This window comes from Tachypleus tridentatus, chromosome 9 (assembly GCF_004210375.1).
Source record: "Tachypleus tridentatus isolate NWPU-2018 chromosome 9, ASM421037v1, whole genome shotgun sequence".
Taxonomy (NCBI): Eukaryota; Metazoa; Arthropoda; class Merostomata; order Xiphosura; family Limulidae; genus Tachypleus; species Tachypleus tridentatus.
This window is the reverse complement of record NC_134833.1, coordinates 29,587,941-29,876,298: the sequence shown is the minus strand read 5'-3', so window position 1 is coordinate 29,876,298 and position 288,358 is coordinate 29,587,941. Positions and strand designations below refer to the sequence as shown.

The 288,358-nt window shown below is 34.5% G+C and overlaps 2 protein-coding genes and 1 pseudogene across 3 annotated transcripts; 1 reads left to right on the top strand and 2 right to left on the bottom strand.

The window, feature by feature from the left end:
* Positions 1 to 3,346: 3,346 nt before the first annotated feature.
* LOC143224956 (uncharacterized) lies at positions 3,347 to 7,254 on the bottom strand. Its single transcript, XM_076453502.1, has 4 exons — positions 7,127 to 7,254; positions 6,807 to 6,835; positions 5,725 to 5,762; positions 3,347 to 3,918 (listed from the first exon to the last, which is right to left on the bottom strand). The coding sequence occupies exons 2-4, from the start codon at positions 6,826 to 6,828 to the stop codon at positions 3,592 to 3,594; spliced, it is 387 nt and encodes a 128-aa protein (XP_076309617.1). The 5' UTR covers positions 6,829 to 6,835; positions 7,127 to 7,254; the 3' UTR covers positions 3,347 to 3,591.
* Positions 7,255 to 26,802: 19,548 nt separating this feature from the next.
* On the top strand, positions 26,803 to 37,038 carry LOC143224953 (U-scoloptoxin(01)-Cw1a-like). The gene is made up of 4 exons (XM_076453484.1): positions 26,803 to 26,840; positions 30,281 to 30,425; positions 32,523 to 32,669; positions 36,557 to 37,038. The coding sequence occupies exons 2-4, from the start codon at positions 30,291 to 30,293 to the stop codon at positions 36,740 to 36,742; spliced, it is 468 nt and encodes a 155-aa protein (XP_076309599.1). The 5' UTR covers positions 26,803 to 26,840; positions 30,281 to 30,290; the 3' UTR covers positions 36,743 to 37,038.
* Positions 37,039 to 98,221: 61,183 nt separating this feature from the next.
* Positions 98,222 to 267,945, bottom strand: LOC143224952 (acetylcholine receptor subunit alpha-like; annotated as a pseudogene). The gene is made up of 7 exons (XR_013013532.1): positions 267,635 to 267,945; positions 172,230 to 172,369; positions 120,861 to 120,905; positions 115,305 to 115,414; positions 113,942 to 114,120; positions 106,402 to 107,285; positions 98,222 to 102,843 (listed from the first exon to the last, which is right to left on the bottom strand). The product of XR_013013532.1 is annotated as an acetylcholine receptor subunit alpha-like (transcript).
* Between the last annotated feature and the right edge of the window lie 20,413 nt (positions 267,946 to 288,358).

Here is a 288,358-nt window from a genome sequence, read left to right as displayed (position 1 = left end):
TGCCTCTGAAAGGATCATTCTCAAACCATGTGAAAAGTCTTTTGCCTTCCACGGTTAAGAAAGTTGATGAATCAACGTCAACATTCATCTCTGTCCCTACCATGCCTTCCAGCAGATCTCCGGGCCCACTTCCTTTAGTTCCGGGTTCGGTTGTTTCCTCTGGTCCATCTTTTCTTTGGCCCCAGGATGCAGAACGGTCATTCGTTCATGCCCTCAGTTGCTGGAATCTTCTTCCAGCGACATAGACCTACTCAATCGACTCAGGGCAGGATCCATGGAGGTCAATAGACCTACTTCGAATAAAGAAAAAAGACGAGGTCGAAAACAGGAGAGCTCTCCACCAAATTCGCCTATACACAAGTAAAAATGGCCACTTTGATACAGTGGAACTGTCGAGGTTTACGTTCTAATCTGGATGACATCAAAGCACTGATTGCTTCCTGCCATCCTGTATGTCTTTCCTTACAGGAAACATTTCTGAAACCTGCTATTTTACTGCTATTGATCTCTCAGTCTACTCCCCTTCACTATTCTCCAATTTGTAATGGAGGGTTGACAGTAACTTATGGGGTAGTGATAATTTTCCTATAATTTTAAGAGAACTGGCCGTGGTCAGTGCTACCCGATCTGCGTGCTCCGGTAGCCAACTGGTCTTCTTTCACTGCTCTCGCAGAACTTGATCCTGCAGTCATCTGTAAGCCATCGATAATTGACTATGTGGCAGCAGTGACTGACTGACTGACTATTATCCAGACGGTTGCTCAGTGTATTCCTGAAACCTCGACACACTGTTCGCGGTATCCTTGCCCGTGGTGGAATATTGCCTGGCACATGACTCTGAAAGCTGAAAAACGAGCCTGAGATACCTTACATGGGCACCCCACACTTTCGAACTGCATCGCTTTTCAGTGGGCCTGTGCACATGCTCAGCGGGTAAGACTTCAAAGCCAGAAGGAATCTTGGATTAAATTCACAATCAGTATCTCCTCTACTACTCGTTCCAAAGTCATATGGGATAAGATTCAGAAGGTCAGGGGGTAGTATAATACTGTCCCTCTTTTGATCTTACTGATGATCAGAAGTTGCTGTTGCCCAGATCATCATTGATACTCTCGGTGAAAGCTTTTGCCCGGTATATATCTCTTCTGCTTGATCTTACACCTTCTTAGCCATCAAGACTCGGGTAGAGCGATCGCCTCTCTCCTTTCTGGCTGATTGCCTCAATGACTATATTCGACTTTTTACAGTGGTGGAACTCAAGCTAGCTCTTCATTGGTCTGGCTGTACATCTGTCTAACTTGATGATATACACTGCGAGATGCTGCGCCATTTCTCTCCTGCTTTCTTGCTATTCTGGTTGATTTTAACTGGATCTGATAGGAGAATATTTTTCCTGATGTGTGGCGCCAGGCTATTGTCCTACCTTTCTCTAAGCCTTGGAAGGATCCCAAGATTCCGTCAAATGAACTGTCTCCATAAGACCTTAGAGAAGATGGTTAATGCTCGTCTTGTTTAATTCCTCAAATCAAACATCTCGCCCACTCAGTGTGGTTTCCGACGACAGCGCTCTACCGTGGACCACTTCATTCGATCAGAGAAACTTTTCTCAAGCGATAACATCTTTTGCCAATATTCTTTGAGCTTGAGAAGGATTATGATACTATGTGGAGGTATGGCATTTTGCGAGACCTCCACTTATGTGAGTTACGTGGCCATTTGCCAATTTGTATTAAAATATTTTTAATGGGCAGGCGATTCCAAGTCCGTGTGGTTTCGACACTTTCCCGTTCCTTCCTACAGGAACTTGGGGTTCCTCAGGGCTGTGTCTTGAGTGGCACACTTTTTAGTATAAATATTAATCCCATTACTGTACAATTCTCTCTTACTTTTGCAAACGGGCTCTCGGTTGATAACTTCCGCATTTCATGTCTGTCGTCAAACATGAGGTATATTGACCTCAATCGTTTACTGAAGTGGATCACAGCTAACGGTTTTAACTTTCCGCTCTATAAATGTGTTTCACTTTCTGTATTTGTAATCTGAAGCAAATTTGCATTAATAGCAGGATAAACTCGATTTTTTTCATGCTTTACAAATTGCGAATCATCTAAGCTTTCTAGACTTTTCGCACACCTTGTATTGCGTGGCCATGAACCGACAATCAAAATGCCGAGTTCAGATGTCTTGTTATTTATTAACTGTTTATTCAAAATGCTAAAATTTATGTTCTGTTACTTTGATGTCAGTTCTGTACTGGTTGTTGTTTTCTTTCATTTCATTATCAATCTTTGCTTCTAGCGATGTACTAGGAATCAAATGTTAAACTGGTATGTTAGGTTTCCTCTGATTACTTTTTCTTTTCGTCCATCAGACTCATTCCTCATCCATAATTCATTCTCAGAACAAATTTTAATTTAAATAATTGGTTATTTTTCCTAATTAAGTTATTTATCGGTCTGACTTCTTGTTTTAGTTAATTCTCACCTTATATCATTATTTCACTTTGTACTTGAACTCTTAACATCAGAACTTTTCGAGATTGTTTTCGCCAACAGATATACTGATAGCTATAAAGAAACCGTTTTATATCAATTTGAACTTTAAATCTTAACACAATATCTTTTTGGGTTGTTTCAAGAACATTAATTAGTAGATATTAGTGACTAATGTTTTTGTATGCATAAATAAATTAATTGATATGGAAGAGGATACTGTTGTTTGTTATTAAGCATTGTAAGCCCACAGATATACCGTTGTGCTAATGAAGGGTGGGAGAGGAAAATAGGAAATAAAAAAGAAAAAAAACATTTTTATTTTCATCGCTCGTTTGGTAATAATGGTACCTAACCTCACTACCCATTTATTTAGTTTTATGGTACATTTTTCCATATAATTATGTTGAAAATAATAAACCACTAGTAAGTCCCAATTCAAGTATTATAATTGTTTTTCATTTTAAAATAAAATTCACTTTATTAATAAGATAACACACTTTTAAACATATAAAAATTGTTAACCAGGTTGCTTATGCAATGCCACCTTTTTATAATTCTAAGTACTTGTGGGTGAAAACATAAAAGAATAAGTAAAAATATATAAAATCATGTTACATCTGTCTTATCCAATAGTGATGAAACATTTCGTTCAGTAATTGTGATAATCAGACTGGCTGGATTACAGCTGACATAGTAATGTCATACGGTTGTAGTTTTTATCTATATCAGTTGCACGAACAACAGTAAGGATCTGAACTAGGTTAAACAATTTAAGTGTTATCATTATTGATTTTATTCACCAATCAAAGCTACGACAACACCAATTATTCATTTGACTCTAGCGGCGAATATTAGCAAACAAGAATATTTTTATTCAACTGTTTTTCAATATTATTCCATTTTACTTTAATTAAAATTAGTAAGCGTAGAGGAGGTTTAAAATTACTCAATTCACAAACACATTTAACATCTTTGAACGTAAAATGTTTTTCGACCATTATTGGTAACAGAATATATATTAATGTTTTTTTTAAGCGTTTTTTTCTTTTTCATGCATGCTCAGTGGACACAAATACGTTAAACTAACTGATGGCTTCTAGACAACGACCAGCTGGGCAGGGTCAGTAATCCCAAAATTCTGGTTCAGGATGTAGTACTTCTCAGAATCGCCACAAGAGACAGCAGACTCTGGGTGAGTACAGGTCATGATAGATTGGTCAAAGACGGTCAAGTTGCCACACATAAAACTGTAGAGCTTCGCAGGTGGCACGCACACGTGGAAGAGCTTACAGTCATTGGCTGTATCAGCATAATAACCATAGGGTTTATCTTGACAGGAGAAGGAAAGGTCTACAGCACTTACATAAAGTTCTGCTCCAGCAGGTAGCTGGAAAGCTAGTGCTTTCGTCTGCCTCTTGAAACGCTAATAATTCAAAACGAACTTAGTTAACATGAACTACGATAAGAAACTTAAAATATCTTAAGTGTGTGAACTTACAGTTAGATAGACGATTGACAAATATTATGAATGTTTTTTAGTCTTTTTTTCTTCCAAGATATTACTGACTGAGATTTTTCAGACTTTTATTTTTACATGAAACTTTTCATCTATTCTTATTTATAAGTAGGTTCGGATAATACGTTAATATAGTGTTTTATGAACATCTGTCGTCTTAATCGAGGCAACCTACCGTGCGAAGCAGAGTTGCTCATAAAAAAAAAAATAGGCAGATAGAGTCGATACGAAACAATACACACATTATTAACAATACATTATTTTCAACAGATTAATCCTGAACATTATTTCTAATATTTTATTCTAAAACATCATTTCCAACAATTTAATTGTAAACTTGTTTACCCTTCAGAATTTTCCAAACCTATTATTTTCAAGATATCGAATCAACTGTACGGAAAACATTACAACTGGTGTTAATTTGCATCACTTAATTGAACTTGTATTGCTATAGATATAAAACAAACCATAAATCTGTATCATCTCTGTTAATTTTGTCTTGGCACAGTGGATTAGGAAATGTCAAGAGTTGAACTTTTCTGTTTTGCTATATCACAATTAATTCCATAAAACAAAGCTAAAGAAAACATAATCGCCCACCTATGTTTCAGTTATGTTATTTATGCAATTTTATCATGTTAACTTTCTTTAGAATATTAATTTAAGTTTAAAATATCTTATTAGTTAAAGGTAACGAACGACATTATAGGAAGTTTATATATGCCTTTATGAATACAATAGCAGTGTCTGTTGTATGTACATGTAACAGCTTTTCAGGGTGTCAACGAATCTTCCCCAAACCTCTGGTATCGAAGTTCTTTACGTCCATGCGGGACTGGGTGGGATGCACTTACAAGTGTTCAATTTTGTGCTTTGCAGTTTTAATGTTTGTTTTTTACTGCTACCCCATCTCTTGTGGATGGATCTTCACCATATTTGTTATGGAGGTTCATTAGGTCCATGGAGAAGTATATATAAAGTTGCGGTTTTAAATTTTCTGTTTTGCAGTTTTTACGACTATTTTTGCGTTTCTTACAATTACGTACATATAAGGGAAAGCTTTTCATGCCCTAAGATAATCTTTCATCAATCATGGATTTACATGAATTGTGTTCAGGAGACGGGTACTCCAGCTAGTTATGAAAGAGTCCCGTCGCTAGTACAGCGGTAAGTCTACGGATTTACAACACTAAAATGAGTGGTTCGATTCCCCTCGGTGGGCTCAGTAGATAACCCGATGTGGCTTTGCTATAAGAAAACACACAGTTACGAAATATTGCACGTACAAATCTAAAAGTTTACTTACTATTTATGATTGGTTAAATAGAGTTTATAAAATATTATTAAAAATAATATACATGCAGTTTTTACATTCTCCGTCAACATTGTTAAAAAGTAAACCGTGTTCGTTATAGTTAAAACCTTTCTCTAGCGGAAAATTACATAACGTGGTGATAATTTAATAAAACTGTTTGGAGAGTTGTTGTAGATACTTGATACAACAGTTGGCTTGGAAAGGGTTAGAGTGAATCATTTACGTTTCTAAAAATGTCCTAACATCGAACAAAGATATGAAGGAACTTTGAACATTAATAATAACTTGATAAGGTTAATGTCATCAATCACAAAAAATACGTGATGTTTTAGGCAACAAAACTTTGTGACGATGTTAAGACAGCTGTGTGAGGAGGGCTTACAAGAAATGGAACTTACCTCAAGATTGGCAGCATGTGCAACAACAAAACAAGCAGCTGAAAAAAGTACATAACGTAGTTCATTTTAGCAGGAACATGTTAATTTAAACACGAATTACGAAAAACAAGTGTTGTTTAACAAGACAAAATTTAAATAGTTAAAGAGTAAACTTAGAAAATATAAAATACATCAATTGAACAGTGTTTCGTACAAGTTATTATTAACCCTATTTTTAATATAAATGAATCTATACTGTTATCTACATTTCTTGTTCTTTAAATCCAACAATAAGCAGTACATCGTATCGTTTGTGTGTAGTATTTTTAAATATAGTTCCATTTAATTAACATATAGTAGTCAAAATTATCAATGGTGTTTAGAGAGCGTGACGTATCAAATACTTTTTTTTTTTAATCAAATAGTATCAATGTATTCTCCAGTGGCACAATGGTGAGTCTGCAGAATTTCAACGGTAAAAGCCAGGTTCTGATACCTTTGTTGGCCACAGCAAGATAGTCCATTGCGTAGCTTTGTGTTTAACTTTAAACAAAAGAAATACTATTTTTTTTCTAAAATTAATTGTCTCTAACAAAATAATTAATTAGATACATTCTTTATGGTAAGGATTATTTTATCTTATTACAGTATCATTAAAAATAACCTTCCTGTTTATCTCAACTATAATGTTGATAGAGCAGAATCTAATACTCTTCCCAAATTACAGAACGTAATTCATGTGTGAACTTTAATGACATCAGCATGATTTTGACCTGCCAGTCATATTTGTCATAATTTTTTTAAACACTTAACAAGAGCGTTGGTTTCGATTAGAAAATAGTGCCTTATGAATTATTCACACTATTAGTGTGGAATAGTTTAATAACAGTTTCGTGAAATGTTAAAACATAGCTAAGAAAAACTCGTTTAACCTAACGTTTTTATGTCATTATTATTATTATTTTCTTTTCACTATTTCTGGTGTCTACGTTAGCAACATATATTCCAGTAAGTTAATAATTTTTAAGACAAAAATAAACAAACAGGAAGGTGTTGTTAAATAGTGATTAAATTTCTGTTCAAAATTAAAAGAAGTAACTTACCTAATAGATAAACAGCTTTCATCGTGGACCTTGCCAAGAAGAAAAAAAATGTGATTGAATCATCTTAAAAGCTTATTAAAGTCATCAGCTTGTGAATATCCACGTTTTAGTTAAAACACGATATTTTCAAATGATACAATATGTATATTTATAAATACAGTGACAATAAATCGACATATCTATTTAATAAAGAATAAGAATGAATTATAAAGTGTTTAAATATCAAATAAAATTATACAAAAGGTAAAAGGTTTATTGTTTTGAAATACACAATGAAATATGTGTTTTAAAGTTAATTTTAGAGAAATTGGTTCCCTTACCTCTTATTGTTCACACGTAATAAACAACTTTCTAAAAAGATTGTTAACAGTTATAAAGATCTTCTCTCATCTTCCTCTTTTATACCAAATTCAGCTCTTTGATCACTTCAAGGCTGAACCTAAGAAAAGGTATGTGGGTTAGATGGTGCTTCACGTAAGGAGAATGAAACTTACAAAATGAACAAGAGAAAGTTACGTCACAAAGTCAAAGGTCAAACTGGTGATGTGAGGGTGGTTTTAGTCTCTTCTTTAGCTCAGAAATAATTGAAGATGTGGGACAAGTAGCTAATAATCACAAACCTGTTCATCCAGGGTTACTTTTTATGTGAAGAACGTATACAGATATTTTAAACTAGTGTTTATAAAGTAATTATGTTGTCGTTTGGTGATTTACTATAATGTTTTTTTAAGTTTTTGGATATGAAGTATAGTATATAAAATAAGGTGTTACAGCTTTTCCAAGCTGCTGTTAAAATTTAATCGTTGGTTATTTGAAAATAGTAACACGAAATTTAACAGTTGATGCTGTAAATTTATGTGTAGTTTTAATAGGAATGTCTGAATGTATTCAATAATGCTATTATTGATAAGGTTGCTAATACTTCATTCACTGTGTATCGATTAATATGTCTGATATTACTTTACTGTTACTAGTTTTTAAATACAGTACATTGTGCTTATGGCTTTTAGTTTTGTTCATGGTTCGCGTCCCGTTGCCGCTTAAACGCGCTATGTACTTTGTGGCCATGGGCGCATGATTTACCAAGAGTAAGGGCAAATCACACTCTTCTGTGAGAAAAGAATATTACCAGAGTTACTGAATAGTACTGTTGAATACCCGTCTTCCCTCTAGGCTATCAGTTTCGTGTGCTTATGTTTTATTGTAGCAAAACCACATCAGTCTATCTGCTGTGTCTACCAAGGGGAATTGAACTCCTCATTTTAGCGTTGTAAATCCGGAGACATACCGATATACCACCGGGGTACACTAGTTGTGCTTTAGGAACAGTTGTACGCATATAACCGTTTTCCAAGTATTGTAACTAAAATTCGTTATGTTTACAAAGTTAAAATATATATATTTACGATCTAGATTCCCCAGTGTCGCACAAGGCTGTTTTATGCCCATATTAACTATTTTACAGTGTCTGTGTCTATGGATACAGTAAGACATGATAAATGACGTAAAGCGAGTGGGGGATGGTGGACTCTATTGAAAGTAAAACTAACATAAAAAGTTTAGGGATATGATATGGAGTGGTGATCAGGGCGTTTGACTCGAAATCTGCAAGTCGCAGGATCAAGCCTTGTTGACGAACATGTCCGCCTTTCCAGCCGTGGAGGTTATAATGTGACGATTAATCTCACCACTTATTGGAAAAGAGGGGTTCAGAAGTTTTCGGTGGGCGGTATTGACTAGTTGCCTTTGCTCTAGTTTATAACTTCAGCGTCAGAAAAGATTAGTGAAAAATAGTCCTCGAATGGCTTTACCCAAATGTTTAACAAGTAAAAGAACAAAAAATCTTTATTGAATTTACACTTTTCAGACAGTTGACTGGATATTCTGCCTTGTTAAAGCTGAGAAGGTGCATCCAAAAGAAAATAAAAACACTAATTCATTGTGTAAAATCAGGAGAGCAGGCAGGCAATGCTACAGCTCCACGAGGCCCCATCAATCTGCCTGGGATATCTAAGTATTACATGACATCCAGTTTTACTAAAACCGTAAGTTATCAAGTACGTTTTCAAAATTCAAATCGGCTTTCTGCAGTCGTTGTCCTATGGGTTAAAATGTGACCAACAACAACAAGACTAGCAGTTTGCCTGCTATTTGCTCTTAGATACTTGAAACCTGATGTGGGGTTTCTTGGTAATAGAATGGTGTTGAACATATTTCAACCAAGACACAACTGTGGCTGCTGTCAAAACCCAGATATCATTCTTTCTGAGAGTCAAATCTTTGAAAGTATTGGGTAGCAGAGGCAATAAATGGTCGTATAAAACAGTAGATGCCATATATTACATGACATAGTTTTGATAGTTGGATCTTTAGTAGTTAGTTGCTGTGATTTGATAAAGAGATGCTCTATATTTTATATGCAAAAACGGCTCGTTTGGGTTGAGAAAATATTTTACATAGAAGAGCGAACAACGTTTCGACCTTCTTCGGTCATCGTCATGCTCTATATGTCCCTTTCTCTCCAACGAAGATACATATATTACTGTGCATATTGCATTATTTCCTGCCATTTCAATACGCGTTTTGCACTTTTGAAGTTTCTGGAGTCTTCCTTGAAAAGCACTGTTCCTGCCATAAACTAACATCTCCATATCCACTGTGCTCCTTCGAGTATCATTTCATATTTCAACAAGTACCACTTCAAATCTGGTCATTTTTCTTCTACCTGCTACAATAAAGCACAACTTTTGGAGGCAAACGAGCTTCAACGATTTTTCAGACTTTTCTTTTTGACAGATAACTTATTCAAAACTCAATTTACTCGATCTCAATTTACAACTTACTGACAAATCGGATCATCCCAGACCTTCAATCAGATCCAACTTTTTATTTTGTGCCACACTGTTCAATGATTACTTTAGATATAAATAAATTTGCTGTTTTCAAATTATTTTATTTACTTCGTTTATTCAGTAATGTGGCAGCTGTGACCTAATCTCTCGTATTGAATGTAAGAACTTAATTCTGTTACGTTTCAAACTTGTCTTAAATGATAACACGTGTTACTTTTCCTTGTTTATATAGCCTATAAGAAAAGCCACTAACATAATAGCGATGAACGTGGAAGTTTAATTGTCCTATTTTATAACGTAAAACATACACACCCATGATGAATTATCGTATAGTTAGAGATTTAAGTCTTAGCAGTTTGTTGATAAGCACAAAACAACACGAAACGTATTTGTGTTAATTTCGCACACAAAACAGTTAAATAGCCTCAAATAATGATTTATGAAAGTTATGATACACTGTTGGCGATGGCAGTTATTTTCATGAATAAAAGAGTGACAGTTGTTTTTTTTTTTCTTGATAGCACCTCGCCTCTAAGATATTACCTTACCTTTAAGTCGTTTCTGAGATGAAGAATAAACACATATTGGAAAATTTTTGTAATAATCGTTTATGGAAAAAATACACGAGATGATTAAACTTAATAGAAACATGATTATGAATTACCGAAACATTTTAAAAACTACACCAAATTTGGTTTACGTAAAATAAACCTCTTTGAAAGTATATACTGCATAAGTTCATCTTCTTTGTTTGTTGTTAAACACAAAGCTACACTACTAGCTATCTGTACTGTGCTCACCACTAGTATCGAACCCGTTATAAGCCTACAAAGCTTACCTGACATTTGAATGTTTTTCATTGAATGTGAAATTTAACTTTTCTATAACGTCGGTATTAACAGAACAACACTATTTTGTGAATAGTGTCCTGATGCTTGGGTTATTATTCAAATAATTTCTATTTTATAATTGTTACTTACTTTTGAAAATGACTCTGACGGAAGAGCAAATTACAGAATGTAATATATCATTAAATAAAATACGACTTTGGGCTTGGACCGTATAAAATAGCAGATTGTGTAAAGCTTGTCACGAGACATCATATAACACATCATCCATTATATTAAGTTAAAAGTCACCTCAGTGGATCACCGGGAAGGCTGAAGGTTAATAACGTTTCAAATCGGGTTTAGATACCCGCAGTGGGCATAGCATTGCAGCTTTGCTCTTAACAAGTAAAATAAAAGATTTGTAGTTTTTGTACGTCGTAAAGAAAACGCATGGACTCAAATCGAACATTACACGTCGCTTTGGAGATAGCTTTACTAATTGCGACTTACGTTTAACTTAATTAATATTTTGGCTTAATTAATTCAGCGGAAGGCTCAAAATGTTTGCGTGAAACTTGTTTGATATCCTTTAACCTTTTTGCCTTGAGAAACATCTTCGCTCGGCTTTAATTTTTAAACAGGTAAGGTTCTGTACTAGCATTATAATGTTATGGATATAATAAATGGTGTCCTTGATTAGTTTGGCCTTCGCTCTGACAGTCGGTACCATCATTTGTGCTGTTTTTCTTAGCGCTATTTTTTGATAAGGTTTTGCCATGGTTTCCTCTTGTGAAGGTTGTATCTCGTTTATAAAGCACCGTTATGTTTGCTAATGAAAATGTGGAGGAAGGAAAAATGAATATTTATCACATCATCGGTAAATAACACGTATTCAAAATGTTCATTAAAAAAATCCTGTTAAACTTGTTCTCAAGGTTAGAAAAATATTGCGGGTTCGGACACAGGCAATTTTTTATTTTGTTGCTCGGGTCTGCAGACAGATCCGGGTTACGTATCATTCAGCAACAAGTAAACAAAGAATGTCGAAATTTAAGTGATAAGTTAAATTCAGCGGGAACTAAATAATAATTTGTGTTTTTTAAACATTAAGTTTCATTCAGTTATAACTGTATTTAACAAGAATCCTCATCACTCTGATTTGTCTAGATTTTGACTTTTATACACACACACATATATACAGGGGCGTAGATCCTTGGGGGTATGGGGGGATACACCTCTTTCATTTTAGGTGGGGGGATGGTGCATACAATCATCCCCCTACAGTTTGGTCTGTTGAATTGTTTTATTGCATCACAGGCCTACAAATTGTGTGTTTGTTCTTGTGATTCTCGTGTTCTTACCAACCGAGTTACATAATTAGGCCTAGATGTAGGCTTTTTCAGTAGCCAAAATGTACATCTTTAATATAGGTGTACTTCTAAGCTTTTCGATCTAAGCGATAGTTCGTAAGTATTAGTCAGTAGATCTAAGTATACGTGTACGCAGTGTAAGATTAAGTAAAATTTTCATCACAACAGATTGAACAGAGCATGAAATTCGAAAATATTACTCCCAAGCGTAAACTCCTGTGATTTAGATCTGGCATGCCATTTGTAGCTTGTAGCTGCATCAATCTTATGTGTATATTGTGCGGTTTTCCTACGTTATTTGTTCTTATGCATGTCTAGCTAGTTTTATTGTCGAACGCCTTACTCTCCTTAGCTGCCGAAGCCGATGACCATAGTGTACGGTTAACGACAGGTTTGTGCCGCTCGGATCCAGACGCGCCCTACATCACCCCCCTCCGCTCCCTTTAGTCTGAGCCTCGATTTTATAACAGGGCTCATTAGACCTGTGTTTGTGGCCCTCATTAATCCATGAAATTTCAGATTATCACCGCCCTCTAATAAAGTGCTGGTGCTTTATAGTAAAAGAACAATATATTTTCTTATCATAGATAGTAAAAATATTGTATTTTCTTGTATAATTAGAACACAAAAGGAACGATTTCAACGGCCTGAAACCTCTACTCGAATTGTATTGTTAGTTTTTGTTTAGGTGTTTTTATTTAATAGATGTGTTTATAGACATTATATCACAACGTGTTTGCCTTTTGATGAACTTTAACAGGAATATAATATATTTGTGATTGTTCAAGTATTTTTCAAGAAACTTGCAATTACTTGTGTTGTAACTAGCACACATTATTGTCCCAGCGATGCCCAGGCGGTCAGTCGGCTCGGTAGTCACTGTGAGGTTCGCGCGTTCGACTTAAATACATTGTACAGTTCAGTCTTACTTCCATTTTGTTCTATCTTCGTTCGTTGTACGTTAGAGTTTTTTCAATAAAGACTGTATTTTAGCTTGTTGAGTCATCTGGGAAACAGATTCCAATTATGGCAAGCAAGCGTCTGATTTAATAATGCAACATGCATTTGAAGCTTGTGAATGCGTTCGAGATTCTATCCAGTGGGCACATGAACTTGATGTCTTGCTTCAGAGGTCAGGCAAATACAAGACAATCTTTGAAAATATTGTATCGTCAGACAGCCACAATGGTCCAGTTAAATACATCTGCCCACTGTGTCCAACACGCTGGTTGTGCCGCCTATCTGCAATTGTATGTGTTAATGATCACTACAGTGACATTGTTGATTCTTTGTCTGAATTAGCAAATAAAAAAATCAGATGTAGCAGTGAAAGCACGAGGTCTGCTGGTCAGATTTGACAAAGGAAAGACAGTTTTAGGATTGTTGATGGCTCAGCATCCATTAGCTGGATTAGAGAAACTAAACCGTGCATTCCAAGCAAAATCAGCAACAGTATCTGGCATGATTGAAGCATCTGTAATGACAGTTGAGCAATTGCGGGTATTGCGAACAGAGGAAAATTACAAAAAGATATTTGGTGACGCTGAAAAAAAGGTAACTTCTCTAGATCTGGTGCCTATTGAACTACCACGCGTTCGCAGACCCCCCAGAAGGATCACAGGTGATGGCTTAGCACACCATTTTGCAACAGCTAGAGATTGCTACAGAAGCCAATATTTTGAATTTGTGGGCACAGTCATAGAATATCTGACCACTGGATTCAATGCAGACAACAATGACTTGAGGCAATATCTAGCACTTGAGAACATGATCACATGTGGCAAGATTGATAACTCGGTTATAAATTTCTATGTAGAAATCTCTGCACAACGGCTCGAGTTTCAGTTGCCCATGTTCAAAGGAACAACAAAAGCAGTAAATCTGAAAGGTGCGAAGGATGCTTACTGTAAAATGCATGAAACAAGCCAGCAGATGTTTAGTGAAGTGTTTCTTCTCATGAAAATTTTGCTTGTATGTTCAGTATCCAGCTGCGAATGTGAACGCAGCTTTTCTGCATTAAGACGGTTGAAGACGTAGTTAAGGTCAACTGTGTCTCAGTGCCGCCTCAACCATGTGACAGTTTGTCACACTCACAAAGATGAGGTCGACAAGATAAATATAGAAGAGCTTATGAAAGAATTCATAAACAGATCATCTCAAAGGAGGTCTACGTTTGGGAACATGTAGACTAGAGGACTAAATGAATCTTACTTCAATGAAAAGTATGAATAATTATATGCTACATTATATTGATGTGTAATTTTCAACAGTTCACAAAGACATCTTAATTATTTTTATCAAACAACATGAACAGTTTTTCAGTAGATATAAACTTATCAAGGGTAATTAATAATTTTATTAATATTTGAAAACATAATTCATGTAATGAAAGTTATTAGTAACCTTGTCAAGTATAATGACCATCTTTTATACTGTGCATTGTGCAGGAATAAATTCATGTGGCAGTTAATTTGTGACACATTTGTCTTTATTCTATTAACATTTTGAAAACTGTTCACAACATCTCACTTATACAAACCTACATGGAAACCTTGAAGTATCGTGGCAACAAGATTACTTTGTGACTGCATTTTCACAGCTTTCAGGTTCACTTAATCAGATATTACCAATTTGCAAATTGAACAGTCCACATAAGTGGTTGCAAAAATCATCCCCCCATAGGGTGTAAAAAATCTACGCCCCTGCATGTATATATATATATACAAACACGTCAGCTGACGTTTCTCTTCAACTGATGGGAGAATAATAAGGGTACCAGGGAACGACGCAGAGGGAGTCAGATCCGATTTCTGGCCTTATATATGATTCTCTGATTGACCTTAAGATAATACGATAGATTTGGTGATAATCGGTCCAAATATTCTTCACTTTTAGGCGAATAAAGACACGGATACTCTTCTCAAATAACGACACAGAAATTTCTAGGAAAAACCTTTACCTTAAGAAGATTCTGTTACAAGCGGCTCAGGCTCAGTCTAGTTGTTATCCTGACGTGATTGTCAATAGGTGGTTTCGCGGTCCGCACTTTGAGGCCATGGATACGCTACAAGACTGACACCTAAGTACCATTATGGTGAGGTGATATTCCTTAAAATGTTGGATATATTATACACTTGATGATAAAATTTTATAAATTTGCAAATATATGGACAGCAGTTAGATGGTTTTTCATCACTGATATAGTGCTAAGCTGAAGTAGTTTATTAAAACTGATCGCAGGTGATTATATGATACCGTGTAATAAGGCGTTTGATATAACTATATTTGACGTTAGTCTGAACTCAGTTTACTGGTAAAGACATGAAGTAAAATGTTAATTATATCGTAGATTTAATTTACCTGTTTTCATTCAGGAAATGTGTTGTACAGAGCACACTGGTCAACTGAAACACAATTCCAAGGCGTTAAGTTACAGCGAGGAGCTATCACGATTGTACGATGCATAGAGGTAATGTTTGTTTGTTTGTTTTTGAATTTCGCACAAAGCTACTCGAGGGCTATCTGTGCTAGCCGTCCCTAATTTAGCAGTGTAAGACTAGAGGGAAGGTAGCTAGTCATCGCCACCCACCGCCAACTCTTGGGCTACTCTTTTACCAACGAAGAGTGGGATTGACCGTAGGATTATAACGCCCCACGGGGCTGGGAGGGCGAGCATGTTTGGCGCGACGAGGATTTACAATGCACAGAGTTAAACAGGAAGAACTAATATTGTATGGTGCACAGAGTTAAGCAGGAAGAACAAAGGTTGTATGATATAAACACTGGATATAATTTTAAAAGAAGACAGCTAATTATTGTTGTAGTTTGTTATTAAGAACAGAACTATACAAAAGCTAACTGTGCTCTGCCCACCACGGGTATCGAAACCCGGTTTTTAACAGTATAAGTCTGCCACTGTTGTGCCACTGAGGGGAGGAAGTACCAGATAATTAAACAGAAAATTATATTTTTATTAACTGGGTGTACTTTACATTAGAAACTTACCACAATTATATTTTTATTAACTGTGTATACTTTACATTAGAAACTTACCACACTTCGTAAAGATACACATAATAATTCTAGAAATATAGTTAACATTACTTTTCCAGTAGGGCTCGGTTTACATGGGTCGAGCCTTTGTAAGTTGGGTTAAAATTAAACAAATCCATACCATTTTTTTATCACGCCTTTTATCGTTCACTCCTACCATTTGTTTATTGTGTAACTTTGTGCGACGAGTGTCAAACCTCGAATTATAGCGTATAAACACTGAAGCCTACAACCAAGTCACTGAGAGACGTTTACTTAGACATGTGGAATTATATGTATATTACTTGATAAGTAGTGATATATACGGGCTTTTGCTGTAACGTTCTTCTAACGTTCAGGATTTACAATTTTAAATAAAAGCTCTGAATCGACGTTTTAACGCCATAACAACGAGTGCCTTGGATGAAAGCACTTCAGGCATTCTCGTGATCTACTAGCGTGATAATTAGCACCCCTTCCCTCACTCGAGGCATTCAACGTCAGGATTACTGGAGTAGAAAAACAAGACGATAAAATGCAGAAAAGTTCAAATCAAATCAAATACTGTGGCAGTTATTTAGTTTTTGAGAAAAGGTTTTTTCATTCTCTCAAATTGCTCTAGAAATTTCGAGGCATTTCATGATTAGAATGCCCATGGTTGTTAGTGTGTGCTGATTGAAGGATCAGCTGAATATTTTTGTTGTTGTTTTGTTTTTAAAATATAAAGCTAGTTCCGTCCACCACTGAGATTGAAACCAAAATTCTGGTACAGTAAGTCTTCGAGCTCACCACTAAGCTACCATAAAATAGGAGCTAAGTTTTGGTTTGTTTTGAATTTCGCGCAAAGCTACACGAGGGCTATCTACGCTAACCGTCCCTAATTTAGCAGTGTAAGACCAGAGAGAAAGCATTTAGTCATCGCCACGCACCACTAACTCTGGGGCTACTCTTTTACCAACGAATAGTGGGATTGGCTGAAACAAGATTATAATGCCCCCACGGCTGAAAGGGCGAGCATGTTTGGTGTGACGGGGTTTCGAACCCGCGACTCTCGGATTACGAGTCAAGTGCCTAACCACCTGGCCGGAGCTACGTTGTACACTATAAAATGAACATAAAGTTTTCGTTAAGTTGTTGCTCCAATGCAACTTGTATCCAGAATGGAATGGTAGCCAGACTCTTTTGATTGTAATTTAGTAAATTTATTGCTGACTCATCAAGAGACATAAAAAGAGAAATAATTAACAAAAATAGTTAGTGGCGTAATTGTAAAAGATGCTACCACACATAAAAAGTAATTGGGTCCCCTACATTTATCACCCTATGACTGTAGTTACGATTCTGGCTTATTGATATCATTGTTTTAACAGAATAGTGTAACCTTCCTGAATTAAAGTGTATGCCTCCTCCCTTGTCAGCAATTCTTAAGTTTGTAAGGCACTATTTTGGCGAGGATACCTACGCTACTGAATATACACGATTGACTAAACATATTGTAAAAAAAAAAAAACAACAACAAAAAGTGTGAGACTGAGGTATAAATCTTGTAATTTAAAATGTGTGAACGCGACGTTGAATTATCTCACAATATGAACAGTTTTGTGTCACTTGCGTAGAAAGAAATACTTTCAGTTGAATAACTTTAAGTTTCAAGGACTATGGAAATATTTATATGAATCCTGAAGTATACATTTTACACGAATATTGTTTTATTAGCAAACTGAGTTTTATTTGTTTGATTGTGTTATAAAAAAGCTACATCGGACTATTTACTTTGTCCATTGAGGGGAACAGAGCCCCTCATTGTAGTGTGGCAACTCCGAAAACGTACTGATGTCCTATCTGGGGGGCTTTGTTGAAAGCTACACAGTAGAATATGTGCGCTGTGGACTCACGCTAGTACAGCGGTATGTATACGGACTTACAACGCTAAAAACAAGTGTTCGATTCCCGTCGGGGGGATACTCAGCCGATAGTCCGACGTGGCTTTGCTATAAGAAGACGTGCATTTGCGCTGTGTCTAACTTGAAGGATCTATCCTCACAATTTAGCGTTATAATCCCTTCGATTTATTCATAGACTAGTAAACAAAGATTTGTGAATACTGGAGCATTGGGAACTCATTCTGTTATTTTTACAATTGTTTCTTTTATTAGAGGACAGAAACATTTCTATCGATCTATTTGTATCCAGTTCTTTGAGAAGCTCTTTGAACTGTACACTGCTCAGTTGTTTATTTTATATAATCACAGTTACATGTAGGTAACCGAAACTGGTACTACTGGTTAGGTTGCGAAAAAAAGAAAGACTATCCTCTGAAATAGTTGATTTATGACGTACGTAATCATCCTGGCACGACTTAAAACTGTTTTCTTCTTCATACCTGCACCACCTCAAAGCAACCGTTTACAATGGTGTCAGCTTTTCCCAAAGACACCTGCCATCAAATATCGCCAGGGACACACGATTTAAATTGGATAACAGATGTTTTCTCACTCTTTCAACATAATAAATACAAAGAGTAATATTTCATTTGTTTTTCTTATTAAGCTGAACATAAATCATGATTTAAATATTGTAAAAGGCAGAGAGGTTTGTAATCTTTTCAGGCCAGGATAGTTCGAATTATATAAAGTTTCACAAATTGAAATATGAGAAATACAAAAAATGCCTGAAATACTGTACTAAATGTGTGCTTTATTTCTACTTCGAATGTCGTATAATTAGTCATAGAAAGTTTAATATTTAGAGGCTGTTCAGAAGTAATATTTTTTTTCCTGGTTGTAGATTATGAATACATTATTTTTAATGGGATATCTCAGATTATCCGTTTAATATATATCGAACATTTTGTTTAGTATTACGGATATACACAACTTACAATTTTTCAGATGCGTGTTCAACTGCAGAATTTACAAAATAATTAGGCCTTATTCAGGTAATATTAAAAGGTTTAATGAATTATTCTGATAAGTATTGGTCCCCGGTTGGACAGTGGTAAGTCTTCGGGATCGTAAAAAAATAAGGAAACAAGGCTGAGGATACACTAAACGTTATTCACTCAAAATAGAAGGTTCGGGTTCGATTCCTCGTCACACCAAACATACTCGCTCTTTCAGCTGTGTTGGCGTTATTATGTGATAGCCAATCCCACTATTCGTTGGTAAGAGATTAACCCAAGTGATGACTAGTCTTTCACTGATAAAGTAGGGATGGTTGATGCAGATAGCCCTCGTGTAGCTTTGCGCGAAATTCGAAACAAACAAAGTCAAAATACAAACCCTTGTTTTGGCCCCATGCTTTCACTCAGAATTACATTTGGTAGAGTAAAAATAAGGATTTGTAGTTTGATTAGATGATTAGTTTGATTAGATTTCCAGCCTTGTTTTCTTACGATTTTTATGATTCCCGTATGCAGCTTTTTAAATTCCGAATTTTTTATTTATCTTGTTTGCCGGTCATTTTATGTTCAACTGCTGGCTGAGGATTGTTTGATATGGTAGCAAACTTTACACACTATAATGATAATAAACATAGTTAATAGCTTGCTGATAGGTTCATGATGATATAATGTAGCTATTGATTATTTGGTCGCATGAGTTCGAGGTGTAAAAAATTAAGTTGAAGCTGATGATTGTTATGGAGATTTGTTTGAGAATACAGCGAGCATTTATAGCTCTTAAGTAATAATATTTTCTCTCTATATATAATATACATAACAATGGACAAATCCGTGTTTAGACTTAGTCTCAACCTCCGCAAAGCGTGTACGAAATTTCACCAGTAAAAAAAAGCAGTCTCTTCATATAAAACATACACGTTTATATCAATGGTTTTAGTAAACATTCTTGTCTTTTAAATTAATTATTGTATGAATATGTGTTTTCATTTTTTTTCACTCCTTCACTTCATACATAATACAAGAGTCGGCTCCCTAAAGGCGTCAGTTGTATGATGTACAAAGCATTGAGTATATATATATTAGAGCCATCTGATATTCATCTATAATTGGTTGGTAGTTCTTGTTTCAGTCTGTACTGAAGTTTTAAAGGAAACACCATATTTTTGTAAGAAAGCTAATTTCAAGGAATAGTAATAACATTGTTTACAGTAAAATTATATTTTTAGCTTTTATAAAATGAAGTTTGTTTGTTTGTTTGTTTTTTTGGAATTTCGCACAAAGCTACTCGAGGGCTATCTGTCCCTAATTTAGCAGTGTAAGACTAGAGGGAAGACAGCTAGTCATCACCACCCACCGCCAACTCTTGGGCTACTCTTTTACCAACGAATAGTGGGATTGACCGTAACATTATACACCCCCACGGCTGGGAGGGCGAGCATGTTTAGCGCGACGCAGGCGCGAACCCGCGACCCTCGGATTACGAGTCGCACGCCTTACGCGCTCGGCCATGCCAGGCCTTATAAAATGAAGAAGAAAAAAAATCGACTTTTCAATACCTCTACAACCTTTACACTACCTTACTTAGTATTTTACAAAAGATTTGGGTGTAATATACCAAGTTGATTTTGTTGTAGGCTGGGAATATAATAATAATAATAATCACAAATTAGCCATTTTGAGCGGATTTTCTTTTCATTATTAGTGTAACATGCGTGCATTTTTATATGTGTGCAACATTAGAAGCCAACATTAGTTCCCCCCTGGGACAACGGTAAGTCTAAGGATTTACAAGGCTAAAATCAGGGGTTTGACTCCCCTCAGTGGACTTAGCAAACAGATTGCTGTGTTTTTGGCTATAAGAAAAACACAAAAACACATGCCAAAAGTAAATGTTTTAAAGTGTGTTTGAGGTGATTTTTGCCCGAACATTCTATTAGAGTTTTGTACAATTCCTTGCGATCCGTATTATGAGCCACCATCGTGGTTCACGATAGATTTTGAAAATGCACCCAAAGTCTGGACAGAAGTTTAATAGTTCATTTATGTTTGTGTGAGAAAAATAACTCTTTCTTCGAGAAAAATAAAGCTTCTTCCTGTTTCTCTTTCTATATATATTTATGTAAACACACTGTCTGTTAAGGGTTCACAAATGTCACATGTTTAGATAATCTAAATTTGTAGAGTACTTTATAACTATTTAAATAAACAAAGTGTTAGTACATCACGTACAGTTATCGCCACTCTATCTTACATGGGTCCACGTCTCACCAAACATGCTTGCCATTTCAGTTGCGGGGTTGTCATAATGTAACGATCAATCCCACTATCCGTTGGTAAAAGATTAGCCCAAGAGTTGGCTGTGGGTGATGATGACTAGCTGCCTTCCCTCTAGTCTTACACTGCTAAATTAGGGACGATTAGTGCAGATAGCCATCGTGTAGCATTGCGCGAAATTCAAAAAACTAAACAAACTATCTTATATGGGTGGATATTCATTGAGCATCATTTAAAAGGCCCCTTCGCTAGTACAGAGGTAAGTCTACGGATTTGCAACGCGAAAATCAGGAGTTCGATTCCCCTCGGTGGGCTCAGCAGATAGTCCTATGTGGCTTTGCTGTAAGAAAACACACACACATACATCGTTTAAAAAAATGTCATTCCAAGGGTGTATCAGCAGATATAGTTAGATGTATATCTAAACCTAATTGTTGCCTGTGTTCTTCTTTAGAATTAAGGATATTTGTCAACCCGAAGATGACCTAGAAAGGTAGAAACGTTGTTCTCTGCTTATCAATAAAAGTGTTAATACCCATACCAGCCCTTGTGATACTTTTTTATTTTATTTCAAGTGGGTTTCTCGTCATCAAGAAGAACCATGCTAATCTAAGTTCCCCCATTAAGTCAAGTGTATTTGAACATAATCTAGGAGAATATAAAGTTATTGTTCATTTTAATTGGTTTAAGATCTTAGTAAAGACCAGTGATGAACAGAGCCGCAGAATAAGTCGACGAATAGCGGGTTTTGACTATCGCTCTTCTAGTGCACTCATAGTCTCAGAATGAAAATTTCACTTTTTTAGCAACAGGTCTCAAACCACGAATTTTTGGGTTCACAGCCTGGGTTCGCTATCTGTAAGAACATTAATCTGAATTAATTGGTGTACTTCTTTAATAGGATGTACGAACTGAAATATGGCAAAAGGATGCCCTACATCTTTATGGTTTAGGTTTTGATTACTGTAAAAATATTCTAGGACACAGATCATATTTTAAAGTAACTTTTTTTTCCTTTGATTGAAAAGACACAAATTACAGGAATATAAGAAAAAGTACAAGTAGTTGTAATAAACGCATATCAGCTTGAAAATGAAACGAAAATAGAGCGACAAAAATCTGGCTAAACATCGCTGCTGGGTTTTATTGTTGCACAACTGAGTATTTTAGGCTAGGTGAGATGCGACACTCCACCACAAACGGCGGTCAATAGGGAGCAACTGTTTGTCTGTGTGTCACTGTTTGAAGTAAAATGATAGAAAATGAGACAAGAAAACCGACAGGTAATTCTTGAAAAATATTGCGCTATAAGGCGAACGATTGTCTTTGTTTTAGTTGCGTTTCAGCTACCCTTCAAAGTATAACTTCTTGGCTTATTTAATAAATGTTAAACTTATGATAATAATGTTTACGTTTTAAATATGAAAGATATTTGGAAACACGCTCACTAAACAGGCGTTGCTGGCTTAGCCTTGGTTTTGTATTTACTTTAGATGTAATAGATATTTATTCAATAAGCTGTGTTTAACGTAAAATTACATCCGAACGCAGCCTTAACCAAAACTTATCTAAATAAATATAACAGTACTGTCTGTTGCATATCCATATAAATACTTCCCTGGGTGTGAACCGATCTTCAGAAATATTGGTATGGAGGTTCATTAGGTGCATTCGGGGTCACATACACATTTTCAGTTTGGTATTTTACGTTTTGTAGTTTATATGGGCGTTTTTGCACTTTTTTTACCACTGTTTTGTCCCCTATTGATGGATCGTCACCGAATTTTGCATGGAGCATTGTTGGGTCTATGGGGTAATACGTACTGGCGCGATTGCGGTTTCACATTTTGTATTTTGCAGTCCTTGTGGATATATATTTTTTTTCAATTACATACAAGAGAAGCAACTTTTCATGGCCTGAGATAACCTTTCATTAATCATGAATTTCCATAACTTTCGTCCAGAGGACAGATACTCCATCTGGCTATATAAAAAAAAGTTTCTGTAGCTATCCTATTTAAGCCAGCACACACATTCAAACAGATAAGATTAAGATATGAATTTGAGCTATTTGAGGTGATGTAGGTAGGGGAGAACGTGTCTTGAAGCACCCAGGGTAAGCTGTCTTTTGTAGGCTTTACAATTTTTGGTAAATTGCGATTGCTTCTCAATGTACTTGTTATGAACCTCTAACAAGTATTTAAAACGTACGTGAATAGTTTTCCCACGAAACTCATACAACAGGCCGATATGAACACCACATCTGAGACTTTATTTTCTTGTGACACAGATACAAGAGAAGACGATCCATAAATCGACTCGTCAACTGACGAGATCGCCCGTAGAAAAACGTTGCATTTTCATGATGACGACGAGGCTTCTCGTTACTTCTGTCTCATAACACGCAGGCGGGAATTAAACCGAGTTTTTTTATATTTTTAAAAGCGTAACAGTGCATTCGTTTCTCTTTGTGCGACCCGGCATGGTGCCAGGTGGTTAAGACGTTTGATTCGTAGTCCGAGGGTCGCGGATTCGAATCCCCGTCGCACCAAACATACTCGCCCTTTCAGCCGTGGGGATGTTATAAAGTGACGGTCAATCCCACTATTCGTTGGTAAAAGAGTTGGCGGTGGGTGGTGATGACTAGCTGCCTTCCCTCTAGTCTTTCACTGCTAAATTAAGGACGACTAGCGCAGATAGCCCTGGTTAGCTTTGCGCGAAATTCCAAGACAGTTTCTCTTTGTAAGATTGTTCCGATACTGGCAAAACGTCAGTTTTTTTCTAACACTTAATTTAAATTACGGTTCCTGAATGAGTCAACGTAAAGTAGTCTCACATTGTTTGAAAGAGTTCTGAAGATTGTAAAAATGATACACCACGAGGGAAGAGACATTATCCTGAGCGATTACTCTCAGCACGAAACTGTCGCTATCACAATACGGTCGCGATTGTCATATTTATATTTCATCGTCTCGTAGCTTTTCTATGTGTCAATTACCTCATAGTTAAATCATAAATAAACACTCGTGTATTGTATTTCCTTCCCTTAAGGCCCGGCATGGCCACGCGATGTGGTTAAGGCACTCGACTCGCAACCTGAGGGTTAATGGTTCGAGTCACGTCCCATCAAACATAATCACCCTTTCAACTGTGGGGGTGTTATAATGTGATGGTAAATCCCTCTATTCGTTGGTAAAAGAGTTGACGGCGCGATAGGCGGTGATTACTAATTGGCTTTACTCTTGTCTTTCATCACTAAGTTAGGAACTGTTAGCGCAGATAACCCTTGCGTAGCTTTTAGCGAAAATTTCAAACTCCTCGTTCAAAGATGTGAGAGTGTTTGCTCAGGGCACATTGTGAAATAGCTTTCTCCAATTATAAAACGTATCAAACTTACAAATATATGTTTACAGCATTTATCAAGTCGAGATTTTTTATACCTTAAACATCGAAAAAACACCAAAAACATTTATGTTATTAGACCTCCTGTAATAAATTGTTTATAAAAGAATCACCAATGGGCAAAGATGAGGCATTTTAATAAAATAAAAATTAAATATAATAAAAACCACCAAAAAACATTTACACGATTAAAAGTTGTTAAACAATCATATAATAAAAACCACCAAAAACAGTTACACGATCACAAGTTGTTAAACGGTCATATAATAAAACCATCAAAACCATTTTCACAATTAAAAGTTATTAAATAGTCATATAATAAAACCACCAAAAACATTTACACGATTTCAAGTTGTTAATTTATAAGTTTTTGAGTTTCGCGCAAAGCTACACAAGGCTACGTGCTCTAGCTGTCCCTGATTTAGCAGTGTAAGACCAGAGAGAAGGCAGCTAGTCATCACCACCCACCGCCAACTCTTGGGGTACTCTTTTACCAACGAATAGTGGGATTGACAGTAACATTATAACGCACCCACGACTGAAAGGGCGAGCATATTTGGTGCGATGGGGATTTGAACCGGCAACCCTCAGATTACTAGTCGAACGTCTTAATCCACCTGGCCGTGCCTGGCCGGAAGTTGTTAAACGGTCATATAATGAAAATCACTAAAAACATGTACACGATTATAAGTTGTCAAACGCTTGAAATTTAGGTGCAGCAAGTATTCCTGTTTATTTTTTGAAAGGTTTAGACGCGTGAAACTAATGGGGGATTTTAATAATCTATTCAACTGTGGACAGAAACGAATAAATATAAACTGACTGATTGAAGGTAATGTGATAGGTCCTTCCCCTGTCACAAATTCGTAGTGAAACATGCTCAAAGATATTTGGAGCCTAGGATGTAAACAACACGACTCGTTATGGAAGTTAAAAATGTTACACGGAAAAAATATCAAAATAAATATGTATCTCATTGGAAATAAATCGATTTTGGTTTGTTTACATCCGATAGTCACACGCCAAGCTACGCAAGGGTAATAAAGCATATTGTAAATGGCGTGTGTAAAAATGATAGAATAAGTAAAAAAAATCGAACAAATGGAATGAAAAGTACTGTAAATAATTTTGCGTATGATAATTTATACTTACTTTGTCCTAAAGGGGAAAGTTCTTTTTTTCCTTTTGACAGATTACACTAGTCCTTGTTACCTTGTTCGTTTCAGCATAAATTTATATCTTTGATAAACGTGCACTTTACGTGTAACAAACACGAGCTCATACTTTATTACTGACTCACGTGCAAGTTAAATAATATGTGGACAAAAAAGTCATTTTTAATAAACTCACTAAAAATGCAAAATAAAACGAGAAAAGAATGTAATTATCTTCTAACGCACGCGTGCACACAATATACACTTTAGGTGTATTCATTTGACAATTGGAATTTAAAATATTTTGAAGTGAAAATCCAACAACAAAATCAAAGTGTAATTACATGCATGACAGTTAGAGAAACTGAGGTTAATGAATAGGCCTAACATCTGTTTCATATTTTCCTGATTAGATGTTAGGTTTTCGGTAATTACACTATTTCTGTACTAGAGAAAGGTGAGATAGTGTGAATGATCAGCCATGTTTTACATCAGTTGTATGGACCAGGCTGGCGATATTGTTCGTACAAAATAGTATGACAGTTTAAGAAAATCCAAAGGACGCGGGCTATAAAAAGGTAAAATGAAAGGTGTTCCGGTTACAAAAGCAAACGGAGAAAGACCACACTTGGTTGCTTTCGTCCTCGGTTTCGATAAAGTGCCACAGGACCTTCGATAGTGAAAAAGGATACCCTTAGAGTTATACGTTATCTCAGAACTTCCCATAATTCATTTAGAAAAATAATAACGTTTTTTTTTTCCTGTCTTTTCCTCTCTCTCTTACTAAATTCAAGTCAAACAAAAGTTTTCAAAATACCCAATTCAATGAGCTCATTGTCCTGTGACCGACGAAAAACTTTAATGGTATAACCTAAAACGACGAAGAGTTAAATAAGAATAGGGTTTACTAAATATGAAGTAGGGCATCATGCATTAATGGGATTCAGCTCCCCAATCTGACTATAGTCTGCTCACTCCCACCCATTCTTTTGTTCTAATTAGTCATCAGAAATGGCACTAGAGGGAAGATAACAATGTTCTAGCGTGCTTAACTACTGCTGTAGTAATAAACATTATTCCTCGACACAGTACCCATTGTGACGTAGTGAAATAGAAGGTGCTTAATCGTTGGTATATAAACACCAAGGCTGAGTTCAATTGCGCCACTCAAAATAAACTGAGATACCAAAACGTACACAGGGAACAAGTTAGAGTCAGGTATGATACGCATGAATTTGGATTCTTTATTCTTTAAACTTTGACTTCTTGTTTCTTTTTGCTGTCACTTACAACAACACGACGTCTACCTATATTTTAAACCGAAATGAATGAAATATATCAAGAATTCTCTGTCCTTTACTCAATTATTTGTTTTCTGACTCGTTTATTTTTGTTCTCTGAATGAGTGGAGAAAAAACATTCACTACTTATCATTAAGACTTATCTTACAGATCGGCTTCCTATCCTTAATAGGATACACGGAATTTTTTTATTTACTCTAACAACAGTATAAAGAATTGACTGTACGCTGTAGGGAAGACTTAGGTTCAACTTTTAATGTAGATTCTACAAGTGCTCATATTTTATCACAAGAAGTTATAACAATATGCTTTTAGTTTCTGCCTAAATATACCCGTGTTAGCAGTATTCCACATTTCAAGCGTTTTGTGTTAAAATATTACTAATATTAATGAACGAAACAAATATCATTACAAATGTAATAGATCGGTCTATAATTCTGGACAGGAAAGTAACAGTTGATATGACATTGAAATGTAGTTTGTTGGAGATCTTTGTATCTCTTGAACCTCCTGATGGCTCACTGGTAAGCTTTACTGCTCGTAAAGCTTAAAAGCTAAAATTCTGGATTTGATACCCGAAGTGGGCACAGCGCAAATAATTCATTTGCACAGCTTTGGTTTTAAAATCAAACAACAAACCAGTAACCCCCCCATGTTTTATTTGTTTGTAGTTAAGCATAAAGCTACACAATGGGCTATCTGTGCTTTTCCCATCACGATTATCAAAACCCAGTTTCTAGCGTTGGAAGTCAACACACATAGCGCTGTACCACGGCCCGGCATAGCCAGGTGGTTAAGGCATTCGACTCGTATTCTAAGGATCGCGGGTTTGAATCCCCGTCACACCATTCATGATATGAATGTGATGGTCAATCCCATTCGTTGATAAAAGAGTAGTCCAAGAGTTGGGAGTTGGTGGTGATGACTAGTTGCCTTCCCTCTTGTCTTACACTGCTATATTAGGGACGGCTAGCGTAGATAGCCCTCGTGTAGCTTTGCGCGAAATTCAAAATAAACAAACAAGCCATGCCACTGGAGAGAATATCCAGTTTGGTTAAACATAAAACAACTACACAAACTACAAAATTCAATCATAACTTCAGCTTATAAAGTACCCCGCAGTACTTTATCCTCATTTATGCACAAGTATGCAAACTTAGAGACAGTATCCGATAGACTCTTGCATAATGCACTAAATCATTTTAATAAAAAATGGCATAAAAATGATTTATTATGTGATCTACATACATGATGAGCATAGTCCTAAGTACCTCTCTCCAATGAATATATATTTGAGAAATATAAATCAAGCTGACCACCATGCACTAGACGTTTAGAATTAGTATAATATTCATAGTTTATAATTATTATAATATATATATATATATATAAATAGATTTAAAATGAAAAACATAAAAAATAAGTGAATGAAAAAAAAGGACAACTCAATACAATATATGGACATTGCCTTAAAAAGGGCCAGAGTACTGTGGGTAACTCTGGTCCTAAAGCAGAACAACTACAACATAGTAGTTGACATGAGAGCTAGGGATGGAAGAAAAGGTCTTGTGCACCTGACCCTCCTGGGTATCAAAATTTCCAACATATCCAAATACCCACAAACAAGAAGCGAAGCTAACTGGAGAGGACTTGTTTTGTTTGTACTCTAAATAACTAAGAACACAGCTATCTATAACTACACCCTCGAAGAAGGCAGGAAACTAAAACATTTTTTTTAAAAGACAGTTCGAAGTCTTCATTATCATATTTTATGTTAATCAATGTATGAGAAAACGTTTTTGACAGTTTTATGTGATTTTTCTTTATTTTAAATTTATATTTCGTGTTCAAATGAATGTTTAGTAGGTTGATGCAAATAACATTTCTTTGTATTTCAGGTCGTATGAAATGTGTGAGTAATTAGGTTAAGAATATTGGATTGTACGGTTCATTGTTTGGGAACATGCGAGCCATTTGCCCTCTTCTATTGTTAAACAGGGCTAAGTAATAATCCAAAATAAATTACAATCTTGACTTAATAGACGATTTAAAAAAATAATGGTTAATATGGAATATCTTGTATATATATATCTTATTTTTATCAACATTTCTTAAGTTTCCTGTGGTACTAAGGAATTTATACTTTTCCAAGCGATGAAAGAAATACTTGGGTTTAATGTGACAACGCGAAAGCAACATTGGTGAAATAAATTCATGACAAAATAAGTTAGGCCCAACATGGCCGAGCGTGTTAAGGCGTGCGACTCGTAATCTGAGGGTCGCGGGTTCGCATCCCCGTCGCGCCAAACATGCTCACCCTCCCAGCCGTGGGGGCGTTATAATGATACGGTCAATCCCACTATTCGTTGGTAAAAGAGTAGCCCAAGAGTTGGCGGTGGGTGGTGATAACTAGCTGCCTTCCCTCTAGTCTTACACTGCTAAATTAGGGACAGCTAGCACAGATAACCCTTGAGTAGCTTTGTGCGAAATTCAAAAAACAAAACAAACAGACAAAATAAGTTAGATATCATCATCATTGTGTTTTTCGCCAAGATTATAAATCACCTTGGCTTTGAGCCAAATTATCAACACGTGCCATTTCACGTTTATTGACATTCGGCTAGAAGTGAAGCATGTGACATAAAATATTGCATATTTTTATAGTTTATATTAATGTTTCATGTTCATTTTGCCGTATTTTGTGCAGGCTTTGATCTATTAGAACCCACTGTGACATTACAAGCCCGAGGTTTTTTGGCACAAAATAAAATGCTAAATTGTAGGTTACGATAGTTACATTTCGGGTATGAAAAGCAAAATTGGCGCAAAGTAACAGCACAAAACCAAAACCTAAATATTGTTGGTGCTGCATTCAAGTGTAACCGACACAAAAGGGGCAAATAGCGGGTTGATTGTTTTGAATTTCACGCAAAGCTACACGAGGGCTATCTGCGCAATAAGAGTAGGACTTTTCTTGTCACCCTGTGTTGGATAGATATATATCTTTACACATGTCATTTTTCGAACAATAATCTTATTTTGTTTAAAACATTTACCCGAGAAACAAATACTTGCTTACCTTAAGAGTAATCCCGTTACATCTTATGCAGATTGTAGACGATCTGAATAAATGAAAAGTAAACAATAAGTTTTGAGATTTTAAAATAAAGATGTTAAATGGGTAGAGAGCGCTAGAATCAGTTATAATTTGCAAACAATGCCTTCTTTCTGCTGCACTAATACTAGACACACTTTTCAAATAACCATCATATTTACCTAAATTTTTTTTCTTGTAAATATTGCTTTAGTGAATTAGGAGTTTTCAGAATTTTTCTAGTTTACTCCTTAAATACGCAGAATAAATGTAATGTTGAATTATCTTAAAATTGATAAGATATCAGAAGACATTGGCAAAGAGATGGGCAAGAACTCAGTTCTTTTCGTTTTTCTGCTGACGTCACTTCCTCTTTACATCAACCCGGTGTGGTCGGCGTCATTTCGAGTAAGTTTTGTTTGTTTAAACTTCATGAAAGTTGTTTTGTTTTAAATAACAGATTTTTTCATAATTAAACTACGGAAATTTCGAAAATAATATTAATTTCTTTTTCTATCGCATTTTTTGTTTAAAAATTGTGAAGAAAAAACATAGTACTTAGATCAAATTATTATTTTTTTTCTTATTATGTTTGCCAAACAATTACAAACAAACTGAAGAACATTGACATCCAATAAATACATATCCTCATTTTTCCTGATTTTTTGTGAAATCTACATCTTCGAAAATACTTTTGTAGTCTTTCTCTTATGTACTACATTATAACGTTTTGTGAAAAATCTGTCCGTGATAGAGAAAAATGCGTCATCATTTTCAGATCCAGCGTACTCCAGAACACCTACAAAGTTTAAGGTTATAAAACCGTCGTAGGCCTGTGTTGCTAAACTTAATTGTTAACAAAAAGAATAATCTTAAATATTTAGTTGTTTTGTTTTCCCCTTTGAAACGTCAAATGCCCATGAGATGTGTTCTGTTAATGGTCTGATATAGAGCAACCAAAGAGCAAACTAATTTTATCATGTATTTTAAAGAGTGAATGGACCGGTGAACAATTTACAATTTGTGCTGCCCTTCATTTTGAGTGTTCTAGTGGAGTACAGTTTTTCTTCTCACTTTCAAAATCAATAATGGTCACCTAAAGAAAGAAAGAAAAAAGTGTATTTGATTTCGTAGCAATAAGAGAGTCGTAGATAACAGCCGATGTAAATTAAAACTACACTTCTCGGTTCTCGTGATATGTCTTTATATTTAATATCAGCTGTTAGTTACTATGATTTACAGAAATACTGAAAGCTGTTGGACCTCGTGTTTCTATTAGCTTTCCTACAGCATCTAAAGTTTATGACATATCTTATTAATTATTAAGAAGACGATAAATGATTATTTTATTGAAATGGTCATTTAACGTCTACTGAAGACTAGATAGCAAACATTTTGTCTCGGACTGAACGTGGCCTGATGGTTAGCATACCCGGAGTATGACTTCGAGGATTCAAGGTTCGCTACCTGCTGTGTATGTTTGCCAAAAATAGAGAAAGCAAGAAACGTGTTCAGCGCCCTTAAGGCCGTTGTTGTGTTATAGGAATGACAGAAAAACTCCGTTATTCGGTCAGACAAGAATAGTCTAAGAGTTTTTCCTGAAAAGTTGCTTTATCATTTAAGCCATCACTTTCAAATTAGGGTCCGTTATGTACAGATAACTCTAAGGATTTTTCAGTTAGCATTATAGTTTTAAAAGAAGTTCAATCTATCTATTAAATCCTCTGGTAAGCAAAAAAAAAAAAAAAAATCTTAGAAATGAAGAAAAACAAGAAGGATGTTAATTAAGTGTTTTAAAATCATTCACCAACGTAGCCTCTGATTTTAAATAGCGCAGTGTTTCTAAAACATTTTGTCTTAACAAATATGAATGTATGTTTAATAATCTTATTACGCAAGATACTTGAATTATTTTATATTTTTGTTATTTTTACAGAAAGTACAAAACTACTTTTTGCTTCGAATGTAAAGACACTGGGTTTAAATATTTTAAAAACAAACATAAAAAAACAACATTCCGAATTAGATAAAAAGAAAGAAAGCAAAACGATACTTACAAGGACAAACCTCCCTAGAGTGAATTATTGTACATTTCTATGTTCGAACATCTGTTGATAATTAATATTGTTTTAACAAAGAGAACTTGTTGGCATTTATGACTCATCTTCACCGTTTCTTTGTAACAATTAACTGTTCTTCATTATACTAAACTTTTTTCTGTGAAAACTTCCCCAGTTTAATCACTGTTTAAAAATTTGCGTTTTATTTTTAGGAAGGTAAAACTTATTTGAGATAATAATTCGAAGTATATAGGCTTTAAAAATGTTATTTTATGAACATTTCATTTTTAACATTACTGCTATGAATATTTTGTTATTTCTGTTAGTCCTTTGCCACTTCACTAATTTTGTTACTCTTTATGAAAATATTTATTACAAGCGCCATGATCAGTTCCTATTTTACTGTTTAGTATATTCGGATACATTAACCTCTTCTATATCTCAGAGTAGCTATTTAAGACAACACCAGATCGTCAAAAGGCAAACAACAGACCAAGACTTCCCAAGATTCAATAGTATTCCACGAGATCTAACATTCTCTTGTGAAGATCGTATCTCAGGTTACTATGCTGACCCTCAAACAGACTGTCAGGTAATCATTAACTCATTTATTTATTTTAAAACTTCTTTGTTTCTCCATAGATTAAAATTAATTGTCCAATTCTTACTCATTTTCGCAACAAACAATATCTGTATGTTTCTTAGAAAATAACTTAAACATACGAGTGAGTTTTTCTTTTTAACCTCCTACGTTCTTTTTTGATTAAAATTCTCTAAATTTAATGTTTTAAGACATAAGTACGTTATTCATTGTTGTTTCTACTCTTGAGTGTACATGCACGAATGTATTGCAGTGTAGTGAAAGAGGTAATATATATTTATTTATCACTGAGGTATAAATTAAATTAAGTGCTTAATTTTTATAGAATAAATATTGCACCAAAATATTACTTTAAAGTTTTTATTCTGTTAAATAAATTACCTATTTTTAGTCGAATATAATTATCACGGGACAAAGACATCAGTGACATTGTTAAGCCTCACAAGTAGGACAATCATTATAAGTCGTGGAACGTCTTCTGTAGGCCATGATTTATTTTACCTTTATTACAATTACCGGAAACTTAACGAGGTTAACTACATAAAAACACGAAGTTCCCAGGAAGTGGCAGTTACAAGATTAGATTTACAGGCGAGAGAACACGAACTTTTATGTAAAGAATACAAACTAATAAACTTCCAAAAAGAAGTTGCATATCACTGAGTGTTTTTTTTTTTCGAAAGCTTTTCTACAAACACGGCTGATCAGGCGTTTTCTGTTTTGATGTATTGGACATCTTTGGTTTAAAAGAAGAGTTATTAAATCGCGAAAGTTTTTTAAAATTTTTTATTTGAATGTGAACATAAGTTACGCTGTAAAAGGTATTAAGTAATGTTGTAAAACATCTCGAATGCATCTTTGTGCGGAAATACTTCATAATATAAATAACGTTTCTAATTTGTTTTCTTTTGTTTAAGACACGTTACTAGTATCGATTCACTTGCTCTAGGCCCAGCCTAATCGGTAGTTAAAGCACTCGACTCGTAATCCCAGGGTCGCAGGTTACACCAAACATGCTCACTCTTTCAGCCGTGGGGGCGTTATAATGTGACGTTTAATCCCATTACTCGTTGATAAAAGAGTAACCCAAGAATTGGTGGTGGGTTATGATGACTAACTGCCTTCCCTCTAGTTTTACACTGCTAAATTAGGGTCGGCTAGCGCAGATATCCTTTGTGTACCTATGCGCGAATTTAAAAAACAAACAAAAATAATCAATTGCTTTATATTGCAGTGTTTTAGGAAATCATACTGAATAACACGTTCTGCATATTCTTCATATCAACTCCACCTTCGTTGCCATGTAGATAACATATATATATTATTCACATTAGTTCTATTTACATTATCTTATGGAAAGTACACACAGTCTTTACGTTAAATCCACTTATGTTGTTCTTTGAATACGATACATGTTCTTTATACGAACTCCATCAATGTTGCCTTATGGATAACATGCAGAATCCTTACATTAATTCAAATCGTGTTTTCCTTGAAAAATAGCATTTTTACCTTGAGTAGTTGCTTGGCAACAACCAGTAGAACCATTATTCTTGCTTGTTACATGTTAATTTAAGATAAAAGTGCTAAATATTTCAACACGACGAGGAAGTACTATTACAAGATAATAACTAAAAACATGTTATGTGGACAAAACCCTCATGATAATCACACCGTTAAAATCTTCATCTTAATGCTTACAGAAAATTATTCCTCACCAGATTTCTTTTTATTTTATTTACGTCACGTTCGTGACTTTTCGCTTCAAAGCCAACCCTTTAATTAGCGACAGCTTCTCCTTGTAAGACCTGCCATAGACTTCACCTTTGGATATCGTTTTTTGTTGATGAAGAAAAGAGAAAGAGGATTCCGTGCTGTGGAATATTTAATACACTGGTGAACCATTACATGTAATAGGAAGATCGGTGGATGGAATGTGTTGAGTGAGACCAAGTCTGAGAGACAGGAAACAAACTAGTTTGGCGAATTAGATTAAATAATCTTTGTTCAAACCTCTGTAGGGTTAAGTAGGACTGACTGTAAATAAACTAGGCTAATTTGACTAATCTGGACACCAAGCTTGATGTACATGATACTGAACCAAATCGAATGTATTGGAGATTTTTGGAATAAAATTACTGAAAAATCTGTAATAAACTTTTTGACACCGAAAATGGGAACTCTAAAAATACTCGATTGCTTATTAAACAAATAAGATCTGGGGCAGCTTCTTGAGCCAAACCTTTTAGATCCATCATTAACGACAGAGCGAATGAGTCCAGAAACTTAATGCTTTTACTTTCAAACGACAAGAAAGAGTTTGGAATCCAAACACGTTTTCACTTCAGTGACAGATTAAAAGAGTCTAGAATCCAAACGATTTTATTCTCTAGTGACAGAGCTACGGAGAGTGTCCAGAATCTCTCGATTTTCAACGAAAGAAAGAGAATCCAGAAATGACAGAGAAAGTTAAAAAAAATAAGAAAAAGAAAATTCTCCAAATCTTAACCAGCTAAACTAGGAGCAATTCCTGTTAAGTGGATAACCTTACCACTTACTTGTCATTGAGAAATTGCTGACTGTCATATGCAATTGCTCCAAATAGTAAATTAATCAAGTGAAACTGAGCATTATATATTTTCCCCAAGACTTTGTTTTACAGGCTTATCACATATTCCTATGATAGGAATAACAAATGGAAAAGTTTTATATATTTCTACGTTCACTAGTTATAGGAAAGTAAATTGGTGACACCAAATTACCATAATGGGTTATTTACATTCTATGCTTTACATATAAACGTGATCTTTAGATGAAAAAAATAATCTTTTAATGCTTTAATAATATAGAATCGAGTCTTTCTTATTTCTTCGGTAATAGAAATAAGTTAAAAAATATATATTTGCGTACAAAAACTAGTCTGGTTCAATATCACCTCAGAAAAATGAAAAAAAAAAAAATGCCTGTGAAGCAGTCTGTATTAGTAGACCCAGTCATTACGTTCTATCATTTTGAGATATTTTAAATTTAGAACACACTGAATATGTAAACGTCTAATAATTTTGTTTTTCATTGAATATAACACTTTTTTTTTTTTTTTAATACCATCAACAAGTCAACGTTAAGCCTAAGTTAAAGTTTCGGTTTTATCCCTGCGTGGTTGCAGCACAGATGACCGACCCCTTATGCAGTTTTATATTTAATAAACAAGCAAACAAGCACTAAGGGTCAACGATACTAAGCTTTTGGTTTAATCCCTGCTTTGGTCACAGTACAGATAGTCCATTATGCACCTTTATATTTAATAAACAAACACCAGGAATAAGATAAGAGTTACATCTCGCCTATATACATGTAAACACCTCACCAAGTGTTAAATACTTGTTTTACTTGGACCAGCCTGAGGTTTAGAAAGTTGAAAAGGTAGACGCATTTTCATATTTGCACTCTTAGAGTTGACAAGTGAAACGTTTTTCTACTAATAATTCTTAGCGTTTAAGCCTCGCGCTGGGCTATCCGTGAGGAATCGAATTCAGAAATTTAGCATTATAATTCGTAAACAGGTGTGCAACTAATAATTCAAGCTAAAGTTACTTCTAAGAAAAAAAATGTTCAAATAAACGTTAAAAACGACAGGAAACCGTTACTAAATTTTACAGTCACTATTATGTTGATTTTTTCAACTCATTGAAATTTAGTGTTTAATAATGTTTTGTTTTTTAAGAAGTTGTCACATGTTTTATCGCATAACTAAGTTAAAGCACGTATTACGCAAGAGGAAGAAAATCATCTAACAATGCTGGTATTCTTGAAGATAAACCTTTTATTACAATTAAAGTTTGTCGAGTCAAGTATTAAAACGCCCTCTGTAATAACAGGTTTGGCACTGGTGCACATCAAGCGGCTATAAATATAGTTTCCTGTGTCCCAACGAGACGAGGTTCAATCAACAATACCGGGTGTGTGATTGGTGGTACAACGTAGACTGTAACCAGGCAACGAGCTTCTACGATATCAATAAGGACCTGTACGTCGTGAATGGAGAATCAACACTTGAAGTCTAAAAGGAGAAACAAATAAACAAAATTAAGTTGAACACTTTTAAATGTTCCGTATTATTTTATTATTATTATATGTGCTTATATTTCCATCTTGAATGTGCAATATACATATATATATATTACAATATTTAAGACTGCTATCAATCAATACGGTCTGACACAAGAGTTTATGGGTACGTGTACTAGAATTATTATTTTAGAATTGATGTTTTTTGTCGCAGGAAATGTTCGCGTTGTGTAGACGACTAAAGACATATCTTTTTTCTTTCTTTTAATAAAATTAGTAAGTCACTCATAAAGGCTTTCAGTCTCACCAGCGAATAACGAATAGAGAATACGTGAAATATAATTTATGTTTACAAAACGGTCTTTTTAATACCATATTTTATTTATTTATAGGTGCAGGATTACTTAACTAGTCCAGTCATCCTTGCAGGTGACTGAATGATTAACTGTGGTACTTATAACGCTACGATTCCAAATAGAGTTTAATATCTACGGAGGGCATACCGCAGGTGTGCAATTATGTAGCTTTGCGCTGCATTTTAGTTATTTTGAATTATTTTAAAATCATATATTCATTATCACAACTGTATGCTCTCAGACATCAACAAGTGACCCACGATTCGAAAAACGGTGTAACTTTGAAATGTCATTTTACAATTATAACAATTTCTTCAGTTATCTCGGTTTCGTCGAAATAAAAAGTCAAAAGATAACTTGAAATGTTAGTATAGCATTCGTTTACATAATCGGCCTTATTAAAAACACGAACAAACTGCATTCGTTTGAATTTAGATATTAATAGTGTTAATAATCAAGCACGTTAAACAATCCATTAAACGCATTGTCATTTCGAAGATACATTGGTTATACTGCAAATACCAACGGATACTGATCGTAACTGAAGATTACTGTCACATTATAATTTTAAATGCAGGTGTAATCGGGAACAGTCCTGTATATATTCTGTTATTATAAAGTTTTTTTCTCGTAATCATCAACTGTATTGGTTGTCACATGTTTCCTACACAATGTGTGGATATGTTTTATATTTGTGTAGATATATTATGTTTCTATTTTTACATGTTCAGTAGAAAAACATATACTTCAGTTTCAGCGTGTAAACGTAAAAAAAAAAAAAAAAAAAACTTTAGTAAGAAAAGCCGTACTGTAAAAACATCTCCACCACACCAAACATACTCGCCCTTTCAGTCGTGAGGGTGTTATAAAATGACAGTCAATCCCACTATTCGTTGGTAAAAGAGTAGCTTAAACAAAAGTTGCCGGTAAGTGGTGATGACTAGCTGTCTTCCCTCTAGTTTTACACTGCTAGCACAGACAACCCTCGTGTAACTGTGCGAAATTCAAAACAAACAAACAAACATAAAACGTTTAATTACAGAGGTTTACGGAATTTCATTAAATTTCATTTTCAGATCTTCCGTGTTGTCATTTATCTACCCAATTCCAGATTGTCAGTGATTTATTTGATAATTATTAATAATTTAAAGATACAGTATTTATACTTATATTTTAGCCTTTCTCTGGAATAGTTTCTCTTTAACAATGTTATTTATTAAACGTGTATGCCGCACGTTAATGCATACATTCAACCTATATTGTTACCGTTTAAATCTGTGCTTTCTAAATTTACGATTGAACACGAAAACTCGCTCAGTGCTAATTTTGTTTCTTGTAATTCGAATATTGTGAACTAACTTTTTGGAGATTTTAACGTTTCAAACTTACATTGTAAATGTTCCAATGTTGAGAAGTAGAAGATCATACATGTACATACGAAAGTTTGTTTGTTTGTTTTTTTATATTTCGCGCAAAGCTACACGAGGGCTATCTGCGCTAGCCGTTCCTAATTTAGCAGTGTAAGACTAGAGGGAAGACAGTTAGTCATCATCATCCACCTACTCTTTTACCAACGAATAGTGGAATTGACCTTCACATTATAACGCCTCCACGGCTGAAAGGGCGAGCATGTTTGGTGCGACCTGGATTCGAACCCGCGACCCTCAGATTACGAGTCGAACGCCCTAACCCACCTGGCCATGCCGGGCCTATTAGAATGGCCAGATGGTTAAGGCACTCATATTGCAATCTGAGAGTCGTGGGTTCGAATCCTCGTCACACCAAACATGCTCGTCCTTTCAGCCGTGGGAGCGTTATAATGTCACGGTCAATCCCACTGTTTGTTGGTTAAAGAGTAACCCAAGAGTTGGCGGTGGGTGGTGATGACTAGCTGCTTTCCCTCTAGCTTTACACTGCTAAATTAGGGACGGCCAGCGCAGATAGCTCTCAAGTAGTTTTGTGTGAAATTGTAAACAAACAAGCAATAAAACAAAAGTGAATAGAAAATAAGGATGTGGCTTATTGGTTAACACTGCGATTCTGAGGATTCATGCGTAATTCACGATATTATGCTACAAAAATGCGCTTAACGCTTTGGGCCATTTCCACGCTCTACGAACGACAGTCAAATCCGACTGTTCGATCACACATACTCTGTCTTCAGTTTAACACCACAAAATAAGGAACTCTCCGAAATAAATAGCTTTATGCGACATCCTGAAACAAACAGCAAAGTTAAAAAAATATCTTTGGCTTCAGTGAACAAGGACGGCTATTGGTTAGCCTCATTAGAACAATGAAACATAAATTAAACAACTGCTTTTTTCCAATTGTTTTTAATAAGAAAAACCTTAAAAATAAACTTGATGAAGAAAATATTAGTTTTCATTTTATTCCAGGTTTTTTGAGAATGTAGTTTTTACTAACAGGTTATAATAATTTAGAGTTACCGGATGGATTTTTTTAAAATTAGTTTCTTTAACCGAAACGCTATATTTTCTGCTAATGATTACGCTGTAGACCATGAATATATTGTACCATGTGTTACAACACCTTTTTTGGTAACGAATTAGAAAGGTAACAATATGGATTGAGAGAAAATTTTTTTTCTTTACTCTACCAGTATGTATATTCAGAAGCACCAATAAACCACTCATTCTCTGATGACAGTTAACGAAGCGGTAATGAACAATTCGTCTAACCAAGCAATAAGTAAAATGAACAGAATAATCCAAGGCCTATTTTGTGATTACAAACAGCTGGAAATACGGTCTATCTACACCAAAATCAATGGCTTTCTTTACTCTATCGTAGTTTTTAGTGACTACGACACGTGTTTAACTATATATCTCATGTTTTGAACATTCCTGACAAGAGAAATTTCAATTTTATTTGTCCCATTTAACCCGAGTGCTAAGAAAAAAATTGACTTTTCTTTATGAGGATGGACACATTATATTTCTAATGGAGTCGTAGGATTTTTGTATTCGTCAAAATACAGAGTCGCAACGTACAAACTCCCATTAAATGGGACTATTTTATCATCGACTCAGAACACTAGGCCATTAAAAGTTTGTAATTTACTGACTAAAAAGAAGGCAACAAGTTAGCAACAACATAGCTTAAATAGAAACTCAAACCTTATACTTCGCCGCCCTACACATTAGACACTAGGCCACACTCAGCCTAGAAGAAGTTTGGCAATAGGTTTTTATACGACAATATCTGCTGACGTCATCTTTTGCACAAACTATAAATTCTATCTAGAATTTGTACCTGAGCTACATAAACCTTTGTCTATTTATGAATACAATTAATATAAATCATACAGTCGCGAAGTCGTAAGTATTCAACATTCCATAAATTAAACACTCAAAAACAAATTACATAAACGTGAAAAGTTGTAGTAGAGAGTTTTTTAAATTTGAAACGTGTTTCCAGTATTTTGATATATGACATTTATAGATAAATGGAAAATCCTGAGAAAAAAATTGAAGTATAATTTCGAATACAAGATCAGTTTTTCTTGTTTCTTTTAGTTATTTATCATATGAGTAATTAACTGTTTGAACTATCATCCTTGTCACGATTGCTTTTAGGTATAGTAATATTAATAGTTGTATGCTGTTACTTACACAAACAGTCCACAGAGGTCACATTGCCTGATCCTTAGACAATCGATCATGGAAAACTAAGTCTCTGGAACATATAAAACACAATAAGGAAGTTAATTAATAAGATACTGAGGGCTGGTTGAGGAAAAAGAATATATTATATCATACTAAAAAATTATAGAAAAAGAAAACAGAGAAGCTGTGTTGAAATGCACGAAACGTTGCCGATTTGAAGTTTATAGTAAAACGCACGTGCAGATATTTGGTGGAATAAGTACACAAAATCAAAATACCAGAATTCTAGGTAAGCTTCTCTGTAAGAAGATCTGAGTACCTAAACTTATGCTGGCGTCCCATCTGTTTTATCTACCACTTGTGGTATTTATAAAGTCGCTGTGGAGCAGTTTCACCGATTGCGAGAGAAATTTGAATAAAACAGTGGAATAAATCAGATTCAAACAAACCATGTTCTTTATTAATTCATCATAAAGTTACACTTTCAGCAGACTATAAAGGTAGATTATAGCACAAAGCTTCTTGGATAACAGTTAAGTTTGTTTGTTTGTTTTATGAATTTCGCGCAAAGCTACACAAGGGCTATCTGTTCTAGCCGGCCCTAATTTAGCAGTGTAGGACTAGTGGGAAGGCAGTTAATCATCACCACCCACCGCCAACTCTTGGGCTACTCTTTTATCAACGAATAGTGGGATTGACCATCATATTATAATGTCTCCACGTCTTTAAGGGCGAGCATGTTTGGTGCGACGGGGATTCGAACCCGCGACCCTCAGATTACGAGTCGAACGCCTTAACCCACCTGGCTATACTGGGCTTTCGCGCAAACCTATACAAGAACTATCTGCTCTAGGTATCCCTAATTTAGGAGTGTAAAACTAGAGGGAAAGCAGCTAGTCATCACCACCAACTGCCAACTCTTGGGCCACTCTTTTACCAACGAATAATGGAACTGACCGTAATATTATAACGCCCCTCACGGCTGAAAGGGCGAGCATGTTTGGTGCGACGGGGATTAGAACCCACGACTCTCAGCTTATGAGTTGAGCGTCTTAAGCACCTGGCCATGCCGAGCCTAAGGGTTAAGAGACTGTTGACAGAACTGATATTAGAATGTTTACAAATGTACAAGATTAGACGAACATTGAAGGAAAAGTTATGTCTGGATTGATTAACTGGTATGTGTGTTGAGGAAGATGGTATGTGACTAAATGAGCACTAGAGTTAGGTAAGCTAAATAGTGTTAATTTTTGTTTAAATTTGTGGATAATATTTTCTCAACCCAAACGAGCACGTAAGTATATAACTCTCAAATAGAAAAGCAATATGTTGGAGGAATCGTCTGCTTTACTGCTTTACAAGATATTTGCAAGTGAAAAAAATAGGTAAATATTAGATTATCTACATTGTATCAACTACAGCTGAGATGTTTTTATGATATCGAGCAGGGTTTTTAGTCTGTTGGAGGACAAAACGTTAAGACATATCCAGAAAGGTTTGGATTTGTTGGAAGTCAGAAAGTGAAGACGTGTGTAGAACATATCCTATTGCTTACAACATAATAGTAGTAAAGTCTATTTAAACAAAGTCTTTATGTACCCAAAGATGAAAAAAAAAGTGATTTTGTCTTATAAGGTTATAAATTTATAGTGTTTATTTCTATTTTGTATAGACTGGTGTAATTGATTAGTTATCATGTACTAAGTATGCTGTGCCGAGCGTGGTATAATGGTTATGTGCCAAGATACGAATCGAAATGTCCGAGGTTAGATCTGTGACATGCTTCTAAACGAAATATGTTATATATTTTTCTGGTGATAGGGCGTTATAACCGTGGCATCCATCTCACTGTTTAGATAAAACCAGCCTTGTAAGAGGTGGGTGCTACTGATTGACTGCCCTGTTTCTTGTCAGCATTTTTAACTAAAAGATAACTATATCTGAAACTTTGGATCCCTTTAGCCTTACTGTTTAGCACGAGCCTTGCAGAAGGTACTGTTTAGTGGTGGTTTTAACACCCGTACATATGATTCCTAGTAATTTAACTGCATAATTCTGCCACGAAAGACTTATAGTTTGAGAAATATGTCATACCATAGTTTGAGGAATAATATTAGAATAGTGAGACTGTTAGAAGATGTAGAGTCAAATGATACAATGTCTCATAAGAAGAGTGTTCAGTGTTCTCCTTGTAAGCTGTATAACTCGTACAAGCGAGTGTTTAGGGGAGTAACGGAAACCCATCTAGGGAAATGAAGGCTCACAAGTAACAAAAAAGCTTTCAATCGCACCTCGAAATCAATGACTGTTTTTGACGAAAGGTGACGTAGGAAACTAAACCAAAACAATGCTATTTGAACATATACGTTTTAAGTTTCTGAATGTTGTTTCGAAGGTATTTCGTGCCTCTGTTCTGTTTAATTAAACAAAATCTTGGAATCCAGCATCCACATGAAGTGGAAGGTCTTACGAAAAGATATGTGCGATCCAAAAGTGACGTCGAGATCTTTCTTAGAAACTTGATACAGTTTTTGATACATAATTTGTTGAGCGTTAGTGTGTACTTATGGCGCTCAGAGTAAGAACGATTTTTAAAAGTAGTTCCAAGAACAAGTCAAGGTACAGAGCATCGTTCTTATACAATGACACTAATTTGAAGTTGCATTCCAGTGTTGATGGAGGTAATACTTTACTTTTGTCAAACGTTTAGAAGTAAGGACAGATGGGATAAGAAATGATGCTTAGAGAAGTGATGTGGTCACAATAAAAGAGTGGTCAATACATGTGAGGGAAATGAATCCATGAAAGTGAAACTACTTGCTGACATTCTTATGGTGTGAACGACCTTTATAAGCTGGCGAAATGTGATTATAATGGGCATAAGGCAATAGTATGAGGCCTATTTTATTTTGAAATACTACTCTCTTTATCTAGTCTCATAGGGATTTTCAAGTATTAGAAGAGTGTGTAATAGTAGTATTAAAACTAGAATATATTCGCCATATCATTGCCGACGACAAGTTTCACTCAATCTAGAGTTTTTCAGATTGATACAGCAAATACAGTGCTGATCGCAACACTTATTTATGTAAACCAATAGAAAAAAACAACAACTCTGGATTGAGCGAAACGCTTGTTCTGTAATCGATACAGCAAATATTGTGTAGTTGGAATACTATTATTGTACAGTCTTCTAATTCTTAAAAAACCCACAAGAGACTAGATATGAAATGTAGTGTTTATAATTATAATAGGTCTAATATTAATGTCTTATAACAGTTGAAATTTTAACACTGTCAGAAACAGCTTAGTGATAATGGAAGTATATTTCAGAAAAAAAAAATATGGTTTTGGTTTCCTTGGAAGTTCACAAAAAGCTACACGAGAGCTATCTGCGTTAGCCGTCCATAACTTAGCAGGGATTAGAATGAAAGCAGCCAGTCATCAACACCCACCGCCAACTCTTGGGCTTCTCTTTTACCAATGAACATTATTACTCCCTAACGACTGAAAAGAGCGACAATATTTGGTGGGGCAGGAATTTTAACTCGCGACACTTAGTGTGCGAGTCAAGCGCCCTGACCACCTGCCCATGCCGGGCCGAAAATAAAAATAGATCGATTTTAAGCAATTCGGAGGGGGGGGATGAGGAGAGGAGACAGAACGTGATCCTGACAAAATAGAAAATATGTTAACTGAGATGATTAAAAGAAATATAAACAGAAGACTGGAAAAAAGTATGTTTTGAATGAAAAGACTACCAAGGCTCGAGCCTAGGGTCCCGGCCATATAGGGACCCTCACAGCTACCCAATAAAAATATGGATTATTTAACTAGTAAAATAGTTTACGTTGATGTTTATTAATAAGCGCAAAGCTACACAAAGGGATATCCGTGCTCTGCCCACCACGGGTATCGAGAAACCCGGTTTCTAGTGGTATAAGTCTGAAGATATACCACTGTCGGTAACATCATAGAGGGAAGTGTGAATTTCTATTAATATTATTCCCAAATATTGCCTCGGGTTTGGGCCCCACTAAACCTTAATCCAACCCAGTTTTAAAGGGTATCACTATGAAACTTTAGTTGCGAAAATATAACATAATACTTGTTCCGTAAATTAGACCATTCAGACTGAATTGTATTTTGATATGTAAACCTTTTCTGCTACAACTTAAATAGAGAATATCGAGCTGGAATGGTAAATAAATGTCTATTAAATAGAGAACACTTTGACATAACAACATTTTAATTTGGGAAATCTGAAATATTATTCCACACACAAAATTTCCCTCCATGTGGTTCAGCGATACTTTGAGTGTTTATAACGTTTTAAACAAGGTTTTGCTACCTACGGTGGGCAGAACTCGGATTGTTTTGAGATTTTGTGCCTAACAAAAAACAAACCATATATATATATATACACTTTCGGGAATGGATAAAAAGACATGGTTTCAAACAAGGCCGTATATTCTCACCCGCAAATGTATTGGTGTCCGGACAAAAACAAACAACAACATCAAAAATTGATGGAAAGATCAGGGGGAAGGAGGGAGAAAAAACCAAAGACAATATTTAAAGCATGTCGTATGTATATATTTATTGTATACTTACTTTATATTGGAATGACTACTAATCGAAATTCTGGCTACGACTCTGGTTCAGAATGTCTGTTGTCCAGGTGTTTCGTCATAAGGCCATTCTGTAATGGAATAAATGCGACTCTAGCATGTAAAAACGTTTGATGTTATGTATATACGAAGTTTCAGTGGGAGTGAAATGCGATAAGGTTTTCACATTTCGAAGAGATAAGAACAGAAAGTAAATGAGAGAACGTTATCCCACATTAACGTTCTGACTTATCTAAGAAAACCAACGTTACAAACGCTGTCCGCATTCTTAGAAAAATATATATTAGAGAGAGGAAAAATGAGATTACAACTGGTAATTCTAGGTGTCGCTTTTATTAAAGATAGGCATTTAGACAAGAAGAGTGGAATAAATATTTGTCAGTAGCACTGGAATTCTTCAAGTAAAAGGAGAACATTTCTGTGGTACTAAATGTAGTGAGTAATACATATGTGTGAACAACGTATCCTCAAAACATTTAAATGATTGAATAACTGGGACATTTATCTGTGTGGGGATGAGCAGTCAAGTGCAAATATATATTCATATGGGACTATTGATAATCCAATGAAGGCCAAACGTATAGATCTACTGATGATCTCATGTAGGCCTGACTTATAAGCCTATTGATAATTCCATATAAACCTAAAATATAGTTTACTGTTTACTAATAATTCCATGTAGGCCTGACGTATAGCTCAGACGTTTTAAAAATAAAACTTATTACATTTCTAAATTTAAGTTCCTATTAATTCTCTTAAGACCAGTCTTGTGTTAGTCTGGTTTGGCTACGAGGTGAAGGAATCTTTCTGCAGTTGATTTTTTCGTTAATTACTAGATAAGACAATTGTGTTAGTAGTGGATTTATTTGTTAATTTCTATGTAAGACAATTATGTTAGTAGTGGATTTATTTGTTAATTACTAGATACGACAGATGTGTTAGTAGTGGATTTATTTGTTAATTACTAGATAAGACAATTGTGTTAGTAGTGGATTAATTTGTTAAATACTAGATAAGACAATTATGTTAGTAGTGGATTTATTTGTTAATTACTAGATACGACAGATGTGTTAGTAGTGGATTTATTTGTTAATTACTAGATAAGACCATTGTGTTAGTAGTGGATTTATTTGTTAATTTCTATGTAAGACAGTTATGTTAGTAGTGGATTTATTTGTTAATTACTAGATACGACAGATGTGTTAGTAGTGGATTTATTTGTTAATTACTAGATAAGATAATTATGTTAGTAGTGGATTTATTTGTTAATTACTAGATAAGATAATTATGTCAGTAGTGGATTTATTTGTTAATTACTAGATAAGACAATTGTGTTAGTAGTGGATTTATTTGTTAATTACTAGATAAGATAATTATGTCAGTAGTGGATTTATTTGTTAATTACTAGATAAGACAATTGTGTTAGTAGTGGATTTATTTGTTAATTACTAGATAAGACAATTGTGTTAGTAGTGGATTTATTTGTTAATTACTAGATAAGACAATTGTGTTAGTAGTGGATTTATTTGTTAATTACTAGATAAGATAATTATGTTAGTAGTGAATTTATTTGTTAATTACTATATCAGATAATTGTTTTAGTAGTGGATTTATTTGTTAATTACTAGAGAAAAAAATGTGGACCTAACGGATTTTATATGGTAGTTGCGAAGTAGAAATTCTATACATTCAAGATGATTTTTGTTCCAATAAAGAAGATCCTGGTGATAAAATATAGAATGCAGCGTTGGTGTTTGTTAAATTTTCTGTCTAAATAATCAGTGCTGGTAGAATTCAGTATTTTTCATGTTATTTAGCTTTAAGTTGTAAAATGAAATCCCAAAAAGAGCTATGAGGATTTGAATGTTTGCTATTCTTTTGTGATGCGCGTGAACAAGACATGATCACGCTAAATAATTAAATGAATTATCAATAGAATGATAACCATATGTTTGGAAGGAAATAAACCTAGGTACGAAAATTCAAAGGTAAAAAAATGAAGTTTGGTTTGAAATTCTTTCAAAGCTACACGAGGGCAATCTGCCCTTAGCCCTCCTAAATTTAGGAGTTATAGCTTAGAGGAGAAGCAGCCAATAATCACCACCCACAGCCATCTCTTGGGCTACTCTTTTACCAACGAATAGTGGGATTGACCGTCACATTATAACACCTCCACGGCTAAAACGGATAGAATGTTTGATTGGATGGTCTGAAAAATCAAAACTACTCCATTGGGTAATTTCTTCTGCTATGTTATGAACCTATCATAAATTGATGTCTCGTTGAAATATTTAAAAATAGTGGACATATTCTAGGAGTTGTAGCCTAATTGTACAGTCGAGAACTTCGTTACGTACAAAAAGAAAAATATTTTTTTTAAAATAAAAATTATTATTGTAACCGAGAACTGTAACTAATCCATCCAAAGGTTTCTGGAGACTGATGTGGACATGACGTTCAATAAGTTGTCGTTGTTTTGAATTTAGCACAAATTTACACAATGGGCTATCTGTGCTGTGTCCACCACGGGTATCGAGACCCAGATTTTAGTGTTGTAAGTCTGCAAACATACTGCTGAGCCATCGGGGAGGGGGCTGTTCAATAAGAAACTTGCTAGAAAATAACGTAAATGTTATAACCAGTCATCTAGCTGCTGGTGACTGGTTTGAATGTTTAACTGCTATTGAGATGGCGTGACTTTGAAATATTAAAAATTACTTTTCGTTTTAGTAAATACCTCTAACCATGATAAACACGATTATCGGAAAACTCAATTGAAGTGGGTTGAACGCATTATATTATAACGATTTTTTAATACAAAAATCACCAAGTCATGTGAGAAACAGGATATGATAATTTGTGTTAGAACCATAAATATTAGAACTACATTTTTGACATATTTAGGGTTACGTCACCAAAATTATATCGCTTTTTTTGGAAGTTTATGCAACAGCTTTCACATTACATATGTAGTGTGACGTGTGTGTTTGTGTGTTTTTCGTATAGCAAAGCCACGAAGGGCTATCTGCTCAGCCCACTGAGGGGAATCGAACCCCTGATTTTAGCGTTGTAAATCCGGAGACATACCGCTGTACTAGCGGGGGGCCATGTAATGTGACATCACCGAAATTTTTATAGCTTTTCGGAAGGTTACGAAACAACCTTAACAAACACAAGGTATTCATGCCCTCAGGTCATATAGAGTATTTTGGTCGATGATTTTGATTCTTATAGACTGGCATATTATTTATACTTAACAGCTTTTGTGGGACATCTTGGTGAACTCTAATCACGTGATGAAGTTACAAAATGGCTTTAATACGACGTAATCAGTCTATGTGTAGATAAACTAAAATTTATTCATGATCAGATACGTGAAATATAACCGGACCTCACGCGCCATACAGACATTACAGTTTACGGGAAGAAAGACAAACTAAACTATATGTACACAGCAGGATATTAGTAAGACTTATGAAGCCCGGCATAGCCAAGCGTGTTAAGACATTCGACTCGTAATCCGAGGGTCGCGGGTTCGAATTCCGGTCGCACCAAACATGCTCGCCATATCAGCCGTGGGAGCTTAAAAATATGACGGTCAATCCCACTATTCGATGGTAAAAGAGTAGCCCAAGAGTTGGCGGTGGGTGGTGATGACTAGCTGCCTTCCCTCTAGTTTTACACTGCTAAATTAGGGACGGCTAGCGCAGATAGCCCTCGAGTAGCTTTGCGCGAAATTCGACAAAATAAAAAAACAAAACAAACAATCTTCAATCCGGAAGCATAGCAGTTGAAATCACCGAACAATCTGGTAGGATTAAAAAAAATGCGGTTGATATGAATTTTATCACACTTTTTAGACCTAGTAATTTGTTAAAAATGACGGTGTTGGTATCTTTTAGCGCAAAACTACACAGCAGGTTATGATTCAGCCATCGCGGGAATCAAACAACGAATTTTAAAGTTGTAAATCTTCCGAATATCATTTACCATTTCAATAGTTATGTTTTTTAAACAATAAAGATTCCATCATAATTCATCACCTAGGCGTATCATCTGTCGGTTAAGAAATATTCTGTGATCTTATGTTATAGTATGAAATTTTAAAAGTAGGAATTGTGTGTTATATTGTACTAGTTGGGGTATCCGTACCATGGACAGAAATTATGTACATTCATGATTAATATAAGGTTATCTTAGGACATGAAAAGTTGTTTCCTTTTCATACAATTTAAAAAACTCAAAACGCCCATGAAAGCAGCAAAATAAAAAATGTGAATCCATAAATATTTATGTATCTCCTCATGGATCCAACAAACGTTCATACCAAATTTGGTGAAGATTCATTTAAAAGGGTGAAGTAGTGGTAAAAGATTCCCTTAAAAACACTCATCAAAATGTACCTAATGAACCTTCATGTCAATTTTGGTGAAAATTAATCCGCACCCTGCGAAGTATTTACATGGACATGCAACAGACAAATCTGGTATATTTTTACAGATGATGCCAGTGGATTTGATCCGCGTGTGAAACATTCATGCCGTCGTATCTGCATCCTGAGAGTGGAAAAAAATAAAGTTTTCCTTGACGGCAAGCAGAGGCGAAACGGGAAAAATCATACCCTTATTGCAAGTTTAGATGCATACAGAATACAAATTTCGCAAAGTTGAGGGTTGCATATCAAGTAATAAAAAAGTTTTCTCCAGTATCTTGGATTTCTCATATTGATGCAATTAAATTTATACTCAGGATAAAAGATTGTTTGTTTGTTTCGGAATTTCGCACAAAACTACTCGAGGGCTATCTGTGCTAGCCGTCCCTAATTTAGTAGCGTAAGACTAGAGGGAAGGCAGCTAGTCATCACCACCCACCGCCAACTCTTGGGCTACTCTTTTACCAACGAATAGTGGGATTGACCGTCACATTATACACCCCCACGGCTGGGAGGGCGAGCATGTTTAGCGCGAACCCGCGACCCTCGGGTTACGAGTCGCACGCCTTACGCGCTTGGCCATGCCAGGCCCCAGGATAAAAGAACCTCAGGTGTTTTTTTTTTTTATAAAGATTTGACGCATCTGCCCTAATAATCGAAAAACAGTTTTCTTGTGTTTATTAACGAGTTACCATCAAACTGATCCCAAATTAACGTTTCTTTTTATGTAAATAGTTGACAAACGTTTTCCCAAGATGTCTAGTGTAATCTGATGGAACATCAATCCATTTTCTCTAATCGAATCATATTTCATCTTCTCGTTGCTAAGTGACAGTAGTGCTACAATATTCAAACTGAACTTATTGAAGGTGAAACCTTTAACCATCTAGCGGAGTAAGACGATAAAAACAAACAACAAAGCCCTCTCTAGCCAACCAGTGAGTTAGATGAAAGTCTAACAGTTAAAAGTCAGTCGACCTCTTGGAAACCATGAAAATAGAAGATATATAATTTCGTTTAACTGAAATGTTTGCTTGAATATTTATCACATATTTGTTAGAGATTTACTTTTTTAATCTTGTAAGTATCGAATTCTGTTGATTGTTAAGTTTGCCATTTAATAGTTTATGTTCTTTGTTATTCTACTGTTAACCAATGAAACTAGTTCTATCGAACTACACTCTAGTGACAAATGATAAAAGCAGCCGTAAAATTAACATTACTTTTTCTGTTTAAAATAGAGTCTCGGCAAAAGATTAGACACATTCTTTTAAAATAATATGTCCTATATTGATGCCCTAAATAAGCGTATTAAACACGTGACATTTTTAAGAAATGACATGATTTGAGTTCAAGAGTTTGTTATCCAAGGTCCAATATTATATAAATCCTCAACAAAACTCTCTTTTTCCTGTCTCAAACATAAATAATATTTTACATGCATAATAAACAAGAATGTCAAATTATGATGTAAAATATTAAAAAAATATCACGTAAAATCTCAGAGAAATTATTTGGATTAATTACACCGCACAACAAAGTTTTTGCTTCTTGAACACTGTTGGGTGTTCTTTATAGATTGTTGGATGCTAATCACGAAAATCACATCCAAATTTATCCATCACGTACCGCTTCATCGAAATCTTGGTTTCATCATTGCTACGATGGAAAAACGATATCAGGGCAACTGGAATCCGTCAATGCCTGCTGACTACTGTTGAACACTGCAACGTGATGCAAGCCCGGCATTGCCAAGCGTATTAAGGCGTGCGACTCGTAATCTGAGGGTTGCATGGTTCGTATCACCGTTGCACCAAACATGCTCGCCCTTTCAGTCGTGGGTGCGTTATAATGTTACGGTCAATCCCACTATTCGTTGGTAAAAGAGTAGCCCAAGAGTTGGCGGTGGGTGGTGATGACTAGCTGCCTTCCCTCTAGTCTTGTTAGGAACGGCTATCACAGATAGCTCTCGAGTAGCTTTGGGCGAAATTCATAACAAACAAACAAACAAAATAACGTGATGCACCGGACATTGAATACAAACGAAAATCAGGAGCAAAACGCTTTTAATTATGTTGAACTTAATAGCGTATTAGAAACATAAACGCAATTAAATACGTTATTACCGGTAAACAGTTAACTATCTATTTCTCAGAGTTCCTACGTGATGAAGCGAAACCAAAACTATATTTGTGCATATCCACCAGGTACCTGTCACAATCAGCAGAAACTTTTCAGGTAGCAAAACCTTTTTAAAAAAATTGTTGTGCAGTGTTATGGCTTTATACTGCTTTTAAAAGCATATAAGTAGTGGAATGTTTTCTATACACGTATCACAATAATTCCTGTAATATTGTGGGATGTATTTAAATTTATTGTTTCATTTGCTTTGGTCCTCTTATAGTTCTTAGTCGTTCTGCTTCTATCACGATAGAGAAGAATACAAAATCTTAAAATTTGTTGAATCTTGGACGTTATACAATTTACGTTGGTAGTGTCATCTAGTGGTCTAAACAACATTTAACTGGAACAGTTTTGCACATCCAACTATTTAATACATTCGTTTAAGTACTAACATTCGATTTAAAGTAAGAAATTATGTTCATTATGTTAATTGTTTTTCAGTGATACATTATAGCGTAAGTTTTGTATTTTCTATGGAAACTGTAATTATTTACAGATTCCAAGATTTCACCTTCCCAGCCATAAGCTACAATTTGATGATCTTAATATATTTGCAAAAATTTTTACATGCATCTATTTTTAAAATAGGCACGAGGAATCTCTTCTTATTAAAATTGAATTGTTTTCCCTTTTTTATAATTTTAATTAAAAGCAATAGATCAACCGATTGATCTTCATGTGATGAAAAGAATAAGCCTTCTGTACAATTTAAATTTTTTTTGCAGTTAATTTATTAAAGACATTTCAACGCTTGAAATTTTCTTAAATCATTTTTAGTACTGTCTATAAATAAATTTAAATACTGCAAACGTTTCACGATCCTTTGCTACAAAAACGCACTCCACACTGTGGGGTGGATGCGATATGAACTTGCCGACTTAAAACGTCCCAATGTTCAGTTTGACATGAGTAACCTGATAGTTGGTAGTGTGTGTTGAACTAGCTTTACTTCTTCTAGTCTATCGGCTCACATAGCTCTCTAGTGATTCAACGGTAAGTCGGAGCTTGTGAAGCTAGAAATCTGGTTTAGATACACGCAGTGGGCACAACACAGACGACCCTTGTGTAGCTGTGTGAAATTAAAATTAAAATCTGCATATTTTACCTGATAAATTGAAGGTCAATGATGTATTTAGAAATACTATGATAAATCTAAAGATGAAAAGAGTAAACAATCCCATTCGTCGAAGTAAATTTGGTGATTTTGAATTGGAAGATATATGTTATACTGATGCGACATGTACTGTATGAAATAAATTGTTGTAATAAAAATGTTACTTTGTTTATATTTTGAAATAAAATCTGCGAAACTTCAATTTGTAATCCTATAGAAATGTTAATGTAAAGTAAACTTATTGGAAATTCTGGTGACTTATAGCAATAAAAGAATAAAGAAAGTTTCACTGCTATAGAAGATTAGATTGTAAATATCGAGTCATAAAAATATAGGGGTTGATATAAAAGCGACCCCTTTCTCAAAAATGTTGATGTGTTATATATTTTATTAGATAACAGAAAAAATATACAAAACTATATGTTTTTAAAACGCATTCGACGAGATCTGTTCAAGTATTATCTCAATTCTTAATTTTGTCATTGTATTTCGTAAATACCTGAACTTTTCATGATTTTAGTTATATGTTGTCATACTAAGTGTTGTACACCTGTTGTAGTTTATTAGCTTTTCTTATTACAGTTAGCCTAGAAATGATCAAACAAGTTTCTATGCAGTCGTGGAATCGTTAAAAGATATCTTAGAAACAAAAGAATCGATGTTATGGAATGGACAGGCCAATCACCTGGTATCAATCCAATAGAAAACTTACGGGCTGAGTTAAGCCGATTAACGAAAGATTGCAAGTCAAATACGGAAGATGAACTTTTTTTAAGTACTCAAAGAAGGACGATAATCAGTCACTCTGGAAGAATGAATATATATATATATACATATACAAATTCACTGAAAAAATATCACGTCGCTGTGAAGCAGTACTGAAATTCAAGGGAATGCCGACTAAATATTAACTTGTGAAATTGCTTTGTGTTATTTTAAGTTATTTTTATATTCAATTGCACTAAATCGGCCTGGAATAGTTAAATGGTTAGAGAATTCGACTAGAAAGCTGATGGTTGTGGGATCAAAACCTGTCGCCGAACATGTTCGTCCTTTTAACCATGGGTACGTTATAATGCGATGACCAATCCCATTATTCGTTGATTAAAGAGCAGCCCAAGAGCTGGCGGTGGATGTTGTTAACTAACTCCCTTCCGTCTAGTTTATTACTTCTAAAATTGGTGCTGCTAACTAGGCAGTCCTTTAGGAGCTTTGAGTGAACGTTAACAGAAATATTTATAAATTTCTTTAGATTTTTTACTCTAATTGCTAATGAGATATGTTTGGTTTACGTTCGACTGCTAGTGATTAGCTGCGGACAAGACTAGTACCAAGTTCTTCCAGTAAATATTCTACCTGAATCTCCTATCATTATTAACTAAACATTCTGAGCAACAATACATAGCACCAAGTTCTTTCAGTTAAATCTTCTACCATTACAACTAAACATTTTAAGCAATAATATATGTCATTGCTGATCGATGTTTTATGTAAACATTATATCGTATTGAATTAATAATTTGATGTGTTAAAACCAATTAAAGATTATACAAACGGGCGGTAGATGGCAGAAGACACCAGTTTTAAATTGTTTTCGTTCAGGGTCAAATTCTTCGGAAAAACGAAATGGCTGCATCCTGTGACGATTTGTTATTGTTTTGTTTGTTTTTGAATTTCGCACAAAGCTACTCGAGGGCTATCTGTGTTAGCCGTCCCTAATTTAGTAGTGTAGGACTAGAGGGAAGGAAGCTAGTCATCACCACCCACCGCCAACTCTTGGGCTACTCTTTTATCAACGAATAGTGGGATTGATCGTAACATGATAACGCTCCCACGGCTGAAAGGGCGAGCATGTTTGGCGCGACCGGGATTCGAACCCGCGACCTTCAGATTTCGAGTCGAACGCCTTAACCCATCTAGCCATACCGGGCCTTCTGTGACGAGGTATCACTTTTAATCTCAAAACAATTACATATTACATACAAAATTGTTAAAAACGAAAATCACCTCACCCGAAAAGTTGTATGTATGATTTATTTATGTATAAGGAAAGGTAAAACATAAGAAAATATAAAACGGTTATGGATTTATTTCGGGAAAACCCTCAACACGTTTTTGATCTCACCATAAACGAGCTCGGAGTTTCATAGTATTTTACAAAGTGTAAAAAAAAAAAGTGATTCGCTTTTTAAATTTCGTAGTTTTAATTATATTTTACAAGGACTTTGAATCCTCCAAGAGTTCATGGTTTGCGGCTACTACCTTCCTTTTGGACTATCAGTTCAAAATCAGTGACGGTTGCACGAAGACAGTTTTGCACAAAGTTTTTGAAACGTAGAAATCCGTATTATATAATTTCCTTCTCTTATTTTACATACTCTAAAATCAAAACTGATATATAATTTTAACTTAAATAATAGCGAATAGAAGATGCAAATCATTTGTAAAATTCGTCGAGACTTGGACATGTACTTAGGATGAAAACGTAATTCACTAACTATAAAATTGATTATGATTTTCACGTACATTTTAAAAACAGTGGTTAAAAGTAGCTATTGGTCCCATAACTTATCCACATAATTATTAATTTATAACAATGAAATATACTAATATTAAAACTAGTAATGTCAAATATAGAAAGCTTTCATGATATTTTGTACAATTTTCATGAAAAAAGTCGAATTTAGATGCAGTAAGTTTGATACAATAAAATATAATTTATTGTATTACTAGCATTATTTTTTGATCTATCTCTGCTGTTCGTGAACAATTTTGTGAAAAAGTATTATTTGTTTATTAACTTATTATTATTTGGATAAATACTGGTACTTTATTAGCAAACTTTATCTGTTTCGAAGAGTGAGGATTCTTCAGATCTTTATCCTAATTTATAGACTATTTACGTGTAAAAATTTTAATTAAAAATATTTCATGAGTGTATTAATTGTTGTTACAACAGACTTTACAATTAAACAGTGTGCTCGTTATATACCATTGGGAGTTGAGATACTTGAATCGTTTCTGTAGACAAATAATGAACATTTCTTTGCTTATAACCCTTTAACAATATCACCAAATAACACTTTGTAACAAAATTTTTACTTGTTTCTGGGCAGAAAGTGTTATTTCCCAATTGTTTATGCTTAAAGTAAATGCAAAAGACCTATTTTTCTCTTCAAACTTTGCTTTTGTTATTTGGATAATGAAATTTTCAAATTTACCCATTTTCCAGAACATTCCAGGAAGATACAGTGCTTTGTAGTTGATAGACAATTTTCTCGAACTAACAGGAATTTTCAAGAACTTTCTAGAATGTTGTCGATCTTACAAGAATTTTCAAGAACCTTTCAGAATTTTCGAGAACTTTCCATAGTAATATGTATGTATATACAGGGGGCTCACCACTTCAGTTTAGTTCTAGCTGCCTAAGTGAACACATAGACCTATCTGATTTTATCAGAGATGGCATCAAGAAGCTGCAAGCATTTTCCAAACGCATTCTGCTATGTATGTGGCCAATTTATCAATACAAGAGCGAAAAAGTACTCTGTGACAGCATCTGCTAACATGTGTGAAGCCTACAAGGCATATTTCGGCATGCCTGTTGGGAATCAAAAAAACCCTGGGCACCTCATTTTACCTGGGAGCACTGCAAAAAAAACAACAAAAACGCTAGAAGGTAAGACGGACAATTTTTACTTGCTTGAATAGTAAAATTTTATATTATACAAATTTTACACCTTTTAAAATTAAAATTTATTTTAAATCTTTTTTTAAATTTCCAATAGTATAGAAAAAAGTATCACATATAAAATATTTTGCATGAACCTCTTACACATTAGTTGTGGATGAAATAAGTTTATTCTTTATAATAATTTTATTTTGCTCTTTTGCAGGATGGTACAGAGGGGAAAAGAGAGCCATGAAGTTCGCTATTCCAAGAATTTGGTGTGAACCCACTGACCACTCAAGAAATTGCTACTTCTGCAAGGTGGACCCTTCCAAACGTCGGGCTGGTAAGAATGCATTTGCTATCATGTATGCGGACCTTCCATCATCCATCGCCCCAGTGCCACACTGCCCTGAGCTCCCTGTTCTTACTTCGCCAAAGAGAAAGCAGCCACCCTCAGAAGAGAACAGCGAATCAGAAGAGGAGGTAGACGCTGAAAATCCAAATTACAATTTCAGAGGGGCATGTGGTGAGAGAAACCCATAATACCCCAACCAAAGAGACCTCAACGACTTGATCCAGAGATCTTGGTCTTACAAAGTCAAATGTCGAGCTTTTGACGTCTAGGCTCAAGGAGTGGGATTTGTTAGATGAAAGTGTGCAAGTCGCAAGTCACTTCTAAACATTTTTGTATAACTTTAATATAAATACGTGTAAATCTTGATTCATATGTTGTTTTATTCACACCTTATGTAAATGAAAATGTGCAAATTTGCCCGTTTTTAATAGAAAATAGGTTAATTTCTAAATTTCATTATTCAGGTCACAAAAGCAAATTTTGAAGGGAATAATGGCCATTTTCTGTACTTTTACAACATAAGCAATTAAGAAATAACACATAATATCCAGGAACAAAAATTGTGTTACATAGGTTAATGAATTCCTAGTATTTTAGACACGTTGAAGAGAGTTTTTTAGGTTTCACCGTCCATTGTGAAAATGTAAAATTATACGTTCTGTTACTTTCAGGTAAAACATCAAATTGCGAAATGAGACAACTGTTACTGTTGTGTGAAGAACAAAGCTACATGAAGAGCTTTCTGTGCTTTGACAACCACAGGCATCGAAATAAGATTTCTAGTATTATATACCCAGAGACTTACTGTTGTACCGTCAGGGGAACGGGAAATAAACTCTGTAAAATGTTAATCTAGTTAATTCTACGTTTCCAAGTAAGTTGGTTCATTTCATTTTCAAATATTGGAAAAGATAGCTGAGCAGAATTATTAACACAGTTGCAGAACAAACGTCTTAAGTTTATTGTGAACAATGCTTCTTTTCACACAAAGTTGAACTTAAAGTTTTCAGGTTCAAATCGTCGGCGACTTATAGCAACGAAACTTGCACCGTACAGATAAAAGTCCGAAAAGACAAAATAATGAGGGTTATTTGTGCTTTATAAAAACAATTTCCCATGACTCGTCTGACTCTTGGAACTACTTTTTCCTGCGTCAACTGCGCTTTGTAAAATGGTAATAATTATGCTCTGTTACCTCTGTTTCTATTGGAACAAGCTTCTGTGAATGACAATGAGGCAACCACCTTCACAGATTTTTCTCTGACATTCCGCTACCAGTGGACGTCGACCTTCAAGTTCACATCCAAACAAGTCAAATTTACAAAAGCCAGTGGAGATTTTGTTTGCTTGTTATGAATTTTTGCGCAAAGCTCCACGAGAGCTATCTGCCCTATCCGTCCCTAATTTAGCAGTATAAAAGTATAAAAGAGGGAAGGCAGCTAGTCATCACCACCTACCGCCAACTTTTGGGCTACTCTTTTACCAACCAATAATGGAATTGACCGTCACTTTTTAACGTCCTCATGGCTGAAAGAGCGAGCATATTTGGTGTGACGGCGATTCGAACCCGCGACCCTCAAATTATGAATCGAGCGCTGGGCCAACCAGTGGGGCTGAATCAGGATACGTAAGAAGTATGTGGTTGAATGATATTTCAGTAATTACAAATTCTTTGTTTATATTTCTCATGGGAATAGCCACTAACTTCATTCAAGGTGTAAATGGAAATTTATGGACGTTTGGTTTGCAAGGCTTCATCAACTTAAAATCCTTGTTCAATAACTTGTTAATACTTCAAGGAGGTATACTCAGTTTCGTTGCAATGGCTTTTTGATTGATGGGTTCTCTTTCGTAACCATAATATTCAAAATAACCATTTTCGGGATAAGGTCGTTGCTCCTAATGAGTTTCAGATGTAGTTTCGGAGCTCATTGTATCACAGACTCTCCACTGTTTGGGATTTTATTCTTCCTCTGTGATTATAGAAGACTCCTGTTTTCTAAATGATGTGCCCTTTGATCTCAAGCAGTTTAACATTCTCGTTATATATAAATATTCTTCCTCGGAAAGGGCAAGCTTATTCTGATGACATTGCTATGTATCAACTACTGGCCCGGCATGGCCAAGTGCTAAGGCGTTCGACTTGTAACCTGAAGGTCGCGAGTCCGATTCTCCGTCGTACCACATATGTTCGCCTTTTCAACCGTGGGGGCATTATAATGTGACGGTCAAGCCCACTATTCGAAATTAAAAAAAACAAAACAAACGAATCAAATAGATAAGTATTAAATATTTCACCTGTGGCGCTACGGCCATCTATCAGCGGTTACAGAGTACTGCATATCAATTTTTATAAAGTACGATTATTTCTTTGTAATATATGGTAGAAAATAAAGGTTGCGAAAGATAACAAAGTATTTTTTAGAATGAATAATTCCTTCCCTCGTGGAAACTATATTTAAACACGTTCCACGAACCACCCATTTATTTTTAAATGATCAAGGATGAATGAAACCTAAAACCTAAATACCAGTCAGTATCATGGCTGAGGATTGAATCAACATCAGTGTTTTGTTAGTTAAAGTTAAACGTGAGCATATAAAATATTAAGTGTTTTTTCTACAACGAATTCACACAAACATTGATCACAAATACGCACACAATATGGAAAAATTAATTATATGATAATAGAAGGTGTCAGATGTTCGCACGAAGTTTCGAAAAAATTGAATTTTTTAACTCAGTCGCATATAAACGAACAAAACTAAAGATAACCAAACTTTGTCAGTCAGCCACTAAGTGTTTAAGGATCAATAATATATTTCAAATCTTATTATTTAAATTAAACAAACTTATTCCAGGCACTGATATTAATTTAAGTATCAGAACAAATATTAATTGTAAATAAATTCATTACAAAAATGTAAAATAAGTTATGTATATTAAAAAGTTATTTTCTGGGATAAGTTAACCTATATTATTGTAGTTCTAGTTTTTCAAGACTAATTCAGTATAATTCGTTATTAGCTTGTTTGTTTGATAAATAAGTAAAAAGTGTTTGATTGACTTTTATAATGAGTTATGACGTGCACTTATATTTAATTAATCTATCGATGACTCAGCAATTAGGCCCGACATGGCCAAGCGCGTTAAGACGTGCGACTCGTAATCTGAGGGTCGCGGGTTCGCATCCGCGTTGCGTCAAACATGCTCGCCCTCCTGTGTGGGCGTTATAATGTGACGGTCAATCCCACTATTCGTTGGTAAAGAGTAGCGTTATAATGTGACGGTCAATCCCACAGATAACCCTCGAGTAGCTTTGTGCGAAATTCCAAAATAAACAAAATAAAAATAAACTCAGCAATAAGCTTGACGGCTTATAACTCTAATTTCTCAGTTTAATTTCTGAGATAGCCTATTGTACATGAATTTGACATACGAAAAGTTGAAGTGGGATTAAATCAAGACTGTCAATCCTACTGGTAGAGGAACGCGATCTGAGGGTCGCGGGTTCAAGTCCCTGTCTCACCAAACATGCTCGCCATTTCAGGTGTGAAGGCGATATAATGTGACAATCAATCCCACTATCCGTTGGTAAAAGAGTAGCCCAAGAGTTGGTGATGGGTGGTGATGACTAGCTGCCTTTCCTCTAGCCTTACACTGCTAAATTAGGGAAGGCTAGCGCAGATATCCCCCGTGTAGCTTTTTGTGAAATTCAAAAACAAACAAACAAAAACAACAGGAACGCGAACCGATTTGATTGGAGCTTCGACTACGTACAAGCCACATGTGAAACACTAAGCCCATCTCTACATTTAAAGAGAAAGTTTAACTAAATTGTTGTCAACCTAAACTGAAATAAGAAAATGTAAAAGCGTTTTAGGTGGTAGGATTACGCCTAATAGTTTTTCTACTTAAATTTGTATATACTGTCTCAAACAGTGTCGCTGTTTTAGTGTCGCTCAAAATGATAAACAAACAACTACCTCTACATAAATAGTATGTCTGTAATCCATGTTGTCTTATTTTGGTGAATGTTTAATTTGGAACGAATCATGTTTTTCTCACGTAATTAATCAAAGAAAACAAAACATAAAACAGAGGCATCTTTCGCAGTCCATCTGAGTAATTGTATGCTTAACGGTAACACATAACCACGTACACTCGCAAAATACTTTGAAGTTACGTTGGAAGATAAAACTGAATAATTTTGTCATGTTTTATGGATATCTTATTTCTAGGATAATACCAGCTAGCAGTACTAGACACAACGCAACGCTTAAGACAACGAATCGTGTTTGTGAAGCTGTACCATCAAAATGGCCGTAGTGTGGAGACGGAACTTTAGGCATACTGCTGCTGGACCAGTACACAATGTGGTCCAGGCACAACTGTTTCTGTTACCACATAGGACATAGATTAAAATATATAGAATACAGGGATTTAGTCTGATCATTTGAGGTCAAGTTGTTTACAAACCCAACACAGATGAGGTTGTTAGTGTTGTGTATACCCATAATTCTTTAATATGGACCAATAAAAAAAGAAAAATCATAACAAACCAATTTTAACATTTCCTAAAGGTTAATTCACTAACTTTAGTCTGAAGTTACGAGTCTTTGAGAAGAATGACAGAGCTTAACAACCTGTACTGTTGGTGGTGAAAGTTATTATGAGTTTTTTTTTTTTAAATTTGTTTGAAATGAAACTCTAATGGCGTGATATTGACCAGGATGTCACGTACATCCAGGACTGTGCCGTACCCCATATCTTTTTCCCAATAGACTTTGCCCTGTTTGATGAGGACCAGATTCTCAGCTGGAACTTTCTTACTGTTTGACTTACATTCCTCTCACTTAATCTACACTGGTTCTCGTGCTTTCTGACGACACTTGTCAGAAACAATACACTTTCACCGTGATTGGCCACCAGGCTTCTCTTATTCACCCACGCTGGTTACTGGTTGTTGAGCTTTCTGGAGATTCTTGTGTGTAGAATAGTACACTTGCAATCAAGAGACTATTCTAGAGATTTTTTACTGACTTATAACTATCCTGTATAATTTATAATAAAATATTATAAATTATAGAAGGAGCTTATTATTCGAGCTGACGTGGGTGTAATGCGAAACTACAGGCACATATGTTACAAATTTGATATATATTATCATTAGGTTCGTAAAAACTATTCACTGTCTGATCATTATTTTTAGAAAGTCTAGCGTTTCTATAAATGTATCAATGTTTGATCATTAAACACGCGTACAGTTCTTTCAAATACACACATATGTTCTACGTATCTGTCTCTCACATTAACGATGTAATGGATTTACTATTGTCTATTTAGTTTAATATCGTCGTCTGTGTAAGTTAAGTTTTTACTTAGAAATGTGTGTAACGTATACTGTTAAATGTGTATTGCGAAATTCTCGCCTATTCACTAAAATTGTAGAATATTTTCGACTGTAAGAATTAACAATATATGATTTAAGAAAGCACTAGCATACTGCTGAGCCAACTGAAATTTCTGAAACCTTGCCTTAACATTTATAAATCGACGAGCCGAGTGACAGTTTCTATTGTTGGTTTGCTACTGTTGGTATGCTATAAGCCTCGGAAACTATAATTGTGATAAACGCTTATTAGTCAGGAAGCTACAGATATTTGACCAGGAAATGTTATATATTGCGAACATTAGAAATTGTTTAACTTCAGCTGATTAACATTATACGTTAGTATTTTTACCAGGATATTGTATAACTTCGGCTATAAAAAAACTCACATGTAATCGTTAAAACGATCGCTAGCTCGCCCTTTAATGAATTGTACCTATAAATACTCAAAATTAATTCGCCAGTGGTGAACCTTAGATAAGATATCAAGGAAGTTCCAAATCGGATAGTAAAGTCAATATATTTTGTTTGCAAAACTTCTGTATATAAATCATTGTTTGCAATCACTATTTGTAATAACCGTTATTATAAATTGTATTACTATTTATATAAATAATATTAATTTTGTTGGTGAACGTCATAAATTTGATACATCTCTACATTTAATTAACTTATAAATCCAAATCACAATTGAATTCAGTTTCAGGCTATTTGAAATCGTAATATGTAACATAATGTATTAGGTGAGATAAATTACAATAAATGAATCTAAATTGTACGCGTAATTATATATATATATATAATAAAAAAATAGACAACATTTTCCAAGAGGTGACACCACCATACACTTCTTTTTAGACAATAGGACGTTTTTGCTGTGGTCATCAAGGGGACCGTAACTGGTTGTTTTTGGGTTTTTTTTTAATAAAGCGTTATAAACCTTTAGACTTACTGCTGTGCTCATGGGAAGTTGTCATCTACTTAGATTCAAACTCTGTCGAAAGAGACAAAAATCAAACGATTTAACCAAATTGAAGGATTAACGCATCAGCAGATGCTGGAAAATCAGGTTGTAATTCACTCAACTTGTCTTATAGAACATCCAGTGATTAAAATATACAAAACTGTGTGTCAAGATACCTATCAAATCTCCTTTAGTTATATTCAAATAGACTGGAAATAAGGCAACTTGAAACTACATGTGTTTTCAATTTGCCCTAGGTTTCAAAGAGTAAATATTTTAACAGAGGAATAAAAACAAGAATAGCTTATATGTGTTTCTGGAGAGGACTTACAAAACAACACTTAAGGTTCTACGTCTTAAACTATTGTCTTTATTATTATTATTTTGTTGTAAAGAAACCAACTACATTTAATACATATATATAACACAATTTTGCTAGTAGTTTGCTGTGATTGGTTGATTTAAGTTCTGATGAGAATATGTAAGGTCACTCAAAACAGTTAACTATTCTAACTTTCAAAGCATATACTATAAATTAACGATTCATTTTATTTCAACACTAAAACCTGTATTCAACTACTTGCAGTGCATAAAAGAAATAATCAGTGTTTGTTAACGAAATTCGCTTCTCTGACTTCTTACATTTTTAACCACTGTAAGTCAGGCTGCTTTTTTAGTCTTCAGATTGGATGAAACTGGTCTCATCATTGTTCGTCATTACTGCAAATTTAGACTCGTAAACGAACGTAACAAAATATCAACTGTGCTCAAATTACTTTCCCTTCCTCTCAAAAAATCATTAGGGTAATGGTTATTTTCGTAAAGATGGAAATGGTTCTTTAAAATAATTGACTTAATTTCTTTATGTATACGACAGAGAGATGTGTACAATAAGATTATGGATAACTTCTATCGTTATTTTACTACTGTGGTTAATGAACTCCTGATAAAGATCATGATTTTTAAATGAGTGAATTTGATTTTAAGAATCACAAAATGACAGGCATTGTGATTAATGACTTTGGAGCTTTACATATCATCAATTATATTCCACTTCACGACTTACTGTGCATTAATAAACGGTGAAGATAAAATTGTAATTGAAAGCTTATTAAAACATAATTTTTTTTTCTAGATTTTGATGACGTGGGATGTTTTTCTTCTTCTTTTCTATTAACAGATATTGAGTACCCTAATGATATGTAAAAAATTCGGACAACCAGCCCGTTGTAGCTGGAACACTTCTATAACTACAATATTGTTTTACGTCTTTATTTTTCGAATACATGTACATGTTTTTACAGTATCTCTACGTTATTTTCATCAGCCCGTTGTGGCTGGAACACTTCTATAACTGCAGTATTGTTTTATGTCCTTGTGTTTCTAATACATGTAATTTTTTTATTATTTTCTCAACGTTGTTTTAAATGATATTCTGAAATGAAATTGTGCCAATCGAAAAATAAACTTCATATGTTTTCACCTTCAGGCAGGATAAAAACACGTCAGGCGAACATTTCCATGGAGATTAACAGAAAGTGAAAAAAACAAACAAACAATAAACATGCCCGTGAGGGAGCGCAATAAGAGTTTCAACATCACCACTTCTAGAATCATTTTTATATCGTGAAAGTCGCAGAAGATTCTAGAGAAAACACCGAGCTGCGTGTCATCCAAACTTACTCTGAAGATTTGATCGATGAACTAATCTCAGTGCCTGCAGGCGTCTCACATTCATTTGGAATACAGGGACTAATTACTAAGGTTCAGGAAGAGCCAGTTGTTTCTCACAGCCTAGAAACACTGGTATTTATGTAGTCGTGTCTATGTCCACAAGAGGGCTGTATAAAAATACTTGATAATAGTATGAAGAAGGTCAGAGTCAGCGGTGGAGTTGAAAACACGCGAAATATTTTTTTTCTTCTTCTTCTGACAATTAGAAGTTTCAATATTCAAGTTTAGCTTAATTTCTTCAATTTTCGTATTGAATATCAGTAACGGCTGAAGAAAGCTTATTGACTGATCAGACCTTTATGAAACAAAGTGAAGGGTTTTCTGTATTCGGTTAGATTTGTTTTTTGAATTTCGCACAAAGCTACTCGAGGGCTATCTGTGCTAGCCGTCCCTAATTTAGCAGTGTAAGACTAGAGGGAAGGCAGCTAGTCATCATCACCCACCGCCAACTCTTCGGCTACTCTTTTACCAACAAATAGTGGGATTGACCGCACATTATAACGCCCCCACGGCTGGGAGGGCGAGCATGTTTGGCGCGACCGGGATGCGAACCCGCGACCCTCAGATTACGAGTCGCACGCCTTAACACGCTTGGCCATGCCGGGCCATTCGGTTAGAAATTCATATTGTTAAGCCCCCCGCTAGTACAGCGGTATGTCTCCGGATTTACAACGCTACAATCAGGGGTTCGATTCCCCTCGGTGGGCTGAGCAGATAGCCCGATGTGGCTTTACTATCAGAAAAAACACAAACACACTCATATCGTTAAAGAGATGGTTGGTTCATTGAGTAGACCATGTACTTACTCTGATGGTACTTAATACTAAGATAAACGTTTACAAAATAAATGAGCCTCAGCTTATATAATTCAATAATCTAGTGCGACTTGTTTTTTATTTAGCTCGCTTCCTTCCTGGTGGATATACAAGTAAACCTGAGGGGTTATGACACTAAAAATCAGGTTTTGATAACTGTGGTGGGCAGAGCACAGATAACCCACAGTGTAGTTTTGTGCTTAATTACAACAAGAAGAAAACCAATAAAAAATCGAGATTTGTCAGTTTTGTATCATTTGCTGTGAAACTTAAACTGAGACGAATAGTTTCAGCCTTCATAAAGGCTATATCATCTATTTAACATTCTTCATAGGTTTGGCTGATGTTTTTGTTTTCCCTTGGTAAAGGAACAGAACATTGTTTAGAATATGTGAAGTAATTAAATATTGTTTAGAATACAAGAAGTAATTTATACAAAGACAAAAAGCTATACAAGAATAAATACATTTTGCTGGATAATCAAGTATGTTGGCGTAATTACACCAAGGAAACTTCAGACCCATCAGTAATACGTTATATTCATCCAAATTTGTCAATACTATTCAGGTATCATCTCAACTAGTTCCTTTAGTTGCTGGACTACCTCCGCTACCTGTTATTAGGCCTAAATATCTATTTCCTTCAAAAGTAATTCATCTGTAACAAAATCTCCTTGTACTAATGGGTGTCCCTAGTAAAAGCTTTGATATCATTCTGTCATCTTGCCTCCTTTGTAACATATCTTGCAGACGTCTTTGCTTGTCCTCCTTCGTAGAAGCCCTTAACAGTAACAAGACGCCCTGTTGAACGTCTATCATCTTTCACTGTTACCAGACTTAACAAAACCTTCTTATTTCCTGTACAGAAATCTCCGTCAGAAACAAATATCTTATTAAACTTGCACTATCCTTTTCATTTACCTGTAAAAAACAACAACAACTGGACTAAACATTTAGTCAATGTTTAATAAAGGTATTAATTAGACGTTCTTAGTTACTGAAGTTGAAAACATATCTTTAATAAATGATACTTTGAAAATTGTGCATCACTGAGTAATATCAAATAATAAATTTTAATAAGTTTCAAAACACTTTATACTGTTTAGCTATTCAAACAGGGTTGGGCGTGGCCACAAGTTAACTTGCCTGAACTGTGAATCCAAGTATTCCGTATTCGTAACTCGATACTTTAAGCACGTGCTCTGAACGTTGGGGCATGGATATGTTAAGAGTGACGTCAACTTGAGCTTTTCGATCACGTAAGAATAGCCCAAGAGTTGGCGGTGGGCGCTGCTGACTAGATGACTTTAGTATAGTCTATCGGTTAAACATTAGGGATGACTGTGCACAGACAGTCGTTGGGTAACTTTGTTCGAAATCCTGAAACAAACAAAATTATTGAAAGATTAAAATCTAGTACATTAAACGTTTTACTTAATATGACTGATCAAATCTCAAGCTAGATTATCGTCTACAGTTTAAAGTAACGTAGACTGTATCTCAGCCACTGACAAATAAGGATCTACAAATTAATAACTTTGTAATTTTGGTGTTAATTACTCATATGGTGATAAATGGAAGCGTTAACGGTAACATATTTCATTGTAGGGGCTTGTACGACAGAATGGGTGTGATATGCAGATACGCACTTCGTGTTACTTACCCTTCTTAGTCAGTTAAGATAATTTTTCTAGTTCGCTCATAGTTTGCATACTCTTAATACTTACGTGTTTCAGAGAAGTGTGTACATTGGATGAGCCATTCCTCACCTGTAGCGTGATGCAAGCCTTATCGTGTGAAAGGATACTGTAAAGGTGAAGAATATTATGGAAGTAAAACTCACTCTGAAAACACTATGTATGATAGCAGGTGATATTTTCTACTGGTTGGCTCCAGTGCTACTGGAAGATATATTTCTTCTCCTGATGCGCAACTTGCAAGCTCGAGTCACCTGTCAGGTTAGTATCGTTTAAATCCTGTTATTAATACTAGTAACACACTTTTTTGAATTTAGTAGCTAAAGTTAACAATTTTAACTCCTTATCTATTTTTTAAAGAAGTTCTTAAGGAGAGTCGAGAGAAGTGGTAAAGAAATGAAAGAAAGGTTTCTTACGGTACCAAAGAAACCGTACGCATGCAATGTAACACGCAATATAAACCGTGTTTATTTAATGTTTAAAATGTGTGAAAGACGCAGAATCTTGTTTAATTCCGGTTATACGTCTTAATCGAACTTCCTATTATTTGTGGATCGTACTCGATACTCTGAAGCGAAATCAGTGCATCTGACAATACAATATAGACAGACAGAATATTAACCTGCGTTGCCTGTGAATTACATGACATTCATGTATTCGCGTTCATCACTCAGACGAATATACAACACTGTTATTAGGGAACCTCTTTCATCAAGAGTACGTTTAAACCTTGACCAGAAATTCGTGCTGATGGAATAGTGTTGAAAGGGGCAGGCATTTGTCCCGGTGATGGTTGATATCAAGGTGCAACATAAACACGACTCCGTACCATCCTTTCTCGCTGAGGAACAGTGACAAGAGAACCAGCAACATTCACTGTGACTAAGTGATGCTGTGTCATAAGGATTCACAGAGAGTAACCTTTGATGCCACATGTCACGATTGAAGTGGAGTTTATCTGTACCATGTAGCAGATTATTGTTAAAGATATGAAAGAAATTTACAATGTCTGAGAGGTGTTCTGGAGTATGCAATTATTACAGTTTTGGGTGACCAATGTCAATCCCAGAAAGAAAGATTCGACCCTTTCTATGTCCAACTTTTAGAAACAATATCAACTCACGACACTAACTTTACTTAATTTTTTCTTATATATGTGAAGCATTGTACCACTATAAAAGTGACAGTAAATCCACGTATTCAGTTTGAAATAGTCGTATAAGCGGTGGGTGTTGCCGCATGGTTGTTACCTGCCTGGGCTACGTTTGTTTAGCTCATGTGCCACACAAGGTGCTGCTCACAACAGTATTTACACAAGTGCTTATCACATATTCTGTTGGCCCGGCATGGCCAAGCGCATAAGGCGCGCGACTCGTAATCCGAGGATCGCGGGTTCGCGCCCGCGTCGCGCTAAACATGCTCGCCCTCCCAGCCGTGGGGGCGTTATAATGTGTCGGTCACTCCCACTTTTCGTTGGTAAAAGAGTAGCCCAAGAGTTGGCGGTGGATGGTGATGACTAGCTGCCTTCCCTCTAGTCTTACACTGCTAAATTAGGGACGGCTAGCACAGATAGCCCTCGAGTAGCTTTGTGCGAAATTCCAAAACAAACAAACAAATATATTCTGTTTATTACACGTTAAAATAGCCTTTCATACAGGGTCTCTCCTACAGGCCAATAAAGAAAAGTGACATTACAAAAAGAGAAACGATAAATAATATCGAACACCAAGTTTTAGTAGGATTTTTTTTTTCCTTCTCCATTGACAGGTTAGTTCTATAGAGATTGGTCGATGACTGATTGTAGAGAGACTCAGAGGGCTGTCAACTGGAAACAATATCTCATCTTTTGTTGACTGAAACATCTCGTTAATAATCTTCTACTGATCTTCTACGTCCACGTCTTACGTCCTCACTCACAAGAAACAGAAAAGACATTTTATGACATGGCAGCAAAAATTATGAAGTTTAAGGACAACCGAAGTAGACGTACATCAGATAAGACGCTGTTAATCTGTCTTGACTTGCGTAATGTGCAATGGATGTGAAAGTGTTCTTTTCTATCACTCACCGTTGTTATTATTTTATAGAGAAGTAAAAGCGTAGCACAAACACGACGTAAATGAAAAAAAAACAAACAGTTGACGAAGATTTTACGAGACAAAAAAGCTACCGTAGATCAAAGGCTATGTCTACTTATTGAAATAAGGTGTTTATTCACGGTGTTCGTGTCATACAGATATATTATTTTCTGATAATCTTGATTTTCGATAGAGAATGAAGCAATATCCATTACTAACAACATTTCTTTAATATTCACGAACTTGTTTGTTTGTTTGTTTTTGAATTTCTCGCAAAGCTACACGAGGGGTATCTGTCCTAACCATTCCTAATTTGGCAGCTAGTCACCACCGCCAACTCTTCGACTACCCTTTTATCAACGAGTAGTGGAATTGACCATGACATTATAACGCCCCCACGGTTGAAAGGGCGGGCATGTTTGGTGTGACGGGGAGTAGAACCCATTACCCTTAGATTACGAGTCGAGCGAGGAGCCATTCACGAATTTCTATATATATATGTATAAAACAGCAACATTCAGTTAAAGAGCATGCTATCTCCTCTCCCCAGATAAAAAACAACATTTTTAACAAGCCTTTTATTTATTTACTAAACTGATTTTTAAATTCCCAGAAAGGAAATCAACAATTTCTTTAGAAGTATTATAATTCATGAAATGATTTAACACAAACAGCGCACCACGCAGAATTACCTTGTGACACGTGCGACCTTCCTTTTAGCATTTCACAATTACAGATTGTGTTTGCGCTCGAATCCTAAGGATTTCTTAATCATTCGCGCTTCCATTCTACGTATAAAGAGCAGTTAACCTATAACGTTCAGTTTCTTTATGATGGCAAAACTGAAGCTACACGCAGTTATTTAGACGTTTAAAAAAAATTCTGAGGGTCTTTTCATTGTTAAATATCGACCTACGTATTAGATATTTTTCTCTGCTTTTAATATAATATAAAAAGACCCGTTACCACCTCCACGTCTTCGCCTCAAAAGTTAAAGTTGACTTTCGTGTACTACTTGAACGCTAAAATTTAGGACTCGATTATTCGCGGTGAACACACTAGGTACCCCAGTGTAGTTTTGTTCTAAAGTAAACGAACGAGTGTTTTGTAACGTATATGAAGTAAGTTTAATTTCTACTTTAAAAAGAACGAGTGATTTAATATTACAAACCAACCGCGAAAAACTGTAGCAATAATTGTAGAAGTACTTAACACTCCTACGAAAAGTGGGGCCTAATAGGCCCCAGGGCAACTTGAAAGGTTATTAATATTAGGCTAATAATTTTGTATTTAAATGAAATTGCCATTTAAATCCATTAATGAATGGATTAACGAGATTCCCACTGTCCCTATCTACTATCTAGCGAAACCACAGCCAGGGGAACGGGCTTGGAGAAATCAGGACTAGAAACGTCTTTTCGTAGGAGTGTTAAACTGTCATTTGACTTCGATTAGATTTCAATATTCTGTTATGCAAAGAACTCTGAAATTCATAAACAGTTTCGCTAAATACGTAAAAGGTGAAGTTTATTTTTATTCAAGGTATAAAACAGTTTAAACATTGTATATGTAACATTTTGGTTTTCAACGAATAAAGTTATCACATTAAACATCTCCAGGTCTCAAAACATGTACTAAAAGTTATTCGAACGAATGTTTCTACCACGAACTGGCTACATGCTGCAAATATAAGTTGCACACTATTGTTTTATGTTTAGTTTTTACTGATTTTTGTTTTATATTTACAATTTATTGTTTCATGTTTACTGATTATTTTTCTATATTTACAGTTTATTGTTTCATGTTTACCGATTATTGTTTGTTGTTTCATGTCTACTGATTATTGGTTATTGTTTTATGTTTACTGATTATTTTTTCTACATTTACAGCTTATTGTTTCATGTTTACCGACTAATTTTATGTTTACATTTTATTGTTTTATGCTTACTGACTATTGTGGGCTCGGCATGGCCAAGTGGGGTAAGGCGTTCGACTCGTAATCCGAGGGTCGCGGGTTCGAATCCCAGTCGCACTAAACATGCTCGCCCTTTCACTCGTTATAATCCCACTATTCATTGGTAAAATAGTAGCTCAAGAGTTGGCGGTTGGTGGTGATGACTAACTGCCTTCCCTATAGCTTTACACTGCTAAATTAGGGACGGCTAGCGCAGATAGTCCTCGTGTAACTTTGCGCGAAATTCAAAACAAACCAAATCAATTTCTCGTTCATTGAGTAAAAATTTATTCATGAACAAACGAAGAGTAGAGCTAAGTGTCTCTTTTCAATACGCTTTGTATTCATTTAATTTATTTATACCTATTTAATACTTTAGTTTTTATGATACGTTAAAGTATAAACATTTTAACAATTTGTTTAAGTTTTTAAGCTAAAAATGGAAATTTACTTATCAGTCACTTAATTTTCTATAAAATATCAATAATAAAAAAAGGTACAAAAACCATTACCGAAAGCAACAACTGTGACACTTCAATGTGATTATCACGAAACTACTAATGTTTAGACTTCTCAGTGAAGAGACAGAGGGAGAAGTATTGTTAAAGGGTAAGTAGCGAATGAAAGACTGAAGAAAAAAATTGAAAAAAGGAATAAAAATATTTTAGATAAATGTCAGGCCAGCAGTAGATAAGGTTTAGGAGAACCATAGTAGGCGGTGGGATCAGATGATTGTGAGAAAAATAAACCATCTCATCAGAGAATTACATTCAGTAAAAATTAAAAATCATGCCATACATTCTAAGGGACGTACCAGGGCAGTTACTTTGTTTGTTTGTTTTGAATTTCATACAAAGCTACTCGAGGGCTATCTGCGCTAGCCGTCCCTAATTGAGCAGTGTAAGACTAGAGGGAAAGCAGCTAGTCATCACCACCTACCGCCAACTCTTGGGCTACTCTTTTACCAACGAATAGTGGGATTGACCGTCACATTATAACGCCCGCACGGATGAAATGGCGAGCATGTTTGGTGCGAGCGGGATTTGAACCCGTGACCCTCGGATTACGAGTCGAACGCCTTAACACGCTTGGCCATACCGGGTAGTTACATCTTCAATTATTCAGTTTTTTTTTTAAATCACGTGTTCGTTGTCTAGATGTTGATTTAAAACAGTTATACAATGAAGATAAAAATCATTTTGTTTATAAACACACGAGGTCTCTTAAGGAACCAGGAAAGCTTATTTATAGTCTAATTAAAATATAATGGGTCTAATTATATATTATAGATTTGCTTTGTTCAAGACCAAAGTCTGTTTACACAGAACGAAGCCTCTGTAAAACTGGACGTAAAAGCGAATCATGAACATACCCGCTAAATATAAAGACGAAACATAATATATTGGTCAAAAGTTAATTCAAATAAGGTTACTTCAAAATTCAAACAATAGATAAACAATCTGTGTTAAAAACAAAATAAATAACCTTGCATTGTTAATTATTGTCCTGAAAATCTGATCTGTAAACGGCTTAAATGAAAAACTGTAATAATTACAGTTCACTCTCTTAATCTGGTGAATACCACAACAGTTGGTGTTCATATCATCTGATACTTTATTCAGCACCTATACCATTACTGTGCCTGCCGTATCACAGGTGGCCTGATGTACGATAGACCTTATCGGTGTAGAATATGGTTGACAGGTGCAGTTGATTTTCACTCTCATGAATATAAGCAGAGACAAGAAGTAAACAAAAAACTTAAAATTTATACATCAATAAAGAGCTACGAGCCTTACAAAGCTAGTCTAGTATCGTGTGCAAACACATTGCGTGCGTAGATTGAAATAACATTATTTTATCTCAGAAATAAATCAGAATCTATTAATTTAGAAAAGTCATGTTAATGTCATAAAGTGCCATTTTTTTGTTGCCCATAAATCCATAAAAATAGTTACTTGTTTGACAACTGAAACAAAAATTCCACGTTCTCTGTTAGTCCCTTGAAAAGTAGTTTTTTTGTTTGTTTGTTTGGAATTTAGCACAAAACTACACAATGGACTATTTGTGTTCTGCCAACCACGTGTATCGACACCCGGTTTCTAGAGTTATAAGTCCGCAGACTTATCGCTGTGTCACTTGTAAGCTCAAATGTATTTTGAGTTTCGCTTTGATTGTTTCTTATGTTTACCGAAGTACTTAAAATCCTTTCAGTCTTCACTGATATTTTCGCTATGAAATTTAGTCCTTTAATATCTTCATCTCAACAAATGCTGCACTTTGTTGAACAGGTAGTGAATTAATGTTAAGTAACACGAACACGTATCCACACGAAAAGATTTTTAAAACACGTTCTCCTATAAAATATGTTCTATTCTAATGTATTTTGAATTATAAGTAAGGACTACTCAATTACGGTAGAAACAACCATCACCAATACTGACGTTTCAAGTTGTCAACTCCTGACACACGCGTTTCATTCCACGCTGCCAATTTCTGATACACGTGTTTCGTAACCTCACGCTCGTGCAAGCCCAAAGAAAAGCTTTAAATTTACGGAGATCGTATTTCAGAAAATTTCCTTTGGAAGTATGGTTATATTTTGTTATCAAAGTTAATCCTTTTAATTCGCAAGACCTTAAGAATAGATAACTATAGTGTCTAGTGAGTATGTGAATGCATTTCTTAAGCGTTTTTTCTAAAGTTAACGCAATAAATTCTATTATCAAAATCATTTAATCACGTTGTTAAGTGAAGCTTAAGGTATCTTACCGCTGGAGTTAACCTTTCATTCACAGCACCACAACTTTAATTCTAGAAAAAGAAATCTGACCTAAAGTAACCTAAATCGTACACATAAAACGCAATTTATCATTACAAGAGGCCTGGTCTTAACAGCAAACTGATAAACAACGATTTATAAGCATAAGAAAGTGGTTTATTTCTGGGTGTATGTATTTATACTAGTGATTATAACTATAAATCGTTGTTTATCAGCTTACTATTATACTTGCATAAGGTACTCATATAAAAACTTATAGGTCTGGTCTTCTTATCTGGTTTGAAAGAGAAAGTTTGAAATGATGGCTAGAACTATGCGAAGCCGGCGTAACCCAATTACACTTGAGTAACATGGACCACACTTTTCGTTTTCTGCTAAAATGTATCATTTTGGTGATGGGAACTAGGTGTATTCTGTGTGTGCGTCTGTCGGTCCAATGAACTGTACAGGAAATAGTATTATTGGTGATAATTGAATTACCAATTCTCCACATACAAGATATTCACGTTGCTTGAAACAAGTAAATAACACTAGAAGCACAACTCACAAAAAGATTCAAAAGCCTTTTCGACCTTTTACCGGTATCGTATCTTGAGTTTAACTTGATGATAAAAATGCAGATTCGAGTTTCCTGCATGCAAGTCGTTATCTTTAAAACTATGAGGTCGAGAGTAAGACTCTATATCAAACAGTCTGGCATGCACGCGTGGCTTAAGGCACGTGCTTAAAGTATCTTAAAGTGACTGTTTAAAAGTTGTTCTTTCTTCCTCCTATTTTAATAACTCAAGAAATATAAATTTCATTATCTAGGTAGAAGAGCAGTAAATTTACGAACTTATAACGCTAAAATCCAGGGTTCGAAACAGCAGATAGCCTAGTGTGGCTTTGCTATGAAACAACCAAATTACAGGTGTTGTGAACAAACGTAACTACAGTTCCATAACTATCTAGAGATCTAGCAGGTAAACAAATTGGCCTAATTATTCAGGTTCTCATGATGACATTACTATTGAGGAAAATAAAATTTTAATAAGCGTACGTCAAGAGTTTGCTACAGTGTAAAACCAAAACACTAATTTCTGTAATTAATGGAATTCAAATGGTTATTTGACTTAAAGAAGAAAAATCCCTACTGAATAACAAGAACATTTACTGAAACTGCTTCAAGATACATCAAAAACACCTCAACATTACCCATAATGCAACAAAACATCTACGCTTAACTTAAAAGTAGAATTTGTTACTTAGGGAATTTCTTGACCAGTTCTCAGCAGCTGTTTGGTTCATATATTCTCAACTTATAGCTTAAGCCGTATGGTAAATCAATTGAAATTTCTTTTGTTTTAACTTCATGTTTGTTACCAAAAGTGTGAACAAATGGCAGCTGAATTTATGTAATTTTTAGGAATTTATTAGCTTACGTAGAATATAATAGAAGTACAACTAAATGATTACATGGATAAAATTATCTCTTATGTGTTAATACGCATGGGCGCACGGGTTTTCAGAGGGTGATGTACACTTTTTGTCTGAATGAGGTTATGGATAAGAAAGTTAAAAATAAAAGTGACCGATACGAGGGCCAATCACCCGGAAATCGTTTAATTTGACCACTCTAAAATATAGTTGGGACTTTTATATTGCATTATGAACGTTGATTTACTGATTGATAGTGCGAATATCGAAATTATTCTAATTATATACGAATGAAAATTGAAAATTTCCAAAATGACGGTTTGTAATGCAAGTTCGTGGGGTCTGCAGCTCGTCGGTCTCATTCGTCTATTTTGATAAGCTTGTGCTAGCTTACAGAAATATAACACAAAGGGTTTTATTTCATAATACTTTAATTAAGTTTATCAGAATAATAACTTAAACGATTAATAACTTTACCAAACAGAGGTCACAATTACAAACAAGTAGGCTCAGTGAAAAGTTATGAATTACGTATGGCTGCACTTGAATTATGCCGTTAATGTGTAATTAGTAGTGCCCTCTCTAGGTGTGTAAAAATAGTTTAATAATATAAAAAAACCAACTTATTTACCAACTTATTTCTATAATTAATTGAATTTAAGTGGTTATTTAAATTAAAGGAAAAAAATAGATCCATAAAGAATAACAAAAACGTTTCCTGAAGTTGTTTCATGATATATCACAAAATCTCAAGATTGCTCATGATGCAACAAAGCGCTCTGGTGTTAAGAGTCAAATTTTAGTTGATTACAAAATTTCTTGCCCAATTATTGTAAAAAGGCTCACATAATATCAAGTAATATCTTAAACCGTATATTGTATAGATGCACGTGAAGGTTTATTGGCTTATGAACAATAAATAAGAAAGGTATTCTAGATATTACCCGCTAAGATAAAAAGGGTTTAAACAAAACAAAACGTCGAATTTGTTGCGAATATCTATTGTTATAGTCGTGCAAAATACTTTTTCTACCAGACGTTATTTTGAAAAAATATGAGCAAATCACACACCTTAATTTGTTTTAACTATTTCACTCAGAAGTTTACATTAATAATTACTAATATAGCCTCTTGCAGTTGTCGCTCTGTTTGTATGACTGCTCCAACTTTTCCGATCTCGGAGCAGCGAAGTTACCAGCTTACTAGTTTTCCTAATATTAAGAACTAAAATACAAAAGTAATTAATAATAAATGGTGTTAAAGTAAGTAAGTAATATAATAAAAAACAACAACATTAAACTGATTATGATTTGTAGTGACTGAAATTAAGTTGATACAAATTACATTTCACCAACTTTATCTAGTTCACATCGAAACAGTTGTTTCCCAAGCTATTTGATGACATAGATATTGTCTCAGCCTCTAACAATGTCTGCCGCATCCCAACTTGCCTGAAGTATCGTTTTAATGGTAGGAAGAGCTGCGTTAGCACTGGATGTAGTAGATACAGTATTGTCTACATATTACTGTACAATCTTCCTTCTATTACTCACAAGTTGTTATCCATCATTCGATGTGTCCAGTAAGATTTTATTGTTTTATTCCACTTCCTTTGTGTAAAATGTTTTCTTCCAGCCCCTAATTGTCTGAGTGTAGCTATTCCTAATTTCGAAGTGATTTGCTAAATGTTATTTTTGGTTACAGCACGGAGTAGACAATTGACTTCCGTCCACCGCCGACAATGGAACCCAGGATTTTAGCGTTGTATGAGCGTAAACTTAAAAAGAAGGTAGCTAGTTATCACCACCCAGGGCCATGTCTTGGGCTACTCTTATTTGACCATCACCCCTGTATCCCCCCACGTTGTTTAATGCTACGCCAGAAGATCTTTTATGCTAAAAAAATCGGATTTGATACTGATGCGGGCAGAGCACAAATATTTCACTGTATAGCTTTGTTTTTAAACAACAAAGAAACACTCGTGTATCGTAACAATGGCTCCAAAGTAAGAAGCGCATTGTAGCGGCGTAGGGTCTAAAATTATGAACTTTCGACTAACAGTAGGGGTGCGCTAAAGATTAAGCCACGCTCGGCCTATTTGATTCAGAAAAACACACTATTATATGTTCTTTAATTCCATAACATAATTATCTGCTAATTACGGTCTTCTTACGGATAGTCTATCTACTTCACGTGTAAGTTAACTTGGTTAAGCTTTGAGTGTAACGTTTTTTTGTTAACTTATCTTTATAAGCAATTACGTGAAACACTGGCTGCTATTGGACGAAGATATCTCATTTTATTCTTTCTGGTATAACACTGTCGAAACATTAGAGGAAATTAGTCATAGTAGATCGTGTTATTATTTAGTAATGTACATCTTTAGTTACATGGTCATTATATCAGTGGTTCGTTGAACACAAAAATAAAAATTATATTTATATCAAAGATTTGCATATTATATTTTCTATTTGTCTTTACTTTCAGTTTATGGTAATTTTTTTTTAAAGTTACTTATGACCCTTCTTGTATATTTCAAATATAAAATCGTGTTTTGTTTATTTCAGGATACTAATTGATTAATAACAACCACTACAGCGCTGGAATTTGAATATAAATGATCTTTCAAATTATCACGAATTTAAATTTTCAGGCACAATCCTTTTAAAATTTGCATATTACCTAAAATTAGTTTTTGGAAATAATATGAAAATCGGATGTTATTTTTTGATAAATTGTATCTACTGAATTTCCAATGAACTCATTTCATGTTCAGATTTTATTGAAAAAGACTAACTCCTTTTTTTTTTTTTTTTTCGAAATTCAAATGCTTTATGTTTAAAATTGGGCTGGAACCTGAATACGTTTCTGACCAACACGTGCATGTCTTTACAGAACTTCACTACGTATAATCAGATCGATAAATGTAACTGTATGGTTTTTGGTAGTTTAAAGTAGACAATTAAGTTGAACTATCAAAAATGCTGCTTTCACGTCAGGCGAATTTTTTTTTAGTAACTTCACCTGATTAAATGTGATACAAACCGAGTGTATCCAAAGTTAACTCCCCTGATGAAGGTTATTTATTGGCAAAGGAAACTGATATCTGCTTTTCTGCGTAAAACCTTTGTCTACCTGTTCTTGAATCAATGTATATAAATGTTTCATCGTTGTTGTTAATAATTAAACAGATAGCTAAACAAAGGGTTGTCTGTGCTTTGCCCACCACGGGTATTGAAAGCCGGTTTCTAGCAATATAAGTCCGCAGACTTACCACTGTGCTACTGGGGGAGGCTATGCGTTTCATCATAATCTTTCAATAATTACGTTAGCACTAAACAAGTATAGCGTTAGTACTTAAATGACAAAACGTTTCCAATATATTGTTTACTTAAAAATGCTAATGTTTCATTGAGATAACAACGCTGAAATGTTATTAACACAATTATGCAAACAAATTATCAACGTAACAACATTAACATATTATCAACATAAAAACGCTAACACATTACCAATATAACAAAGCTAACACGTTATGAATATAATAATGACACTTTATCAATATAATTATAATCACATAAGTACATATAGACTCTTCCAAACACTTGCCCAAAATTAATGTTCAACATTACATTGCTCATAAAATACATTTTAAACACCATGTTTTCAAAAAATGGTCTATTCGGTTACTTTTAACTAACTCAGAATCTTACTTTCTTACTTCTATGATTACCGATTTCAAGTCAGAATATAATTGTAAACTTTTCTTACTATTGGGGCATTAATGTATTCTCTGGTATGGGTATTGGAACTTTAATTAAAATAAAGTACAAAACAACGTTTTGATCTTTTTAGGTCATCTCCCTGGTTAATCAGCCGTTTTAAGAATACATTTTTACTTCAAGTGGGTTTCTCGTCATCACGTATTGGGGCATTAAATATCATAAGTTTTATAATCACTAGGGCATTAAATATCATAAATTTTATAATCACTAGGGCATTAAATATCATAAATTTTATAATCACTAGGGCATTAAATATCATAAATTTTATAAACACTAGGGCATTAAATATCATAAGTTTTATAATCACTAGGGCATTAAATATCATAAGTTTTATAATCACTAGGGCATTAAATATCATAAGTTTTATAATCACTAGGGCATTAAATATCATAAGTTTTATAATCACTAGGGCATTAAATATCATAAATTTTATAATCACTAGGGCATTAAATATCATAAGTTTTATAATCACTAGGGCATTAAATATCATAAATTTTATTATCACTAGGGCATTAAATATCATAAATTTTATAATCACTAGGGCATTAAATATCATAAGTTTTATAATCACTAGGGCATTAAATATCATAAATTTTATAATCACTAGGGCATTAAATATCATAAGTTTTATAATCACTAGGGCATTAAATATCATAAATTTTATAATCACTAGGGCATTAAATATCATAAGTTTTATAATCACTAGGGCATTAAATATCATAAATTTTATAATCACTAGGGCATTAAATATCATAAATTTTATAATCACTAGGGCATTAAATATCATAAGTTTTATAATCACTAGGGCATTAAATATCATAAATTTTATAATCACTAGGGCATTAAATATCATAAGTTTTATAATCACTAGGGCATTAAATATCATAAGTTTTATAATCACTAGGGCATTAAATATCATAAGTTTTATAATCACTAGGGCATTAAATATCATAAATTTTATAATCACTAGGGCATTAAATATCATAAATTTTATAATCATTGGGATATTAAATGTCTGAAGCCCTCCAGTGACACTCTGGTGTGTCTGTAGATTCACACTCCTATAAATCGCGTTTCGATACCCGTGGTTGGCAGAGCACAGATAGTTCATTGTGTTGTGTAGCTTTGTGCTTAATTCCAATCAATCAATAAACGTTTTATGTTTTATAATCATTGTGGTAATAAACATTATAGTAACGTTTTATAATCATTGTGGTAATAAATGCCACTTGTTTATAACCATCTGGATATTAAATGTCTTAAGTTGGAACATTACATGTGACATCGGGGTATTAAATATAAGAAGTTTATAATCATTTTTTTTTCTTTACAGTAAATGTCATATACAGCTCTCAAGTAAGGAATAAGTTGGTTTAGGTGTAGTTAGGGGGTTCATGGTTCGCTTTTTGTTGCCGCAAAAACGTGCTCCGCACTTTGGAGTTGCTGATAAGCTATAAGAGTGTCGGTCAAATCCCACTATTTCGAAAGATAAGAATAGCCTAGTATTTAACGGTGGGCATTGTTTATTTTATTGCCTTCCTTTTGACCCCTAGTGTGTGAAAAATAAGTTGAAGGCTCACAACACTAAGATCGAGGCTCGATTTTCTGTGGTGAGCAGTGTGTAGAAAGTCTATTGTTTAGCTTTGCTCTGAAACAAAGAAACAAAGCCATCATTATGGTTAATTAGTTCATAATTAGGGACAGCTATGTGCAAATAGTTCATCGTGTAGTTTTACGCGAAAAGTATGAAACAAAATAGATGGACTTATACATAACAGTGCACGTTCTATTATATATTTAACGACTTCATAACCCTTATCTATATTCTATGCTGTTATTATATAGTACTCTACCTTTATTACACTTCTTCAAAATATTTAAGTGACTACCCACAATAGCTACAATGAGAGACATAATACTAATTTGAACCGTCTACAGCTGCAGAGTTCGACACGACTAACAAAAGAACCCTTATTTTATAGTGAAAAGGCCTTCAAAGCTTGCAACAAACGCTTGTTGCTGTTTTATTCGAATTAGTCTACTTCTTATCTTCTATAATTGTCTCACACAGCTAGAAGATTGTCTTGCTAACAATATCTTTTATGCAATTAATCGATTACTAATTCACTCTCTCTCGCCACTCAGATCTCGTGTCTTGCGAGAACCCTCGTGAATTAAACAATGAACTCTCGTTCTAACGTTTAAAAAGGAAATTATCAACAAAGTTATGACCAGATGTATTAACACAACAATAGTTGAACGAGTTACCATGTTTTAAATCATGTTTATTGTTTTACGCATACACACTCCAGAAATAGTTGTTTATTAAGTTTGTAGTTTCGATTGCACGTGCGTGATTGTACAAAGTTTCTAGCAAGTAACCTATAATGCTCGTAATCTGGCAATTTTTCTACGTTGTTCAACAATCCGTTTTAACAAGCGACATCGTATTTAATTTATTAACTCTTTTGGATCTACTGAAAGTGAAAGATAAGTTATTTTGTCACTAGAAATTGTTATGAAATTTTAGTTATTTATCCAGATGGACAGATAAATAGTTTAGTACACCGATAGATGACGCTTATACTTGAACTCACTAGTGAGCTATGATATTAATGAATAATGGTTTATCTAGAAATGTATATGACAATATGTCACTCGCGGTTTTCATTAAATAAGAAGACGAAAACCGCAGTTGTAAAATGGATTGTTTGAGTGCTTGTTTTTTGAATTTCGCGCAAAGCTACAAGAAGGCTATCTGCGCGAACAGTCCCTAATTTAGCAGTGTAAGACTAGAGGGAAGGCAGCTAGTCATCACCACCCACCGCCAACACTTGGGCTACTTTTTTACCAACGAATAGTGGAATTGACCGTCACATTATAGCGGCCCCACGGCTGAAAAGGCGAGCATGTTTGGTGTGACGGGGATTGAAACCCGCGATCCTCGGATTACGACTCGAGTGCCTTAATCACCTGGCCATGCCGGACCTCTAATACTGGAAGGCATCCTGAGAAAATAGTTCGTATTTATTTCTTAACGAAACAAGTAAATCTAGTGATATGTACTGATCGTACAATCATCATGTTGTTATAATATCTCTTTCTAAAATCTTTTATGATTTACAAATACAAAAAACCAATTTCTATGTTAGTATATGTATATTCATTCCACAAGCGATGTGAAATTACCAAGAAATATTACTGTACTTCCAGAATTCAAACCTAATATTGTGGCTTTTATCTACCGGTCAAGTTTTCTTTTTTTATTTAGTTGCACATTGTAAGGTAGACTTTGAAGTGTCATTGAATAATTTTCTAGGAAATAGTTGTTTAAATAAATATGGGCCTGGCATGGCCAAGCGCGTAAGGCGTGCGACTCGTAATCCGAGGGGCGCGGGTTCACGCCCGCGTCGCGCTAAACATGCTCGCCCTCCCAGCCGTGGGGGTGTATAATGTGACGGTCAATCCCACTATTCGTTGGTAAAAGAGTAGCCCAAGAGTTGGCGGTGGGTGGTGATGACTAGCTGCCTTCCCTCTAGGCTTACACTACTAAATTAGGGACGTCTAGCACAGATAGCCCTCGAGTAGCTTTGTGCGAAATTCCCAAACAAACAAATAAAATAAATACTTTAATTATACATCCTGGAAAAATTCAGTCATGCTGATGGATGAAGTTCGTATACCATTATTAAAAAAAAGCACTAATTTTATTCTATAACTTTCACGAATAATGTTCCGTAAGTATAATGTAATTTATGTTATTTTGGTATCGTAAATGACAGTGAAATACAAACATATTAATTATATAATCAGTTAATATCTGTGTCTAGGCTGTTATTATAATGTGTATTTGGCTGTTAAATCGCACAAGTAGTGCAAACACGAACGTAGTTTTCTGATCCGGTGACACTTCATGCACTAAAAGAAAATTAACTCCACCTACAGAGTTTTCGACGAATCACTGAAGACTTCAGGTAACGTATTAACTTGAAATATTCCAACTGGTGGTTCCTTTATACGTCACCATTTTGAAGAAATTTAGTGCTCAATTAAGGGACTCGACAAGAAAGCGCAGTTTGAGTACGGTTTTAGCGAAACTTTTATTATCGTTTGTTTGTTTTGAATTTCGCGCAAAGTTACATGAGGACTGTCTGCGCTAGCCGTCCATAATTTAGCAGTGAAAGACTAGAGGAAAGGCAGCTAGTCATCACTACCCACCGCCAACTCTTGGGCTACTCTTTTATCAACGAATAGTGGGATTGACCGTCACATTATAACGTCCCCACGACTGAAAAGGCGAGCATGTTTGGTGTGACAGGGATTCAAACCCACGACCTTCAGATTACGAGTCGAGTACCTTAACCATCTGGCCATGTGGGGTCTAGTTTTGATTGATTACGAAAGGCATTTACTGTCGAGATAATGCCAGGTTAATGAATTTGTTTTCTGGAATTGACTACCCTGCACAACAATTATTTTGAAAAGTTATTGCTGATTGTGACAGGTACCTGGTGGGTATGCACAAATATAGTTTTGGTTTTGCTTCATCATGTAGGAACTCTGAGAAATAGACAGTTAACTGTTTACCGGCAATAATGTATATAATTGCGTTTATATTTCTAATACGCTATTAAGTTCAACATAATTAAAAGTGTTTTGCTCCTGATTTTCGTTTGTATCCAATACCCGGTGTATCACGTTGCAGTGTTCAACAGTAGCCAGCCAGCATTGACGGATTCGAATTGCTCTGATGTCGTTTTTCCATTGTAGCAATGTCCTGGTGAAACTGAAGATTTCGATGAAACGGTAGGTGATGGACAAATTTGGATGTGATTTTCGTAATTAGCAGCCAAAAATCTATAAGGAACACCCAACAGTGTTCAAGAAGCAAAAACTTTGTTGTGCGGTGCAATTAAAAGAGTGTGCAAGCTTTAAGAAACCAAGTAACTGAAACTGAAGTCTCCATGATCGTCACACTTCTGAAGTGATACAGGTCATGGGGATGTTCATATCTTTGGTCAGTCCTTGTAATGCGGATGCTAGACCACAGAGGAGGCCAGACCAGAATCGTACAGGGGCTACGCGTGCAGAATACGACAAGCATGTAAGGAACTTTGCCCTTAGAAGCTACACTTGCAGCGTTAGGGATCTCAAAGTCATGTTCGGATAAATGAAAAAAAGTAAGAAACAGGTTTGAAGAACATAATTAATCTTGATTCAAACCTTCCTTGGAAGTCGTATAGCAGAATATTCAACTGTATCTGACACTATACAAAATATCAGAGTACAATTGCCTTTGGTGAACTGAAACTATCTAATTTAAATTTAATACAAATAAACAAATTAAGTATATATTAATTCAAGTTAAAACGAAGAAAACTGTGTCTGATCAAAACATTTGAATATTGTTGGTTGAATGTTGCACAAATCTACACGAGGATTATCTGCGTTAGTTGTCCCAAATTTAGAAGTGGTAGACAAGAGAAAAGACAACCAGTCTATATCACCCATTGCTAATTTATAGGGTACTTTTTAACAATGAAAATTGGAATTGACGATGTCATTACAACACGCTCACTACTGAAAAAGTATGTTTGGTGAGAGGATTCGAACCTGCGACCCGCAGATTGTGATTTAAATGGCCTTTATGAATACAAAACAGTGAAGGTAGAACAAAATGGTCAACCATATGAAAATGTGACATCAAAACAGATAAAAGTTATATAAAAGGGCCAACCTTAACATAAAGGGGTAAGTTAAATAAGAAATATTTCGGGAAATGTGTCCCCTTTTACTTTCATATTGTTTATTTTATATTATTTAGTTTAGAATAGAGATGCAAAGGTAAATAAAATCATAGGTCACCAAGTTGATCTTTGAAATATGTTCATATAAAGTTTATTGCGCAGCGACAAATGTAAGGGTGTATGTGGCAAAATTATGAGTTTCGATACCTGCAGCGTGCATAGTACAGACAGCCCGCTGTGTAGTTTTGTGTTTAACAACAAACGACAAACATTATAGTGATATACGATGGAAAGTCACGAAACTTACCGGTAACCTTAAAGTTAATAAAAATATGTCTACAAATACAAAAAATAAAAAAGCGACTTTCCTTAACGCAATGATTTTGATGTTATTTTAATGAGAGAAGCGAAGGCGCTAACCAGTAAATTTACATATGATTGACTGCTAATGGCTCATTTCGATGTGGAACTGAGAATCGTATATAAATACTTGTTAACTGCTGGTTGTGTTAAACAGGAACACATATATTACGTGTAATTGCCAAGAAAGGAAAATGTACTTCAAATGTGAAAACAAACGGAAGAAATCCACTTAGAGTAGCCGTATTACAAACATAATAGTAATATATATATATATATATATATATAATAACTGTGGCATTATAACAGTATTTGTGTTTTAACTTTAGCAGAGATTGCTCGAAATAATTTATTGGTCTCTAGGAACATCGAGATGTCGTTACCAAGACAGTGTGGTTCGCTTGATTCTTTGTAACTTAGATATCTTCAGTAAGTTAATGGTCTTTCAAAAGATTGGTTTAATGATAAATGGTTATCCATAAAAATTTGACCATCTTCGTTAGTAAATCCTATCTGTGTTCTTGATTTAGAGAAGTTCCAACCAACTAAATTGCTGAGAACAAAGAAGTTCAGGTTTTTAGCTCACTTTTTATCCATGGTTGTTCGGTTTTCATGTGTTGTGTTACAAAAACTTATGTTAACAAGTCTTTAGTCCCTCCAGGTCCTAAGTTTTCAAACGGGTAGTCCAAATGAAGCACCAACGGTCAATAATGCCACTATCAAAGTAAAACTAGCTTTTCTATACTACCATATTGTTGAAATTGATTATTGACTCGGTTCATTGTTTTTTCACTCTGTGATTATTGGGAAGTTGCTGCACCTTCCCCATGAAGTATTAATTTCAATGTCATTTTCTTTACAATAGGCAGGCCGTTTGAGAGCGACTGTAGTGGCTGATGTATTTTCTAACAATTCCTTTTTCAAAATTTGAAAAACAACAACAGTCATTTGTGAAGAATAAATTGAAATTTAGACAGACGATAAGAGTGACTACATTAAATATACACGTATTTAATAACATGAATAAATTACCCGATTAATGTTTTGTTTGTTTTTTTAACTGAATTTCATGCAACGCTACTCGATGACTTTTTGTTATTATTGCCTCTAATTTAGTTAGTTAGTTTTGAATTTCGCATAAAGCTACAAGAAGGCTATCTGCGCTAACCGTCCCTAATTTAGCAGTGTAAGACTAGAGGAAAGGCAGCTAGTCATCACCACCCACCGCCAACTCTTGGGCTACTCTTTTACCAACGAATAGTGGGATTGACCGTCACATTATAACGCCACCACGGCTGAAAGGGCGAGCATGTTTGGCGTGACGGAGATGCGAACCTGCGACTGTCAGATTACAAGTCGCACGCCTTAACACGCTTGGCCATGCCGGGCCCCTCTGATTTAGAAGCGATAGACTAAATGGAATATAACTAATCGACATCACCCACAGACAATTATTGTGCTTCTCTTTTACCAATGAAAAGTGTGATCGGCCATTACATTGTAACCTTCCTTAAAGGACTCGCATGTTCGATGACGGGATTCGAACACGAAATTATTTGTTGCTTTATAAAAATTATACACTTAACGCATATAGTTATGTTTTAAACAGCACCAACTAAACTGTTTTTACGTTTTAATAAAAAACAAACAAAACGTAAATAGTTATTCTGCATTAGTACTAGAATGATAGTTTTTACATGTACATTGTTGTTATAGTACTAGAATGATAGTTTTTACATGTACAATGTTGCTATAGTACTAGAATGAAAGTTTTTACATGTACAGTGTTGTTATAGTACTAGAATGATAGTTTTTACATGTACAGTGTTGTTATGGTACTAGAATGATAGATTTTACATTACAGTGTTGTTATGGTACTAGAATGATAGTTTTTACATTACAGTGTTGTTACGGTACTAGAATGATTGTTTTTACATGTACAGTGTTGTTATCGTACTAGAATGATAGTTTTTACATGTACAGTGTTGTTATGGTACTAGAATGATAGTTTTTACATGTACAGTGTTGTTATGGTAGTAGAATGATAGTTTTTACATGTACAGTGTTGTTATGGTACTAGAATGATAATTTTTACATGTACAGTGTTGTTATGGTACTAGAATGATAGTTTTTACATGTACAGTGTTGTTATAGTACTAGAATGATAGTTTTTACATGTACAGTGTTGTTATAGTACTAGAATGATAGTTTTTACATGTACAGTGTTGTTATGGTACTAGAATGATAGTTTTTACATGTACAGTGTTGTTATGGTACTAGAATGATAGTTTTTACATGTACAGTGTTGTTATAGTACTAGAATGATAGTTTTTACATGTACAGTGTTGTTATAGTACTAGAATGATAGTTTTTACATGTACAGTGTTGTTATAGTACTAGAATGATAGTTTTTACATGTACAGTGTTGTTATAGTACTAGAATGATAGTTTTTACATGTACAGTGTTGTTATGGTACTAGAATGATAGATTTTACATTACAGTGTTGTTATGGTACTAGAATGATAGTTTTTACATGTACAGAGTTGTTATGGTACTAGAATGATAGTTTTTACATGTACAGTGTTGTTATAGTACTAGAATGATAGTTTTTATATGTACAGTGTTGTTATGGTACTAGAATGATAGTTTTTACATGTACAGTGTTGTTATAGTACTAGAATGATAGTTTTGTTACATGTACAGTGTTGTTATAGTACTAGAATGATAGTTTTTACATGTACAGTGTTGTTATAGTACTAGAATGATAGTTTTTACATACATGTACAGTGTTGTTATAGTACTAGAATGATAGTTTTACATAGATGTACAGTGTTGTTATGGTATGTAGAATGATAGTTTTTACATAGTACAGTGTTGTTATGGTACTAGAATGATAGTTTTACACATGTACAGTGTTGTTATAGTACTAGAATGATAGTTTTTACATGTACAGTGTTGTTATGGTACTAGAATGATAGTTTTTACATGTACAGTGTTGTTATGGTACTAGAATGATAGTTTTTACACAGTGTTGTTACAGTGTTGTTATAGTACTAGAATGATAGTTTTTACATGTACAGTGTTGTTATGGTGTACAGTGTTGTTACGGTTGTTATGGTACTAGAATGATAGAATGATAGTTTTTACATGTACAGTGTTGTTATCACTAGAATGATAGAATGATAGTTTGTTACAGAATGATACAGTGTTGTTATGGTACTAGAATGATAGTTTTGTTATAGCACAGTTTTACATGTACAGTGTTGTTACTAGAATGATAGTTTTTACATGTACAGTGTTGTTATGGTACTAGAATGATAGTTTTTACACGTACAGTGTGGTTTACACGTACAGTGTTGTTATGGTACTAGAATGATAGTTTTTACATGTACAGTGTTGTTATGGTACTAGAATGATAGTTTTTACATGTACAGTGTTGTTATGGTACTAGAATGATAGTTTTTACATGTACAGTGTTGTTATGGTACTAGAATGATAGTTTTTGTTACACTAGAATGTACAGTGTTGTTATAGTACTAGAATGATAGTTTTTACATGTACAGTGTTGTTATGGTACTAGAATGATAGTTTTTACATGTACAGTGTTGTTATGGTACTAGAATGATAGTTTTTACATGTACAGTGTTGTTATAGTACTAGAATGATAGTTTTTGTTGTTACACGTACAGTGTTGTTATGGTACTAGAATGATAGTTTTTACATGTACAGTGTTGTTATGGTACTAGAATGATAGTTTTTACATGTACAGTGTTGTTATAGTACTAGAATGATAGTTTTTACATGTACAGTGTTGTTATGGTACTAGAATGATAGTTTTTACATGTACAGTGTTGTTATAGTACTAGAATGATAGTTTTTACATGTACAGTGTTGTTATAGTACTAGAATGATAGTTTTTACATGTACAGTGTTGTTATGGTACTAGAATGATAGTTTTTACATGTACAGTGTTGTTATAGTACTAGAATGATAGTTTTTACATGTACAGTGTTGTTATGGTACTAGAATGATAGTTTTTACATGTACAGTGTTGTTATAGTACTAGAATGATAGTTTTTACATGTACAGTGTTGTTATGGTACTAGAATGATAGTTTTTACATGTACAGTGTTGCTATACTGGAGAAATTTCAGAAGAGAATATTTCAACACATGCACCAAATTAACAAAACTAAAAGTACAAAACCTGACTCGGATATCATGTTTATGATTGTACTATTCTTACATATGTTTGAAATCTGATATTTTAAAACTGTATTTCTGTAATGCGCGAAGATACGAGTGTAGCTTGGTCTGGATTATTAATTCGTGTTATGAGTTAAGTTGCCGAAAACAAACAAACGAGTTCTATAGTCACGAGCCCACTATTAGAGTAACATTCAAATCTCGCTGTTTGGTCAGACAAGAATAGCCCAAGATATGACGTTAAGTTTCTGTGTTTTCGCTGTCTTTCATTATGTCAAAACAAGATTAGGGACGGTTGGTTATACACAGTTAGTTCTTGTGTAACTTTACAAGAAAATTCTAAAAAATAATAATAAAAGGATTATGAAATTAGAAACCTCTTAATGCATTATGGGACCTTTTGTTTTAAGTATTAACTTAAGAATTTAGTTATTTTGGTTATTTTCTTAAGTTATTCATGGATATTAGCAAAAATTCTTCTATTAAAGGGCTAATATTAAAAAAAATTGTATTTAATCTTTTAGTTTGAAAACTCCTGTTAATGGGCAAATATTAGATAAGGTTATATTTAATCTTTCAAGTGTGAAAACGTCTTTGTTAATGCGCAAATGTTGAAGAAGGTTATCACATTTACTATTTGAAGTGTGAAAGTAGACGGATATTAACGAAAGTTATATTTAACCTTTTAAGTGTGGTTTTTGAACAAAAGAGTATAATAAAAAAATTGTAACAAAATGGAAAAAGTGATTGATTTCCTATCTAGGATTTACCTTTATATTGACGTTATGATCTATAAGCCAAATTTTACTGATACATTTGACTAGTCTGTATATGCGGAACGTGTCTTAGAAAGTTTCTAGATTACTGTAAGAAATTCAACTATGAATAACTGTTGATAATTTCTAAAGTTTTATAACCACTTTTACTGACAGACACTAAGAAGATAAGTGTACTGGGTGTAGAAAAGTTAGGCATAGCAAATGTGTGTGTGTTTTTTTTTTTTAAATAAGAATCTGTTTCATAAATTTCATACTTTTATCTTCCACGGCTGTCGATGTAGCACATGAAACTCTAAACGTATTCGGAACGTGCCTAGAAAGGATGATCCGGAGTCTTCAGACAGCTGAGTGACTTTTATGACGAAGGTTTAACAACGAACAAAATGTCCCCTTTGGAAGAAATACTTGCTTATGTCAGGACTGAGAAGTCTCAAATTCTGCTGATACATCGCCATGAATGACTAAATTTATTTCACGTTCGAACAAGTATTAACCAACAGAGAAAAGTTTCCCTTGTGTATATTGCAAGCAAAGCCGGGTTTAGGGTGACACTGATGGTTCGTAAGAATGTTTGATAGAGTTAATCCATCCTAATAAATTGTCCAGTGTTCAGTTTGTAAGACTCCAGTCTCCTCATTAAATGCTGTAACATGCGTTTTTGGTGTTTTATAGAGACAACAGAGTCACTTTGATTCTGGCAGCCCAGACACATGGATCAGTATATCAGAGTATATAAATATGTCAATGTCTGGATTACTTTCTTCTGATATCGAAGCCTTAAATGCTACCAATTAATTAGTATTGGAACATGAGCTATTTCTATGTTGTATTTTTTTTTTAAATTACAAGTACTGGTGTAAATTGCTTTCTTACCCTCGTTTTGCCCTCCAGTGACACAACAGTATGTCTGTGAATTTATACTGCTAGAAACAGAGTTTCGATACTCCTGATGGGTAGAGCCCAGATAATCCTTTGTGTAGTTATGTGCTTTATAATAATCAAACGAGAAGAATTATCCATGTTTTAATGCAAAATTTCTTAAAGGGCTATCTGTGATCTGTCCATTTTGGTGATTCGAACCCTGAATTGTAGGTTTATAATTCATCAAACTTATTTTTGACTGACCGAGAGTGGCTTGACATAAATTGATGAAAAAATGAATTCGACTGTATTTATAAATATGTACCTAATACAAAAATCTCAATATTTTATGTTTGCGGTGTAATAATTCCAATACGCCAATGATATACATATCCCTGTTTGAGCTGTAATAACTCCAATACACCAATGACATACATATCCCTGTTTGAGGTGTAATAACTCCAGTACGCCAATGACACACACATCCCTGTTTGAGGTGTAATAACTCCAGTACGCCAATGACATGGATATCCCTGTTTGTTTTTCTTAACTTGAAATAAAAGTATGACGTCATTCATTGAGTCAGGTAATATTTTTCAAACTGAATTGATGTACAGTCTATCAGCTTTCATGATGACCACGACATTCTGAGCAGTTCTGTTGGGTCATCTGTGTCATGCCAACCGCGAGCTTCGAAACTTGATTATTAGTGTTATGAGCCCTTAGACTTACTGCTGAACCACCAGGGAGTAATTTTATTTTGCTTTGATTTCTTTATATAACCTGGAAGTACAAGTTATATAACATATTTGACATATTATAATAATGTAAGGAAGCTTGCCAGTAGGTGTGAATTTTAGGAGTTTCTTTGCCAATAGTTACAAGGTTATTTTCTGAAGATATCATATAGCCATATAGTGCGTTCCGCTTACTGTAGGGTTAAAAACGACTGAAATAAGGTGTTTGCTTCAAGAAACACACTAAAACGTAGAGGTATTTCTTCCGAAGTGACGTAAATATGAATTTCACGTTTCGCTTATGACTTTTAGACAGAGGCGATAATGGCTGTCACAGTCCTCCAATGTAGAGCTCCCAGTAGCTTGGAGAGGGGCGGGAAGAGCAAGCGAAGTCAGCTTTATTTGGGTCCCCTACAAGTTTCTGTAAAATGGCGCTTCTACTTTTATCAGAGTTTTATTTTTTACATGCTAATTTAACAGTTTTAAATAACATATTAAAACCTCATTATTGTACTACAAGGTACCAAAATGAAAGTGTCTTTGTAGAACTATATGCCTGTTTCTACTTATGATTGTGCAAGACCTTTTCAATAGTGACATCTCTTTCATTTATCTTTGGCATCAATAAGGCGTCTTTGGCATTGCAGTCCTTCATCCATCTCGTATATCACTTAGACCACGTTAGTATGACAGTTTCTACCCTTCTTTTATATCGATAAGGCAACCATGAAATGACAATATTTTCATCCATCTTTCGAAAGATTTCAGCCCATTTAATAAGACAGGTTTTTCTCCGAACTTTTATATCTGTAGAACGAACTTAATATGACAATAATTTCTTGGTCTATTAAACCAGAAAATCTTTTGTGTCTGAAAGAAATTCACTAATATTCTAAAGGACAAATTCCAACTTAATTATTATAAGTCATTCAAACGTATTCTATGCTAGAGACTTATTTATTAACATGACTTATTGAAGTCATGAAAACACTCTAGTTCCACCACATAGTGTATACATGTATGAACGGCTATAAACACGCACTAAATGAATTTACGAAGTCCTTTTTCAATTCCAAATAATTAGAAGCAACGGTTGCTAAAGCTGCTGGTCGATAGCATCTGAGCTGCAAAAAAAGTGTGATGTGGCTTATTACACGTGTACTACTGGAGTTAATTATTTGATCGAATCATGGAGTATTAATTTCAAGAAATAAATCGTAGATAGTGTGCAGATAAACAGAGAACTCATTTCTGTTTTTATTTATTGACTTTAGCCATTCCGTTAACTCTGAAAATGTGCCTAAAATCATTAAACTTTAGTCAATTTGCATTTGTGGAAAAGCGATAATAATTAGCTTGTTATGTAATTTTATTTCTAATTAAATATAATTGACACTTAGTTCTCAATATATTACAAGATAATTATTCTGACTTTTCTTGTGGTTGAGAAGCACAAAAAAATAATATAAAGTATCGTTTATAGGAAGATAATAGGTTATTTCAAATTAATCTTTACCATCCTAATATCAAGGGCCCCTACATAGCCAGGTGGTTAAGGTATTCGACTCGTAATCCGAGGATCGCGATTTCGAATCCCCGTCACACCGAAACACGCTCGCCCTTTCAGCTGTGGGGACGTTATAATGTGACGGTCAATCCCACTATTCGTTGGTAAAAGAGTAGTCCAAGATTGGACGGTGGGTGGTGATTGCTAGCTGCCTTCCCTCTAGTGTTATACTGATAAAGTAGGGACGGCTAGCGCAGATAGCCCTCGTGTAGCTTTGCGTGAAATTCAAACCAAACCTAATACCAAGAGCTAGTTTATGTAGATTTCTGTCGTGTTGTTTTCGGCTGGTAAATGTGAGAACATGATTGGTTTGCACTCTCAACAACAGACAATAAACCGTCTACAAATGTATAGAGTGGATTTTTTTTTTTGCAACAACTTTATTTACACGGTGAGTTTTCCATACAACAAATCTTTCAAATCTCCTCCAACACTTCAGGTACTCTTGTATTAGCTCAAAGTAATACAAAGAGCTATATTCGGCTTTTCTAACGCGGAAAATCAAACCCTGGTTTTTAGTGATGTGAGCCTATAACCTTACCACTGACCCACCTGAGGTGTCCAGATGTTTTGTTTGTTTTGAGAACATCGATTTTGGGAAATAAGAGTAAAAATGCTTTTTTATTACAAAATTAAAATGTTTGAGAAATTAAAATCGGTTAGATTACTCTCAAACGTACGGAGTCATTTGTTACTCTAAACTTTTGGGATGTACTGAAACCGAGTCATCCGTCTACTGAAAGTGCTCTAAATGGTCACTAAACAAACTGTTTATATCCACAGCTTACATTTTTCATTCAAGAAGCGAAACTTGTTTGCGAACAATTCCATGAAAATCTCCATGCAGTTCTCAATGAATAATAAATGTTTATTTATTACCAGTTTGGTTACTCGCTCGAAGAGTTTTGTAATTCATATTTCTTTGACATGAGAACCTGCGAGTGGTTTCCCTATTTATAAATTTTTAATAATATATTTACTCACATGTAAAATAAATGACGTTCTTCTAAAGTGTCCCGTGCACCCCACCCCACCAGTGGCACATTGGTAAGACTGCAGACTTATACTGCTAGAAACTGGGTTTCAATACTCGTGTGGGCAGAGCACAGATAGTGTAACTTTGTGAATAACAAAACAAACATCCTTTGCATAGGATCTTTTCTTCACGGCAAGTCATCAAATATAATTAATTTACTGAAGTCCATGGGTTCTCAGACTTTGAGAGGTCTGTTGATCACCCAAATGAGTAAAGTAAAAAGTTTTGAATATTTTAAATCTTGAAATAATCTTTGCTGGTATCGTTTTTTTAAATAATTATAACACCCAAGACTCTGTACCTCCCAGCAGCACAGCGTTCAAGACTCTGTATCACTCTGTGACACATCGGCTGAGCCTCAGTATCCCGCAGTGGCACAGCGGCCTAGTTTCAGTACTTCCCAGTGGCATAGCGATATTTAAAACGCTAAAAACTGGATTTCGATATCAATGTGGGCATACCACAGATAGCCTATTGTTTATTTGCGCTGAACTACGAACACTAACAAACAAACAAATCAAGTCTCAGTATTTGCTGTTTCTAATCTGAAAAACACGTTACACGACACATGGGTTAAGTAGCTGAGTCAGAGACCTCTATATTCAGGCATATATAACAGTCCACTGTACAGTTCTAATGTTCAAACCGTGGAAAGTAATTCCACATGATCCTCTTCAATCATGATCAGTTTTATTCTGTTTTTCAGTGAGATTTGGATATATAAATATTTTTGGGACTGAGTTAAGAAGCTATAAACGTTTTATAATTTTGAATAGATAATTCTTGAAAACATGCGAACGCTTTAGAATGTATTGTTTAACGAATCAACAATATTTATTTTCTGTATATTTTGTTTTCAAAGTGACTTCATTGTAGTCTTTGTTTCTATATACCAGTCCTTCCAGTGATTGAGCGGTAAGACTTGTGAAGACAGAAACAGTAAGACTGAGAATTATCTTTTGATGATTAACTTTCGAGAAAGCTGATGTTATTTTTTAGTAATATTTACAATAATTTATTTAATATTATTCACTTGAGTCATCAAACAACGCCAAACTTAACCTATGGGTATTATATTAGTAAAAATAAAATGAATTCTCTACACAGAAAAACAAAACAAACGAAAAGTGCAAAATGAAAACATTAGGATCTACATTTATATTTAAACTTAAATGTTTCTAGTATCATTTACTTAGAGTATGTACGCGGGCCCGGCATGGCCAAGCGTTTTAAGGCATTCGACTCGTAATCCGACGGTCGCGGGTTCGAATCCCGGTCGCACCAAAACATGCTCGCACTTTCAACCGTGGGGGCGTTATAATGCGACGGTCAATTCCGCTATTCGTTGGTAAAAGAGTAGCCCAAGTGTTGGCGGTGGGTGGTGATGACTAGCTGCCTTCCCTCTAGTCTTACACTGCTAAATTAGGGACGGCTAGCGCAGATAGCCCTTATGTAGCTATGCGCGAAATTCAAACCAAACCAAATTTTCGAGCAACAAACATACAGACTTATTATTGTAACAACAGCTAAAAACTTCCTTTTAAATTGTTAAAACCACCAACACATTGATAATAAACAAAATCAATTTGTTTATATTATTGTTGTCATCTATATTATTGCTTCACTAGCCTAAAGCAAAATCGGCTAGGTATTTTGTACCAAACCTTAAACAGATATATTTTATGGAACTCTGCGAATGTCCTTGACCTATTTAAAAGCTGATTATTTGTTACTGAAAGTTGATTCACTCATAATAGATGTATTGTTGTTGTGAGTGGCTATTTTTTGTACTTGACGCGTGTTATATGAGTTTACACAAAACCAGTTAGCTCGCTAATAATTACTTTAAAAGCCATGAAACTTTATTTAAAGCTGTGCTTTAGACGTATCTGTTTTATTTGAAAGAACTGCCTTTCTACTGGTCTAGTTGTATACATGCTTAGTAGGAGTTATGTATTACTCTGGGCATATATTATATTTGCCCATTACTGTGCATTAAAAAATCCAACATACAAAATAATTAAAAACTGAGAATTTAAAATCTACAAATAGGTATCACAAAGAAATTAAGTAAACAAGGCTGAAGATCTAGTACTGACACTGGAGATCTACTACTGACAGTTTGCTCAAGCTACAAATCTCTATTATAACTCCATTAAAAATTATTGCATGTAGTACTTACTGTACTGTGAAACTGTACAGAAATTTTACAAAAAACTTAGAAAGTAATTTTAAACTTAATTCAACTTTTTTAACTTTGTAGTGACGCAAAATTTTCTTAGACATTCACCTTTGGTTCTTCAAAAATCAGGTGTATTTCTAGCATGCACGTTAATTAGAGACTACAGATAGGACATTTTCTAGCGCATTAATTGGAAAATTTTCACGTGAAAGACTCGAGATTTTGCTCGAGTCGTTACTCGTTTGTTGTCTCAACGTGGAAATTTGCGACTATATTTTAGCAAGTTCTTTAACCCTGGACGACTACCGTAATACATTTTCTTGCTCAGACGACACACGTGATTATTTCTACTGTTTCTCTTATTTACCCGAAATCCTGAGTTTCTAATCAATATATTTTTACCACTGTTTATAGCACTATTTCATATAGCTATTATTATTTTTAAATAGTTAGTGCTAAGGAAGTATTTGTAAATTTTTTTCGATAATAGGCGACTTACGCTAAGTGTGTCTCTGTTATTTATTTTGGACGCATTATTTGTGTCACTTATGCTAGCAAACATCTGTGCACAACAGGCCGTTGAAGAATATACATATGTGTTATATCGACCTAACAAGGTAAGCATGTTACTGCGTTAATGTATATTGCATTAATTTGTCTTTTATTATCTTATGTTTAGAAACATTAATCCGCTCTTATGAGATTACTTTGTTACTGCTCGTTTTTTGTGGCGTTGCACTGTAACATTGATAGAAACCGATCAATAAATCTGTGATGATACAATCTTTTCTTTCAAGAGGATCGATCCTTTGAGAACAAGTCTAAATTTTGTTTTTTGTAGTTGCATACTAGTATATGTGTTTATTATTTGTTATTCATTTTTGAAGGAAACTATGAAAGATCTCAACTAGGCCTAATTATCTTCCTTCTGATGCAGTAAGCCTATTTACACATGATGTGTATATTAATAACACTGTACAAAAATAATAAGGATACATATTTAAGGGACACTTTCTTTATTAATGTACGTCTTTACTTCAAATACAAGGTAGCAGCTTCTACCTACAATAGGTAGCCCATGAAAACATATTGCAGAAAACATATTAATTAATCCTTATATTCACATCGACAACGTATTATCTTACACATCTTTACAAAATGTACAAGCAGTATTTAGAATAAGACAGAAAAATAAATTACTTGTCAAATACGATATCTAGTGAGAAACTTACGAGAACAGTTTTCATGTGAACACTGTTCCCCATATCATTGTTTTTACCTTATTACACACTTTTAATTAATTTTGGTGCTTCTAAATTCAGAAACCTTCATATTTAAAATTATTTAATATTGTCTAGGTCTATTAAACCTAAAAAACAAACAAACAATTAAACACGCTACTTTGTGTTAATAGAACAATTATCTACTGTTACATCTCGTTTACATTCTTGAAAACTATACCAGTAAAATAGTCTTAGCGTAGAATGACTTCTAATATGGGATTTAGGCTTGGAAAACTATATATTAAAACAAGTTTGCGACTTTCAGACAATGTTGTACTAACTGAAAGACAATATCAAAAATAACTGCAAGATACTATGGTCGTAACTTACTTTAACAAAATGTTCCTAAACTATAAAATTTACTGTTTTTGGTAGTAAATATAGATAGCGTTTCTTTGTTTTTACAAATTGTTGTAGTCTTAATGTTTTAGGCTTAGTAAATTTGAATTAAACTGAACTAGGAATGTTTGACTTGAACCTAATTGAATTTTAATAACTTAAACTACATAGTTTTGCAGTATAAAATCGTTTTAATCTAAATTTGATGACCCTTTCTCGAATTCACGGGATTTTCATTTAAAATTAGGCCTGGCATGGCCACGTGGTCAAGGCGCTTGACTCGTAATCTTAGGATCGCGGGATCGAATATCCGTTACACCAAACATGCTCGCCCTATCAGCCGTGGGGGCATGATAATATGTGGTCAATCACACCATTCGTTGGTAAAAGAGTAGCCCAAGAGTTGGTGGTGGGTGTGATAACCAGCTGCCTTCCCTCTAGTCTTACACTAGCATGGATAACCCTTGTGTAGCTTTGTGCGAAATTCTAAACAAACAAATATTTAAAATTTTCAAAACATTTTAACAAAATGTTTTGTATCTGTTCCTCTATATATTCTCATTTTTCATCTCTTTGGTACACTGCTGAGTAAACCATACTTTAATTGACATCAAAATTTGAACGCCAGATGTCAGTTTACTGGCCATATTACAGTTTTGTATTTTTCTTGTTTTCATAGAAGGAAAACCATATAATAGTAAATGTTTAATATGTGAACAGTCATAACTAAGGCTTTACATTTTTTTAAAAATTAACTTGTAGTGCTTTTATCCTTGTAATTATACTTGAGTGAAAACTATAAAAATATATGAAATCGTTCATTTTTATTGACGTTAGCATTAAAACTACGAACTTTCTAGACGAACAACAAACATGCTAATAGCTAAATATAAAAGATTTCTCATCTGCTCTTTAATAATATGTTAACATTTAATATTTATTTCTTAAAATTATGGAATGGTTTTCACACACACCCGGACGTAACTGCACATATATTAAAAACGAATCTCTGTAAACGAAACTTGCAATAACCTAAAACAATGTTTCAGTTTTACATTAACCAATAAACAATTTCTATCGTTTCAATCATTAACCTGTTCAGTGCCGTAGATGAGATAACTCGTCCAAGCCGATCAGTAAAACAGTGCCACGGACGAGTTAATTCGTTCTCAATAACACCTAACTTCAACGCTAGATGTCAGCACCATACATGCATTTGATCCACTTACAAATTGTTTCACTTTCGATCCGAAATGGCGTCACGAAAAAGTTACAAAATGAAAAAGCATTAGAGTTGTATTGTAGCAGCTGAAATACTTGGCAATCAACAGGTTAATTTCGATGTGTTTTATCTAATGGAAACCAGTTAAACCTAGAATCTCACATTATTCCTTTTAGTTATAAAATATTTGAACAAAAACAAGAATATTATGTCATATTCTACGAATAAGTGGTGGGGGGAAGAAACATTAAAGAATGCTGTCTTAAATTATATTTATTTAAAGCTACTCGAGGGCTATCTGTGCTAGCCGTCCCTAATTTAGCAGTGTAAGACTAGAGGGAAGGCAGCTAGTCATCACCACCCACCGCCAACTCTTGGGCTACTCTTTTACCAACGAATAGTGGGGTTGACCGTCACTTTATAACGCCCCCACGGCTGGGAGGGCGAGAATGTTTGGTGCGACCGGGAAGAATACAGAGAAAGAACACACAAACGAAACATATCATTTGGTAATTAGAACACGACATCTATCAAAAAACATATTAAAAGACGTATACAACACTGATTTTCGCCTTTGTTGAAATAAAGACATTGAACCTTAATTAAATTATATTTATAATACTTTAAAAGTATAAATACTTTCCAGAAAAAAATCGTTGATAAATCGTCAAAAGAAAGAAGACGAAAATAACACTTACCCAAAACATAAAAAACGCATAAATTATAAAGAAAAACAATAATTTCATGAGAATCATCCCATACATAGAAAATAAGAAAACAGTTTGAAGGAGTATGTGTGTGTGTTTTCTTAAAATAGAGTCACATCGGGCTATCTGAGGGGAATCGACCCCCCTGATTTTAGCGTTGTAAATCCGTAGACTTACTGCTGTACCAGAGGGGGACAGAGAAGTATTAAATAAATTAACAAAAAATATCAAAATCTATATTGAAATAAAATGTACGCAACGTGTTGGACAACAAATGAAGAACATACAAAATGAATCTTACAATAACAAATAATACATACATTACATCTATGAAACTGGCTATAAATAGAGTGAATATATATATATATATAACGGTGAAATTAGTAGAAACACAAACTATGTTTACTTAACACATAAAATTACCATTAACCACCGAGTGTAAATGAACACGAAAACTCAATCACAAAATAAGTTATGAAAACATAAAGATATTGAGTAAAAAGCATGATTCAGAAAAATCAAAGAAACATTATTAAGAAAAACACACAAATCTCATATAAACTTCTGTTCACCTCTAGTGGGTCAGCAGTAAACGTATGGATTCTCAACGCAAAGATCCGGATTTCAAATACACTGGGGGAGGGACTTAATAGATAGCCCAATGTGGCTTTGCTCTAAAACGAACGAATAAAATTTGTTAGAAAAGTATTCCACTGTCTTTATTAGACGTCCTTTTCATATTGATATTATGTGTAGAGAATTAAAAAGCCATGCGCACTCTGGTCCAATTATTATTTTTTACCAACTGGGAAGGTTTACTGAAGAAGCGAATAGGATTACTTTTTAGTTACCCAAGATAAAGTAATTTGTTGATTTTTTTCCAGAAAACTTAGAAAAGGAAAGGATTAAGATAAGTCTTTGAGGTTCTCACGGACATCAAACAATCGATTTCCCTTATGTTAGAAGACTTCGCCCTTTCCTTTCGATACTTTCCCTCAATATTTTCCTGTGACGTTTCGTGAACGATACGACCAACTTTAGGAAAAAAAAAAGACATTAGCTGAATAAAGCAAACAGTTATGAATTAACACTCGTTTTATTTATTTCCATATCGATCTTTTTACTAAGTACGACGTTTACTCGTTGGTTTTAAGATTATATAAATTTGTGATGTTGAAAAAAACAACAACAACAAAGCTACAACACTAACGTATTGTTTTGTTATTTCTTACTTTCGCCATGCTTGATTACGCAGTTGCTTTAAGACTTTGGCCAGAGGGCAGTAAATTCGCAATAAAAACAAGTTTTCGAAACAGTGAAAAACCTAGGTTAATTCAGTTAAATACAGACTGCAAAATTATGTCATGTGCAATGGGATGGCTCTAAAATGAAGCATTAGTTCCTGTGGTGCTATGTTTTAGGTGTAAATATGTGTACAGGTATACGTTATAAGTGTGTGTTTTTTAAAAGTTTTACAAAATATTTCTGCTTGTAATGCACATTAGTTACAACACAAACTGGTAGAGCATAAGCGTTTCATGAAGCTGTTAAACACCACCTTTATTTCTATGGTTTAAAAATCCCTAAGCACATGTAATCTTATTAGTACTTTGTTTTTTCACGTACAATACTACAGACTTTTCAACAGAAACCATGCCTTTCAAAACGAAGCTTTGTATCATTATAAGGTTGCGGCACAGCGTCTGGTATGTCTCACAGTTATCAAAATACACATTTTTGAGCATTAACAAATGAACCTTATTTTCAGAATTGTAGGTGCCACCAACTACAATTCAGTCCAGGAAGTCATTTAGCCTTACTTCTCGCATTCAATAACGGCAGGTTTTCTTGCTCCGTAAGTTCCATTTAAAGGAACTATGTCATCTTCAAGTCCGAGGTAGGTGGTGATGTCTGGTTGCCATGGCAACTTCAGAGAGCTTCACATCGACGGGTTCTCGGTTATCGTAGAGGGTTGGTGCATGTAAGATAATTCCACATGTTCCCACAAGCACAGCAATGGTGAAGATCCAAAGAAATAAACGGTCAAGGACCATCGCTACATATTTCCAGTCTTCCTTCACCTGTTCTTGGAAAAAAAAAGTTTTTTTTTCCATTTAAGCTAATTAACAATAATAAAACACTATTTCATTTCTAGGCTTAAAATATGATATATTTTTTAAGTCTAAAAATTTTGTTTTTGAATTTCGTGCCACTCTCACATTACGAGATGAGCGCCTTAGCCACTTGGCCATGCCGGGCCCAATTTTTAAGAAAATAGCACTAATATAACTGAGACACCCGGAGGAAAAAAAAACACATACGTCATGTGCTGAAAAGAACAGAAAATTATGTATTTTTTATAACAGGTTATTTGTATGTCGTTTAATCATATTTCTAATTTCTACACTTTTAATTTCTTCAACAACCTCATTTAAAGAAAATTATACACGTGAAATTAGAGCTAAATAAAAACGCTACGCAATAAATTTAATAAAAGATAAACTATTTTGTTGGTTTTCAAAATCTGCAATCCATATTGGAGGGACTTGGACATTTTAACGATAAAGGTGATGAAAAACGACTCTTAATCTCAGATAATAATAAATTAACTTTTTATTTCAGCCAATGTTTTCCCATTACGGCTTCATGATGGCTAGTGATAACATAATGTTTAGGGACAACGTGAATAGTTTCTGTACTGCAAGCCTGGATGAAGCTGTAATGACGAAACTTTGGCTGACTTTAGATTTTTATTATTGTTAACTGGGGAATAAAAGTCGTTTTTTTCACCGACATTTTTGCCAAAAGAAAAGTAATTTTACGTTTTACTGTCTACATTCGTCCAATGCCAGTAGAAAAGTAAAAGTTAGCCTGTGTCATATAAACCAAGTGTGATGTTTTCCCTTCCAGTTTGATTAATCATATTTCATTATAAATTCATTATTCATTATTAACTAAGATGTAAAGCAACATTTTGTATCTCTTAAAATTACATATTTTTATTTTGGACAAACCTTGGAATGAATTCCAGAAAGAGAATTACACAACATTGGCTAATTTGAAGAAATAATTTACAATATGTCACTGTAAAATTAACTACGTTACTTCATTTATAAAGGACTTATTTTACTGCGAGTGCAAACAACAGATATCTGTTTATGTTGTTGTTATTTTTATAAAGAAAGATGGCGGAGAAAGAATGGATTGAAAAAAAACAATAAATATTTCAATTTAAACAACTAAAGTGTGGTTAAAATCCAAGAAATCAACTATCCATTGGATTATGTGATGAGAAGAGAAGAGTTTCTAATTTATGAGTTTATCATAAGTTGTGTCTTTGTGAAACAACAGCTGTGGCAACATCAGCGTCCATCTGGCTTGTACACACCAATTCGGAACATTAATCGTTATATTATCATCTTCTGGTCTTTGGATAATTAATCTGTACATGTCCTCATGGGAATTATACTGGAGCATCTCGTAGTTAAATCAGTGTTAACAATCTGGTGCAATGCTTATTGGTTAGGACTCTAGAATATAAATATTTGTTCTTACGTTTGAGAAAAGTTCCGAAAATTTCACCTCCTATAATATTGGCTTACATTTCATGTTTTTCAATATATTCTTTACATCAACATGTTGGGCATATTTATCAGTTAAGGCTGAAAAATACTTTTTCGTGTAATACATTTGTAAAACAGTTTTACAGTTTTATTAAACCACTGAGCCAAGCCGATCACTAGCGTTAAACCCTGAGCTATGATCTCACTTACGTTTATAAAATACTTTATGTACTTAAGGGCAAAGAAACAGGCCTTCAACACCAGAGTTTGTAGCACTTGTGAGCATAATTAAACTAATAATATAGTTTGTGTTAGGAAGAATGTTAGCAATCGGTTATTGATATAGTTTGTGTTAATAGGAGTGAAGATAGTTACAGATATAGTTTGTGTTAATAGGAGTGAAGGCAGTCATTGATTAAATTTCTAATATGACATGAAATGGCACAATTGTATTAAAACCAAACGTTTAATAGTACAGCAAATATTTATAAATGAAGCTGTCCCCACTATCAGAATACATTAAAATTGTTGTACTTGGTAGTTTTACTGTGTAAAGTTAATATACAAAATTGTGAGGGTGGGGACACCTAACCTTAACTGATGTAAAGTGGTGCAGGATGACGAACGTCCATTCGATTCATTCAGTTTACTGAAAGCGATGAGTGTGTAAGGAAGACGTGATTGATATCATAACTGTTAACATTTACCGAGTCTCATCTTGTGGAACCCTGTATTGTTAATAAAATATGCAAGTTTAATGTTCTTTTTTTATTTTCCCAGTAATGAATACTGTGTATCATTGTTTAACTTACATTATGACATGGGGCGTGGAATATTTTGTCAACTTTTGGACAAAACGTTTGCTGGAATATTGTTATGTATAATAATAACAATAATTGTTCCGGAATCTTTCACATGAAGATATTTTGTTTCCAGCGAAGGCAAACTGGGAACATTTACAGAATTAACACTCTAACACAAGATTGATGTCTAATTTACGTGGTTAACTTTTATGCAACGCTCTAATTGTCATAAGCACGTATGTAGCACGTACTGTATATATCTATATATATCTTTTACTAAGCCTTAAAAATATGATATTAACTATATGCGAGTTTCAAATAGTTCACAAAAGACTACTCCTCTTCAAACTTACTAAAGTTTACAAGTGTCACATAAGTAATGATATATTAAGAGATGCTTTTTTTATTGTTGGAGTGTTGTTTAGCTATAAACCTAACAATGGAAAAGTTAAAATAAGTATACTGTTAAAATCATGTTTGTTTCACTTGCGTAACTGTCAACAAAAGTACCTTTTTAACAAACTTTTTTTTTACAATATAAGGGCTCATTCACAAGTGGCCGAATAAGCTTAAGGGACTGATAAGGTATCTACAACAACAAAAATAAATGGATGTATCTGACAAAGTCAAAAGTACCCAAATAACGCTTGGTTACATATTTCTTTCCCCGAATAATACGCTTAAATTGTTTATTGCGCGTTTCAGATCAGAAATTTACAAAATCTTTATTTGAGATCTGTTTTTCCTTTCTGTTTTGTCTGTAGAAGCCTTGTAATTAAATAGCTTTTGAAATGAGCTTTTGTCTTTCATCTTTCAATCTAGCTGAAGAGTACAGGTATTGAACGAAAGGCCTCTTGGGTGAATAAATTGTAAGTGGCAAAAATATTAGATTGGTAAAAGAGTAGTCCACGAGTTGACGGTGGGTGGTGATAACTTGCTGCTTTTCCTCTAGTCTTACATTACCAAATTGGGGATGGCTAGCGCAGATAGCTCTCTTGTAGCTTTAAGTGAAACTCCAAACAAAATAAAACACAAATATTAGGATGAATGATTAGATTATAATGCTTTTGTTTGTTTTCGACATTTAAACCACATATTTCAACCCTAGTCTAATCTAATCCTCGTCTACACGGACTGTAGCTGAAAATTATTTTTTCGAGAACTTATTAATTTAGCGTATAATGCAAAATAACATATGTAAGAGGACTTGCCCATAAATTCCTGTCACTACTTATCGTTACGTAAACACACATAAAGCAGTCTTAGAACTCACGCTTATGTGTTCCTCGTATCTTCTCGTGTGGTCAGCTATGTAATGCACGGAATCCATCGCTTTTCAAATTCTGGACAGAAATGTAATCTTTTTGTTCCTGAACACTCTTCGTGCTCCTGCATCGTGGCTTGTTCGGACGTCATCGGAGTGGACATTGCCGTGGGCAAGTGTCCACTGTTACCATGAATTCTACACGCCGGGTAGTTTATCTCAGATCCATATTCGGCATCAAAGCTTTGTCTTCTGCTGCATGGCTCGTTTTGAGAGTTGTAATCTTTGAGTTCTGTTCCATTGCAAGTGCGAACCACCATCTTCCGAACCTCAGAAGTGGCATCCGAGGGTCTGCGCATGAGCAAAAGCCGGGGTAACATCTGCATGAAGACACGCTTTACCCAGGGGTTCATGCGATGAGTGGTACTGGTGCGAAAATGGACATTGAGTACCACAACCGTCACGATTATAGAGAGCGTTACGAGTATCATTGTAAATAGCAAGTACTTGCCCAATAGGGGTACAGTGAGTGAGGTTGGAGGGATGATTTCCGCCAGGAGGAGGAAGAACAGAGTCAGAGCTAACAGAATGGAAATGCTCAGTGTTACCTTCTGCCCGCTGTCTGAAGGAAGATAGAACACTAGTACTGTGAGGAATGAAATGCCCATGCAGGGAATGATCAGGTTAACAGTGTAGAATAACGTTTTCCGCCTCATGCTGATGTTAAAGGTGATATCAATGTATGGTTCCTCGCAGCACGTGTAGTATTTCTCATTTCGGACAGCAGGAACCTCCAGAACGTCCCACTCCACACTCAAATAGAAGTCGCTGAGATCGATTCCAATTTCCACAAGGTTTGTTCCAGGAACCTCTTCATCGTGTCGGAGGTCCACCTAGAAAGTCAAATAGTTGAGGATAACTCGATTACAAAAGTAAAGATTGTATGTCGAAATATGGAAAACCTGTTTAAGTACAATAACATATTTAATTCCAAATAACGAGTTTCATTCACAGCATTCAACTTTCAGAAAGCGTTTATTTAATTTTTCCAGTGAACAACAAAGCGGTTAAGTATTGTCAAAATTAAACTTCTAGTGAGAAAGAAAACGACTTGTATTTTCCAAAAATATTTTTAATCAACATTGTTTTTTATTATAAAATTATCTATTCGAAATTCATTTTTTCCGATATTTGAGGTGAGAGAAAATTGTTTACTTTAGAGTTTTCATACAAAGCTACATAGGGGATACTTCGCTCACCGCCCCTGATTTTGAACTGACAGACACGAGAGATGATACCTAATCAATGGCACCCGCCATCAACTCTTGGGCTACTCCAATCAAACAGTGGTATTTGACCGTCACTCTTATAACATACCCAAGTTAACAAAGTACACAGCTAATTATACGAAGTTTTTAAAGGTTTTTCTTAACGAAGATTTGGCTTGGTTTGAATTTTGCGCAAAGCTACACGATGGCTATCTATGCTAGCCATCCCTAATTTAGCAGAGGGAAGACAGCTATTCATCACCACCTACCACCAACACTTGGGCAACTCTTTTTCTAACGAATAGTGGGATTGACCGTCACTTATACACCCCCACGGCTGAAAGGGCGTACATGTTTGGTGTGACGTGAAATCGAACCCGCGACCCTCGGATTACAAGTCGAGATTCTTAACCACCTGGCCATGCTGGGCAATTTTGGAAAAAATTAAAAAATAAATTAAATATTTGCTTTTTACGCTGAATTTAGCAGATTGTAAAACCCAAAACTTTGTAAAACTGTAAAACCACCTGTCCATGCCAGGTCACTTTTGAAAAAGAATACCATAGGGTTAGTTCAGAATTAAGCCGACCAAACATATGATTTTTCCTTTTTCCGAGTACACGTGTCTCAGTCACTTGCAATTCAAATTTGTGACTATAAATATAAGACCGAGTATTAAAAAAAGTTCAGTTTTATTGCCTACACCAGCGACTTAACCCATAGCTAGTTAATTTCTATAATTTTTTCCAACTTTATTTTGTGTCACGTACTGTATAAAGCAGTGGTGCACAAAGTCCGGCCCGCGACGAGTCGCCGAGTGGTAAAACATAGAAAGTTCGCGCGCTTAGAGCTCGCGCCTGCAAGAAGATAAGCACTATAGAAGAATATGCATTAGATTAGATACTGGATGGTTCCATATTTGTGTCGAGCAATAAAGAAAATTTAATAAGCAAATCTCGTTAATGCATAGGCATTTAATCATTGGCACAATGACGTAATATTTCTGTAATTACGAAATCTCGCTCGTTTTTTGAGATTTACTTACGAGCCCTATTTTGATATTATTTCGTAACAAAAATGGCAGCTAATCGTAAAAGAAAAGTCGACGACGAAAACCGGCAGTTTCATGATGATTGGACTGCGCAATACTGTTTTGTTCAACAACAGAAGAACGTGATTTGTCTGCTGTGTCATTCGACAGTAGCATTGGCAAAGGTATCCAATATAAAGCGTCATTATGAGTCGAAGCATAAAGATTTCCACAACATTGTCAGTGATGAACGAACAGCTCGAATTGAATCTCTGCGGCGGTCGTTGAATCATCAACAGAAAGTTTTCTCAAAGCAGTCAGCAGATTTAGGTGCAGGATGTGAGGTCAGTTACGATATTTCGTTGATGATAGCGAAATCTGACCGACCGTTCACTGATGGTGATTTTTTTAAGCAATGTAGGATTATTGCATCGGAAAAGTTGTGATCGGAAGCAGTTCGCAAGCTACAGTGGCTTTGAATCGTATGACAGTTTAACGAAGAATTTCACACCTCTCAGCAGACGTGACAAGGCAGCTTACAAATAAAGCAGCCAATTTTGTCTACTTCTCTTTGGCAGCAGACGAGTCGACTGACATCAGTTCAACAGCACAGCTACTAGCTTTTGCTCGTGGTGTGTCGTCATCGTTTGATATCACAGAGGAACTAATCGGTATGGGTTCCATGAAGGGTCAGACAACTGGGTCTGCTATATTCGGAGACAGAACGACTGTGTAGTAGTGTTTCATTGGATTTCACGAAACTGGTAAGTGTGACAACTGATGGAGCACCAGCCATGACCGGAGAAAGTAGCGGGCTGCTAGCACTGTTGATGAAGCATCCAGGAAAAAAGAACAGACAGTTGATGAAGTTGCACTGTATTATTCACCAACAAAACCTGTGCAGTAAAGAACTTGGTTTTCAGGCACTGATGGCGTTAGTGATGAAAACCATTAATTTCATCAAATCACGAGGGCTCAATCACCGTCAGTTTCGAAGTCTTATTGAAGAAATTGATTCAGACTATGGTCACCTTGTGTATCACTGTGAAGTACGCTGGCTGAGTTGAGGGAAGATGCTCAGAAGATTCTGGGAATTGATTGATGAGGTGATAGAATTCCTCAGAAGCAAGAACAAAGACACAGAAGTGATTTCCATTATGATCTAGCATGGCAAGCTGATTTGAACTTTCTGGTCGAAATGACACAACACTTGAATGATCTGAATTTGAAGTTGCAAGGCAAAAATCAGCTTGTCTGTCAGCTTACAAATCACGTCTCAGCTTTCAGAACAAAGTTGCAGTTGTTCCAGCAGCAAGCAGCATCAGGCAACTTCGTGCTCTTTCCCACTTTTCAGTCATAGCTACAGAAGAATCAGGACATTGACACACAAGTTTATGTTGGGAAACTAGATACCTTAATTCAATTCTTAAACTCACGATTTCATGACTTTGACCAATGCAGATTGCTGATCCGTTCAGTGTGTCAATGGATGACTTGTTAGCATAATATCAGCTCAAACTTACTGATCTCCAGGCATCTGATGAACTGCGTGCTATTTACCGAGAAAACAGTTTGCTTGACTTCTACAAAACGTTGCCTGATACATTTGCTAATCTGAAAGAGAACACACTTGTCCACACCAGCATGTTTGTCAGCACGTACTGCTGTGAACAGGCTTTCTCGTATATGAAACTGAACAACAACAACACTCGCAATCAGCTGACTGATGATCACCTGGAAGCAGTCTTGCGTCTTTCAAAGTCAGTGCGATGGATGGTGTTGCATGAAATCTACGAGCTTAGAAATGTCCGGCTTGATGTTTGACGTGTTCTCATTTAAGAACACACAAATAACAATTGCATCAATGAGTTTGCACATTATTCTAAAAAATGAGATGTCCATCTTGTGTGAAACAACTGTGGAACGATTTTAATCTTCACTTTTTTGTAACCCCCAACGGTTACGAGAAGTCTGTTTGTGGCCCCTGACTAAAAAAGTTAATAAATTCGTTAATAAACGGTATTTTAAAGTGTGTCAGTGTCTTGTATTTATTATTATAACACATGTACTACATAATTTTCCAATAAAATGACATTCAGTGTGAAAAGCACTGAACGTTTTCAAAAAGGTCCGGCATGGCCAGGTGGTTAAGGCACTCGCCTCGTAATACGAGGGTCGAGGGTTCGAATCCCCGTCGCACCAAACATGCTCACCCTTTCAGCCGTGAGGGTGTTATAGTGTGACGGTCAATCCTACTATTCGTTGGTAAAAGAGTAGCCCAAGAGTTGGCGGAGGGACTAGCTGCCTTCCCTCTAGTCTTACACTGATAAATTAGGGACGGCTAGCGCAGATAGTCCTCGTGTAGCTTTGCGCGAAATTCAAAAACCAAACAAAAACAAATGAAGAATTAAAACATATCGCCAGTACTTGTGAAACGCTCACTAACATTTCCTCTATAATATTCGACGAATAGGACTCTTCATTTTGAAAATGATATGCCCTATGGTACTAATTGATCAATCATTATCGAATAGATAATACGCCCATCATGCTAAGAACGGTTTGATGATGTATCATTCTGGTGTTGAATCTTTTACGAAATTAATTTGTTTAGGTATGTAGGGTTTGTAGAAGTTCCGGTCACTGCGTCGAGGAGCCCGATGCGATCTTCATGCTAGCCTGCCTGTAATGGAAAGTTAAGGTTCATGGTTTGCGTCTCGTTGCCAAAAACATGTTGTAGTTGCATTGTAAGAGTGCCGATCAAATTCTACAGTTAGTTCAGATACCCCCCCCCAGTTGCTCAGCAGTATGTCTGCGGACCTACAACGCTAAAATCCGGGTTTCGATACCCGTGGTGGGCAGAGCACATATAGCCCATTGTGTAGTTTTGTGCTTAATTCAAAAGAACAATAAGAACAAACAACATCGTTCAGATAATAAAAGACAAAGCTTTGACGGTGGAGCTGGTGGCTAGTTGTTTTTTTCTTGTCTATCGGCTAAAAATTAAAATCCGTTATGCGCAGGTAATTCACTGCACAACAAAGTTTTTGCTTCTTGAACACTGTTGGGTGTTCCTTGTAGATTTTTGGCTGCTGATCATGAAAATCACATCAAAATTTGCCCATCACGTACCGTTTCATCGAAATCTTCAGTTTCACCCGAACATTGCTACAATGGAAAAACGATATCAGGGCAATTCGAATCCGTCAATGCTGGCTGGCTACTGTTGAACACTGGAACGTGATGCACCGGACATTGAATATAAACGAAAATCAGGAGCAAAACACTTTTAATTATGTTGAACTTAACAGCGTATTAGAAACATAAACGCAATTAAATATGTTATTACCGGTGAACGGTTAACTGTCTATTTCCCAGAGTTCTTACGTGATGAAGCAAAACCAAAACTATATTTGTGCATACCCACCAGGTACCTGTCACAATCAGCAAAAACTTATCAGGAAGCAAAACTTTTCAAAAAAATTGTTGTGCAGTGATAACCATTGTGGAGCTTGGTGCGAAAACTCTAAACAAACAAATATTGTTTTAAATAAAATGTAAAACAAAATTAAAACTCCTTGATTGCCTCTGGCTTCCCCAATATCTAAATAGTTGCTATCTGTTATTATGTTACAATAAGGTATTTTTTATATGCGCTATAAACCGATAAAGAAACAAAAAGTGGTCCTGCGAAATTCAACAAACAAACAAACAAATGAAACAAAAAATAAAACATATATATGCACTTCTCTCTATAAACGTAAAGTTATATCAACACGCGTTTTTCATGTAAGTAAGAAATTCATTAAAAAAATAAAATCATAAGTTCGCTCTAAATGACGTATATAGTCATTAAGTTTCTGTTCAATTAACTTAGATTGTGATAAGGTAATTTTAAATATAATAGTTTAAGAAAAATATATTTATTTTCTACACGCGACTTTCTTAAACTATTTCTATGATTAAAACATGCATGGTTGTAACGCCTTATCGATTAATATTCGTCAGTTTGTTTAAAATACTTTACTGGATTTAATGTTAACAATGATAGTGTATTTTTTCATATAAACTAGTTGAAAGCTCAGTTAAAGCTAGGCCCGGCATGATCAAGCATGTCAAGGCGTGCGACTCGTAATCTGAGGGTCGCGGGTTCGCATCCCCAACGCGCCAAACATGCTCGCCCTTTCAGCCGTGGGGGCGTTATAATGTGACGGTCAATCCCACTCTTCGTTGGTAAAAGAGTAGCCCAAGAGTTGGCGGTGGGTGGTGATAACTAGCTGCCTTCCATCTAGTCTTAAACTGCTAAATTAGGGACGGCTAGCGTAGATAGCCCTCGAGTAGCTTTGTGCGAAATTCAAACAAAAACAAAAACAATTAAAGCTCCAATATGTTATCACGTGGACTACACGTGCAGGTCAAATACCCCTAACCTCCAGGTGTCGCCGATTCTCGTTCTGAACTCTCATCAGAAGGAAGGCAAATAGTCATTAGCATACATTGTTTACAGCTACTGTTTTTAAACAAATATCCCTAATGATTATTACTTTTATTACGCGTCCGTAATTAACAGTGTGGGCAATGTTGAGTTGCATCATGGTTTCCTGACACAATAAGCTTCCTCCGCCTCCCGAGAAATTATTCCGTCCCTCTAAAAGATATTAAAAAGTAATTTACTTCTATCCAGACATTAAGCATTTGTTTAAATTAGTTCAGTCCTCGTGTGTATGCATATTCAACTTAACGTGGGCGAACTAAGTAAAGGTGTTTTTCCAACTGCATAGTTCTGTCTTATACAAAAGCATATTTTACAAGGGTCTTCTGAAACTTACACATTACTCCATATCACCGGAGAGAAATAACTTTAGTTTATTTTTAAATGTTACTCAGAAAACATTTCGGCTTCATTTGTATTTTGTCCCAATTCATTTGGTTTCGTAACAACTTTCGAAAAAAAAAATTGACCACCGTCCTTCGCTAGTCCTTTAGCGATCGTCTTCGACCAAGTGAAACCACTCGTAGGGCAATGACTGAACTGAGTTTCATGATAAGTGCGTCTAGTTTAGTTGTCCTAAGAGGTTAAATTGAAGTTACAATTAGCTTTACTTAGGAGATTAAATTAAGTCAAAAATTGTCCTCATAAGAGGTTTAGAGGATCGCGCTTGTTTTTCATCAAAATATCTTAAACGTCTAATGCGGCGTCTTTATCACGATAAAACAATTAGTTCTAACGTTAACTTTTACAAGAGGTTACCTTAAATCCGTCGTAGGTCCAAGAACCAAACTTCATCACGCACGTTTGCTCGTCAAATGGAAAGTACTCTACGTCAATAATGCACGAGCTCTTGTATATGGCGGGGGGCTTCCACTCAATGAACCCTGAAATTAACCATAGCTTTGGTAGCCAGAGTAACTTCGAAGTTTCCATCGGCACTATAAAAAAGTAGCAAATTTATTTCCTGATTCCACATAGCAATGCTAAAGAAATGCTTAGATTTTCGAAACTGCAGGTAATATGACACGTGTAATGTTGTTAGTGTTTAGTAGTTTTTATTGATACTGTTAAAGAACCTCTTTCTTACCCTCTTAATATTTCAAAGTAAGTTTTCTCAAATTTGAGAACAACAACAAGAAGCCCACAGTAAATGAAACCAACTGTCAGAGGTTTTGGTATTGGAGAAACTAGTTTTCTTCACATGAAAGATTATGGCCATCAAATCAATTGGAAGTCCAAAAGAATTTTATTCTAAATAGATAAAAGTTGCTTAATCAAAACCCCGCCGAATATGAACACCACTTTAGGCTTAACAACATTGTGGCTTTACGTATTCTCAAGAGAATTTGAAAGTCCGAGGTCAAGTCGGCACTGTTGACTAGTTTTCTTAACAGAAGATAACAAGTGACCGGAGGGAACACGCGATTGTGTCGAAACTACTTGCTGCTGTATCAAGACTTCTGGCAGTTTTTTCAGTTTATGTTTTTTTTTCACTACGATTCTTTCTTTCGATAACATGAAATTCCCCTCGTGTCGTTATGCTCCATGTTCGTTAAAATCTAAACTCTTGTTAAAAAGTTTTCACAATTTCCACTTTCTGATAACAGTTAATTTTCAAAGTTGGAAAAGAATTAACAGTTAAGAAATTCGAACATTTTCTCTTGTTTGTGTGTGTAAAGTTTAATGAAAAAAATTCACTTAAAATAATTGAAAATTGATTTTTACTCATTGCTGAGTGAGTGAATTTTATGATGCATTTAAATGAAAAAGTAACAGGTTTTTCAAAATATTAAAAAATTATTCCACAAACCAGGACAATGTTTTCTTATATTTTCGGGTTATATTAACATTGATTATAAAATATTTATAAAAAAAAATTATAATGGCGTTCTTGAAACGTCATTGTCCACTTCTTAAACAAACCAATGTCACGTTTTCAAATTTAACTAAAAGGAAACCAGAGCAAAATCACTCAATATTCTGTTTGAATCCATAAATTTTTTTTAATTGTTCGACAATTAGAATTTTTGGAACCATTTTAGGGAGGTATTTTGTTAGATATAATTTATCATATATGCGTACCGACTATTTTTCATAATATGTTTAGTACTTTATCACTCACTTGTTATATAAAACTATGTCAGGTTTCCAGATATGGTCCGAAGGCACGTGGAGCATGTCCACACCACCATATTCTCTCGGGTCCCAGCGAAGTTTGTAATCCTCCCAGAACTAGAAAGAAAATAGCAGTGAATTAAGTCGATGAATTTACATTTCGAGGTAGTACATATGTGAAAGATCGATGTTAGAAAATAACTCTCTCCCTTGTGGTAAGTCTACGGACTTACAGAGCTAAAATAAACACAAGAAAACAAGAAAATAACATAGAAATAAAAGAAATATAGATATATACGTTTGCTGAAATCAACACAACCTCACGATGTTTGAGTAAAGAAGTGAAAATTTGAACCAGAACAGCACCTCATTGCACGTGTAGGTTAGTAGGTCAAGTCAGAGATCTCTATAGTATTTTCTTGCGTAAGAAGAAAGAATTTGTGATTTATAAGGTTTTTGTGAACTTTTATTGCATACTAATGACAAAGTAAAGAGCAAAACAGTTAATGTATTAATGGTCCAGCAGTATCACGTGCTAACTAAGTTCAATAAGTTTATAAACGACTAGCGGTTAAAAAAGTAAATACATTAGTTTACATTTAAAATAATATTTATAATTATCATTTACGAGTAAGGAAAATAATTATAAGTTTGTATTGTAACTGCAAAAATGAAATATTTTGTTATTATTCTCTTTCTGAGCACTTAACGGTGTTTACTTCATTATCCGATGAAAACATGTTTGATGTACAGTAAACAGCGTAACGGAGTCAGCCATGTTAAAAAGTAATAATAATAGATTAAAATTACATATGGGGAAATTCTTCACATACAATGTAAAAATAATTTGATTTTTTAAACATTTAACCCGAACAGGCAGAAGCAAGAATATAACATCACCGCGTGTTTTAGTTGCGTGGCTTTAGATGCGCAGACTACAACTTTTAGCTGTTCTTGACAGACATTGGTCAGGGTAATGTTGTAACGCGCTGAAGTGTGTACGTATAGCTGAACAGGTTTAATATGTATTCATGTTTAGTTTTTCTTTCTATCTGTAGCTCTGATTTAATTCTCCGTCAGAACGGATCGTTTAGGAGTAAAAATATCTTGTTATAATGTTTTTCGATAGGAAGGAATGTTGTTAGAACTTGGCGATACAGTTAGCAACTGGAAATACAAAGGTTGAAGCAAGAACATTCTTTGTAAACACCTGTTCATAATGCGATACCTGAGTCACATGTAAAGAAGTGCTATTATCTCCTGTGTAACAGTTACTTCATTGTGTGAGTAGAATAAACCCAGATATATGGATGAAACAATCACTGAGGTGACTTCTCCAAGTCTGGGCTCGGCATGGCCAGGTGGTTAGGGCGCTCGACTAGTACTTTGAGAGTCGCGGGTTCGAATTCCCGTCGCACCAAACATGTTCGCTCTTTCAGCCGTGGGGGCATTATAATGTGACGGTCAATCGAACTATTCGTTAGTAAAAGAGTAGCCCATGAGTTGGCGGTGGATGGTGATGACTAGCTGCCTCTCCTCTAGTCTTACACTGCTAAATTAGAGACAGCTAGTCAGATAGCCCTCGTGTAGCTTTGCGCGAAATTCAAAAACAAAACAAACAGACTCCTAGTTTACTTTATTGTAAACGTATGTGGTACATAATTTGACACGTAACTCGACATTTTAAAGCTGAGACAACTTCGAGGTTAGGTATAAAATGCGCTCACATTAAAGATTCCAGTCTGAACTTGTTTAGTACAAGGAATAACTTAAGAGTGCGGTGCATGAAAGAGCTGAATCGCACAGTATCAAGTGAACGGAAGGCCTTTTAACCAATTGTACAATTAAACGAAACGTGATGTGTTACGAAGATGACGTGCAAACAAACCGTTTACTCTGATTAGATGCATCCTAAAATTGAATGTATCTTGAAGTTAACACAAACGTCGTTGATAAAGCACAAAATCATACGCTCTTCGACAGTCGGGAACACAAATAAGAAGTAAACCTGTTGACAAGTTAGCACTAAAATCATGTTCAATGATCATGGTTAGAACCTAAAACTGAAGCTGGTGGTAAGAGGTGTATATTCTGTTGGAACTTGTAAAAGAATAACTTCATACGAGCGATATTATTTTATAAAACAAAAATAGTTTTTAATAGCTTGAAAATGGATAACATAAAATGTTGGTGTTTGTGCTACCTTTTTTTTTTTAATTTCGCGCAAATCTGCACGAGGATTATCTGTACTAGTCATCCCTAATTTATCAGTGTAAGACTAGAAGAAAAGCAGCTAGTCACCAACACTCTTTGGCAATTCTTTTATCAAAGAATAATAGGACTGACCCCACTTTATAACGCCGCCATGGCTGAAAGGGCGAGCATGTTTGGCCATACCTGGCCACTTGTACTAAACTTAGTGGTTAATTAATAAGTAATAAACCATCCTTCAGACGACAGTTGTATATATATTTGTGTTATTTTTATTTCTTCATCTCTTCATAATATACTGTTTTTCGATATGAAATTTTCAAGTAAGTATAACCGAACAAACATACATAACATTATGTAACACAAATTTTGTTCCTGGATAGTATGTGTTATTTCTTAATTGTTATGTTGTAGAAGTACAGAAATTCTCTATTAGCTACTTAGCACTAAATCTACCTGGAATGTTCTGGAAAATTGGTAAATTTGAAAATTTCATTACCAAGGTCACAAAAGCAAAGTTTGAAGAAAAAAATAGGTATTTTCCATTTACTTTAGGCATAAGCAATTGGGAAATAACATTTTCTGCCCAGGAACAAGTAAAAATTTTGTTACATAGTGTAATTAAAGATCGGCCTCTTATGTTTACACACCGGTATTCTAAACCCAGTGAGTTGTAAACAGAACATTCATTTTACTTCAAAAATTTCATTTTGATTTCCCAATGCACTTCCTTAAATTAAGTCTATACGTTGTCAGTTATACAAAAAATACAGTTCACGCTACATGACAGAAATAACCAAAGAATAAAAACTAATTTTCTGACAGAGATGAAACCAACGATCGGAGATAACTGATTCTAGGATCCAGATTAATTCCACAAAGTTGAACATTGTTTAGATTAGCGATCCAATCAGCTTCTTTTATTTCTCTATCTGATTTAGTTTTGTATCCTGTTTCAATGCCGATGAGAGTGACGTTGTTAATGGAATGATCGGATTGGTTAAAGTGTTGAGCAACAGGGAGATCATTTGTGTTAATAGAAGATTTATGGTTGTTGGAACGCTCTTTAAGAATTGAGGCCCGGCATGGCCAGGTGGTTAAGACACTCGACTCGTAATCTGAGGGTTGCGGGTTCGAATCCCCGTCACACCAAATATGCTCACTCTTTCAACCGTGGGGGCCTAATAATGTGACAGTCTATCCCACTATTCGTTGGCAAAAGTGTAGTAAAAGTAAAAGTGGGTGGTGGTGACTAGCTGTTTTCACTCTGGTCTTCACTAATAAATTAAGGACGGCTAGCGCAGATAGTCCTCGTGTAGCTTTGCGCGAAATTCAAAACAAACAAACCTCTAAGTGTTACTTCTGTATATCTACATATTGGTGATTGGATTTTTTGCTCTGTGTTAGATAACTGGTGTTTTGAGTTCCACAAGTGATTTCTTTGGATATTTTAAAGGTCTTAGATTGTGATTTTCAGAAAATAGGTCAGTAGTTTTTATGAACTTGCAGGTTCGACAATGGGCTTTATCTCATGGATGACGACCATTTTTGGATGGGAAATAATTCACTTTTGTGTGAACAATGATATGTTTTATTTAGAGTTCTACTTTTTTCAGAAGGAAACAAGGAGAAGTTAAGAAAATATCTTTTTAAGGCGATCGTTCAGTTGTAGAAGATGATTTTTTTTCTTTCAGAATTCGTGAATCGTATTTGAGTTTAAACTGATAGGTAATAATAAGAGAAATTATGTTTGAAAGTTTAGTGTTGCTCTGATTTAGGATGAGTGTTGTTAGCCTTTACAGTTTGTCTGTCTCTTTATATGCTATTTGTAACGTGGTTTGTTCTCTGTAGTCTGTTTCATCTGATCATATTTTCTTTATTCTAAGAGAGTGACAGCAGATAACGCTTCATTTAGTGTGAGAGAGGTGGCAGCTTTTAAAGTATTTTAGTCTGTCTATCAGGGGCATAGGTTTTTTACACCCGATAGGGGGGATGATTTTTGCAACCACTTCTGTGGACTGTTCAATTTGCAAATTGGTAATCTCTGATTACGTGAACCTGAAAGCTGTAAACATGCAGTCACAGAGTAATCTTGTTGCCACGATACTAGGATGTATATTTAGGCCTACTGACTGATGCTTACGAAGTTACGAACTATAATTTAGATCGAAAAGCTTAGAAGCACGTCTATATTAAAGATGTAGATTTCGACTACTGAAAATGCCTACATCTAGGCCTAATTATGTAATTCGATTGGTAAGAACACGAGAATCACAAGAACAAACACACAATTTGTAGGCCTGTGATGCAATAAAACAATTCAACAGACCAAACTGTAGGGGGGATGATTCTATGCACCATACCCCCCCACCTAAAATGAAGGGGGTGTATATCTACGACCCTGCTGACTATAGTTTGTTTTGCATAAATCAGTATGTAAAATCCGTCATTTATAAAGACAGTGACATTAAGAAAGTTAATTTGGGTAGGCAAATAATCATCAAAAGTTGTAAGTTAGATATATTTAAAAAACAAAATATAAATAAAGTGTACTTTACAATCAACTATTTTTTAAAGAAATACCATTGAAAGTAAAAAGTATTTGACAATTTATTATACATATTTATAGACAAACGAGATAAAATATCATATCAAATTACGAACTTAAAAAAAAGTACTGCTTTGGGAATACGCTGTCCTTGGAAATAAGAGGTAACTTTCTAAATTTCGAAAGTTTTGACTTAAGATAATCGATCGTTTGTTTTATTTTTTGAATTTCGCTCAAAGCTACTCGAGGACTATCTGCGCTAGTCGTCCCTACTTTAGCAGTGTAAGGCTAGAGGGAAGGCAGCTAGTCATCACCACCCACCGCCAAATCTTGGGCTACTCTTTTACCAAAGAATAGTGGGATTGATCATCACATTATAACGCTCCCAGGGATAAAAGGGCGAGCATGTTTGATGCTACTGGGATTCGAACTCGCGACCCTTAGATTACGAGTCGAACGCCTTAACACACTTGCCCATGCCGGGCCTAAAGGGAATTGAAATATCAAATTAAACATAATTTTACCATTGAAGTTGGCGTTTCCCTTTAAACGAAAATAGCTGTTAAACATTTTCAAGTATTTTATCATAGTTATCATATGTACAGTTTTAATAGTTTTTTCTTAAAATGATGGCGGTTAAAGTAGACTAATTTTCGAAAAAGATATTTTAAAAAAAATTAATATATTTCTTATTATTGAAAAATATAAGATGATCAAATATTCTTAATTCGATAACAGTAGCTATAAATAGTAAACAGATAAGTTACCATAGGGATAAAATAATTATAGAAATTAAGTACTTACCTGTTGAACCCATACGTTAGTGGTCATAATTTGTTCCTTAAGATTCTACAGAGAGAAAGAGAGAAAACATAGTGTAATTGTTTGTTATAATTAACTAAACTAGTGGTTGTAAAGACCTTTGACCCTATTTAGGAACTAAAACGTGATCTTATCATTTCTAGACAAGTTAAGATTTAATAGATAAATAGCTCGAATACAAAAGACATCCAATCAAACTCACATATGTTTTGCTAGTGTTAGATTTTTATACTTTAGAATTAAAAGAATATGAAATGGACCAGTTTACAAGACCACTAACAAACGTTAAACCGGTAGATTTGTATCACTCGTGAAGTCAACAACTTGTGTTGTTAACAGTGAAATTATTCGGCACTTTACCGGTTTTTCAACCTCCCCCAAAAAAAAAAGACAGAAGGAAGACCTAAAGTTGGACAGTATTTCTTCAACTCAGTTGTATGGTATCATGGGTTTAAATACTGAATAAATAATTGGGATATTAATTAATTCGGAACTTGACATTAATCGCACAGTAAATTTCGGAATACATAACTATCATTTTTATTTGATTGAAGACGTATTTTGACAAATCGACCATCTTTTAACCAGATATAAATTCGACATTTACTTAACAAATGTTTCACAATAATTAAAACGCAGTGTCAGCAAATCAACGCACTTTCATGTCTAAATGAGAAACTTATGGTACACGATTGACGTTGAGAAACAAAACTTTTCTTTTGTGTGGGTGATGGGTTAGCTCTGAGGTAGATGGGTTAGCTCTGAGGTCGATGGGTTAGCTCTGAGGTAGAGCGCTGTAAGTGTGACAGTTAATCCCTTAGCGTGGATGGTCAGTGAAAGGGTTCAAGTGACCGCCTTTCTACCCTCTGGTCCGTAGTTCAAAACTGTAGATGGCAGCAGATCACTTTAGTATATCTGCCATAAATACTCCAATACAAAATGTTTGTCGCAAACAATGACTTAGACATTTCTTATAACTATTTTACGTTTTGTTAGACGTAAATTTTACTCTTTTTGATAATGAACTTAATACCTGGTCAACATTCTTAGCATAATTAATAAAGATTGGAGGTCAGCGAACTTGTTAGAAACGAACTTTCCAGAGATTTTGTGATGACATTCATGTGCGGAAGGTTTTACAGTTTTGAAGTTTCTTAGAGTTTTTGATGGTATATAATTGTTGTTAAAGGTGGTATGAAGTTAATACCTTTCGCAGAAACCTAAATAACTGCCAAAAGTAATCACACTTGAGCTGTTAGTCAATTGGAACTGTGTGCGACGGTTTAAAAAACTGGAATTGTATTTGGCGGTAAAATTGGACTTATTAAAGTATATTAAGAAATCTTGATTCTGAACAGGTCAGTTAATTTTGATTATTTTTGTGATTGGGTCAATATTGTTAGATTAATAGTTCTGTTAATATTGTCACTGTAAAATTATTCTTACTCTGATTTAATAAATTTGTAAATAATTGTTATTGTACATTGCCTCTGTCTTATTTGTTGGCTTCGCAATCGTGGCCCGGTTTTGCCTGGTTATTAGGGCTCTCGACTTTTAGTCTGATGGTCGCGGGGTCGAATCCCCGTCACATCAAAACATGTTCGCACCTTTCAACCGTGGGGCGTTATAATGTAAAGGTGCAATCCCTCTATTCGTTGGTAAAAAGATTAGCTCAAAAGTTGGTGGTGAGTGGTGATGACTAGCTGCCTTTCATCTAGTCTTACACTGCTAGTGCAGATAACCCTCGTGTAGTTTAGCGCGAAATTCAAAGACAAACAATACAGATATCCTCGATAAATATCTGGATATGTCTGGTAGTACAGTAAGTAGTAAACGTCACCCAAGTTAGAAGGTGGAGTGGCACTGCTGTTATTCTATTTGAAACACGGCACATTAGTTTAAAAATTGATTAAAAATAAGATACTACGCAAACTTTAGCTGACAGAGAAAATATCAAAACAGAAGTCAGTAGTGATATCGCTTGTGAAAACAAAAATTGGCAGTCCGTGATTGAAACATTTTATACGTAAAAAACAAGTTAAAACCAACACATACATATCTGTACATAGAAAATGACATCTAAAACAGATGCGACTTATATAACAGAACAAACCTTTTAAATATATAATGTCAAAACGGACAAGTTAAACGAGAAGATATTGGGGAAAACGTAGCAACTTTGTTCATGTTGCTGTCTCTTTTTACAGTTCCGAAATACAAGGAAGTCAAGCATTCCCCATTTTGTCTATTTGTTTATTTTACCCACTTTCACATTTCACATTGCACCTTTACAGAACTTGTCTTTTTCACTTCCATATCTCTATATATTTCTCCTTTATTTGTACACATAAGATTTATTTGAATAAGACAATGATAGAACGAAACATATATAAAACGTCCAGATTCTGAGCTGCTGTTTCCTGAATAAATTCATGTTTTTTCCTTTTTGAAAAACCAATATCACAACAAATGTACAGTAATAAAAATTCAATAAGCTATTTCTGTTATTTAGGTGTAAAAACAACAATACATCACGAGGATAATAGAAACGAAAACAGTATGAATTAAAAATAAATCACTAGAATGGGAAAAAAATTCCTTTTTAGGACTGAATCTTTTCAAGTTTGATACTGGCGATCTAATGTTTACTCAGCTCTAGAGAAAGGAAATGATTTTATTGTTGGATGGAAAACAGGAAAGTTCTGGAAGATGAGAGAAGAAAGAGAGAGACAGAAAGACGGAAGAAGAAGAAAGTATTCGGAACTTTTATTCAAATAACCAATTCAGCATGAACCCTTTAGAATGCTTAGACGACGTCGATCAGACAAATTTTTCCAAAACACGAAAAACATAAAGTGTTAAAAATAAACAGCTGTGGGAAGTAGACACACACTGCTATAACAACAATATACATCGTTTACAATCTTAAAAAAGTCGTAAAATGAAATTATACGTATTATAGAGAAAATATTTGCATATTTAAACCATAATACTTGATAAAAGAACGAATTGAAACTGAAGTCGTGTAAGAGATTTAGTGAATAATAAGAGTTGTGTCGGATGACAGTTAAAACATTGTTTTAAAGTTGTAGTGTCGTACTGGGGTGTTTTTTGTGTTGCATAACAAGTTCAAAAAGTTAGAAAACTCTTAGGTATATATGTGTTGCTTCTGGGATCCTATAACAGTTTTTTTCAAGAGAATAATCGATTAATGTTTTTAGGTTTGTAATTCTAAAAGTGTTTCTCTTTAAAGAAAGAAAGAAATGCTATCATTAAAGAGAACTGAAATTGAATGACAATAAAAATATGAAGATAAGAAATAGTAACTCTGTTTAGAAATGTTTTCTTAATATCTCTACTCATACTCTGTGGCATGAATTTTAGGTAATAAAACATGTAATCTAAGTTGTGTAACAAACGTTTGTATTCTAGGCTTAATATAAGAACAATTCTAGATGAGTTGGAACGAGTTATGTTGTGTATATACTATCTGATAATCGTAGATAAACATGTACTCTGACTCAACGATTATTTTCAATTAATTAAGTGTAAGTATATGACAGCTACTTTTATCAATGAGTAGGACTAAAGTTATTCTGAGGCAAGGTAAATATTGTATGACATCACGTTGTAAATAAGCGTTTGTTGTAAAAAAATATTTTATTAAACCACCAACAAATCGATATCTAGGCAAGGCCGGCACTAGGGTAGGGTCCTGGGGTGGGCCAAATGCCCTTAAATTTCTCTCTGGTCCACCGGAATTTATTACCTGTAGTGTTTTAAATTCACAGTATCAATTTTAAAGATTTAAATGACATTTTTTAAAGATCGATAAGTAGAGCCACCAAAACCTTCACCCCCCTCCCCCTGAAGCTGGGGCCAGGATGACTCTGGTGAAACTTTGTAAAAGCATTTATGCTTTCTTCGATTGCAATAGTGAGTTTTGTTTGTTTCTTCGAATTTCAAGCAAAGCTGCACGAGGGCTATCTGCGCTAGCCGTCCCTAATTTAGCAGTGTAAGACTAGAGTGAAGGCAGCTGGTCATCACCACCCACCGCCAACTCTTGGGCTACCCTTTTACAAACGAATAGTGGGATTGACCGACACATTATAACACCCCCACAGCTAAAAGGGAAAGCATGTTTGGTGTGACGGGGATTCGAACCCGCGACCCTTAGATTACGGGCCGAGTGCTTTAGCCACCTGGCCATGCCTCAAACAAAGAAACAAACTATATTTTACAAAAGTGAAAACATTCCTTCAAATTCATAACATACTGAGAACACGCCAGAATAACAACAGTTATTAGGGGTAGTGTCATAAAGTATTGTGTGTCATTTATATAGATATCTTATAATTAAAAAAATAATATTTCGAATTGTCTTGCACATGCGACTTATATCAAGAATGAGACCACAAACCTTAAAAAAAGAAACGCACGTTTTGAACCCAAATAATATTGACATTTGTTTTCTTGCCAATAAGGTTCGGTTTCTTGTATCATAAAGTCCACGAAATTTCTATCAAAACTTAGCCTTCCTTTCTTTTACTTACCTGTAAAAGTATCTCAAGAGTTGGCGATGGGTGGTGGTGACTAGCTACCTTCTCTCTAGTCTTACATTCCCTAAATTAGGGACGTCTAGCGCACATAACTTTTGTGTAGCTTTGCGCGAAATTCAAAAACAAACAAGTTATTTACTTGTACCACTGATTTCGTTGTATATAAAATTATTGGTTTTATACACTTACGGTTCACGTTTTTGTTTATAAACAGACGGTTGGTTTGTTTTGAATAAAGTACATAGCTACACAATGGGCTGTCTGTGCTCTGCCTACCACGGGTACCTAAACGCGGATTTTAGCGGTGTGAATCCTCAGATATAGCGCTGTGCCACTAAGAAGATAGACGGTTGGTGTTATCATAAATATTAGTGATGGTGTCGTTTTTCCAATGCAAAGCTACATAATGAGCTATCTGCGTTTTATTTATTGCGAGAAGTCGCATCTTAGAATTTAGAGTTTTAAGCCTATAAAGTTACCGTTGAATACCTCGTAGGAAATAATCATGAAGAACCCCTTACGTTGTGAAGTTATTACTTTGTGTGAAATGAAAAAAAATAACAACGTAAATGTTGTTTATTAAGCGAAATGCGTATGGTCATATGTATACACACACAGATACTGTCTACTTTTACACTCACGTGTATAAAAATATTTCGATACAAGTCATATAACCACAATACAATATACATTGTATAACAGAGATTTCCTTTATCGATTTACAGAGTAATTTACATTTTAATAACTATCTACAAAACTGTTAGGTTTTTGGAGATATATTTTTAAAAGCTATGCCGACAACGAGGAACAAACTGAAAAATAAAAAAAAAAACAATTCTCCAAACGCAAAAGCACGTGCACGATTAAAGAACTAAAATTATAAACGATTCTGACATTAAAATTATCATAAAGTTTGCTTTAGCTCTGTTGTCCATAAGTGTCAAAATGATTTTAAAATAGTCGGAATGAAAAGGTAGAATACCACAAATTATTGTTTAGAATGGTTACAGATGAAGTGTAACAATTTCGTGAAGAGCTCGAATCTAATCAAATGGTAATAACTAAAAAAAAAAAGGAATTAGTATATTGACTGTTACTTAAATGATACGTGTTTGATTCAGAAGTTCGTATGTCAAACTTACGTATGAAACTATAAACTTGATTTGAAAAGACATTTAACTAGATGCCAAGTTGATTAGGTCCTATGTTGCCCATACTTGAAAATATTCCCTACTGTCCAATAATAAAACAAAGATAACTTGAATGCTTGTACTCGCTGTTGGTGTCCACAGTTTTACAAAGTCACATAGTGTTTCGTTTTAATTACTTCTATTGGGAGACTTTGTTCCCATATGGCTACTCACTATCTTGAGTATGGAAGTACATTACGCTATTATAATAATAAGTTGGCAAACAACGTTTTATAAGTATAAGATAGGCCTGGCACGACCAGGTGGTTAAGGCACTCGACTCGTAATCCGAGGGTCACGGATATGCTCGCCCTAACGCACATAACCCTCGTGTAGCTTCGCGTGAAATTAACAAAAAGTATAAGATAAAGTTTTATTGATGGTGAAACAAGCTATGGCAACATCAGCCGTTCATACACTTGACCAGACTTGACCTCACCCTGTATCCTGTCACCTGCTGACATCATTTCCGTTATATTTAATCTCTCTAATGTTTGGTTTTGTAACGATATACAAACTTTGTATTGTTTTATACGGATCGTACCAGAAGAAGACAGACCAGTATTCTGTCGAAACATGGAGTATGTTCCACCACCAATAAAAAAATTCCTTATGCTTATAAATCGCTGTTTTCCTTCCTATTATTATACCTTCACAGCTACTTACAGCTTAAGTATACCCTTGCAGTTACTCACTGTGCTTTACGTAAAGTATACCCTTCCTTTTACTCACTGTCTTGTAGGTTAAGTATATCCTTACAGTTACACACTGTCTTGCAGATTAAATATACCTTTACAATTACTCGCTGTCTTGCAGATTAAGTATATCCTTAGAGTTACTGCGTTGTTGATTAAGTACATCCTTACAGTTACTCTCTGTCTTGTGGATTAAGTATATCCTTACAGTTAGTTACTCACTGCCTTGTAGATTAAGTATACCTTTCCTTTTACTCACTGTCTTGTGAATTAATTATACCCTTACAATCACCCACTGTCTTGAAGATTAACTATACGCTTGCTCTTACTCACTGTTTTGCAGATTAAGCATACCATTTCAATTATTCACTTACTTGCAGATTAAGTATCCTTACAGCTACTCACTGCCATGTAGATTAAGTATATCCTTACAGTTAGTTACTCACTGCCTTTCAGTTACTCACTGTGTTTTACTTAAATTATACCTTTCCTTTTACTCATTATCTTGTGAATTAATTATACCCTTGCAATTACCCACTGTCTTGTAGGTTAAATATACGCTTGCTGTTACTCACTGTCTTGCAGATTACGTATACCCTTACAATTACTCACTGTCTTGGAGATTAAGTATATCCTCACAGTTACTCACTGTCTTGCAGATTAAGTATACCCTTACAGTTACCCACTGCCTTGCAGGTTAAGTACATTCTTGGTGTTCTCACTGTCTTGTGGATATACCCCTGCTGCTTTCATTGTCTTATAGATTATGTATACCCATGCCTTAGCCCAGTGTTTTGCTGGCTAAACTGATCTCTTAAGGCGCATAAAGAGAAACCCTCTTTCAGACAATAAAGTTTCAAGACAGTTCGAATGAGTAATGAAGACAAATGTATTACAAGTTCTGAGAGGTTTACGTTTCAACATCATAAACTCTACAAGTATCGTTTTTTATCACTCTTTTCATTGCTTTCCACAACGAATTTATCCACGCTTTTGGTAAATGTTTTCCGTATTAAGTGGGACATATTTTAAATATGCGAGTTAAGAGTTAAACGTTAACTTTTGCGAACCAGTTCATGAACAATATCTTTCTCAGTATCTTTACCTCCAATGAAAACCGAGTTTTTTAATTGTGATTTTCCAGTAATTAACCGTTTATTTACTACAAAAATGCATGGTTTTCCTACGACACAGGACAAGAATCACCATGAAACACGAAGAAAGATAAAATAAAGTGTGTTTTCTCACCATATACTTTTTTCGATATAGAATTCGAAAGTAATATTCTTGGAGATAATTTTACTGTTTCACAGTCTTTGAGAAAAATTATTTAAAAAACGCACATAAAATGAGCCTTACTTCTCAACAATATAAACTGCGACTACTGAAACATATGCACAAAGCTATACAGTTTGTGAAACAGTTCACTGGAATAGCTAATTAGAATCTTAAGTCTCGTTTCCTTTCGAAATAAACACTGGTGCTTATTCATAATGAATTACTTCATCAGGATATGAAGGTTTTACAGTATCTGCTGTGCGAAATAGCATAGTAAGATTTTCAAAAACTTCATGAAATTAAGACTGCATAGAATAACAGTTCAAATCGTATTTGTGAAGTTAGAAGTCTTAAGGCCACAGTGATTGCATACACGTTCGATTTTTTTAAAGGCGGTCTAATAATTTTCCTGAACGTTAACACAGAACGTAATGTGTGTATGTATACATATACATAAATGTAATAACAGTTGCTTGATTTTGTCTCACGTAATGTGCTCAGAAGTCCACAGAGATTTGTGTTCCTAAGTTGAATTGGAATTTAAGATTTGAACCCAAACTTTCCAACATGCTAGAAGCTTTCTGCTTGGTCAGTGTTGTGTGTTGTGAATGAAGATTACCTGTCATTTGGTGTGCTAGTTTATTCCACAACCGGAGCGCGAAACAATATCACAAATAACAAATACAGGCCGCTGTCAGGACGATTATTAACGAAAATTATGAGGACGAAACTGAAGGAACGTTTTATCCTTGTGAACTAATACCCGTGCATTATACGTAATACAACTTTCACAGGATTTAGTGTGTGTATTTGCGCATTAAGCTCCAACATCGTGGAAGATTTGACACCAAACCTTAACAAAAGCATAACACAATTTTAAAAATACCTTAAATTTATAACTTTCACATGTGATTATCTACATGTTATTGCTTGGATTTCTTCGAGACATTCAGTCGCGAGAGTTCTGAAAGGAAGATATATATAATGTAATTTTAATTGTTATAACGTAAAAACAGCCATATTAATATTAGAAATAACATCAAAATTATTATTAGTTATTATTAATTGTTATTATTTAAATAGATACTCAACGTTTCGTTTTACAGCTTTTACAGAAAGCGTTTGCTGAAGCACAAACCGAAACTAATAGTACGACATTTCAACTTGAAGCTCTACAGAAATTAAACGACTTAGAAATAGTCATGTTTACTCGTGAATTTTAACAATGGTAATAATATCCAGTTTAACAATACGTATTGTCACTTAGTGATAGCTACGTTATGACAGGTGGAATGCAATAACAACAATACGCTAGTTAAAAAATGTAACTGATTACTGACAAGAATTATAAAACATGTACTGAATTAGAGCACTAATATCTGTTTTAACAAAGGAGTGAAATAAAAAATGAAAGAATATGTTCTGATTAACAAGTGTAGTGAGCATTTGTATAAATGTTTAGAACAAATGACCTTTACAGTCCAGATGTATATATATTCCTAGTTTTATTATTTTAACCAACCTTTCGCCTTTGGGACTTCCTCAGGGTTAATAAGCGCACTACAAATTTTGAAAGACAATAAATATTTCCAGTGTATTGTACACAAATTTATGTAATTTATCCGTCCTTAACGCACACTGTTCTAAATAATGCATATTTTATGGCAAAACGACCATAAATCATTTTAAATAGTATTATATTAATGTAATCGAACTTTATAACAGGTTATGGCTTTCGTTTTGAAACATGAACGAAATGGTTTGTTTTTATTTTTAGATTATATTTATTGATAAAAAATCGGTGTATTACTATGACTCATGGTAGCATAAGTCAAGCAGAGACACCTATAAAACCCTCCACGAGTTACTGCGTGTGGTCGTATTCAACTGTAACAATTTGATCTTTTGTTTGTTTGTTTGTTTGGGAATTTCGCACAAAGCTACTCGAGGGCTATCTGTGCTAGCCGTCCCTAATTTAGCAGTGTAAGACTAGAGGGAAGGCAGCTAGTCATCACCACCCACCGCCAACTCTTGGGCTACTCTTTTACCAACGAATAGTGGGATTGACCGTCACATTATACACCCCCACGGCTGGGAGGGCGAGCATGTTTAGCGCGACTCGGGCGCGAACCCGCGACCCTCGGATTACGAGTCGCACGCCTTACACGCTAGGCCATGCCGGGCCTTCAATTTGATCTTAATGTTTTCGAGATGTGTACTACATACGACACAACGTCAGGGAATATGTAATCTTAGACATATCAGAAATACATTGTTGTTCTACACTGTTTCATTACGCACATGTAACAATGAATATTTCAAAATGAAAGAAACTGATAGTGAGTTTTTATATATATCTAATTAAACATTCGCATGCATAAACAATTAACTAAATTTAGATACTTATTGCAAAGAGATTTTTTTTTTAGAGCAAAGCCACTTTCTGGTATCTACTGTGTCCACTGAGCTGAATCGAGCCCCAGATTTCAGCATCTCAACTTCGTAAATTTATTGTTGTCCCAGTGGGGGAACCATTCAGAGGAGATAATTTCCGAAAGTTGGCTGCGTCGAGGTATTCCAAACGGGTGTCTCGTCTCTTCGGTTACCTTTGAAACGCATTTGAAAAATTAGTGCTGATAAACAGCTAAAAAAGAGAATATAGTGGCGTGTTTGTTCACATATATTTGTGAACACTCTAATGTTTTATAGAACATTCTGTTCAAGTGTAAACCACGTGTACATGTATGTATATACAGGGTGGCCCGTAAGACCCTACCCATCCATATATCTTATGTATCCAGTGTATCTGTGTGCTGTCCCTCATTCTCGCTGCATAATATTATGCGACGCCATGTTCTGTGAGACATTTTCCTCAACATAGCAGGGGTTATTTTTCGAAATACCGCGGTAACAGCTGCCTTCAACTCATCATTAGTATTATAACGTTGTTTAGACACAACATATGGATGGGTAGAGACTTACGGGCCACCCTGTATATAAAATAGACACTCACATTCATACACATGCATAAGTGGTTATAATGTCGGAAGGTGGAGTTGAGGCGTATTGATCTGCACCCCAACACAGCAAAAATAAAAATATGTGCCTCACTTTGGAAGCGTGGTGCGTTACAAAAGTGACTGTCAAATCTCACTGTTTGACGTGTCAATCAGGAGTCTTCGTGCTTCGCAGTCCGTTACCACCAAAAACATGTGAGTGACTTAAGAGTGGATGGTGTCTTCCCTCTAGTTTACAGTTTAAAATTAGAGCTGGCTTGAAGAGGTAACGAAGGAAACGTTATTATGTATTATCAAGAATAGCTTTTTACTTCAAGTGGGTTTCTCGTCATCACGAGAAACATTATTATAGTATGTCGAACTAAGAAATACGTATTGTCACTTAGTGGCAGTCATGTTACGACTGGAAAACATTAACACCAATAATATCCAGTTTAACAACATGCATTTTCATTTAGAGACAGTTGCAGTACAACTGGAAGACATTAATACCAATAATATCTAACTGAGCAATACATATTTTCACTTATCTTTGTAAGTCCACGATTGGTAGAAAATGTTCCAGTGATACAGGGATCACATTATACAACGTAAAGAATTGTTCCAGTGATACAGGGATCACATTATACAACGTAAAGAATTGTTCCAGTGACGCTAAGAACAAAACACGTTTGAAATAAACGAAGCTTCACCTTTTCTTAAAGAAATTTGGTTCCAATTATTAATACTAGAAACAACAATGAAGTTACCAATTCCCTAGTGGCCAGTTCTGTTATTTGTAAAAAACAAATAAGTATTTCATTAAAAAAAATCAAATAAAAACATCGTTTGGACCGCAGTAAACTTATAGAGTATTTAGCTCTAAGTTTAGTTTTATTATTTATATCTTTAACTATAAGCAATAAAAGCGTCAGCAAAACCTTCAGACATTCCCAAATGACATGCGTGAAATAAGTATTAAGTACTAACTTTGACCGGATCGAGTAATGCTCGTGCGTGTTTGTTCTTTGTTATAGCAAAGCCACATAGGGCGCTCTCTTTTATGTCCACCTAGGGGAATCGAACTTATGATTTTAACGTTGTAAATCTAAAGATTTACGCTGTTTCACCGGCGGATCCCAATCGAATAAGTACTGAATAAGGATTTATGTATTCTTTGAACTGGGAGGCTAAAGACATCGTAGCTAGTCAACAGCACCTACCACCAAATTTTGTGCTACTCTTGTTAGACCAAGTATTTTGATTTGGCCATCACTCTAATGAAATATTCGAGCAGAAAGTATTTTATTTTGGCGGTAACTGAGTACCAACTACAGAATCTCAGCTCCAAAATCCGGCACTGTAATCACTGAACGTGTTCTTATACGAGTTGTATATACTAATTCTGACCCTTGGCAGGATCGATTAAAGGTTTATAGGTTCGAAAGTTTTATGAATTTTGTAAAAAGCTACTCGAGCTATCCGTCCCAGCCATCCATAATTTATAAGTGATAGACTAAAGGGAAGGCAGCTAGTCACCATCACTCACCGTTTGGGCTACTCTAATCGAATAGTAGGATTAATTATCACATTATAATGACTCCACGAATGAAAGGGTGATAGAACTCGAACTCATGATCCGCAGATTCCGAGTCGAGTGCCCTAACCACAAAGTATGCCAGGCTCAAACCCCAAATTTGAATGAAAATATCTGAAGTAAACTAATCATTGACGCAAACAACTGAGATATTTAGGTGTATTACATATAAATATATTTTAGTCATGTTACTGGTCATTAGGATTTTCCGATGCTCAAATTATGGATAGAGGAGAAACGTATTTTTTAAAAGCTAGTATCTTTTTATTTTCCTTCTGCTGATTAACATTGCGTCTTTAGTTAACTACGTAATAGTTATTCAGAAACGACTGATATACTGATTTGCCACCCTTATAGTTAGTGTAATACCCTACAAACATGTGTAATGAAATCAAATGTTTAGTATCCAAATGAGATACTAAATAGCATGCTATTAGGACTGGCGGGAATTCATCGCTTACCGTTTGCAGAAATGTAAAGAAAAATCATTACGACCGAGGAAGAAGAGATTAGTTAGTTGACAGCCACAGCTGACGTGACCTGCACGAGCATTCCAAATCACATTCCAAAGTGTTTCCCTTGCCTTCAGCGAAAAACGAAAACTGTATTTGTTAGAAGACCGTCATTATAGAAATTTCTAGAGAGCTCATTTAATTCATTCCAAGTTTCTTGTTGACTAATTGTGCAGACTTTCTTGTCTTGATCCAATTTCAATAATCATGTTGTTTTTTTTAAATCGAGTTCTCGTTTTACACTTCGGATATCCTTTTTACTAATGCTCGATTTTAGCATGTTCTACATGTATCCTAAATTGTGTTTAATCGCACATTATTCAAAATAAATTGCTGACGCAGTGAATAATTACCCAAGTGTAACATCCACAGTTTGTAATAAATGTTCGAGTGACACAAAAACTAAAAACGATTTGTAAAAAATGTTTTAGTAACACAAATAACAAAAGTTCAGTTTGTAGAAAATGTTCCAATAACACAAGAACAAAATACAATGGGTAAAAATGTTTCAATGACACAAAGAATAACTTACAGTCTGTAAAAATGTTCCAGTGATACAAAGAATACAATACAGTTTGAAATAAAAGAAACTTGACCTTTTCTTAAAGGCAAATTGGCTTAAATTATTAACGCTAGAAATAACAACGAAGTTACCAGTTCATTACTGGTCAGTTCTGTTATTCGAAAATAACTAACAGGCATTCCAGTGTAAGACATCAAATACAGTCATTGTTTGGGCTTCAGCAAACTTATAGAGTATTCAGCTCTAAGTTTAAATTTCTTATATCATTAATTATAGGCAGTCAAACCACCAGCACAACTTGCAGGCATTCGAATATAACATTTGTTAAGTACCTCAGAGTAAAGCAAAAGCCGAGAGAACTTGTCTCCTAGTAACTAAGCTGTAAGTCTGAAGCTTATAATGCTAAAAACCGGGTTTCGATACCCCCCGGTTAGTAGAGCACAGATATCCATTTATGTAGCTTTAATCTTAACTATGAATAAACAAACAGAAACACTAGCACGAACTATCTACTGTTCGTTTTAGTGCAAAGCAACACAACAGGCTTTGTAAACTTACCGTTGATCCACCAGGGGACGAATTATTCACTGAACACTCTTTAATTCGGAGAATACGAAGGTTATATGCAGCTTTTGTTGTAAGTGACACCTTGAGGATCAAACTTTAGGACTCGATTACATAAACTTTGTTAACAACGCACGAGTCTCACCTTCGTTTCCTTTTCCAACGATATTAACATTCGTGCTTCAATTTATGTTTTTTGCTTCAAATCAATTAAGTATCCAGCCAATAACAGGTGTGCAACATTTCACTGATTCAATATAAGTTTGGACAATATCGATGAATCCGTCTACTTAAAGTAAGTTTCACGATTCTTATTTCCATAACAATGACGGCATCTGTTACATAAAGCGTGATTAAAAATGAAACAGTTTAGTTTTACCGTATATTAATCAATGTCACTTGTTATTAATCTAATAGTGTCTTAAGTATCTTCGGTACAAGGATGGAATATATTTAGGAAATACTTTATACACTTGGAACAACTGAATTCAGAACATTCACACTAGAATCGCTTCTTAAATAAAAATTTAACCAAAGTATGATTAGAACAAATAAGAGAAGATTAATTATTGAAATGGTCAGAAGTGCCTAGCAGAAAGACTTTACTTTTACACGAAAACAATCCGAAAACAAAAAAGCCGTACATCACTTATAATAAGGCGTAATTAATGTACAAAACATTTGTTTAAATTTTTATAATTATTAAAAAACAACAACAAAATCATTAACTCCAGTGTTTACACCTTTAGTGTTTTTTTTATAATTTTCTCACACAGCTACATGAGGGCAATTTGCGCATAACCGTACCTAATTGTGGACTGATATATTACAGGGAATGCAGCTGAACAGGTACCGGCCATCTACTCTTAAACTGATTTCATCTACACGTATTGGGAGTTTTAACCCTCTCTCATATAGTTCATCCGTATTTGAATACACCGTCAGGGCACTTCATTCGTTTTAAATAAAATAATAATAACAAGAGCTCTTCCACCATAGCCCTCAGTTTACTTTTGTATATTTAATGACAGTTTACTTATTTAAAATATTTACGCAAAGCTACATAAGAGCTATCTGTGTTTTGTTTGTTTGTTTTTGAATTTTGCGCAAAGCTACACGAGGGCTACCCGCGCTAGCCGTTCCTAATTTAGGAGTGTAAGACTAGAAGGAAGGCAGCTAGTCGTTACCACCCACTACCATTTCTTAGCCTACTCTTTTACCAACAAATTGTGGGATTGCCCCGAACATTATAACGCCCCTATGGCTAAAAGGGCGAACATGTTTGGCGTGACGGGTATTCGTACCGTCAACCTTCGGATTACGAGACGAGTGTCTTAACCACCTGGCCATGCCAGGTCCTATCTGTGCAAGTCTTCCATAATCTTGAACTGACAGACAAGAGGGGGAGGTAACCAATCAACAGACTCATTGCTGACTGTTGTCTGATCGAACAGTAGGATTTGACATTCACTTTTATAATGCAGTGTGTCTCAGCGGCTTTGTGCAGTGCTCTGGACTAATAGTCAGGATGGTTAGAATCTCGAGGCTGGCCTGAGTCATACGGCTGTGTTCTTAGTAAGACAATTTACAACACTCGTTCTAGTTGTATAATGACTACCTAGTTGTTGGATAGAACTAACCTGTCATGGACTGGCATCTCGTCCAGATGGAATACGTCACCGTTTTCGTCCTATTGGAACCGAACTTACTAAAACTTTAATTTACAACAATTCCAGAGTGTGGATTGCGAGTTTAAGAATCCACAGCCTTGCATGCTAAGCAGGTGTCACGCATGGAACATTTCTAATGGATTTCTGGATATTATATATATCTATATCAGAGAACCTTCTTATGAAAACAAGAGTTATTTATTCGTGGCTGTACTCAAGCAATATATTTGTATTCCTGGAACAGTTCAACGACGACAACGGGTTTTCTTAAAATTGGTTTCGATATTCTTGACTATCATGACCTTGGGCAATGTAAATAAATGTCAAACATCTAAGTAATTAACCGTACGTTATCTTCAATAAATCAATGAGAACATATTTATCAGAAATATAAGCTAATCTGTTAAACTACAGTTCTTGTAATAAAAGGCATAACACAGTCGGAGTTTACATTCTGTTAAATTTGGGGTTTTGATTTATTTTCTGTTCTAGTGGAAATACACAGTGACTTGTATCATGATGTAAGAAAGTATGTTGTCATTTAATATTTTTATTATAGTTTGTTGTCATTTGATTTCTTCATTTTATGTTGTTTTCGTGTCATTTTTATCGTATTATTTATTAGTTAACCGACGCCCGGCATGGCCAAGCGTGTTAAGGCGTGCGACTCGTAATCTGAGGGTCGCGGGTTCGAATCCCGGTCACATCAAACATGCCCGCCCTTTCAGCCATGGGGGCGTTATAATGTGACGGTCAATCCCACTATTCGTTGGTAAAAGAGTAGCCCAAGAGTTGGCGGTGGGTGGTGATGACTAGCTGCCTTCCCTCTAGTCTTACACTGCTAAATTAGGGACGGCTAGCGCAGATAGCCCTCGAGAAGGTTTGCGCGAAATTCAAAACAAACAATCAAACAAACATCCCAGTTAAGCGAAGAGGAATAATAAAATAAGTTCTATGTTTGACGTCACAGATATCAAAAATATTAGAAAGAAATACGTGCATGTAGCAGGGTGAAACTAAACAAATACAGTCTGGTTCTAATAATTGAATTTGTGAATATAGGGCGCGGTGTGAGGGTAGAATAACCAATTTATAATGATATGATATTCTCACACGCATTTTCCACTAATCAATAACTCATATATATAAGTAATTTGTCTTATACGAAGTTAGGAAATCAGCCCCCTAAGGCGAAGGTGAGTTTGGAACATAAACTGCAGTAGAATCTGTACTTTATATCATGAAAATACTTTTTTTTTACTACTTATTGTTTAGAGCCTAGGGGAACTGTTTTTTTTTATCTGAAAAGTAAAAGAACTCGAACGAACTCAATCATAGTATTATATAGTTAAATTACTTGTTTTTAACATGATGTATTTGTAAGTGTTGATGGACCTGATTAAATCCTGCAAGCGACGTCTAAGTTGCATGACTTTATATTACATTTCTTGTGCAAATACTGAGAAATTTCACTTTATTATTAATTAAAGAAATAACACTTAAAAAAAGCCAGACACGTTCAGCTGTACATATTTAGTGGAATGAGAATTTAACAGTACGTAGGTCGTTTTAAGAAAAAGAAGTGCACATGTCTTTGGCTTCACTCTAACCCTCCGGTGACACTAAGAGAGAAATGCTTCCGTTTTCTACGGTAGCGCTATTAGATATATAAGAAGCATTTTGTATATGCTGAAATGAACTTTCCAATGTACGACACCTAGCAACAACCACGCCTAGCATATACATTAAGAAGAGCATTAGATATTTACACGCTTAAACAAGGGCATATATATACCTCTTGTGGCACAGCGGCATGCCTATAGACTTACAACGCTAGAATCCGGGTTTCGATACCAGTAGTGGGCAGATCATTGATAGTTTACTGTGTAAGTTTGCGGTTAATTACAATAAACAAACAAACAATATATGAAGATACGATAGAGGCAGCATTATAAAAAGGTCTACCTGACAAGAAATAAAAATGAGACGGCGATTATTCCAAAACGTCCGTTCACAGTGCTTGTTATTTGTATCACAAACTCACTATTTCTCTTTTCTGTCGTTTTATTTGTCCATTGTAAGAGAAGTATCAGGTTTATCTTACACATAAACACATTTTTTGTTTAAAAATTTCGAATTGAAATACTCTTCTGTACAACACTACAATTAGATTTGTATTTTCACTACATACTTAATTCATTTCGAACCTTGCTCTGAACTTGTCATTTCTACTTTGTTTGTAAATACATAATTAAAAGTTATGTAATAATTAAATCAAATAAAAGTCGTATTAAGTTAAATTGTACAGCATTTCTTTTGCTTGTTTGTTTTTCAATTTCGTGCAAAGCTACACGAGGGCTATCTGCGCTAGCCGTCCCTAATTTAGCTGTGTAAAATTAGAGAGCAAGCATGTTTGGTGCAACGGGGATTCGAACCCGTGACCCTCAAATTATAAAGTCAAACGCCCTAACCCACCTGGCCATCGCGTGAAACCACACCAGAACTATCTGCTCTAGGTATCCCTAATTTAGTAATGTAAAACTGGAGGGAAAGCAGCTAGTCATCACCACTCACCGCCAACTCTTGGGCTACTCTTTTACCAACGAATGGTGGGATTGACCATCACATTATAAAGCCTCCACGGCTGAAAGGGTGAACATGTTTGGTGCGAGCGGGATTCGAACCCGCAACCTTCAGATTACGAGTCGAACGCCCTGACCCACCTGACCATGCTGGAACGATATTACTTTTTCAGTTTTTTTTCAAACAGTGGGAAAAAATATTGTTTATAAATCAACAGTTGCTATGAAAATTTTATGTAATGGAATTAAGCTGTGTAATATTGTGTGTGTTACTAGTATTTACATAATGGAATTAAGCTGTGTAATATTTTGTGGGTTACTAGTTATATGCTCAGGAGAATATGTAACATAGAACATGCAAGATTACCAAAGCGAGCATTCAAATATAGTTAAACCAGAAGAAATGGAATAATATGATAAAGAAAAAAATGTACACACAGAAAGTCCAGGTTTTCAACCTAAAATAATCACGTCTTATTTAGTTGCTCTGTTATTTAAATTTATATATAAAAAAGATTTTTTTAAATATAAAAGTAATAAGGAAATTATAATCGGTGATGTCGAGAAACCCACTTATTTTGTAAATAATGTAGGTGTGGTGTATTTGTATTTACAAAATACAATGTGATACAACAACATTATTTACAAAATACAATGTGATAACTGCCACGACAAACACCACACCAACATTATTTATAAAATACAATGTGATAACTGCCACGACTTCTATATTGGAGAAACAAGTAGAAAAATGGAAGTCAGATTCAAAGGACATAAAAAGTCACCTTCACACGTTTTCGAACACTGCAAGTCAAATAAACACAACATAACCGTAGAAAACACTCAAATACTAAATAAAGAAACAAACATAAACAAACGCAAAATTAAAGAAGCCTTACTTATACAACAACTTAAACCCAAAATAAACCAATATAAAGGAACGCCTTTATACCTATATTAATATAATAAAATAAATAAAATTATATATTCAAACATCTAACACCGCCCTCTACATTCCGACACTCAGTTACACAACCCCCTTTCAAACATGTGGTCAGCTTCCGGTCAGTTACCTCTTTCTTTGTGAACCTGACGATGACCGAAGAAGGTCTAAACGTTGTTCGCTCTTCTATGTAAAATATTTTCTCAACCCAAACGAGCCGTTTTTGCATATAAATAAGGAAGAAACCATAACGTCTCAGCAGTAAATCTTTGGTCACAAATGTGGACAAAAAAAAAAAAAAAACAACAAAGGAAAAAAAACACGAACGAACGAAAGCATCTACTTATCAAGCTGAAAGGTGGCGCTCAACCAATGGTGTTTTATATTAGAATGAAGCCTAGCACTATCTGTCTGAATCGAAGTAAATACGAAAGTCAATAAAGTCCAATCTTATAAAAGAGGCGGAGTAAATCTTCTGTTTCATCTTCCCTTTTAGATGTTTCTGGAGATAGAAAACCTTCCTTATTTTATGAGAAATCACCACTGAGCCTAACGGTGGATTAGAAACAAAAACAAATACTGTGTACGTATAATATTTTTTTATCCAGTTTTTCCATGAAGGTTGCAATCTCAGCTCATTAGAATGACTTCATTACCTCTTCCAGATAGTTTTGTTAGAAATTCGGGAAAATAATTCGATGGACTATGAACATGCTCAGAACAGTGTAGATACGAATGTTGTAGGTTTATGTTTAGCTATTGAAGAAAAGTTGATAGAACAGCTATTTTATCAAAAATGCTCTTTTGAACCGCTGACTCCCTCTTGTGGCTTAGTGGTAAGTATAAAGCCTTATGGCACTAAAAACCAGGTTTAGATGTCTGTTGTGAGTATAGGATAGATAGGCAATTGTACAGCTTTGTGCTTAACAATAAATAAAGAACGTTAACCATGGAGCACGCTGAGTACGCTTTGAAAGAGTGATAAATGTAACAACCAGTCTCACCATTTAGTTGAAAATGTCAGATAAAGCTTCTGTGGTGGCAGGTGTTTGCTAACTGGCGACCTCCGTTTGGATAATATTAAAAGTTAAGGGACGGTTATAACTCAACCATTGGGGTCTCTGACCTGGCTATTTATAAAAACGTATGCATAAGGTAACGTTCAGTTCGTAAAGCCCAAACTTTTAAATAAAATCGTTGCATTTTTATCTTGAACATGCTAAATATCGAGCCAATCAAACTGTTTAAAGACTCTCTTATAAAGTAATATTATTTAAGCCTAACGCAACTTTTGATGTTTGTTACATGAAATATTCCACGTAATACTATTGTTACGAAACTGCAAGGCGAAATTTGTAGGTCCAAAGATAAATTCCCGTTAAAAGATAACCTGAGAGACGGAACATTGGTTTGGTCTTATTTTAATTTTCTATTTAAAGAAAACAACAACAAATTTTTATACCCTAGTTGACTTGAAACTGCAAAATGGTAAGCTTTAAAAGATTTATAAAAGCGAGCTATCACGTGTTCTTTCTTGCCTAATTACTACAGACGAAAGTAATAGATTCTGCTCCAGCAAGCCTTCTTTAATAAAAGTTCGTTTTAGATACTTCTCGAATAATAGTTCCAAATTTTGTTTGTAGGTTGTTTAGGAAATTGTTAAAACTGGTTCAGCTGAGGCAGCAACATTTGTTTCAGTGGCGTCACCCTGGCGTCTAATATCGCTGACAACACTGCTCATGCGTGAAGTCGCACCGAGGATTTGTTTTTAAAAGGAAGGCTACACAATCAACTATCTGTGCTGTACCAACCGAAGGGATTGTTTCTAGAATTGTAAGGACAAAAGTCATTAAGCTTCCGAATGAGAAACTTAGTGGAAGCTCACTGAATAGAAATGTTTATTACACTTCACCAGTTTACAGCATTTAAAACGGATTTCCATATTTTTACTAAATGATTATTTTCTGTTTTTCTCTAACTGTAAGAAATTATTTTCTGTTTTTATTTTCAAGCCATGTAACACAGTTAGCTTCTTGTTGGATGAGCCTTAACAAATCCTTCTGTTTCCAACTGCTCTAACAACACCTAAATCTTGATTAAACCAGTTTAATGAATTGAATGTTTAGCTCTCGAAGTTGTAATTACACAGTAGTTGCTAAGTTCGTATATCCTTTACTTTTTTCAATTCAGTCTTTCCAGTGTTCTGCTTAAAGAAAATGTTTACTATGAAACAAAACAAAAACAACAAACATGTATTTTAGTCTGGGGATATATATATCATCACATTTGACCTAGTGGTAGAATATTTAACTAAGTAGCTGAGGCTCTTGAGTTAGAGACATTGCATTACAAAATATGAATAGCTATTTCAGTTATGGTGTGTTATAGGAGTGACGATCAATCTCCCTATTCGGTTAAGAGTAGACGATTTAAGAAACTGATACTACCAACCAGTAGCCTTCCGTCTGTTCCGCAGGCCCCCTAGTGGCACAGCAGTATGTCTGCAGAGTCACACCGCTAGAAACGGTGTTTCGATACCCGTGGTGGGCAGAGCACAGATAGCCCATTATATATATTTATGTTTAATTCAAAATAATCAAATCAAACTGTTCTTCACTTCAAAATTATGGACAGATGTATTTGATACATAAAGGTCTGTGACTTGATTTTGAAGGTCACTGTTTACAGAAGCTGTCGTTTAGATGAAGAAAAAAAATCAAATTTATTATTTTAAAATCGTATATTCATGATATAACATTTTATAAAATCTTTTTTCAAACTCTTTTCTACCTTTAGCAGAAATCGATAGCTAGATCCCTCTATCGATATTATACTTCCTCTGAAAGCTATTAACTTGATTGTAACCTCTGTGGAAGAGAAGACCTAGTTTAGCAACGTGACCATTTAGCGGGAAAAGCAACCACGGGTCTTTCACAAACAATTTCTTTTATAAACACTTGTAAACATGCTTTTTTCTTGAAAAAATTTTGGTCGGTCAATTTATTTAAGGCACGCGTGATAAATTAGACACTGTGTGTTTTTATCGTTTCGCATGTGGAACGCGGAATACGCTTTCACGTGGTTACGTCAGAAGTTCTGAGATCTGTAATACGCATCTCTTAAAGTTTTAATCATGCCAGAACTAAGCAGATGTAAACACGATAACGACATAAGTCGCTACAACACAGCGTATAAATACCCCACTTTGTCACGTATGAAGCTTTAGTAGTATGTATATATATTGCTTAAGCTTTATTTACGTTAACCGATACGGCAAGAAAAAATAAAATAAATGAAAAACGCGAAAACACAAATTACAAATAGCTTAACAGTTAAAACTTACGTGTTTGAAACATTTAAAAAGTAATGCTATACACGTTGACTCTGCAAGCACTTCGGATAAGTTGTCAATGATTTCAAGCACTAATTCAACACGAACGTCATGTTAATTTCCTCACGTTTGTTTGTTTGTTGTTAAGCGTGAAGCTACCATTGGTATCTAAACCCGACTTCAGATTTACCGCATTTTCTTAGAACACTTGATATTCGAATAAAAAATATTTACGGATTGGATTACACTGGATTACACGAGAAGTAAAGAAAAAAGAAGTCCTATCCTTAATTCTTCAACGAGGACTATTTGAAATGAAGTGCTTATTTTAAAATATCCGAAATATTGAAGTTAAGTTAAACAAAAACATTACATAACATAGGGGACACCACTGGGGGACAGTCCCCCAGTGATTTGATTTGGGAGACTGGTTTAAATAATTGCCTTCTCTCTGGTCTACGAGCTCAAAATTAGGAACGACTAACTTTGTGTGAGTATTCGAAACAAAACAAACCAAGCCAGTCGAAGCCTGGAATCGTTGTACTGTTATTACTTTAAGAACATTATGTATCTGAAATATATAGCAATATTTCACTTTTTTTACATTAAAGAATATTTCGCCGTTTTAATCAGTAACCAGAATATTGAAATAAATTCGATTTGCTATTAATATAATCTTCCCGAAGGTAACAGACACCATGTCACTTATCACCGGTGACGCAATATCAAGACTGTCCGCTATGTTCGATCCTAGTGACGTGTCTAAGATCTAAGCAGTGGTATTGGGGAACTAATGCACATAGAGCAGTAGCCTATCTTGATGACTACATACTGTGTTATTATTGACAGTCAAACACGAAAATGTGTATTTAACACTTTTACTCAGAAATATTTCTCGCCTTCTTGCAAGTTTTAATCTTATGTTCTTAAGGACTTTAAAGTCCGAATAGTAAAACTCCATGGGTTTCTCCGTCGTCATATTTCGGTGGGACGAGGTTAGAGATCTTCCCTAGAACACCCTACCTTGTTACGCGTCTCCCTAACTATGAGTCCCGGCATGACCAGGAGGTTAAGGCACTCGACTCGTAATCCGAGGGTTGCGGGTTCGAATCCCTGTCACACCAAACATGCTCGCCCTTTCAGCCGTGGAAACGTTATCAGGTCGGTCAATCCCACTGTTTCTTGTTAAAAGAATAGCCCAAGAGTTGGCGGTGAGTCGTGATGACTAGTTTGCCTTCCCTCTAATCTTACACTGCTAAATTACGGACGGCTAGCGTAGATATCCCTCGTGTAGTTTTGCGCAAAATTCAAAACAAACCAAACCTAACTATGAACCGTGACGCCGTGTGTAGTATACGTGTTTGAATGATGTTGTTCAAGCTAATTTTTTGTTTTTAATAAGAAACTATTGCAGTTAAGTTATAGAAGTATATAAAGAATGTATTCGAAAGTGATAATTGTTTAGAAAGTTCTAACGTACTAAACACAAACAAACTCTAACGTGAAATTACTAAACATTGTAAGAAAATAGAATTTAAAAAGAATTATAGACCTATCTAAACTCCAAAAATAACTTTAAGCCTAATGTAGTTAGTGAGTGTCATCTAAGTGAATTCAGTCATAAAGGTTTCATTCAAAGATCTAAAATTCATGAACGCTTTTGCCTGTGAACAGTATTTCTTACAAAGCGCTTTGTTCGTTTATCTACTACTCTATAATCCCTTTTAAAGCAAAGGAATTATAATAATGATAAAGTAACAGATAATTATTGATTCGATTCACAAACTTTTCACCAGTTGGTTTAGTTTGTTTTGAATCTCGCGTAAAGCTACTTGAGGGCTATCTGAAATAGCTGTCCTTAATACAGCAGTATAAGACTAGAGGGAAGGTAGCTAGTCACCACCACCCACCGCCAACTAACTCTTGGGCTACTCTTTTACTATTGTAATGCCCCCATGGCTGAAAGGGTCAGCATGTTTGGTGTGACGGGTATTCAAACCCGCGACCTTCAGATTACGAGTTGGGTGCCTTAACCACCAAGCCATGCCGGGCTATAATCGTTGAACATATGTATTCATGATCAATACACTTTTTTAAAAATATCAGGAACCACACTTTTAATTTTTTGTTCAACGAAACGAAATATTTCCGGTGTTTAATCGTATGTAAATAAAGCACTGGTTTAGTTGATATCAGAAAATACGAAAAATTACAATCAGTTCAGGAAAATCCGATTTTAAAATTTGAAAACAATGCACTTTATTGGTAACGTAAGCCTAAATATTCTGAGTTATGTTGCAATATATAATTCAGGATATTTTAAGCTTAGCTTAAACTTAATGGATTGACTGTTTTCTTCTAGTAGTAATTATATTATACTTGAATCTAATTATAGTATCATTAAACAGGATCTAGTTCTGAAAAATGCGGAAAGTCTTGGAAAGATAACAGAATTTTCTTTCCCACGTGCTCTAATGTGAGTGTATCACGGCTAAAGAACTATTGTATTAATAATTCAGTATCCGCCTGTTGCTAACGGCAACTTACATGTTCCCACGACTTCTTTCATTTAATACAATTAAAGAACGGCAACAGTATGTGTTATTGGTTTAGAACAATGCCTTAATTTAGTTTCTGACGATAGACGGACAATCTATGTGCCATATATTGGTGTACTATCTTCCATAGAGGAGTGCATCTCGCCATGGAAAAAGGAGATATTTTTCTCTAATATGATAATGCCAGACCCCAAGTTGCTCATTGTGGAACCGAAATGTAGAAGTTTGGACGGACAGTCCTTAACTAGCAGAATGAAACTTACGAAATGGATCAATTAATATTATGCTGAAAACTTGTGGTTAGTTGTCCTCAACCATCATGAGGGTCTGTTTATTGGTTGCAATCTGATAAAAGTTCCACTACAGGAAACGAAGTCTCGTGTTTTTCTAAATAACTAATGCGAGATAATTGGTTCGCGTGAAAAGAAATATCAGAAGCTTCTAGCAACCGAACAAAATAAATAAAGACATTTACTTTAATATAAATCTGTTGCAATTACATACTCAAGAAGTTTGTTTGTTTTGAGTTTCGCGCAAACCTACTCGAGGGCTATCTGCACTAGCCGTCCCTAATTTAGCAGTGTAAGACTAGAGGGAAGGAAGGTAGTCATCACCAGCCACCGTCAACTCTTAGGCTACTCTTTTACCAACGAATAGTGGGATTGACCATCACATTATAACGCCTCCATGGCTGAAAGGACGAAGATGTTTGAGTGCGACCGGGCTTCGAATCCGCGAACTTCAGATTAGGAGTCCATGCCTTAACCTACCTGGCCATGCCGGACCGTACTCAAGGAATGAAATCGCTGCGTACTATATGAATAGTATTTACCAATCAACCTTAGGGTTTATCCATTTCTCAAGATAATTTTTTATCAGGTGTTAATAAAATGTTTGGATACTATAATACCTTTTTTCTGGTATGAAGATGATTAGAGGTATTTTTTATACACAGACGAATCTGATGAGAAATCAAACCAAAGAACTAACCCTTCACCGAGGTTTTGAATAAACGCATAAAATTAAATATTTAGAGTAATTTCTTTACTTCCTTGAGAAACTCTACTCTTTTACCATCAATGTCACGCGATTTTATTACGCGGTAACTGATGTGAGATTTGTTACTGAGTGTATGCATACTTCCAATCAGTTTTACTAAATGTTGACGACTGCGTAAGTTTCCAAAAGTTCTAAGAGTTTATTTTTTTTCAAAAAATTCTTACTTAATCTAATTTAGTACCACGTTTTTCTGTTTCTTTTACCAATATTTTAAAACTAAGTTTTGAACGTGCGGATAAAAAACGAAACGTATAATAGCCTCCTTCCAACTCGAGCGTATGATGACGACAATGGATGTTAAAGAACGCACTGTGCTGGTGGTTAAATGTTACAAAACATAATTGGTCGTTGTTAAATAAGCATCGATTTAAGTTTCCATTGTTTTCCCCTAGACGTTTTAATTTAGTGAAAATTAAATCAGAATTTTTTTGCTCTGCAAAATTTAAAAAAAAAAATAAGAAACATTCCGCGTGCGAGACAAACAGAGCAAAATTCATTTATTAAGATATCAGTTAGCTTTAAGGGTTCTAGGAAGTATTAACACGTTCCTTAAGAACTCTAGCATTATCAAAATTTTACATTATGACCCTTTACAAAGATAGGCTTTACTAGAAATATGTTGAAAGGCATTAGGAATTTCCCATCAATTCAATCGTGCATGCTACTTTTTTGTATCTTTTTTTTTTACAGAGATAAGAGCTCAGAAGAATAACCACGAGTGAGAAGTGCGTTCCGGATCGCAGAATCTGTCAACCAGAAACTCTTATCGGTTCTTATCTTCTCCCCCGTAGTTCATCCCGATGACAAGCAGGGAAATTATCGTATCATCCAAAGTCCCTTACTAATACCACTGTTGAAGGTTTCCATAGACAGTTTCTTGACACAGTTCGTAATACATTCGCCAGCTGAACATTTCTCAACTCACGAATTTCATACACCCAATTTCCAATGAAACTTACAGTGAGAAACATCGACTTAACGAATTTCAATACGAAGTGGATCAGTTTAACTTCGAATCAAACACAGTATTTTGTTCATTTTGTTCGATAACTGTACATTTAAACTAAAGTATCTAAAATTGGTTATTAATCCTGTATGTAATAAAGAAACTCCTTTATTTATATATATTTTTATTGAAATGGCATCGATAACCACTTCACCAAAAAATGTAGTTTATTAATTACGTCTATTTTATACTAGCTAGAGTTTAGGGTACATTCATGGTTAATGAAAGGTTATCTTAGGAGATGAAAAGTTGCTTCCCTTATATATAATTGTAAAAGAAAACACACAAAAATGCCCATAAAACTGAAAAAAAAACCAACAAAATCTAAAACTACAATTTTCCATCTATCTTCGCAAGAATCGCAGACCTGCACGCCAAATTTGATAATGATCCATTAACAGGGGGCGAAGTAGTAGTAAATAAACGCACATACAAACTGCAAAACGCAAAACTGAAAACTGTATATCTGTCTCCATGGGCCTAATGAACCACCATGTCAAGTTTGTTGAAGATCCATACAAACCATATGAAGGAGTTACATAAATATACAACAGACAATAGGAAGTATTATTATATTTATATAGATTTACAGATTGAGTACAGTTTAGTTGAACTACGATTTCTTCATTTGTTTCAAGAAAAATTCATCACAATATTTAAATATGATGAATTGAGTTCAGTAACTTTTTAAGACATCAACAAATCTTAAAACTGTCTGCTTTTAAATCAAATGGTTTTGTCTCCTTGCATTTTTTCATGTTAGGTTTCATAATCTTTAACTTGATAACTGTTGTTTTTTGTTTTAGAATTTCAAGTAAGCAAAAATGTACAAAAACTATCTGGAAACAGTCGCCCCATTTCCGAATTGATAGACTAACTGGAAGGAAAGTATTCAACAACAACTATTGCCAACTTATGGAATGTTTTTTTGTTCAGATACTAGGAATGGATTGCTTTTGTGGTAATGAGACTCGAACCATACATTTCTAGATTCACAGGTAGGAGCGCTTTGGTTAATAACAGCTGCGATTTCTTGTCGCTTTGATCTTTGCCAAGTGACCCCTGAGGAGTTTGTGGTAAACAAGAAATATGTTTTAACTTAAACAGTTTAAAATGATATTCTTATGTAGGTTGTTTAAAGGAAAGACATTAATTTAAACATCAGCTCGGGAGAAACTAGCCAAATGTTGTTTAAACACGGCTGGACCAAAATGTAGTCAAATAAGTTCATCCTTTACAAACTGTAAGAGCTTATGTTAGATTTAATAGCATGATTTTGGAATACGGACCTCCATTGTTTTACAAAGTAATAACGCACAAAGGTCTTTTACTTATTAATAAAATGTGCTCGCAAATATTTTCATGAATATCCTTTTAGAAAACCTTTAGAATTATGTAAGCATGTTTTAATCTCTTCTCACTGCTAACGTCGACTTTATGTTTGTTTGGTGTTAAACACAGAGATACACAATAGGCTCTTTGTGCTCTACCCACTCAGGGTACTAAAACATGATTTTTAGTGTCATAAACCCTAAGGTACACTCTTGAGATATCAGAGGTAGGAGATGGGAGAGTTATAAGATAAATGATATACAAGTGAGATATTTTACATAAGCATAGAAAGATGTGCCCAACGATTAAATCTGGTGCATTAGTGTGTTAGAAATTCGACATGAAAATAATCATTTATTAGAATACCGAGATCCTAGAATACATAAAACATACTTGGTATTTTAAAATAATTATAGTGTAACGTTTAACGTTGGCATACTAGAACAGTTAAAACAAAATATTATACTGTAACCTTTAACGTTGGCATACTAGAACAGTTAGAACAAAATATTATACTGTAACCTTTAACGTTGGCATACTAGAACAGTTAGAACAAAATATTATACTGTAACGTTTAACGTTGGCATACTAGAACAGTTAGAACAAAATATTATACTGTAACCTTTAACGTTGGCATACTAGAACAGTTAGAACAAAATATTATACTGTAACCTTTAACGTTGGCATACTAGAACAGTTAGAACAAAATATTATACTGTAACGTTTAACGTTGGCATACTAGAACAGTTAGAACAAAATATTATACTGTAACGTTTAACGTTGGCATACTAGAACAGTTAGAACAAAATATTATACTGTAACCTTTAACGTTGGCATACTAGAACAGTTAGAACAAAATATTATACTGTAACCTTTAACGTTGGCATACTAGAACAGTTAGAACAAAATATTATACTGTAACCTTCAACGTTGGCATACTAGAACAGCTAGAACGAAATATTCTACGATAGAGTTCAACATCAAAGTTCTAATAAATTTATTACTTTATCATTAGAAAACGTTACATGAATATCACACTAAGATATTCAATGTTGAGATACCAAAAACTTAACAGAGAAGAAAAATGAGAAATGCTATGAAATTTAGCTGTAAAATGATCAGAAATATAACAAAGATAGAATTTTAAAAATGATCAGAAATATAACAAAGATAGAATTTTAAACATGATCAGAAATATAACAAAGATAGAATTTTAAACATGATCAGAAATATAACAAAGATAGAATTTTAAAAATGATCAGAAATATAACAAAGATAAAATGATCAGAAATATAACAAAGAATAGAATTTTAAAATGATCAGAAATATAACAAAGATAGAATTTTAAAATGATCAGAAATATAACAAAGATAGAATTTTAAAATGATCAGAAATATAACAAAGATAGAATTTTAAAAATGATCAGAAATATAACAAAGATAGAATTTTAAAAATGATCAGAAATATAACAAAGATAGAATTTTAAAAATGATCAGAAATATAACAAAGATAGAATTTTAAAATGATCAGAAATATAACAAAGATAGAATTTTAAAATGATCAGAAATATAACAAAGATAGAATTTTAAAATGATCAGAAATATAACAAAGATAGAATTTTAAAATGATCAGAAATATAACAAAGATAGAATTTTAAAAATGATCAGAAATATAACAAAGATAGAATTTTAAAAATGATCAGAAATATAACAAAGATAGATTTTAAAATGATCAGAAATATAACAAAGATAGAATTTTAAAAATGATCAGAAATATAACAAAGATAGAATTTTAAAATGATCAGAAATATAACAAAGATAGAATTTTAAAATGATCAGAAATATAACAAAGATAGAATTTTAAAATGATCAGAAATATAACAAAGATAGAATTTTAAACATGATCAGAAATATAACAAAGATAGAATTTTAAAAATGATCAGAAATATAACAAAGATAGAATTTTAAAAATGATCAGAAATATAACAAAGATAGAATTTTAAAAATGATCAGAAATATAACAAAGATAGAATTTTAAAAATGATCAGAAATATAACAAAGATAGAATTTTAAAAATGATCAGAAATATAACAAAGATAGAATTTTAAAAATGATCAGAAATATAACAAAGATAGAATTTTAAACATGATCAGAAATATAACAAAGATAGAATTTTAAACATGATCAGAAATATAACAAAGATAGAATTTTAAAAATGATCAGAAATATAACAAAGATAGAATTTTAAAAATGATCAGAAATATAACAAAGATAGAATTTTAAAATGATCAGAAATATAACAAAGATAGAATTTTAAACATAAAAATCCCGAGCAATTTAACACGTATTAAACATATTTCTGATAAGTTACTCTGTACGAGAATAAAATTAAAAAATTGTAACAATATCGTTTCTTGAAAGCAAATATTTATATCACAGGTATTGGGCAGCTTGAAGTGAGTTCCTCACACTAAACACAGCAGCATTTCAATAGTGAATTACACCAAGAATGACGAAATCTAATGTATCACAATTTTTGTCTTAGTTTCTACAGAACAAAGTGTATATAGAGCTTGAGACGGCCCGGCATGGATAGGTGGATAAGGCGCTCGACTTATAATCCGAGAGTGGCGGGTTCGAAGCCCCGTCGTGCCAAACATGCTCGCCCTTTCAGCCGTGGGGGCGTTATAATGTGACGGTCAATTTCACTATTCGTTGGTAAAAGAGTAGTCCAAGAGTTGGCGGTGGGTGGTGATGACTAGCTGCCTTCCCTCTAGTCTTACACTGCTAAATTAGGGACGTCTAGCACAGATAGCCTTTGTGTAGCTTTGCGCGAAATTCAAAACGAACCAATCTTAAGATACCTCAAAAACAGATTCTGTGAGTCTGTTAATTTCTGAAACATTTCCTCTAAATCCAACTTTACGCCCCCTATCTGTTACTTCTGTCAAATGTGTTTGCACATTGTTTTTATACATTATGCCAATAGCTTTGCCAGTTAATAGAATGTATAAAAAGAAGGATATCGTGACAAACCATATGTTAATCACTAGCTTTTCACTAAAAGAATACTATTGTAAATAAAAAGACTTGCAGTTTTATATGTATGTGTAAACAGTACTAACAGATGGTTTCGTTGTTGCTGGAGATGGATAAGGTATTGTTTATTTCGGTTATTTGTGTGTTAATAAGAGCTGTTTCCATTGTTGCTGGAGATGGATAACGTATTATTTCTTTCAAGATTCTGTGTGGTAATAACATTTGTTTTCATAATCGTGGGGGACATAGCGCGTTGTTCATTTCAATATATCGTGTGATAATAACACCTATTTCCGTAAGTGGGGAAGATAGAAGGGGTGTTGTTTGTTTAAATATCTTGCGTGGCTACTTAAGTTTAATATATTTCGACACAAGAAAGCGAGAAATTAAAAAGTGTCAGTGCTTGAAATTAGGCCTTTTTTGTTCTCAAAAATTCAAATTAAATCCCAAAAATATTTTTCTCTAACGACAGTGATTACTATTTAATAATAGATAAAAAACGACATTTGTTATTTTGAATTTTTTGCATGTTTCAATAGGATTAAATTATAGTAATTTATGAACAAAAAACACGTTTCTCTTGGAAACAATTCTTGTTTCACTTGGTTTGAAATGTTTCAGAAAAAAAGAAATTGAAAGAAATAAAGGCACGTGATGTCTTGAATATTTTTTATACTTTTGGGTCTTGTTTAATAACCCACTGAGCTCAGCATTTTAACTGTATCCGAGAGTACTTAGCACGGTTTCTTACCTACCTGGTCACACAACGAGCGACTAAAAGACGAAGCCAATTTTATGATGAGAGAGGGTATAGATTATACAGTTAAAACCACTTACACGTGCTTTAGCTTGGATAGGTAGTTTTATTTCTACATGAAGAACGATCATCTAGTAAAGTTGAAACCATATAATTTGGTGAAGAGAAGTCAGGCATTCTTCCTTTTATTAAGAAATATATTTCACAGATCTTAGGAATTTAAGCAATAAATGGTTTCTTAATTTTTTTTGCTCCTTTTATGTAATCGGCGTTACTATACATGTTCTATACATGTACTGTTGCACGTATGTAAAGGCTCGAGTATTTTATCTGGTACTTTGTGAACAGTGAGTCTATAAAAATGGACAACAAATACAAATGTACGTTTTGTAAGTGAAATCCGCTTTTCTTACTCTTTATCCCAATTAATTTGAATGAACTTTAGGTTATATTGTTTAAAATTTTACGAGTAAAGTTTTTTATATGAGCACTGTGAATATTTTGAACGATTGTAACTACTTTTGTAAAGGATAGGGTGTATTATTAGATCGTGAGTGGACTTAGATCTAAAATACACATATTCAAAGTTGATCAAACTTCGCCAAATACTTGTAGTATTACGACTGAAAACGTTGATATCAGCGTACCTTACTAAAATCAATGAGTAGGAAGCATTGGCTGGTCTCCATTGTTCAATTTCTTTTAATAAAATTGCATAAAAATTAGGAAAAAACTGTTTTCAAGAAAAGCAAAAGAATCTGTAAATTTTAATCCAGAGCCTTAAGGCTGTCCAGACCGTAATGGTGCATATTCCCTGTGTCCAGACCGTAATGGTGCATAATCCCTGTGTCCAGACCGTAATGGTGCATATTTTCTGTGTCCAAACCGTAATGGTGCATATTCTCTGTGTCCAGACCGTAATGGTGCATATTCCCTGTGTCCAGACCGTAATGGTGCATATTCCCTGTGTCCAGACCGTAATGGTGCATATTCCCTGTGTCCAGACCGTAATGGTGCATATTCCCTGTGTCCAGACCGTAATAGTGCATATTCTCTGTGTCCAAACCGTAATGGTGCATATTCCCTGTGTCCAGACCGTAATGGTGCATATTCCCTGTGTCCAGACCGTAATGGTGCATATTCCCTGTGTCCAAACCGTAATGGTGCATATTCCCTGTGTCCAGACCGTAATGGTGCATATTCCCTGTGTCTAGACCGTAATGGTGCATATTCCCTGTGTCCAGACCGTAATGGTGCATATTCCCTGTGTCCAGACCGTAATGGTGCATATTCTCTGTGTCCAGACCGTAATGGTGCATATTCCCTGTGTCCAAACCGTAATGGTGCATATTCCCTGTGTTCAGACCGTAATGGTGCATATTCCCTGTGTCCAGACCGTAATGGTGCATATTCCCTGTGTCCAGACCGTAATGGTGCATATTCCCTGTGTCCAGACAGTAATGGTGCATATTCTCTGTGTCCAAACCGTAATGGTGCATATTCCCTGTGTCCAGACCGTAATGGTGCATATTCTCTGTGTTCAAACCGTAATGGTGCATATTCCCTGTGTCCAGACCGTAATGGTGCATATTCCCTGTGTCCAGACAGTAATGGTGCATATTCTCTGTGTCCAAACCGTAATGGTGCATATTCTCTGTGTCCAAACCGTAATGGTGCATATTCTCTGTGTCCAGACCGTAATGGTGCATATTTCCTGTGTCCAGACCGTAATGGTGCATATTCTCTGTGTCCAAACCGTAATGGTGCATATTCTCTCTCTTTACTTCTTAAACAAAAGTTACCCCAACTTTTAATTTGCTTCCTTTACTTCTGTCAGTGATGACTCAGTACCAGCAACATATCATTATACGTAATGTATAACTTATATCACGATAGCATTCAGTTATTTTCTATACTTGTGGGTTACAATAAACAATTCTCAAGACAAATACATATGTAAAAACGGCTGGTATGGGTCGAGAAGATTTTTATGTAGAGGCGCGAGCAACGTTTCGACCTTCTTCGGTCATCGTCAGGTTCACAAAGAAAAAAAGAGGTAACTGACTGACAGCTGAGAACATGTTTGAAGGGGTTGTGTAATTGAGTTTAGGAATGTAGATGGCGTGCTTGAATGTTTGATTATGTTTAGTAATATATGTATAAAGGTGTTCCCTTGTATTGGTTTCTTTTGGGCTTGAGTTGTTGTATAAGTAAGACTTTAATTTTGCGTTTATGTTTGTTTCTTTATTCAGTATTTGGGTGTTTTCTATGGTTATGTTGTGTTTATTTGATTTGCAGTGTTCGAAAACGTGTGAAGGTGACTTTTTATGTTCTTTGAATCTGGTTTCCATTTTTCTATTTGTTTCTCCAATATAGAAGTCGTGGTAATTATCACATTGTATTTTATAAATAATGTTGGTGTAGTGTCTGTCAGTGTAGATTTTACAAAGTAAAGACCTCAGGTTTGTGCCTGGTTTTTGAATAAATTTGGTATTAACTGGAATGCCATATTTCGTTACTAGTTTTTGCCTTACTTATACAACAATTCAAGCCCAAAATAAACCAATACAAAGGAACATCTTTATACCTATATTAATAAATATATCAAACATCTAAGCACGCCCTCTACACTCTTACACTTAATTACACAACCCCCTTCAAACATGTGGTCAGCTATCGATCAGTTACCTCTTTCTTTCTTTGTGAACCTGACGATGACCGAAGAATGTCAAAACGTTGTTCACTCTTCTGCATAAACATTTTCTCAATCCATACTAGCTGTTTTTACAGATATATTTTTCTCTACAAGTGAGTTTTCTCGTCATCACGAATTCTCAAGACAGTTTAACGCAAATATAGTGCACTATGAGGCACATCAAGTATGGTTTAATTATCAGGCACATCATGTTTGGTTTAATTATCAGACACATCATGTGTGGTTTAACTGTCAGTAACATCGAGTATGGTTTAACTATGAGACACATCATGTATGGTTTAACTATCAGGCATATAATATGTGATTTAACTATCAGGCACACCATGTATAGTTTAACTATCAGGTACATCAAGTATAGTTTAACTATCAGGCACATCATGTATGGTTTAATTACCAGGCACATCAAGTGTGATTTAATTATCATGCACACCATGTATGATTTAACCATCAGGCACATCATTCGATATTTACTTAACTGGTTAATTAATTTCAACTGCTTGACTACAGATTTAGGTTTAAGTGGGTATGCAACTTCGTTACTTCCTTGGTGAGTTTATGGACTTATAACGCTAAAATCTGCTAAAATTTGCTTCCTTCTAATTTAGTTTCAGTAGATTTTCGAACACTTGTGTGTTGTTAAACACAATGATTATAGGTGATCATGAGCATCGAATTCCGATTTCTTTTAACGATATAAGCCTTCAGGTTTACCATTAAGTAGTTGGGGGCCTGAAAGACTTGTAGCACACAAATCTGTTATAGGAACGCGTTAAAGCTCATTTCGGCATCTCAAGACTTTACACTTATATTTCTTAGCTTGCCAGTAATGGCTTTTCTTTATGTACAGAAAAACACAATCTATACGAAGTTCCCTTTGAAAAGAAATGCTCAATTAACTTAAGAAATTTGTATATGTCGGATGTCGCCCAGCTAAGCCTACATAGTAGTTAGTAAATATTCAGACTTCTGTTTGGCATAATGGTTTGTGGTTTTTAAAAATATTTATTGCAAAAGTTATAGTTTCGGGTAGAAAAAGCCCACATTTTTTTAAATACGTCGATAGGTGGCTAGGCTTAACTTTAGGTGCTCCAAGTGCTTACAGTGTTTATCTTCCAGTGATATATATATAAAGGTTACACATATATTTCAATCAATCGATTGGTGGCTAAACTTATACTTCCTGTTAAGAAGTGTTAATCACTGTAATCTTCCAGTAATAAACTATTATTCAAGTTTACAACTGTTATAAGTTATACAATTCCAGTGTATTTTGAAAAATTACTCATGCCAAAGATATGTGCTGACTCATCGTATTTATTGACCAGTCAAGAGGAAGGAGTAAGAACAACATATATAAATCTTTTTTTAATATTCAATAACTCTGTGACCATGGCATGGCCAGGTGGTTAAGGCACTCAACTCGCAATCTGAAGGTTGTGGATTCAAATCCCCGTCACACCAAACATGCTCGTCCTTTCAGCCGTGAGGACGTTATAATGTGCGGTCAATCCCACTATTCATTGGTAAAATAGTAGCGCAAGAGGTGCCGGTGGGTGGTGATGACTAGCTGCCTTCCCTCTAGTCTAACACTGCTAAATTAGGGACGGCTAGCACAGATAGCCCTCGAGTAGATTTGTGCGAAATTCAGAAACAACAACAACAACAATTTACTTCTTTAATGAAAATTCAAAACTCGAAAGAAACCAAACCAAAACCAAAGACATTAGTTAGAAGGAGCAAGCTGACGTAAAATATACACCTCCTAATTTTCTCTAAGAACATTAATTGGTTTAGCGATTGTTTTTCAAACATTATGCTACCACCGTAAAAAGGGAACTTCGTTATTTCTAAAGAATTTCATGCCCTATTCATGTTGGAAATATAGTTTAATCACCAAGTGGATTTCAACGTGTACTTCATTTTTTATTTTAGAAATGCGGCAACAAAAGGAACACTTAATCAAGCTTAATTTCACTTAAAAATATATATTTTAAAAACATCTAACGGTAGCTGGTAATTTTACTGTATTCTCTGATTGATAATTCTTCATTTATTTCTACTTACTTATCAAAGCTCTGTTCAAATACAAACAGTATTTAAAATGTGGTGTTCAGATACATACAAACAAAACTAATGAGAAAGTATTGGAAACTGCAAAGCCGAAAAGACAACTGCTGGATATATATGGAAAAATAAAAAATCCATTGCTTTGATTTTAGGGTAAAATTGAAAAAAAAGAAAAGACAAAGACATGCAGAGACCGAATTGGCTCGAGAGCATGAGAAAATGGATTTGATATGAAGAACATGAATTTCTAGAACGTGGTTCAAGCAGCGACGGATACAGAACAGTGGGAAATCATAGCCCTTGATCCCAGTAATTAGGGAGGACACCATGATTTATGGACTTGCTTGGAAACTAAAACATAAAAATATATATTCCTTACGTATTAAGGTTTTGGTTCTGTAGAATGCTAGTATATATAAATTATTCAATTCATAACATGAAAGGTAAACTTTCTTACAAACTTTATTGCAACTGAAAAAGCCACTAAATGAATAGAAATTCCGGATCATGGGCTTGACATTAGTTGACATTTTCAGTGTTAAACTAAATTTATTGAATAATTACAAATAAAAAAAGTGTTTCTTTGTTTCGGTTAATCAAGCAAAGCTGTACACGGGCTATCAATACATAGTAGTCCTCTAATTTTGAACTGAAGAAAGGCATCTTTGTCAATTCTAATCGAACACTAAGATTTTATTGTCACTCTTATAATGCACCTACAGCCACAGAAAGAAAGGGAGCGCGATTTTACGAGAATGAGACGCAAACCACGAATCTTCCGGATTCACAACTTGACACACTAACCAATAGATCATATCTGGCCCCTGGAGAACGAGACCTAAGAAGCTGACAAGAAAATAAACCCTTCATTAAAGTACCCTTTCAAGTGGTAAACTGATTATTTCTAGTATCTCTGAAATAAAAGAACACACCCTGAATGCGTGCTTTTGTAGGTTATCACACTTCATCTTTTTGTAACCAAACAAAGAACGATTTTTTTCGACTAACGCTGAGTGATCCTGCAAACAACGTTTCAAACCATACGTAGAGACTTTTGTCATCCAGTAATTAGATCAATACATTACTTCCATACAATGTTCCGTTAATGATACTTGCATGGAAGAAGAAACTCGTTACAAGAAACATCAGACTTGTGCTAATTATCTACTCGCTTTTCTTACTAACTCTTCAAACTATGATTTATAATACCTCATGTGCGCCTGAACTGTTTCAGCCGAAACTCACGTCTTTCAGGATGTACAGTCATAGAAAATATTATGTTCCTGCCTTTTCAATTACTGTTAACTTCCCGTCTTTTAAAATCTACAGTCATGAATACTATTGTATGTCTGCCTTTTTAATTACTATTAACTTCACGTCTTCTAGGATGTTTAGTCATGGATACTATTGTCTTTCTAGTTAAGATGTACAGTCACGAATACTACTATCTTTATACCTTTTTAACTACCGTTAATTTTACCTATTCTAGAATGTTTAGTCATGGATACTATTGTCTTTCTAGTTTTAAAATGTAGAGTCACGAATACTACTATCTTTCTGGCTTTTTAACTACTATTAACTTCCCATCTTCCAGGATGTATAGTCATGGATATTATTTTCGCCCTACATTTTTAGTTAATATTTTTAAAAGAGAATAATTGAACATAATTTATATTAAATTACTGTAATTTACGATTTGAGAATCTTCCTGACTAAATTTATCTCCTGCTGTTTACAGATACACTTTTGAATTTAGGTTTGGTTCAGCTGTCATCAAACTAGCCACCAAGCTTTATTTGTTTTAACTTATGGTATTAAGGTTTGTTTTGACATGGGGAGGTGGGAACTGAAATCCGATTGGATATAAAAGGACGTTTCGATATCTCATATCTTCATCCAGTGAAGAAGGTTTTACTACAAAAAGACCAAGAAATAAGTAGAAAGCTTAGATGTTATGTGTTGTTTTGTTTTACGAAAACGGTGACGCAGATAAGTGTCTCGCAAACAAAAAGTTTCTAACACTGTGTCCCTAAAACGTTCACTAATCCCTTTTATAAAGACACGACAATTCAGAAATACTTGTCTCACTCTTCTTTAGAAAGACTTTTATATTTTCTGATTTCAGTCCTGAGGTATATATTGTTTGGTAACAATTAATAAATGAAAACCGTGTATTTTTATTCATTTATTTCAACATCCTCGCAGTTTGTTAATAAAACTGCTGTCTGGTCGTCTTCTTTTAAATTGTAAGGAAGCTATTAAAACTTACTTACCTATTAACTCGTATACGACATGGATACTTTATAAGCTTTCACAAGTAAGGTCAAAACGTCAAACACACACCCACAACTGTGCCAGATTACTTCCACTGTAACAGATGAAGCTAACTTACCACTTGGCAACTGGGGGTCTGAAAGACTTGTAATACATAAATCTTTTATAACAATGCGTTAAAGCTCATTTCGGAATCTCACGACTTTACACTTATAAGCAGAAAACATTACAAAATGACGGTCAATCTCACTATTCGTTAATGAAAGAATAGCCCAAGAATTGGCAGTAGGTGGTGATGACTAACTAGTTTTCCTCTGGTCTTACACTGCTAAATTAGGGACGGCTAGCTCAGAGAGTCCTCGTGTAGCTTTGTGCATAAATCAAAAGCGAAAGCCTTCGTTTCCTGCTAGCACATTTACCCAGAGTGGTTTTCTTGTGTAAACACATTACACACACTTACCTCCTTTCTGAAAAACGTGGAATACATGAAGGTGCCAAACATGGCATAGTAGATTGTGTATCTTAAGGTTCAAGGATCGAGAAAAGATACGTCACTGAATATGCTTCACATTTTCACCAGTAGGGGCGTTATAGTTGTGTTAATTAATCCTGCTATTTGGTTAAGAGTAGCACATAGGTGACAATTGCTGCTAGCCAGTTTCTCTCTCTCTAGTAAGAAGGTTTATATGGTAATTACTATATCTTAATATTTAAGAGGTTTGAAACACCACCCACTAAGCCCATAAGGTCAGCTTCAGGTCCAAAGTACTAATGCCGGTTACCAACACCACTGAAATCAGAAAACCTAATGATTTATCATTAGAACATATTGGTTTGTGTTTGAAATAAAAGAAACAGAGTAATCAGAAAACCTGCCATGTTTCAAAAATTATTATCTGATAGTTTGTTTTCATTTTAAGAGCAAAATATTTCGATGATAAGAAAAAGGACATTTAACAACTTCACTGCAGTCGTTAGCCTTAAGGTTATTTATTATATTGTACGTTTATCAGCGTTTGAGTATGATAGACAAAGACCCTGCTTAGACTTTTGTAAACAAACATTCATTTAGTATATTATAACTTAATTAGAAGTTTAGGCATGGTGTTACGTATTACAATTTATCTCGGGCGAGTCTCCGATTTATTATGTTACGTACGCCACGTATTAAAATTTCAAATAGCCGGAAATTTTAATTTTAGTTCAGAAATTATTTGAATGCTATGTGGACCAAATTTATGATATTTTCTAATATGATTGATACACACAATTTTTTCTCAACATAAATATGTTTTAATATACAAACAACAATACAGTTTATAATAGAAGTTATTACAAATAATTATTTATATACAAACATTTTATTACAAATTCACAAACAATATCCTGTGTAGTCTGGAACTGAATGTTTTATCAACTGTCCAGGTCCAAAAGGCGCCAATTACTTTTATGTTGATATACAAATGCACGTCAGTTAACACGAGACCATTCCCCAGTGGCACAGCGGTATATGTTTGCGAACTCGCACAGTTAGAAACCGGTTTCGACACCCGTGGTGGGCAGAGTACACATAGCCCATCGTGTAGCTTTGTGGTTAACTCCAAACAGAAAAGCTGATTAGTTATTTTCTTTAAATGTAAGCCTCGGAAGACATAATTGTGATAAACGATTTCAATCGGAAAGTACAGATATTTGACCAGGAACGTTTATAGATTTCAAACGTTACAAACCAATTAACTTCGGACGTTAGTATAATTCTCTAAAGTGAAACGGTTTGTAATGTTCAAAATCTATAAATGTTCCTGGTCAAATATCTGTACTTTTCGATTAATAAGCGTTTATTACAGTTATATCTTCCGAGGCTTATAGAATTCTGACTATAGTGACAAAACAATATTCCATATTGTTGTCTCTACGTCTTACAGTGGCTTGCTTTTAAGAGAGATTCTTAAACTTGAACAATATTTGCTACTCTTCTCGTAAAACGTATATTGTTGATTCTTACTCTCGAAAATGCTCTACAAATTCAGAGAACAGGCAGGATTTGCGCAATACACATCAACAATATAGTTAACATGCACTAAACTGAAATAAACGCAGATATTAAAATAAATGTATGACAGTAAATCCTTTACAAAGGTAATAAGAAATGTGACAGGCTGCTTGTAAAGAAACATTTATCCAGTATATCGTAAATTTATTGGTGATTGAGGCATGGTAAACAAAAATCCTGGTATTGTGCTTGTAGAGGAATATTTCTTGAGCATTCTTCACCTTTATCAGAAATTTACACATGCTTGTTTGTTGTTAAGTAGAGAGCTTCACAATGGACTAACTGTTGATTATACATCGCGGGTATCGTAACCATTGTAAGCCCTCCGATTCATCGCTCAGCCATCAGCCATCAACCAACATAAACCAAATTCTAATATGAATCGCAGAGGCCGTCTTTTTCTTCTCAAACAAAATAGCTTTTTAATTGGTTTTTATTTCTATCTATTAAGTTCTTACATTTCCTTAAGCTTTTTGGTTTAAATCTATATGTAATACATGAGATCATATGAAATGATCAGCTGAAACTTTGTACACTGTTTATTTTCTTCTATTTAACATGTTTGCGAAGCCTTTGCAGTTTCTCCAAGTAGATGGTGAATCATGAAGTACGAGATACACTGGGAATCGTGAAGTACGAGATACACTGGGAATCATAAAGTACGAGATACACTGGGAATCAAGAAGTACGAGATACACTGGGAATCATGAAGTACGAGATACACTGGGAATCAAGAAGTACGAGATACACTGGGAATCATGAAGTACGAGATACACTGGGAATCATGAAGTACGAGAATACACTGGGAATCATGAAGTACGAGATACACTGGGAATCATAAAGTACGAGATACACTGGGAATCATGAAGTATGAGATACACTGGGAATCATGAAGTATGAGATACACTGGGAATCATGAAGTACGAGATACACTGGGAATCATGAAGTACGAGATACACTGGGAATCATGAAGTATGAGATACACTGGGAATCATGAAGTACGAGATACACTGGGAATCATGAAGTACGAGATACACTGGGAATCATGAAGTATGAGATACACTGGGAATCATGAAGTATGAGATACACTGGTTCCTTTATCTTACATTATATGTATATATTTAGTTATTTCAGATATTTTAGTTATGATTTTGCCTGAATAATTTTGTCCTCTAATTATTACCTTTTTCGAGCTTTTTCCTATACAAGATTATCATATTACGTATTCATGTATAAAAAATCATTTTGACTATTTATACTAATATTGAGACAAGTATATAAATAATGCATTTTACATGTACTGTTCGGCATGGCTAGGTGATTAATACACTCGACTTGTAATCTAAGGGCCGCGTGTTCGAATCCCTGTCACATTAAATATGCTCGTCCTTTTAGCCGTGGAGGCGTTATAACGTTACGGTCAATCCCACTATTCGTTGGTAAAAGAGTAGCCCAAGAGTTGGCGGTGGGTGGTGATGACTAGCTACCTTCCCTCTAGTCTTACACTGCTAAATTAGTGACGGCGAGCGCAGATAGCCCTCGTGTAGCTTTGCGCGAAATTCAAAACAAACAAACATATATTGCTAGAAAATGTTACTTTCCATCGTCTTATCTCGTTAGATTTTATTATTGTACTAGAACGGATGATTTGAACAGCAAATGCAACAACAGTAGACTTTTAACCCAATCCCTGAAAGAGGAAGCCGATACGTTCAGTATTAATAGAAACATTTCGTACATTTACATTTTATAATGACCTACAATCTCCAATTTTCAGTCAAACATTTAAACTCGAATAAAAATACCACCATATTATAATGAATTCTGTTAATTACATATCATCATGTAGTATTATTTCGCCCGATATTTTTAGTCGGTTCTTACACTAAGTGTTGTAACAGACAAAAACGTAAAATCACTCGACACGATGAAATATGTGAACTTCATTAGGAGTGAACTGTACAACACGTCTGCTCTGTGAGGGCTGTGAACAGATAGAAAAATCAGTCCTGCTTTGTTGTAAAAAAAAGTGTTTTCAATATGGTTCAGCTTTGTTAGGGAGAGAAAAGACGAACCAACTATAATTTAATGTTTATTACGGAAAGAGAAGATATAGGTTTACTTTTATTTTTGTTAGGGAGAGAAAAGGTATCAGTTTGTCATGTCAAAACCGTCTCTCTTTCTCTTTATTATTACAAGTAAAAATAACATCGATTAGGGAAACAGTTTACTTTGTTTTTGTGTACATTTAAAAAAAAAAAATTCCCAGTTCAATATTCAGAAAACTTGTTTAACCATATCCTAGCTTCATGTGTTTGTGACAGAATTTTGAAACCAAAGCTTTAAATTTCCTATTTGATTGACATTTTATGATGATATATGTACTGTTATTAAGATCTCTTCGACATGAATGGTCACTCATCTGTCAAACAGAAAACTGGAAAGCGTACGAAGGATAGAACCTGCCGCTAGCTAAAATGTTAAACTAAACATAATCCGATAAAAAATGCCCACCAGTGAAAATGCGTTGTTGCCCATTATATATAGTTTGTTAATACTTAACTTCTCATTTCTAAAAACATTAGAAAAAAATTCACAGGTAATAATATGATTTTGGTTATTTTGGTTTTACTGTTTGACACACAAAAGAAAAAACACAGAGCTATAATGGATTATATAAAGCGCAGTCACTGGGATTTTTTCAGAATGTACAATCTAAATATTTGAAGAGTTTAACTTTATTTACACATGTAAATAACGAATTTTTTTAAATTATTGTTATTAGATCAGAACCATGTAGACGAACCACAACAATGGTCAATTAATAATTCTGTGTGAAGACGTCCTCTAGAATCTAGATGGTTTTTCTTGTTGTTCTCTTAACTAATCAAGAAGGGACTTTAAATAGAACGTGTTAAAAATTCATTCACGTCTATTTTCTGTCGACCACAACTCGTTGCCCAGAAAATCTTTCGTTCAGTTACCTCTAGCATCGAAAAGTATAGTATCTGAATTACTATATATATGCAGTAAAAAGGAGTTAATGTGGAAAATCCAAGCTTTTATTGGGCTTAACAACCTTTCTTTGTCAAAGCCTTATCGTTTCACACCAATGAATTTCAGATATTTTAATAAGTAATCACAAGAAAAATAGAAATTTATGTTATCGAAAAATGCATTTTTTTTTTCAAACATTTCACAATACAGGTATAGGAGTTTCTGGTTTAAACTCTTATAGATTAGTTTGCTTGTTAAATTTCGCGGAAAGCTTCTCGGGGGCTATCTGCCTTAGCAGTTCCTAATTTAGCAATGTAAGACTAGAAGGGGGGTAGTTAATTAACACCAACCACTTCCAACTTTTGTACTATTGTTTTACTAACGAATACTGGGATTGATTGTGACATTATAACAGCCCACCGATGAAAGAAAGAACACGTTCGGTGACGGGATTCGAACCCACAATTTCAGCTTGCGAGTCGAGACCCTTACCACCAGACCACATCAGAGCCCTGTGACGTATAAGTTTTAACACTGTAATTTGTTGTTTTTAATTTACATAAGTATTTTTATCTGTAAAACTATTTCTTATTTATTTGCTTTTGTCAAGAGTTGGCGGTGGGTGGTGATGACTAGCTGCCTTCCTTCTAGTCTTACATTGCTTAATTAGAGACAGCTAGCGCAGATAGTTCTCAAGGAGCTTTGCGCGAAGTTCAAACCAAGCCAAAAACAAAAAAAAAACAAACTTTATTTACATAAAAGTTGCAAAACATAAAACACAATAAAAAAAGCAAGTGCGGATGTTAACGTATTGTACTGATGAGAGAGTGAAGAGAAGCTAATTTTTTATGAGTTTTCTTTCACAAGTTCAATATGTCTTCTTCAAGTTAAGTCAAGAATGAAAATAAATTCAGTTAACTGCAAAATAAAACCAAGATAATAGAAGACAGTAGGGTTACTAAAATTTAAATAACAGCTTAATAAAATCTAAATCTTAAGAAAAGAATCTGGAGAAATCTCAAACTTCGGAAATAATCTAAGTCTTCTAGAAGTTTGAACAATCTAAAATTCGCTAAACAATGGACAACTTAGATTTTATTACAAAATAATAATATCTCATAAACCCAGGTTGCACTTGACCTTCGTCTTCTTGTGTTATTGCATGGGTGAGGGAACTCTGGACTATCACACGATTTGCTTACAGAAAAGACATCATAATTTATGAGACAGCACAAACGATGTTTCTTGCAAGAAATCACGACTAATTACCAGTTAGTGAATCCAATCCTCTGGCATATGTAGAGCCTAAAAAATGTCAGTTGAGTTTATTTGTGGACCTTTGTAAATGAAAAAAAATCGAAAACTTATGAATTAACCAAGGAACTAGAAAGTGCATGGTATCTTCCTGTAGAGCACCTGATACCAAGGAAATAGTAGTGTGTGGTATCTTCCTGACTTATGGCACTACCAGATGGTGGAGATTGTTGTTGACTATGTTATGTATTTTTCCCTAAGCCACATGGATGGCTTTTGCGACTGACTTTTGTGTTAATAGAGTTTGACTTGTTACAAGATGCCGCACTTGCTTACCGAGATAGAGTACGACTTTTTGCAGGTCTATTTTTGGACGGTCCTTATGTCCCAACTTCATCAATATTCTAGTATTTTTTCAATACCATTAAATACTAAGAATATTGTGTTTTGGAAATTTAGAATCCCCAAATTAACAGAACTTTATTATCAAAGTTTATGAATATTTTGTGTTGGAAAGGGCTGTTACATACCCTTCCCAAAAACAACCAATTTGTGATGACATTATCCTTTCTCTAAACAGTGTCGAAATGTAGTTCTGATATACGTCTTTTCACCATCGCTCCATATCCAGTGTGGCTGTCACGCGACTTATTACTATTTGAATATAACGTACTCAGCTCCTTGTATTACTGGATTATCATAATGTAATATTATGACTTATTAGCTCCAGAGAGAAAGTGAACTGTAAATACAGATGTTGTGTTTTCGAAATAATCGATATTGTGAGAACCAGAACTTGTCACGAAGCTCTGTCTTTGTTTTACTTTACCAGACAATATCTGCTGATTGATCTTCATTTTAATTCTTCCAATCTACGTTTTATTAAATATAGTTTTCTTTTCTATACTCTTTTCATTTGAATACAGTTTTGCTTCATTTATTTCACTTGTAAACTCTACCATAATGCTATGGTTCGTTACCGTTAGGGCATAAACCATATTCTTCACTTTTCTTCAAAATCAAAGTGTTCATTTTTACTTTAAACTTTACAATGAGTCTTATCTCTGTCTTTCTACCAGTAACAAATCACCACAGTTGTTTTTTTTTTGACATACTTAGTTTTCGAATTCCCTGTTATTGCTAAAATCACATAATTATCTGTTAGATTTATTAGCCCTTTGTTAAATTAGAATTTACTGAGACAGCGCAGAATTGTGTAATGAGGCTCAAATAGGTCAGCCTTACTCTAACATGGTTTATAAATGACGCATATGTACAGTTGCTAGGGAGGGGGTCGAAGAAATTCTAAAGAATCAGAATGCGTTCCATTAAAGTTATCTAATTATTATGAAGTGTAAACACTAAATTTTAAAGTTTCAGTCATTTTCATCCAAACTGATGGTAACACAGTGCCACGGACGAGTTAATTCGTTCTCAATAATATATAGCTTCAACACTAGATGTCAGCACCATACATACATTTGACTTACTTACAAGTTGTCTCACTTTCGATCCAAAATGGCGTCACGAAAAAGGTTACAAAATGAAGAAGTATTAGAGTTGTATTGTAGCAGCTAAAACGCTTGGCAGTCAACAGGTTAATGACTATTAGATATATTTTACTTAAGTAAGTGATTAACAAAAATAAAACAATATAAAACTGGTTTCGTATCATTCAAAACATTCTTCAGTTTGTACAATAAAACACTCCCGGACAATACCTACTTAACAATGTAAAACTTACCGTGTTTATCGACGTTAAATTATTGTGTGAAGGAAACTAATAATAGTGACATGAAAGAACAGATTGTTCCTTTCATTGTAACGCATTACCCTGATATTCAAAAACAACTGGAAATAATTTTAAATAAAACTCTAAAAGCTAAGTTTGAAAATAAAATTGTCACAGAAACAACATAAAAATTTGTATACTGTTATAAGGCAGAGAAATAAAGAAATCTAATGAAGGTACGTTTCCTCATAACAAACCAAGTTGTTATATATGTAGGAAAAGCTGTATTATATTCGTTAAATATATTACATAGGAGTAAATATTTTTTACAAACTTTAGATTTATTTATCGTTCAGTAATTTTATTTACGTATTATCTTGTATATGTTGTAAAAAAATATATGTTTGAGAAACAGAAAATGTTGCTTGAGAATATACTTACGCAAATCTTATGTTAGAAATGCGAATACTAGCCCATTACCTGTTAACAGACACATTAGCAAGTGTTGTATTATGGGAAAATATCACATTTTAGTAGAAGCCTTTCTACAAATAATTCCGTTTTCATATTATTGTAAAAAAATAAAATAATATTTTCTGAAATTTATTTTATTAATAAATTTAAAACCACATCAAATGTTACACAGTTTAATAAACTCGGGAAGTTTTATATTGTTAAGAAAGTCTTGTTCGAGAAAGTTCTATTTTATGCTTTTATATAGTTGTGGTTTTATTTATTTCTTTTAAATTAACTGTAGTAAATACAGTTGTGTAAAATGTATTTAAAGTCATTTATATATTATTTCATTTATATAAATATATATATAGAGAGAGAGAGAGGTAGAGAGGTTATAAAAGTCACGTTATATTTGACGGTTAATCCCAGTATTCGATGGTAAAATAATAGTTCAAGAGTTGGCGGTAGGTGGTTATGACTAGCTGCTTTCCTTCTAGTCTTACATTGTTAAATTAGGGAAGGCTTAAGCACAGATGACTCTTGTGTAGCTTTACGCGAAATTTAAAATAAACCAAATCAAAAGTCAACAATAAGAAAGGTAATCTTAGAGCGCTTTCAGTATGTCTGAAAGAAGAGACAGTTTGAAAATTACAATACTCTTAGTACTTTTTCTATGGGCTTACAACTGCTATTCTCAGCTCAACAAGAAGTAAATATAAGTATGACATTTTTTATTTTTTCACCAAAAAGCTAAAATTATATAAATATCAAATAGTTGTAATGAATAATATAGCAGGACTGTTATCTCATGGGTATTAATACACATTCTAGCCATAAATGGTTTCTCTACCTCGATGAGTCCACAGCTAGATCAGTGGTAAGCTTTAGGGCTTGTACCTCTAAAATCCGAGATTTGATTCCCAGTGGTGAACACAGAGTAGATAACACATTATTAGGCTTGAAGTTGAACACAAAACAAATTAGAATGTTTGCACGGCCTTTCGATCACACTATTATAATAAAAGTCCAGTGATATCATTCGTGGATAATTGGAATTCCTTCACTCAGTATGAACTTGTACTAACCCTAACTCTCATTTATAACACATTTGTTCTTTTCTGCTGATCGTGTGTCAGCGTTTGTCAAGAAAGAATGATTCATTAGTTTTGTCTGGTCGTAATTGACTGTCTCTCGTTAATTAACGTAACAGAATAACAATAATAATATATATAAATATATATTACAAAGTTTGTTTTTTGTTTGTTTTGTTTTTTGGAATTTCGCACAAAGCTACTCGAGGGCTATCTGTGCTAGCCGTCCCTAATTTAGCAGTGTAAGACTAGAGGGAAGGCAGCTAGTCATCACCACCCACCGCCAACTCTTGGGCTACTCTTTTACCAACGAAAAGTCAGATTGACCGTCACATTATACACCCCCACGGCTGGGAGGGCGAGCATGTTTAGCACGACGCGGGCGCGAACCCGCGACCCTCGGATTACGAGTCGCACGCCTTACGCGCTCGGCCATGCCAGGCCTTATATATTACAAAGAGATTTGAGCAAATTTAGTGTGGTAATACTTAATTCTGTACAAACTAAACAAACATCTGTAAACACAAACAGCTAACAGTTGTCAACACAATTAGGTATTTCAATTACAAAATGAACAAGAACATGCGAAGGTTTGATATGTTTGAAATCACAGTCGAAATTCCCTTCAGGTGTCGCGATCGATTTGTTGAGACACACATACACCATTGTACACCAGTTTCCTTTTTTATGTGCATTGTAAACGTCAGTAACATTATGCACCACTACATCACCAGTAGAGCTATCGAAGGTTAGTTAAAGCTTTACCTAAACTTAAACATAAAGTTAAATGAAGTGTTAAAAGTGCTCTGTGTCGCATGTAATCATTTTAAGTTTTCTGAACAAGAGAAATCAGTGTTCGAACTCGTCTCGGTAACCTTACAAGCCTTTATATGTCGCACAAACATCTACACGAGCCACTCTGATCTACATTGAATTTTTTTACGGCTTCTGTAAACAAAAGAAAATAATTTAGGATATTCCAGGGGGATTTAAACAAAGTCTTCATTAATTCCTACAAATTTTACAATCGAAAATTGAGAAAATGTTTCGTTAAGAATAAATAATACAAATATATATAAAACTGTCGCTGATATTATAAACAATGCTGTTTAAATAAATCCTGCAGATTACCAACATTCAACTTGAGTGGAGGCGATTACGCGTGACGTCATTCTTGAAAGATGTTTGGTTTTCTTTGAATTTCGTGAAAAGCTACACGAGGGCTATCTGTGCTAGCCGTCCCTAATTTAGCAGTGTAAGACTAGAAGGAACGTAGCTAGTCATCATCACCTTCCACCAACTCTCTGGCTACTCTTTTAGCAACAATTGACCATCACATTATAACGTCCCCACGGTGAAAGGGCGAGCATGTTTGGTGCGACCTACATTCGAACCCGCGACCCTCTGATTACGAGTCGAGTACCTTAACCACCTGGGCATGCCGGGCCTCTGAAATATTTATTGATTGCTATTATACATTACAAAGAATACTCGTTCAACACATCAAAACATACAAATGTTTTATAGTGTATTTTCTTAAATGAAGAAGAAATAAAACAGCGGATTCTAGAATACGTAAAGCTATATACTTTACCTGCTATTCGTTATATCTTATGGAGTTATACTACAACAAATGAAAATCAAACTAGCGAGAAAACGTTACAGAGAAAATATAGGTTTTTGTATTTAAATCAAGTAGCAATGTAGGTGATTTGATTGAACCAAAATAAAAGTTTTGAAACGTAATCGACTTTTCCCCACAGCAGCAGGTGGCGCTTTAACTTTCATAATGGGTTCGCGTAAACACATAGATCTATGCTTGTTTGTAGTTAAGCGCAAACTATACAATGGGCTATTTGTTCCCTGCCCATCACGGGTATTAAACCCCGGTTTGAAGTCCACAGATACGTTCTCGTGTAGCTTGGCGCGAAATTCAAAACAAACAAATTTTCAACTTTCGCCCAAAGCTACACGAGGATTATCTGCGCTAGTCGTCGCTAGTTTAACAGTGTAAGATTGGAGGGAAGGCGGCTAGTCGTCACTACCCACCGCTAACTCTTGGGCTACTCTTTTATCAACGAACAGTGGGATTGGCCGGAACATTATAACGCCCCCACAGCTGAGAAAAACGAGCCTGTTTGGTGTGATGGGGATTTGAACTCGCCTAATCTCAGATTGCGAGTCCAGCGCCTTTAACCACCTGGCCATGCCGGGTCGTTTTATGGAAGAGTTACGGAATTCTTGGTAAGAAAAACACGACATTTTGTATTCATAAAAAAATACATATTAACTGCATAGCACTATTGTTATGAGAATCTTGTTACACTTCGTATGCGCTTATTTTGCAATATAAATAATATTCTGACATGCGTAGTGGTCGAGAGCTTCAAGAAATATTCAATCCACAAATTTGATTGACTTACGCGATGAACTGTAAGTTGTAGGAGTTATGTCTTAATTAATGATAGAAGCCCCATTTTTACGAGTTTCAATCCAATCGATATAAATAAATAGGTCTTACCACTTCAATCAGTTGAGACAACTTGAGTTTGATGTTCACTGTTAGGGCTTCACTGACGTTGAGGACTGGTCGGACTAGTTTATTGTAGCGGGATATTAAGTCATCGTAAAGCCGCTTTGCGTCTGGATTTGCGGTTCCACCTGGAATAGGAAGCAATTCTGTTTAGAACAAGTGGAAGTGTCAATAAACTCTTCATAAAGTTCACAAAGATGGACTGTTATGAACTGTCTCATCATAATAAATACGAAACTCGTATTATGTTTTGTTTACTCGAACACCTGGTGTATTACTAGATTAATTAATTACATTGGATAACAGGTTTGGATTAAATTGGATTAGATCTCAATAAGTATTAACAGCTACGGAGAATTCAGTATATATATATATATATATTATAAGTGTAAATTTTCTACTCGACTTTCAGGGGTAGCTTCTGTGTATTATTATTTTATTCTTTAACGTTTGGTGTACATAGATAAATGTTACGATTTTTAGACTAGAAAACTAAATATAACTTTTGTTTTATTACAAAACCGTTTATTTTCTTCTTTCTAACAAGTTACCCTTTTAAGAAACATACACCTTACTGATTAGTTAAAACTGTGTATATGAATTCAGCTTTTACTTTAGATGTATAACACTAATCACTTAAAAACTGCCAAGTTAGAAATGTACTGAAATATGACAATAAACTCCACTCCCTTGTATACCCTAACCTCACATTTCAGCTAACTGAAATAAATAAATTTCGCGAAATCCAGCATGACCAATAAAGAGACAGAAGAATACAGTCGAGGGAATCCAACGTTAGTAAATTTCTTTGTGAGCCAATCAAAATTAAGATCATTCATGAAACGAGTTCGTGGTGTAGTCATAGAATAATAATTGGTATAAATCAGTTAGATTAACAACTTGTAATAAGTAGTAAAGACACTTTGTTCCAACATGGTTTTATGTAGTGTTTTTGTTAGTCCATGAACTGAAAGTATAAAATAAAATGTACGTTAAACAAACTAGAAAAAAATATATGTCGATTTCTTAATTTCGTCTGCGTTGATTAAATATGTTTTTTTTTTTTATATTCTAAACGTTGGTGACATAACATAAAGTTGCTTAATTTAGAAACGATTTAAGATATAAACTGAATCAGTATTTTTATTTTCATGGTGAATTTTATACACTTGACTCTACGCTAGGTGATCTCACACTACTTTTTTAACTTTAGCCTTATTATACAAACACTCACTGCACTTATAAGGTTTAAAAACACCCTCACATCCCCGTCACTAAAATTGCAATGGGCTCACAGTAATTTTACTGTTCTATCTGGATATATGCATTTCCGCTTTAAGACTTCTCCTGTTTCGGAGAAGAAACAAAATTAAGCGTGACGTGACACTCGCTGGCCCTTAAATCGGTTAGACGTATACACTCGAGTAGGTACTGCATATTTTTCGTATTTTAAATTTGTATAAAGAATCGCTATTTGAACCACGTTAACTGAAATAGAAAATCCAGGTAGGTAATCTGTATCAACTAACTACAGCTAAACGTGTTGTTAATGGAATGTTTACCTCTTAGTTTTCATCAGTTAGCAAGCTTTATATAAATGATATAACAAGTATTATTGTCTTAACTTTTTAATCATTGCTTCGTATAGTGCCATTTTTGTCCTGTATCCAATTGTTAAGAAATATACAGTAGGTTGACAGTTGGCTAAATTATATGCAAGGTCCATTCAACACGTGCTCTTCCTGTGGTATGTTCCTTACTTTTTTTTATCTTTATTTTATATAGGTTTTATAATTTACTCTACTTGTGTAAAAAGGGAAACTGTTTATATCTTGACCCTAAACCAGTATATTTTTTTTCATAAGTAGTAGTGTTAGTCAAAATTACCCGTATGTTAAAAAAAACAAAGTTTAAAAATATTATCTTAATAATACGGTGGGATCAGACGGACCCACAAACAAATGATAAAAAAGAAACTACGACATCACATTAGTCTTATTCAACACTCAAAAATTGATTCAAGACAGAGTACAGAAAGTATTAGGCACAGCACAACATGAACTAAATTGGAATATTCACTTCATAAATTGACGATGGTCATTCTGACGTCTTCCTATCAGTCGGAGGCTAAGATTATGAAACATTTTACCACTAGTGTGAAGGCCCGGCATGGGCAGGTGGATAAAGCACTTGACTCGTAATCTGAGGGTCGTGGGTTCGAATCCCATCACACCAAATATGCTCTTTCTTTCAGCCGTGGAAGCGAATAATGCGACGGTCGATCCCACCATTCGTGGCTAAAAGAGTAGCCCAAGAGTTGGCGATGAGTAGTGATGACTAATTGCCTTCCCTCTAGTCTTACACTGCAAAATTAGGGACGTCTAGAGCAGATAGCCCTCGTGTTGCTTTGCGCGAGATTCAAAACAAACCAAACCAACTGGTGAGAAGTTTGTGAACCAAATCAACATATTGGATTACAAATTCAAATGAACTGTTCAACTGATAAGACTTGTGCATCGAAAGGTGTCGATAATTTCTCAACCGTTACCAAACCTGCACAAAATATGAGTGGCTGCCTATTTGGACACCTCAAACAACCACGGTCACCAGGAAAATTAAGTCTCGAGATTCACTCTATAACTCAAGAAGAACGAATTATTTCTATAAAATATGATTTACTTTACTGTTTAAAAACAAACAAAACACTTCAAACTCTTGATGATAAATTGTAAAAAATTAAATTTTCAAAGAATATTTTTATGGATATAATAAGAATTTGCTTCCTGTGATAAAATATTGTTTTCTAAACGTACAACAATTCCAGTGTTATTTACAGTTGCATAATACACTGGCCTCACTGAATTCTCTCGATCCTTCGAATCATTGAGCTACCCAAATTGCAGAAACTGGGCTAACCACATTCGTGAGCATAAATCATTTTAAGGGGCAAATATAATCTAGCTGGAAAACCAGTAAACCATAGTTATTTAAGTATTATATATATATATCAACTTGGTAAGTCAAGTAGTTGCAATTGAGTTTTTCAACGAAACTGAACCAAACCTAGAGGAATGGTTCTTTTATTGCTTCCTTCACGCGATGCTGTCAATGCCACTTTCTGCATGAATATTTCTTGACGTTCTAGCTGTCTTGAGATTCGAAAAAAACAACAAAGCCCTAAACCAATCTGATGACAGCTGGTAATAATCTGATTGATATTTAAGTGTTAGAAAAGTTCATAGCCTATAAAAAAGTGTAAAATATCAGTTACTCAGAATGATTGAATCATTTTGTGTTTATTATTCTAAACTATCTACAACTGTTTTGAATTACGCGTAAAACTACACCAGGGCTATCTGCGCTAGCCCTCCTCAATATAGCAGTGCAAGACTAAAGGGAATACAGCTAGTCGTCACCACTCACCGTCAACGTTTTGACTACTCTTTTACCAACGTATAGTGTGATTGATCGTAGCTTTATAACGTTCCCACGGTTGAAAGGGCGAACGTTTTTGGTGTGAGGAGGACTCTAACCCTCGACCCTCAGATTATGAGTCGAGCGCCCTAACAGCCTGACCTATCTACAGTTGTATCTCTTTCTCACAAGTTTTCAAACAGTTTCTGTGGTAAATAATTTCTTGACTTAGTCACTTGTTGTTAGTTTTTTTTATATAATATTATTTGAGAAGTACTTGCCATATGACTTAATGTTTAAATGTTGGATGTGACTGTTGTGGTTGTAGAGTAGGTTATTTCTATTTTCATAATATGTAATATGGGTCTCTAAACAAGAAGAAAACCCAATTTTTTTTCGAATATTCGATGTTGTCCATGTCAACTTTACACATTAAAAACTACCTGATAGTTATATTCATTCATTTTCATCTGGTTTGAGATTACTTTAACGTTCTTTTGAAACAGACTTAAAACATTTTATGGATTGATATATATTAAAACTGAACATGGTTAAGGAAATAATGAATAAACCGTGTATATAAGATGTAAATGTTATAGACATTATGTGGAAAAATAAGACACATTTTCATACTTTATGCAGCTATGTCGTCATGCCGATTAGACAGTGCCACACAAGCTTAATGCCTATGAAAGTATAAGCAATCCTAACCATTCCCAGCAGTAGTACGGTGATTACCCTCACGACTCCCAGAACGGAAATATTTCTCAATAAAGTCTACAAAATGTGGCTGCTGAAGGCTAGTTCATGTGACCGATTGAGGCGAAAGTTCATATCTCTATAGCAGGTGTACGGAAGCTGTAAAGAAGAAGCTAGTACAAGTTTTCAAATGAGATCCAAAACCCGAGCATTTCCGAATAGCTCACTGCTCTTATTCTGTTGAAGCTGGTACTGTTGGTAACAGTTTGACGTGTGAAGCCCATACTCTTCAAAAACTACTTTAGGTAACTATGGTGTGCTATTTATGGATTTGTTAATAATCTGGATGTTAGCTCAAGGGGGTGTTTAACCCCAAATTTTAAAGGCGCACATTAACATTAAATGGCCTTTCTGCTTAGGAGTTTGTTTGAAGTTAAGCACACGGCTACACAAAAGGTCATCTGTGCTCTGCTTAGGAGAGATTAATAAACCAAAAGGCAGAAATGGACATCGGATTTAAAACAAAAAAAAAAAAAAAAACAATAATGAAGGAAGAACAAAGTCATAGGTAGGTGCTTTTTATAGATAGACCCAAACTGTAATTGTTTAGCTATGATCAACAACAATTTGTTGGATGGTAGAGAAGAGAATGGTATCATGGTTAAAGTTCATAGTCTACAGTTGGAGAACCAACCAATACTAGTGGTAAGCTGTATCCCAACTGAATGTGAGTGAAATCTACACAGAACTGACGGATCTGTGACTGCTGGCGGACTGGGCGTGGCCTAGTAGTTATTGTGCCGGACTGTGTATCAGGATATCCATGGGTGAGTTACAGTATTGATTATTACATTCGTAAAATGGATGATGTTGACTAGCTTCCATCAGTTTAAAACTAGAGACGACTAGTGTTCATAGCCCTTGTGTGTTTCTGAATAACTCTGAAAAAAAAGAAAATAATTACAAGTATCAGGTGTAGTCAAATTCCCTGAGAAACAAGATCTGTTAGGCAGGAATTCATCTTCCAATAAAACAGTGATCTAAAGAATCGTGAAATGATACCTGTAGAGAAAAAACTGGCGAAACAATATTTGTAACCATGGCTTGCTCTGTAAACACTGTGAAGGTTTTATGCACTTATATGAGAGCTTTAAACGTCAAACGAAAGAACCTGCCTGAATGGAGTATTGTTTCTTTGTTTGTTTGTTTTTGAATTTCACGCAAAGCAGCACGAGGGCTATCTGCATTAGCCGTCCCTAATTTAAGTGTAAAAGAATAGGATTGACCGTATCATTATAACGCCCCCATGGCTGAAAGGACGAGCATGTTTAATGCGACGGGGATTCGAACTCGAGATTCTCAGATTACGAGTCAAGCGCCCTAACCACCTACCTGGCCATGCCGGGCCTATGGGGAGTAATACAGAACATTTGAAAAATATTTCTATACTACGCATTAATTCACTTATGGCAACATAAACACATGGCGTACTGTTTTTTTTATTAAAACAAGTACGTACAAGTACTATTGCATTATACAAAGATTTATTTTTCTTTTGTATTTATTTAATAATGTATTGTACTAATTAATGATCAATTATTCCTTTACGTATATCACCTGTGCGATTTTATAATTTATTCCAAATATCTTATAATTAAAAATGTTTAATTGTGAGCTTCACTTAAGCTAAAACACATTATGAGACCAAACTGTGTTTGTGTGTTTTTCATTTAACTTGATTCTATCAACATTACTATGTTGTACTTTAGTAACGAGATAGTTATGAAACACATGAATTACACGGTCGATTAAGGTGATCATTTAGTGTTTCTTGTAATCTTCATATGATTGCGGACAACCAGACATAAATACGGTATAGAATAGAGACATAAAAAACAAACTCTGGCCATTCTTTATAGAAAACAAGAATCTCAAATTTCGTGTGCACAAGTTTTAGTATATTTACTTGTTGCGCCAACGTTTCGTTATGACATATTATATTTTAGAGATGCTTGAAGTGTTTAACAAAAAATATGAATAAATAGAATAAAATAAAAAACACGTAAGATTAGAAGATATTTATTGCTCAGAAGTTTGTCTTGAATACTAAGCTGTTAAAATATAAAATCAAAGATAATTCTTACAATGCTGAATATGTACAAGACATCAATGAATGATAGTAAACATTGATTAATATTTAATCAGGATAAAGCAATGATATTGGTTTGTTTTGAGTTTCGTGCAAAACTACACGAGGGCTATCTGCGCTGGCCGTACCTAATTTAGCAGTATAAGACTAGAGGGAAGGCAATTAGTTATCAACACCCACTGTCAACCCTTGGTCTACTCTTTTACCAACGAATTGTGGGATTAACCGTCACTTTATAATGCTCCCACGGCTGAAAGGGCGAGCATGCTTGGTGTGACGGATATTCGAACCTGCGACCCTCAAATTACGAGTCAAGCACCTTAACCACCTGGCCATGCCAAACCGAATGATATTAATGAATAATTCGTATTTAACTTGGATCAAAAATGATATTAAAAATAACTGATATTTAACAATGGCATACACTGAGAGAATAATCGGCACTGATGATGCATACTGAACTTGTATATATTTCTCTTAGTTTGTTATAACTTAATAACAAGCCGACACAAATATAAATTAAATACACAACACTTCCCTAATTGAAAAGATCCCAGGGTACAAACTATAATGTGTGATTATAAAGTTACTACTTACTGATAAAATTATAAAACATACACACACACATTGATTAAATTTACATCATGAATGGATCTGAAAAGGAAGGAAATATCGTGTAGTTTTCTCTCTGTATTCAACACTGTATCCAACTTCTTGTTAATATAAGTTCCATTATGTTTTCTTTGTGTCTTTTTTAAGACTTTCATTTATCTCACCTCCTCCAGCTACCATCATCATGACCAGCACGATTTTATAACCACTATCCTTCCTTTTAGCTGCTTCCGTTCTATTTTTTTATCGCTTATTATTCATTCCATTTAGGAACAAACCTTGTTTTTCATTATACATCTGTTGTAATCTTCATAGGAATGAATATCATATGTATTTGTTTTGTAGATCAAGCTCCGTTTAGGGTAATAAATGTGTTAAGCAGCAGGGTTTTAACGTTAGCAGAACAAGACTGGAGGATAGTGAACTTAGGGTATTCATAAATAAATTGTGATTTTTTAGTTAGAAAGTACAACTTTTTAACGTTATCAGCGAAATATGAAGGCTTTTAAGTTAAAATCTTGGTTTTAATACTCTTGGTGAGTACAGTATAGATTGTGTAGTTTTTGTGTTTAAAACCAAAAAGAAATGAATGTTGCACTAATGTTGATCGAATCTTAATTTCCTTGGTTAATTGAAAAATTCATTTACATGATTATTATTTTATCAAATTGGGTAATGCTAAAAAATGAAAATGACTGATTTTTATTATATTAAGTACCAGTAGCTAATGTCTTATTACCATTTGTGTTAAGACTAATTAGGTCAATGTTAAGTCCTAATTATATAAAAATATTGCAGGTTTGAGTTAAATTTAGGTCTAATAAAAACCTCATTGACGAATAAGGTAAACGAGCAAGCATTTTTAGGCACCTAGGTCCTGTTAAACCAAAAGAAATTAACAAATTATTATGTCCTTTCTGTGTAAAATAAATTAATAATATTACAGAAATGTCCAGATATACATGCAGATTGTTTAATTTTAAGGCCTTCGTGCAGAAGCTTGTTGTGAACAAAACACAGATTATTTGTAATCTAATTTATTTGTATGCCAATCATTTTCATGCTAAACTTAACAAAATTGGACAATGACTCTTTATAAGGTATCTATAAAACACGAAATTATAGCATCAAAACGTATATTTACAAAACAAACTCTTCAAAATGTTTTCCTAGTTGAACTGTCTCTTATGCCAGCTATGCAGTGTATTCTTGCTAGTTTTAGGACAAATAGAATTTTAGGTTTTTTCCAATACAGATATTGAAAACAAGCCTAAGGATGCTATAATTTCACTTTATAGGTTATTGAGTGCCTTACCTCAGGAAGACCTTTGAATTATTATAAAGGGATAAGAGAAAGGCTACTAGGATAACTGGGATGGAAAGGTTATTGCACTATAACAGATTACAGAATAAGGATCTGATTGGTTAGAAGTACTGACAGTGCTGATGCGTCTTTTATTTTTTAATTTCGCGCAAAATTACACGAGGGCTGTCTGTCCTTAATTTTGCAGTGTAAGACGAGAAGAAAGACAGCTAATCATCACCACCTACCGCCAACTCTTGGGCTACTTTTACCAACGAATAGTGGGGTTGACCGTCACATTATAACGTCCCCACAGCTGAAAGGGCGAGCATATTTCGTGTGAGGGAGATCCGAACCCGCGACTTTCGGATTACGAGTCGAGTGCCTTAACCATCTGGCTATGCCGGGCCTAATATTAATGGTAATACTTGAAAAGTGAAATATAAATTTTGGCAGAGTAGGTGTCATAGCTAAGACAGCTTTATTTTTCTAACAGGAAGATTGGCATTTGGAATGCGTTGGTTTAAAATGTTATAGATGCAGTCGAATTAAAGGAGTTCAAAGGTAAACTTGAAAAGTATTTTAATGACAAGGACTAGCTATGAGCATTTTAGTATATTGGAAGGCCTAAATGAGACCAAAGGTTGCCTGTTGTCCTTAAATTATATGTGAATATGTCAGTTAATGGAGAAACTCCACGGAGCAAACATAGCGAGCGTTATCATAAAATCTTTGAAATGAGAAGAATTCTCACATGGATGGATTCTATGATCAACATAAACACTGTCTTCGTTCCATCCAATTTACAAAATTTTAACAACTCATGTTGTTCACAGATTTCAACATACTTGAAGATTCGTTATTTTTATATAATAATTATATCCATTATATGAAATAATGCAGTCACTGAACCTCTGACCAGACAACAAAATAAACACTGATTTTCACTTTCAAAGACGAATACTATACTAGACGTGATTCTTTCCTTTCAAACTTCATTCAATTTCATACACACGGTCAGACCCGGAATAGACAGGTGGTTAGAGCGCTCAACTCGTAGTCTGAATCTCGTGCGTTCGAATCCCCCTCATATCAAACATGCTCACTCTTTCAGCCGTGAGGGGCGTTATAATGTGACGGGCAATCCCATTATTCGTTGGTAAAACAGTGGCCCAAGAGTTGGCAGTGGGTGCCTTTCTTCTATTCTTACACTGCTGAATTAGGGACGGCTAGCGCAGATAACCCTCGTGTAGCTTTGCGCGAAGTCAAAAACAAACCCTGTAGTCTTACACTGCTGAATTAAGGAAGATTAGAGCAGATACTTCTTGTGTAGCTTTGCGGGAAATTAAAAAACAAACACCAAAGTGACGTCAGAGCTACACTTATCAGCGCCCTTGTTGTGAGTTTGTCCTTTATTCATCCGGTTGGAATTTAACCAAGTTTATTACTATCTTAGAAAAGGAGTGTTTTGCAAAATGTATCCCGCCCTTTTTGGTTACAAATATGAAACATAATAAAACTTATGTATAACAAACATCAAACGAATTGTTTTACACTGGGTTATGTTCCTACTCTTTTGTTCATTTCCTTTGTAGTTCTCCAGTGGCACAGCGGTATGTCTTTAGTCGTAAAAAGTTAGAAACTGGGTTTCGATACCCGTAATAGACAATGTACAGATAGCTCATTATACAGCTTTGTACTTAATTTAACAAAAAGTCCTTTTCGAAAAACTCCGCATTAGCATTTGATTAACAACTCTTTATTTTTATTCTTTGTGAGTGAAGTTCATTTGTTCAAAACTTTGGAACGTAGAAATAACTGGAAAAGAAAATGTAAAATTTGGAACATTTCAAACAGATAAACAGAAGGTTTCCTTTTCGTTTCAGTTGTATAAGGTATGCGTTGAGTGGGCTGACAATAAAACTCAAACACCAATAAATAAACAAAAATAATTTATTCAATATGAATCCACGTGTAATAAATGAGCAGTTTAATAATATGTATAGAAGACTATGTGTTCAGTTATCCTAAGAAATATAAATCGACGTGCAACCCAATTTGTTTACTGCACTCTCTGCTAATTCCACATCACCAAGGTTCGTATTTCTAGCAAAGCAATCGTCCGCGTGTAACAACGAATCTTCGTCGGATGTTGACAATTTATTGAACCTGCCTCATCATGTATAACATCCGTTTTCCATCTTTTCGCTCGATGTATCTTTACATTAAAGTCCTCTAAATAACTACTTGATGCACGAGACAGTGATAGATTGAGCTTTTATTTGGAAAATCCACACTGTCGCCTTCACTTGTCCTTAACAAGACGCAGAAAAATAGCGTGAAATACAAATCACGTGTTCAAACCACCGTAATATCAGCTTGAGTTTAAAGGTTTTATATGACAATTAATTATTAATATATTAAAAAGAAAATAGTATATGGGGGGAAAAGAATTTCTAAGTAGGAAAATGTTTGTAGAACAATAAAGTTTGTAGAACCACGATCCTATAATCTTCATAACAATATATTTCATTTTAATACTTTGAGTCTACGTCCATACCTTCATATGGACAGAAACTGTTTTTCACAACTGTACCTATAAATATTTTTTGCAGATAATAATATTTCATATATCTATATATTTTTATAAACTTTCTCTAAAGCTTTGGTTATTTTAAAACAAAGCTGCACTGAGCTATCTACTGTGTCCATTGCTTGGAATAGGTCCCCGGATTTTAGCGTTTCTTCTTCGTAGATTTACCGCTGTCCCACAAAGGGAATCAATATGAAGTAACGTAAATAAACATAAGCTAAAGTAATACAGCCAGTTACATTTACTAGCTAAAGTAATACAGCCAGTCACATGTACTAGCTAAAGTAATACAGCCAGTCACATTTACTGAAATTTGTCTAACAATTCAATATATATAGTTAGTGGCCTGCATGCCAGATAGTTAAGGCACTCGAATCATAATCTGAGGGTCACAGGTCCGAAACCCTGTCACACGAAACATACTCGCTCTTTCAGCCATGGGGGCATTATAATGTGACGCTCTATCCCACTATTCGTTGGTAAAAAGAGTATCCCAAGAGTTGGCGGTGGATGGTAATGACTAGCTGCCTTTCCTCTAGTTTTACACTGCTAAATTAGGGATGGCTAGCGCAGGTAGCCCTCGTGTAGCTTTGCGCGAAATTCAAAACAAACAATAAACCAAACCAATATATATAGATGACTAGAAGTAGAGGAGACGTTATAAAGTTCATGGTATTTGCAGTTTTTTAAATCTACATTTAGAGAGCAATAAGAAACTATCATAGTTCTGTTTGATACTGAAGCGGCCATTTATCAACATTGTTATTCTCACTGGACAGACTTGAAGATCATTTAAAGTATTTTACACACAAACAAACCAGTTTTTGTACATACGTTTGAAATTTCTGAGTACCTTTCCAACCTTTTAGAATTTACTGCAAGTAATATCATTTTTCAACGCCATCGGAACCTTCTTTTTATTCGGTCAATTCTTCTGGGGAAGGGGAATAAACCCTTAAAAATTAGATTTTTTGAAAAAAGTAATCTTATTCACAAAGAATAAAATTAGAAATTTGAGAAGTGAAGATTCATAAGTAGACGCCAATCCTGAGTATTACAGGAAAGAAAAGGGGGAGGGAAACACACAGAAAAATCAATAGTTGGCTAAAGACTGTCTGGAACAGAAGCAGGTTTAAAATGCTACCTCTTTGAAGAGAAGAAAATACAGTGTAATGAAACATTTTCAATATTAAAAACGCCACCTCTCTTTCACGAGAAAAACATTACATATTTGTTTTTTCATGGAAACAATTAAAAGGAAAAAAAACAGGATAAAAATTTATATTTCTACTCGTATTACTGATGCTGCCGATTGAGTTCCATCTGAAAAATGCAACTTTCAACTGAGAAGGGACATTTACTGTATGGAAAATGTATCATTTTCATGTACAGCTGAAATACTTTACAACGTTTAGCGTCGGTCTGTTTCTAATGTGAAGAAAACAGTAATCCTGTTGTGCTGGACCAGCGTGGTATACAACATTGTGGGAAGTTTAACTTATAGTGATCCTGTTGTCCTGGACCAGCGTGGTATACAACATTGTGGGAAGTTTAACTTATAGTGATCCTGTTGTCCTGGACCAGCGTGGTATACAACAGTGTGGGAAGTTTTACTTATTGTGATCCTGTTGTGCTGGATCAGCGTGGCATACAACAGTGTGGAAAGTTTAACTCATAGTGATCTGCTGTTGTGCGTGGCATACAACAGTGTAGTAAAGCTTTACTCATTGTGACTCTGCTGTGCTGTATCAGCGTGGCATACAACAGTGTAGGAAGTTTTACTCATTGTGATCCTGTTGTGCTGTATCAGCGTGGCATACAACAGTGTAGGAAAGCTTTACTCATTGTGACTCTGCTGTGCTGTATCAGCGTGGTATGCAACAGTGTAGGAAAGCTTTACTCATTGTGACTCTGCTGTGCTGTATCAGCGTGGTATGCAACAGTGTAGGAAAACTTACTTATATTGACTCTTATGTTACAACAGCGTGGGAAATTTTACTTATAGTGGTTACTGTCCTTAGAACAGAATTTCAAGATATATATACATCATTCTGTAAGTAGGCAATTAAAGTGTAACTGTATAATTAATAGAATGACTAAAGTAGGGGCGTAGATTTTTTACACCCTATTGGGGGGATGATTTGTGCAACCACTTATGTGGACTATTCAATTTGCAAATTGGTAATCTCTGATTACGTGAACCTGAAAGCTGTAAACATGCAGTCACAGAGTAATCTTGTTGCCACTATACTTGCATGTGTACTTAGGCCTACTGACTGATACTTACGAACTATCGCTTAGATCGAAAAGCTTAGAAGCACGCCTATATTAAAGATGTACATTTCGGCTACTGAAAAAGCCTACATCTAGGCCTAATTATGTAATTTGATTGGTAAGAACACGAGAATCATGAGAACAAACACACAATTTGTAGGCCTGTGATGAAATAAAACATTTCAATAGACCAAACTGTAGGGGGAGATGATTGTATGCACCATACCCCCACCTAAAATGAAGGGGGATGTATCCCCTATCCCGTCAGGATCTACGCCCCTGAACTAAAGGTAAATATTGACTATGTGTAAAGTTTCGATAAAGGTTGAAACACCTCTTTTTAATTTATTTCATTGTCTGTAAATCTGAGCATTTAGTTAGTCATTAAATTTGTAACATGCGTTTTGTAACAATAATCTTAAGGGACATGGAAAAAAATTATCATTTTAGTCAGTGCTACTATTTCAAAGTAGAAGCCTCATATTATAAACGTAGTTGCTCCATTTCTTAAGCGTGCAGAACTCAAATGATAACAAGTTTCCGTTCATGTATAATAACATGAGTAAAAATAAAAACAATTGTTCACGCACGTTTTTGATTGTACGCTTCACACGCAACAAGGATTGCTAGATTTTACAATGGAAAGCTCAGAGTCACGTAACTACGGAAGTCTGATTGCACACAGAACGAAGTTTAATGTCTATTCTGTTTTTCTTTTTCGTTAGTCGAATACAGAAAGTGCTTTAGAATGCAGCTGATCTCTTGTCTTCCATCTCAGTTTCCGGCCTGCTTCCGAAGAATGTAAGGTCAACGCAGTGAAAAGTCTATAGTAGACTGGTGTGTGTTTTGAGACTCATACGTACTCTCAGCCTAATGAGCTGAATACCCTACTCTACTTAGTACACTGAATGGTATATAACAGAATTATAAATATGTTATAATGATTTGACCATACCGAATGAGGAAAATATTATTTATATGGACATTAATATTCTCCATAAAGTCTTTTTATCTCTACAGAGTTTTAACGATAGAGATTATGACATTATGTACACAAAGAAACGACCTGTGTATAAATATTTCAAGCACATAGCGAGCACAGTTGCGTGTAACATATCTGCCTAAAAAGGCAGATAGAAATGTTTTACACATGCATGGAGAAGAAATTTTACAGTTTTCCTCTCAACATATGTAGCATATTAACTATTAGCAGTGTGAGTTGCTACCTATAAAATGAAGATATTATGTGCAATAGTGTGTAAAGGTATTCTACTTACAAATAAAAATAGAAGCTATTTTGATAAGTATACTTACAATTATTTTACATTTGTATTTAAGGGCTTAAGAAAATGTAAAGTTAGTGGTTTATATATGAAAAGATAGCATAATATTTTTAAGTATTGTTAGACGTGTAAATGCTGAAACAAAATAACTAAGGAAACCGATGCTTCATTTAAAAGCATTTATAGCTCAATACTCCTTAATTTTAACCCTACATGCACTAATCAGTCATCAGAACTAAATCAATAGTTTTATCCTTATACTATTTTATATTGGATATAAATGTAGTTTGTATTTATTATCCTTGCATATTTACTGATATGATATGCGTTGGACAATTTCTAAGCTCATATCATTTCTCCAGAGGGTCAGAAGTGATTTACAACGCTAAAATCTGTAGTTCAATATGTAACGGTCTAAAATAAACAAACCGCTACAATCAGAGTTCAACAACAAAAACAAACAAGTTATTCAAGTATAACAACACTTATAAATAAATTTAACAGTTATCCAAACGCACTTAATAAACATGTACTTAGACAGGACTTAACAGTATTGTTAATAAACAATACATCATAAATACCAATGTTGCTTCAAATATCAGAATCAGAAAATAGAAACAGAAAGAATAAATTCAATTATAAAGAATAAAGAAACACAAAAATACCTTTAATATTAATAAAATATCGAGTGATAAAGAGCAATAATCCAATAGCTATCTCGTGACTCTCTCTCTCTCTCTTACTGGTCCCCCGCTGGTACGGTGGAAAGTCTACGGATTTACAACGCTAAAATCGGGTGTTCGATTCCCCTCGGTGGACACAGCAGATAGCCTGATGTGGCTTTGCTATAAGAAAACACACACACACGCGCACGCACGCACGCGCGCGCACGCACACACACACACACTCTTAGTGAAACTTCTGGCAGGGTATTTATTCACTGAGTATGTCATGAGAGTACACCTCATGTAATCATAAATTTACATAATATTCCGCTACACCAATAGTGTCTATACGTCACCGCTAGGGAAGCTTGTGTGAGTTTCATTATACATATGTATTTACTCAGAATATAAATCTTTAGGTAAAAGGCGAATTAGCGTCTTAATATAACTCAGAATTCATACATAAACTAAACGACATAAAAAAATAATAAATGAGCGATAAACATTAACATAACTATTAAAATAGAACTTGCTATTTCAGAAATTTCTTATTGTGGACATAATGCAGATAGCGTAATGTGTAGCTTTGCACTACAACAACAACAACAACTAATCTCATGTCATGTCAGTGCTCACGTTGATTCTTGCCTCCTCAGCATCTCTTCAAGAAGATATAAATGGATAAACAATAATCTTCTTACATCGTCAAGACCTGGGTACAGTTTAATCACAATAATAGCTTTTCAGGAAAACCCTGTATGACAGAACTGGTTGAAGTCCAACAATGCAAACCTGCAAATGTATTATACAGCTGGGCGTTATCGCAACTCATTCTCACTTCAATATTTCTTGCTCTACCTATTTATTTTTAAGGTACATGTGGAAACTTGGTATCTTGTTCAAGATTTATTTTAAAACGTTTCGTGCAATCGCAGTTATGAAGTATGTAAATTTTTCGTTTTCAAAGTGAGCACTATGCATAAACATATAAATACTAAATGATATTCCAAACACCATGTACTAACGTGCCTCTACTCAGCCCAGTAACTGCTACAGCAGCTCCATCTCGCGGTTAAATTAAAAGTAAAATTTAATAAAAAAATTAACCTAAGTGGTTTTGATCTTGAAGAAATTGCGTAATAATGTCCATAACAATCAGTTTAATTGCTTTCGTGCAACCATGTGTTTAGGCTTATTAAAAAAAAGTGCCTTTATCTTAAAAATAACAGTTAGCAGAAAGTTATGTTACTACATTATACCTAGGAAAGGTTCAGCTCTCATAATCTCACTATTCAGAGCCGTAGCCTCTAATAACTTCACAGGGTCAGGGCAACATTCACAAAGACACCGAGACTTAACAGGACGAAATTGTAAATATACTTAAAATTATAAGTATCACAACATACACACATAAGAAGCTCGTGCCAAGCAAGTTTAAAATACATTTTAGAACATATTTGTAGTGGATAATAACATTTTAGTAGCAAATAAACAATGGCTGTTTTTAACATTCACATTTTGGACGAAGAAGCATATCTATCGTACATGTAGATAATTGATAACAATAGAAACAATAACCAGAAATGTCAAAAGTTTTATTAAGCAGAACACTTTGTTCGTACCTGAGCACTATTAAAAATTTATATTTTTGCGCAAAGGTTTCAGACGCCAATTTTCAAGAACTTTCGATACCCATCCCGTTCCTCATTACAACAACCTGAACTCCCTGCGATTGAAATCACTTTAAGTCGTCCTGCCTTGTTAACTACTAGTCCTGTTCACATAATTTCTTTCTTTCAGCCTACTTGTTTTCGTAAGCTTAATGTTTTAACAAAGTATTTTGTTACTTTGTTAACGGAAGAAATCGTTATATATATCATTAGTTTTATTTTAATAATACACTTAAGCCGCATTAAGTACAAAAAAACATTTGTGTAAATAAATGCTGGTCCCCCACTGGCACAGCGGTAAGTCTTCGGATTTTTACAACGCTAAAATCAGGGGTTTGATCCACCTCGGTGGACTCAGCAGATAGCCTCATGTGGCTTTGCTATAAGAAAACACACAAATAAATGTCATTATTTATTTTTTTTATTTTAAAACTACGTTTCTTTTCCAACGAATCAAACACCTACATTTAATACCATATCCAGCGTTTCTTAAAGTGGTATTTTGAAATAGAAGTTATTTCAACACCCGCATTATTTCAAGCGACTTAAATAATATCGATTTCTCCGCCCTGAATATTATGTTCACAACGAGAAACTTCCTTCACGGGTTGAAATAGAACAGAATATTCATGAAATCTTAATATCGCTCGATAGAAAATAACCACGAACACTTCACGTGGATATTGTAAAACACCAAGAGACTTGTGACTTGCTGACGGATTGGCATGACTCACGTTTATTGTCCAGTAACCATTTTTTTCTTTCTATTGTAGTTTATTCGGTAGACCATTCTCTTAAAGTGGATGCAATATTGAATATCTGATACTAGATATACACATGTACTTGAAAGAATTTACTATATAATAAAAACATTTATTCAGTGTTTATAGCACACGTATTCTGAACCGGGTTCACTATTGTGGCTTTCTTTGCGAGTTTGCTACTATACACTCTTAAAATACACATTTATGTGTGTATGTGTGTGTGTACATAATGTTGTGTTACAGAAACTTTGAAACGGAACGCCTCCACAAATCACAGATGGCAAAATAGCAAGTTACTTCATTTTTTATAAATAATTCCTTTGCCTAAAATAATCATATAGTAAATGAGTTTGTTTTGTTTTGAATTACCCGCGCCACCTAGTGGTATGCCTACGGACTTACACCACCAGAAACGGGTTTCGATACTCTTTTTGTGAGAGCACGGGCAGCCCTTTGTGTAGCTATGTGCTCAACTAAAAACAAGTGTGTGTTTTTCTCACAGCAAAGCCATATCGGGCTATCTGCTCAGCCCACCGAGGGGAATCGAACCCCTGATTTTAGCGCTGTAAATCTAGAGACATACCGCTGTACTAGCGGGGGGCAACTAAAAACAAACAAACATAATTTCGCGTACAGATAATCAAGGGTTGTCTGCGCCATCCATTCCTGATTTATCAGTGATAGATTAGAGAGATGGCAGATAGTCAACACTACACTATTGGCCTACTCCTTTTACCAACGAGTCGTTAAATTAACGGTCACATTATGACATCCCTACCGCTGAAAGGGCGAGCATGTTTGATGGAGAGTTTCTAACCCACCACTCGCAGATTAGGAGTTCGATGATTTCACTCCATATCAGGTCTAGTGAATACGATTTACGATAATTTACATAAAAACTTTGAATTTCTATTGTTTTATCATTAATAGATTAAACTAATAGCAAGAAGATAGATTTTAATTCCAAATTCTATAACGTATTACTATATAGTTGATTATTATTAGAAATTATAACGGTAGTTTGAGGAACGTTAACGGAAGAAACGGTAAAAGAGAAAACACCGGCATGCTTTCCACTAAGACCTCAACTTAAGAGCCTCGAAGATGTCGTGCGTGATTTAAAGATTGATTTGTGATTATATTTAAACGAGATTTGATGACGTGTAAACGATACGCCTATAAATTCCTGTGGACTTAACTACCATCTGAAGTTGTTTCAAACCTTCCTCAGTCAGGGATGGATACAGAGGGGGGGATGCACCCCCCCACCCCCACTAGCCATACCAAACTTGTGTAGGTTAATGGGAAATCAGAAAAATAAAGTACTGATCATCTCAATCAGAATATTTTTGATTACGTAGACCACTGAGTGGGATTTCCCCAGGAACAAGGAGCTACTGTCTGAACAGTACTAAATTGACCTGAGACCTAGTGATTTTATAGTATTGGCGAGATTAACCCACTAGGCAGTCACTTACTTCCTCTCAGAAATGTTTTGGAATAAATGAGAGTACATGGTCATAGGTACTGTGGTGTTAAAGAGTTCATGTTAATATGTTGTGTACGTGATTCGATATACTGCTATAGGCCTAAGTGCTGTACGTTTACTTGAAACATGTTATTTAGGAATACATGAAATTTCATTGTAACATGCACTATGTTGTGTAATTCAGTATAGTGCTTACGATTACTTGCAACATGCACTATGTTGTGTGATTCAGTATAGTGCTGTATGGTTACTTGTAACATGTACTATGTTGTGTGATTCAGTATAGTGCTGTATGATTACTTGTAACATGCACTATGTTGTGTGATTCAGTATAGTGCTGTATGATTACTTGTAACATGTACTATGTTGTGTGATTCAGTATAGTGCTGTATGATTACTTGTAACATGCACTATGTTGTGTGATTCAGTATAGTGCTGTATGATTACTTGTAACATGCACTATGTTGTGTGATTCAGTATAGTGCTGTATGGTTACTTGTAACATGCACCATGTTGTGTGATTCAGTATAGTGCTGTATGATTACTTGTAACATGTACTATGTTGTGTGATTCAGTATAGTGCTGTATGATTACTTGTAACATGTACTATGTTGTGTGATTCAGTATAGTGCTGTATGATTACTTGTAACATGTACTATGTTGTGTGATTCAGTATAGTGCTGTATGATTACTTGTAACATGTACTATGTTGTGTGATTCAGTATAGTGCTGTATGATTACTTGTAACATGTACTATGTTGTGTGATTCAGTATAGTGCTGTATGATTACTTGTAACATGTACCATGTTGTGTGATTCAGTATAGTGCTGTATGATTACTTGTAACATGTACTATGTTGTGTGATTCAGTATAGTGCTGTATGATTACTTGTAACATGTACCATGTTGTGTGATTCAGTATAGTGCTGTATGATTACTTGTAACATGTACTATGTTGTGTGATTCAGTATAGTGCTGTATGATTACTTGTAACATGCACTATGTTGTGTGATTCAGTATAGTGCTGTATGATTACTTGTAACATGCACAGTGTTGTGTAATTCAGTATAGTGCTGTATGATTACTTGTAACATGTACTATGTTGTGTGATTCAGTATAGTGCTGTATGATTACTTGTAACATGCACAGTATAGTGCTGTATGTTGTGTGATTCAGTATAGTGCTGTACGATTACTTGTAACATGCACTATGTTGTGTGATTCAGTATAGTGCTGTATGATTACTTGTAACATGCACTATGTTGTGTGATTCAGTATAGTGCTGTATGATTACTTGTAACATGCACTATGTTGTGTGATTCAGTATAGTGCTGTATGATTACTTGTAACATGTACTATGTTGTGTGATTCAGTATAGTGCTGTATGATTACTTGTAACATGTACTATGTTGTGTGATTCAGTATAGTGCTGTATGATTACTTGTAACATGCACTATGTTGTGTGATTCAGTATAGTGCTGTATGATTACTTGTAACATGCACCATGTTGTGTGATTCAGTATAGTGCTGTATGATTACTTGTAACATGCACTATGTTGTGTGATTCAGTATAGTGCTGTATGATTACTTGTAACATGTACCATGTTGTGTGATTCAGTATAGTGCTGTATGATTACTTGTAACATGTACTATGTTGTGTGATTCAGTATAGTGCTGTATGATTACTTGTAACATGCACTATGTTGTGTGATTCAGTATAGTGCTGTATGATTACTTGTAACATGTACTATGTTGTGTGATTCAGTATAGTGCTGTATGATTACTTGTAACATGTACTATGTTGTGTGATTCAGTATAGTGCTGTATGATTACTTGTAACATGCACTATGTTGTGTGATTCAGTATAGTGCTGTATGATTACTTGTAACATGTACTATGTTGTGTGATTCAGTATAGTGCTGTATGATTACTTGTAACATGCACTATGTTGTGTGATTCAGTATAGTGCTGTATGATTACTTGTAACATGTACTATGTTGTGTGATTCAGTATAGTGCTGTATGATTACTTGTAACATGTACTATGTTGTGTGATTCAGTATAGTGCTGTATGATTACTTGTAACATGTACTATGTTGTGTGATTCAGTATAGTGCTGTATGATTACTTGTAACATGTACTATGTTGTGTGATTCAGTATAGTGCTGTATGATTACTTGTAACATGTACTATGTTGTGTGATTCAGTATAGTGCTGTATGATTACTTGTAACATGTACTATGTTGTGTGATTCAGTATAGTGCTGTATGATTACTTGTAACATGTACTATGTTGTGTGATTCAGTATAGTGCTGTATGATTACTTGTAACATGTACTATGTTGTGTGATTCAGTATAGTGCTGTATGATTACTTGTAACATGTACTATGTTGTGTTCAGTATAGTGCTGTATGATTACTTGATACTGCTGTATGATTACTTGTAACATGTACTATGTTGTGTGATTCAGTATAGTGCTGTATGATTACTTGTAACATGCACTATGTTGTGTGATTCAGTATAGTGCTGTATGATTACTTGTAACATGCACTATGTTGTGTGATTCAGTATAGTGCTGTATGATTACTTGTAACATGTACTATGTTGTGTGATTCAGTATAGTGCTGTATGATTACTTGTAACATGTACATGTTGTGTGATTCAGTATAGTGCTGTATGATTACTTGTAACATGCACTATGTTGTGTGATTCAGTATAGTGCTGTATGATTACTTGTAACATGCACTATGTTGTGTGATTCAGTATAGTGCTGTATGATTACTTGTAACATGCACTATGTTGTGTGATTCAGTATAGTGCTGTATGATTACTTGTAACATGCACTATGTTGTGTGATTCAGTATAGTGCTGTATGATTACTTGTAACATGTACTATGTTGTGTGATTCAGTATAGTGCTGTATGATTACTTGTAACATGTACTATGTTGTGTGATTCAGTATAGTGCTGTATGATTACTTGTAACATGTACTATGTTGTGTGATTCAGTATAGTGCTGTATGATTACTTGTAACATACTATGTTGTGTGACAGTATAGTGCTATGTTGTGTGATTCAGTATAGTGCTGTATGATTACTTGTAACATGTATGTTGTGTGATTCAGTATGTTGTGTGATTCAGTATAGTGCTGTATGATTACTTGTAACATGTACTTGTGTGATGTATGTGTGATTCAGTATAGTGCTGTATGATTACTTGTAACATGTACTATGTTGTGTGATTCAGTATAGTGCTGTATGATTACTTGTAACATGTACTATGTTGTGTGATTCAGTATAGTGCTGTATGATTACTTGTAACATGTACTATGTTGTGTGATTCAGTATAGTGCTGTATGATTACTTGTAACATGTACTATGTTGTGTGATTCAGTATAGTGCTGTATGATTACTTGTAACATGTACTATGTTGTGTGATTCAGTATAGTGCTGTATGATTACTTGTAACATGTACTATGTACCATGTTGTGTGATTCAGTATAGTGCTGTATGATTACTTGTAACATGTACTATGTTGTGTGATTCAGTATAGTGCTGTATGATTACTTGTAACATGTACTATGTTGTGTGTGTGATTCAGTATAGTGCTGTATGATTACTTGTAACATGTACTATGTTGTGTGATTCAGTATAGTGCTGTATGATTACTTGTAACATGCACTATGTTGTGTGATTCAGTATAGTGCTGTATGATTACTTGTAACATGTACTATGTTGTGTGATTCAGTATAGTGCTGTATGATTACTTGTAACATGTACTATGTTGTGTGATTCAGTATAGTGCTGTATGATTACTTGTAACATGCACTATGTTGTGTGATTCAGTATAGTGCTGTATGATTACTTGTAACATGTACTATGTTGTGTGATTCAGTATAGTGCTGTATGATTACTTGTAACATGTACTATGTTGTGTGATTCAGTATAGTGCTGTATGATTACTTGTAACATGTACTATGTGTTGTGTGATTCAGTATAGTGCTGTATGATTACTTGTAACATGCACTATGTTGTGTGATTCAGTATAGTGCTGTATGATTACTTGTAACATGCACTATGTTGTGTGATTCAGTATAGTGCTGTATGATTACTTGTATGATTATTCAGTATAGTGCTGTATGATTACTTGTATGTTATGTGTGTGATTCAGTATAGTGCTGTATGATTACTTGTAACATGTACTATGTTGTGTGATTCAGTATAGTGCTGTATGATTAGTATACATGTGCTGTATTACTTGTAACATGTTGTTGTGTGATTCAGTATAGTGCTGTATGATTACTTGTAACATGTACTATGTTGTGTGATTCAGTATAGTGCTGTATGATTACTTGTAACATGTACTATGTTGTGTGATTCAGTATAGTGCTGTATGATTACTATGTAAGTATAGTGCTGTACTATGTTGTGTGTGATTCAGTATAGTGCTGTATGATTACTTGTAACATGTACTATGTTGTGTGATTCAGTATAGTGCTGTATGATTACTTGTAACATGTACTATGTTGTGTGATTCAGTATAGTGCTGTATGATTACTTGTAACATGTACTATGTTGTGTGATTCAGTATAGTGCTGTATGATTACTTGTAACATGTACTATGTTGTGTGATTCAGTATAGTGCTGTATGATTACTTGTAACATGCACTATGTTGTGTGATTCAGTATAGTGCTGTATGATTACTTGTAACATGCACTATGTTGTGTGATTCAGTATAGTGCTGTATGATTACTTGTAACATGTACTATGTTGTGTGATTCAGTATAGTGCTGTATGATTACTTGTAACATGTATAGTGCTGTATGATTACTGTTGTGTGATTCAGTATAGTGCTGTATGATTACTTGTAACATGTACTATGTTGTGTGATTCAGTATAGTGCTGTATGATTACTTGTAACATGCACTATGTTGTGTGATTCAGTATAGTGCTGTATGATTACTTGTAACATGTACTATGTTGTGTGATTCAGTATAGTGCTGTATGATTACTTGTAACATGTACTATGTTGTGTGATTCAGTATAGTGCTGTATGATTACTTGTAACATGTACTATGTTGTGTGATTCAGTATAGTGCTGTATGATTACTTGTAACATGTACACCATGTTGTGTGATTCAGTATAGTGCTGTATGATTACTTGTAACATGCACTATGTTGTGTGATTCAGTATAGTGCTGTATGATTACTTGTAACATGCACTATAGTGCTGTATGATGTTGTGTGATTCAGTATAGTGCTGTATGATTACTTGTAACATGTACTATGTTGTGTGATTCAGTATAGTGCTGTATGATTACTTGTAACATGCACCATGTTGTGTGATTCAGTATAGTGCTGTATGATTACTTGTAACATGTACTATGTTGTGTGATTCAGTATAGTGCTGTATGATTACTTGTAACATGCACTATGTTGTGTGATTCAGTATAGTGCTGTATGATTACTTGTAACATGCACTATGTTGTGTGATTCAGTATAGTGCTGTATGATTACTTGTAACATGCACTATGTTGTGTGATTCAGTATAGTGCTGTATGATTACTTGTAACATGCACTATGTTGTGTGATTCAGTATAGTGCTGTATGATTACTTGTAACATGTACTATGTTGTGTGATTCAGTATAGTGCTGTATGATTACTTGTAACATGCACTATGTTGTGTGATTCAGTATAGTGCTGTATGATTACTTGTAACATGCACTATGTTGTGTGATTCAGTATAGTGCTGTATGATTACTTGTAACATGTACTATGTTGTGTGATTCAGTATAGTGCTGTATGATTACTTGTAACATGTACTATGTTGTGTGATTCAGTATAGTGCTGTATGATTACTTGTAACATGTACTATGTTGTGTGATTCAGTATAGTGCTGTATGATTACTTGTAACATGTACTATGTTGTGTGATTCAGTATAGTGCTGTATGATTACTTGTAACATGTACTATGTTGTGTGATTCAGTATAGTGCTGTATGATTACTTGTAACATGTACTATGTTGTGTGATTCAGTATAGTGCTGTATGATTACTTGTAACATGCACTATGTTGTGTGATTCAGTATAGTGCTGTATGATTACTTGTAACATGTACTATGTTGTGTGATTCAGTATAGTGCTGTATGATTACTTGTAACATGCACTATGTTGTGTGATTCAGTATAGTGCTGTATGATTACTTGTAACATGTACTATGTTGTGTGATTCAGTTGTGTGATTCAGTATAGTGCTGTATGATTACTTGTAACATGTACTATGTTGTGTGATTCAGTATAGTGCTGTATGATTACTTGTAACATGTACTATGTTGTGTGATTCAGTATAGTGCTGTATGATTACTTGTAACATGCACTATGTTGTGTGATTCAGTATAGTGCTGTATGATTACTTGTAACATGCACTATGTTGTGTGATTCAGTATAGTGCTGTATGATTACTTGTAACATGTACTATGTTGTGTGATTCAGTATAGTGCTGTATGATTACTTGTAACATGTACTATGTTGTGTGATTCAGTATAGTGCTGTATGATTACTTGTAACATGTACTATGTTGTGTGATTCAGTATAGTGCTGTATGATTACTTGTAACATGTACTATGTTGTGTGATTCAGTATAGTGCTGTATGATTACTTGTAACATGCACTATGTTGTGTGATTCAGTATAGTGCTGTATGATTACTTGTAACATGTACTATGTTGTGTGATTCAGTATAGTGCTGTATGATTACTTGTAACATGTACTATGTTGTGTGATTCAGTATAGTGCTGTATGATTACTTGTAACATGTACTATGTTGTGTGATTCAGTATAGTGCTGTATGATTACTTGTAACATGTACTATGTTGTGTGATTCAGTATAGTGCTGTATGATTACTTGTAACATGCACTATGTTGTGTGATTCAGTATAGTGCTGTATGATTACTTGTAACATGTACTATGTTGTGTGATTCAGTATAGTGCTGTATGATTACTTGTAACATGTACTGATTATGTTGTGTGATTCAGTATAGTGCTGTATGATTACTTGTAACATGTACTATGTTGTGTGATTCAGTATAGTGCTGTATGATTACTTGTAACATGTACTATGTTGTGTGATTCAGTATAGTGCTGTATGATTACTTGTAACATGTACTATGTTGTGTGATTCAGTATAGTGCTGTATGATGATTACTTGTAATTATTGTAACATGTACTATGTTGTGTGATTCAGTATAGTGCTGTATGATTACTTGTAACATGTACTATGTTGTGTGATTCAGTATAGTGCTGTATGATTACTTGTAACATGTACTATGTTGTGTGATTCAGTATAGTGCTGTATGATTACTTGTAACATGTACTATGTTGTGTGATTCAGTATAGTGCTGTATGATTACTTGTAACATGTACTATGTTGTGTGATTCAGTATAGTGCTGTATGATTACTTGTAACATGCACTATGTTGTGTGATTCAGTATAGTGCTGTATGATTACTTGTAACATGTACTATGTTGTGTGATTCAGTATAGTGCTGTATGATTACTTGTAACATGTACTATGTTGTGTGATTCAGTATAGTGCTGTATGATTACTTGTAACATGTACTATGTTGTGTGATTCAGTATAGTGCTGTATGATTACTTGTAACATGCTGTACTATGTTGTGTGTGATTCAGTATAGTGCTGTATGATTACTTGTAACATGTACTATGTTGTGTGATTCAGTATAGTGCTGTATGATTACTTGTAACATGTACTATGTTGTGTGATTCAGTATAGTGCTGTATGATTACTTGTAACATGTACTATGTTGTGTGATTCAGTATAGTGCTGTATGATTACTTGTAACATGTACTATGTTGTGTGATTCAGTATAGTGCTGTATGATTACTTGTAACATGTACTATGTTGTGTGATTCAGTATAGTGCTGTATGATTACTTGTAACATGTACTATGTTGTGTGATTCAGTATAGTGCTGTATGATTACTTGTAACATGTACTATGTTGTGTGATTCAGTATAGTGCTGTATGATTACTTGTAACATGTACTATGTTGTGTGATTCAGTATAGTGCTGTATGATTACTTGTAACATGTACTATGTTGTGTGATTCAGTATAGTGCTGTATGATTACTTGTAACATGCACTATGTTGTGTGATTCAGTATAGTGCTGTATGATTACTTGTAACATGTACTATGTTGTGTGATTCAGTATAGTGCTGTATGATTACTTGTAACATGTACTATGTTGTGTGATTCAGTATAGTGCTGTATGATTACTTGTAACATGTACTATGTTGTGTGATTCAGTATAGTGCTGTATGATTACTTGTAACATGTACTATGTTGTGTGATTCAGTATAGTGCTGTATGATTACTTGTAACATGTACTATGTTGTGTGATTCAGTATAGTGCTGTATGATTACTTGTAACATGTACTATGTTGTGTGATTCAGTATAGTGCTGTATGATTACTTGTAACATGTACTATGTTGTGTGATTCAGTATAGTGCTGTATGATTACTTGTAACATGTACTATGTTGTGTGATTCAGTATAGTGCTGTATGATTACTTGTAACATGTACTATGTTGTGTGATTCAGTATAGTGCTGTATGATTACTTGTAACATGTACTATGTTGTGTGATTCAGTATAGTGCTGTATGATTACTTGTAACATGTACTATGTTGTGTGATTCAGTATAGTGCTGTATGATTACTTGTAACATGTACTATGTTGTGTGATTCAGTATAGTGCTGTATGATTACTTGTAACATGTACTATGTTGTGTGATTCAGTATAGTGCTGTATGATTACTTGTAACATGTACTATGTTGTGTGATTCAGTATAGTGCTGTATGATTACTTGTAACATGTACTATGTTGTGTGATTCAGTATAGTGCTGTATGATTACTTGTAACATGTACTATGTTGTGTGATTCAGTATAGTGCTGTATGATTACTTGTAACATGCACTATGTTGTGTGATTCAGTATAGTGCTGTATGATTACTTGTAACATGTACTATGTTGTGTGATTCAGTATAGTGCTGTATGATTACTTGTAACATGTACTATGTTGTGTGATTCAGTATAGTGCTGTATGATTACTTGTAACATGCACTATGTTGTGTGATTCAGTATAGTGCTGTATGATTACTTGTAACATGTACAGTATGTTGTGTGATTCAGTATAGTGCTGTATGATTACTTGTAACATGTACTATGTTGTGTGATTCAGTATAGTGCTGTATGATTACTTGTAACATGTACTATGTTGTGTGATTCAGTATAGTGCTGTATGATTACTTGTAACATGTACTATGTTGTGTGATTCAGTATAGTGCTGTATGATTACTTGTATGTTGTTGTGTGATTCAGTATAGTGCTGTATGATTACTTGTAACATGTACTATGTTGTGTGATTCAGTATAGTGCTGTATGATTACTTGTAACATGTACTATGTTGTGTGATTCAGTATAGTGCTGTATGATTACTTGTAACATGTACTATGTTGTGTGATTCAGTATAGTGCTGTATGATTACTTGTAACATGTACTATGTTGTGTGATTCAGTATAGTGCTGTATGATTACTTGTAACATGTACTATGTTGTGTGATTCAGTATAGTGCTGTATGATTACTTGTAACATGTACTATGTTGTGTGATTCAGTATAGTGCTGTATGATTACTTGTAACATGCACTATGTTGTGTGATTCAGTATAGTGCTGTATGATTACTTGTAACATGCACTATGTTGTGTGATTCAGTATAGTGCTGTATGATTACTTGTAACATGTACTATGTTGTGTGATTCAGTATAGTGCTGTATGATTACTTGTAACATGTACTATGTTGTGTGATTCAGTATAGTGCTGTATGATTACTTGTAACATGTACTATGTTGTGTGATTCAGTATAGTGCTGTATGATTACTTGTAACATGTACTATGTTGTGTGATTCAGTATAGTGCTGTATGATTACTTGTAACATGTACTATGTTGTGTGATTCAGTATAGTGCTGTATGATTACTTGTAACATGTACTATGTTGTGTGATTCAGTATAGTGCTGTATGATTACTTGTAACATGTACTATGTTGTGTGATTCAGTATAGTGCTGTATGATTACTTGTAACATGTACTATGTTGTGTGATTCAGTATAGTGCTGTATGATTACTTGTAACATGTACTATGTTGTGTGATTCAGTATAGTGCTGTATGATTACTTGTAACATGTACTATGTTGTGTGATTCAGTATAGTGCTGTATGATTACTTGTAACATGCACTATGTTGTGTGATTCAGTATAGTGCTGTATGATTACTTGTAACATGTACTATGTTGTGTGATTCAGTATAGTGCTGTATGATTACTTGTAACATGTACTATGTTGTGTGATTCAGTATAGTGCTGTATGATTACTTGTAACATGTACTATGTTGTGTGATTCAGTATAGTGCTGTATGATTACTTGTAACATGTACTATGTTGTGTGATTCAGTATAGTGCTGTATGATTACTTGTAACATGTACTATGTTGTGTGATTCAGTATAGTGCTGTATGATTACTTGTAACATGTACTATGTTGTGTGATTCAGTATAGTGCTGTATGATTACTTGTAACATGTACTATGTTGTGTGATTCAGTATAGTGCTGTATGATTACTTGTAACATGTACTATGTTGTGTGATTCAGTATAGTGCTGTATGATTACTTGTAACATGTACTATGTTGTGTGATTCAGTATAGTGCTGTATGATTACTTGTAACATGTACTATGTTGTGTGATTCAGTATAGTGCTGTATGATTACTTGTAACATGTACTATGTTGTGTGATTCAGTATAGTGCTGTATGATTACTTGTAACATGTACTATGTTGTGTGATTCAGTATAGTGCTGTATGATTACTTGTAACATGTACTATGTTGTGTGATTCAGTATAGTGCTGTATGATTACTTGTAACATGTACTATGTTGTGTGATTCAGTATAGTGCTGTATGATTACTTGTAACATGTACTATGTTGTGTGATTCAGTATAGTGCTGTATGATTACTTGTAACATGCACTATGTTGTGTGATTCAGTATAGTGCTGTATGATTACTTGTAACATGCACTATGTTGTGTGATTCAGTATAGTGCTGTATGATTACTTGTAACATGTACTATGTTGTGTGATTCAGTATAGTGCTGTATGATTACTTGTAACATGTACTATGTTGTGTGATTCAGTATAGTGCTGTAAGATTACTTGTCCAATGCACTATGTTGTGTGATTCAGTATAGTGCTGTATGATTACTTGTAACATGTACTATGTTGTGTGATTCAGTATAGTGCTGTATGATTACTTGTAACATGTACTATGTTGTGTGATTCAGTATAGTGCTGTATGATTACTTGTAACATGTACTATGTTGTGTGATTCAGTATAGTGCTGTATGATTACTTGTAACATGTACTATGTGATTCAGTGTGATTCATGTATAGTGTGTGATTCAGTATAGTGCTGTATGATTACTTGTAACATGTATGTTGTGTGACTATGTTGCTGTGATTCAGTATAGTGCTGTATGATTACTTGTAACATGTACTATGTTGTGTGATTCAGTATAGTGCTGTATGATTACTTGTAACATGTACTATGTTGTGTGATTCAGTATAGTGCTGTATGATTACTTGTAACATGTACTATGTTGTGTGATTCAGTATAGTGCTGTATGATTACTTGTAACATGTACTATGTTGTGTGATTCAGTATAGTGCTGTATGATTACTTGTAACATGTACTATGTTGTGTGATTCAGTATAGTGCTGTATGATTACTTGTAACATGCACTATGTTGTGTGATTCAGTATAGTGCTGTATGATTACTTGTAACATGCACTATGTTGTGTGATTCAGTATAGTGCTGTATGATTACTTGTAACATGCACTATGTTGTGTGATTCAGTATAGTGCTGTATGATTACTTGTAACATGTACTATGTTGTGTGATTCAGTATAGTGCTGTATGATTACTTGTAACATGTACTATGTTGTGTGATTCAGTATAGTGCTGTATGATTACTTGTAACATGTACTATGTTGTGTGATTCAGTATAGTGCTGTATGATTACTTGTAACATGTACTATGTTGTGTGATTCAGTATAGTGCTGTATGATTACTTGTAACATGCACTATGTTGTGTGATTCAGTATAGTGCTGTATGATTACTTGTAACATGTACTATGTTGTGTGATTCAGTATAGTGCTGTATGATTACTTGTAACATGTACTATGTTGTGTGATTCAGTATAGTGCTGTATGATTACTTGTAACATGTACTATGTTGTGTGATTCAGTATAGTGCTGTATGATTACTTGTAACATGCACTATGTTGTGTGATTCAGTATAGTGCTGTATGATTACTTGTAACATGTACTATGTTGTGTGATTCAGTATAGTGCTGTATGATTACTTGTAACATGTACTATGTTGTGTGATTCAGTATAGTGCTGTATGATTACTTGTAACATGTACTATGTTGTGTGATTCAGTATAGTGCTGTATGATTACTTGTAACATGTACTATGTTGTGTGATTCAGTATAGTGCTGTATGATTACTTGTAACATGTACTATGTTGTGTGATTCAGTATAGTGCTGTATGATTACTTGTAACATGTACTATGTTGTGTGATTCAGTATAGTGCTGTATGATTACTTGTAACATGTACTATGTTGTGTGATTCAGTATAGTGCTGTATGATTACTTGTAACATGTACTATGTTGTGTGATTCAGTATAGTGCTGTATGATTACTTGTAACATGTACTATGTTGTGTGATTCAGTATAGTGCTGTATGATTACTTGTAACATGTACATGCATGTTGTGTGATTCAGTATAGTGCTGTATGATTACTTGTAACATGTACTATGTTGTGTGATTCAGTATAGTGCTGTATGATTACTTGTAACATGTACTATGTTGTGTGATTCAGTATAGTGCTGTATGATTACTTGTAACATGTACTATGTTGTGTGATTCAGTATAGTGCTGTATGATTACTTGTAACATGTACTATGTTGTGTGATTCAGTATAGTGCTGTATGATTACTTGTAACATGTACTATGTTGTGTGATTCAGTATAGTGCTGTATGATTACTTGTAACATGCACTATGTTGTGTGATTCAGTATAGTGCTGTATGATTACTTGTAACATGCACTATGTTGTGTGATTCAGTATAGTGCTGTATGATTACTTGTAACATGCACTATGTTGTGTGATTCAGTATAGTGCTGTATGATTACTTGTAACATGTACTATGTTGTGTGATTCAGTATAGTGCTGTATGATTACTTGTAACATGTACTATGTTGTGTGATTCAGTATAGTGCTGTATGATTACTTGTAACATGCACTATGTTGTGTGATTCAGTATAGTGCTGTATGATTACTTGTAACATGTACTATGTTGTGTGATTCAGTATAGTGCTGTATGATTACTTGTAACATGTACTATGTTGTGTGATTCAGTATAGTGCTGTATGATTACTTGTAACATGTACTATGTTGTGTGATTCAGTATAGTGCTGTATGATTACTTGTAACATGTACTATGTTGTGTGATTCAGTATAGTGCTGTATGATTACTTGTAACATATGTTGTGTGATTCAGTACTGTATGTTGTGTGATTCAGTATAGTGCTGTATGATTACTTGTAACATGTACTATGTTGTGTGATTCAGTATAGTGCTGTATGATTACTTGTAACATGTACTCAGTATAGTGCTGTATGATTACTTGTAACATGTACTATGTTGTGTGATGTATAGTGCTGTATGATTACTAACATGTACTATGTTGTGTGATTCAGTATAGTGCTGTATGATTACTTGTAACATGCACTATGTTGTGTGATTCAGTATAGTGCTGTATGATTACTTGTAACATGTACTATGTTGTGTGATTCAGTATAGTGCTGTATGATTACTTGTAACATGCACTATGTTGTGTGATTCAGTATAGTGCTGTATGATTACTTGTAACATGTATATGTTGTGTGATTCAGTATAGTGCTGTATGATTACTTGTAACATGTTATGTTGTGTGATTCAGTATAGTGCTGTATGATTACTTGTAACATGTACTATGTTGTGTGATTCAGTATAGTGCTGTATGATTACTTGTAACATGTACTATGTTGTGTGATTCAGTATAGTGCTGTATGATTACTTGTAACATGTACTATGTTGTGTGATTCAGTATAGTGCTGTATGATTACTTGTAACATGTACTATGTTGTGTGATTCAGTATAGTGCTGTATGATTACTTGTAACATGTACTATGTTGTGTGATTCAGTATAGTGCTGTATGATTACTTGTAACATGTACTATGTTGTGTGATTCAGTATAGTGCTGTATGATTACTTGTAACATGTACTATGTTGTGTGATTCAGTATAGTGCTGTATGATTACTTGTAACATGCACTATGTTGTGTGATTCAGTATAGTGCTGTATGATTACTTGTAACATGTACTATGTTGTGTGATTCAGTATAGTGCTGTATGATTACTTGTAACATGTACTATGTTGTGTGATTCAGTATAGTGCTGTATGATTACTTGTAACATGCACTATGTTGTGTGATTCAGTATAGTGCTGTATGATTACTTGTAACATGCACTATGTTGTGTGATTCAGTATAGTGCTGTATGATTACTTGTAACATGTACTATGTTGTGTGATTCAGTATAGTGCTGTATGATTACTTGTAACATGTACTATGTTGTGTGATTCAGTATAGTGCTGTATGATTACTTGTAACATGTACTATGTTGTGTGATTCAGTATAGTGCTGTATGATTACTTGTAACATGCACTATGTTGTGTGATTCAGTATAGTGCTGTATGATTACTTGTAACATGCACTATGTTGTGTGATTCAGTATAGTGCTGTATGATTACTTGTAACATGTACTATGTTGTGTGATTCAGTATAGTGCTGTATGATTACTTGTAACATGTACTATGTTGTGTGATTCAGTATAGTGCTGTATGATTACTTGTAACATGTACTATGTTGTGTGATTCAGTATAGTGCTGTATGATTACTTGTAACATGCACTATGTTGTGTGATTCAGTATAGTGCTGTATGATTACTTGTAACATGTACTATGTTGTGTGATTCAGTATAGTGCTGTATGATTACTTGTAACATGTACTATGTTGTGTGATTCAGTATAGTGCTGTATGATTACTTGTAACATGTACTATGTTGTGTGATTCAGTATAGTGCTGTATGATTACTTGTAACATGCACTATGTTGTGTGATTCAGTATAGTGCTGTATGATTACTTGTAACATGTACTATGTTGTGTGATTCAGTATAGTGCTGTATGATTACTTGTAACATGTACTATGTTGTGTGATTCAGTATAGTGCTGTATACTGTTGTGTGATTCAGTATAGTGCTGTATGATTACTTGTAACATGTACTATGTTGTGTGATTCAGTATAGTGCTGTATGATTACTTGTAACATGTACTATGTTGTGTGATTCAGTATAGTGCTGTATGATTACTTGTAACATGCACTATGTTGTGTGATTCAGTATAGTGCTGTATGATTACTTGTAACATGTACTATGTTGTGTGATTCAGTATAGTGCTGTATGATTACTTGTAACATGTACTATGTTGTGTGATTCAGTATAGTGCTGTATGATTACTTGTAACATGCACTATGTTGTGTGATTCAGTATAGTGCTGTATGATTACTTGTAACATGTACTATGTTGTGTGATTCAGTATAGTGCTGTATGATTACTTGTAACATGTACTATGTTGTGTGATTCAGTATAGTGCTGTATGATTACTTGTAACATGTACTATGTTGTGTGATTCAGTATAGTGCTGTATGATTACTTGTAACATGTACTATGTTGTGTGATTCAGTATAGTGCTGTATGATTACTTGTAACATGTACTATGTTGTGTGATTCAGTATAGTGCTGTATGATTACTTGTAACATGTACTATGTTGTGTGATTCAGTATAGTGCTGTATGATTACTTGTAACATGTACTATGTTGTGTGATTATAGTGCTGTATGATTACAGTATAGTGCTGTATGATTACTTGTAACATGTACTATGTTGTGTGATTCAGTATAGTGCTGTATGATTACTTGTAACATGCACTTGTGTGATGTTGTGTGATTCAGTATATTCAGTGCTGTATGATTACTTGTAACATGTACTATGTTGTGTGTGATTCAGTATAGTGCTGTATGATTACTTGTAACATGTACTATGTTGTGTGATTCAGTATAGTGCTGTATGATTACTTGTAACATGTACTATGTTGTGTGATTCAGTATAGTGCTGTATGATTACTTGTAACATGCACTATGTTGTGTGATTCAGTATAGTGCTGTATGATTACTTGTAACATGTACTATGTTGTGTGATTCAGTATAGTGCTGTATGATTACTTGTAACATGTACTATGTTGTGTGATTCAGTATAGTGCTGTATGATTACTTGTAACATGTACTATGTTGTGTGATTCAGTATAGTGCTGTATGATTACTTGTAACATGCACTATGTTGTGTGATTCAGTATAGTGCTGTATGATTACTTGTAACATGTACTATGTTGTGTGATTCAGTATAGTGCTGTATGATTACTTGTAACATGTACTATGTTGTGTGATTCAGTATAGTGCTGTATGATTACTTGTAACATGTACTATGTTGTGTGATTCAGTATAGTGCTGTATGATTACTTGTAACATGTACTATGTTGTGTGATTCAGTATAGTGCTGTATGATTACTTGTAACATGTACTATGTTGTGTGATTCAGTATAGTGCTGTATGATTACTTGTAACATGTACTATGTTGTGTGATTCAGTATAGTGCTGTATGATTACTTGTAACATGTACTATGTTGTGTGATTCAGTATAGTGCTGTATGATTACTTGTAACATGTACTATGTTGTGTGATTCAGTATAGTGCTGTATGATTACTTGTAACATGTACTATGTTGTGTGATTCAGTATAGTGCTGTATGATTACTTGTAACATGTACTATGTTGTGTGATTCAGTATAGTGCTGTATGATTACTTGTAACATGTACTATGTTGTGTGATTCAGTATAGTGCTGTGTGATTACTATGTAATGATTACTTGTATGTACTATGTTGTGTGATTCAGTATAGTGCTGTATGATTACTTGTAACATGTACTATGTTGTGTGATTCAGTATAGTGCTGTATGATTACTTGTAACATGTACTATGTTGTGTGATTCAGTATAGTGCTGTATGATTACTTGTAACATGCACTATGTTGTGTGATTCAGTATAGTGCTGTATGATTACTTGTAACATGCACTATGTTGTGTGATTCAGTATAGTGCTGTATGATTACTTGTAACATGTACTATGTTGTGTGATTCAGTATAGTGCTGTATGATTACTTGTAACATGTACTATGTTGTGTGATTCAGTATAGTGCTGTATGATTACTTGTAACATGTACTATGTTGTGTGATTCAGTATAGTGCTGTATGATTACTTGTAACATGTACTATGTTGTGTGATTCAGTATAGTGCTGTATGATTACTTGTAACATGTACTATGTTGTGTGATTCAGTATAGTGCTGTATGATTACTTGTAACATGTACTATGTTGTGTGATTCAGTATAGTGCTGTATGATTACTTGTAACATGTACTATGTTGTGTGATTCAGTATAGTGCTGTATGATTACTTGTAACATGTACTATGTTGTGTGATTCAGTATAGTGCTGTATGATTACTTGTAACATGCACTATGTTGTGTGATTCAGTATAGTGCTGTATGATTACTTGTAACATGTACTATGTTGTGTGATTCAGTATAGTGCTGTATGATTACTTGTAACATGATTACTTGTAACATGTACTATGTTGTGTGATTCAGTATAGTGCTGTATGATTACTTGTAACATGTACTATGTTGTGTGATTCAGTATAGTGCTGTATGATTACTTGTAACATGTACTATGTTGTGTGATTCAGTATAGTGCTGTATGATTACTTGTAACATGCACTATGTTGTGTGATTCAGTATAGTGCTGTATGATTACTTGTAACATGCACTATGTTGTGTGATTCAGTATAGTGCTGTATGATTACTTGTAACATGTACTATGTTGTGTGATTCAGTATAGTGCTGTATGATTACTTGTAACATGTACTATGTTGTGTGATTCAGTATAGTGCTGTATGATTACTTGTAACATGTACTATGTTGTGTGATTCAGTATAGTGCTGTATGATTACTTGTAACATGTACTATGTTGTGTGATTCAGTATAGTGCTGTATGATTACTTGTAACATGTACTATGTTGTGTGATTCAGTATAGTGCTGTATGATTACTTGTAACATGCACTATGTTGTGTGATTCAGTATAGTGCTGTATGATTACTTGTAACATGTACTATGTTGTGTGATTCAGTATAGTGCTGTATGATTACTTGTAACATGTACTATGTTGTGTGATTCAGTATAGTGCTGTATGATTACTTGTAACATGTACTATGTTGTGTGATTCAGTATAGTGCTGTATGATTACTTGTAACATGTACTATGTTGTGTGATTCAGTATAGTGCTGTATGATTACTTGTAACATGTACTATGTTGTGTGATTCAGTATAGTGCTGTATGATTACTTGTAACATGTACTATGTTGTGTGATTCAGTATAGTGCTGTATGATTACTTGTAACATGTACTATGTTGTGTGATTCAGTATAGTGCTGTATGATTACTTGTAACATGTAACATGCACTATGTTGTGTGATTCAGTATAGTGCTGTATGATTACTTGTAACATGTACTATGTTGTGTGATTCAGTATAGTGCTGTATGATTACTTGTAACATGTACTATGTTGTGTGATTCAGTATAGTGCTGTATGATTACTTGTAACATGCACTATGTTGTGTGATTCAGTATAGTGCTGTATGATTACTTGTAACATGCACTATGTTGTGTGATTCAGTATAGTGCTGTATGATTACTTGTAACATGTACTATGTTGTGTGATTCAGTATAGTGCTGTATGATTACTTGTAACATGTACTATGTTGTGTGATTCAGTATAGTGCTGTATGATTACTTGTAACATGTACTATGTTGTGTGATTCAGTATAGTGCTGTATGATTACTTGTAACATGTACTATGTTGTGTGATTCAGTATAGTGCTGTATGATTACTTGTAACATGTACTATGTTGTGTGATTCAGTATAGTGCTGTATGATTACTTGTAACATGTACTATGTTGTGTGATTCAGTATAGTGCTGTATGATTACTTGTAACATGTACTATGTTGTGTGATTCAGTATAGTGCTGTATGATTACTTGTAACATGTACTATGTTGTGTGATTCAGTATAGTGCTGTATGATTACTTGTAACATGTACTATGTTGTGTGATTCAGTATAGTGCTGTATGATTACTTGTAACATGTACTATGTTGTGTGATTCAGTATAGTGCTGTATGATTACTTGTAACATGTACTATGTTGTGTGATTCAGTATAGTGCTGTATGATTACTTGTAACATGTACTATGTTGTGTGATTCAGTATAGTGCTGTATGATTACTTGTAACATGTACTATGTTGTGTGATTCAGTATAGTATAGCTGTATGATTACTTGTAACATGTACTATGTTGTGTGATTCAGTATAGTGCTGTATGATTACTTGTAACATGTACTATGTTGTGTGATTCAGTATAGTGCTGTATGATTACTTGTAACATGTACTATGTTGTGTGATTCAGTATAGTGCTGTATGATTACTTGTAACATGCACTATGTTGTGTGATTCAGTATAGTGCTGTATGATTACTTGTAACATGTACTATGTTGTGTGATTCAGTATAGTGCTGTATGATTACTTGTAACATGCACAGTATGTTGTGTGATTCAGTATAGTGCTGTATGATTACTTGTAACATGTACTATGTTGTGTGATTCAGTATAGTGCTGTATGATTACTTGTAACATGTACTATGTTGTGTGATTCAGTATAGTGCTGTATGATTACTTGTAACATGTACTATGTTGTGTGATTCAGTATAGTGCTGTATGATTACTTGTAACATGCACTATGTTGTGTGATTCAGTATAGTGCTGTATGATTACTTGTAACATGCACTATGTTGTGTGATTCAGTATAGTGCTGTATGATTACTTGTAACATGTACTATGTTGTGTGATTCAGTATAGTGCTGTATGATTACTTGTAACATGTACTATGTTGTGTGATTCAGTATAGTGCTGTATGATTACTTGTAACATGCACTATGTTGTGTGATTCAGTATAGTGCTGTATGATTACTTGTAACATGCACTATGTTGTGTGATTCAGTATAGTGCTGTATGATTACTTGTAACATGTACTATGTTGTGTGATTCAGTATAGTGCTGTATGATTACTTGTAACATGTACTATGTTGTGTGATTCAGTATAGTGCTGTATGATTAGTATTGTAACATTACTTGTAACATGTATGTTGTGTGATTCAGTATAGTGCTGTATGATTACTTGTAACATGTACTATGTTGTGTGATTCAGTATAGTGCTGTATGATTACTTGTAACATGTACTATGTTGTGTGATTCAGTATAGTGCTGTATGATTACTTGTAACATGTACTATGTTGTGTGATTCAGTATAGTGCTGTATGATTACTTGTAACATGTACTATGTTGTGTGATTCAGTATAGTGCTGTATGATTACTTGTAACATGTACTATGTTGTGTGATTCAGTATAGTGCTGTATGATTACTTGTAACATGTACTATGTTGTGTGATTCAGTATAGTGCTGTATGATTACTTGTAACATGTACTATGTTGTGTGATTCAGTATAGTGCTGTATGATTACTTGTAACATGTACTATGTTGTGTGATTCAGTATAGTGCTGTATGATTACTTGTAACATGTACTATGTTGTGTGATTCAGTATAGTGCTGTATGATTACTTGTAACATGTACTATGTTGTGTGATTCAGTATAGTGCTGTATGATTACTTGTAACATGTACTATGTTGTGTGATTCAGTATAGTGCTGTATGATTACTTGTAACATGTACTATGTTGTGTGATTCAGTATAGTGCTGTATGATTACTTGTAACATGTACTATGTTGTGTGATTCAGTATAGTGCTGTATGATTACTTGTAACATGTACTATGTTGTGTGATTCAGTATAGTGCTGTATGATTACTTGTAACATGTACTATGTTGTGTGATTCAGTATAGTGCTGTATGATTACTTGTAACATGTACTATGTTGTGTGATTCAGTATAGTGCTGTATGATTACTTGTAACATGTACTATGTTGTGTGATTCAGTATAGTGCTGTATGATTACTTGTAACATGTACTATGTTGTGTGATTCAGTATAGTGCTGTATGATTACTTGTAACATGTACTATGTTGTGTGATTCAGTATAGTGCTGTATGATTACTTGTAACATGTACTATGTTGTGTGATTCAGTATAGTGCTGTATGATTACTTGTAACATGCACTATGTTGTGTGATTCAGTATAGTGCTGTATGATTACTTGTAACATGTACTATGTTGTGTGATTCAGTATAGTGCTGTATGATTACTTGTAACATGTACTATGTTGTGTGATTCAGTATAGTGCTGTATGATTACTTGTAACATGCACTATGTTGTGTGATTCAGTATAGTGCTGTATGATTACTTGTAACATGTACTATGTTGTGTGATTCAGTATAGTGCTGTATGATTACTTGTAACATGTACTATGTTGTGTGATTCAGTATAGTGCTGTATGATTACTTGTAACATGTACTATGTTGTGTGATTCAGTATAGTGCTGTATGATTACTTGTAACATGTACTATGTTGTGTGATTCAGTATAGTGCTGTATGATTACTTGTAACATGTACTATGTTGTGTGATTCAGTATAGTGCTGTATGATTACTTGTAACATGTACTATGTTGTGTGATTCAGTATAGTGCTGTATGATTACTTGTAACATGTACTATGTTGTGTGATTCAGTATAGTGCTGTATGATTACTTGTAACATGTACTATGTTGTGTGATTCAGTATAGTGCTGTATGATTACTTGTAACATGTACTATGTTGTGTGATTCAGTATAGTGCTGTATGATTACTTGTAACATGCACTATGTTGTGTGATTCAGTATAGTGCTGTATGATTACTTGTAACATGTACTATGTTGTGTGATTCAGTATAGTGCTGTATGATTACTTGTAACATGTACTATGTTGTGTGATTCAGTATAGTGCTGTATGATTACTTGTAACATGTACTATGTTGTGTGATTCAGTATAGTGCTGTATGATTACTTGTAACATGTACTATGTTGTGTGATTCAGTATAGTGCTGTATGATTACTTGTAACATGTTACTTGTATATGTTGTGTGATTCAGTATAGTGCTGTATGATTACTTGTAACATGTACTATGTTGTGTGATTCAGTATAGTGCTGTATGATTACTTGTAACATGTACTATGTTGTGTGATTCAGTATAGTGCTGTATGATTACTTGTAACATGTACTATGTTGTGTGATTCAGTATAGTGCTGTATGATTACTTGTAACATGTACTATGTTGTGTGATTCAGTATAGTGCTGTATGATTACTTGTAACATGTACTATGTTGTGTGATTCAGTATAGTGCTGTATGATTACTTGTAACATGTACTATGTTGTGTGATTCAGTATAGTGCTGTATGATTACTTGTAACATGTACTATGTTGTGTGATTCAGTATAGTGCTGTATGATTACTTGTAACATGTACTATGTTGTGTGATTCAGTATAGTGCTGTATGATTACTTGTAACATGCACTATGTTGTGTGATTCAGTATAGTGCTGTATGATTACTTGTAACATGTACTATGTTGTGTGATTCAGTATAGTGCTGTATGATTACTTGTAACATGCACTGTGATGTTAGTGTGATTCAGTATAGTGCTGTATGATTACTTGTAACATGTACTATGTTGTGTGATTCAGTATAGTGCTGTATGATTACTTGTAACATGTACTATGTTGTGTGATTCAGTATAGTGCTGTATGATTACTTGTAACATGTACTATGTTGTGTGATTCAGTATAGTGCTGTATGATTACTTGTAACATGTACTATGTTGTGTGATTCAGTATAGTGCTGTATGATTACTTGTAACATGTACTATGTTGTGTGATTCAGTATAGTGCTGTATGATTACTTGTAACATGTACTATGTTGTGTGATTCAGTATAGTGCTGTATGATTACTTGTAACATGTACTATGTTGTGTGATTCAGTATAGTGCTGTACGATTACTTGTAACATGTACTATGTTGTGTGATTCAGTATAGTGCTGTATGATTACTTGTAACTTGATATATTAAAATAAAATCAATAAATGAGTGTTCATAGTCATGTATGTTTCTTTTTTTTTTTTTTTACTAAACTAATTCCATGAAATTTATGTTGCAGTAACAAGGAAAAGTTTTCTTGGGTCGAGTTTAAGTCACTGTTACTTAGTCGATCATACCCCCCTCTCCCCCCCACCAAAAAAATCTTGTATCCACCACTGCCATCAGTATACGTAACGACACATAGTTCCAACTGAAGATATCGAGCCGATAAATTTTGCTGGTTAAGTAAAGGTATCTGTAAATCACACTCCGAAATATTTTTGTCACATGTTTATTCACCTATACACGTGACGTGATGAGTTATTGTAAACTATAGAATCAATAGGTAGTGCTTGATTGAAGAATATACAGTAAAGGAAATGAAATCGTTTGTATGTGAAGTCAGTTATTGCATTAAATGATACGAAATCCTCATAAAATAACGTAAAGTAAAGTAAATTTGTTCGAAAACTAAGTGTTCATTGTGTAAAAACTGTTCAAAATGTAAAATAGAAAGTATCATAATGGTGAAAAGCTCACCAAATTAAAATAATGTTACTAGTGAATACGAAAACTATATCGTCCAATAGGCCGTCGTTATCTACATTTCGAGGTTTGGTTTGAATTTCACGCAAATCTACACGATGGATATCAGCGCTAGCCATCCATAATTGAGCAGTGTAAGACTAGAGGAAAGGCGGCTAGTCATCACCACCCACCGCCGACTCTTGGGCTCCTCTTTTACCAACGAATAGTAGGACTGACCATCACATTATTACGCCCCCATGACTGAAAGGGCGAGCATGTTTGGTATGACGGGGATTCGAACCCGCGATCCTTGGATTACGAGTCGAGTGCTTTAACCACCTGGCCATGCAGGGACCCTAAATTTCGAGAATAATATGAAATTAATCTATCGAATCTACCAGACTGTTTTAGTCTCCTGCATAAGTCGTGTGTGCTACACTGGTTGAACATCACAGGAACAGTGTTGTGATACATATTATAAAGTTAGAAACTTCTCTTTTTGAAATTAGACGTCATTAAATAACGTTCCATGTTAAAAACTACCATTTGTTAGCAAGCAAGCTTCTCGAGTTTATTGATTACTTCACTAAGCATCGGTATTTTCTGTTTTCCCGAGGGGGAATCGACTTTTCCGGGAACAAACCCCTCTGGGGTTTGGAAGACTGGTTCACAAATTATCGCAGTAGATGCTGGCAGGAATGAACTCGTTAACCTAAATGCTGAGTTGAGCAATTAGTATTGCAATAGCTGCGTTTTTTCAAATGGTGTACCGATTGAGTTTTAGGTGGTTACTAAACACCTCACAAGTGCTGACTGAATGCTTAATAACTGTCTTTCCTAAAACTTGTTTTCTTTTCTTTTTTTTTACGAGAATTGCGTGTGTTGATTAGTGTCAGATCTAATTAACACTAGAAATGTGACAGCTGATTAACATTACTAAAATATTTTACACTGCCTAAAGGTACTTTTCGTGCAACTTGCACGTATTGACATTTATATACGTATATAGATGTTTACACGCATACACGAACTAGCAAAGTATTATAGCTTCTTAGGCCTATTGCGTACTGTCTGTAGCTGTCCAATAATATAATATCACTACTTCTGTCTCTCAGTTGACTGCTTTTTATAGAAATCACGCGAGACTCTAGGACCTTAACCAAATTTCACTTTCAACAACACTGTCAATCACTAGTATTATATACTCACATAATACATTGTTTATTCTTACTCAAGAATTCTCTAAACGTTTCGAGAACAATCGGGACTTGTACAATACATAATCGTTGTTGTTTTGAATTAAGCACAAAGCTACACAATGGGCTATCTGTGCTCTGCTCAAAACGGGTATCGAAAACCGGTTTTTAGCGTTGTAAGTCCGCAGACATACCGCTAAGTCACTGGGGGTTAATAAATAGTCAACAATATACGTCACATGCAAGAAAAACCAAAAAAAAAAAAACTACGCAGAAAGAAGCATAGACATTAAAATAAATGTACAAGGGTAAATTCATTACATAATTTAGAAGTGATAACCAATACCACTCACCGCCAACTATTTAGCTACTTTATTTTTATCGACACATAATGAGATTCACCATTTCATCGTAATGTCCTAAGGGCTGAGAGGTCGAGCTTGTTTGATGATTCAAACCCGCGAGTTGAGTGTTCTAACTACAAAGATTTACCTGAAGGGAATCATACGTTTACGTGAGTATATATATATATATGATATATTGTTTTAGAATTTTCGTACAAAGGTTTTGTTGTTTTTGTTTTTTTTATTTCGCGCAAAGCTACACGAGGGCTATCTGCGCTAGCTGTCCTTAATTTAGCAGTATAAGACTAGAGTAATAGTAGCTAGTCATCATTCCCTACCATCAACTTTTGCATTATTCTTTTACTAACGTATAATGGGATTGCCCACACATTATAACGCCCCCACGGCTAAAATGGTGAGCATGTTTGGTGTGACAGAGATTCGAACCCGCAACCCTCAGATTATGAGTCGAGCGCCCTAACCATCTGGCCATGCCGGGCCCGCGCAACAGTGGCTCCACCGATGTTAAGATTAGACTTTATTCGCAGTATTTAGGCGATAATTGTTTGTTTGTTTTGAGTTTTGCGCAAAGCTGCACGAGGACCATCTGCACTAGCTGTCCCTAATTTAACAGTGAAAGACTAGAGTGAAGGAAGCTAGTCATCACTGCTATCTCTTGGGCTACACTTTTATCAACGAATATGGGGATCGACCTCAATATTATAACGCCTCCACGGCTGAAAGGACGAGCATGTTTGTTATGACAGGGATTCGAGCCCGAGACCCTCAGAAATCCAAGTGAAGCGTCTTAACCACCTTGACAAACAGGATAAAAGTAAAATTGTTGTCAAATTCGAACTTTCGTTTCTTTACAAACTTTCACCGAAACTGGACTAGTCATTTCTTTAAAACCGTTCGTGACAAGACAAACAGAAAATTCTGGTGTACTTAGTTGAATTCTTCAGAATATATTGTTCACTCTTAATTTGAAGTTATTTTACTTGTTTCACAATACTAATGCCTTGCTGCAGAAGTGTGATTACACGTCTTACGTTGTAGTAATGAAGTGCCCTGGTTCACATCTTGCTACTGCCAAAAAAAGACAAAAACATCTCTCTGCACGTTATGCTGTGGATGCGTTATAAAAATCACGGTTAAATCTCACTATTCTGTACGACCAAGTGGGTGGTATGAACTAGCAGCTTTCTCTCAGTTTCAAATCAAGGAATGCGCTAGCAACACTTGTGTAGTTTTGTGCGAAATGTAGCAAACATGTATATCACATTCAACAACATTCGAGAAACCACGTGCTTTTTTCTCTGCCCTTAATGAAAACAGGTCGACCTGTGTAGCAAATGCATTCTTCCTTACTGTTGCAAAAAGAATTAGGCTTGAAGAATATAGCGCGAATCCATTTATTTCTGTACAAAATAATTTACGATGGTTAAAATGCAAACATTTAATGTTTAATGTACAGGGTGGCCCGTAAGTCCCTACCCACCCATCCATATATCTTATGTATCCAGTGTATCTGTGTGCTCCCTCATTCCAGTTGCATAATATTATGCGACGGCATGTTCTGTGAGACATTTTCCTCAACATAGCAGGGGTTATTTTTCGAAATACCGCGGTAACAGCTGCCTTCAACTCATCATTAGTATTATAACGTTGTTTAGACACAACATATGGATGGGTAGGAACTTACGGGCCACCCTGTAGTAAACAGCTGTAAATAAAGGAGGATCCCAAAATCTCCATCGAGCAACACCTGAGGTAATGGTGTCTGAGGTCAAGCTTTTTATCAGAAACCTATCGACATGTTCATTAAACATACTGTTGGTGTGAACGTGCCTTGTACTCACTATGGGAAAACTTATACAATGAATAGGTGAAGTTCTTCACATTAAGTGGCCTACAACATCGATACACATATTCACAACAATAGCGGTGTATAGGTGTTTCCTCATAATGAATACAAAGGATGTTCACACCAACGGTATGTTTGATACTTTTCACTATGACATAGGTCTGACTTAATCTCTCTTTGGTTAATTTGTGTTAAGGGCTACTGAAGAGTGGAATTCTCCCAAACTAGTGTAACCAAGTAACACACGTTGATCTAAGTGTAGATTGAAATGGATCTCCTTTGAACTCAGACTTCAAGATAAAACAGTTATCGGAATACTAAGTTTATTTATGACGTATTTATTAATCCGAGTTTTTAAAAGTTCATTATTAGTATAGATAAATGAATAATAAGACAATAAATATAAAACTAGATAACTTATTTTGCGTATTTGGTAGCTACAAATGTTGAGCTTGTGGGTACGTTATTGTTTGTTTTAGTTTTATGTACAAATGTTATGTTTGATTCTGGTCAAAAGAAGACATAAAAACACCACATAAAGTTTTGAAGCCTTGAAATATAATATTATTTTTTCAGAATTGAAAACTGGATACTGGAGATGGGATTTCTGAATAGTTGAAACTTATTTTGAGCTACTGACCAAATGAAAGGAAGCCAAATAATAGAATTTACTATTACTTTTATAACGCGCCTACACCTGTAAGTGTAGACCGTATTCAGTGAATTATTGCGGCTCAAACTCTGGACTTTTCATCCGCAGCCTGGCACGCTAACCACAAGATTATGTTTGACATGTACGTAGCTATATACTATATCATTCTGAAAGCACCCAGTAACGTTTTATGTATTGGATAAAATGACGTTTAGGTGTCTCAATTTTGATTCGGTCATGTGTTCAAGTTAAGGTTTTATAGGTCACACCTTCGTGATTATTGAGAAAATACGACGTTTCTATTCTCTGACAACTGGTCTTTACAGACCTCGTAAGGACGAACAGAAGCATGTCGACTGGCCGTTTGTTTAACGAACCATATAGCAGAAGCATTCTCACCTTTCACCAGAACCTAGACATATGTCTCTTTTGTCTTTATTTTTTCGGAAGACAGATTTTCAGTTCAATCAACTCTTCAGTGGTTTTACTAAGGAATACAAGCAGTACGTTATTTTTGACGTACGGGATCATTCACCTGTTAATTGAGATAGCGAATATAAATAGTTGTGAATTATTGTTGCTTAAAGATAATAATAATAATAATTGGATAGAGAACTCCTAAATGAGCGTATACTGAATAATATAAATGTAATAACTAGTTACAAACACAAAAAGATGACACTTGTTTCAAATACAAGGTGTTCGGAAAGTCACTGTGCACTTATATATTTATCAACAGGCATGCTTCAATATAGAATACAGGAGGTAAATATGAACGACAATTATAAACAATGTTGAAGGTGACCCCCGTTGGTATCAATACAGGCTTGGATCCTTCTTATTTTGTTTCTAAACACCGCTATCAGTTGCTGGCTTGAAATAGACTGAATGAATCCTGTTATCGCTGCTTTCAAACTGCACAGTGACTTTCCGAACACCCTGTATTTCCATCCTCTGAGAAACTGTAACGCAAAGAAGTCAGTTGAAAATTTTAGGAAATTAAAATATAAAAGGACAAAAAAACGTACACAGATAAATGGTACATCAGCAGCTAAATGGTGCATCAGCAGCTAAATGGTACGTCAGCAGCTAAATGGTACATCAGTAGCTAAATTGTACGTCAGCAGCTAAATGGTACATCAACAGCTAAATGGTACATCAGCAGCTAAATGGTACATCAGCACACGTGCTAAACTATTGTTCTTCATAACTGATTAGGAGAGTTACAGATGGGGCCAGACAGAAGGATATTACTACTCAAATTATACCCTTGTCCTTCCTAGGCTTAATGCTAATAAGATGAATATGGATTAACCAGTTACTTGACAAATCAGGCGAATAGGAGTGAGGGATAGATAACATTATTTTATTAAAACTATTTTAAGCCTAGGCTCTTATTTTAAAACGCTGAAAATATAATTTAATCTAAATCACACTCGTTCATATTACGGTCAAAGATTCCTAATTTGACTATATTTAAGTTTAACGTCGAGAAGATGAGAACGTTACATCCAACTAATGATGTTATGTGCTCCAAATTGTGTCACTACTGAACTCTTCGGCCCGGCAAGGCCAAGTAGTTAAGGCACTCAACTCGTAATCCAAGGGTCGCGAGTTCGATTCCTCCTTACATCAAACATGTTCACCCTTTCAGCCGTTGGAGCATTATAAGGTGACGGTCAATTCCACTATTCGTTAGTAAAATAGTAGCCCAAGAGTTGGCGGTGGGTGATGATGACTAGCTACCTTCCCTCTAGTCTTACACTGCTAAATTAGGGACGGCTAGCGCAGATAACCCTCGAGTAACTTTGCGCGAAATTCAAAAACAAACTAACTGACTAAATTCTTCAAACAAATATTCGCGTTTACCACATATTGAGAAGCGATGATACATCTTCCATTGCTAGGAAGCTCTAAAAAACTTACTCAAAATTGTCAATCTTTCTAAACTAATCAGTCCTAAGTATGCTTTCCACAATCTGTCGCTAGTATACCATTGTTTAACACTTAAACTAGGTAACACGCATAAGTATACTGAGATTATTTCCAACCGTGCCTTCACTCATTCCATTTTCCAGAAATACAACACAGACAGGTTTACGTTTTGGCTTCCATATTTCGGACTCTTTCAGCACTGACTTGATAAACAGGTCTGTGTAGTCAACACTTCTAGCCTTTTATCCATAATAACATCAGCAAGAAATATATATTTAAGAATTATCATCTATATATTTAAGAATTATTATCTATATATTTAAGAATTATTATCTATATATTTAAGAATTATTATCTAGGTGTCACTTTTAAAAGCTAGGATTGTTTATTTAGAATTAAGCACAATGATGCACAATAGGCAATCTTTGCTCTCCCCACCACAGGTATCGAAACCCGATTTTTGGCGGTGAGTCTGTAAACATACTGCTGTGCCGCTAAAGGGCGTTAAAGCTAGACTATATGACTCGAGAAACAGCATACACTTAAAATCAATATCAAAAACTCTGAACATTTTAAAAGCTTTGAAAAAGCTTTTAGAACATATTCAGAAGACAATGTGTGTGTGTGCGTAACGTAAAGTTAGGTATATCGACTACACAACACAACTTCTAAACACAGAGGATAAAATAAAACAACAATATGTTGGATCAAGCTTTAATTTAATACTTGGTAAATAAGAATCTAAAATTCCCATGTCAACAATGCGACAAACAATTCAGTTTAAAAATAAAATATCACTTGCTTACGCATATTGTTCTAGTTAGATAAGTTTAATGATAAAGAATTACTTGCTTACAGATACTGTTCTAGTTAGGTTATTTGAATAACATATTACTTGCTTACACATATTGTTGTAGTTAGTTTAGTTTAACGATAAAATACCACTTGCTTACACATATTGTTCTAATTACTTTAGTTTAATGACAAAATATTACTTGCTTACACATACTGTTCTAGTTAGGTTAGTTTAAATAGAAGAGAAAACTTGCTTACACATATTATTGTAGTTAAATTAGTTTGAAGATAAAGGATTATTTGCTTACACATATTGTTGTAGTTAGTTTAGTTTAATTATAAAATATCACTTGCTTACACCTGTTGTTGTAGTTACGTTATTTCAATAAAATATCACTTGCTTACACATACTGTTGTAGTTAGTTAGCATAAATATAACAGAATACTTGCTTACACATATTATTCTAGTTAAGTTAGTTTGAAGATAAAGGATAACTTGCTTATACATATTGTTGGAGTTAGTTTAATGATAAAATATCACATGCTTACACATATTGTTGTAGTTAGTTTAGTTTAATGATAAAATATCACTTGCTTAGACATATTGTTGCAGTTAGGTTAGTTTAACAATGAATTATTATTTGCTTACACCTAAAAGTGAAATAGGAACCCTTATAACCCCTTACACATATTGTTGTGTTAGTGAAATATTACTTGGTTACACATTTTTTGTAGTTACGTTATTTTAATGGTAAAATATTACTTGGTTACACATACTGTTGTAGTTAGGTTATTTCAATAAAATATTACTTGCTTATACATGCTCTTGTAGTATTTGCAAATGAGTTAAGGCGTTCGACTCGTAACGCGAGGTTTGAGGGTTCAAAAATCTATCGCATCAAACATGCTCACCCTTTCAGCCGTGGGGTCTTTATAATGTTACAGTCAATCCCACTATTTACTGATAAGAGAGTAGCTCTAGAGTTGGCGGTGGCTGGTGATGGCTAGCTGCCTTCCCTGCAGTCTTACACTGCTAAATTAGGGACAGCTAGCGCAGACCGCTTTCAAGTAGCTTTGCACGAAATTCGAAAACAAAACAAAAGAAACAAAACGTTAAGCTAAGTTAAATGTGACAGAATACTTGTTTACACATATTGTCGCAGTTAAGCTAGTTTAATGATAAAATATCACTTATTTAAACATATTTTTGTAGTTAGGCTAGTTTGATGAGAAAATATTACTTGTTTAAACATATTGTTGTAGTTAAGTTAGTTTAAATATAACAGAATACTTGCTTACCCATATTGTTGTAGTTAGGTTAGTTTAAAGATAAAGGATTAATTGCTTACATATATTGTTGTAGTTAGGTTATTCCAATAAAATATTACTTGCTTATACATATTGTTGTAATTATGTCAGTTTGATCCGTAAAGCGCGTCTAATTAGATGAAAATACAAAATTGACTCAGTTTTGTCTCTTTATCCCTACTAACACGCTCCGTCTCTAGTTATTGTCAGTACTTTTTCCTTGCTTTCATATATTTCTATAATATTACACCAAAGAAGTCACAATTCCTAGACATCAGAGTAGAAAAGAATTCCGTATCTTACAACCATTGTAGAATAAAGAAGAAAAAACACTTCACTGTTTATTCTTTTTAATATATAAACGGGGGCTGTAAATGTATAGCCCACCATACATTTTACTCTTGGATAATTTTCGTAGTATTTACTTTCATTGTTAGACTTGTTTTCTCTAGTCCGCAACAGTACAGAAACCTAGTAATGAAAACACTGTGTATTGCATAGTAAGTAAAGATTTCAAAAACTTAAAGAACGTTTGCATGTTATGAAAATAAGTAAAAACTTGTTGGAATAGTGATAGCGCCTTTAAAATCTATTAGATGCACGAGGTAGATGAATGTTTGTGTTCAAGATACGATGCTCTGCAGTGGTAGGATTCATATACCGCATGTTATAATGCCATGTTTACTCAGCAGACACTAGGTTTCAACATAAATCGATATTCCCAAGTGACACTCCTAGAAGGATCTCCAGCTTTCAACGTACTATTTGAAAGGAATAGAGCACCCTTCTTTAGCTTTGTTTAGTTGTTTCCTTTGAATCGGGAAATGTGTCTTTATCTTTCAGTAGTGGAATCTGTAGACGTGGTGATGAATCTAGAGCTCTGAACCAGACTGGAAACTTCCCGAACTAATAACATGATCACACTGGAACTTACAGAAACATCCGTGGTGTGGACCTAAGCTGACAGTTACTCTTGTTTCAAGTGATAATTCACACTTCTCTAGCAAGCTTGTTCAGATGCAACGCTTCTCTCATCCAACAATTGAGTAAAAGTTCGATTTTTTTCTTTAAACAGTGATTTGTAAAACTGGTGGACCGAGGTAAGATTCAGTATTTTTTAAACTGTATTTTTGGACAATTTGGAACATATAGCAAAATATAGCAAGGGAGAGTTTGTTAACAAGTCACCATACACGTGGGAAGATTGTTTTTGAATTTCGCACAAAGCAACACGAGGACTATCTGCACTAGCCGTCCCTAATTTAGCAGTGTAAGAGTAGAGGGAAGTCTTCACTACCCACTATCACTCTTATAATGCACACGTTCCACCGTTAAAAGGTGAGATTATAATTGTCCTTTTTAGCCTCATTAACGTAACGTATATTTTAGTTTTTTTATCTAAGTTTTCATAATAAAAGATCTCTCTGCTCTTTTCTCCAACAATCAGAACATTGGATATAAACTTCAATACTCCAGTTAAAGGATGTTATCGTATGGGAATTTTATCAATCTAAAACGTCATAACTTGTGTGAAAAAATTAAGAAGAAATTGAACTTCTTTTTATCGTTTTGGAATCAACAGGATTCAACATCTTCCTATCTAACTATATTTGTAAAACGTACAAGATCAAACTATCGATAGAAAGAATTAGATATAATATTCGATAGCAAAAAGATACGTTCACAATATCTGAAAGACAAAAGTAGAACACAAACCTAATACGTTTAAATCACTAGCAATCCATTAGTGATGGACAACGTAGAGAGAGAAGAATAAACAAACCTGATAGCACCAAAGAACAAGAAGGTATTGGAACCCACAAGAGAGCAAGAGCAGATTAGAAAATCAATTCTGAAGATGTGAAACAAGCCTGGATTGGATGCTCCAGAGATTGTGTGAACTAGTAGCTAAGAAAAATCACAATAGATATTGGTAACGAATTACATAAACTACGAAACAAACAACAACAACAAATTGAACAATGTTCTGAAAAGTGACTCATCTGGGAAATGGTGCGAGAGTAAATGATGTATTGTTTATCATAGATGTTAATATGCCTCAAACTATAATTACATGATCTACAGCTTTACGGTCCTTCGTTGATGAAACCATATTGAGTGAATTTGTTCGAAATGTGCTATTCCTAACATCTTTGGAGTATAGAATAGATTCAGATGGAAAAAAATTAATAAACGATACGTGTCGGTTTAAAACTGTTATTGGACTACAGTTCAAAGGAAATGAGATAAGATAACAAATGACCCCGTTATAAAATTGGCTTATATTTAGAACAAAGGTATTCGATTGTGCGATAAAAACATATCCTCGACCAGCAGTTTACAAGCCGTTAGGATATGATACCAAATAAACGCGTGGGATAAGAAATGGAGGAATATCTATAACTAATGTGAGTTACGCTCAGTGATTATATTGTAGATATTTACAGTAATTACAGGGTAATTCCAGGTTATGATTTTAATTTTCTATCCCTATAATTATTATAAAATATAAAGTAACGCCATAAATAATGTTCTATTATATTAATGTTTCAGTCCTTCATTTTTATGGGTTATTTTAATACATCAGGCTGTGAATCTAAAGGCCCAAATTTCGAGTCGTGTTCGGTCACTGGAACGTTCTTCCTTTTTCATCATAAGGCGAGTTATAAAAGCGACAGTTAGTTTCGTTATTTGTCAAGAGAATTGTGCGAGCTAGGTGGGAGTAGTATTGACTGGTTAAATTCTAACTTGTCTGTAAATCAAAATTAGTAACGGTTATGCGTAAATCTTGGAATATCTGACCCGTTCGTTTAGACCATATATATTTCGCGGGGAGCTTTACCGGTTGAATATAGAAAATATTTTTTAATTTTTTTCTTTTTTTCGAGAAAAGAGTTTGAGCCTTCAACATTTAAAAATATAAATTCTTTTAAGTCATAATCTTACCAAAATAAAAAAAAACACACTTTATCAAAACTGCACAATTCCACCACGGCTAAACTTCTAATTTCTATTCTAATTTCACTAACACTGTAGGCTTAGTTTTGGTTTCGTCTTCTTTATGTAATTATAATAGAGTTAGTGTGTTTACCAGAAAAAAATTAATCTTTAAAAGCTCTCACGTACACTTAAAAGCGATGCACATTAAAATGTCTGAAAGCTGATACGAACTTGTATCAACCATGTTTATACCAGTCGTGTATCAATTACTTTGTTACGGTACAAGTTTCACTTGGAGTCTAAATATATAGGGCAATGCATCTGTTGGTCTTTGGTTTGAAACGTGGTACTACAAAACACGCTTCACATTTTAAGTAGTGGGTGCGTTAAAAGAGTTAAGGCTACTCCCACTGTGTGTTTACAAGTAACCGCTTGAAACGGAGAATGCAAAGCTAAATGATTGTTTTCCCCTTAGTTTGCAACTCAAAATTAGTTACTACTGACCCGTAGGATAATCTGTCCTGAACGTTTATTCAGTTTTATGCATAATATATTGTTTAACTGAACAAACAAGAAACAGGTGACTTTTTAAGTGGCCCGGCATGGCCAAGCGTGTTAAGGCGTGCGATTCGTAATCTGAGGGTCGCGGGTTCGCATCCTCGTCGCGCCAAACATGCTCGCCCTTTCAGCCGCGGGGGCGTTATAATGTGACAGTCAATCCCACTATTCGTTGGTAAAAGAGTAGCCCAAGAGTTGGCGGTGGGTGGTGATGACTAGCTGCCTTCCCTCTAGTCTTACACTGCTAAATTAGGGACGGCTAGCACAGATAGCCCTCGAGTAGCTTTGTGCGAAATTCAAAAACAAACAAACAAGACTTTTTAAGTGCTTAACTGCTTGATGTTAATGTGGGGAGCGGAATCTTAGTGATATCACAAAATAATCCCCCCTATTTAAGCTGTGGGTGCTTCATAAGAGTGACAGTCAATATCTTACCACAGATTTTAGATGATAGAGAACGGCTGATTGTCTGTCGTATCTCTGGTCAGTAATGTGATAATTAAGGTTCAGCATAATTTTAAATAAGTACAGTTATAAGTACAGAGCCCATGGTTGTTCACTTACAGTTAGTCACTTGGCACTGCATACTGCTTGGATGCTACTTATATCATATATACCTGTTATAAGCATGATACGTTACATTATATTTATATCATACATCTATTATCAGCATGATACGTTACATTATACTTATATCATACATCTGTTATCAACATGATACGGTTACTTTATATTTATATCATACATCTATTATCAGCATGATACGTTACATTATACTTATATCATATAACTGTTATCAACATGATACGTTACATTATACTTATATCATACATCTGTTATCAACATGATACGGTTACTTTATACTTATATCATATAACTGTTATCAACATGATACGTTACATTATACTTATATCATACATCTGTTATCAACATGATACGTTACATTATACTTATATCATATAACTGTTATCAACATGATACGTTACATTATACTTATATCATACATCTGTTATCAACATGATACGGTTACTTTATATTTATATCATATAACTGTTATCAACATGATACGTTACATTATATTTATATCATATATCTATTATCAACATGATACGGTTACTTTATACTTATATCATATAACTGTTATCAACATGATACGTTACATTATATTTATATCATATATCTATTATCAACATGATACGTTACATTATATTTATATCATATATCTATTATCAACATGATACGTTACATTATACTTATATCATATAACTGTTATCAACATGATACGTTACATTATACTTATATCATATAACTGTTATCAACATGACACGGTTACTTTATATTTATATCATATATCTATTATCAACATGATACGTTACATTATACTTATATCATATAACTGTTATCAACATGATACGTTACATTATACTTATATCATACATCTGTTATCAACATGATACGTTACATTATATTTATATCATATATTTATTATCAACATGATAAGTTACATTATACTTATATCATATATCTGTTATCAACATGATACGTTACATTATACTTATATCATACATCTGTTATCAACATGATACGTTACATTATACTTATATCATACATCTGTTATCAACATGATACGGTTGCTTTATATTTATATATTATATCTATTATCAGCATGATACGGTTACATTTTACTTATATCATATATTTGTCATCGTTATGATATGATTACGACCCACTTATATTATATAGTTGTCATCAACATACTATAGTTATGTCCTTGTTGCATAATATATCTGTCATCATTATTATATGATTATGTCCTACTTATATCATATAGTTGTCGTCGGTATGTTATAGTAATATTCTACGTGTACTATTTAGTTGGTTATATTTATCAGCTGTTCTTAACACATGATTGGTTGGAACATCTTGTCTGCTGTGTCTCAACTCACGTGAAGGAAATGTAAGACGAATTGTTTAAGTGTCACGCATGTTGATGTGTGCTATTGTCTTCCATCTTACTTACAGGGTAACTCATTCTTCACTGGTTTTAATCTGTTTATGAGTTCCTACATAAATCATCATTATACACACAGTTTGTATAATTCACATGGACATGTCTAAATTTAAGTCGAGCAAAATGTCAAAAGTTGATATTTATAATAGCAAGAAATAGAATCATCCTGACAAAAGCACACCAAAGGTTTAAAATACGGAAGTGACATCATCACACTTATCAGAAATCTCATCACGTCATTTTATTTCCGGGTAAGTTGTATTTTATATAAGTATAGGGGAGGACACGCAACTCAAACTGCAGTTTACATGTAATGAGACTACTAAGCACGCTTTTAGCGTCACCTTTCACCATGATAATAAATCTGGAAATTAGTTGCTCTCTACTTTGTGATGAGAAAACGTTTATGTTCTCTCACAGCAGATAATAAAATCTAACATTTTATGAAACGCGACTTAATGCACTGTAATCTAACTCTCTTTCTGACCTCATATTATTAACGAGAGCATTCACGCTTAGATAAACCCTCGGTTGGGCTCCAGCTATGATAACTTTAGAAAAAAGAACTGTTTGAACATGTATGTAAATTTAGTGTTCTTCTAGAGCAGCTGTCTCAATTATCACATATTTGCAGACGACAATCCTCACTTGAAGAAATTAAGGAAAGCGTTATAATGTTTGGTTGTGTGATTAGCATACTTTATTTATTTATTGTTCGTACACCGTTACTGATAAAATACGTTCTAAACATTAGGGTAGTGGGTGTGCTATAAAAACGACAGCCAAATTCCAGAATATGGTCAGACAAGGATAGCCCAACAGTTGGTGGATGATGTTGTAAATTAGTTTTCCTTCTTTTAATTTATGATCTATAAATTCTGGACGAAAGAAAATCTATATATTTTTGAAAATAATACCGGTAACTTGGATATCCTACAGATCCAAATCAAATCCTTCGGACAACCTACACACCCAGACCAAATATTTGGACAACCCTCATATTCAAGTCAAATACTTTGGATATCCCACAGTTGCACGTCAAATCTTTTCGATAGTTCAAATGACAAAAATAATAATAACAATTTCGTCACCTGGGACGTATGAAGAAGACGCAGATGAATTTTTGTTGTTGGTGGTAGCTTCTGAAAATAAATAGAAAAATCCTGGTGTAACTTTCTTTGATATCTTTCTAGTTGTATAGGTTTAGTCATGAGAACTGTTCATCCAATGGGGTGCCATTATTATATCTTTCTAGTTGTATAGGTTTAGTCATGAGAACTGTTCATCCAATGGGGTGCCATTATTAGTTGTATTTTTTTTTTATTGGTTTTTGAAAGTTCGTGCAAAGCAAGTTGAGAGCTGTCTAAGCTAGCCGTCTCTAATTTAGAAATGATAAACTAGGGAGAAAGCATATAGTAAACACCACCCAACACCAGCTGTTGGGCTACTCTTTTACCAATAAAAATAACGACCTTACGGTTGAAAGAGTAGCGTGTTCCGTGGCGGGATTCATACTCGCGATTCGTAGATTACAAGTCGAGCGCCCTAATTACCAAGCCATAGCAATGCCGGGTGAATATTGTACATTGTTTAGGCTATTTAAGGAACTGGTTTCCTGTACCAGCATTATTATTGAGCGGTTAAAGGATAGATAGAACATGACAGCTAAGTAGATGTTTATATTTTCTTCTGTCATGCAAAATGGAGGAATGCATCATTTTTATAATGATCGCTCTGATTGAAATAATTCCAAAACGCAAATTGCAAATGTTTCTAATCGTTGTAAAATAGAAAGTGTTACTTGAGATGTTAAAGCTGAAGAATTAAAAGAAAGATGGTAATTTTAAAATCAACGTTTAGCTGGGTTTTCATAGTATTTAGAAATTCTGAACAAATGAATTCATTATGTCTATAATTAGATGTGATTAGTATTTGACAAGTTACCTATGGTTGCTCAACTGATTTGACATTTACTTATACCTACTAAGCAACAACATAAACTGCGTGTTAGATCAGTGCTGGGTTCCACTGGAAAGCACATGAGCACGTGATTGGTGTGACCTATTAATATACGAACGTACTGAAAAACATAATACGTTCATAGGTGTTACCATAGTAACACAGTACGTACAAGAACGAAAACATTCCTGATAGGGGAAATTTTGTGTAGGTACACATGCTGATTCATACAGAAATCTCCATTAATCTTCTACTGAAGGAATTTTTTTATAAAACGTAACAACTTTACACTCGTGCAGTTATTTCATACGAGTTTCTAAGCTTGCATTAGCAACGTGTGAGGAAATGTTCTAAATGCTGTATACAGTTGCCCCGTATATTTTTAATTATTGGCAGAGTCCAAACACACAAACAATTTGTAAAATTGGAAATGGCATTCGTAACCTTAACCACACCCAATGACGCATGAATTAACCAATCAAATACAGACTTATGAAGGAATCAGTCAAGCTTGTTTTATGTTTTGATGAATTACTGACTTAAAGAGAGAGCAGTCAATCAACAGTGATCGCCTACGTAAGAGATTTTGTCAGTCTCCGAATCTAATAAAGCGCTTGGCTGTCGCTTTTATAATGCGCCCACAACTGGTCATCATCACGTTCAGAAACATGGCCAAATAAAACAATGAGTTATTCGAACTGCAGTCCTGCAAGCTAGCCTAATGAACACGCCTTATTTTAAGTGCGTGCACTGCGTAAAACAGTCCACTAATTTTGAAAACAGATAACACTATATCTACATGAAACACCGTTTACTGACATCCTTGTAAATAGCGTTTTCTTTGCTGTTTTTTTTTCTTTGAGATTGCATTGATAAATATACTTTCATTGTGAAATAGTTTACGAAATGCTCCTTTCTTTAGGGATCTACCAGTAAGTTTTTTTAATTAACAGTTAAAGTACAGTTGAAAGTGGTGTTAAAACGGAAGTTTTATCTCCTTAAATATAACTTTACATGGGGATAGTAGACTTGATAAAGTTGATCAAAACGACTCCTAATGGCCAAATCAGTAATTGTATATTTCAACAGCTTTCAACTGTCAAGTATTTTGTGAACGTTTTCTTGACGTAGTGACACGTGATAACCATTGTTTCAACTGTCAAGTATTTTGTGAACGTTTTCTTGACGTAGTGGCACGTGATAACCATTGTTTCAGTAGTACACTTCTTTCTGAAATAATGTATTTCAAACATTAAATTTGGTTACTTTTTCAACCTTAGATCTGTCATTTCTAATACATATATCTGAAATGTTGTGTATGGTAACAAGCCGCTAATCTTAGCCACCACATCATACTCCACCCTTAGTTTTGGGAAAAATAGCTGTTGTTACAACATTTCATCTATCGGCCTATCCGCAAAGCAAAACTGCCCGTCTTTTGTTTTGGTGTCACAACTTGTGAGGAACTGGTTGAATCAATTGCGACTCAAGTGGGCACTAATGATCGCATTTAGATGGATAAATAATCAGATAAATGTTTGAAGTTTTACTAACATTTCAATTATTTCTTACATGAAACCCGTTGTAAAGGAAAGTCGCGTTTAATGCGTCGCGCATCGCAAGAGTGTCTTCGTTGATCACCCATTTTTAGTTAACCTTAACAGCGAATTACACACATGTGCTCCGTCCCGCCATCCTCGTTAGGCCAACATGATAAATAGTATATGCTAAAATACTCTTAACATAACCGTGTATTTTATTAGTTAACATTTCAATCATGTTTTGTTATTGATATCCCAAACCTAGAGTTCATAATTCATTGAAAGCAATGATGTATATTAAACTTTTCCATTTATTTCATACAAATAACTGTAAAACCAAGAGCACATTACTGTGTCCTACGTTTGTTTTTCTGTGTATGGGTAATGTTAATTCATGAGAAGAAACATCTAAATTTATCATGAATTATATACCTACGTAAAATCGTCTTTGTCATAGAAATATAAGGATTATTTTTAATCCGAAAAACTTGTTAGCTGGAAAGAAGTTATGTAGATTCAGGATTAATTAAAGGTTATCTTAGGACATGAAAAAGTTGCTTCTCTTATAGGCTATTGTAAAAAAAAAAAACTCCCATAAAAACTACGAAACAGAAAACGTGAAATCGCATATTTCAAGTACGTCTGCGTGGATCCAACAAACCCTCACGCCAAATTTGGTGAAGATCGATCTAGAGAAGCGAAGTAGTGGTAAAAATTACTAAACCATCCAGAAATCTAAACATGTGTGTATGGATCTCCCCATGGACTCAACAAACCTTCATACTTGATGTGGTGAAGATCCATTAATAATGAATTGAGTAGTGGTAAAAAAAGTGCGAAAACGTAAAACCCCATAAAAACCACAAATTTGTGCGCACTTCCGTATGGACATGGTAAACTTCCATACCAATTTTGCTGAAGACCAATCCAAACCTTGCGAAGAAGTTGCAGGGACATTCAAAAATCATGCAGTACTGTTATATAAAAGCTAGCTTGATTTTCAGATGTATTTTGAAGTTTAATTATGGTGTATTTTGATATTTATTAGCTTGACTTGAGAAAGGTGAAGAGAAATACATTGTTCGTCTTTGTTAGAAATTAACCTGAAGATAAGGAATCATGTGAAGTAACAGCATTCGCCTTGAATTCTACATCCAAGGTCTTTAATCAACTTCACTCTTGCTTCTCGAATGTTCGCTTTCCCAGTTTTTCACTTCACCAGCTGGAATGACGTTTGAGAGGATTTTTGAGCCATTTACATATTAAAAAACAACCCTTTTAAAGAGATGTTCGCTAACAAATTAGTTTAATTATTTTAATATGTGAATGTTGGTGTTGTTCTTCAGAGAAATAATCAGATTCATAAAAAAAATACGCTAAACATCCTTTTAACAAAGGCTGAGCGTACCTCAAGGATTAGCGTGCAGATCCAAATTTCGCGTTCCGTTAGCAGGAAAAATTACACGCCCTGCATTTGGAAATCATGCATGCGTTATAAGAGTAACAATCGATTACCACTGTTCAGTTAAACGAGAGTGACCTAAGAGCTGGCGATGCGCGCTTGACTAACTTACCTCCTTCATGTCAACTAATTCAGAATTAGGAACGATTAGTGCCACTAGTCCTCGAGTAGTTTTATGCAATTATTCAAAATAAAAAACAACAAAATGCTGTGTGAAAATTAGTATCCGTATTTATAGATAAGCTATTAAGGCTATCTACCGCCATTTATAATTTTGAAATACTGATCAAAGAAAAAGCAGCCAGTCAGCTGCACCCTAGAACTCGCCATAAGCGCTAAGAGAGTAATTGCTGTTCTTATAATCAGTTAGAATGACCGAAAAAAGTAAAGGATTAGTTTGAGTATCTGAAAAACCGTACAAACTAAGTAGAATATGTGAAATATTAAAACTTGTTATGAGACTGAAATGAATAAAAACGTTCGAACGAATTATGATTTTTCAATGCACTTGTTAGTGAATACAATTTAACATTAAAATTTATCATATCACTAACGGCCCGGCATGGATCGGTGGTTAGGGCACTCGACTCGTAATCCAAGGATCGCAAGTTTGAATCCCTGTCATACCAAACATGTTCGTCCTTTCAGCCGTGGGAGCGTTATAATGTTACGTTCAATAGTTGGTAAAAGAGTACTACAAGAGTTGGAGGTGGGTAGTAACGACTAGCTGCCTTCTTTCTAGTCTTACACTGTTAAATTAGGGACGGCTAGCGCAGATAGCCCTGGTGTGGTTTTTGTGCTAAATTCAAAACACAAACAATATTGCTAGCATATCGCCCGCCTAAAACGGCGGAGCAAGTACTATAATTGCAACCCCATAATATACTTTAACCTCACATTTCAAAGCTAACTGAAATAAATAAATTTCGCGAAATCCAGCATGACCAATAAAGAGACAGAAGAGTACAGTCGAGGGAATCCAACGTCAGTAAATTTCTTTGTGAGCCAATCAAAATTAAGATCATTCATGAAACGAGTTCGTGATGTAGTCATAGAATAATAATTGGTATAAATCAGTTAGATTAACAACTTTTAATAAGTAGTAAAGACACTTTGTTCCAACAATGGCTTTTATGTGATGTTTCCTAGCAACAAAAGTATAAAATGATCGTGTTGTCAGTCTATGAACTGAAAATATAAAATGAAATGTACGTTAAATAAACTTGGAAAAAATATTTGCCGATTTCTTAATTGTTTCTGTTGATTAAATATGTTTGTTTTTTCATTTTAAAAGTTGGTGATTTAACAGAAAATAGCTTGATTCAGAAACGATTTAATTTTAAAACTGAATCCATATTTTAACTTTCATGAAAATTCTTATTCACTTGGCTCTAGGTTGGATGATTTCAAGCTAATACTTTTTATTTTACGTTTGTTACACTAATATTCACTACACTTATAAGATATCTCCGTCATCAACATTGTAATGGGCAGACAGCAATCAAGATATTAAATCTGGATGTGGATATTTTGGTTTTTATGACTCCTCCTACTTCGAGAAATGAACTGTGACGTGACACACTTAGCTTTTATATTAGTTAGATACGCGTAATGAAATAAAGACTACTTATTTCTTCAACAATCGAAAAAATGATAAGAAAAGCCATGGTGACATTTGTACTGAAAACCATTTTCAGAGATTCAGAGTGTGACATGTCCAGTGAGTAGTCAAAACACGTAACTCGTTTATATTTCTAAATCGTGAGTGACTAATATTATACGATTACCTATAATAACACACGCATATGAACATAAATCGGGGTATATATCAAATAAATACTGACTCGCTTTGTTCTCATCTTATAAAAAGCCTGGCCCGGCATGGCCAAGCGTGTTAGGGCGTGCGACTCGTAATCTGAGGGTCGCGGGTTCGCATCCCTGTCGCGCCAAACATGCTCGCCCTCCCAACCGTGGGGGCGTTATAATATTACGGTCAATCCCACTATTCGTTGGTAAAAGAGTAGCCCAAGAGTTGGCGGTGGGTGGTGATGACTAGCTGCCTTCCCTCTAATCTTACACTGCTAAATTAGGGACGGCTAGCACAGATAGCGCTCGAGTAGCTTTGTGCGAAATTCAAAAACAAACAAACAAACAATAAAAAGCCCTCTGTTAGCTCATAGGTAAACTTGAAGCCTTAAACTGAGTTCGAGTCCCTTAGTGAACACTACGCAGATAATTCATTGAGCCAGTATATAGAAGTCGAAAGTATTGTCTCACTCTAAAAACAAGCAAGAGCATTTTATTAAAATTAAAGCCAAAACGTTTATTTATAAATATATTTCTTTTACACAAACAATCAACTCTTTGAAGAAAACAATTCAAGACTTTAAATATATATTTGTGAGTAAACATCGTATAAATAGTGAACATTTATAAACATGGTCAAATTAAATACGTAACTTATCACAGAATATCTACATAAATACGTAACTTATCACAGAATATCTACATAAATACGTAACTTATCACAGAATATCTACATAAATACGTAACGTATCACAGAATATCTACATAAACGTTTTAATTCATGCTTTAGTTTACACGATGGATTCTCCTAGTGACTTAGAGGTAATTACGGAGGCTTATAACATTCAGAATTGGGTTTAGATGCTCTGGGTGGACCACAACACACAGATAACTCATGGTGTAGCTTTGTGTTTAACAAGAAATAAAACTATAAATTAATAGTAGTTATAAATATAGTAACACAGGTGCAGCTAGAAATACAAAATAATAAAAGGTACAAATTAAAGTTAATGATTTAAAGGAAGAAAAATCACAGTTGTTAACCCACTTGGAACAAATCTATTAAATTGAATAAGAAATTAAAGCGTTTATATATTCATTATGAACGCGTTGTTCTTATATATTCGTATATTCTACTCTATCATGTAAACCTACAGAAGACGCTTTCACATACGCGTGTAGATGCCAAGAACTTGTTTTTTTTAGGTAGTCAGATCATATCCAGAAAGCGTGCATATTGTAAATAAATAACATAACAATCATATTAGCGACCATTAACTTGAGAACAAGAGAATCACATGAGGCTTAATCTTTGTTGGGTTGTGGACGAGAAGACTTGAGGGGATTTACCAAGCTATAAATCTGATGATATATTAAAGGAAACTGGAAAGTTACCGTTCCAGACTTTGTATTTATAAGGCTATACACTGCTGGCGAAAATCTTAAGGTTAATGAACATAAAGACAAAATATGCATTTTGGGTTGTTAGACTCAACCACTTATCTGAGTAGAGCTTTAAAAGATGGAAATAAGAAAAGGGAATATAAAAATAAAAACTTTTTAGCATTTAATATGGAAAATGTGAACACTATGAAATTAGCCTAAATACTAGCTGGTCAAAAGTTTAAGACCATACCAGAAGGAAGTCCTAAACAGGGTAGGAAATGCCCAACAATAGGTCTCAGTAGTGAGTTGCACGGCCGTCATTGCGAATAACTTCAAACATTCGCTTTGGCATGGTCGATATAAGCGTTTACAGAAGGCTGGCTGGAATGTTATTCCAAGTGGTGAAGATGGCTTCACGAAGATCATGCACTGTTTGGAATTAACGTCCATTTCTATAGACTTCCCTTACCTTCCACCCCCAAATATTTTCAATGGGGTTCAGTTCGGGCGAACACGCTGCATGTCCCAAAAGAATCACGTTATTCGCCATGAAAAAGACCTTTGTTCTGCGGGCATTGTGGATTGCAGCGTTGTCCAGCTGAAAAATCCAGTCATTTCCATACAAGCGAGGGCCTTCAATGAAGCCAGCTGCTGTTTGACGCCCCTGTATAACATGAAGCTCCATTGTTTCATGGAAGAAGAAAGCACACCAGATCATGATGGAACCTTCTTCACTGTGTCGTGTAGAAAATGTCTCCGGTTGGATGTCCTTATCGTGCTAGTAACGTTGGAAGCCATCTGGACCATCCAGGTTAAATTTTTTCTCATCAGAGAACAAAGTTTTTGTCCATTTTTCTACGTCCCATTTTTGGTGCTTCTCAGCAAAGTTTAACCGAGCTGTTTCGTGGTGTGGAAAGAGACGTGGCCTTTGAAGATGTTTACAGTTTTTAAAGCCTTTCTCTCGTAGATGCCGTCTTATTGTTTTTGAGCTGCATTCTGCGTCCATAAGGGCCTTAATCTGGTTCGACGATCGGCTGGTGTCTTGCCGGACAAACCGTTGAATCCTTCTGCTCAACGCCAGCGAAATTTTCTTGGGCAGATCACTTGAAATTCTCGTTCCGTATCCCTCAGGGTCTTTTAAGAAATTTGCAATACCAGTTTTACTACGCCCAATCTCACCAGCGATAACACGTTGAGAGAGACCTTGCTTCTGCAGCTCGACAATTCTGCCACGTTCAAATTCTGTCAACTTTTTAGCCTTCGCCATGTTTTTACCCAGTGTAACACAGGAGATGTCAGTGGGAAATGTTGACAACTCTAATGCTTGAACACAAATGACTAAATTTCGTTACGTGTTTACCGATTAACGCTTCGTTTCAGTATGGTCTTAAACTTTTGACCAGCTCGTATTTAGGCTAATTTCATAGTGTTCATATTTTCCCTATTAAATGCTAAAAAAGTTTTTTATTTTTATTTTTCCTTTTCTTATTTTCATCTTTCGAAGCTCTACTCAAATAAATGGTTGAGTCTAACGACGCAAAATGCATATTTTTTCTTTATGTTCATTGGCCTTAAGATTTTGGCCAGCAGTGTATACGGTATTAGAAGAACCGTGTAAACAATTACACCATTTCTGATATGATCAGAGTAAGTTTATCTAAAAATTATCTGCAATAAGTTTCTAGTAGGTAACCCTAAAGATAAATGAAAGTTGTTATCACTTTTTTAGGAATTAAACTTTTTAAAGAAACGAGTTTTGTATCCGTATATTTTTAAACATAAAATTCCCTTGCTGATTAACATCGGCGAAATGCAAGATCGTACTTAAAATGTTCAGCATATTTGCTCAAAGCTGCCCAAGGGACTATCTTCGTGTTGACGTCCATAATGTTTATCTAAAATACTAGAGAGAAGGCAGCTAGTTAACAACATTCAACCCCAACATTTGGGTAGTAGCAGATAGTAGGATTTGACGTCACACACAGCCCCAAGGTGCAGATCGTGTTTTTCCTGGAAACAGAATATGAAGCCCCAAATCCTCAGATTCACAATTCGAACAAACTTATCTAAAAAAATGAGCTTTCATTCAAATTATCAGTTATCTTACACTTAGTTTATAATAGATTATCAGTTATCCTACACTTAGTTTATAATAGGATTATCAGTTATCTTACACTTAGTTTATAATAGGATTATCAGTTATCTTACACTTAGTTTATAATAGGATTATCAGTTATCCTACACTTAGTTTATAATAGGATTATCAGTTATCTTACACTTAGTTTATAATAGATTATCAGTTATCTTACACTTAGTTTATAATAGACAAGAAAATGTTTATTTTAATCTTTTATGGAATGTTTCATATACAAGCAGGACTGATTTCAATGAAGAAATTGTCTTTCTCAACACCATATATTTTACACATTTGCACCTCAAATTAACAGATTTACTCCACGTTATTACATAATTGGAGGGAGGAAAGCCCATAGTTTGGCTGGTGCTAAAAATTCCTTTGGCATGTAACCATAAATCATATAATACCTCACTTAGTTGAAACACGTGTTGATAAGAACATTTGAAACAAGCAGATTTATTTAACTTTTAGAACGACCGGGTTTAAAATCTGCTTTGTTTTTAAAAGCTAATCTATAATATAATGGTAAAAACCACAACAAAAAATCAATAATAATAGACACTTATGTTAGTGTGGGACAGTAGTAAATTTACTGAGTTATAATGTTAAGCTCCGGGGCTCGATCCATGCGGTGAATGTAGGAGATGTACCTACGTGACTTCACTCTATATCAAATAAACAAAACTTATGTTAGTCAAACTTTATTGTATGTCTTGATGAACAATACTTAAAGACAGCATGTCTGACTCAAATGAAATATGTGGTTCCTACTTACGTTTCTTAACCTTCTGAGTTTTGAATTATATATAAAGGGGATAGGGGTTCCAGGTTAACAGCAAACTGCGTTTCGTTATGTTATGTTAACGTTTGTTTTTTATATTACATTCTTAGGCAATCAGTTATTCCGAGTGGTTCGAGCACTCCACTCGTAATCTGAAGGTTGCGGGTTCAAATCCCCGTAACATAAAACATGCTTGCCCTTACAGCCGTGGGGGTGTTATAAAGTCACGGTCAATCCCACTATTCGTTGGTAAAAGACTAGCCCAAGATGGTTGGATATAACTATGTCTTTTGGAGTTATCTTATGAGTTTCAGAGTTTTCTTTAATTTTAAATCAAGGTAATTAACATACAGCCTTCCTTAATTTTGAGCTGACAGTCAACAGCACCTATCGTCAACACATGTCGTACCATATAATGATGTAAGTTCATTATTATTTTTATAACATTTTTGTGACAAGGTGTAATGGGTAGCAAAGCCACGGCGTCACAGCGTGAGCACGCTTGCCATTGGACATTATTTTGTAAGAGCCATTAGAATATCCCCGTATAATATTTAGTTCTCTATATATGCACTTTATATGTATGTGCAAGTAAGCTATTTTACCATGAAGTTTTAAGGTAAATTTATGAGTTAATATTGAACTATTTTTCATTGCCTTTAGAACTTGTCGAAGGTGTTAATCACGCCAAAATGATTGATTAAACTTACAACATTTTTCGACAGTGTCCTGGTAACGATTTGAGAACTGATAATCATTACTTTCTAAGTTATTCATGCCCAGTTATTTGTAAGCAGGTTTGTAGAGTAAATCATAGAATCATTTTACTTATAATCTAGTTCCAGTTACTACAAATCTATAGAAAAATCTACATATGACGATTGTCCGTCTCTTCCCCAATAGATCAGTGGTAAGCTTACGGATTGATAATGCTACAACACGTGGTTCAATTCCCGAGACCTGATAGGTTAGAGCACTCAACTCGCAACGTACGGATCGAGGGTTTCAATTCCGTCACCGACCATGTTTCTCCCTTCAGCCGTGGGAGCATTGTAATGTGACGATCAATTGCACTAGTCGTTGCTAAGAAAAAAAGTAGCTCAAGGATTAGCAGAGGGCGCTGTTAGCAAACTGCCTTCCCTATAGTATATCGCTTCAAAATTAGAGGACGAACTTTGTGTGAAATCTAATAAACAAACTACTGACCTTCCACAACGCAGATAGCTCGTTGTGTAATTTTACGTTATAATAAAAGTATCGATCTCTAAGATAGGACAAATAATTGCATACATTAAAATGATCGTAATTATGTGTGTCGTGAACGAAATTTAGTATGTAATTAATTCTATGCTAATATAGTGCAAAGTTTAGCAGAGTTCGATATTTCTCCTTGAAACTTAAAGAAAATATAGCTTATTATTTGATACGAATTTGATTCTGAAAGTATCGCCAGTTAAGAAGATAATTTAACTATGCCGCAGTTTATCGATAAGAAAGAAGTGTGGAAATGGATGAAAGGAAAAACGGGAGAATGAAATAGTGCAGTTGTTTATACAAGTGGTAAAAGGCCCTGCATGGTCATGTAGCTAGGGCGCTCTAACTCGCAGTCTGAGAGTTGGGAGTTCGAGCCTCCAAACATGCTCACCCTTTCAGCCGTGGGGACGTTATAATTTAACGATAAATCCCACTCTTCTTTGATAGAAGAGAAGACTAAGAGTTGTCGGTGAGTAGTTTGTTCGATAACACAGATAAGTTTGTTTATACGTTTGTTCCGAATTTCGCGTAAAGCTACACGAGGATTATCTGCGCTAGCCGTCCGTAATGTAGCAGAGTGAGACAAGAAAGAAAATAGGTAGTCATCACCACCTGCTTTTGGGTTACTCTATTAACAACAAATAATGGGATTAACCGTAACATATAACGCCACCATAGCAGAAAGGGGGAGCACGGTATGCGACGAGGATTCGAGCCCACGACCCTCAGATTACGAGTCGATCGTCTTAGCCACCTAACTCTGCTGGGTCAAGCACACGTGAGAACGGTATAATAAGATATGATAGTAAGATAGTCACATACATGTATAAGTTATATTTCAATCTCATATTATAGGCAATATTTATACTAAAACACCCTAACTGCTAAGAGGCTCTTTCTTATCCTTGTTATTCCCTTAGGGACAAAATCTGTTGAGTAGAGGATCACTTCTCAGCAAAACAATGTAGTCAAACATTCAGCAAATGTGGTGAAGCGATACCTGGAGAAAAAAATGAAATCCATATAGTGCTCGAAATCATGACTTAGTCTGTACAAACTCTCACACACGGACCTTGTACTGAAACTGAGAAGATCAAACAGCAACAAAAGAACTTTGCTGAATTGTGAGGAATAATGCAGGACATTCTCAAAAATATCTAACAATTATGCATTAATAGAATTATAGTATTATAAAAACGAGGTGTCTATTTATTGGTCTAATTAAACCAAATACAAAGTACTATCGCACTGTACAACATATTATATTTTCTGTAACAATTTAATCGACTGATAATAAATCAAACATCTAATTGCAGATATTCATTGTTTGTGACTCCTGAGTGTGCTTCACCTGTGAGTTTCCATAATTATTTACTATGTATGTTTATAACCTCTTTTTAATGTTATTTAGTATTGCAATGAAGTAAAAAATTATTGACTAAATGGTTTTATCTCATAAACGGTTTTCATATTATCTTTAAAGACATATAAAAATTGCTGGCAAACCATTCTGAATTAGAAATATTTCGCATTAAGGTGTACATTATTTTTTCAGTGGGGGAAAATGGGTATTTTTTACCTTGATACATTCGTGATTCCTGAGCACGTGCCAAATGGAACGATTAATTTACAACGGCCGTTCCATTCAAGATAACCGTTAGCTTTGAACATATTACATATAATTTAAAACAATGTATAAGATGCTTAAATTTATGTGCACGTGAATAATTTGTTCAATATCTTAGATTGTATATGGAAAAGGCTCAAACTGAAGTCCTAAAGTTACATGTTTAATCAGACAATTCTTAAGGGTTTGATAATTCTCAAAGTATTAATGAGAACAAGAAATAATGCGCTCGGAGTTTTATATTATATAGAATAAAAGTATGAGTATATATACAATTCGTTTTATAATACGTGCGTATCTAGACAAGGTTTCATTAAGTTTATACACGCCAATGTGTACCAGTAGAACAGCGAATTTTATAAGGCTTCCATGCAACAGAAATAACAGCTATTTAATATATAATTCCATATTCCCTCTAAAACCCTTTAAAAAGCCTGTCCAGGAATTCATATTTTATGTCTAGACAAGTTCTTTCACAAGAAATACAAAGGATCACTAAATTAAAAGCAAATGGAATATTACGCAGAATATGTGACACGAAAATCAACTATTAGCGAAGAACTGAACTTTAAGGCTATGTTAACTGTCGTTTATAAACAGTGACTTATAAGCATAATAAACTGGTTTTAGTTCGTGGAGTGTTTCTACAGAACATGTAGTACATTCTCTAAAATAAAACCAGTTCATTATGCTTATAAATCGCTGTTTGTCAATTAGCTATTGTATTAGTATACTATGCTTCCATACACAAATAACTCTCATTTGCCCAGACTGGTTCATTCTGGACAATAACATGAAGTAGATTTTCACGTGTCGTCATGAGTGAACACCTGCTGATTGGTTGTTGGTGTCATGTAACATGTGACGTTATGCAAAGAAAGCGAAACCAAAACAGTTACATAATCAATCAAACGTGGGCGGAATTTTAATTACGTTACTTTTGATATTCATTAAGTAATAATTATAGTCGTTAATAATGAGTAATATATTTACATGTAATTTAATTAACTCACAATTTTTGTCTTAATCACATTAACACTCTTATATCTCACCTTATTTTGTCTGATTAATTACATTAGAAGGGAATATCAGTGATGTTGTATGTATGTGTGCGTTCTCAATTTCATGACTTAACTTGTCCAGTAAAATAAACCCGTAGCATTAAATCGTGAAAAAATATTTTGTTTTAACAATAATCATCGTGTGTAATTATTTATAAACATTGTTCCATCAACTGATTTCATTTCTTTACAATAACTTAGTTATTTGGTTTTGCCAGATTTCATTTACATTACTCTAATGTTTCTAATGTTCGATTTACCACCATGTACATGTGACTAACATGACTTTATGTGTAATTTTCATTATTATTATTCATGGTATATAATTTCGTTTTTGATGTAACAGCCACATAACTTTTCTTCACTTTGACATGCTCAGACGTTGAAGATTATGTAATATTCTACATTATTGTGTATAACGCAAAATGATTATGACAATATTAATTGCTGAACATTAGGTAGTATTTTACATTGTTATGCTTAACATAAAGCTGATATACAATTTGACTTTCGCCTTCTACAGACTTCTAAACTACTCGAAAGTTTATGTCCAATAAAAAATATTATGGGGTTCGTCCAATTCTACAGTCTGTTTTATAACAAGATAGGTATGGTTGCCGTTTTTAATTAGTAGGATAACTTTGAATATATGATTTTTAGATTAAATGATTTGCTTGATTGTTCGTTTCAGGATTTCTCACAAAATTACTCAAGGGCTGTTTACGCACAGCTGTCTCCCAGTGACACAGTGACAAGTCTGAAGGCTTATATCGCTAAATATTCAATTGTGTTATGCGTGGTAGGCACAACACAGATATCACATTGTATGGCTTTGCGCTAAACACGAACAAACAAACAAACTATGCATAGCTGTCCATAATTTTGAACTGATACTGCGATAGACAAGTTGGAAGGGGGCTAGTGAACATAGCCTACCACCAACTCTTGAGGCATACTCATGATTGATCTAGTAGAGGGTATTGTAAAAATCAATATATTCGAAGCTTGGTGTAAAATAATCAAACGTTGTGATAAAAATTATTTATTCAGTGTAGTTTCTTCTTAACATTAACTCAATGAAACATATTGAAAACATTAAGCTAAAAGATAATGTTTTCAATACAACCAAATTGAATATATTTTAGACAAACTTAAACAGGCAAAAACAACACGACTTGAAAGCTTCATATACATATATGTATGTAAATTGCACTGGTCAGCAACCTCGATCAGAGCACAAACAGATACCTTCTCCAACGGGTTAGTTTTTGAATTTCGCGTAAAGCTACACAAGGGCTATTGGCGCTAGCTGCCACTAAGTTAGCCCACTAGTACAGCGGTATGTCTACGGATTTACAACACTAAAATCAGGGGTTCGATTCCCCTCGGTAGGCTCAGCAGATAGCCCCTTGTGGCTTTGCTATAAGAAAATACACACATAATAAGTTAGCAGTGTAAGAATAAAAGAAAGGCAGCCACTCATCACCACCTACAACCAACTCTAGGCTACTCTTTTACCAACGAATAGTAGGATTGATTGTGACCTTTTAATGCCCTCATGGCTGAAAGGGCAAGCATGTTTGGTGTGACGGGGATTCGAATCCACGTACCTCAGATTGCAATTTAAGCATCTTAACTACCTGGTCAAGGTCCAAGCCCGAATGGGTCAGCAGTAAGTTGAGAGTTACAACGATAAAAATGTGGTGTTCGATTACCAACGGCGGCTACAACAAATAGCGTAATGTGGCTTTGCGTATAAACAAACACTGAAACCCAGCAAAATACATACATATAAAACTAACAGTTAAGTTGATAGATAATTAGGGTTATTCTTCATACAGTTATGTAATACCATGAACTAGAAACCTATACTGATTAGAATGTATTGATTCAATAATTGGATACTGTCACTGTTATCAATATTTTCATCTCTAATAATTGTGGGAGCGCGAAAATAATACTCTTATATGAGTCATAAACAAAGGGATTGCGGCTAAATTTATAGTTAATAATTCATTTATTTGTTGTTAAAGGTGAATTTTCAACAAATTTAATAATTGCCTTAGAAACTGTACTTTGGTTATGTATAATTCCTGTGTGGTTGTCATATTTTTAAACTCTTTAGTTTTTGAGTAAAAAATGAAACAAGATATGCGGGTGCTCGAACTCAAGTTCCTCTCGGTCGTTCGGCTGTTTCCGTGACGTTTTACAACTATGACGTAATAGTTGCCAAACACGCTTCGTTGCGCGCTGACCATTTTGTTTCTTTCAGTGCAGGTGTTTTATGTAAATCTATCGGTGCTTTTTTCGGATTACATATTTTGCGAGACTATTCGTTTTTGTGCAAGGAGAAGGAACCAGCAAGGTGAGGACAGTGGGTGCGGATGGTCAATAGGAAGAACTGGACTCCTTCACACCATGCAAATCGTTGTCAAGATCACTTTGAACGCTCATGTTTTGTGTTGGATCGTACAGTTTTGGATTCCGTCAGCTTGCAAAATAATATTATTAAAATCAAAATTATACTGATGATTGGTAGAAAAACTTGAAAACAAGAATTATGTGCAACTGAAACAAACATCTCATTGGGCTTTAGAAATATTGATACACTTGAGATGACTAAGTAGGATCATAGTTTTGGATAAACAGTATCTTTAATTGTAGGTTAAACTTAAATATACTATTTTAGGTTCAACTGCATCTTGAAAAACACACACTCGTGACTTGGCTTCTCATCATTCAAGACAACAAATTCATAGTATGATGCTTCGATATTCAGGCAATTTCCATCAAAGCGTCGAGTCTGGGTAATGCACTCTTCATCTTTTAATCGGTTTGACACCTTGTCGTATGAGCGACAACAAACGCACTCTCTCCTGGTTGGCATCTGCTCGCACAAACCACACCTACACTTTGCACAAACATACGGAATATGTCATATAAATTATACATTTATGGTAAATATTAAATTAAATATTCAGACTGCTACATCTAGTTTGATTTTATAGACAGAATTATGACGTATAATTCAAATTCATTTTGTTACGAGTCATAAATACCCGGTACAATGATTGTAGAAGGGCCGAGTATTAGTTACCATAGTCTGCAAAGTATAAAGAAATAAAACCCAGTTTGTGATACAGACCATATTTGTTGTCATAACTTAGGCTTACCATTCTTCCACTGGAGGTATGACCGACTCGCGACCGGCCTGGGCGCTACCAGTATCACTCACAGTTCCGCTACTCTCGCTTGTGGAACTGTCCTCATCACTGTGCCAAAAGTAACTGTTCTAGGTTCGTTCAGAGTAGGTTTGAATTGATATGGCGCTACCCGACACTGTTCAGAGCACAAAGTCAAAACAGACTCCGCCTCTGTTTCTTCATATGCACTGGCCATGTGTATTTACATTCAAAGCTCTGGCGTTGGCGGTTTGTTTGGCAACTATTACGTCACAGTACTTTTCCTAGCGGCAAACGTAAAAACTAAAACGTTCGGATTGCCGCTCGAAAAGGGCTCTTTCTGCACCAAGTTCTATGTTTCATTTATTAGCACATATTTTTTATAAAAAATGTGAACCTGCAAAATTAATCAGTATGAGTAGTTCTTTTGACTGCAAAGTTTTCTTTTTTCTGTAAAATTCACCTTTAAGCGCAAAGTTATTCAAGAAGTTCTAGCGTTTTCGAGTTGTCGCTGAAATACGGGGGATACAATGTATTATTGCTGAAAATGCCAAATAAAAGCATCAACGTTGTACAACACACCAGTATTTTGTATTTGCTTTAAGCAGAGAAGAATGCTTTCGTTTTATATTACCATATATTTATCGGTATACAATATTAAATTTTGTTTCAAATATTGAGTATTATCTAATATTTGTAGTTCAGCAAAGATTAGTTGTCGTTCGACTTTCTCAGTTTTCTATAGTGTGAATAATATTCATATCCGGACTTTGTTTACTGCCTTTCAGATGCCGTTTCTTTTCTTTACATTTGTTTTATGCTTAGGATTATTTGTTGAAAGATGAATCCATGTCCGTTTTGTTTTTTTTATTTCGCACAAAGCTACTCGAGGGCTATCTGTGCTAGCTGTCCCTAATTTAGCAGTGTAAGACTAGAGGGAAGGCAGCTAGTCATCACCACCCACCGCCAACTCTTGGGCTACTCTTTTACCAACGAATAGTGGGATTGACCGTCACATTATAACGCCCCCACGGCTGAAAGGGCGAGCATGTTTGGCGCGACGGGGATTACGAGTCGCACGCCTTAACACGCTTGGCCATGCCGGACCAGGAATCGATGTCCATCAGGCCTGTTGTCTGAGGAAGTGACATTGTTGGAAGATAAATCTATCTCTATCAGGTCTGTTGTCTGAGGAAATGTTATTGGTGGAAAATGTATCGATGTCCATCAAGTCTGTTGTCTGAGGAAATGATATTTTTGGAAAATGTATCCTTGTTCATCAATTATCTTGTCTAAGGAAATAACGTGATGGATAAGAATCATTTCGTACTTATCAGCTACTAGGTTATGCCATTAAATCGTTTGGATCTCCAATACCATTGGTTAAGATGCAGCGCATACTTTTATTGGTTCCCAGCATTCTTCATTGTAGGCATTGTACAGTAATAGTCAGTAATACAATTTCTGTAATTACTACTGAACAAAATATTGTTTATTGTTACTAAACAACTTAAATTTCTATTTGTCTTTAAACAGCATCTCCTCCAATTTTCTTTTAGTATCTTATTTGAAGTATGATGACCCTGTCATCGTTTTGGGTTGTTTATCACTTTTTACCAATGATGTAGAGAAGTTAACCATCCACTTAAGCCACTTTTTGGCAAAATGGCCAAAGAAAATATTCATATCTGTTCTTACTTACAGCTAGGTTATTGCCAGGACATTTATTGAATTGTTGTGAATTATGTGAAGAGAATACCTTGATTTCTAATTTTGTTGAAGTATCCAAACATCAGGAAGAGTTAAAAACTACCTCAATTTCTTTCATGAAGTAGATTTTGATAACGCTCTCTCTTTAGCCATGGAAAAAGTTCGATAATGGACAGCTGCATAAACTGTAAGTTAGGTAGATTAAACACTAGTTAGAATAGGCGTTGCTTCTAATTTAAGAGAAAAGGTAGATTTTAGGAGGCGAATGTATTGAGCGGAGTCATCAGTTTATGGAGTTGTAAGTAACCAATTTCAAGAAGAAGAGATATGAAATGACAAGCCTACCATGAGGACTACTGTCAGGATCCCTCCAACTCCGAAAGAGACATGAAGAATAAAGTAAAAAAGCATTTCAGAAAGATGAATGACCTTTCTTGGAGGATGACTATCACCATGCAGTAAGTCCAACTAATACGTCAGGATGGTGAAAGATGATGAATTTATTGCATTGAGTATATAAGTGTAACAGAGCAAGCATGAAACAAATGGCAATATAAAGATCCTCGGCAGGTTTAGGCAATTTAATATGAAACGCCAACCAAAGTGAACGGTATTTCAAAACCTTTAGTTAGTTGTAATAGAATGGATGAACAAACATCCTTGCTGTATGTTCATGTATGAGGTAGTGTTAGGTGAAGAATCTATAAGTGTAAAGAATAACCGAAGTATTCAAACCCAGGAAGGTTTCTATCAAGCACTAAAGAAGTTGAAGACATCAGGTAGTTCGATAGTAACTTTATCAATCTTATGTACATATATATGTATAACAAACCGTAGCATCTTTCCGAGTGTTCGTCTGTCTCGCATTTACGGCGCCCACTTCCCGCGTTGCGTTTGAAAAGCTGCACACGATGGAAAAGCTCAACATTCACGTTTAAAGCGTCGAGAATACAGGCATGAATAACACTGATAAGAAATTTTATTTTACAAGCAGCATATTGCACATTAAGTTGTTAGGAATTAATCACACTATCAGTAACATTACAATATATGACCTAACTTAAAGAATGAAAATGTAGATTTACCGTACGTTTTGGTTGAGCGACTCTTCACGTGACTGAAATACTCAACAATTACTTTTAACGGTGGGTGATATAAGTGACTCAGAGCTTTAGTTTTGAGTGAAACCAAGAATGTAACACAATTAACATTTTAAAATTTCATGAAATAATTTAAGTTAATAGACTAACTTAAACATTTTACTAGTGGGGACCGGTACTTTTGCTCGTGGTAACATAAAACAGGAAGAAATTGCGATAGAAGAAGGAACTGACTTCGATGTATGGGTTCATATATCGGGTGGAGGGAGAACTGCTGATGGAGGGAATTGAGTGATGACCATTAATGGTGTATCGGTTGGACATGTGGTAATCGTAAGATAATTTATTGATCAAACCTGGTGTCAGACATAATACAAAAAAGTCATTTCGAAATCAAAGGCATTCAAACGATGGGTTCTGTAAGTATTGAAGGGTGGAAAGGGTGATGGACAATGTGAGAAGTTGGCCCATTGTAGCTATTTGGACAGAGTTCAGGGATGTCGTTAAAACCACTAGTAAGAATGACCAAACAATATGGGCTGATAACAGTAGGTGCCTATTAGGTTCCGAAATGAAAAAAAAAACGAAATTATTCAAGTACATACGGTAAAAGCATGACAAGAAAAGAAAAGTATAGAATATAACTAGAACGAATAAGTATCCTCACAAGACATGCTGAAGATTACAATATGTAACACGATCAAGACAAGTCGTACGTGATGGACTCGTTTAAAGTACGTTATTCAGAAAAACAGAGCTGTTGAAAAAAAGATAATAAAGAGATCAATCTGAACGTCAACAAAGTTTGTGGTTTGTGAGTGAGAGAATGTCTTCAAATTTCGTAAACTGTGAGTGAGAGAATGTCTTCAGTAAACTGTGAGAGAGAATGTCTTCAAATTTTGTAAACTGTTAGTGAGAGAATGTCATCAAATTTTGTAAACTGTGAGTGAGAGAATGTCTTCAAATTTTTTAAACTGTGAGTGAGAGAATGTCTTCAAATTTTGTAGACTGTGAGTGAGAGAATGTCTTTACATTTTGTAAACTGTGAGTGAGAGAATGTCTTCAAATTTTGTAAATTGTGAGTGAGAGAACGTCATCACAGTTTGTAATCTGTGAGTGAGAGAATGTCATCACAGTTTGTAAACTGTGAGTGAGAGAACGTCATCACAGTTTGTAATCTGTGAGTGAGAAAATGTCATCAAATTTTGTAATCTGTGAGTGGGAGAACGTCATCACAGTTTGAAATCTGTGAGTGAGAAAATATCATCAAATTTTGTAATCTGTGAGTGAGAGAACGTCATCCCAGTTTGTAATCTGTGAGTGAGAAAATATCATCAAATTTTGTAATCTGTGAGTGAGAGAACGTCATCACAGTTTGAAATCTGTGAGTGAGAAAATGTCATCAAATTTTGTAATCTGTGAGTGAGAGAACGTCATCCCAGTTTGTAATCTGTGAGTGAGAAAATATCATCAAATTTTGTAATCTGTGAGTGAGAGAACGTCATCACAGTTTGAAATCTGTGAGTGAGAAAATGTCATCAAATTTTGTAATCTGTGAGTGGGAGAACATCATCACAGTTTGAAATCTGTGAGTGAGAAAATATCATCAAATTTTGTAATCTGTGAGTGAGAGAACGTCATCACAGTTTGTAATCTGTGAGTGAGAAAATATCATCAAATTTTGTAATCTGTAAGTGAGAGAACGTCATTGAAATCTGTGAGTGAGAAAATATCATCAAATTTTGTAATCTGTGAGTGAGAGAACGTCATCCCAGTTTGTAATCTGTGAGTGAGAAAATGTCATCAAATTTTGTAATCTGTGAGTGAGAGAACGTCATCCCAGTTTGTAATCTGTGAGTGAGAAAATATCATCAAATTTTGTAATCTGTGAGTGAGAGAACGTCATCACAGTTTGTAATCTGTGTGTGAGAAAATGTCATCAAATTTTGTAATCTGTGAGTGAGAGAACGTCATCACAGTTTGTAATCTGTGAGTGAGAAAATATCATCAAATTTTGTAATCTGTGAGTGAGAGAACGTCATCACAGTTTGTAATCTGTGTGTGAGAAAATGCCATCAAATTTTGTAATCTGTGAGTGAGAGAACGTCATCACAGTTTGTAATCTGTGTGTGAGAAAATGTCATCAAATTTTGTAATCTCTGAGTGGGAGAACGTCATCAAAATTTGCATGGTCAGGAGGGTGAATATTAGTTGCCTCAAACAGGTTTTCGTTATAACATAGAAATATAGTAATTAAAAAAAAGATATAATGACTAAATGGCACACAACAGCAAGTATAATAATCAGCTTCTTTGGCTCGTGAATAATTTAAATTTGCGTTGAATCTAAGAGGAAGAAGTGGAATGTTAAACTTATTACAGACCTAGTGGCATCAATGACTTTTGAACCAAAGTCCGTGCGTTGTAAGTCGTTGTGATATAAGACAGTCATAAGAGTAGAGATAATACTACAGAAAGAAATAAGAGAAATGAAGAAGGTTCACTGAAAGTGGAAGTATAGCTGATTTATGAGGCACAAAATAGCTGTTGTGGATATGGGAGTCCTAGCTGATGTATGTGATAAGGTATTGGCATCCATAGCGGATGTAAGAGGGAAATCAGCAACTCCATGACTTCGATAAAACAACCAATCAGATCTTTTAAAAGTTTATCGGAACGCCACGTGGGAGATAAGTAAGAACGTGTCTTCGGTAAGACAGCCAATTAGGCCATTGGAAATTGGTGAGTTTTCGTGAGTGTGAAGAGCGATAAAAAAACAAACACACCTGTAAGACGACCTGGTGTGTACAGGTGCTCGCTTCACACCAAATAAAGACACTGTAAAGAGAACTGAGAAGCTATATTCACTGGAGAGTAATTGGATTCGGAACGACCGTAAGAGACGATAGTGATCAAACAATATTACGTTGAGTAAAATGGTGTAGCTGTGAAGAAGATAAACTATTTTGACTGATGTGTATCACGATGAGATCGTTCATAAAACGAGAAATGCACACAGTGGAAGAAGTGTGGGGTTTGGAAAACCCTCGATAAATGGATCGAATTGAGATCAAAATATTCAGTAAGGACATGCCAAACTAAATAATGAATTGGACTGTAAGGTGTGTGCTGCAGTATATGGCAACACCACCTCAAGCGACGCAGAAAAATGCGACACGCAAAACTTTATACAATCTCTCTCCCTAACAATAGAATAAAATATCGTCAAGTGCGAGGTTACCCAAAGGCTGAAAGTGTTCTAATCTTTGTACATAAGGACTTAAGAAACTATATTTAATTAGCTTTGCTCGTTACCAGGTTAATTATTACAAAATGCGTTCATAGTTGTAAAAACATCTTCAGAGTTTATGGCTAAACGAACAGCTAACTTCATTATGTATTGTTTGTTTGTTGAATTTCATGCAAAGCTATTCGAAGGCTATTTGCGTTAGCCATCCATAATTTAGAAATGATAGGCTAGAGGGAAGGCAGTTAGTAAATACCATCAACCGCCAACGTTTGGGCTACTTTTTTTGTCAAACAAAAAGTGGAATTTACAGAAATAGTTTGGTTTTATTTGGACTATTTAACCATATTATAACTAGAGATAATTATAGTTTTCATTTAGACTAATTACACTGCACAACAAAGTTTTTGCTTCTTGAACACTGTTGTGGTTTCCTTATAGATTTTTGGCTGCTGATCACGAAAATCACATCCAAATTTGCCCATCACGTACCGTTTCATCGAAATTTTCAGTTTCACCAGAACATTGCTACAATGGAAAAACGATATTAGGGCAACTGAACTTCGTCAATGCTTGCTGACTACTGTTGGACACTGCAACGTGATGCACCGGACATTGAATATAAACGAAAATCAGGAGCACAACACTTTTAATTATGTTGAACTTAACAGCGTATTAGAAACATATACGCAATTAAATACGTTATCACCGGTGAACAGTCAACTGTCTATTTCTCAGAGTTCCTACGTGATGAAGCAAAATCAAAACTATATTTGTACATACCCACCAGGTACCTGTCACAATGAGCAGAAACTTTTCAGGAAGCAAAACTTTTCAAAAAAATTGTTGTGCAGTGTTATTTAACTAAGCTATGGCTACAGACAATACAGGTTTTCATTAGACTATTTAATGAAGGTTATGAGAAAACATAGTCAATGTTTTTTGTTTTTTTTTTAAATCCGTAAACTGTATTATGATGAAAGTCGGTTTACTTTTCATTTGTTGTTTTGTAAATACTATTAAACTTTATTACCACTGTTATTGTTATCAGACCGTGTTAGTTTGTTGTAATGAGATAAAAACAATTTTTATCCAAAGGAAATTCAACTATTTTATTCATAAATATTGATTGGTTTAATGAGATCAGATTTTCTAGGTTTCACCCAACCACAGATAATTCAAACGGTGTCTGTCACTTGACGTCACATGTTTTTTTTTTGTTGAAAATAAAAGCTATATTAAAATATTTACATGTTTTGATTGATAACATAGTAAATACAATTCTTTAAGAAACAAAATGTTTGTAGTCTGTAATTATCAATTAATTAGTAACGCTTCCTTGCAGTATTCAATCTTGTGATAAAATTTCTCCTGCTTCATATAGTGAATTATTGATGTTACAAAACAGAAAAACAAATTACAGCTATGTATGTTGATAAACAGCCGTCGTACCTAAAAAGTCATTGAAGTTTTCAAAGATAAAGAAAATCCCACGCTGAAAGTAACACGAATATGTTCAATTAGACTTATATTTTCATATTTTATAAAGTTGCCTTTGGGAATGTACATACTGCATAAACAGCCTTACATACATGTCGGTGTGTATGTAAATTAGTATATGAATGTGTGCAGCTCACGTACACACATATACACGTACGTATTTACTTTCAAATACACGCAATTTGTCTGTTTCACGTGAAAAAAATGAAACCATCTACGATTGCCAGCTGGTAAATTAAACGCTCTATTTTCTGTGGCGTAGTTTTATGTCTTGTCGTTTGAGTATCTTCGTCCTGCTGTTAGATAACTTACTTTGTGTCTACATTATTACAGAAAAGAAATATAGTATACATGTAATTAAACCAAAATTTACAGTTCTGGTTTTTCATTAATAAATGTTCTCCAGAGGAAAAAACAAACTGACTTCATTTAAATGTTTAGCTATCTGTCTGTTAGCTTTTAATTCTACAAATACTTTACTTTAACTTGCACGGAATTAGGAAAGGTTTTGATACTCATTGAACTTTTTGTTTCTACTATGAGAGTTAACGCACTCATATCTCATTTAAAGTCAGCGTATAAATAAAAATTGTAAACAAACAACACTTCTCTCTGCAATTTATGTAAAACGTTCCCTTTTCTTTTTTCTGTTTTATATCAAGTTTTTCTCACAACTTAACATTAATTCATCTCTCTTTAACCAGAGTAGATATTTCTATTCTCTCGGGAAATAAAATATTTTTCTTACTACATTCGAGAATTGAAAACATCTCTTCGTCCAGAATTTCCTCCCTCAGTGGCACAGCGGAATGTCTACGAACATATGCTGCTAGTGAACGGGTTTCGATACTGATTGTAGGCAGAGTACAGCTTGCTCGTTGTGTAGCCTTGCGTTTAAATGCAAACAAACAAAATTCTCACTAATGTTTAATTCACACTGTCGAGTTTCTACTGTTACAAATCTCAATACTGGGTTAATTTTTTAACACTGTTTTAATATTGTATTAAGCTCATATTTAAACATCTTAACAGAGTAAAGCAATGTAATATTTTTAGACACGGCATAACAGCTCAGAAAATGGTTCCGAACTTGTTTTGTTTTTTATTTCAAGTACAGAATTTTAGTTCATAGCTTGGTCATCTCTTGACCAATTTGAGATCTAATTGCAGCTTTGGATTCAAGAGGTTTGTTTTGAGTCAACGAACAAACCCAAACACTTTAAAATTATTTGATAATCCAAAATTGAAACCTAGTTAAAAATATTTTATCGCTCGAGACTCAAAGTGGACAATAATCTCACTTACATGATCCTTGACAGATGTCAGAGGACATATTTAGTCGGAAAATGATATTTCATATTATGTACGTAAAATTTATCTCATTACTTAACGGTATCATTTCCGTCATAGCTTTTGTGTGTACAATCATAATATCTGGTTGTACAAGTAAGTTTGTAAAGCAACCAGTAGACAATGCATGTATTTATGCCAATAACGTCATGTACAAACTAGAGGACAACTAAGAAAGATGCCAAAATAGGTTTTTATCCTGTTTACATTTAGCATTGTTACGGTTCGTGTTTCTTTTGTTTTCAGATTTTCTCGCCAAGCTACATAAAGGTTATCTGCGCTGGCCGTCCCTAATTATGGACTGATTAATTTGGGGGAATAGAAGCTAGTTAAAAGCACTCGCCACAACCCTTAAACTACTTCAATTGAATAATGGAATGAATTAACAGTCATTCATTGAACGCATCCTCGAGTTTCAAGTGTGAAGCACAATTTTGCTTTGTGACGAGACGCATACCATGGATCTTAGATTCACCGTTAGGTCTTTTAACTAATAGACCATGCGTGACTAGTATCTTTATAAATTAGTAAATAATTGTCAACGGTATTCAGAATAAAAGATTCATGACTGCGTCAATAACAATACTGCCATTATTGTTTAGCAATGTTAATAAATAATCAACTCCCTTTAAATCACAATAGTGTATTTTTAAAAACCAAAACTATGATTAGCATGAATACATTTTTATCAATAAAAATAAATCGCATTTTATGTTACGCTACAAACAAAAACCAATATCACATTAACTACTTAACTTTGAACTGTAATACAGGAATGTTGGAAATGTAAAAATATAATAAAAATAGAAAATTATAACACCCTTATTTCAATTATTTTACTCTGATGACATGTTGCAACTAACTCAACTTTAGGGTCTAACTTTCATTTTCCTCTGAACATTAAATGCTCTCCCCTATACGTTGTGTAGTTATATCTATTGTAATAATACCTGAAAGCTCATTATTGCTGTATGAAGGCAGCCAGGCATAACGTTTTAAGTTATATTGTACCCAAAACACTAAGAAAATTCTCGGATATAGGCTTTCAAGGCAGTTTGGAGCTGAAAGCGTTATCTAGATTCTATAGAAATTATAATCTAGGGGACATATAATAATTTTCTAATTACTGAATTGAAAATTCTTATTTACTTAATGGGCAGCCCAATTCTCTACCTTACGTGTTATTGAAATTCTTTTTCTTTGGATTTATTACTTACATTGTATACATTTCGAGTATAAAACAGTTCGAAAAATCACTAGTTACGTTTTATCGAGAAACGTGAAACTACGACCACATCTACACCAAAGGTCTTTTATTTTTTACAGCGGTACATTTTCTGTTGAACTGTATTTTGGAAATAATACAAAGCATGTTGCAGAAATAATCAAACGTTTCCTACATCTCACTTTAAGACTTGATTTAATTCAAGGAACTAATATGAAAGAACAAAATAACGCTGGTACTCTTCTTGGGCCTTTGTCTAAGGCATATTCTAGAAGTAACAAAAGAAGTTAAATGGCACTCACGTCTGGAAATGACTTAATGCAAGATAAATTTGAGAAGGAATAAAATAATTTGACAAATTATCTTAGGACTTTATTTATATCAAGGAACGTTTTAAAATGTTGGTTCATTGGTTATTTAGTTTAGAAGAAAGTAACAGCACTTTATCTGTCATGCCTGTATCTAGGTTTTGAATTTCGCGCAAAGCTACACGAGGGATTATATACTCTAGCCGTCCCTAATTTAGCAGTGTAAGACTAGAGGGAAGATAGCTAGTCATCACAACCCACCGCCAACTCTTGGGCTACTCTTTTACCAATGAATAGTGAGATTAACTGTCACTGTCACATTATAACGCCCCCACGGCTGAAAGGGCGAGCATGTTTGGTGTGACGGGGATTCGAACTCGCGATCCTCGGACTACGAGTCGAGTGCCTTAACTAACTACGTGGCCATGTCAGGTCGTGTCTGTGTCTTGCGTGAGAAATCGAATCCCGGACTTTAACTACTGTTGTACCACCAGGGGACCGTTTAAAAAAAATTATTACTACTATCCTTTGGATCAGATTTTTTTCCATAGTTCATTTGCATTATTATTATTTATGGTAGTTTGTCATGTCAGTATGACTAAAGTTATGTTTAATAAGTATTTTAAACTTCTGTAGGCAGTATTGGATATATATATATGTATGTTTTGTTTTCACGATTTTTCAAGAGAAATTTAAATAACTGACAAACAACAAGGTCCTATAAACTCACTACATGGAAACAAATTTGATAATAAATTTCAATTCTAGCCTACCATCCCCAGATTGCACACCATTATATCTGCAGATTTGCAACTCTAGGAACCCCGTTTCGATAAACGTGGTTGGCAGAGCACAGATAGCCCATTGCGTAGCTTTGTGCTTGGCTCCAGGCAAATAAACAAACATATAAATTCATTTTTAAAAATAAACCAATGGGAAATATGTACGAGTAGATGGCGAAATCTCTCCATGAGATTGCAGAATACATGGTACAATAAGACTCGTATTAAGACCATGAAAGTTCTCCCATAAGTTTCCTTAAGATATTTACTAAAGGTTGTTAACTCGAAGACGGTGACGATTCCAGAATACCTGTGATCCAAAGAGAGTGACCACTCTTGTTTTGTGGTACAAATTGTTTTGGGCAAACGTTTGTTGTTTCTTTTCTTTCTCTGTAGTTAAGAGCAAAATACACAATGGAGTATCTGTGCTGTGTGCACCTGGGGCACCTAAACCTGGTTTATAGGGAGATGGGGGATTGATCACACTTAAGCAATGAACTTTCACTATTTGTGGTTTGTAATTTCCACTTGTTGTGTGGCTTTAATACACAGCTACAAAGACGTGTGCACCTCCTTGAAGCACCAACTGAGCAGATAGCTCACGGGATTCTGAAGACGATTCGATAAAAATATACAGCTATAAACTGGAATCGGGCATGTCATCGTGTAATGTTACATTTGAAACTGGCTCCAAGAAACTATTGTAAATGTTTTTTAGAATTTCATTTTAATTATATTTCATTTTCATTAGCATCCTCCCCCAGTGTTACGGCGGCAAATATACAGACTTATAATGTTAGAAACTGGTTTTTCGATACCCTAGATGGGTACAGCAGAGATAGTCCACTATGTAGATTTGGGGCTTAATTACGGGCATCAAGAGAAACAACAGAAGAAAGTAACATTATATGTGAATATCAGAGAATGTAATGAGGTTTGCCAAAACAAGTACCCCATTAAACAATGAGTTTTAAAACAATTAAATATACACGGTAACTTAAATCTGCCTCTTGACAGAACAAAACATAAGATCAGTTACTGACCATCAGTTGCAACAACAAGCGAGTGAGAAAGATGGCATGATTATCCGCCATAAGAGTAAATTCAGAGACAACGATTTATAAGTATAATAAAGTGATTTTAGTTTGGGAGAAATAACTACATGTTTCAACTGTCTTTATCGTACCTGACGAAACATGTAATTCGTTTCCTCAAGAAACAACCACATGATCATAGTTACATATCGTTGTCTGTCATTTTGGTGGTGTGTTATCACAATGTCTTTTCATTGAAAGTTACAAATAGAGTTAGTATTAACTCTAAATTATTTTTTGTTGTTTTTACAACACAAGTTTTGGATAATTATCCAGTGTGGGCTTTTAGAGTGGTAAACAAACTGCGAACTAAAATAGAATAAAAAATATAATCTATAACTGAAACTATGTCCTCCAAACGCAAATCACTAAACTAATTTAAACGTAAATTTTCCCAACAGTCTTCTCGAACATTCAGACTTATGTGAGAACAGCGTTTGCAGTTGGCGTATCTGTATAATAAGGCAAGTAATAAAAAGTAACATTAAACTGATAGGCTAAAAGGAAGGAAGGGAGGCAATAGCAACTACCGCCAACCCTGAGGGTATTCTTGTTTCATCGACAAATGGGATTTCACCTTCTCTCTCATAGCACACACACACACGACTCCAAACTGCGAAGTAATAAGTAACTTAAAAGATGTGCTAATTTAATTAAACTATGGACTCAAGTATTTGGTTTATTTCGAAGAAATATGCAAATCCATCCATGGTGAATATTTGGAAGAACATGAATGATGGGTTTTAATCTTAAGATTTTATGAAGACTTATGATAAAATGAGAGTTTTATTTTTTTCTATCAGAATGAACTGTAAAAATTCTGGTATAAAACAGTTATCAATAGCATTTCAACATTTTGTCTGTGTTTAATTTATGCATTGAAAAATTAATATATAGATTTCATTACGATTTTGAAAAATGTTTATATCAAAAGCTCGTAAATCCTATTTAATAGAGAATTACTTACGTCAAAAGCTTATGAATCCTACCTGTATACAACTGTAATTGCAAAGCTGTTTACATCAAAAGTTCGTAAAGCGTACGTGTACAACTGTAACTGTAAAGCTGTTAACATTAAACGTTCATGAATCCTACCTGTATAGCTGTAAACATAGAAGTTACCATATTAACCACTTTTGATGATGGTAGGGTATATACTGTACATCTGAACAAATCTATTTTCAAGATTAAAAAATAAATATTCTATTTTTAAAAAAATGTGTTTTTTCCTTATGTTTGTGTGTGTTTTCTTACACCAAAGCCACATCGGGCTATCTGTTGAGCCCACCTAGGGGAATCGAACCCCTGATTTTAGCGTTGTGAATCCGAAGACATACCGCTGTACTAGCGGGGGCATTCCTTTTTGCATCTCACTGTAACTAATCCGTTCGATAAATACGTATAAAACCACAACCGATGGTTGAAAATATTTTACTTCATTCGCACAATTGATGACAAAAGCAGAAGTTACTTTTCACAAATGAAGTTTTTTGTTTACATGCATTCAGACTTCAATACACGTAATCTAAGCATTAGGCCGTCGCAGTCATGTATCTTGCAGATGGTTTGTTTCCGATATTCACAGAAAGCCACACAAGAGCCATGTGCACTAGCAGTTCCTAACATTAAACTGATAGACTAGAAGGAAGGCAGGTAGGCAATAGCCGCCAACCCTGATGGTATTCTTGTTTCATCGACAAATGGGATTTCACCTTCTCTCATAGCACACACACACACACACGACTCCAAACTGCGGAGTGCGTTTGTGTGGCAAAGGGACTCAAAATCTAAATCTTGGATTCAAATTTCGGCACGCTAATCATTTGGCCACGCCAGTTCTTTAGCTTCAAAAAGTTCAACACTGAATATGACTTCGAAATTTCTAATCAACGTTAATTGTATGTTAAAATAATGAAAACATTCTTCACAGTTCAGGTCCTCCTTTGTGAAATATTATATTTACATATATATATCTTACCAAATCTCTAAGCAAATTACTGTATTATAAGAGTAACAAGTACATATATGTGTGTACATATGTCTGTGAGTATATTTCATATTCATCTGTATTACATCAAAGATAGCCAAGAGAGTACTGGACACTGCACAGCTACGACGAGATAAGTGCGTAAAAATTACATTAATACTTTAGATGCACGCGTCAACAAATACACGATCGCGCCAGCAAAACTGTGACAGAACAGTGTGAAATTATACCATATGTGCAAAAGTGTTTGAAGTAGCTAATATATAAAATGTCCATTCAAAGTTTAAAAAGTAACTGTACTTTAACATTATAATTCTAACTGTACTTTAACATTATAATTCTAACTGTACTTTAACATCATAATTCTACAACAATTGTCTTCTACTTTAGATATGGTGTTTGTTGCTAACTGAAAAGTTGCATAATGGTTTGTCTCTGCTGTGCTCACCACGGGTATCAAAATCCGGTTGTTAGCATTGTAAGCCCATTAAACTCACTGTAGACCACACACTGAGGTCCACAATATCGCGTAAAATAATTCCTCCAAAAAGGAGCTGAAGACCTCTTGGAAGAGTCATCAAGTGGTGTGTTGTCTGTCAGTAAGTAAGTAGGCACTAAAATAAAGTCATGTAAGAGAAACATAATGTTCCAGTTGTATTGTCGTGACTTCAGTAAAACGTACGCATACCATAAATCACGAGAAGAATTGTGCACGCGGCAGGTTACAACACATACGAAGTTCAAAAGCAAGAATAAAAATATTTGTTACTTTTAATTTTAGTTTTATTTATTCTTGAAACAAAACACTTTTGAGGTCCCAGAAGAAGTACAAATAGTATAAAATAATTTTCAGATTTATTCTTACGGATTTATTTGTTTATTTTGAATTTCGCGCAAAGCTACATGAGGGTTATATGCGCTAGCCGTCCCTAATTTAGCAGTGTAAGACTAGAGGGAAGGCAGCTAGTGATCACCACCCACCGCCAGCTCCTGGGCTACTCTTTCACCAAAGAATAGTGGGACTGACCGAACTTTATAACACCTACACGGCTGAAGGATCGAGCATGTTTGATGTGACGTGATCCAAACTCACTTCCTTCTCACAAAACGTACAGACAAGCTTATTTTAAAAGTTGCTTCAGGACATGCGACAGCACAAAAGAGTTTGGCTTAAAGTGACCACTGGTGGCGTTAAAGTTTGGTAGTCGTTGGATTAACTAACTTTCCACAATTCGTTATTTTCGTTTCACATAACTGCTAGTTTTATTATCAGTTCTGTTGATATGTAGTTGATTTGATTTCGTGTGAGTTTCTTAGTGGCACAGTGATCTAAATAAATCTAGAAACTACATTTCAATACCCATGGTGAACAGCACACAGATAACTCATTGTGTAGATACCCGTGGTGGAGAGCGCACAGATAACTCACCTATGGTGAACAAATAACTCATTGTGTAGATACCCACGGTGGACAGATAACTCATTTTGTAGCATTAACCGCAAACAAAATCTTCTTCTGTAGAAATATAGAATTTTTTGTTGACTATTTTTAACGGTTTGTAAGTCTGGTATCTAAACTTCGATCAGGTTTACCGATATCGCAGGCTTGGCAGGGTTGTGTATATACACACTTTTTTTACTTTAAGACACTTCTTGGTCGTTACTGTTCTGCCAATATTAACATTGGTCGAGCCGTGTTTCTACAACATAAATCAACTTTCTCTTCAAGGCGTGTCACTTATGTCTATACAGCGGTTCATCGTTTCACGTTTCATTCGACAACTCAAAGTAAATGTATATTAGCTGGTAAACAGGGGCTTATAATGGCGCCTTCAGTTCAATAACTACTACGTCATGGCTGTGTTAACAGTGGTTTGTTTGTTTTTGAATTTCGCGCAAAGCTACACAAGGACTATCCGTGCTAGCTGTCTCTAATTTAGCAGTGTAAGGCTAGAGGGAACTCAGTTAATATCACCATTCACCGCCAACTCTTGAGCTACTCTTTTACCAACGAATAATGGGATTGACCGTTACATGGCTGAAAGGATGAGCATGTTTGGTGCGGCTGAGATTCGAACCCGCGACCCTCTGATAACATTGGCTCATCGTGACTCCCTTTAGTTTATCAAGTAGCACATCATCGAGTCTTAACTGCTTCGGTAGTGGCTCATAATGATGCCTCTACCTGCAACGTCATCACTGTGTCAACAATCATTCATCGCGAGCTTCTTTAGTTCTACAAGTAGCAGACCACTGTGTGTTAGCTGTGTCAACAATAAATCACTGAAAAGTGTTCCTTTCGCCAAGTAGCAGGTCACTCTATGTTAGCACTGTGTCAACAACAAATCACTGAAAAGTGTTCCTTTCGCCAAGTAGCAGGCCATTGTATCTTAGCTGCGTCAACAACAACTCACTGAAAAGTGTTCCTTTCGCCAAGTAGCAGGCCATTGTATCTTAGCTGCGTCAACAACAACTCACTGAAAAGTGTTCCTTTCGCCAAGTAGCAGGTCATTGTATGTTAGCTGTGTCAATAACAGCTCACTGAAAAGTGTTTCTTTCATCAAATAGCAGGCCACAAGTTTGTAGATACGAACAACTGGCGTGTCACTCCCCGCGACAGCTCATCATGACGCCTTCATTTGAACAATTATTACGTCATTAGCAGTTAGATGTGTAATCAGAGACTCCCCATGCAATCTTGGTTTACTGATTTCTAAGTTCAATAAAGAACGTTCGCAGTCACAATTTACCAATTCACTATCCAATTTTAAAGCGATTAAAAAGTATCTTGCACTATACATTTCACTTACAGATCAACATGATAAGTTGAATATCTTGAGTCTGACTTTAATCGGTGATTTTCGGTTTATAGGTTGATAAATGAAGACAGGCATGTACACATAACTAATAACCTAACAAAAAGGATTAATATAAATTATCCATCCCATTCGGTAACATTTGCTAGAACCAAGTTTATTTTATCGTAAGTTTTACTCTATATGATGTAACATAAAAGCAAGGATTTATGTATAAATCGTTACTAAATGTTCTTTATCAGTGGATTCTATAAACAGTCTCGATTTTGCCTTTTTGTTTACTATCCGTATTATCAAAGCGTATGGTTAGGCGGGAAGATTCTATATGTTTTACAATTTGCTCCTTACCGTTTCATATCAACGTTATGACGTAATTGTCCACGTCACTAATAGAAGCAACGTTGATTGGTACATAAGATTTTTTCGTAACGTGTTTATTGGGTAAACTTTAACATTTCGTTGTTTTTATTGGACTCCGATAGACTGAAATGTAATTGGTCTGGAACAAATATTAGGCTAAAATGAACTCGTTGAAACTTTTATAAAATGAAGAAATTCAGTTTAAATACTTTGAAATAGTTAATGACTACATAGTATTTTTAAAAACAATGTAGTTTATACTAATTTGCTGATAATGTTTTATCAGGAAATCGTAATTTTATAATATTCATCAAATAAGGAGAAGTTTCAGTGCAATTGCATCCTAATGTAATACTAAATGACACATAAGTGTAATAAAATGTGTAATGTGTATATTACACTATGCAACACAAATTTTGTTCCTGGATAGTATGTGTTCTTTCTTAATTGATTATGTTGTAAAAGTACAGAAAATGGCCATTAATCCCTTCAAACTTTGCTTTTGTGGCCTGGATAATGAAATTTAGAAACTAACATATTTTCTTTGTAAAAACTGAAAAATTTGTACATTTTTATTTACATAAGTTCTAAATAAAACAACAAATGAATCAAGATTTACATGTATTTAAACTAAAGTTATACAAAAATGTTTAGAAGTGAGTAGTTTTTCGAGATTTGCGACTGTAATGTAAATCACTTTCACGTATCAGCACCCAAATATAGTCTTCCATCATGTTTTTGTTATACGCTCCTTGGTAGCAGCGTTTAAAGTCCAGTATATCTTGATGGAAGCGCTCGCCTTGCTCCTCTGAGTATGCTCCCATGTTCACCTTGAATTTATCAAGATGAGCGTAAAGGATATGGATTTTCAGAGACATCCTGCAGTCCATTTTGCCGTAGTTCAACCAATTCCATATAATTTTTGGCCTTGTGATTGCCCAAGAAGCCCTGAACCACTGTGACAAAGCTACCCCAAGCTTTTTTTTTTTTTTTTGCTTCATACTGATCTTCTTTGGGAATTCTGTGCACTATAGGATCTTCTTTATTTGTGGTCCAACGAAGACACCAGCTTTGACCTTTGCCTCACACAGATTAGGGAAGAAGTCTTGAAGGTACTTGAAGGCTGCAAACTCCTTATCAAGAGCTGTGACAAATTGTTTCATAAGATCCAATTTTATGTGCAATGGTGGGAACAACACCTTCTGGAGGTCCACCAGTGGCTTACACTTGACACTGTGCCTCCCCACAGAGAACTCGGTCTGTTGCGGCCAGTGCTTCCTGTTGTAGTGCGATGTGATGTCCCTGCTGTCCCATAGGCAAAGATAACAGGGAAACTTAGTAAAGCCTCCTTGGAGACCCATCAGGAATACCACAATTTTGAAGTCTCCGATAATCTTCCAGCCATACTCGTCAAACTTCAAGGCTTCTAGCAAAATCTTGACGCTGTTGTATTCTTCTTTGAGGTGTACAGAATGAGTCAGGGGAAAAGACGGATACTTAGTCTCCATAATGGAGCAGCACAGCTTTGAGGCTTCTGGATGAGCTATCAATGAAGAGGCGCCAATCGTTCGGGTTACAGGCAATTACAATTGCCTAGCACAGACCGGATACATTGTGGCGGAAGCAGAGCCCATTTTGACGAGTGAAGAAGCTTGAAAAATGTCAGTGACGCTTTCTCTGACTTTCGACTTGCACACTTTCATCTAAAAAATCCCACTTCTTGAGCCAAGATGTCAAAAGCTCGGCATTTGACTTTGTTAAACCAAGATCTCTGATCAAGTCATTGAGGTTTCTTTGGTTGGGATAGTATGGGTTTCTCTCGCCAGCTGCACCTCTGAAATTATAATCTGGATCTTCAACGTCTACCTCCTCTTCTGATTTGCTGCTCTCTTCTGAGGATGGCTGATTTCTCTTTGGAGGAGGGGGTACAGGGAGCTCAGAGCAGTGTGGCACTTGGGTAAATGGGTAAATTTGAAAATTTAATTACCTAGGTCACGAAAGCAAAGTTTGAAGAGAAAAATAGGTCTTTTCCATTTATTGTAGGCATAAGCAATTGGGAAATAACACTTTCTGCCCAGGAACAAGCAAAAGTAAAAATTTTGTTACATAGTGTTATCGAAGCAGCTGATATAAAGTTATTGTTGTGATTGTATCAAAAACGTCTCTTTGTTTTACTAAGATACAACGAAAAATACTTAACGCAAAAATGTAACTGTTGTTTGTTCACGATTACAGACAGATATATAAAATTTACAGTAGAGGTTAGTAAATAGTTTATGAAGTATAAGATAACCCCAGTAGGATATGTATATGTAATTTATAACATGAATGGTGCTTTATAGGCACGTAGGATAAACGTTCATTTTAGAAACCCCCTAAAGTTTACTTATATCTGTCCCTCACTTTAATCTGTTACTTATACAATCAGATACCAGCATCTGCCATTATAAAGGCTTTTACAAACCATTTAAACCGAATTGTATAATTGATTGTCACTTTTATGACGAGCCAATAACTCAAGTTGCGAATTGTAATCAGAGGCGTCATCTCCCGAACTCTGGACTTTTTAGTCAACAGCCCTACGCGCTAACCACCAAGCCAGGCCCATAAATATATAAACCCATATCAGCAGACATGTTTCTTAAAAACTGTGTTGCAGTTATTTTCCGATAATCTTGTATCAACTCGATATAGTTTCCAGTGAATTATTCAAATACAGTGAAACTGTTTTTAAAATGTATTTTTGTATTCAATGAGTACCACTTAAAGCGCCTAATAGAATAAGCTATTTATTTACGCAGATCTCATGATATATTTATGACTTTTTTTTTTAAATACCTCACAGCAGAATGTATGCCGATTGTTCTAGATGTGCCACTACGTATTGACATTTTAGAAACCTGAAGCGACACCTCTAACCGATAAAGCAAGTTTATTTCAAAAGTAAATGACGAGTAACATAATATTATAACTACAAATACCTCCCAGTCGCTAGGTGATGAATCTGAAGGCTTATAACGCTAAATATCAGGTTTCGATACTAGTCATGCGCACAACACAAACAGGCTTTTGCGTAGTTCGAGCACAACAACAAATAAACAAATATATTTTAGATGTCTTGTTGCATGAGACTGGTGACATTTCAAGACAATGAAGACTTACTTTTCATTTGTGACAGTGTCAAACAGACTAATAACCACCTCCAATATCTCCTGGTTGTCCCGTACTTCATGACTAATCAGTCTTGATCTGTGATTTACAAAATAGCTCAGCTAACTGATTCGAACTTTCTGCTCCAATACTGAAATGTTTCAGTTCACCGAGGGTTAACAGCTAAGTGAGATCTTTGGCTCTTTGTGACAGCTGTCACTCCACATGTCCAAGTTGAATACGGACCTCGCTCTATGCACGCGGAGATAAAACTAACTAGAAGTTAATAAATATTGCGCCTCTTCCGCACGCGAGCTTCTGATAGTCTGTGATCTATCCTATCCTGCTCTTACATGTATACAAAATCAGCCGTTAGATGTCACCAGCGTTCCTCTCAAAGTTGGGAACGCAGCAGGTAGGATAACATCTAGAAACCTTGGATTTTCCTGGCGCAGGTGCTAAGCTAATTCTTACAAGTCGATAAGACGCAGTATATCTACAATCGCTCAGGAAAACCGCCAGGTAAACTGTATAAGTTATTTTCTTCTCGTGTGACGATATGGTAAGTCAAATTACCCCATAAATCACTACAAGAAATAATATGAAACTGTCTTGTGCACGACTAGAAACACTTCACCTTCCTGTGCGCCTTTCTCAAAGACAACATAAATCAACAACGTTAATTCAAAATATATCCTTTATAAGGTTTCGTATCTGCTAGCGAATTTACCTCGTACTTCAGGAATCGCCAGATATTGTTATTTTAATCTTCCTAATATTTATTAAATATAAACAAATTTAAAAAGAAATGAAGGATCTCAGATGTTTTTCAATAAAACTATCGTTAACAGAAGTAAATTATCATTGTTCAACTAGAATATAATTTTTATTTTCTTCGTAAAATACTTCTGTGCACAGTTTCAAAGAGTGAAGATACTTATCTGCAGATACATCTCTTATTCTTATATTAACGTCCTTTCTTCCAGATGGTTAGGGCGCTCGACTCGTAATCTGAGAGTCGAGGGCTCGAATCCTCATCACACCAAACATGCTCGCCCTTTCAGCCGTAGGATCGTTATAATGGGTGGTGATGACTAGTTGCCTTACCTCTAGTCTTACACTGCTTAACTAGGAACGACTAACGCAAATAGCCTTCGTGTAGCTTTGCGCGAAATTCAAAAACAAACAACCAAAAAAATCCATCCTTCCTAAAGGTACATGTGTTATTAGTACTAATATCTAGCTATTATACAAAATACTATATACTTTTTCTGTTTAATGTTGAAGACTGACTAGTAATTTTTTGTTTATATCCGTATTGCCTATTAAGAGGATTTACTGTGTCTAAAGAAGTATTTAGAGTTAGCGAAACGTCCAACATTTTTAGTGTTTTAGATATGTAACAAAACATCTTCCAATTTGAAGATGTATTTCGTTTTGGTGATGATATTCTGACGAAAGTTACTGACGTTCATCTAGTGCATAACACGTGATTAAGACTTTATTACCACATTACAACAACCATTCTTACTTCAGTGTGCCATATACTTTGTCTTCTTTTTGTCAAGTTCAAATCTCCCAAACAGGTTACCTACGCTTCGACCGTTGCGCGTATCGAACCCGGTTATTTAGCATTATAAACTCTCATGCTCACTGCTGAGCTTCCGAGAAGGAGTTATTTTTTGTTTGTTTGTAACGGAAATGAGCTCTCTTTCGATACTGTGTCCACTACGATTATCGAAACACAATTTACAGCGCTATGAACCTTCAGATTTGCCGCTGAGCCACTCGGAGCAAGGGATGAGACACTGTGAACTCAATACTTAGAAGGTTTCGAAGTTATTCAAGGAGAAATAAGAGTTGTTTTTAATTCAGTGACCAAACAATAGTTTTGTAGGTTGTAAGGTTCTTCAATATTTTTATGGTTAGGGATTACGACGCAAAGTGGCTGTGCAACGATCAAAGAATATCATTTAAGTTGTTTTGTGTCATCAAACAACAAAGTAGTAGTCACTGTAAACAACAAAATAGTAGTCACTGTAAATAACAAAGTAGTAGTCACTGTAGACAACAAAGTAGTACTCACTGTAAACAACAAAGTAGTACTCACTGTAAACAACAAAGTAGTACTCACTGTAAACAACAAAATAGTAGTCACTGTAAATAACAAAGTAGTAGTCACTGTAAACAACAAAGTAGTAGTCACTGTAAACAACAAAGTAGTAGTCACTGTAAACAACAAAATAGTAGTCACTGTAAACAACAAAGTAGTAGTCACTGTAAACAACAAAGTAGTAGTCACTGTAAACAACAAAGTAGTAGTCACTGTAAACAACAAAATAGTAGTCACTGTAAACAACAAAGTAGTAGTCACTGTAAAGAACAAAGTAGTAGTCACTGTAAACAGCAAAGTAGTAGTCACTGTAAACAACAAAATAGTAGTCACTGTAAACAACAAAGTAGTAGTCACTGTAAACAACAAAGCAGTAGTCACTGTAAAGAACAAAGTAGTACTCACTGTAGCAGTTTTCATTTCATTTAAAAAAATACGAAATAATACACGATTTATTCTTTCAATACGAGCTTAGTAAATAGAAATGAACAATACTTGGTAACTTGTTTCAAATAGCACTTATTGATATGGCCGCAGAAAGATTTGTTTGTTTTGTTTTTGGAATTTCGCACAAAGCTACTCGAGGGCTATCTGTGCTAGCCGTCCCTAATTTAGCAGTGTAAGACTAGTCATCACCACCCACCGCCAACTCTTGGGCTACTCTTTTACCAACGAATAGTGGGATTGACCGTCACATTATACACCCCCACGGCTGGGAGGGCGAGCATGTTTAGCGGCCGCAGAAAGAAACGTAAGCATATTTAAACTAGTGTACCAATATTCTGGAAATAGCTTCTACGATTAAGGTGTTCATTTAATTTGTTATTTATTTTCATTAATTATTTTTCGTCTAAATAAACATTTTTATGTACTGTCGATACTGTAGTGTACTCGAATATGGAGCTGTATAGTAAAATGTGTAGCGGTAATTTGTCTCAGATGTCAGGTTACTCTAAATTTATGCAGTCGGAGATTTTTAATGGATATTCATTGGTTACAAGTTGTGATAACGAAGATTACTAATACATGGTTATACAGATGTTAAGTTGTTTAACAAACATTAAATCTAAATCACCAGTTGAAGCTAACAAAGGTGTAAGTGTAATATATATAGTTTTATTATTTTAAAGTTATGATTGTAATACCTTTATCGTAAAGATTAATTTGCACTGTTGGCGTGTCCAGTGGCTCAGCGGTAAATATGAAAGCTTCTATGCTAAAATCCGGGTTTCGATATTTGTGGTGGGCAAAGTGTAGATAGCCCGTTATATAATTGTGCTTAAATACAAATAAACAAGCGTTGTTAGCTTAATATAATGAGGGTTAGGACTAACATAACTCTTCTGAACAGGACGAACTTCAGGAGATATATTGGATTTACGACCGAAAGTATTTTTAAACGAAACTTAAATGTTTAGAACTGTCACAAAATTAAACTGATAAAACTTAGTAGTGCAATACAATGAAAAACTGGAAAAATAAAGATAAACTTGAAATTAAAGTTGCTTTTATTATGTTTTCTTAACGCAAAACTACACAATGGACTGTTTGCATTCTACCGATTATAAGGAATCAAACTCCAGATTGTAGTATTGTACATCCAGAAACTTATTGCTGGCTCACTGGAAGACTACATTTAGAATAAAATTAACTGAATTTCATGTTACAACGTGTTTTGAACATAAAGTAGCGCCAGAAAAAACTACTATCATTGTGTTAGCTAAAGGTCTGTTTGCTTGTTTAATTTCGTACAAGGTGACCCGAGGGTAACGTATGTTTACTGTCCCTAGTTTAAAAGTGATAGACAAGAGGGAAGGCAGCGAGCGAGTGAACATCATTCTGCGGCATCTCCTGAGCTACTACTGTTGACCGACTAGTGATATTTTACTCTAACTATTGTAATGTACCCACAGCCTTGAAGTATGAAACGTAATTTTTTTTTCGATAATGGGGCACAAATCACGGAATCTGGGATCCACAGTCCCCTATTCTAACCAGTGGATCGCTTTCGGCCTGTTACCTAAAAAAACGAAAGCTACGTTTACGTAGTACAAATTTGATTGGTTAAAACGTTAATGTAGATAAAAAAAAGGCTTTCAGAAATAATTAACTTTAACATAAACACTAGCAAGCTTTGACCATGTGACTTAGTTAACTTTAGCATAAACACTAGCAAGCTTTGACCTCGTGACTTAGATCTTAGGTCTGATCGAACACATTGTTAAAGATAATATGTTTGCTTGGTGTAGAAAATATTCATAGACTGATTACTTCGTGCAGGATTCTAGTCCTAACACCCTTAAACGGGTGAGTATATATTGAAAGACGACGTACGCAGGTATTGTTATAAACGTATTACGCCCGGCATGGCCAGGTGGTGAAGGCATTCGACTCGTAATCTGAGGGTCACGGGTTCGAATTCCCGTCACACTAAACGTGCTCACCCTTTCAGCCGTGGGAGCATTATAAAGTGACAGTCAATCCCACTATTCGTTGGTAAAAGAGTAGTCCAAGAGTTGGCGGTGAGTGGTGGTGATTAGCTGACTTACCTTAAGTCTTACACTGCTAAAGCAGTAGATACCCCTCGAGTGTCTTTGTTCGAAATTCAAAAAACAAACATTCAGGATGGAGTGGTCTTAATGCATAGGTTTTATTTTATGTATTTCTGCACGCAATTTTCTGAAGATTCGATGGTATATCCAATGTATTCACATCCATACTTGAAGTTTAAACACGGGTATTTGGTTCTTAAGCCTGAAAAACTATATTGTAGCCTACAGTCAGGCTTAATTACATATTTCAATTCGACCTGTGAATGAGCTACATCACACACGTAATTGATTTCTAATTAAATATTCCGTTTACCTTTATAGATAAATATTAAATAAGTTTTTGTTTATCTGTACTCCACTTTGTCTCTGTAGTAATGCTTATAGTATTTAAATTACCATAGATAATAAGATATATAATGTCTATTAGAGAGTGATACTTTTATAAAAACTTTTGTATTTTCTTTTTTTAGTGCTTTGTCAAACTATTCATGCTTGCTGGTTTATTTATACATATATATGCTCGACGAACTCATAAATTTTCACTAGATAGTTCTTTAAAAAAACTAGCGTATAACTGGCAAAATTAAAATACAGAAAAAGTCTCATTCTATAAACTGAGTCACATTCGTATTCACCATGTTTGTTACGAATAATGAGGTCTTGGAATGGAAGCCACTGGTTTAATTGATTTTCATCTCTAAATTTGATATTCTGATGTCTATTATTTAAGTAGTTCAGGAATCTTTTTACATAATCTGCGTCTTCAAACATAATAATATATATATTCTGTATATTCATCAAACCAACTCTTTTTATGGAGGTCCAGAAAAAAAAGTTAGCAAGTAACGGGGCAATTATAGACATCTTAACAACGCCATTTTCTGGGTCATATAAATTATTATCAAATTAAAAATAATATTCTTCGGTTTGTTTTGAAATTCGCGCATAGCTACACGAAAGCTATCTGCGCTAGCCCGTTTCTAATTTAGCAGTGTAAGACTAGAGTAAAAGCAGCTGGTTATCACCACCCACCGCCAACTCTTGGGATACTCTTTTACCAATGAATAGTTGGATTGATCGTCACATTGTAACAAATCCATAGCGAAAAGGGCGAGCATGTTTGGTGTGACGGGGATTCGAACCCACGACCCTCAGATTACGAGTCGAGTACCTTAACTACCTGTCCATGACGGGCCATATTCCTCGGAGGCAACATTCATGTGTCTCTTAGACACGTATTTGGTAAATCTAGTTTCTTTATTAAAATTTGGATAAAGAAACCTCATTAGATGCTACCGCAGTAAACTGTATTATGCAAAAAAATTCTCGAATTTTATATTTCTTGAGAGAAACTTAAACTGTCTTTAATACAACATGAGTTACTAATCAACAGCACCAAATGATATTTATAAACCTTTAAAACTCCGTACATTATACCAGAATCAGGCGTGTTGGTTTTATTTTATAATATTCTGTAAGTACACGTTCTTTTTATAATTTGATTACGTGATTTTTGTTAACCACAAGGATACAAAATGGGCTGTTTTTTCTGTGTTCATCATGGATATTGAAACCCGGTTTTTAACGTTATCAGCCCCTCTGAAAATTTGTAATGCGAATAAATATCTCTATGAGTTACAACCTTTTTCTTTACTTTTAGTATCCATATCTAAGTTCAAAAATTAGTTCTACCGTTTGCATTTTTTTAACAGTAATAAGTTTACGGACTTACAACACTAAAATCAGAGGCTTGATTCCTATCTGATATTCTGGAACTACTGTAACCACATTTTGGTGATTTTATTTTATTCAAAGAATGAAATTTAGGTCGTATCTACATTACGATGGTAGGTCGGACCTACATTACAGTGTTACGTCGTGTCCACCTGGTATTTAGGTCCTATTTACATTACTGTGTTGGGTCGTATCTACATTAGGCCATGTTTACATTACTGTGTTAAGTCAAGTCTGCATTACGGTATTAGATAGTGTCTACATTACGGTGTCAAGTCATGTCTACATTACGGTGTTAAGTCGTGTCTACATTACGATGTTGTGTCAAGTTTAGATTACGGCGTTGGGTTGTGTCTACATTACGGTATTAGGTAAAGTCTACATTACGGTATTAGGTAAAGTCTACATTACGGTATTACGTAAAGTCTACATTACGATTTTACGTGGGTTTTCTGATTACATAATATATTCAAAAATCACTTTGTTATGCGACTAGCAAAACCTTTTAATACGACAATTACACCGAATTTTGTTATTATTATTTTCAAATAACATATCTTTTATCTCATTTTTTATTTTACTTTCAAATATTAACTTTCTACAGTCATGCTTTGCGATACTCAAAATATTCCATATTTTTTAAAACGTTCCTCTCGTCCACTAATAGTGGTTTTTCCATCCACCTCTCTCCACCACCACCTCTCCTTTAGCCTATGATGTTTTCATCAAACTTGCTCACCCGTTCAACCGTGAGAGCGTTATAAAGTGTCGGTTAATAATACAGTTGGTTGGTAAAAAAGTAACACAAGTGTTAGCAGTGGGTTGTGTTGACTAGCTACCTTCTCTCTATTTTATCACTATTAATTATTAAGAATGGTTAGCGCAAATAGCTCTGGTGTAACTTTCCGCGAAGTTCAAATCAAACACTGAGCCACTAGAGGCACTTACAAAAAATAATAATTGAATCTACAGTAGTGTCCAAAGTGCTGTTATATTAAAAATGTCGAGTGTTTTGTAGTTTCTTTAATGTTTTATTTAAATTTTACGAAAAATAGCATTAGTGAAGATACATGTATTCAAATTATTTTACTTCCTTAGAAGAAAATGTTTGTCACTATTGTATATTAGGATTTCTTTGGCAAAAATAGGAAAACAAGAGATAATATGTTTTTTTATCTTTTATCATGAGTACCTTATAGTTTTTCTTGTAAACAGGTCCACACATATTTTCTTTTCCAGAAGGCGTTCTTGTAGACTTCCAGTAGCACAGCGACATGTCTATGGAAACCAGTTAGAAACCAGGTTTCAACACCCGTGGTAGACAGAGCACAGATGGCCCATTGTGTAATTTTATGATGAACTACAAACAAACAAATTTATCATGACCCTTAAACTAACTCCTTTTATTTTTTTCAGCTATTTAAAGAGCCAAAGCATCTTACTCAAAATAACTGTGATCCATCAGTGTGCTTCAGAGTTTGAGCCAATGCACTGGAAACGTTTGTGGGACATCGACAGAACAAATAACAAGCAGATAAAATACAAAATATGGCACAATAGGCCTAAGATTCAGAAGAAAATATAGATGAAAAGAAAAGTATTTGTATTAATTTTACTGTTTTAGGCTACTATTAACTATTAACGTTCTTCTGGAGTCACGAATCACCTGCTAATGTATACATTATCAGCTGTATGTTTCCATCACTAATAACGTTTTCACACTGCCATGAAATCCCAGTCTACTTAGTCTCGGTCAAGCTCCCTCTTACCAAAAACTATTTTAACCAGTTCAGGTTATTTTTCTTTGACCTTGCATTTTACAGACAGGTTGGGAAAATTATCGACTGCTCAATTTATAATATTATTCGTAGCAACAGTTGCGACTGTATTATTACTGAAAACGGGTTTTACGAAGGAAAACATTATATTGCATCTGTATTATTACTGAAATCGTGTTTTACGAAGGAAAACATTAGATTGTATCTGTATTATTACTGAAAACGTGTTTTACGAAGGAAAACATTAGATTGTATCTGTATTATTACTAAAAACGTGTTTTACGAAAGAAAACATTAGATTGTATCTGTATTATTACTGAAAACGTGTTTTACGAAAGAAAACATTAGATTGTATCTGTATTATTACTGAAAACGTGTTTTACGAAAGAAAACATTAGATTGTATCTGTATTATTACTGAAAACGAGTTTTACGAAAGAAAACATTAGATTGTATCTGTATTATTACTGAAAACGTGTTTTACGAAAGAAAACATTAGATTGTATCTGTATTATTACTGAAAACGTGTTTTACGAAAGAAAACATTAGGTTGTATCTGTACTATTACTGAAAACGTGTTTTACGAAAGAAAACATTAGATTGTATTTGTATTATTACTGAAAACGTGTTTTACGAAAGAAAACATTAGATTGTATCTGTATTATTACTGAAAACGTGTTTTACGAAAGAAAACATTAGGTTGTATCTGTACTATTACTGAAAACGTGTTTTACGAAAGAAAACATTAGATTGTATTTGTATTATTACTGAAAACGTGTTTTACGAAAGAAAACATTAGGTTGTATCTGTACTATTACTGAAAACGTGTTTTACGAAAGAAAACATTAGATTGTATTTGTATTATTACTGAAAACGTGTTTTACGAAAGAAAACATTAGATTGTATCTGTATTATTACTGAAAACGTGTTTTACGAAAGAAAACATTATATTGTATCTGTATTATTACTGAAAACGTGTTTTACGAAAGAAAACATTACAGAAAGAGTAAAATGGTTTACACTATGTTACTTACGTGAATATTAATGTGTGTGAATATGTATGTATATATATATATATATATACGTATGTGTGAATACATAAGATGTGCTATTCTAGTATTTTCACTTTAATACAGTTCGAAACATCCAAAATTAAATTTCAAAAACTTATCTTGACAGAGTGCTTCTGTGGAACAGTTCTACATTCAGTAACTTGAAAGCCACAACCACATACAATACGTCACACGTTAGATATATCTTTAACGTTTTTCATCAATTGTTGTACCTCAATGTACTGCGCTTTTTATCATGTCTTACACTTCAATGTGTTCAACCTTTCCATGTGTTGCACCCCAATATACTTCACCTTTGAAGTAATACGTTTGTTTCTTCAAAGTGGATTCTATAGTAAAAAAGCTGTTATTCCCTTTAAAGAGTAAACTTTCTTTAACCTTTGAAGTAATACGTTTGTTTCTTCAAAGTGGATTCTATAGTTAAAAAGCTGTTATTCCCTTGAAAGAGTAAACTTTCTTTCACCTTTGAAGTAATACGTTTGTTTCTTCAAAGTGGATTCTATAGTTAAAAAGCTGTTATTCCCTTGAAAGAGTAAACTTTCTTTCACCTTTGAAGTAATACGTTTGTTTCTTCAAAGTAGATTCTATAGTGAAAAAGCTGTTATTCCCTTGAAAGAGTAAACTTTCTTTAACCTTTAGGTGATACGTTTATTTTTTCAAAATGGATTCTATAGTTAAAAAGCTGTTATTCCCTTGAAAGAGTAAACTTTCTTTAACCTTTGAAGTAATACGTTTGTTTCTTCAAAGTGAATTCTATAGTGAAAAAGCTGTTATTCCCTTGAAAGAGTAAACTTTCTTTCACCTTTGAAGTAATACGTTTGTTGTTTCAAAGTGGATTCTATAGTGAAAAAGCTGTTATTCCCTTGAAAGAGTAAACTTTCTTTCACCTTTGAAGTAATACGTTTGTTTCTTCAAAGTAGATTCTATAGTGAAAAAGCTGTTATTCCCTTGAAAGAGTAAACTTTCTTTAACCTTTGAAGTGATACGTTTATTTTTTCAAAATGGATTCTATAGTTAAAAAGCTGTTATTCCCTTGAAAGAGTAAACTTTCTTTAACCTTTGAAGTAATACGTTTGTTTCTTCAAAGTGAATTCTATAGTGAAAAAGCTGTTATTCCCTTGAAAGAGTAAACTTTCTTTCACCTTTGAAGTAATACGTTTGTTGTTTCAAAGTGGATTCTATAGTGAAAAAGCTGTTATTCCCTTGAAAGAGTAAACTTTCTTTCACCTTTGAAGTAATACGTTTGTTTCTTCAAAGTGAATTCTATAGTGAAAAAGCTGTTATTCCCTTGAAAGAGTAAACTTTCTTTCACCTTTGAAGAAATACGTTTGTTTTTTCAAAATGGATTCTATAGTTAAAAAGCTGTTATTCCCTTGAAAGAGTAAACTTTCTTTAACCTTTGAAGTAATACGTTTGTTTCTTCAAAGTGAATTCTATAGTGAAAAAGCTGTTATTCCCTTGAAAGAGTAAACTTTCTTTAACCTTTGAAGTGATACGTTTATTTTTTCAAAATGGATTCTATAGTTAAAAAGCTGTTATTCCCTTGAAAGAGTAAACTTTCTTTAACCTTTGAAGTAATACGTTTGTTGTTTCAAAGTGGATTCTATAGTGAAAAAGCTGTTATTCCCTTGAAAGAGTAAACTTTCTTTCACCTTTGAAGTAATACGTTTGTTTCTTCAAAGTGGATTCTATAGTGAAAAAGCTGTTATTCCCTTGAAAGAGTAAACTTTCTTTCACCTTTGAAGTAATACGTTTGTTGTTTCAAAGTGGATTCTATAGTGAAAAAGCTGTTATTCCCTTGAAAGAGTAAACTTTCTTTCACCTTCGAAGTAATACGTTTGTTTCTTCAAAGTAGATTCTATAGTGAAAAAGCTGTTATTCCCTTGAAAGAGTAAACTTTCTTTAACCTTTGAAGTAATACGTTTGTTTCTTCAAAGTGAATTCTATAGTGAAAAAGCTGTTATTCCCTTGAAAGAGTAAACTTTCTTTCACCTTTGAAGTAATACGTTTGTTGTTACAAAGTGGATTCTATAGTGAAAAAGCTGTTATTCCCTTGAAAGAGTAAACTTTCTTTCACCTTTGAAGTAATACGTTTGTTTTTCAAAATGGATTCTATAGTTAAAAAGCTGTTATTCCCTTGAAAGAGTAAACTTTTTTAACCTTTGAAGTAATACGTTTGTTTCTTCAAAGTGAATTCTATAGTGAAAAAGCTGTTATTCCCTTGAAAGAGTAAACTTTCTTTAACCTTTGAAGTGATACGTTTATTTTTTCAAAATGGATTCTATAGTTAAAAATCTGTTATTCCCTTGAAAGAGTAAACTTTCTTTAACCTTTGAAGTAATACGTTTGTTTCTTCAAAGTGAATTCTATAGTGAAAAAGCTCTTATTCCCTTGAAAGAGTAAACTTTCTTTCACCTTTGAAGTAATACGTTTGTTGTTTCAAAGTGGATTCTATAGTGAAAAAGCTGTTATTCCCTTGAAAGAGTAAACTTTCTTTCACCTTTGAAGTAATACGTTTGTTGTTACAAAGTGGATTCTATAGTGAAAAGCTGTTATTCCCTTGAAAGAGTAAACTTTCTTTCACCTTTGAAGTAATACGTTTGTTGTTTCAAAGTGGATTCTATAGTGAAAAAGCTGTTATTCCCTTGAAAGAGTAAACTTTCTTTCACCTTTGAAGTAATACGTTTGTTTCTTCAAAGTGAATTCTATAGTGAAAAAGCTGTTATTCCCTTGAAAGAGTAAACTTTCTTTCACCTTTGAAGTAATACGTTTGTTGTTACAAAGTGGATTCTATAGTGAAAAAGCTGTTATTCCCTTGAAAGAGTAAACTTTCTTTCACCTTTGAAGTAATACGTTTGTTTTTTCAAAATGGATTCTATAGTTAAAAAGCTGTTATTCCCTTGAAAGAGTAAACTTTCTTTAACCTTTGAAGTAATACGTTTGTTTCTTCAAAGTGAATTCTATAGTGAAAAAGCTGTTATTCCCTTGAAAGAGTAAACTTTCTTTCACCTTTGAAGTAATACGTTTGTTGTTTCAAAGTGGATTCTATAGTGAAAAAGCTGTTATTCCCTTGAAAGAGTAAACTTTCTTTCACCTTTGAAGTAATACGTTTGTTTTTTCAAAATGGATTCTATAGTTAAAAAGCTGTTATTCCCTTGAAAGAGTAAACTTTTTTTAACCTTTGAAGTAATACGTTTGTTTCTTCAAAGTGAATTCTATAGTGAAAAATCTGTTATTCCCTTGAAAGAGTAAACTTTCTTTAACCTTTGAAGTGATACGTTTATTTTTTAAAATGGATTCTATAGTTAAAAAGCTGTTATTCCCTTGAAAGAGTAAACTTTCTTTAACCTTTGAAGTAATACGTTTGTTTCTTCAAAGTGAATTCTATAGTGAAAAAGCTCTTATTCCCTTGAAAGAGTAAACTTTCTTTCACCTTTGAAGTAATACGTTTGTTGTTTCAAAGTGGATTCTATAGTGAAAAAGCTGTTATTCCCTTGAAAGAGTAAACTTTCTTTCACCTTTGAAGTAATACGTTTGTTGTTACAAAGTGGATTCTATAGTGTAAAAGCTGTTATTCCCTTGAAAGAGTAAACTTTCTTTCACCTTTGAAGTAATACGTTTGTTGTTTCAAAGTGGATTCTATAGTGAAAAAGCTGTTATTCCCTTGAAAGAGTAAACTTTCTTTCACCTTTGAAGTAATACGTTTGTTTCTTCAAAGTGAATTATATAGTGAAAAGCTGTTATTCCCTTGAAAGAGTAAACTTTCTTTCACCTTTGAAGTAATACGTTTGTTGTTACAAAGTGGATTCTATAGTAAAAAAGCTGTTATTCCCTTGAAAGAGTAAACTTTCTTTCACCTTTGAAGTAATACGTTTGTTTTTTCAAAATGGATTCTATAGTTAAAAAGCTGTTATTCCCTTGAAAGAGTAAACTTTCTTTAACCTTTGAAGTAATACGTTTGTTTCTTCAAAGTGAATTCTATAGTGAAAAAGCTGTTATTCCCTTGAAAGAGTAAACTTTCTTTCACCTTTGAAGTAATACGTTTGTTGTTTCAAAGTGGATTCTATAGTGAAAAAGCTGTTATTCCCTTGAAAGAGTAAACTTTCTTTCACCTTTGAAGTAATACGTTTGTTTCTTCAAAGTAGATTCTATAGTGAAAAAGCTGTTATTCCCTTGAAAGAGTAAACTTTCTTTAACCTTTGAAGTGATACGTTTATTTTTTCAAAATGGATTCTATAGTTAAAAAGCTGTTATTCCCTTGAAAGAGTAAACTTTCTTTCACCTTTGAAGTAATACGTTTGTTTCTTCAAAGTGAATTCTATAGTGAAAAAGCTGTTATTCCCTTGAAAGAGTAAACTTTCTTTCACCTTTGAAGTAATACGTTTGTTGTTTCAAAGTGGATTCTATAGTGAAAAAGCTGTTATTCCCTTGAAAGAGTAAACTTTCTTTCACCTTTGAAGTAATACGTTTGTTTTTCAAAGTGGATTCTATAGTGAAAAAGCTGTTATTCCCTTGAAAGAGTAAACTTTCTTTCACCTTTGAAGTAATACGTTTGTTGTTTCAAAGTGGATTCTATAGTGAAAAAGCTGTTATTCCCTTGAAAGAGTAAACTTTCTTTAACCTTTGAAGTAATACGTTTGTTTTTTCAAAGTGGATTCTATAGTGAAAAAGCTGCTATTCCCTTGAAAGAGTAAACTTTCTTTAACCTTTGAAGTGATACGTTTATTTTTTCAAAATGGATTCTATAGTTAAAAAGCTGTTATTCCCTTGAAAGAGTAAACTTTCTTTAACCTTTGAAGTAATACGTTTGTTTCTTCAAAGTGAATTCTATAGTGAAAAAGCTGTTATTCCCTTGAAAGAGTAAACTTTCTTTCACCTTTGAAGAAATACGTTTGTTTTTTCAAAATGGATTCTATAGTTAAAAAGCTGTTATTCCCTTGAAAGAGTAAACTTTCTTTAACCTTTGAAGTAATACGTTTGTTTCTTTAAAGTGAATTCTATAGTGAAAAAGCTGTTATTCCCTTGAAAGAGTAAACTTTCTTTAACCTTGAAGTGATACGTTTATTTTTCAAAATGGATTCTATAGTTAAAAGCTGTTATTCCCTTGAAAGAGTAAACTTTCTTTAACCTTTGAAGTAATACGTTTGTTGTTTCAAAGTGGATTCTATAGTGAAAAAGCTGTTATTCCCTTGAAAGAGTAAACTTTCTTTCACCTTTGAAGTAATACGTTTGTTTCTTCAAAGTGGATTCTATAGTGAAAAAGCTGTTATTCCCTTGAAAGAGTAAACTTTCTTTCACCTTTGAAGTAATACGTTTTTTGTTTCAAAGTGGATTCTATAGTGAAAAAGCTGTTATTCCCTTGAAAGAGTAAACTTTCTTTCACCTTAGAAGTAATACGTTTGTTTCTTCAAAGTAGATTCTATAGTGAAAAAGCTGTTATTCCCTTGAAAGAGTAAACTTTCTTTAACCTTTGAAGTAATACGTTTGTTTCTTCAAAGTGAATTCTATAGTGAAAAAGCTGTTATTCCCTTGAAAGAGTAAACTTTCTTTCACCTTTGAAGTAATACGTTTGTTGTTACAAAGTGGATTCTATAGTGAAAAAGCTGTTATTCCCTTGAAAGAGTAAACTTTCTTTCACCTTTGAAGTAATACGTATGTTTTTTCAAAATGGATTCTATAGTGAAAAAGCTGTTATTCCCTTGAAAGAGTAAACTTTTTTTAACCTTTGAAGTAATACGTTTGTTTCTTCAAAGTGAATTCTATAGTGAAAAAGCTGTTATTCCCTTGAAAGAGTAAACTTTCTTTAACCTTTGAAGTGATACGTTTATTTTTTCAAAATGGATTCTATAGTTAAAAATCTGTTATTCCCTTGAAAGAGTAAACTTTCTTTAACCTTTGAAGTAATACGTTTGTTTCTTCAAAGTGAATTCTATAGTGAAAAAGCTCTTATTCCCTTGAAAGAGTAAACTTTCTTTCACCTTTGAAGTAATACGTTTGTTGTTTCAAAGTGGATTCTATAGTGAAAAAGCTGTTATTCCCTTGAAAGAGTAAACTTTCTTTCACCTTTGAAGTAATACGTTTGTTGTTACAAAGTGGATTCTATAGTGAAAAAGCTGTTATTCCCTTGAAAGAGTAAACTTTCTTTCACCTTTGAAGTAATACGTTTGTTGTTTCAAAGTGGATTCTATAGTGAAAAAGCTGTTATTCCCTTGAAAGAGTAAACTTTCTTTCACCTTTGAAGTAATACGTTTGTTTCTTCAAAGTGAATTATATAGTGAAAAAGCTGTTATTCCCTTGAAAGAGTAAACTTTCTTTCACCTTTGAAGTAATACGTTTGTTGTTACAAAGTGGATTCTATAGTGAAAAAGCTGTTATTCCCTTGAAAGAGTAAACTTTCTTTCACCTTTGAAGTAATACGTTTGTTTTTTCAAAATGGATTCTATAGTTAAAAAGCTGTTATTCCCTTGAAAGAGTAAACTTTCTTTAACCTTTGAAGTAATACGTTTGTTTCTTCAAAGTGAATTCTATAGTGAAAAAGCTGTTATTCCCTTGAAAGAGTAAACTTTCTTTCACCTTTGAAGTAATACGTTTGTTGTTTCAAAGTGGATTCTATAGTGAAAAGCTGTTATTCCCTTGAAAGAGTAAACTTTCTTTCACCTTTGAAGTAATACGTTTGTTTTTTCAAAATGGATTCTATAGTTAAAAAGCTGTTATTCCCTTGAAAGAGTAAACTTTTTTTAACCTTTGAAGTAATACGTTTGTTTCTTCAAAGTGAATTATATAGTGAAAAATCTGTTATTCCCTTGAAAGAGTAAACTTTCTTTAACCTTTGAAGTGATACGTTTATTTTTTCAAAATGGATTCTATAGTTAAAAAGCTGTTATTCCCTTGAAAGAGTAAACTTTCTTTAACCTTTGAAGTAATACGTTTGTTTCTTCAAAGTGAATTCTATAGTGAAAAAGCTCTTATTCCCTTGAAAGAGTAAACTTTCTTTCACCTTTGAAGTAATACGTTTGTTGTTTCAAAGTGGATTCTATAGTGAAAAAGCTGTTATTCCCTTGAAAGAGTAAACTTTCTTTCACCTTTGAAGTAATACGTTTGTTGTTACAAAGTGGATTCTATAGTGAAAAAGCTGTTATTCCCTTGAAAGAGTAAACTTTCTTTCACCTTTGAAGTAATACGTTTGTTGTTTCAAAGTGGATTCTATAGTGAAAAAGCTGTTATTCCCTTGAAAGAGTAAACTTTCTTTCACCTTTGAAGTAATACGTTTGTTTCTTCAAAGTGAATTATATAGTGAAAAAGCTGTTATTCCCTTGAAAGAGTAAACTTTCTTTCACCTTTGAAGTAATACGTTTGTTGTTTCAAAGTGGATTCTATAGTGAAAAAGCTGTTATTCCCTTGAAAGAGTAAACTTTCTTTCACCTTTGAAGTAATACGTTTGTTTCTTCAAAGTAGATTCTATAGTGAAAAAGCTGTTATTCCCTTGAAAGAGTAAACTTTCTTTAACCTTTGAAGTGATACGTTTATTTTTTCAAAATGGATTCTATAGTTAAAAAGCTGTTATTCCCTTGAAAGAGTAAACTTTCTTTAACCTTTGAAGTAATGCGTTTGTTTCTTCAAAGTGAATTCTATAGTGAAAAAGCTGTTATTCCCTTGAAAGAGTAAACTTTCTTTCACCTTTGAAGTAATACGTTTGTTGTTTCAAAGTGGATTCTATAGTGAAAAAGCTGTTATTCCCTTGAAAGAGTAAACTTTCTTTCACCTTTGAAGTAATACGTTTGTTTTTCAAAGTGGATTCTATAGTGAAAAAGCTGTTATTCCCTTGAAAGAGTAAACTTTCTTTCACCTTTGAAGTAATACGTTTGTTGTTTCAAAGTGGATTCTATAGTGAAAAAGCTGTTATTCCCTTGAAAGAGTAAACTTTCTTTAACCTTTGAAGTAATACGTTTGTTTTTTCAAAGTGGATTCTATAGTGAAAAAGCTGCTATTCCCTTGAAAGAGTAAACTTTCTTTCATCTTTGAAGTAATACGTTTGTTTTTTCAAAGTGGATTCTATAGTGAAAAAGCTGTTATTCCCTTGAAAGAGTAAACTTTCTTTAACCTTTGAAGTAATACGTTTGTTTTTTCAAAGTGGATTCTATAGTGAAAAAGCTGCTATTCCCTTGAAAGAGTAAACTTTCTTTTACCTTTGAAGTAACACGTTTGTTTTTCAAAGTGGATTCTATAGTGAAAAAGCTGTTATTCCCTTGAAAGAGGAAACTTTCTTTCACCTTTGAAGTAAAACGTTTGTTTTTTAAAGTGAATTCTATAGTGAAAAAGCTGTTATTTCCTTGAAAGAGTAAACTTTCTTTAACCTTTGAAGTAATACGTTTGTTTTCAAAGTGGATTCTATAGTGAAAAGCTGTTATTCCCTTGAAAAGTAAACTTTCTTTTACCTTTGAAGTAACACGTTTGTTTTTCAAAGTGGATTCTATAGTGAAAAAGCTGTTATTCCCTTGAAAGAGTAAACTTTCTTTCACCTTTGAAGTGATACGTTTGTTTTTCAAAGTGGATTCTATGGTGAAAAAGCTGTTATTCCCTTGAAAGAGTAAACTTTCTTTTACCTTTGAAGTAACACGTTTGTTTTTCAAAGTGGATTCTATAGTGAAAAAGCTGTTATTCCCTTGAAAGAGTAAACTTTCTTTAACCTTTGAAGTAATACGTTTGTTTCTTCAAAGTGAATTCTATAGTGAAAAAGCTGTTATTCCCTTGAAAGAGTAAACTTTCTTTCACCTTTGAAGTAATACGTTTGTTGTTTCAAAGTGGATTCTATAGTGAAAAGCTGTTATTCCCTTGAAAGAGTAAACTTTCTTTCACCTTTGAAGTAATACGTTTGTTTTCAAAGTGGATTCTATAGTGAAAAAGCTGTTATTCCCTTGAAAGAGTAAACTTTCTTTCACCTTTGAAGTAATACGTTTGTTGTTTCAAAGTGGATTCTATAGTGAAAAAGCTGTTATTCCCTTGAAAGAGTAAACTTTCTTTCACCTTTGAAGTAATACGTTTGTTTTTTCAAAGTGGATTCTATAGTGAAAAAGCTGTTATTCCCTTGAAAGAGTAAACTTTCTTTAACCTTTGAAGTAATACGTTTGTTTTTTCAAAGTGGATTCTATAGTGAAAAAGCTGCTATTCCCTTGAAAGAGTAAACTTTCTTTTACCTTTGAAGTAACACGTTTGTTTTTCAAAGTGGATTCTATAGTGAAAAAGCTGTTATTCCCTTGAAAGAGGAAACTTTCTTTCACCTTTGAAGTAACACGTCTGTTTTTCAAAGTGAATTCTATAGTGAAAAAGCTGTTATTTCCTTGAAAGAGTAAACTTTCTTTAACCTTTGAAGTAATACGTTTGTTTTTCAAAGTGGATTCTATAGTGAAAAAGCTGTTATTCCCTTGAAAGAGTAAACTTTCTTTTACCTTTGAAGTAACACGTTTGTTTTTCAAAGTGGATTCTATAGTGAAAAAGCTGTTATTCCCTTGAAAGAGTAAACTTTCTTTCACCTTTAAAGTAACACGTTTGTTTTCCAAAGTGGAATCTATAGTGAAAAAGCTGTTATTCCCTTGAAGGAGTAACCTTTTTTTAACCTTTGAAGTAATACGTTTGTTTTTTCAAAGTAGATTCTATAGTGAAAAAGCTGTTATTCCCTTGAAAGAGTAAACTTTCTTTAACCTTTGAAGTAATACGTTTGTTTTTTCAAAGTGGATTCTATAGTGAAAAGCTGTTATTCCCTTGAAAGAGTAAACTTTCTTTAACATTTGAAGTAATACGTTTGTTTTTTCAAAGTTGATTCTATAGTAAAAAAGCTGTTCTTCCCTTGAAAGAGTAAACTTTCTTTAACCTTTGAAGTAATACGTTTGTTTTTTTCAAAGTGGATTCTATAGTGAAAAAGCTGTTATTCCCTTGAAAGAGTAAACTTTCTTTCACCTTTGAAGTAATACGTTTGTTTTTTCAAAGTGGATTCTATAGTGAAAAAGCTGTTATTCCCTTGAAAGAGTAATTTTTCTTTAACCTTTCAAGTGATACGTTTGTTTTTCAAAGTGGATTCTATGGTGAAAAAGCTGTTATTCCCTTGAAAGAGTAAACTTTCTTTTACCTTTGAAGTAACACGTTTGTTTTTCAAAGTGGATTCTATAGTGAAAAAGCTGTTATTCCCTTAAAAGAGTAAACTTTCTTTAACCTTTGAAGTAATACGTTTGTTTTTTCAAAGTGGATTCTATTGTGAAAAGCTGTTATTCCCTTGAAAGAGTAAACTTTCTTTAACATTTGAAGTAATACGTTTGTTTTTTCAAAGTGGATTCTATAGTAAAAAAAGCTGTTCTTCCCTTGAAAGAGTAAACTTTCTTTAACCTTTGAAGTAATACGTTTGTTTTTTCAAACTGGATTCTATAGTGAAAAAGCTGTTATTCCCTTGAAAGAGTAAACTTTCTTTAACCTTTTAAGTGATACGTTTGTTTTTCAAAGTGGATTCTATAGTGAAAAAGCTGTTATTCCCTTGAAAGAGTAAACTTTCTTTAACCTTTGAAGTAATACGTTTGTTTTTCAAAGTGGATTCTATAGTGAAAAGCTGTTATTCCCTTGAAATAGTAAATTTTCTTTAACCTTTGAAGTAATACGTTTGTTTCTTCAAAGTGAATTCTATAGTGAAAAAGCTGTTATTCCCTTGAAAGAGTAAACTTTCTTTCACCTTTGAAGTAATACGTTTGTTGTTTCAAAGTGGATTCTATAGTGAAAAGCTGTTATTCCCTTGAAAGAGTAAACTTTCTTTCACCTTTGAAGTAATACGTTTGTTGTTTCAAAGTGGATTCTATAGTGAAAAAGCTGTTATTCCCTTGAAAGAGTAAACTTTCTTTCACCTTTGAAGTAATACGTTTGTTGTTTCAAAGTGGATTCTATAGTGAAAAAGCTGTTATTCCCTTGAAAGAGTAAACTTTCTTTCATTTTTGAAGTAATACGTTTGTTTTTTCAAAGTGGATTCTATAGTGAAAAGCTGTTATTCCCTTGAAAGAGTAAACTTTCTTTAACCTTTGAAGTAATACGTTTGTTTTTTCAAAGTGGATTCTATAGTGAAAAAGCTGCTATTCCCTTGAAAGAGTAAACTTTCTTTTACCTTTGAAGTAACACGTTTGTTTTTCAAAGTGGATTCTATAGTGAAAAAGCTGTTATTCCCTTGAAAGAGGAAACTTTCTTTCACCTTTGAAGTAAAACGTTTGTTTTTTAAAGTGAATTCTATAGTGAAAAAGCTGTTATTTCCTTGAAAGAGTAAACTTTCTTTAACCTTTGAAGTAATACGTTTGTTTTTCAAAGTGGATTCTATAGTGAAAAAGCTGTAATTCCCTTGAAAAGTAAACTTTCTTTTACCTTTGAAGTAACACGTTTGTTTTCAAAGTGGATTCTATAGTGAAAAGCTGTTATTCCCTTGAAAGAGTAAACTTTCTTTCACCTTTGAAGTAACACGTT

Coding starts and splice junctions, on each gene's coding strand:
- LOC143224953 (XM_076453484.1), top strand. CDS start 30,291: ATGTTGAATTATCTTAAAATTGATAAGATATCAGAAGACATTGGCAAA. Junction 30,426..32,522: donor TGTGGTCGGCGTCATTTCGA/GTAAGTTTTGTT, acceptor TCTATATCTCAG/AGTAGCTATTTAAGACAACA. Junction 32,670..36,556: donor ACCCTCAAACAGACTGTCAG/GTAATCATTAAC, acceptor CTGTAATAACAG/GTTTGGCACTGGTGCACATC.
- LOC143224956 (XM_076453502.1), bottom strand. CDS start 6,828: ATGAAAGCTGTTTATCTATTAG. Junction 5,763..6,806: donor GAAAGCTGTTTATCTATTAG/GTAAGTTACTTC, acceptor TACTTTTTTCAG/CTGCTTGTTTTGTTGTTGCA. Junction 3,919..5,724: donor CACATGCTGCCAATCTTGAG/GTAAGTTCCATT, acceptor TTGAATTATTAG/CGTTTCAAGAGGCAGACGAA.